The sequence below is a fragment of the Polyodon spathula genome, chromosome 5, assembly GCF_017654505.1.
Source record: "Polyodon spathula isolate WHYD16114869_AA chromosome 5, ASM1765450v1, whole genome shotgun sequence".
Taxonomy (NCBI): Eukaryota; Metazoa; Chordata; class Actinopteri; order Acipenseriformes; family Polyodontidae; genus Polyodon; species Polyodon spathula.
This window is the reverse complement of record NC_054538.1, coordinates 3,030,988-3,245,987: the sequence shown is the minus strand read 5'-3', so window position 1 is coordinate 3,245,987 and position 215,000 is coordinate 3,030,988. Positions and strand designations below refer to the sequence as shown.

The following is a 215,000-nucleotide window of genomic DNA, read 5'->3' as shown; positions in this document are numbered from 1 at the left end:
CAATACTTGTTTAGAATACTCTACCATTTGTAAGTTATAATTATTTATACAGTGACAGTGATATGTAAGCATACCGTTGTAAATTGCATTGTTTAGGATACAAAACAGTGGAATTTCTCAATTGTGGTTAAAAAAAAAAAAAGAGAGCATTGTTCCATCAAATATAGGCCTATTCCTCTTCACAAGAGTGCAGTTATCCTGTAAGGTGCCTGTTTCTGCATACCATATGAAACAATGCTTAGCCATCCCTCTATATTATATATATTTTTTAATTCAGCCTCACAAGACAGACATTTTCATATGCATTACATTATGTGATGCAGGACAGGAAAACTATTTATTGTGTTTCGTACAAGAAACGGAATCTAGTTACACAAGTAAGGTAGTTTTTAAAAATGCTTGGGCATTGTAGAGCTAAGACAATCTAAGGTGATCAGTTTGGAAGGGCACATTGATGATTCTCTGCTGTAGCTTTTCACAAGCATTATCCAGCTGCAGTGTTGAGAAGCCATACTGCGCTGCCAATCCAGAAATGTATTTTTCAACACATAGTATTGTACAGGCTTTAAGTGAAGGATCCACAATGACCTGCACATGGGTTCTAAAGTTTTTATTTTTTTGTTTTTATTTTTATTTAATATGTTCAATAGTAGTAGTCTAGGCCTGTTGATTTTTTATTGGTCCTAAAGTTTCAAATTAATTCACCACTTACTAAAGTGAATTTACAAACCAACCCAATTTGAATTTTGTGAAAACATACTCACATTCAAGACCAATACAACAATTACATTCTTAGTTTGGGTGCAATAAAATCTCAAGACTACTAACCCCCCTGAAGGATAATAGACTCATTTTGTAATTACTTTGCACTATCCAACCCTTTCTTTGCAACACAGTGCATTGTTTTCCATGCATAGCTGTATGCTAATGTATGTGTTATGAATATCAAACATCCCATGGGACAAAAGGCATGAGGAATGTTAGATGGAATGTTTTGTAACTATAACTGTATGTGAAAAATATCATTGATATGTCCAAAGGTTAAAACAATGTGGCAGCACTGTAATGGTTCATTTCTTCTGGTTACGAGCTGTAAGAGAGAACTTTCATATACAGCTGTCTACCAACTATAGCCACAATGTTAATGCATGTGGAATGGGGAGTTTCCTTAGCAGTTCAAATATCAAGTTGGCATCTGAAATAGTTTATGAGATATTACAGTAGCAGTTACAGTAGTGGCAGCAGTTGTCAATTTCCAAACTCATACCAGCATCCCTTATAGGGAAACTTACTGACAAATTAGTAATCTGCCTATGCCTACTCCAAATGGATCACAAAATACAGTAGCCATGTGTGTTTGTGAACTACAGCCTGCATGCTCCCAGACTGATTGGCTTATACTAAATAACATGAAGGTAAAAATCAGTAATCAGTAAGATAATTAAAATAATTGAAACTTTTACCACAGTACGTATTATCTAGAGTTATCTTGTCTTATAGATAAATTGCTTGACACCCCACCCAAATTGCTTTCTACGGTTTATTTTGGGTCACACAAACGCACAGTAGTATTTAAAATGCCCAGTGTTTATAAGCCCTGTCAAATAAGAACAAAAATAGGTCTACATTTTTAGAGTATGTCCATGTATATCAAGAACAAGCGAAACCTGTAAGTGAGAAGGTTCTGTGAGTACTCGAAATAAACTCAAACAAGCCTGTGCCATCAGCCAAGAGGATAACCAAAGAGACATGTTTTGTCACCTGCATACAAATACATTATTAGCTACAAAATTTGAAACATTACCAGGCTTGCTTTTAGTTAGTCTTTTCTTGGATAAAGGACAGGAATTACTTTTCTTAATCCACACATGGCAATGGTTGGTTGCTTGGAAAAGGACCCATGATGACGTTGCCATGGACCCTGGTGCCTACTACAAACTGTCAATTGGCTGTTTTTTAAATTTTATTTTCAATCTGAATTACCCTTTGAGCAAAGGCGTACATGCGGCTGTAAACAACACTGGGTTTTTGTATTGCTGGGGAAACTGTCAAGCAATTTATATCAACAAGAACCTCACTGCTATTCCCATTTTCTCTAATTAAGAGGAATACAGTTATGTTGATTATACTGCTTATGCTCTGCCTGTATATTAAATTACCATAGAAACGCTGATGTACTTATTCACTGCTTACCATAATTAGTGCAAGCAGAGCTCATTTGTGTACTATTTTAAATCAAACCTCTCACTGAACAAGCAGGAAATGGTGACAATGAACTCAATCCAGGCTTTACATAAGTGATATTTAGGTGAGTCACTTTTGGTTAAATTCTACAAAAGTAACACTACTTTGTTTGGTATGATTTTAAGCTACAATGTATGTAGTTAGTGAAATGAAGATTCTGTTTTTCTGTTGGGTAGCGAGATGATGTAAACATTCGGTAAAAACATCTGCAACTGCTTTTAAATGCAAACCCTATTCATGCAGTGCAGTGTAGAAACACTACCGCGCTACGTGCATTCCATGAGTTTTACATATCACACAGGACATGCTACTGGTTATTTACCAGATTTATTGGAATTATTTTTAGATTGACATATTTTTAAATGCAGCCCAATCAACAGCAATGGCCTTCACCTGATTGTCAGCATCTAATTTCTGTGGAGAGGTCGACCTGAATATCTTGAGAAGCTTCATTTGGTTCTCAAAAGAATGTGTGGCTATAAAACTATGCCTCAGATACTCAGCTTCAAATGAAAATAACGACTCTACTGTAACCACAGAAAACTGAAAATGCTTTATGCAAATGTCCTTAGTACTGTAATTCTGAATATTTAATTTTTTATTTAAAAAAAAAATACTCCTTTGGCTTGACCATAATCTGCTGTGTTGCCAAAACGTTCTCTCAACAGTATTGAAAATACAGTAAAGTAGCTCTTTTCTGGCTATTGACTTTATCATGCAGTTGAATTACTGTGTAATGGTTTTCAGTCAATTAATATATGTAAAGTTACCACTACTTTTCACCTCAACACATACCAGAAATTGCTTAAGTGCTTATATAATTTGTTTGTGTGTGTGTGTGTGTGTGTGTGTGTGTATGTATATATATATATATATATATATATATATATATAATATATATATATATATATATTATAATTTGAAATCTGTAACACATAGACATTGTGTACAAACATAATTAATGTATTACAAGTGATTTACAAACGTAAAGTGCATCAGAGGCTTAATCGAATTGGCGATATAATTCACCTCAGTTGTAGCAATTACGTAGCAATACTGATCATAAACCGCAACAATCACAGGCAGATTTATTCCAGAAACGAAGTATCTTTTAGAAATGTTTACATTGGCTACTATATATATGATACGCTAACTGTATATCCATAGTTTAAACAAACGCGGTTATTTTCTTAGTAACTTAATTCGCCAAGAGACACATGCTTCATATTGTTTTGTATACTAGTACAGCAGACCGTGCATGAATACGACAATCTACAGAATTCTTAAAACATTTTAAAATCCTCCCTCACAAATAGACCAATTGTAACTGCCTTCAACACTCGCATTTGTTTATTGTAATGTAATGCGCTTTTAATAACACATACCAAACATACATGTCAAGTGTTACAGAATTGTATTTATTACTGCTTAGATTAATTTACATTTTAAACTATTTGGATCTAAAATTAAACGTTGTATTGACAGTTATAATCACTCTAAGCGTTTTACACTGCTCAAACAAAAAAATTCGCAGTTAACATTTAACTAAACTCCCAGTTTATCATAACCATAACATTTCATATTTGTTTAAGCATAAAGGGAAATGCGCCCACTACCACACGAGGCCTGTTCTTTCCTCACTGCTGAAGAAACTCTTCCAAACAGCCTCAAACGAATCCAGAACTATATTGTGCACAAATATTTTACGCTCAGTCTATATGTGTTTAATTTCGAAACACAGTAAATAAACCGGTACAGGCCTACCTTGTAAAAAGAGGCTTTGTTTGTGCGCTATATCAGTCCATTTTGTTGTGTCTGTGCAGTGATTCTGAGCACCAAATCCCGTCTCGGTGCTCTCGTCGGCGAAACTGGCTTTTTGATGTTTTTTTTTTTTTGTTTTTTTTTAATCTATCTGTCCGACACCAGCGCGACCCGGGCTTGTTGGCTGGTATTTTGTCACTATATTGACATATTAGAATAGTAGGCACATGAAAAGACGATTGACAGTGGCAGCGACAGTCTCCCAAGTACTGCTTTCTATACAACTGTTGATTTCTTCAGTCATGACTTGTGTTTGGTTAGGTTTAGGACAGTCTACCTCTCATGACATCAGCTGCTTTTTTTCAAAAAATCAGGTGTGTTCGGTTTATAATTTGGAAGTGGAGAAGCTAATCTAACTCCAGGACCGTATCGTCTACGCTGCTAAACTGTAACTCTCTCACTAAACCACTGGTTATGCAACGGGCGTCTCCCAATCCCAGAACAGCCTGTCTTCCTCTGGATTACATTTTTAAATCAAGCCCCCGGATGCAGTTTGTTGCGTAGCATAGGCCTCCTTGTAAACTGAGTATTGGTCTAGTTAAAACTTTATTCAGTTTAACAGCGTTCTTTCATAGTAATCGCTGCTGAATTTAGTGCAGCTCAGCAAGAAAAAGTATATCGGTGTCACAGGTAAGGAACCAATGTAAACTGTTAAAAAAAAACCATCAAAAAATGGGACTGGGGCATTTAAACCATGTTCAATAAAATAGGCTATGACATTCAGAATCAATGTGATTACAGTTTATTACTATCTGAAAACTTTTTTTATTTTTAAAGTACTTTTGTAATTACAGTAAACACAGTACTAGACGGTATTCTGTATTACTCTGTCTACAGTATCTTTTTTAACCTGGTTACACTTTGCTCACGCTGCCAGCAGGTCAATAAAACCGCCCCCGAAGAGTCACGACTTGTCAAAATCGTGACACCAGGTGGCGACATCCGAGAGAAGGATTTATAGAGCTGTAATGGTTTTAAGGACTGAATTCATATTAATTTTATCAAACTGCTCTAAACTGTTGTTAGCTTCTTTAATATAAAAAATAAAATAAAAACAGAATACAAATTGTCAATAGAGCACACAGTAATATGTCAACAAACAAGAGATTTAGAACAGGAGAAAAGTAAGGACAGGTTTCACTGGACCTGATCAGCACTAAACCTGGACTACATTACCCAATTTAACAAGATTTCTGCTAGTTACGGTCTGTAAAACCAACCATAAATCTTAAAAGAAATGACAAGAGAGACAGTTTTTTTGGTTTCCAATCCACTCAATTATATTGCTAAACACAAAGTAAATAATGTCTTATATTATATTGTCACATGTCTTATACTGTGTGGCACTGGATGGTCCTAGTGGATCTAAAGAGACCAAAGAACACTCTTCTGTTGCATTGCTTTTTGGAATAACTGAATCCAACAGACACATGTGTGCATAGACATGTTGCTTAATCTAAGGGGCAATGCAGAGATTGCTGAAATATAATTGAATGCAAGCATTTCTTCAATGTAGATATTTCCTCCCACTGACTTGGTATGTCTGGTCTCCTATCATGTATAGTATTCATTATAGTCTTGAGGAGCTTTGTAGACCGTTTGGCAGTGCTGTCCTCACTACAAGCTGAATATCCCCTTGCTTTAATGTATTTATCTGATAAATGTTACACTTGTGAGGCACTTGAAGCTAGGAAGACATTTAGCATATTACTCTTTGAATGATAACACCAGTGACATGTATATCTTAGGTTGGTTGTAATGCAGATAATAATTGAAAGTTTTATACCATTACCTTTTGATCCTTTACTGTATGGATGCATAATATGCAAATAAATGTTTGGGAAACTAGCTGTGACTGTGGTAAGAAACTTTTTATTACCCACTGTACATTCTGGCAGCAGATTTCTGATTCAATATACTCATTACTTACCTATGTATACCTACAATCTGCAATTTACTTTCTTGGTTTAAATTATATTGTCAGAATGAAGTTGGGATGAGATATAGCTTTGGTTAATGCTGTGTCATTTAATTCATGAGCCTGAATTAAGAGTTCGAGTTACAGTTTTGCTTGGTTGTGTCTCTGCTCAACTTTTCACTTGCATTCATTCTGATCTCCATCTGCTGAAGATTTTCCCGTCTATGGTTACATTTTTAGTATTTCTTAATTATTTTGCTTTACAATCATTTCTTATCCAAATACTGTACTTTATATAGCTAGTCTGTATGTTTGTAACTAGTATATTGGCATTGCATTCCATAAGAATTGAAAAATGTTTTCTGCAAGATGTATTGGAATGTTTTTTTAATCAAATGCTTTGGACATTGTGGATTTGAATACAGTGGACTGTGGTATTTGTTACTGATGTTTTTCTAACATTCACTTGGGGGTGTTACGGGGGTACACTTGGGCTACACTGTGGTACATCTAATATACACAGGGTCTATAATGATAGAACAAAACAAATTGGTATTTTAGATTACAGTACCGAATCATTTGCATCATAAATTCACATTGATTACTGTAAGCACTCAATCATAAAATAAACAGGAGTACTAAAAAGTTTGAAGTGTTAAAGTTTCTTATTGGCCCTGCAGTAGATTAACATCGTACTTGTATGGATATGCTTAAAGGGACTGATAATGTTTTAAAAATCATATACCGTAAACAAATACGGAAACTGAAATGTCTGCAAGAAAATGATATCCTACAATAAAAAAAAATAAACAAACTGAAGTTTACCTATTGGCCTTTTGCAGAGACCTGTCCATATCTGCATGTTGACAGGCACACTGATTGTGAGTGTTGCACAAGCTCCCAGTTTACCTGTTGGTGGCAGTGTAACTCAAATAAATGACCAGATAAAGGAGTTCAGATCGTACTGACAGGCTAAGCCCAACTGATCAGCAAGTTTAAAATCTAAAAATAAATCGGAGAACGATATGTAGCTCAGAGGTTAAACAATTGAAAACATTTTAATACTCGTATATAATAGACATACAGATATATATGTATTGAAACATTTCTAGGATGCCGTGCTCACTTTCAGAAAGCTTCCTTTCATTTTTAATCCGGTAACCAAGGTCAAATTAATCAATATTACATTTCAACACTTAAATTGAGCTGTGTAGGTAATTCTGAAAATCCCCATGTGTCATAAGCCTTTGAACCCTAATATAAAATGATCTGATTGTGGTTTTTATGTAATTTTGCCATGAGAACAATAGTACATATTATACAGTTTTCTACACTTGTTTCAGGAGCAATGCTGGACCTTTCAGATTCCAAAAATAAAAAAGAGCTCATGTAAAACAAAACTAATTGTGTTAAATCAGAATTGTACAGCTTATGTTGAGGGATATGAACATGGTCAGAAAGCATTCATGACTTGAAAATGACCAGGTGAGCCCTAGGGGGTGATTTGATCAGCCTACAATATGCCCTATTGTGATAAGCCACTGCAATATTTTAGAACCTATTTGTATATGTTCTAATCCCAGTATTATCCTTGAAAATAAGTGTTTAGTTCCTGTCACTGTAAAACACTGTGGAGGCAGGTAATCAAATCAATACCTAGTTCAGTGTTGGCCAACTACAGCTCTGGAGAGCCATTATACCCCAGGTTTAACAAGCATTGTGAAAAGGTACAATACAATGAACTGATCATGCAGTACAGTGCATCTAGAAAGAGTAATATTTAAGAGAGGAATTGGCTAATTGTCTTAAGTGTAATCCTTATACTGTACATGTCAATGTATCTCAATGCTTAAATAAAATAAAAAACAGGAGATGATTGCTGTAATGTAAAATGCCACCTTCTGCTGTTAGAACTGGAGGTGTTATTAGGTTGGCTACCTGTGCCTTGTCTGAAACCCAGTCGAGCAATCCTAATAACAACAGTTATTTTGGGCTAGTGGTTTGCATTGAAACACATTTTCAATCAATTATCATTTTATGTAGCGTCTTTCATAGTAGACCATCATCACAAAGTGCTTTATAACATAATGGGGAACAATGCATAATACATGAAATACAGTTAAATACAAGGCATAGTATATTAAATACAAACAGTAAAAAACAATGCAAATACATTAAATACAGGCATATTACATTAAAAACATTAAAGACAGGGCTAGGACTTTACAGGCAGCCAGTGCAGCTGGGCAAGACAGGGGGTAATGTGATCATGTTTTTTACATCTGGTAAAGATCCTAGCAGTGGCATTTTGAACCGGCTGCAATCGTTTTATAAGAGAAGAGGCCCAAGAACAGACCCTTGAGGGACACCTCAGCACTGCTTCCATCATAGAAAACTGACTGCATGCGTCCAGATAGGTAAGAGGACAGCCAGGAGAGACAGGTTCCAGGGATTCCAGCATACTTCTGAAGGCGGTCAAGAAGAATGCTATGATCTATGGTATCAAAAGCAGCAGTGAGGTCGAGGAGGATGAGGACAGAGGGAGCAGCAGCAGCAGCAGCATTAAGCCAGAGATAATTTACAATCCAGAGCAGAGCAGTTTTGGTACTGTGATGCAGCCGGAAGCCAAACTGCAGAGATTCAATCAGATTTTCATCTGTGAGATGTTTCATCAGCTGGCTGGCTACAGCCTGTTCAAGAGTTTTGGAGAGAAAAGGAAGATTGGATATAGGACGGAAGTTAGATAAGACAGTCGGGTCAAGGGAGGGTATTTTGAGCACTGGTATTACTCGGGCAGTCTAGAGGGCAGCAGGAACCAGGCCTGAAACCAGGGACAGGTTGAGAGTGTGCATAATGGAAGGAACAAGGTCAGAAGCATAGAGACGGACGGCATTTGTTGGCTAGGCGTCCAAGGGGCACGTGGCAATAGTTGATTTCAGCAATAAGCTGGAGACATCAGTAATGGAAAGAGGAGAGTAGGAAGAGAGAGCAGGAGGGGCAATCAGAGGGGAGTCAAGGTGGTCGAGTACTCTACTGGGTTTGTGGCAGGACAGCGTAGAATAAATGGTGTGGAATGTATTCCAAAATAAAGAGGAGAAATCATGGCAGGTGAGAAATCAGAAGAGGATGAATGGGAGATGGATTTATTGATGACTGGATTCAGGATTTGATCAGTGGTTTTGAAGAGAATATTTGGAGAATATTCACCCTGACAGTAGCAAGCGCACACCTGTAGCTACTGAGGTGATAGGTCCAAATCTCTCTTGTGACCTGTTAGTCCAGATGACCGCCATTTGCACTCAGACTTACAACAGACAGTTGCAATGTTTCTTCACTGTTCTGAGTGTAAGCGGGGCAACTGTGTCGATGAGATGAGTAAGGGTGGCGTTGTAGAGGGACTCTGCACCATCGACCGGACACAGAAGATTGTCACTCAGAGGGGAAGAAAAGACACATTGCAAGAGCATTATAGGATTTAGGTTTTTGGGACAGAAGGAAATAACAGCATCACTAGTAGCAGAAGGTGTGGGAAGATTAATATTGGCAGTGATTAAGAAATTGTCAGAGAGAGAGAGAGATCTGAGACTGAGAGCTTGGAGATATCAAGACCTCTGATGATGAGCAGATCCAGGGTGTGTCCATGGGTGTGTGTCCACATTGAAGATTGAGAGTGTCTGAGACAGTCCAGGAGCATGGCAATCTCAGTCACTAGAGGGGAAGAAGGCAAATCAACATGGATGTTGAAATCACCTAGGAGTAAGAATTTTGTCAGTTGAAGTGCAGATTAGGGAGAGGAATTGTGAGAACTTAGCAATAAAAGCAGAGTTATTCTTTCGTGGATGAATAACAGCAAGGGTGAGGGGAGCTTGATAGTGAGATGCTCAAATGAAGAGAAGGCTGGGAAAGAGAGAATTGAGGCGGCAAGCACAGAGTTAGCAATAACAGCAGTACAATCATCTGTAACAGTGATGCGTGGCTTGTCAAAGAGCAAGTAGCCATTTAGGGTGGATAGATGTAGTGAGTGCTTATCGTTTACAGAGTGCCAGGTTTCTGCTAGACAAAGAAGATCAAGATTAGTATCAGTTATAAATTTGTTGAGAAGCAGAGATTTGTTAGTCAAGAGAACGGCAATTTAGGAAAGAGAATTTACAGTTTGTACAAAGCAATACAGGGGGAGAGGGACTTAGTAACGGTATCTGAAGCAAATACTTACCAGTGTTCATTCTAGGAGAGGAGACAAAGTGAGCATGCTTTGTCCGGGGGATCCAGACATTAGTCTGAGCTGTGGCAGTCTAAGGGCCACACGTCCAAGGGCAGTCCTTGCTCTGACTGCCACAGCGCAGACTGTCCTTGGACGTGTGGCCCTTAGACTGCCACAGCGCAGACTGTCCTTGGACATGTGGCCCTTAGGCTGCCACAGCTCAGACTGCCCTTGGATGTGTGGCCCTTCAACTGGCTGGTGCTTAGAACAGCTGGTGCTCTAAGATACTGTTTGCCAATTTATACTGTCCTGCAGGGCTATAGCTGGTCCAGTTTACACACTATTTAAATTTGCTTCAATTTACCACAGCTCTGAACACTTTAGAAAATTAATTATTTAGCCCAGCTTATGTATTTATATCGGCAAACAAGCATTCAAATTTACTTACCTAATGCTAATTCTACACCCTTCAAACTGCAAGCAGCAACACAATCCACGTTTTAAGCAAGTCTGTCGCTAGAATGTTCTATATTATACATTCTAGTATCTAGTATGAACTGCTGCTAATAATCCTGTACATGTGTACTGGAATAGAGAAAGCTGAAACCATTTTATGTGACATAGCAACCACTGTTTATACAATTATAACAGTTACATTGATGTCATTGTGACATCACAGCAGCCTTTTAACATTATATACTGGATATAACATCAATCCCAAAGGATAGCATTTTACAAAGTAAACAGCAGCATGAAACAGAAATCATTTCCTCTGGGTTAGTACAATGTAAAAGCTTTTATTTGTCAGTGTTTCACCTAAAACTTGCGAAAACAGCATTTAGTTCAGATAGTAATGTTTCCAAGAAACTTCCCACGATGATTGATTTGATATAATTTTCCATTAAAAACTACTTACAACTGATTGTTGCTACAAGACTTGTTTTCTAAATATACCCCTTTCCATTTTTAGCCTTAATTTACTAGTGTTCCAAGTACGCATGGCGTGTCCTCTAGTTTTAGCTATTATATGATTCTTTCCTTTTTGAAGTACTCATGGCGTGTCTTCTAGTTTTAGCTATTATATGATTCTTTCCTTTTTGAAGTACGCATGGCGTGTCTTCTAGTTTTAGCTATTATATGACTCTTCTTTTTGAAGTACATATGGCATGTCCTCTAGTTTTCGCTATTATATGACTCTTTCCTTTTTGAAGTACGCATGGCGTGTCCTCTAGTTTTAGCTATTACATAACTCTTTCCTTTTTGAAGTACGCATGGCGTGTCTTCTAATTTTAGCTATTATATGACTCTTTCCTTTTTGAAGTGCGCATGGTGTGTCCTCTAGTTTTAGCTATTATATGACTCTTTCCTTTATGAAGGTCTTGGATTTTTTGTTTTATTTTTTAAAAGTATGACTTCAATCAAATCATCATAAAGTCAGAAAAAAACAACATATGAATCCAAATTAACGTGTATTTATACTAAAGTAATACAAAGATGACGACAAAAGATTTAGAAGTGAGTAGTTTTTCGAGATTTACAATTATACTGTAAATACAGTATAATTGTAAATCTCGAAAAACTATGCACTTCTAAATCTTTTGTCGTCATCTTTGTATTACTTTAGTATAAATACACGTTAATTTGGATTCATATGTTGTTTTTTTCTGACTATGTGAACGAAAAGACACACATTTGCCCATTTTCCCATTGGAAATAGTGATATGTTGAAATATCACTGTCCTGGTCACAAAAGCAAAGTTTGTGGGGAATAATAGCCATGTTCTATACTTTTGAGGCATAAGCAATTAGGAAATAACACTTACTACCCAGGAACAAAAAAAAAATAAACATTTTGTTACACAGTGCAATCATTGATAGGTAATTGTCTTCACTGTTACAGAAATTACTTTTATTTTTGGTAAGAGTAATTGAGGGAACTGCTTTGAGTAATCAGAATCGGTTTGCACAGCTACATGTTAACTTGTTAGTAAACAATTAGGGTAGAAAAAATGTCAAGTACTTCTGCAGATTAATCTGAGAGTTTATTAAGAGGTTAAAACTAATCATTGCATAACCCTACCTGTCATGCACTTCCATTCACTAGGGTTCACATGGGTTAATATCTACAGTATTTCTACACTTGGCTGAAGAAAACTCTGCTTGCATGCCTTCATTTCAGATAGTCTTGGCTGTGAAATGTAAAATTAATGAAGTGTAATAGTAAGCCTGCCTGAGAGTAAGGCAGGGACACAGAACATAAGAACATAAGCAAGTTTACAAACGAGAGGAGGCCATTCGGCCCATCTTGCTCGTTTGGTTGTTAGTAGCTTATTGATCCCAGAATCTCATCAAGCAGCTTCTTGAAGGATCCCAGGGTGTCGGCTTCAACAACATTACTGGGGAATTGGTTCCAGATTCCAACGATTCTCTGTGTAAATAAGTGCCTCCTATTTTCTGTTCTGAATGGCCCTTTGTATAATCTCCATTTGTGATCCCTGGTTCTTGTTTTTTTTTTTATGTCGAAAAAGTCCCTTGGGTTGACTTTTTCAATACCTTTTAGGATTTTGAATGCTTAAGTCAGATAGATAGATCGTCACATAGTCTTCTTTGTTCAAGACTGAATAGATTAAATTCTTTTAGCCGGTCTGCATATGAAATGCCTTTTAAACACTGAATAATTCTGGTCGCTCTTCTTGAACTCTTTCTAGAGCAGCAATATCCTTCTTGTAGCGAGGTGACACAATATTCTAGATGAGGTCTTACTAATGCATTGTAAAGTTTAAACATTACTTCCCTTGATTTAAATTCAACACTTTTCACTATATATCTGAGCATCTTGTTGGCCTTTTATAGCTTCCTCACATTGTCTAGATGAAGACATTTCTTAGTCAACATAAACTCCTAGGTCTTTTTCATAGATTCCTTTTGCAATTTCAGTATTTCCCATATGGTATTTATAATGCACATTTTTATTTTCTGCATGCAGTACCTTATACCTGTCTCTATTAAATGCCATTTGCCATGTGTCTGCCCAGTTCTGAATGATGTCTAGATCATTTTGAATGACCTTTGCTGCTGCAATGGTGTTTGCCACTCAAGTTTTCTTACTATACCAGAATCTAAGTCATTAATGTAGATTAGGAATAGCAGAGGACCTAATACTCATCCTCGCTGCACTTATTTAAACTAGTGTGGGACCAGATATCATTCATCTTAAAATGCAAGCTTGCTTTTAAATTGCTTTGTCTACTCAGTGGATGGAAGTTCATGACTGGTAAGATTTATGGAATTATTGAATTACCTATAAATCATTTTTCAAACATTTTTTATAGGTTTTTGGGAAATATTATAATAATAATAGTGTTTACTCTAGTCCTTGTATTTTTTTTCATAGAATATGGCATGGCTCCTGACTGCAGAGTAAATGTGATAAGAATATTACTGTGAGGGAAATTAGGATGTTAATGTCAAAAGCAAAGCCTAAACCCCAGAGAACAGAGTTCACAGAACCACAAAATTATACCGGTTTAAACTAAATTACTATAAATCTGTCTTCCGTTGAAACTCCAGGCAATTTTACAAATGATCCCAGAAGCATTAGTGTTAATGTACTTACTGCAAGAGATTTACTAACAAGATAACCATATAAAACAAAAGGAAATATGGAAAAACCATTTAATGGATTTAATTATTTTTCTAAATGTAGGCTAATGTTTCTACTTACATCAGCAATAATTTAAATTTTTGACATATATCGGTAAGCATAAAGTTTAGGTAGCTTTCATCTGTTAATGCTATCAGTGCATGTTCTCTGTGAACATTAGAATTCTCTTTGTACTGTGTTCCTGTTTCATATTTAAAAAAATTTCAGCGTATGCAATAGAGGTTTGTAATTCATTAATATAACTGTGAGATTCATACAGTGACTGGGGCAGGTCTCTTTGGGGCAAGAGTCATAATAATTAAATGCAAAAAAACCAGAAAAGGGCACCTGCCTTGACATTTATTGGATTTGCATGTTAGAGTCACATGATTTTCACAGTCCAATATGTAAATCTCACTAGTCATGAAATCCTGGATAGTTTTTAAACTCTGAAGTTCAAGCACTCTGGTGACTTTTCGGGATCTCTCACACGTGTCTTCTCTAACTGCACCACTGTAAAGTAAGTGATACAGGATTTTACAATCTGCTCACAAAGGTATTCTTGTAGGCTTATTATATATATATATATATATATATATATATATATATATATATATACACACACACACACACACACACACACACACACACACACACAAACAACCATAGCCACGATTTTGGAGCTACTAAAACACATGGCTCAGGCTTATCACAGAGATGAAATAGCAACAATGTTTAGCTGGCAATTTGCTGTCCATTTTTGTTGTTTTTGCCTTGCTACATGCAGCACAGTGTTAATCTTGAACATATTATGCAATCGGCCCTCATGCTTTTAAGGATTACAGATGCAGTAAAAACTCAGCCACTACCTGAGTAGTCTGTTCTATATACTGCACCAGCTTGGAAATATGTAGGGTTACTGTATTATATGTGACTCATTTTAACCGTGAGTACAGCACTGGTTTGTAATGGGAAGACAGGAAGACCACCAGCTCAGGGCTAAAAATACAGACTTCCCCTTCTAAAAACAAGAAACCTCTTCCTAACTAAATCCCACTGCACTACTTCATCTGGGTGTGTAGGTTGTGAGAGTCATTCAAAACATACAGTACACAAACTTGATATAACCTTAGTTTGAATGATCAGCCTCAGCTGTTTGCTTCTATTAAACATTAGCTAGAATGTAGTTAACAAATACAGCATGTATCGGTTTCTCTTTAAAGCTGCGGAGTCTAGTTGAATTGTACTTCATAATATGCTAGCTTGGTGTCTGTTGACGTCCGTCCTCTTGTGAACACAATTATACTGACAAGCAGACCTTTGCACCAGTTCACATTCCTCAAAGCCAGTAAACAAGTGTTATCTCACCCTCGCTATGAAACCTGCTTGCCACTGTCCCTAAGTAAAATAACTTGATGTGGTTATTCAATGCTAGCACTGCATTAAAATACCAAAATCGAAGGCTATAGCATTTTGCACAGAACATATAGTCCAATATTTTAAAAAAATGCATTTCAGAGATTAATTAGAAGAATTTCCAAGCAAGTTCTTAAAATAAAATAAATAAATAAATAATAATAATAATAATAGTAATAATAATAATCTTTTAACAGCCTGTCTCTCGCAGCTCAACACTAATTTCCCCTGTTTTTGGCGTGTTTAAAAATCTCAGATTGTAAATCAAGATCTGCTTTCAGAAATGGTAATGTTCCAGGGAAAAAGCTTTCAAAAGCATACATAAACTTTGCAAACATTCTCTTTATCTAACATCAGTGGAGTATTGTACTTTAATGGTGTCAAAGTTGGGCAGCGCTCTTTCCATTAACATTACTGGCAGGCACCTGTTAACTAACATTTTTATATGCTGAGAGAGCACTGACACCTTTTTATTGGGTGGAAAAAAGTGGCACTTCTTTACTATCAACTTTGCCTATTGTGTGTATCTGCTTCATATATTATCTAGTATTAATTAAAGCCTTCTCCACCTGTAGACATGGGTTTCTAAATTCTAAAGCCATACTTATTTATTTTATACTTAAAAATGTAAAATGAAATAGACCAATAGTGTTTAACTGCAGTGGTATCACGGCCATTGACACCCTCCCAGCATTTCAGTGCCAGCAGAGATGATTAGAATTTGTACTGTCATGTAATTGAATATAGTAGTTGGGATTATGATTATAACATGCTTTAATGTAAACAAGCCTTACAAACAGCTTTTATTACTGACTGTATAACTTTACAATTAATATATACTGTACTGTATTAATACTTATATTCATCCTGTTCACACCCCCCTTATTAGCATTAATTATTATAAAAACAACTAAACAAAGCTTTTAATGGCTCAGCTTCACTACTTCGAAAATATATGCCGCAGTCAGAGAAAAAAAATGCTGCAGTATTTTTAGCCTTTTATTCCCCAAGCGATGCATTTTACTGACTTAAATGAGCCTTGAAGACGATGAAATACAGGCTGCTAAATGACTGGTTTATTCCTATCCTGTAGCTTAGAGCAGAGACCTGGGATGTGTGGAGGCATACCAGCCTGATAGCTCAGCTGTTGAGATGCTGAGAAAAACCAGTCTCAAACTTCTCAGCTGCTGCTTGGCATGATGAGCTGAGAACACTGTTTAAATATAGAAGTGTTGCTCAGTCCTACAAACCCACCCTTAAATCAGACAGAGAACAAGAAAAGGGATAAGAACATTTCATCAACAACAACAACAACAAAAAACAATGACATATATTCTACAAACTTCTAAACAATAATTAACAACAGTTTAAAAACCTGGGCGGGAACATATATATTATATATATATATATATGGTATAATATATATATATATATATATATATATATATATATATAATATATATATATATATATATATATATATATATAAGTATATATATATATATATATAAATCCTGGTGCTGTGACCTCCTCCTCCCCCTTCTCTCTCTCTCTCTCTCTCTCTCTCTCTCTCTCTCTCTCTCTCTCTCTCTCTCTGAAACTTTGTGAGAAGAAAGTAGTCTTTCATTTTTGGTGTACAGGGTCAAGGCTCCTGTCTTTTCATTAGGATTACGCTGGCTGTGGTGACAGCATTCTGATCAGGTAGGAACACAGACTGTGCGACTCGGGTGAGCAGTTCAATTGGGAATGGGAATGCTGTGTTTAATATCTACAATGAAGAAAATTATACTATCTAACAGGCATAGAACGTAATATTCATATTAATAAGGTTTTTCATATTGATTCATGTTCTTAAGAAAATACTGTAGGTTAATCTCAGGACTCTTGTAATAGCATTTCAATTGAGTCCTGAATCACTGTGTGTAAGATTTCGTGTGTGAAGCCACTTGTAAATATTAAGTTAGAACTGGAACTAAGAAACAATGACTAATGGTTTATTGCAAAACAGCAATAAAACATGTTGGATTGCAAAGGAAGAACACATGTATTGTGTCTCTTGAGGTTAAAGTGCACAGATTAAAGACACAAACTGGCAGGAATACAGGAGATCCAGGCAGAAGAATCCAGCCGTAAATCAAAAGGGATTACAGCTCTTCTTCCGACTTTGAGATGAGTGTAGCTATTTAACTTTTAAAACAAAGCTTCACGCAAATGTTTCTTCAAATAATTAGTTGATTCCATTTTACTAGCTCAAAAGCAGGTGGTTACAAGCCGTAGGAGTCTGTGAGTGTTTAGGGTTCAGATACTACACATCACCTCAGCTGCATGGTCTTTTTCTTTTTAGGGTTCAAATACTACACATCACCTCAGCTGCATGGTCTTTTTCTTTTCCGATGCACAAGACATTAAGATCCTTATAGAAGTTTCCCTTATTAAAAGCATAGTGTGTGATTAGCAAAGTGAAAGGGTGGTAAAGCATAGGTAAGCATTGTAAAGACCAGATGAATGGTAAAGTATATATAAAAATTGCAAACCAAGGTAGACTATGGTAAATACACAGTATAACCATGGGAAAAGCAAAATACCATGGCAAACCTTTATAAAGGCAATCCCACTCACTACAGCAGAAAGTGCTGCTCTCCTGCTTCATTGACTTCAGCAGTGACACGGTGAAGCCGTCTGTGCAGAGTGATGTATGATTAACCCCACTGAAAGTAGAAAGGTGAGTTTGTGGTATTCATTTGTTTTCTGACGATGTTAAGTTCTCACGCTGGCTGACACATGTATCTTCAGTTGGACAATAGGCTGTGGATGTGGCAGGTAAATGGTTAAAGATGCTACTTAGATACACACATCTGAATATATAGAACTGTGCTGTAGTTGTCCAATCCGTAAATGCTGTTATGTAGTTTGAAAGTTTAGTCCTTGTGGGAAATAATGTTTTGCTAAAAGGAAGGGTAAATGAAGTCTGCCGTGCTCTTTTTGTCATCTGAGAAAGTCTAGTTTGGTTTTTTTTAGACGTATTTTAGAAACATTGTGGCACATACTCAAAGGTCGTGAGAATGTTTTTATCTTTCTCGCAGCTCTGCTTGTGTTGAGAATGTTCTGCGAAAAATCGCAAGTAAGCGAAATCTAAAACAGTTGCAGAGAAACTGCAATTATCACAGCGCTGCGGGAATTAATACATTAACATGAATTAACACAGGAAATCAGCCATCGCAACTCTCTCGAGGTATATAACTGCAAAATGAAGACACGTTATTTGGTCTTGAGGCATAGCCCCAGCACGTCTCTAGCTATGAAAGTTAAAAATGTCATTAAATGTTTTACTCTCAAATGCGTTTTCTTACAGTTCTCAATAGTTTTATCTATTCAGCAAGCTAAACAGAGACAGTCCACTTTCAGGAACATTTAATTACTCTACCATTTACATGCCATAAAGATGGCACTGGTTGCGAAAGAAGGACCGTGACTCTATTGACGTGATTGATTGATTGAATGATACAAGCAAATTTCTACACTACTTGGTTTGATTGATTTTTAATGAAAACAAATATTGTAGCCTACTTCACTAAGGTGAAAACTGCCTTCTGTTATTTTAAAACACCACTGCTTCCGATTATATTACTGCTTAATAACAGGAACAACATTTCATTCAGGATTAGGGTTGAACTTAAACACGTTCATGCCTACCTGTACCCCTCCCCCACGCAGGAACACTGCCTGCTAACTTCCCCTATATATATACCAGTCGGGTTCTCTCGTTCCCTTTTTCAATGAATATAATTGAATTAATAGAGAATAAAAACAAACCAAGCTCATAAAGAGAATGTCTGTGTAGGGTGTTTGTGTGTGCGTGCGTGTTTTCATTTCTTCTTTTTTTTTTTTTAATCAATGTCATCTGAATACCTTTCCCGGCACCGCTTTCTTTACAAATTAAGCACTGGTAATTAATATTGTTTAAAATAAACCACAAATAAATTAAATGTTTGAGTTGGAAATACACCAAAATGTTATTATGTTTAATCAAAATATAAATCGACTAAGGACTTCTTATACGCTGTCTATATATTCTGCCCTCACGATATTTCCTCTTTTTCTGTTGCTCTCCTAGCATTTGCAAATACAGCTGTCTGAAAACCACGTCCACTCTTTAACTGGAACCAGAGATTGTCCTGAAATGCTTCTTGCGAAATAATTAGGAGTGTAACGAGCTTTAAGTGATTTCCATGCAACACAGTGATTTCCGAGATTATTCGTGATGACACCTCCCCCAAGAGGGAACGCACTTACGTGAGAACAACTCGCAAACCCATTTTTACCAGCGCAGCATCTATGTTGAATCTCACTCAAAAGCGAAACTTTTGTTTCTCAAAAAGGACTTGCGGAATAAAAATCTCTGCAACTCCACTTCCGACACACGCAAGGCGTTCGAATATTTGGCCCGTTGTTTTTAGTGTCTGAGATGTGGATGTGAATTGTCTTTGTGTTGGTCAGTACTGTGTCCTGGCTGTTTATGTGCTGGAAGCTAGATAAATCTGTATATTAAATATGAGAGTTCAAAATGTTTTTTCAAACACTTTATCTGGCATCCTGCCTCCCCCATAATTTTGACTCCTTCAACTTCAATTCTACTTTCTGCCTTCTTAAAATATTAGGACAATTTGTTGTTGTTTTTCTGTGTTCTCAAAGTCCTGATATCACTGATTGACATCATTTTGAAAATGTTTAACCAACTGGATGTTGGACTTCATTACCCTCTCCTCATTGTGGCTTTGTTGGCATCTGTGTCATTATTTCAAGAACAGCCAGATGATAAGGAAAGATAGTTAACAGTGACATCACACTGCTATTACAGTACAGCAATCTCAGACTACAGGAAATAACAGACCCTGTTTTGTTTTTTTACAATCAACACCACTGTTTCTATGACAGCAAAACATCTATTCAAGAGACAGGGCCCTCTTGTTTTCTCTAATTTTTTACAGCAGCACCAGCAGTTGTTCAGTACATACAGTACAGAAGTTCATGATGTGATACAAACTCTTTACTTGGTCATGATACAGCTCTGGAATTTGCCATATGATATTTAGCACAATATATCACTGAACAGTTTGATTTAAATATTTGTTGTTAATTGATTTTTTAAGTCATTTGTACTTTAAATTCTGTTTTATCTTTATTATTTAATCTTTTTTTATTATTTAATTGCTTATTTGGATTATTCTATACTATTACAAAATGGCAAGTATAGAGAGAGCAGTCTCATTGGCTAACAAGTCTTACAGCCCGAGTGGATATGTCACTATACCAGTACAGCTCCGAACTGTTCTGCCTGATTCACTTAGTAGGGTGGGTGAGAATTTTATAGCAGAATAAAGCACTCCAGATGGTTCAAATATGGTCCAAGATCTGTAGGAATAGAAAAAGCCTTGTGCTGAACAACCACCTGTCAACACCCTGACGCCTCTCATTGCTTTCTTTTATTGCCATGTTCTTTCATTTGAATGTCTGTCCTAAATCTCTATAGAACGTGTGCATACTTGGGTGGGTTTCCATGATATTGAAAGTGTTTTCCACATAAAATCTGAACACACTGACAGCCCACAATGGTCAATGTTTTCCAGCCCTTTCTGTGTGTGCATTTTAACCCCCCTGTAAAAACATATAATTCTGTTAGTAGGTATTGTACTGTATCTGACGATTTTCTAGATAAGGTGGCCAGGACTACATTACTATGGAAATCAAGTTCCCTGCTATGACTGGGTGTAAGAGTTATTTAGCTTGTAATCTAGGTCTGTTTAATGTCAACAAGTCTGTTCTCTAATTGTCCTGGCAGTAAAGTTATTACTCCCCCAAACCTTACTGGAAATAAAGGTCATGTCTGTCTGAGATTTCACTGGGGAGAGAACCTCAAGTCTCTCCCCTGTGAGTTTTATAGAGATAGTTAATTTGAGTCCCTCCGTAACTGTGTGATACAGTTGCTGCATCATAATCAATATGTTGACAGCTGCAGCTGACATGTTGAATTCTCTTGGGCACGTTTTTGTTTTTTATAAATGGTAAGGAAAGATAACTGCCATAGGGTGGCTCTGCCAAGCCCTTGCACTGCCTGTCACTGTACCTGTGTGTTTGCACTCACGGCAACAGCAGATTGCTTAATATACTCCTTCCCCTTTGCCAGTTAGATGATGTCAAAGTTTAATAAAGTCCAGTGATACTCTCAATATCTGCTCTGAAACCAAACATGACGTAGATTCTCCTAAGACTTGACTGGCAATGTATTTCAACAAAGAAAAAAATAGTCACTCATCAATATAACTGTGTTGAGTGCATCCAGAAAAACACACACAATAAAGTTATTGGAACAAAACAACCCCAGTATATACATACAAACATGCATAACATGGTTACAATCCATATGCATTCCAATGGATTCACTGTTATTACTGTGGTGTTCCACACTTGAACCCATAATGAATCTGTGGACATTGTTGCTTTAGGTATTCATTTGGAACAGCAGTGTAAGTTAATGACGGCGCGGGTATGTATTTGAGATTTACAGTACAAGGCATGGCACACAGTTGAAAGGTTATAGTTGATCAATGTTTATATGAAGTCATTGAGTGAGGTTGTTAAGTCCCAGCTTTCTTGTCATTCACTTCAATGAAGTTTAAATTACTCCCACATCTGCATACTGGAGGAAGGGGTGAGCAACACAACAGATGGAACATTTAAACACAGTACAATGCTATACTTTGAATTGTATAGCAAGAAGTGTGTCACACTGCCTTATAAAAGTTTACCATGGTATTTTTGCACTGTATTTTTGTAGTTTCCCCATGATTATACTTTGCATTTACTATAGTTTATCCTGGCTTGCAATGCTTATTAATATGGTGTACCATACCTTGCTATTCTTTACAATGCTTGGCTATGCTTTACCGTGTGTTCACTATGCATTATTACATTTTGCTTTGCTTTTACTATTTTTCACAAGGGCTTTAATAATGTATATTATTGGATTTCTAGTTACAAAAAGGTATTTTGAAATACATTTCATTCACTGAAAGGAATGATTGAGTACATCAGTGATAATTAGAAGTTTAAACCCAAGTTCTGAATGTTGTATGTTGGGATCTTTGGCCCAATTAGATACATTCACATCCAATCAGCCCTTCTGTGAAAGTGTGGCTAGCCTATAAATGAAATACAAAAATTAAAGCAGGCTGGTTGTGTTATTTTAACTGGGTGTATTTAGTACCATTATGTCTTAATAAACCATTGCCATCTAAAAGCAATTGTCTACTGTAAACCCCTTTGTAGTGTGTGGTAGACTCCGTCATCCTACTTGAAATGAGATATAGCACCTTAGAGAGAGACATAAATAGATATTAGGGCTGTCAATTAATCACAGTTAATGTTTTAGATTTTTTTTTACTCTCTGCCTTGACTAGAGTGAATTCACTTGGTGCATGCAATACAGTAAATACAGTCGTCGTTTGAATACAAAGTTAGTCACAGAACTGCATTATGGAGCAAAGCACTAAAAGTGAAGGACTTATGAATGGGAAGTTTTTTTGTTGTTGTTTTTTTTTTAACTTTTTGACAGTTCATTGGCTAAAAGACTGTTACTAGAATCTGTTAGTTCCAATATCACAGAATGCATCTAAACTGTACCACCTCCTAGCTGTAAACACACCTTCACTTCTCAAAATAAAATTTCTAGCAGTTATTCTGCTACAGGCAGCAACAACAGAACAATAAATGAAACGCTTTTTTTTGTTTTTTTGTTTTAACAATTTCAGGGACTCTTCCTGCAGCCTGAGCCACTAGAATTTAACAGGCAGAAAGTAGCTTTTTTTTTTTTTTTTTTTTCAGTCCATGTTCACATTGTGAGTGACATTTATAAAGTGAGTTTGTAATAACAAGGATTCCTGTTCATGTCTGTGCTGCTCCATCATATGATTGTTTATTTATTATTTATTTATACAGGTTGATTTATAAAGGGAAGTTTGTAGGGTAACAAGGGCTCATTCTAGTCAGTCTGTGTACTCATAATTTTAAACTGTAAATTTTAACTGAGTTATTGTAATGACAGACAAGGGGCTGGGGATACAATGTATAACTAATGCTGTAACATTAGGGGGTGCTGACCATCATGCTATTTTATTGTTTATGACTTTTTTATTGATACGGATTGCCTTTTTTAAAACAGCACAATACATATGGGTATGAGATTTGTGTTGACTAACATCGATGCTTTTAATAAAAGATAAAATATATTCAAAATGACTAAACGTGCAGTTAAAGCTAGTTCATGTAAAATAAATTTTGGGATTGTCGGATTTTTTCTCAAATTTGATTAATAGCAATGCTGGAAAACAGTTTCTATGTATATAATGATTCAAAACATATAAATACCCTGACGAAATATACCGTCAAGCAAGCAATATAATCGGCGTGAAAATGCAGTAAGCTGAGTAATAAACTGACTTGTGATCAAGCAGTTGGCTCAAACTATTTAGCAGCAAATGCTGGAGTTTCTCTGTATAATTGTGTGTAAATATAAAACCATAAAGATGGGCCAGCAATATGAATCCAGAAATAAGAAAACAGGGTTTTATGATGGGCATTTTTTGGATGATGATAATAATAATCAGTATCAGTAATCAAACAAATTTGAATGAGATGGATGCAATATGTATATACAAAGTCTATATATTTTGAGGCAATTACTAGAGAATACATGCCTGGAAATCCCTTTGGGTTTATTGTAGTCTATGGTGATGAGAATACATAATGTGCATATTAAACTGTTGCAGAAAATGAAAGCATAAGCACACACAAGCAAGTAAATATACACTGCAATAGTCCAGTTTAAAAATGAGTTAGGACAATATGTATTTGTTGAAAGTCAGAAAAAAAAAAAAAAAAAAAAAAAAAAATATATATATATATATATATATATATATATATATATTATATATATATATATATAATATATATAATATTGTTAATGATTTCCAGTTACTTCTAGGGTACCTTTTATTTATGCCAGCAGAGTATATATGTTTTGCTTTGCCTAACAATCTACTGCTGCTAATTCTATGATTATTAAGAGACTGACAGGATGGGATGAACAGGAACAGTTCCCAGTTCTGCCTTCATGTTTTATCTGTGACGTGTGTGGGAAAGCCAAGGCCCTTCTGCTGTGCACAGGGGTCAGAGGGCTTGCTCACAGTGACCTTTAGAGACATATTACATTCTCAAATGCTGAGGCAAGCCCAGCAATTCCAAGTGAATTCAAAGAATGTTGACTGAAGAGATGTGCACTTTATGACAGGACCACCTGATATTTTAAAAACATAAATGATTACCTGCAACTACAGTTAGAAATTACCTTGGAAAGAGATCTCTGAAACTACAGTTCGACATTACATTGGAAGGAGATCTCTGAAACTACAGTTCGACATTACCTTGGAAAGAGATCTCTGAAACTACAGGTAGACATTACTTCGGAAAGAGATCTCTGAAATTACAGGTAGACATTACATTGGAAAGAGATCTCTGAAACTACAGTTAGACATTACATTGGAAAGAGATCTCTGAAACTACAGTTAGACATTACCTTGGAAGGAGATCTCTGAAACTACAGGTAGGCATTACCTTGGAAGGAGATCTCTGAAACTACAGGTAGGCATTACCTTGGAAAGAGATCTCTGAAACTACAGGTAGACATTACCTCGGAAAGAGATCTCTGAAACTACAGGTAGACATTACCTCAGAAAGAGATCTCTGAAACTACAGGTAGACATTACCTCGGAAAGAGATCTCTGAAACTACAGGTAGACATTACCTCGGAAAGAGATCTCTGAAACTACAGGTAGACATTACCTCGGAAAGAGATCTCTGAAACTAAGGGTAGACATTACCTCGGAAAGAGATCTCTGAAACTAAGGGTAGACATTACCTCAGAAAGAGCTCTCTGAAACTACAGATAGTCATTACCTTGGAAAGAGATCTTTGAAACTACAGTTAGACATGGTGCACATTACAGTATAGGAATATAACCCAAGGTATCTTAGCCATGTGTGTTATGATGTGCCTAGTATTTGAAACTTTGGATTTCATGTACACGCATAGATGTGAGCAACCAGTGCCCTTTATTTCATGTTTTCAAAGCCCATTATCATAGGTACACAGGGCCAATAGTAAGCAGTGTTGGTACAGCTCCATGATGATGCCATTGCAAATTCCCATGTGGTGACAAACCCTCCCTTGCTAAGTGAACTGTCACCATCACAGCAACTCTTAAAGACTATCTTTGTCATGACACACTTCTCCATTTGGTTATATTTATCATTTGGTTCTCATTTGGTTTTATCAAGCTGTTCTGTTATCACTAGTTGCTTCATTTGAGTCTGTGGTTCCTAACTTCATTCCTCAGGGATCTAAATATTACAAATCTTCACTTCTTTTAAAACAGTATTCAAGTCAATGAAGATGTAGTCAGTGAGAAAACGATCCTATATGTAATTGTGCCTCAAGAGTCTACCATGTAAGTAGATAGAAACATGTATATGGTACCGTTACTGGGAATGGTCATCAAGGACTTTGGAAAGCCTTGATTCAATCACCCTTCGATCTAACAGCTCTCCTGTTAAATAGACTAGTTGTATACACAGCACAGCAACAGTATCAAGTCTACATGTACAGACTCTCTTTCCTGCTAAAAGCCAGTTAGTCAGCACAACCCGTTCTTCCTTTTATAGTCACAGTTAAAGCTGCTGTTGGGTTTAACTCATTTTTCAAAGACATTGTTTAATGCTAAAGAAGCAGTGGAATCTGGACAGCTATCTCCACCTGTCGATACCTTGTTTAGTTACGGTCAGCTAAATGCCAGAGAGACTGGACCAGAGGCTGAAATAGAATGGTTCAGTATAACCTCCTGGAAGCATTAAGACATCATTAATAGGGTATAAATTAGGGCAGCATCTAATACAGATAAGATTAGTGTCACAGACGGTTCTGGCACATCTCTTTTGTTCTATAAGTCATTAGATCCTTTTGCATGGAAGGCCTCGGTTGCAAAGGTGTGCGGTTCTTTGCTGGACCCAGATTCTGTTAAAATGTATTTGCTCACTGATGATGGGAATGAGAATGCAGAGATGGGAGCCTAGCTAACAAGACTGAAGTTTTTGCAGGTTTCAGGCTTTTAAAGACTGTTACCCACACCTGTGAGCAGAAACTGACTCACTGAGAGCAGAAACTGACCCAAGACTGTCACAGCTACTGGAAGCAGGCTGATCTTTGAGATATAAATTGAACATTTGTGAAACTGTAACAAATATTGTAGTGACTGTAATGTGATTTAAAGAATATACAACAAGTAGAACATATTATTAGCAGACCTGTGTAAGGGCTGTGAGAAGGAGTTCATTGCATTGAAGGTCAAACTGGCCTGCTGAAAATTCCAAACCTCCCTTATCAGCAAAAGCATATTTTTTAATTAGACTCAGAGTCTCAAAACATTGAGATAAAGCAAGAGCAGACTTTATGGAGCACAGTTAATATGCCAGAAGCAATCAAACTAGGTTTGATTATAGTAAGAAAAAACTAAAGTATTTAAATAAATAAGAAACCAAATATAATAACATTGAGTAAATGTGTGAGCAGTCCTGAGTTTTAATGATTAAGGTTGCATTTGCTGCTAAGCAGGTACCTAATAAAAAAATGCCTCTTGCCTTCTGTGTATATCAATGAAGTAAAATAGAATTGCAGTTTATGAGAGATTGCAATATTAACATACCTGAATGTTATAAAATTATTTATAGTATAAACTGTAAGTTTACATATACAGCGAACCGATTTGTAACCTCGTTTTCACCTGCTTGTAGTACAGGCAGTGTTGAAAATGACTCATTGGTTTTGGCCGATGAAGCAGGGATTTTTGATGGTCAGCAACTTAAAAGCCAAGATCCTCACTATAATGAGCGATCTCATTACTATTAACGAACAAAATACCTTTTGTACAACAGAAGGTGGGAGTTTATATTAAAACATATATCACAAAAAAATAATTAAATTAATTAGAACCTGGCAGTAAGAGATGGGAATGGAAAGTGTAGGACATGTTAATACGTTAAGTTAGATGTTGGTTTGAAATAATGAGTATTAGAAAATGCTTACGATAGTGTTTCATATTAATCAACCCTAAAATTGGCAAAAAGCAGAGGTTGTCTTAAAACCTGCTTTAACTGGGTTTTGTATGAACAGTGAAGGAGGCCAGACTTAGTTCAGTCACTATAACACTATGGCATTCTAATATATTAATGATAGCATGTATTTAGATATAAATAACTGGATCTTCCATTAAAAGCTTAAAAGATTTATCAATGGAGTAAAATAATATTACAATTTCTAGGAGCAACTGTTATACTGAAGTAACTAAAGTTAAACTGTTGAAAGAACATTGTAAAAGTTTATTATAACAGAAGCATGGCACTGACAATATTGTAAACATATTGTTGGAACACATGTGAGATAATGTTCATGCTGTGGATTTGGAAAGTGCTTACAGGGAGTTTCATATTAATTAAAACAGTGGCCTTGCCAACTAAACAAGTTGATTGGAAACCTGCTTGTGCAGGCAACTTTTAGAAACAGAGAGAGGTCAGTTTTAGTACAAGCATGGTACAAGTTAATATAAGGCTATTATATTTAACACATTTCCATTATAGCTTACATTTAAATGGAAATAACTGAACTGACCACTGTGTGCTTATTCAAAGGCTTGCCATACCTGTATATGAAAGTAAACTAAACTGAAATGGTGATGAGACATGTTGCTCAGAGGGAATATATTAGGCTCAGATTTATATAATCACAGAATGACTATATATATATATATACACACACATAAATAGCATCTCTTTTAATACACATATAAACTTGTATTGTATTGTGAGGTATTATAGCAAGGATCCTGTGAACTGTGATTCATCTGACTTCTTAGAAAAAGGAGGGGTTGAAAAAAGAGACACTATGAGATCATATTCCAATATTTTTGGAAATAAGTTATATCCAATTAATTTTGAAGGTTGTTGAACAAAACCAATTAGTTTTAAAAAAGAGTTGACTGGATCCTTCTAGAATATATCATTAACTCAAAGATAAGAACTGTCAAGGCAGATAGATGATCAGATTTAATTGGGACTCCTGACATATTTAATGGAGGGGAAATCCTATACAAACCCCAGTCAAGTATTGCTCAACATGTTAACTACAAGCTGCTGTGATCCATGCTCTGAGGATCTCTGAAAAAACTGATTCCTGTTTGGTCAAAGTCAAGTCTCTGCCTTTTTAAGACAGTTCTGTCCTACACTACATTTCCATTTACTGGAAGGTAAGCATATATTTGAACGTAATAACTCTTTTATATTGATGCATTGCTATAAGGTATAGGATTTATATTTTAGCTACAGAGAGTGATATATTGAATGTTCAAGAACTTAGCAGTGGACGCTTTAGCTTTTTACATTTTATAGCCTGAAGGCTAAGCGTATGACAAGTATATTTGTATTACTGGATTGAAGTACTAATGCTGTCAAAACTGTAAAGCACCAGGAGGGGTGCTGCTACGATTACATTTCTATTAAGCACCAAAACATTTATAGAGGAGGTTTTGGACAACTGTGGCTTGTTCTGCCAGGGGTCTGGAAATGTAATTCAGACCATTACATGAACGTTTAAATTCCTATATTTGTATAGTTTCATAAAACAAAAAGTATTATAGTTAATGTTATTGTGGCAGGCAGCCATTACCCTGTAAGTAATGTGTGTATGGGTATGTAAGGTTGGCAAGGATGGGGTTAAATCTCTCACTGCCAGGTGTTGTCATTCCCAAATTAGGTATATATAAGGAAGGACAAATCCTTTGTTTGTGAAGGGAGTAGGTGAGTAGGGGGTGATTAGGGGGTGATTAGGTGACTAGGTGAGTAGTAGGTGAGTATGTGCTGTTTAGGTAAGTGCTGTGAGTTTTGTATTGTTTTTGGAGAATTTGGTCAGTGAAGGCGAATGTCCAGCATGACAACAAAATTGTTTTGTTTAGCCTTTAATTTTGGCCCTTGTGCCTGTTTATTTGTTCCTGTGTTTTTTATGTTTTTTGTTTAATAGCTTCACTGCGGCTTCTGTCTCTGAATCTCTAATTGCTGCAGATAACATCTTGGGCTGTGACATTATTCTGTCACAGTCACATAGTAAACAAGGTCAGACTGGTCTACAGGTGAACACGTTGTACCATTTTTCAAATGCTGTATGGCAGTTGGGAAATCTACAGGCCAAAAGATGCTTTAGATGCACATTTGTAAGTAAATATCCATGACTGGTTTTAGCAAAAGTTGAAGAGTGTAAAGAGGGGAATGCTCTGTAAATCTCATAATGCCAATAATGGTCCCGGTAATAATGCTAATAATGGTATTATAGCTATGCCTAATCTCTTTATGTTGTTCTCTATGTAAATAGCACAAGATTAACTAGACACAGAAGTTCTAATTACTAGTATAAACCAGCCTTTATTTGTTTAGATCTATTGAAACAAAATATGAATAGCCAACCTGGAATATATATATATAATATATATATATATATATATATATATATATATATATATATATATATATATATATATATATATATATATATATATATATATATACATACCAACAATTCAGTAACTAGCTATAAAAAGCACAGTAATACATATCCAGAGATATAAACAGCCTGTTGTGGAATGCAGTTGGCAAGAGTGTCTGTGTAACTCAAAGGTTCCCAATCCAAAATAAGACCGCTCTTTATTTATAACTGTGATGGCCCTGGGTCAAAGTGGAGCAGAGCAGTAAAATGAAAGATCTGCTATGAATGGCATGTTTTCAGATGCTGATAGCATGATATGTCTCCCCTCTATCCCGGACAAGCCCTGAGCACAAGTAGGAGTCTATAAATAATCTTGAGAGATTTCATTAGGGGACAGCTGGGCTCAAAGGCCAAGCACAAAGTCTGAGGAGCATGGGATTTTAGAAAATGTCAGATCTTTGGTTACTCCCCCATGGAATTCTTAACCTGGGGTTGTGAAACTAGGCATAGCTAAGATAAAACACAAAATTAGTAAATGCTGGTAACCATTTGGAGTGGTCCTGCTTCTGCACAGATGTCCATCTGGGTGAGATGAAATCACATTCAATTCAGGTGACTTCTTGCCCTTCTAGGTTACACAGTGGCTCAATAGCTAGTATTGAACCCCAGATCTTTTATCTGTTAGTCAACAAACAGACCATCTTGCTGTTGCCATTTTAAACAAGAAATGCCCCATGCAACATTTAGCAGCCTTGATGTTTCTGTTTATATAAACCTTTGAACCTGGGATCAATAAACTACTAACAACCAAACGAGCAAGACGGACCGAATGGCCTCCTCTCATTTGTAAACTTTCTTATGTTTTAATTGTACAATTATTTGTAAATTAGCTGGTAGTAATTTATTAATACTTTACTTTGTTTGTACAGCCTGGAAATTTTGTTTTTAAAAAAAGGTTTTGCTTTTTGTCTTTCCTTGTGTTTAAATTGCTTTGTTTTGGCCCTTGTGCCCTTTCATTTTTGTGTTTATTTATTTAAAATAGGTATTTTGTTTGAACTGCAGTCTGTCTCTGTGGCCTCTATCCACTCGCCAGCCTGCCACAGGGTATTAATATTATGTGTGTATATATATATATCAGTATATATCATATCTTTCTTTTTTTATATTGCTTCAGCTGAAATGTGTTCCTACTAGAGACAGGCTGAAAGAGAGTGCTGTGTAAGACAGGGCACACAAGCAGGGCTTATCTGTCAGACTGCTTATGCATGGGTAACATTGTTTTTAACTATATAATAGCCTCTTGGTGTAGCCACTGCTCTTTTGGGATACCATTGTTTAACATAGTTTCAACTGGGGTAACCATGGTATGAATAATCTTCATTAGCGATGGCCCTTCTGTTCATGATTAGAAGATCCGCATTGCCTCGGATTGTGCTGCATTGAGACTGGAAGATTGTCTATTTTGAGTCAATGCAAATACATGGAACACGTCTGATTGTGTTACAAACTCAAAGTGTACTGACCGAAATTTTTACATGAGTTTTCCACCATTGTCTGTGAAGTATTTTGCAGGTTGTACAGCCTCAGTACGTAAACAGACTATAGTAAGCATTGCACACCACTCTTGTGCACATGTCTCTTGCTATATGTACACATTTCAAATACTTTTTTTTTTCTTCTGTCTTTTTTTAATGACTTTCAGTTCTAATGAGAGAAATGTGTGCAAACCCCTTAGAGCCAGTCGAAATGGTTCTTTCAGCCATACTGATATATCCCTGTCAGGATAACATAGCATGTGAAAAATAAACATGACTTCATCCATTAATACATTCCAAACAGAGGATTAATTATTTGATGTGTTCACAAGGGAGGTGCTGCAGATTTGTCATTTATCTGCAAGCAATTATGAATCATGAGGTCATCCTAATACACAAACTGGATTACCAACAGATCACTTGGGCATTGTCAGGGTATTATTATATCATTCTAATATTAGTTTCACAGACCCTGATTAGCTCTAACCTTGGATTACCTTACCTGAAATAACATTGAGCAGTCCAAGATTATGCTGCAGATACTTTGATCCAAGTCACTGTTTGTGTTCTACTGTATGTTGTTGTGGGCAGAGCAAAGCTCTGCCCTTTTTAAATTGGCAGGGATGGGGTTAACTTCCCCTACCTGCCTGGGTTTATTATGTTCAGGTGGCTGGGGTTGATTAGTTGATTAGTTTAATTAACGATCAATCAGCGCCCAGCCACCTGATATAAAAGGAGGCCTCTGCTTCTCATTTGGGGGGAGAGGGAGCTGAGGAAGCAGGTTGGGGGGGGGGGGGGGGGGTGCAGGTGGGGGGGGGGGGAATGTGGGGGTGGAGGTGGTGGAGGTGGTTGAGGTGGAGGTGGTGCAGGTGCCCAGCCTGGAAACCTGAAGCTTTTGTAAGTTTTGCTTTTTGTGTTTTCTTTCTTTGTGTTTAAATTGCTTTGTTTTGGCCCTTGTGAAAGTTCATTTTTGTGTTTATTTATATAAAATAGTTATTTTTTTGAACTGCAGTCTGTGTCTGGGCCTCTGTCCACTCGCCAGCCTGCCACAGTTGTATTAATATTATGTGTGTATATTTTAACTATCAGTTGTAGCTCATGTCTTTCTTTTTTTATCTTGCTTCAGCTGAAATGTGTTCCTACTACCACAGGCTGAAATCAGTGCTGTGTAACACAGGGCACACAAGCAGGGCTTATCTGTCAGACTGCTGCATGGGTAACATTGTTTTTAACTATATAATAGCCTCTTGGTGTAGCCACTGCTCTTTTGGGATACCATTGTTTAACATAGTTTCAACTGGGGTAACCATGGTATGAATAATCTTCATTAGCGATGGCCCTTCTGTTCATGATTAGAAGATCCGCATTGCCTCGGATTGTGCTGCATTGAGACTGGAAGATTGTCTATTTTGAGTCAATGCAAATACATGGAAAGTTGATGGTTACACGACTGTAAAAGAAATATGAGTGGCCAATTTCTGCTTGTATTTTAAGGTTGTAATTAGTGGTAAACAGACTATTAAGCATTGCAACCCTCTGTCATGTTCTTGCTATATGTACACATTTGTACTTTTTTTTTTCTTCTGTCTGAAATGACTTTCAGTTCTAATGAGAGAAATGTGTGCAAACCCCTTAGAGCCAGTCGAAATGGTTCTTTCAGCCATACTGATATATCCCTGTCAGGATAACATAGCATGTGAAAAATAAACATGACTTCATCCATTAATACATTCCAAACAGAGGATTAATTATTTGATGTGTTCACAAGGGAGGTGCTGCAGATTTGTCATTTATCTGCAAGCAATTATGAATCATGAGGTCATCCTAATACACAAACTGGATTACCAACAGATCACTTGGGCATTGTCAGGGTATTATGTTTGTTCCATTCATTAAAACAGTTTCAGTGTGAGGCTGTTGGTTGTTAAAGTACCACTGATTTTTTTTTTTTTTAATGATACTGTGGCAGGGCAGAAACCCTACTGTTTTAAAGAGTGTGTGTGTGGGGGGCGGGGGGCGGGTTAACTCGATTACTGCCAGCAATGGGGGGTGTAGGAGGTGCCCAAGGAGGTAACTGATTTTCATTGGGATGTGACCACTCCATATATATATATATATTATATATAGAGAGAGAGAGAGAGAGAGAGAGGAGGAAGGAGAAGACATATAGACCTCCTTTCTCCTCGTGCCCCACACCTCATTCCGTTTACCACTTCCACCTCTGACCCTCACTTCCACCTCCACCACCCACACCCAGTGGTGCAGGTGGAGAGAGGAGTGGAGGTGGAGGTGGGGGTGATGGAAGTGCAGGGAGGAGGGGAAGGTGGTGGAGGAGAACGTGAAGGGAAAGGTGGGTGGAGGGTGGAATGTGAAGGTGGAGGTGGTGGAGGTGGTTGAGGTGGAGGTGGTGCAGGTGGAGGGGAGGGCGAAGGTGAAGCTGGTGGAGGTGGTGGGTGGAGGGGAAGGGGGTGGGGTGTAGGTGGGGGTGGTGGAGGTGGTGGTGAAGGTGAGGGGAGGGCGAAGGTGGTGGGGTAGGGGTGGTGCAGGTGGAAGTGGAGGGGAGGGTGAAGGTGAAGCTGGTGGAGGTGGTTGGTATGAAGGTGGACGTGGTGAAAGTGGAGGTGGGGTGTAGGTGTTGGATGGAGGTGGTGGAGGTGATGGAGGTGGTGGGTAGAGGGGAGGGCGAAGGTAAAGCTGGTGGAGGTGGTGGGTATGAAAGGTGAGGTGTGGGTGATGGAGGTGGAGGTGGAGGAGGTGAGGGCGAAGGTAAAGCTGGTGGAGGTGGTGGGTGGGTGGAGGTGGGGGTGATGGAGGTGCAGGAGGAGGGGAGGGCGAAGGTGAAGCTGGTGGAGGTGGTGCAGGTGGAGGTGGGGTGGATGGAGGTGCAGGAGGAGGTGAGGGCGAAGGTGGTGGAGGTGGTGCAGGTGGAGGGGAGGGCGAAGGTGAAGCTGGTGGAGGTGAGGGTGAAGGTGGAGGTGAATGGAGGTGGTGTTTATTATTGCTTTTCACTCCTTCAGGTGCAGGCTTTCCAGGGTGCTGTGATGGAGGTGGTCTCAGGAGGAGGGGAGGGCGTTTTAAAATTTAAGCTGGTGGAGGTGGTGGGTTTACACAGTGCTGTGTTTCAGTGATTCACAGCAGCACTGAAGTGTATTTCGATCGAATTCACACAAGTGACTACACTTCAGCACCCCACTTCCACCTCTACACTCCACCACGTCCACCCTCCCCTCCCACTTCCACTCTCGACCACCTACACCAACCATACTCCGACCTACACACACTTTACACTCCACCCACATCCACAACCTCCTACCCCCTTCCATACCCTCCCACCTCAACCTCCACTACACTCCACCCCTGCCCATTGGCTCCCTCTCCCCCCGACTTCCACCTCCCACCACCCTCCACCCTCAACTCCACCTCCAACCCCACTACCTTCAGGGCCTCCTACCCTTCCCGCTTCCACTTCCGACCACCACCACCACGTCAGACCTCCACCCACCACTTACCTCCAAGTTTCGTCCTCCCTCACCTAAGCGCTTCCACTCCACCACCCACATTCCACCTCCAGACCCCACTTACTCCATGCAGGAGGAGGGGAGGGCGAAGGTGAAGCTGGTGGAGGTGGTGCAGGTGGAGGTGGGGGTGATGGAGGTGGTGCAGGAGGAGGGGAGGGCGAAGGTAAAGCTGGTGGAGGTGGTGGGTATGAAGGTGGAGGTGGGGGTGATGGAGGTGCAGGAGGAGGGGAGGGCGAAGGTAAAGCTGGTGGAGGTGGTGGGTATGAAGGTGGATGTACCCACTGGTCAACTCACCCAGCAGCCACAACCTTACCTCCAACACCTCCACCTCACGACCTCCACCTCCACCACCTTCCATGTCCCGCCACGCTGTCCACCTAAACCCACCCACACTTCCACTCCACCACGGTCCCCCTCCACCTCCACCTCCACCACCACTACCTTCACGCTCCTGCGCCCTCAACCTGCATACTTCGACCACCCCACCACGTCCACTCCACACCACCATACCTCCACCACGTCCTCTTCCACTTCCCGCTTCCATGTCGACCCACCCCACAACCCACCCACCTACCCCCACTATCTACACAGTTCCATACCTCCACGGGTTCCACTAGGGAGGGCGAAGGTGAAGCTGGTGGAGGTGGTGGGTGTGAAGGTGGGGTGGAGGTGGTGCAGGAGGAGGTGGGGGTGATGGAGGTGGTGCAGGAGGAGGGGAGGGCGAAGGTGAAGCTGGTGGAGGTGAGGGTGAAGGTGGAGGTGAATACCCAGTTTACGAGTGTTTATTATTGCTTTTCACTCCTTCATGGCAACATGCAATCAAGCTTTCCAGATGTGCTGTATATTGTACATTGTCTCTTAGCAAAAACTTATATATGTGTTTTAAAATTTAATCTTATTGAATGTCAACATGTTTGTTTACACAGTGCTGTGTTTCAGTGATTCACAGCAGCACTGAAGTGTATTTCGATCGAATTCACACCCTAGTGGAGAAAAGGCAGCTTTGGTTTTGGCTTCTGCAAAATAGTGATTTGTCAGCTTTTCTAAGTACAGACACTGGAACTGTAATAGCATTTGACATATCTCCTTGCAAACTGCCAAAGCTACCAGTAGAGGGCACTGCTGAGAGAGATCATTGCTGCTTGCTTGCAAAACTAACCTACCTTTCCAGCACTCTCAGAGTTTTATAAACCTCTGTGGATGAACAAACTGACACATTGATGAACAAAGTTATTAGTTAGAGGCAGGGTGTCCCAGTACTCTGCCACAATTTGATGGCGGGTAATGTAGTAATTGATTATTATTATTGATTTTATAATATGTTATTTCTTGCTGCCTTTTCATGCCAGGACCCCTTAAAAAAAAGAAATGTATATCTCAAGAGTTCTAGCTTGGTTAAATAAAACCACTTGAATACAAATTTGAATAAACTGGTTTTACTGTTATTATACAGTGTAGTGGAAATATTGCACTGATATATATGACAGAAGGCAGCGTGGTCTCCTAGCCTGTATACTGTGCAACATCGCCAAGTCACCTCATCGGACCGCCTTTCTCAAGTCCCAGACAACTATCCTCTCGGGAGTCCCTGACACCTCTCGGGAAAACCCTCTGACATGTAAGCCTTGTAAAAAAATGCTATAGTGGTAAACGAACGTGGCTATTTAGATGCACCACTGTTTAGATCAGTAGGATAGGATCCAAAGTGTTGTAATATTTTTCTTTCCTGTGTTTCATTTTGTCTACATAGGTAGGGATGAAGTCCCGGAGCAATAGTGTGGAATGTCCACCCAATGGACAAATTTGCATCTCCCAGCCAAACAACAGCAATTTGGAGGAAGATGAAGGAAGTTCCCAGGGCTCCAAGAAGAAAAACAAATCTCAACGGCAGAAAGAGGGAGAGGTCATGGTTTCAGGCACTGTGAAAAGACAGCTGAAGACCTTGGAGGCCAGCGACCAAAACAACAAGTTGCTTGAGCTTTCCAAAGATGATCTGCTCCATCTCCTCGGCATAATGGAAGGAGAAGTACAGGTAAGAGGCAGAAAGTGTTTTTCTAGTTGACACTGCCTGCAACATCTGGCTGCTGCTCTTCTGCTGAGTAAAAACACTGCCTAGCAAACTACAAAAGAAAATATATTCAAATAGTCTGTCAAGCTATACCTTTTTTGAGACTGTGTCACAATGTGCACTAAAGTCAGTAGTTTTTCGAGATTTACGATTATATTGTAAATACAGTATAATCGTAAATCTCGAAAAACTACTCACTTCTAAATCTTTTGTAGTCATTTTTGTATTACTTTAGTATAAATACATGTTAATTTGGATTCATATGTTGTTTTCTGACTTTATGTGAACGAAAAGACACACATTTGCCCGTTTTCCCATTGGAAATAGTGATATGTTGAAATATCACTGTCCTGGTCACAAAAGCAAAGTTTGTGGGGAATAATAGCCATTTTTTATACTTTTGATGCATAAGCAATTAGGAAATAACACTTACTCCCCAGGAACCAAAATTGTGTTACATAGTGTAATGAGTGTTTTTTGCGTAAAAGAAAAATCATAAACAAAAGATTTACCGATTTGGTAACTAGAGTCCTGTAACAACACAAACAGAAAGGCTTTCGTAATGATTTTCAAAATAATGGGTGCTACTTAGCGTTAACATTAATAAACTAACTGTCAAACTAAATTAACACAGCACCCCTATACGTTGCGTCAATATTTATTTGTCACGACATGTCAGCACTATTGTACTACATGTGGTGTTGATAGCGGTGTTGTCCTTTGTGTTGCGTGGGTTAACGAACCAATTAACACACAAGACTAAGCTCAAAAAAAAGTTCGAGCTTGTTAAAAGGTTGCAAACACAGCGTTCTCTTGTTGAGTTTGGTACTATACTGCCGCACAAGGTCTCAGTGATATGACGGCAGTTCTGGAAAGATTTAATAAACCAATCAGTGTCCCTCAAGACACTCTCGCGATGTTGCTTTTTTACAAAACAGTACTGTATCAGCTGTGAACGAATCGCTATCAGTGCCAAGATGGTATTCTTTTAAGCAATAATAAATCAAGTATAGTGTTATTATGTAATGTATCTGTTCTTGCAAGGGGATATCGTAATCCTGATATGTTGTAACCTTAGTGCAAAGCCAACTTTATGACCTACAAACTTATCGTAAGAATTAAGGTCACTTGGTCCTGTTGTAAGTCTGAACTTCCCCTCCCCCCTCTGTTGCTCTCTCTCGCTCTCTTTCTCTGGAATTCCTGATTCTGTTGCTTAAGGGAAATCTTTCAACCCTGGATTTAGTCCATCAGTTTTTTATGGTTTGTAACAGTCCTGACATTTACTTTAAATGCTTAAGACATACAGGAGTACTAAACATAAACTTACCATGAAAAGCAGGCATATATTTCAAGAACAATCAGTGTCAATGTAACTATAAAACATTTTTTATACAACTGAAGTTTCTTTTGGTATTACGACATTTACCAGCATTGTGTGTTTTTGTTATGGATGATGTTTGTCAATAACTTTAATACTTTAACTTTGACTCACACATTCATATGCAGTATAGTTGGTTAATTCAAGAAATACCTTCATATACAGTAACAGTTACAATAAATGCCTAAATAATCTTTTAAAGTAGAAAGATGTTTCTAAAATACATAATTCTTCACTGCAGGCACGAGAAGATATCATTCACATACTGAAGACAGAGAGGACCAAGCCTGAGGTGCTGGAAGCTCAGTATGGATCGTCAGTCCCAGACAAGGCTCTGAATGCGTTACACAGGGACGCTGTCCTCACCAAAGCAACATCCATAGGAGACGATGTGTATGAGACACCCATGGCAGAGGTACACACACGCATTGATGTTCTCATTATACCTTATGCTTACTTTTGTAATACTGTTTGATAATCAAAACACTGTCCAAGATTGTATTTGGCTGCTTTGTAAACACCCTACAGTCTATTTAATTCATTAAAATGTACTTCTGAAACCAAAATAACTACTTTAAAAATATCTATTTGTCTTAATTTGTTAACTTTGGGTTGCATTTTTCTTAAAAAATAATGCTGACTTGGACTAAAGAGCTTTGAAAATTTAGCCCAAAGTGTTCTACTCTGCATTGCTTATATTAATCTGAAGGAGACAGTCAAGGCTGTAATCAAATACACTTTCATGGAATATGTATAGCAATCATATTTGCAATGTATTCATTTATTTTGCTTTGTGAAGACAATAAGATTAGCCCAAGAACCTGTGCTCAGTTCCCGTATGTGCTGTAGGTGAGCTCGTGTTGGTGCTGTTCACGTGGGAGGATAATGAATATTCATGTTGCTTTGTTCAGCTGGACAGGCTGGAGGATAAACACAGGGAGACATACCGCCGCATGCTGGAGCAGCTCCTGCTGGCGGAGAAGTGTCACCGGCGCACCGTGAACGAGCTGGAGAATGAGAAGCGGAAGCACAACGACTACATGAACAAGAGCGACGACTTCACCAACCTCCTGGAGCAGGAGCGAGAGAGGTGAGAGGCACGCCAGCAGCACAACAACACACAATGGGGAACAGTTCACCAAGCCAGCAGCAACAAAGCCCATACAGTAATGGATAGGGATCAGCTTATATTTAGTTGAGGTAGTTGCAGTGTTCTCAGTCTAGTCCATACAGAGCCATGGCTTGCTTCCTGTATTGAGCACCCCCAGGTAAACTCACTGCTCCTCAGTTGTTCTATAATCTGTGACACATCAGTCTTGACAAGTTTCTTTTTTATTTGGACTTTTCTTCGCCTAAACATTGCATGAGGTCATATCACGGTTTTAGCAACCTGACGTGACTTGACATTAGTACAATGTTCCTCACGTCATTCATACAAACCTGATAAACGCAGATGAATTGGATTGTTATCAGTGCCTCATGATTGATGTGTGTTGAAGCGAGACCAGACTTAATGTTACCCTTGCCAAAAAACAAGCACATGATATGCAGGTTTGACAACTACAGAATGGATAGTGTGAGTAAGTTAATAGAATGTTAAGTACAGAATTGCCCCAAACTGCTATACGTTAGTGTATTTTCCTATGACAGCCATACTTCCAGTCATGGTATATCATAGAAATGTACAGTCTAGACATTGTCGTCTATATGCTGTAGGTGCTGTACTGAAGGTACTGTTAGTGAACCAAGTAAGTTTCCCTTTTTATCAATGAGGCGATGTCTGAGAGGAGACGATTGAATAAGCAGCAGGAATGGAGGTCTTCTGTTGATGTGGTTTGTACAATTGTGGTGACATTCAAGTTGAGATTTTACAAACTGGGGAGAATATGGAGACACATAACTGGGCAAACAAAAACATCCATAGATATGTATTTTCTTTGGACAAATATACTCTACAGCAGGGCTTCTCAAACCTGGTCCTGGGGACCCCCTGGGTCTGCTCATTTTAATTCCAACCGAGCTCTCAATTACTTAACCATACCCTTAATTGAACTGATCATTTGCTTAAATTACATTTTTATTTGTTTTCAGCTCTTAAATAGTTGCAGTTCAAGTTACTTATCAGATGTTATACCTAACTTGAAATATACAACTGTTCAAGAGCTGAAAACAAGTAAAAAGGTCTAATTAAGAAAATGATCCATTCATTTAAGGGTCTAGTTAAGTAATTCAGAGCTCGGTTGGAATGAAAAGAAGCAGCCACAGGGGGTTCCGAGGATTTTGAGGAGTTTGAGAAGCCCTGATCTACAGCATTGTGTAACAAAAACTGGCAGCCATTTCCAGTGTCTACAACTACTACAGTAGTTTTTGGACTAGAATTGGTGGCGGGGGGTGTCTGAGTTCTTGCAGTACGTTGCAGATACCCCTTTGGTCTGATGTTATTTGTAACTTCCCTTTTCTCTTTTCCATGCAAGCATTTTTATTAGCTTCCTTTCACAACCTGGTAGCACCCCCTACTTTATTACAGGTGTACGGCAGACATGGCACTGCCTTGCTTATTGTTCTGCTCTCTGAATTACTGGAGTCACCTGACTTAGGGAATGGAAACAGAAACATTTTGAAGAGGTTAGGAAGTGAAGTATCGACCTGTAAACTGCGTCTCTAACATGATGTAGAGCTGGGTTCAGGCTGGTCTAGTTTAAAGCCCTATTGTAAAGTCCAGGTCACTAATTAGATATAGTTATTTGAAACAGCAACGATTCGTCCCTGCACTCTCCCACAAAGCTGTTTTCAACTTTCCAAGTGGAATCTTCCTCCTTCCCTACAGGAATGTCTTTCAGCACACTGTGATAATACATTCCTTTGTGCTGCAGAAAACCCCTGGCTGCCCTTGTGGTGATGTAATGTTAGGCCCTAATCACCTGCAAAGGAAACCAATTTTCAAGCAATAAAGAAAGCAACCTTCACTTAAAAAAAAGAAAACAAAAAAAAGGGATTTGGGTTTGCAGTTTTGTTGGAAGGGTCTTTATCAGTTCTTTATTGTTGCATCAGATATATGTTTTTTCTCTTGCGTTAATGGAAATGCAGTAAATGGAAATGCAGTAAGGCAATTTATGTGTGGCGGGGGGGTTATAAATGGTGTGAGGTTAAATAGTGCTGGTGTTGGTATACTGATTATATTTTACACTCAACACCTGAAGAGATTTTCATAACAAGGGCAGTAGCAACCTTGAAAAGCATGGCAATACCAATGTATAGTACTCTATACTCTGGTCTGTGGACATTCATTATCCTGCTGATAGCATGCACTTCATTAGGAGAAACATTCTGACAGCCTCCTGCATGGCTTTCATCAGGGACACTATTCTTAGTACAGACCAAGGCTAAGCACTTAATGCTTTTTTCTTCAGAAATTGTATTTATAACGCTTGCTTTTATAGCATTGCACTGCAATATCAGTCACTGACGCACACATTGATAAGAAAGAGTTGCTGCGACCTTTACGGCTACTTTTATCCCCTTATTCGTTGGTGGTGACATCATGAATTGCATAGGCTGGTTATGAAAGAAAACTGTTATGGAAACAAAACCTTTGTATTCATGTTGACATTTCACCTCGTTTTTTGTAAGATCTTGGTTTACTGAGTTAAAAGCAGAAACCGTGCTGACAGATGAACAAATTCAAACAAATCCAACTTTAATAACTATGTGCTATGGATTTTCTTGACTGATTTATAAAACAAATATGGACTGTAGACCTCGGCTCATAGTGGAAACTAAAGGTCCTTCGGGAAGAACCATAGTTATCTCCAGGGGACAATGCTGAAAGTTTGCGGCTTCAGGCATGATAGCCCCCTGTTGGTAACTGTAGTTCTTCCCTCGGGGCCATAGTTTCCACTATATGCCTCCTCTCCACTCCATATTTACTATATGTTGTGTGGCAGAGCTGGGGGAGAAGGTGTGACAGGGCAGAATGGCAGAGCAGGGGGAGGAACTGTGACAGGGCAGAGTGGCAGAGCAGGGGGAGTAACTGTGACAGGGCAGAGTGGCAGAGCAGGGAGAGGAACTGTGACAGGGGAGAGTGGCAGAGCAGGGAAGAGTGTGTGACAGGGCAGAGTTGTGTGAGAGGTGTGACAGGGCACGGAGCAGGGGGAGGAGGGTGTGAAGGGCACCGTCTCAGGCAGCCTCTTCGGAGGGAGTCTCACCGCAGGGGGTAGGTTGTCCCCGTCTCACCGTCTCCTCCGGAATGTGTGACAGGGCAGAGTGGCGGAGCAGGGGGAGGAGGTGTGACAGGGCAGAGTGGCAGAGCAGGGGGAGGGAGTGTGACAGGGCAGAGTGGCGGAGCAGGGGGAGGGGGTGTGACAGGGCAGAGTGGCAGAGCAGGGGGAGGGAGTGTGACAGGGCAGAGTGGCAGAGCAGGAGGAGGGAGTGTGACAGGGCAGAGTGGCGGAGCAGGGGGAGGAGGTGTGACAGGGCAGAGTGGCGGAGCAGGAGGAGGGAGTGTGACAGGGCAGAGTGGTGGAGCAGGGGGAGGAGGTGTGACAGGGCAGAGTGGCGGAGCAGGGGGAGGAGGTATAACAGGACAGAGTGGCAGAGCAGGAGGAAAGCATGTGACAGGACAGAGTGGCAGAACAGGGGGAGTGAGTGTGACAGGGCAGAGTGGCGGAGCAGGGGGAGGGAGTGTGACAGGGCAGAGTGGCAGAGCAGGAGGAGGGGGTGTGACAGGGCAGAGTGGCGGAGCAGGAGGAGAGCATGTGACAGGACAGAGTGGCAGAGCAGGGGGAGTGAGTGTGACAGGGCAGAGTGGCGGAGCAGGGGGAGGAGGTGTGACAGGGCAGAGTGGCGGAGCAGGGGGAGGAGGTATAACAGGACAGAGTGGCAGAGCAGGAGGAGAGAATGTGACAGGACAGAGTGGCAGAACAGGGGGAGGAGGTGTGACAGGGCAGAGTGGCGGAGCAGGGGGAGGGGGTGTGACAGGGCAGAGTGGCAGAGCAGGAGGAGGGAGTTTGACAGGGCAGAGTGGCAGAGCAGGAGGAGGGAGTTTGACAGGGCAGAGTGGCGGAGCAGGGGGAGGGAGTGTGACAGGGCAGAGTGGCGGAGCAGGAGGAGAGCATGTGACAGGACAGAGTGGCAGAGCAGGAGGAGGGAGTTTGACAGGGCAGAGTGGCGGAGCAGGGGGAGGGAGTGTGACAGGGCAGAGTGGCGGAGGAGGAGGAGAGCATGTGACAGGACAGAATGGCAGAGCAGGAGGAGGGAGTGTGACAGGACAGAGTGGCAGAGCAGGGGGAGGAGGTGTGACAGGGTAGAGTGGCAGAGTATGAGGAGGGAGTGTGACAGGGCAGAGTGGCAGAGCAGAGGGAGGAGGTGTGACAGGGCAGAGTGGCAGAGCAGGAAGAGGGAGTGTAACATTAATGCTGAAATGAAGTGTTTCTGTAATTCTTCCAAAGTAAAATAATCAGTTCCTCGTGTTTGCTATGAATGTCACAAGCAGAATTAATCACAACATCACTAGGGGAAGAAAAAAAAGTTTAACTGATAGAAGTGTGCTTGATTATGATGTACCCTTATTAATGTATAAAGGGCATTTTTGTTGTTGAAGTAACTTTATCTGCAGATGATCTCTCTACACTTCATAAAGCCTTTGCTTTTTATCTGAATTCCTGTCTCTGCAAATCTGTACAAGCTGTTTGTTTTTGCATCATCATCAGTGACCCATCTAATCTCAGTCTCTATGCCTTTACATTTAAAAAAAAATGGTTATTCGGCATTTGAATCTGTTATAATCCCCCACATGTCATTCTAGGGTTTTCACACTTGATTGTTTTTACTGGAACTACTAGTTTTTAATGACTCTAATGTTGTTTCACTGCTATTGAATATCAGTACATGTAGTGACCATGTCTATTCAGCTAAAGCAAGCAAACCTATAGAACACTAATGGAAGCATTAGCCAAAGTGATTGTTTATCAGTTTACTGATTAGTGTGTATCCAACACAATGCTCTGTAGATTCACACCCTGTGCAACAGGTATTAAGATTCTGGCACAACCCCTTAGAAATGTTTATCATGGTAAATTTGCACAATGCTTTTCCCATGGCTATACTATGCATTTACCATAGTGTATCATGCTTTGTCATTTTTTTTTTTTAATATGCTTTAGCATACCTCTCTTGACTTTACATTGCTTACCTGTGCATTAGCATGCTTTCGTGTTTTACACTTTGCTATGCTTTTACTAGGGTATACATTAATAAGGGACCTTAAGTTGTATGTGCAGTAAAAACAGTAGTGAATTCCGGGGAATTTTTTTTTCAAAAAGCCTTGTGTAACCCTGTGGAAAGCAGTCAGGTTTGTTAGTTAAGCTGTGTCTAGCTGTTCTGTTTGTAAAGCCTTGTGTAACCCTGTGGAAAGCAGTCAGGTTTGTTAGTTAAGCTGTGTCTAGCTGCTCTGTTTGTAAAGCCTTGTGTAACCCTGTGGAAAGCAGTCAGGTTTGTTAGTTAAGCTGTGTCTAGCTGCTCTGTTTGTAAAGCCTTGTGTAACCCTGTGGAAAGCAGTCAGGTTTGTTAGTTAAGCTGTGTCTAGCTGCTCTGTTTGTAAAGCCTTGTGTAACCCTGTGGAAAGCAGTCAGGTTTGTTAGTTAAGCTGTGTCTAGCTGCTCTGTTTGTAAAGCCTTGTGTAACCCTGTGGAAAGCAGTCGGGTTTGTTAGTTAAGCTGTGTCTAGCTGTTCTGTTTGTAAAGCCTTGTGTAACCCTGTGGAAAGCAGTCAGGTTTGTTAGTTAAGCTGTGTCTAGCTGCTCTGTTTGTAAAGCCTTGTGTAACCCTGTGGAAAGCAGTCAGGTTTGTTAGTTAAGCTGTGTCTAGCTGCTCTGTTTGTAAAGCCTTGTGTAGCCCTGTGGAAAGCAGTCAGGTTTGTTAGTTAAGCTGTGTCTAGCTGCTCTGTTTGTAAAGCCTTGTGTAACCCTGTGGAAAGCAGTCAGGTTTGTTAGTTAAGCTGTGTCTAGCTGCTCTGTTTGTAAAGCCTTGTGTAACCCTGTGGAAAGCAGTCAGGTTTGTTAGTTAAGCTGTGTCTAGCTGCTCTGTTTGTAAAGCCTTGTGTAACCCTGTGGAAAGCAGTCAGGTTTGTTAGTTAAGCTGTGTCTAGCTGCTCTGTTTGTAAAGCCTTGTGTAACCCTGTGGAAAGCAGTCAGGTTTGTTAGTTAAGAAAATAAGAACATAAGAAACTTTACAAACAAGAGGAGGCCATTCAGCCCACCTTGCACATTTGGTTGTTAGTAGCTTATTGATCCCAGAATCTCATCAAGCAGCTTCTTGAAGGATCCCAGGATGTTAGCTTCAACAACATTACTGGGGAGTTGGTTCCATACCCTCACAGTTCTCTGTTTAAAAACGTGCTTCCTATTTTCTGTTTGGAATGCCCCTTTATCTAATCTCCATTTGTGACCCCTGGTCCTTGTTTCTTTTTTCAGGTCGAAAAAGTCCCTTGGGTCGACATTGTCAATACCTTTTATAATTTTGAATGCTTGAAGTCTTAGGTCGCCGCGTAGTCTTCTTTGTTCAAGACTGAATAGATTCAAATCGTTTAGCCTGTCTTCATATGACATACCTTTTAAACCAGAAATAATTCTGGTCGCTTTTCTTTGCACTCTTTCTAGAGCAGCAATATCCTTTTTGTAGCAAGGTGACCAGAACTGAACACAATATTCAAAATTAGGTCTTACTAATGCATTGTACAGTTTTAACATTACTTCCCTTGATTTCAATTCAACACTTTTCACAATATATCTGAGCATCTTGTTACCTTTGTTATAGCTTCCCCACATTGTCTAGATGAAGACATTTCTGAATCAACATAAACTCCTAGGTCTTTTTCATAGATTCCTTAATGACATTTAATAGAGAAAAATGTAAGATACTGCTTGCAGGCAATAAAAATGTGCATGATAAATATCATATGGGAGATACTGAAATTGAAGAATGCCATGTGTCTGCCCAGTTCTGAACCTTGTCTAGATTATTTTGAATGGCCTTTGCTGCTGCAAAATGTTTGCCACTCCTCCTATTTTTGTGTCATCTGCAAATTTAAAGTTTGCTTACTATACCAGAATCAAAGTCATTAATGTAGATTAGGAATAGCAGAGGACCTAATACTGATCCCTGTGGTACTCCATTGGTTACCTCGCTCCATTTTGAGTTTTCTCTTCTAATCAGTACTTTCTGTTTTCTACATGTTAACCACTCCCTAATCCATCTGCATGCATTTCCTTGAATCCTGACTTCGTAGGGATTTAAGCTCTCTCTGGCTGCTCTGTTTTTCAATCCAGTTGGCATTAATTTTTTTGATAGTGGCTGCTTCTAACATTGGTTTGGAAGATTAGGAGCTGGTGTGTGAACCTCTCACAGAGAGCATTTGTCTCAAATAGGCCCCGCTCCCTCAGTTGGTATAAAAGAAACTTCCCTCCCACTGTTGAGGGCCTCACCTCCTCACTGTTCAAAGCAGATCTGCACAATTACATGCCAAATATGGGAGAGGGATGACATCATCAGCTAGTAGTCCACAGCTATTTTACACAACATTCACCTTTCATTGTTCTGTTGACATGGGTAGAATGTGATGGCTAATTCCCTGTGGAGTAGGATGCCAAAGTCTCTTGAGTTTTGTACTATGCAAAGCATGCATTTACCTGCAGTACATCCTGGCTTGAAGGTAAGGAGTGAGAAGGCTATTGTTGGATTACAACATTTCTTTAGCACCTAAGCAGTTCTTGATAAGTTTTTTTTTTTATAACCTGTAATCTGGTTCAAATCACAGTATCAGTTCTGAATAGAGTGATTTATTGTAGCATGGAACTTTCTTTAGAGGATGGACTTGAAGCTGCTCTGTGTTTAATTAATTGTGAAACTGCACTGCAGATGAAACTGGTCAATTTAATAGTCTAGTTTCTAATTTGACCCTAATGTATATCTTCTGTGTGGTCAGGTCTGCATTGTTTTATCTTTCTTACACTGTATGAACTTCCCAGAAAAATGCAACATGATGCACAGAAATATTGGCAACAGATGATGTTTACTCTTAACCCTAACTTCTTTATAAAATAATACAAATACTCAGTGGGTGTTGAGGCTTGTGCTTGTCTGTTTATGAAATCTGACATGAAAATAAAAAGACAAGCTCTTTACTAACTGTCACAAGTGTTCTGTTACCCTGAACACTATCTGAACATAGCTTGAGTTTGAGCTAATTCGTTAGTTCTTAATTAAGAATTACTGCACTGAAAAGTATAATATTTTGACCCCAAAACTAACAGCCACCGTTGTACATTACAAGTTACAATGAAAGCCCCCCCCCCCCCCCAGATACCTTTGATAGTAAAGAACATTAAAGTGTATGATCACACTGTAAAGAATTTTGAGGAAGGGCTTATTATTTGACCTTAATACGAAACGATTTTATTTTGTTAACATTATGTATGGTAACATTACATTTGAATCTCTAATATCTATGTAACATGTTATGAGGTTTAATAGATAATAGTTTTATTAAACCCTGTTCTCTGTCCTTTTCAGGTTAAAACAGCTTTTAGAACAAGAAAAAGCCTACCAGGCACGCAAAGAAAAGGAGCACAACAAGAGACTCAATAAAGTGAGAGAGGAGCTGGTGAAGCTCAAGTCCTTTACACTGATGCTGGTGGACGAAAGGCAGATCCATATCGAGCAGATCGATCAACAAACACAGAAGGTCCAGGACCTGAGTCAGAAGCTACAAGAAAAAGAGCAAAAACTGAAAGCTGTCAGCAGTAAAACAAAAGAGGACTGCCAGAAGATCCTGAAGCTTGAAACCGACCTGGAGCACAAGTCCACAAAGTCTGTGCAGGAGCATGAGGAGATGGCAGCCAAGCTAGCCAATCAGGAGTCTCAGAACCGACACCTGAGGCTGAAGCTGGCCGGACTGACATGCAGGATTGAGGAGCTGGAGGAAACGAACAAGGTTCTTCAGAAGGCAGAGGAAGAGCTACAGAAACTGAGAAACAAGATAAGCACGGGAGGAAGTGGGAACTCAAGCCTCATGGCAGAGGTGGAGAACCTCCGTAAGAGAGTGCTGGAGATGGAGGGGAAAGATGAAGAGATAACAAAGACAGAATCCCAGTGCAGAGAGCTGAAGAAAAAACTGCAAGAGGAAGAGAATCACAGCAAAGAGTTAAAGCATGAAGTGGAAAAACTGCAGAAGAGGATGGTGGAACTTGAAAAATTAGAAGGGGCCTTCAATGTTAGCAAATCCGAATGCACACAGCTACACGCTAGCTTGGAGAAAGAGAAGAGCCTGAGCAAAGATTTGATCAATGAGTTAGAAGGTGTGAAAGCTCAGGTGAAAGATCTCGAGGCTTTAGAGTCAAAACTGGAAAAGACAGAATTAAGCTTAAAGGATGACCTGACAAAGTTAAAGTCTTTTACAGTCATGTTGGTGGATGAAAGAAAAAAAATGTCAGACAAGGTTAAACAGGAGGAAAAGAAGACAGATGGTTTAAACCAAATGGTTAAGACTGAACAAAGCAAAGTTATGGAAGTCACTGAGAAGCTTATAGAGGAAAGCAAAAGGCTACTGAAATTAAAATCTGAGATGGAAGGAAAGATGTCTGGACTTGCAAAAGAGAAAGAGGAGCTACAGATCAAGCTTAGGAGTGAGGAAGAGAAGTCAAACGACTTGAAGTATAAGGTCGGCCTTATGAAAAAGAGACTTGACGCTCTTGAAGAAGCTGAACGGGAGGCAGCTAGAGGCAGGGCTAAGAAAGAGTATGGTAGGCATACCGAAGCAATTGGACAAGAAGATAACAAGGTTATGGAGCTAACGCTTGAAATTGAAAGACTGAAAAACCGTCTACAACAGTTGGAGGTGGTGGAAGGTGACCTGATGAAAACAGAGGATGAATATGACTTGTTGGAGAAAAAGTTTAGAACTGAACATGACAAGGCTAACCTTCTTTCTCAACAGCTGGAAGAAATGAAGAGTCAAATTGCCAGGAACAAAGCAATAGAAAAGGGAGAAGCCTTGAGCCAAGAAGCAGGGTTACGTCAACGGTACAAGATGGAGGAGGCGAAAACCAAAGATCTTCAGGCAGATGTTCAGGCCCTGAAGGAAAAGATTCATGAGCTGATGAACAAAGAAGATCTGCTTTCTCAGCTACAGGTTGATTATTCTGTCCTTCAGCAGAGGTTTATAGAAGAAGAAAATAAAAATAAAAACATGAGCTTGGAGGTTCTGAACTTGACCAAAGAGTTGGAGATTACAAAACGCTACAGTCGCGCTCTCAGACCTAGTACGAATGGCAGGAGGATGGTAGACGTTCCAGTGACATCAACCGGAGTGCAGACAGATTCAGCAGCCAGTGAAACAGCTGAGGAGGACACACCTGCTGTATTCATAAGAAAATCAGTCCAGGAAGAGAACCACATTATGAGCAGCCTGCGCCAAAAGGGCCTGAAGAAGCCGATGGAACGGCCAGCTGTGCTTGAGCGCTACCCTCCTGCAACCAGTGAGCTCAGCATGAGAAAGGCATGGATTCCCTGCATGAAGAAAAAGGAACATGGTCCTCAGTCTGTCCCAGAAAAAGCAACGCAATCTAGTGGGAACTCGGCACGGGCTGAAGTGGTAGTTTCACAAAAACAAGGCCAGCCCTTACATATCCGTGTCACACCCAACCATGTGCACAGCACAGCAATGTTGGAGATAACCAGTCCACCTTCAGAGGACTTCTTTTCTAGTGCCACTGTAATTCCTACAGTAGGTCTTCAGAAACCACGAATCACAGTCATTCCAACTCCCAGTGCAGGTTCACCGAAGAGCAAAGCAGGGGAAACCCTGTGGTCTGCAGAGCGCACTATGTCTCCTGTTACAATCACCACTACATCAAAGGGGAAGTCTCCAGAAACAGGCAAAACACATTTTACAGAGAGACCCTTATCTCCTATCCAGATGATGAAAGTGTTTACATCAGCAGCGGCTGATGTTTCAGTGTCCCCAGAACCTCAGGAGATGACCATGGGACGTGCTGTTTACAAGGTAACCCCAGAGAAACAGACCGTGCCCACGCCGATCAGAAAGTACAACTCCAATGCCAGTATTATAACGACAGAGGACAACAAAATTCACATTCACTTGGGGCCTCAGTTAAAAAGATCTTCCACCACTTCCTCACAGAACCCTAATCCCACAATCATTGTCCGGCCAGTTACTGTGACAACTGAAAACAAGGAAGTTACGACAGGTACTGTCTTGCGTTCTCCTTGTCATAACACAGCCCCCAAGACTGGCACCAGTAAAGTGACAAGCAGCATCACTATAACAGCTGTTAGCACTGCCTCTACCAGACCTACGCAGACAGTGGTAAGTACAGGAGCAGACCTTTTCATTGGAGGTACTCGATAGTTCTGCATGTAATTTACAGTTACAGTAAATGTTACTTGAAAATACATTCTGTAACTTCTGCATAATTGTGTTATAGTGCTAACTTGGCACAAACGTACATCAAAAACAAAATAACAATTGAAGGGGAAACGTTAAGGTATTTATTTGGTCATTTTTGAAGGTAATCAAATATTAAGTAATTGTATTATTTTTTGGTGAATCATTTAAGAACTTGAATGAATTGGTGAGTCAGATACCAAGACCAGTGTCCATTTGTACTCTCCACGTACTATTTGACTGTTTTCCTGTACAGTATAAAATTAGTCGTTGGCTTAAAATAAAAAATAATAATAATAATAATAATAATAATAATAATAATAATAATAATAATAATAATAATAATAATAATAATTGTAACCCTTCTATATTTCATTTGCTACTGAAAATGATATCAGATGGTGAGTGCTCCCTAGGTAGTTCATTTTCCAGGTATAGATGAATTGAATACATTTCTTAAGTGTACTAACACTAAAAAATGTTGCTATGTTAACTGGCATCTAGGACATTGCAGAAGGTGCATGCAAAGTAAGTTTTTAAGTTTAAATGTATGATACAGTAATGTTTGTGCTTTACCAACTCTTGATGGTATAAACTTTACTGCTTCTAGTTACAAAAACTTTAACCATATAACCGTGGGTCAGTGTGCTCAGTTGTGTTTTGACCTGAGCAGGTAACTCCTAGAGTATTACAGACCCTGCTTAGCTATAGGCTTGGACTACCTTACCTACGACCAGTGCTAATGAAAGCATCTGCATCCTGCTGCGAAGTCAGACTCTTGACCTCTAGATGACTCATTTCACTTTACAGTGTTGCTCTAATGGATTGCACATCAATAACAGACATCCCTGCATGAAAATTATAGAACCATTGGGATTCCAGCTTGGTCAATGTCAATCCTTACACATATATAGCACCTTGGCATCATTTCAGTTAACACATACACCTTTCCAGACAATAGATCTTGATAACTAAACCCAGGTGTCTTAATCACCCTGGCAGTAACCATTCTCCTTGTTGAAGCCCTGACTCTCCACAGCTTTTGCCAAAACCTACTTCATGATGTATTTTAGTTGATTTTTTTCCCCTCTCTTTCTTCCTTCCTCCCTCAGCCTGGGCAGGAAGGGCCTCCAGCTCGCCCTGCACCCACACGCATCCCGATGACAAAAGGTATGAAAGCAGGGAAACCAGTTTTAGGAGCCTTGGGAGCAGCAAATACGGCAAAATTAGAGTCCCGGTCCGATAGCCAGTCAATGAAAATTGAAGTGAAGAAGTCTGTAGTCAGCAGCTCTAACCCTCTGGCTGGAGGAAAGGGCTGAGGACAGGAGCCTGTGGAGGTGTATGTGCAGGGTCCACTGTGACCATGGAAACCACCCCCTCAACCCCCTCTGTCACTGTGTATACAGTGTACACGTGCTAACTATGTGGAGCTATCCACTATTTATTTCTTTTTTTTAATTGTATTTGAAAATGAGTAATAACACACTTATACTGCTACAAAAAAGATATGTTTATGAAGTTATGCCTCTTTCCCCATCCCAATCCTTACATACAAATATTATTGTAAAGTTTTATAATAAATATACATATATTCGTTTTTATAGATGTGTTTTAATGTTAGTTTTATTATTTTTTAGCATGTTTGTATGACTTAATGTTTGATTATGCTGCCAAAATCCAACCTTTTCCTTGAATGCATTTGATTCACTGTACAACTAATCCACGTGTGCCTTAGTGATCAATCACACTGTGGTAGCTGTGCAAACTAACAAAGACTGTGTCAGACAGGCCTGGTCTTCAGTTTGTGTTTCAGGGCTAGCTCTTAATAAAGTGATTTATTTCAGCAGTTAAACTTTACTGCGGCTTGTATGATTTTGGAAATCTGAAGAGGTTATGTGCATCATTCTGTTAGGCACTCCCTGTTATCCACTACCTCATTCATAGCCTCGTTCATGTCGCTGAAGGAGGAAAGCGGAGGCTGTACCATTAATCAGCGGTCATTAACTGACAGCACCAGAGTTCTGTCTGGTTCAAGTGTTTATCTTCAAATGTTCCTAAATCACATACTCTTCATATTACCTGTGTGGTTAACAAATGTTTGAGATTTGGAATACACTTTAGTACATGTTGTAGGATGTTTTATTTGACCTGCTGTCAGTGAACAGGCACACAGTCACAGATGCCACACACTCTTCAGTAGGCTGTTTTTGAACACAAACACATATGACACAATCACCTTGTGCAAACCATAACTTTCATTTGTTAGAAGCAGTGCATCAGCCTGCAATCTCTGATGGCTCTTCCAAATGCTCTGGTGGAGCCTTGCTGGCATGGAACTGTGCACTGTTATTTCAAAAGGGAGTGGGATTAAACTATGTAAGCCAGAACTGAACTGTGTCAATTGGATTCCAGGCTTCTCTGCTCAACATTTGCTGTTCTGTTATAGAATTAGCTCTTTCCATATTTAAGTGGAACATACAGTAGATACTGTTATACTAGTGGAATATTATGTGGTGTTCTCTAATCCTTGGACATCTTAAAAAAAATAAATAAAAAAACACTTTCATTTAGAAGTTTTTAATCATAAAAAGGTATTTAAATTCTGTGAGGCAGCACAGCGATTTCAATTATATGTGACAAGGCTCTTCAGACAGCTGGAGTCTTGATATATATATATATATATATATATATATATATATATATATATATATATATATATATATATATATATATATGACATTCACGAGTGATTAGAACAGCATGTTGTAATACATTATCTATCAGAGATAGATTTTAATTTTAAAAAATAAAAGTAAATATATTAAATATCTGTAAGGAGAATTCCAATATACAAGCCAATTCCCCAACATTATTTTAATCTTGGCTATTTAAAATAGTAGAGAGCCATCTAGTGGTAAGAATAATAATGCTACAGTATAAGACCATTTGATGTTTTTTTTTTTTTTAAGTGTGACAGATTGGAATTAAGTGATGAAGTGGTGTTTTATACAAAACAGCTACACAATATGGATACAGTTATGGAAGGCAGTGGAAACATATAGCAGGGTATATATAACAGATGTTTGAAAAAGATGTTATGCAGCAGTGTGTAAAATACGTACAGGAAAGTTAATGATTGGGTGGGGGGGGGGGGGGGGGGGGGGGGGGGGGGGGGGGGGGGGGTGTCATGCACAAAACACGTGGGAATGTAGATTTTAAAGGCAGCAGGTGAGGTATGCAATATCGTACCATGATATTGTTTAATGAAGAGCAGCTTTAAATAAACTGGTGCGTATGACAAGATCATTTAGATAATCCAAAAGACATGCTGGACTGAACATGATTCAGACTGGCATTCGGTTATTCAGTACTTAGTGTGTGTGAAGAAGAGCCACACAAAGTATTGAATAACATGGTCACATTTAAACAGATAGTGTGTGTGTGTGAAGAAGAGCAACACAATCTGTTTAAATCTGACCATGTTATTCAATACTTTGTAAGGCTCTTCTTCACACACACTATCTCTCTGTTTAAATCTAACCATGTATGTTTCTTTAGTTATTATAAGCAGACCAACCACAATCTCATGACCAAGGATACCACTATTGAAAAGAGGAGATCACTTGACCACTCACCACTCTCTACTGTCTAATTCTCCATATCACTTGTGAACCCAGGGTGCTCGTGAAATGTTTTTAGGCAGTGATGTCATTACAATGATAAATGCACCAGGCACTATGATTGATTATGCTAGTATATCACTTTACTTTAAGTCCATTTACCTTACTGATGTCAATCCAATATAAAATAGTTCAGATCATGCAAATGTAAAGTGGCAGCGTGTCTAGGTGACCAGGAGTATGCAACGCCGACCTTGGAGCAAGGGCACTGGAACTAGGGGTGCTGGTGCTGCGACAGAACCCTCTTGGCTTTGCATGGCTTCCATCATATACAGGGGTTACAGTTTTGTTCAATGGCTTTCAGCACCCCAACTTTAAAAATTGGTCCAATGCCACTGTCTGGGAGTGCAGTTCCATCCAGGTTGAGTAGGTATAACTCATTGATTAAAGTGTAAGAACAAGATATTTTACAGGTCTGTCTTTATGGTTCTCTACTAATCTCAGAATGTATCTATCATTTAACAGAACATGCCTATATTGTGCCAAACATGTAACACTCTATCTGAGGGAATGGTTACCAGATCTACTATTGTCTATGCCCACAGAGCCATATATAGAATTTTGGTCAAAAATAGGAGGGGGGCTTTAAGGATGAATTTATTTTTAATATAATCAATATACTGTACTGAGATTATTCAGCAAGAGTAGGAGCTTGCCTAGAGTGCAACTGGAAACTGATAGACAACTGTTTGCTATGCATTTCATGAATTCCTTTTTTGAACTTTTTGAACTGTTTATTTGTTTATTTTAGAAAGTATTATTATACATCAAATGAAAATGCCCTCAAGATGAAACCATGCTGATGCTGCCATGTTTCCAGTACTTCACCTTGCCTCCTATGGGATGAAGCCATGTTATAGGCCTCAAGCCAACATGGTCAGCACTGCTGATTCTAACCTTTAAACATTTACACACATTGAATAACACCAATGAGCTTAACACAGAGTCACAAAAACATCCTTAAAGGGTTCATTAAAACTATGATACCATTGCCTGTTTAAATTATATTAAGAAGTTGTCACAAAGACGACTTATCCAATTATGATCTTCAGTTTTGTATTTTTAACATATAGTTTTTTTCTCAATAAAAACTTTTTTCCCCTAACAGTGTGGAGTATGGTGTGTAGATAGGTGTAAAAAAATGCATTTAAATGCATGAATCTCTGAGGCACTGACACAACAAAATGTGAAAAAAATTTAAGAGGGTGTAGACTTTCTATAGGCACTGTATGTATGTGTGTGTGTGTGTGTGTATATATATATATATATATATATATATATATATATATATATATATATATATATATAGTAAGTACTGTTACATATTCCAGTGTACTGGATTTCCAAGCTTGTTATTTGAATGATTAGTAGACTATTACCTGTCTTTGAAAGCTTGAAGGGCTTCAAGAGGTACTGCAGGCTGCTGCAACCAGTCCTCAGTCTATACTGCTGTATCTGTGCAAAAAGACCAAGGAGAACTTCAATTGAGTCGTGCAAAAATCCATGACACTCTACAAGCAGTGCATTTCTGTATTAGTCACCTAACTGAATGCAAACCAAAACGATACTAAAGATGCGTCTGTGTTTCATTTTTATTGTTTTTAATGTGTCAACTATTTTCTAAATTCTTTTCGGCACTTGTCTTTCTAGCTAACTTTAGTCAGAAGCTATGGTTCAAACAGGCTTACTAACATGCTGAAATATTAGGTGGTAATGCAAAAAAAGTCTATTTCTGCCATTCACTTGTAGAATAAAAACACACATTTTATTACTTCATGTAAATGTATTGTTTATATTGTTCTTTACTCAAAGTGCTGTCAATTATTTTTAAATGATTAAAGTTTGTCTAGTGTGTGTCTTTTAAAAGTTTGTATATTCTGTATGTCTGTGTCTTTTAAAAGTTTGTATATTCTGTATATCTGTGTCTTTTAAAAGTCTGTATATTCTGTATGTCTGTGTCTTTTAAAAGTTTGTATATTCTGTATGTCTGTGTCTTTTAAAAGTTTGTATATTCTGTATGTCTGTGTCTTTTAAAAGTTTGTAAAGGAAGCTGTGTGGCCATCAGTAGCTCAGGAGAGCAAAACAAATATGTGTAACAGTCAATTTCCCTGTACAACAGTGATGTCTTAACATATTAATTGTTCAGCACTTTAAAAAACAAGCAAACATTAAAGTCAATAGAAAACAATTTCAGGTCAAATAGACTCAAAATATAATAGGAGGGTTAATCAGCCTATGGGGTAGAATATCCCCAGAGACCTTTCTACCTACGAAATGTAATCAAGGAACAAAGCTTGTAAAATTAATTCTAAAAAATTAACAATGTTTCCAATGCAGTCACTTCACAGTACTTCCGTACTACAACAATGAAACTGAACACAATGAGGAAGCAGAACGACAGTTACAAAAGAGAACAGATACCAGGACATGAGACAGACAAGTAATTCAGATGCATTCCCCAGGGTGACCTTATGGCTACAGATTCAGCAGCACAGGTTCCTTTTTTTAACTCCCATTACTGTTTATTCTGTGGACCTCTTAGTTATAACCAGGGCCCTGCATTTTTCACTTCTTGTTTTTTTAACGTAATCTGTTTACTATAAACTTAAGGCATGTATAACTGCAGATCAGAGGCTTCTCAGGTGGCTTGGCTATGGGAGTTAGCTGTGGTAGGCACTGCAGTGCATGCACAGCTTCAAAATACGTCTTTACTGAAGGCGTTACAGCCCCTATCACGTGACAATTGAAAAATAAAGACATACAACTCAGTCTCCAGACTCCAAAAATATCACCCAACGATATGTTTGGATAGATGTTAATAAGTAAGGTTTTGGTAGTTTCAAATGTATCATTGTAACAGAAAAGTCCCAAGTCCCATGCAAGTTCATAACCCCTCAGATCAATCCGCAGAGAATGCAAAGTTGAAGTAAAATCCAGTTTGGATAAAACTATGTGATACTTTAACCTAACCCAAGTGGCCATAAGCAATTCTCAAATGCATGAAAAATGCAACTTCAAAAATCTGCCAAAATATTTTGCTTGTTGCTTGTAGATCTCCAAACATATCCCCCCCCCCACGTAAGTTACTACGGTATAAACTTGGTACAAATAGCAAAAATTCAAATTTCAAAGGGGGTTTAATGACCAGCGGTGGGACTTGAAACCGAAAGTTTTTCACAGAATTTTGAAGACTGGTTCCTAAGGTTCTTACAGCAATACTTATATTTTAGGACCCACATCCTCTACAGGGTAAAAGATTAGGCTGAAGTTCGAATAAAACTTGTCAATTAACCCTCGTCTGGCAATTTGCCAGAAATGAGTAAGGTGCTCCTAGCATTTCTTTCTGAAAAGCCCTATTCAATACGAGGAGAACGAGGTGCTACACATGATGGCAGCATCTAAATTGCACCCAGGGTAATTTTTCTAGTCAAGGTCCCTTTCTCACTTTAGTTTGACCTTTGCAAGGTCACAGGTCGATGGAGAAATTTAAAAACACAAGCGTAGTGGCACCCAGACTAAAAATACAGCACAGTGATTCCCTGTCTTTTTGTTTAGTTGGAGAAACAGAACTAATTCTTAAATTGATTAAATTAAATTAATATTATTGCAAATGTGTATTAACAATATGTTTACAATATTGTCAGTGCCATGCTTCTGTTATAATAAACTTTTACAATGTTCTTTCAACAGTTTAACTTTAAATGGCATGATAAGATGTATTTCTATATAAGTTACTTCAGTATCCTAGAAATTATAAATTTACTTTACTCCATTGATAAATCTTTTAATGGAAGATCCAGTTATTTATATCTAAATACATGCTATCATTAATATATTAGAATGCCATAGTGTTATAGTGAATGAACTAAGTCTGACCTTCTTCACTGTTCATACAAAATCCAGTCAAAGCAGGTTTTAATACAACCGTTTTTTGCCAATTTTAGGGTAGATTAATATGAAACACTATTGTAAGCATTTTCCAATACTCATTATTTCAAACCCTATCTAACTTAACATATTAACACATCCTACACTTTCTGTTCCCATCTCTTCCTGCCAGGTTGTAATTAATTTCTGTTATATATAGAAAATGATTATTGTAAGATAAACTCCTATCTTCTGTTATCTGAAAGGTATTTAATTCATTAATATTAACGAGATCGCTCATTATAGAGAGGATCTTGGCTGTTATAAATAGCTGACCATCAAAAATTCCCAGCTACATCAAAACCAGTGAGTCATTTTCAACACTGCCTATACTACAGGCAGGTGAGAACGAGGTTACAAATCGGTTCACTGCATATGTAAAGTTACAGTTTATACTTTAAATGATTTTACAACATTTAGTTTTAATTCAGACATGTCAATATAGCAATATAGCAATCTCTTATAAACTGCAATTCATAGAATTTATTCAGCTGGGGAACATTGTCAGAGCAGAAGGAAGCAAGTTTTCTTCCAGGACAACCTTATACTTGGCTTGATTCATGCCAAAGCTGCCCGATTCCAGCCTTGCTGAAGCACCCCCAGATCATCACTGATCCTTCACCACATTTCACAGTGGGTGTGAAACACTGTGGCTTGTAGGCCTCTCCAGGTCTCCGTCTAACCATTAGACGACCAGGTGTTGGGCAAAACTGAAAATTGGACTCATCTGGGGGTGCTTCAGCAAGGCTGGAATCGGGCAGATTTGTCTTTGTGAAGGACGCATTAATCAAGTCAAGTACAAGGTTGTCCTGGAAGAAAACTTGCTTCCTTCTGCTCTGACAATGTTCCCCAACTCTGAGGATTGGTTTTTCCAGCAGGACAATGCTCCATGCCACACAGCCAAGTCAATCAAGGTGTGGATGGAGGACCACCAGATCAAGACCCTGTCATGGCCAGCCCAATCTCCAGACCTGAACCCCATTGAAAACTTCTGGAATGTGATCAAGAGGAAGATGGATGGTCACAAGCCAGTAAACAAAGCTGAGCTGCTTGAATTTTTGTGCCAGGAGTGGCATAAAGTCACCCAACATCAACGTGAAAGACTGGTGGAGAGCATGCCAAGACGCATGAAAGCTGTGCTTGAAAATCAGGGTTATTCCACCAAATATTGATTTCTGAACTCTTCCTAAGTTAAAACATTAGTATTGTGTTGTTTAAAAACGAATCTGAACTTATTTTCTTTGCATTATTCGAGGTCTGACAACACTGCATCTTTTTTGTTATTTTGACCAGTTGTCATTTTCTAAAAATAAATACTCTAAATGACAATATTTTAATTTGGAATTTGGGAGAAATGTTGTCAGTAGTTTATAGAACAAAACATAAATGTTCATTTTACCCAAACACATACCTATAAATAGTAAAACCAGAGAAACTGATAATTTTGCAGTGGTCTCTTAATTTTTTTCCAGAGCTGTATATATACAGTGGCTTGCGAAAGTATTGACCCCCCCTGGCATTTTTCCTATTTTGTTGTCTTACAACCTGGAATTAAAATGGATTTTTATTTGGATTTCATGTAATGGACATACACAAAATAGTCCAAATTGGTGAAATGAAATGAAAAAAATAACTTGTTTAAAAAAATTCTAAAAAATAAATAACAGAAAAGTGGTGCATGCATATGTATTCACCCCCTTTGCTATTAAGCCTCTAAATAAGATCTGGTGCAACCAATTACCTTCAGAGGTCACATAATTAGTTAAATAAAGTCCACCTGTGTGCAATCTAAGTGTCACATGATCTCAGTATATACACACCTGTTCTGAAAGGCCCCAGAGTCTGCAACACCACTAAGCAAGGGGCACCACCAAGCAAGCGGCACCATGAAGACCAAGGAGCTCTCTAAACAGGTCAGGGACAAAGTTGTGGAGAAGTACAGATCAGGGTTGGGTTATAAAAAAATATCCAAAACTTTGAACATCCCACGGAGCACCATTAAAGCCATTATTAAAAAATGGAAAGAATATGGCACCACAACAAACCTGGCAAGAGAGGGCCACCCACCAAAACTCACGGACCAGGCAAGGAGGGCATTAATCAGAGAGGCAACAAAGAGACCAAAGATAACCCTGAAGGAGCTGCAAAGCTCCACAGGGGAGATTGGAGTATCTGTCCATAGGACCACTTTAAGCCGTACACTCCACAGAGCTGGGCTTTACAGAAGAGTGGCCAGAAAAAAGCCATTGCTTAAAGAAAAAAATAAGCAAACACATTTGGTGTTCACCAAAAGGCATGTGGGAGACTCCCCAAACATATGGAAGAAGGTACTCTGGTCAGATGAGACTAAGGAGCTGGAGCAGTTTTGCCTTGAAGAATGGGCAAAAATCCCAGTGGCTAGATGTGCCAAGCTTATAGATACATACCCCAAGAGACTTGCAGCTGTAATTGCTGCAAAAGGTGGCTCTACTTATTGACTTTGGGGGGGGGGGGGTGAATACTTATGCACGCTCAAGTTTTCTGGTTTTTTGTCTTATTTCTTGTTTGTTTCACAATAAAAAATATTTTGCATCTTCAAAGTGGTAGGCATGTTGTGTAAATCAAATGATACAAACCCCCAAAAAATCAATTTTAATTCCAGGTTGTAAGGCAACAAAATAGGAAAAATGCCAAGGGGGGTCAATACTTTTGCAAGCCACTGTATGTGTGTATATGTGTGTGTGTGTTCTAAACACTTAGTAATTTTGTATTCTAAAACCGTATTTACAGTTTCATTTTTATTGACAAGAATAATTATACCCAGTCAAGATACAGTACTTTTCCATCTTTTATTAGACCACCCAACTTAAAAGGAATCTCTACAGGATAAACAGCTTTTAATAATATTGTAAACCAACAGCTATAAAGAGGAACGTAAATAATTTAAATTCTCAAATAAATAACAAGGATATTTCAATTGCATGAGAAGTGCAAATTAACTGGTGAATTGAGGTTGTCAATATGCTTGGTGATGCAGTTTTTAAAACCTTCACCAGTAGTATTACTTAAATCAGAAGCAGTTTCAGTGGTTACACTGGTCCCAATAATTCTTGCAATCTCCTTCAGACTAGAATAGTTACATTAAATGGAGTTGAAAACGTGAAGTGTGCAATCATCATGTTTGTGCCTAAACCAAGTAAACCTACTTAACCTGAAATAAATAAATGATTAAAATGCCACATCTGTTCAAGACATGCTACAGCAAGACACTGCAATCTTCAGCAAAAGTAGGGTACCAGTATAATAAAACTGAAATTAAAAACACAGATGTATCAGATTACCTAAAATTATTAAAAAAGTCAGATTCTAACCAGTGCAGTGTACTAGAAAAAGCACTGGATGTAAATGAATTTTAATTAAAAACACAAAAATACTGTACATTCCTTCAGCAGGAAACATGATATATCAGTTTTAAAGCATGTCCGCAAGTACAACATTGTCTTCAAGGAATTAAATATTAACATCTATATTCACATCATTTGTAACACAGGTTTTGAGTGTCAAATATAATCCAGCAAATCCTTATGATCTAATGTACAGCTATTTTTCATTAGTTAAACTAGAGGTGTATCATGCTCTTTGGAAATCCTTTATATCCAAATTTTGGGTGCTGGTCACAAAGCTTTAACTCATTACAAACTATTTTTTCAAGTCTGATATTCATGAACTGTCCTAGACTGTAGTTGGCTTCATTAACAGCAGTTTATTAAGTCAAACAAGAAAGGCTTTTGGTATATCAGTCAGAGCTTTGTGAATAAGACTAAGGCTTTAAAGTAAACTAGTTACTTTTAGAGGGTTACGCTACATTACACATATACTGCAATCTGAAACAAGCCCTTTAGTTAGAACTGTTCCATCCCTAGGAATAAAATAAACCATTGCATTTAAAGGACAAACAACATGTACAACAACCGACAACTGATGATGCCAAGTTTTATTAGCTAGTGGTCCAAACTGGGCCCCTCTGGTTATGCGCACGCAGAGCAGGTTTTTATTGGCATCACTCCTCCACTAGTTGGGTATTTCTGCGCTGTTGTTGCGGTTTCCATATTTGTGGTGGACAATCAGCAGGACGACGCCCAGGAAGAAGCAGACGGAGCCGACAGTGATGTAGGCAATGCCCAGAAACGGGTTCTTACCACCCATCCAGGAGATAGTGCTCAGGATCATTCGCTTCCGCCCATCAAATCTACGCACAGGGTAATCTGACCACTGTATAGGAAAATGAGCTGGGAGACAAGATCAAAGCTACAGTATTTGCTGCGACCTACAGTTCAGGGATGTGCTCTTCAGAGTTCAAATACAACGCTGCGAGGATTAATGCCTACACCAAAGTAACACAGTTGGTAATAGTTAATTAAAGCGTGGAACAAAGTGTTGTTTTACTCGTGGTAAACACAGGCAACTACAGTATTTTTTAAAATTGCTCATAAAAGCATAAACTGTCCAAGGTAGTTTTTGAAGACATTGCTATAGCCAATGCATGGAAGCATTCGTGTATTTTGGTCACCATCATTCTTCAAGGAAGACTATCGGTGGTAGAATTTTTCATAATACGGGTCTTAATATGTTTCTTCCTCCTGCTGCTATTAAGGCTCAATGGTGAATTCTCAAAGGGGTACAGTAACCACAAAATAAACATAGCTTCCAACTTCGTAAAGTTACTACAAAATTAATGTAGCTTTGTTACCGGTGTCTATTTGTATTGGATGTTTCAGCCATAAACACAAGGAGCAAAAACATTTTGAAATAAAATATTTATATACTGCTATGCATGCCTTTCAATCGAACAATCTGCAAATCAGGGACACCAAATGAGAGAATGAAATGAGACCATGTCTTGGGTGCATCGCTGGGTAGTACAACATACTGTAAAATTTTAAATAAACGGCCGCCTTTTATTTACAATATTTGCCAGTAGCCCCGGCGCTTATTGGAGACCGGCAACTATTTGAGACTCAGCGTATATTAAGTAAGATCACTAAAATCTGCAAATACTTCAGATGCAAATCATGAAAAAGCTGCCTGCAGACAACATTATAGAAACACCACAAGTAATTTACAACATTCCAGCAACAACAACAACAAAAACAGAAAAATCCACTAAATACAGCCTGCAAATATCAGAACACAAGAGTGTATTAAGTTTAAAAAAAAAAAAATCAAACATGGTTTTAAAATTAATAAAACCATTAACCATTAATTAAACACATTATATTTATTGTTCACCCTCAAAACGTGTACATTGGTAAGCAAGGACAATCTATGAAAAATGAACCAGCAACGAGTCATCCACTGTAAAACAACCGCATGAAATACTGTGTTAATATGAAAAAAATGCAACCCTGTAAATATCGAAAAATAAGTTCCTACTGTCGGTCCACAACACACTCAAAGATGCTTCAAACTGTTTAAAGATTAACAATAAAATAAATACCAGTACCTGTTTCATTACAAAATCAGTTTTCTTATCCTTCATCCTGAGCCTCAGGGTCTCTTCATCGCAGTTGAAAAACAAATTGGCAAGCTTGCTGTACAGCCATGTGCGTGTACTGACTGGAACATTCAGCATGACACACATTATATTATTATTCATAAACCCGTGTTTAAGAGCGATCCGGAGTCTACTTACCATATTACCCAGCAGCCCCTGTGCTTCTTAGAGACTGGCGAGTATATTACATTTTACAGTAGATTATAAACAAAACTCTAATTTGTTAATTTTACGATATGTCTTTTTCAGATTAAAGCAATTCTTTTTTTCCTTTACTTCTATGTAAATCTATTGACTTGCTTGTCACAATCCAATACCTAGTGGACCAGGGTCTAAAGCACAAATTCAGCACTACATCTGGCGCCAGTTGGCAAACAATGACACTCAAGTCAGGAGGCACAATGATGAAATTGTGGAAATTCAAGGACAACAGCTGCAGCAACTATTCTATAGGGCTCTGGGGGTATAGCTGCATAAAACTACTCTGTTCAAAATCAATACTTTCAAAATAGTCTTATTGCTTTAAAAGGATTTAACTACTGTGCAGGCACGGCTGGCCTTCATCTCACATGCACTGGATCAATAATGTGCAGCACAGAGGAACTGTGGACTCTCTCAGTTCTGGGTAATGGTGTTGCCGCAGTATTACACTATAGACCTGTTTATACTGTGGATCTTTCATGACAAGTATTTAACACTGTACATACCAGAATTAAAAACACTTGGAGAATCCTATCCCAGCAGGGAAATGCCTGATTAAAAATAAGTCTTTTAGTGGATTCTTACTTGGCTTTCTTTATTTTACAAGGTAGCCTGTTTTAAATTATGACAAGCAAAAGTCAGCAATCAAACAGACTATATAATATACAGGACAAATAATATGCCACAATGCTACTGAACTGAAGCCATGCAGGGTTGTGGAAGTCATCAATAGAATCCTTTGTAACTAATTAGAAATCAACTGTTTATTTGTTTTTGCTAACCGGTGTGGATTACATATGCCCTTAAGTGAATTCTAGATTCCACCCCCCTCTTTCTCATGTGATTTGGATTGAAAGGATACTGTAGGTGATCTCCAGGGTGTAGTTTCCACGCTGCAGGGTTGGAATCATGTTGTTTTTCTTCTCAATCAGGCGGTAGAGTTTGCGGAAGGTGGGCAGGGCAGCAGTGCGCATCCACACAATGAAGTCCTCGTTGATAAACCCGTTGTTCTCAGGGTCTGTGTCCAGCTCGTATACAGCCTTTTGCCAGTTCACTGGCTTGGATGTACCTATCGAAACATACATTGGATTAATGACCAAGCAAGAAATAACTGCAGTGCCAAGTAAATTACTGTATTACAAGAAGAAATAATTACCATGGAAAACAGCTGTTATGTTATTCAAGTTATTTCCACCTGGGTTTCTGAATTTCACATTCTTGTCAGTCCACCAGGCAATTCCCTTCTTTTGCAACGGAACTAAACTTTCAGTGCCATTGGGATTAATATAGTACAATGTCAAAGTGTCTGGAGGGGATAAAAACCACAATTATTTTTAAAAGTACTGTTTGCTTACACCTCTACAACCCTATTGAAAGTCAGAATTGGCATGGTTTCACTTCACCCCTGGATCAAAAAAAAATGTAACAGTGCTTTTATAGGAAAATGACAAATCTATTGACAAATAACAGTATTTTAAAAGTAACCTAAAAAAAAAAAAAAAAAAGGTACAACTTCCTAAAAATAGAATGCAGGGTTGCATAATTAAGCGGAGATGGTGCTTTACCTAAGAAAAGCAAGTAGAAACAGTAAGACTTTGAACAGATATGTGCTTCTCCACTCTTTGGAGGGAAAACACATGTAATGAGACAATAACCTAATTAATGAATGTCCTTTGATGTGTAGTTTTTATCCTTATCAACCTTTGTAAACGTGTGTGAATAAGTCAATCTAAAAGAATTCTTACCGTTGAACAGGCTGTTAGCAATGGCTCCACAGGGGGCTATGGGTTTGCCATCACTGGTGCGGTAGGGCTCACATTCCTTGCTTGGGCTCTTTAACAAGACAAACATGTAAATGTATCATTTCCAGAGTAATTTCTGTTTGAATGCAAGTTTCACAATGTGAAATACACTTTTTTTAGATGTTGTAAGTCTAGAAGCCTTTCCAGAAGATTATAAAAAGCAGTCAAAATCTGAAAACGCCACCAAAAAAATCACTTTTGACTTCAAGACACTCAAAATCACACACACACACACACACACACAAAGAAACATCCCCTTTCTATTTTTATCAATCTGACTAGCAGAACTAACACTTGATGGGGCTTTAGATTGTTTTTTTGAGAGTGGGCTAACAATTTTTTAATGAGAATGAAGTAAAATTAAGCACAACTTATAGCAATGTCAAATCTAAAAACAAAATCACAATTATAATCACATTGAATTGGGCTGTTCCGTTTAAAAAGCTTTCATTCACAGAGCACTCTATACATTTACTTACACCACAGTGAAACTCGTTTTTGGCTATCACCTGCCTGATGGTCCTCAGAGAGTAAGGTAAATCAACAGCAATGTGAACACATCCTCTGGAGGCTTTAGCAGTCCCGAGTATACAGTAAAGATATATTACACAACTGATAATGTTCTCACTAATAATTCACTGCTAACTCAAACATACACTTCATTTGCACTTTGATCCACCAGCAAACATTGAGAACAAGCAAAAAAGTACAATATTCTAACAAAAGAACAATCCCATTGCTAAAGAGAACAGATAGCTTAAATCAGATTTTTGACCAACATCTTATATACATTTTTAATAAGCCTTGATATGTACATGTTTGTACTGAAAAGAACTTTCAAAACTTATATTTTCAAAAGGGCACACCTACTGTAATAAGGGGGTTTGCAGCACATCCCAAAGCTGTATAAGTTGGACACCTTTGGAGAACATAAATATAACACAGCACCACTTACAGTTAAGCGAGTTGCATCTCCATTGAGCTGGCTGTCATCTCTAGATTTCACATAACGACGGTGGTTCTGGTAGAAATTGGACAGTCCGTAATACATGAAAACTTCGCTCTAAACAAAAAAAAAAAAAGACACCTTTGTCAAGCAAAATCATTCATTTTATGCCTGAAAGCTAATGTAAAAAAGTTAAAAAACAAATCACCTACACAGAGCAACACAATTAGCTAAAATAATATTTTAAATAAAACAATCTGTGTTCACACATCACAGGCCGTTCCCAGATGTACATTACCAGATTAAGATATTGATTTTCTTAAAAAAAAAAAAAATCATCACCATCATTAAATTCTCACAGCAATTTAAGGGTTTGAAATATGAGAATATTCTTGTTTTCTAGTCATCACAGCCTGTAGCATTTTTACGGGCCCTTTCATACCTAGTCTGTCTGGATTCACACTAGAATTCAGTTAACAGCCAAGTTCGGGTCATTTTGGAAGGTGTGAAACGTCAAATATTTGAGTGCGCACCAAATGAGGGAACAAAAATTTCCTTGAAAAAATGGTCTTCGTTCATTTAAGCTGGGACTCCAATTCGTTTCCCCCTCAAAGTCAGGCAGTGTGAAACCAAATGCATTAGAATTCACAATGCAGCAGAAATCAAACCAGCTGGTGGTGATGCATAACCCACAGCACAAACACAGTGTTTTTCTTTTGGTTTTATTATATTTTGGCCACCCCACGAGCCAAACTAGTAAAAGAAACTAGGCACAAATATCCCATTTCACTGTTTAACATGGAGCAGTTTCAGACAATAGTGTATCAATGCAGAGAGAGACCAAAGCCATTTATATAAGAAACACCCAATCATAATACGATATGTAGAAAGACTGTACAAAGTCTTAATAGTTTTACTGAGACAGGAATTAACCGTAAGAATGTAATATGCATGTTGATTTTTTGCTATATAAACAGGGCTTGAAGTTTTCTAGCAGCCACAGAGCCAGCACCTGTGTGAAACGTATACATGTACAGTCTTTCTACATAGTTTGCATTATTATTGTTACATGTTCCATATATAAATGGCTTGGTCTCTCTTGCTGTGCAGCTGTGCATACTTGGTCTGTCTCTCTCTGCCTTGACACACTTTTGTCTGAAATGGCTCCTCACTGACAAAGGGGTATTTGCTGAGCGGTAATGTATCATTACAAAGCAATCCTATTGAGAGTTGAAAGAGCGATAAATGGGGATTAGTAGGGACTGCTAACAACTTACTGATGATGGCCTGATGCCAGTGGCAATGCAACAGACAACAGAAATTCAAAGAATAAAGTATTCCTCCTCATTTGTCGCCTTTGAAAACGCATCCTCCCAGCACATATCTAGCACAAAAATGTTGGGGCTCCTCCATAATATTTCTATCCACACTTTCGTGCTGCCATTCTATCAATAACAGATTGCGAATAAACCAAAGAATAAACACAGCTTGTACAGCAAGGCTGACCTGCACGCTCCCTTCCATGTTAATATAAGAACATAAGAAAGTTTACAAACGAGAGGAGGCCATTCGGCCCATCTTGCTCGTTTGGTTGTTAGTAGCTTATTGATCCCAAAATCTCATCAAGCAGCTTCTTGAAGGATCCCAGGGTGTCAGCTTCAACAACATTACTGGGGAGTTGATTCCAGACCCTCACAATTCTCTGTGTAAAAAAGTGTCTCCTATTTTCTGTTCTGAATGCCCCTTTTTCTAAACTCCATTTGTGACCCCTGGTCCTTGTTTCTTTTTTCAGGCTGAAAAAGTCCCTTGGGTCGACACTGTCAATACCTTTTAGAATTTTGAATGCTTGAATTAGGTCGCCACGTAGTCTTCTTTGTTCAAGACTGAACAGATTCAATTCTTTTAGCCTGTCTGCATATGACATGCCTTTTAAGCCCGGAATAATTCTGGTCGCTCTTCTTTGCACTCTTTCTAGAGCAGCAATATCTTTTTTATAGCGAGGTGACCAGAACTGAACACAATATTCAAGATGAGGTCTTACTAGTGCATTGTACAGTTTTAACATTACTTCCCTTGATTTAAATTCAACACTTTTCACAATGTATCCGAGCATCTTGTTAGCCTTTTTTATAGCTTCCCCACATTGTCTAGATAAAGACATTTCTGAGTCAACAAAAACTCCTAGGTATTTTTCATAGATTCCTTCTCCAATTTCAATATCTCCCATATGATATTTATAATGTACATTTTTATTTCCTGCGTGCAGTACCTTACACTTTTCTCTATTAAATGTCATTTGCCATGTGGTGTCTGCCCAGTTCTGAATCTTGTCTAGATCATTTTGAATGACCTTTGCTGCTGCAACAGTGTTTGCCACTCCTCCTACTTTTGTGTCGTCTGCAAATTTAACAAGTTTGCTTACTATACCAGAATCTAAATCATTAATGTAGATTAGGAATAGCAGAGGACCTAATACTGATCCCTGTGGTACACCGCTGGTTACCACACTCCATTCTGAGGTTTTTCCTCTAATCAGTACTTTCTGTTTTCTACATGTTAACCACTCCTTAATCCATGTACATGTGTTTCCTTGAATCCCAACTGCGTTCAGTTTGAGAATTAATCTTTTGTGAGGGACTTTGTCAAAAGCTTTCTGGAAATCTAAATAAACCATGTCATATGCTTTGCAATTATCCATTATGTATGTTGCATCCTCAAAAAAATCAAGCAAGTTAGTTAGGCACCATCTCCCTTTCCTAAAACCATATATAATATATATACAGTATATACATTTACTGTGTCGAACCGCGGTTTATTATATATTCACTGTACTGAACCACAGTTTATTACACACAGTATACACATTCACTGTATTGAACAGCAGTTTATTATAAACATTTACTGTACTGAACCGTGGTTTACTTTATACAGTATATACATTCACTGTATTTTACTTTTTTTTGTTTTAATTAATTCTAAATTGGATCTTTATAAACAGACTAGGTATAAAAGGGCCCTAAAACTCTTGTTAACACTCTCAAGAATAATGTCTACACTCCAACGAATCTGGAGCACCACAGTGGAACCATTAACTTGCCCCCACCCCACCCATGTTATATTAAAATGTACCCTTGCACCTCAACCAAGAGTTTAAGAAGGGATGGAGGAGTTTTACACTTACCTCAAATGACTGCTCCAGTGTGAACGGGACTTTACATACACATGACTTTGTGCTGTTCCAGGTCAATGTCTGAGAGCAGTTGTAGCATGGCCTGGCTGGGTCAATACCAGTATAATCAATCTGCAACACAGAGAACACAGATCACACAAGTCAATGACAACACACTTAGAAAAACTCTTCGGACTAATGCAGGAATGTACTTGGTTTGAGACACCTGAGCAACTCACTGGATCTGTTCTTTGTGCCTCAGCCTGCTGTAAATCTAGCTTAGTTTACAAAAGTGTATTCCTTTGGTGCCCACAGGGCCAGCACAGGTACATCCCAATAGTACAGCACTAATACAAAGAGAGACCTGACTTTAAACCAGTACATTATTAAACTACAATCCAAAAAGATTACATAATCTAATTGGACATGTTGGACTTTTATATAACATCCAATACACTTTTTTCTACATGCCAACCAGAGTTGGTCAATTCCATTTTTTCAATTCCAACTTCATTTCCAATCCCAATTTCCTTTTATACAATTCCAATTTACGGCATACTTTTCTTTACTGAGGTTTATGCCGTAGGTTTTACCAGGTTACCCGACAAGTTCATTAAGCTGTATACAGTATTTGTTCGTTCAATAAACCCCTTGTAAAATGATTGGAATAGGAATTTGAATTGATTAAAAAGGGAATTGGGATTAGAAATGGAATTGACCCCAATTCGGAATTGCCAACACAATTTAATAGCCAATCAAAATAAGATTTGCAGCATGATAATTGGCTGGCTTAAACAATTAATTACATGCCTGCATTGCGGATGCTCAATCCTTTGAAATGCACGCCATAACAACAACGTTATTATATCATCAAAATATGGGAGGAATAATATTTGTGTTTCTTTCTAAAAAAATGCCCACGTCTAGGATTAATGTAACTTTGTACAATTCACTATTGGAATATGATATTTGCATTGAGTATCTCAATGCACCCAATTCCAAACCCTTGCAGATTGGCTTTGAAACAGTAGCCAGGTCGCAGACTGGCAGACACGCATATGCACACAAAAAACAAACAAACAAACAAACAAAAACAGGATGTTCTAAATACGTACTTCGGGTTGATTATGAAAATCAACCACTCCATACCTTTTGCTTAAATTCAAAAGAACACCTTAATGAAGGTTTTGTGTACGCTACGTTACCTCAAATTCCTTGATGTTATTGGAAGTTACGAAGAGGCCGATTCCGATAGGAATGAATACCAGACCGATCACAAAGAAGGCAGGCAGCACGGTGCCTGCGGTGAGAATGGGCTGCCAGGCCGGCAGTCTCTGCTGCTTGAAGGCTGTGTTATCCGGCTTCTTGCTCTTCGCAGCCCCTACGCCGCCCGACCCCCCGGCACCAGAGAGCTGTCCGTCTTCTTCTTTCGCGTTATAGCTCGACGCCATCATGTTGTTTGCAGTTTATTTATACTTAGGATACACGGACAGTGCAGGCCGTTATAAAGACACAGTCCGACAGGATTCTGACGAACTTCAAAACACAACAACACATACAGAAATACCAGCTTGTGGAGCAGGATCTCAGTATCAGAAAATTAAACTCCCTGCTCCAGAAACCAGGCAAGGGAAAGAAAACACGGAAGAAACCAAGGGAAGCAGCAACCCCTCCCCTATTGCGCGATGACATCAGCGCGTAAGTAAAAATGACAGCGGGGCGACACCACGTGTTGAGGCTGTGCAATGCAGGAGGAGTGATAAGGCACAGGTATTGCAGTAAATATTGACTATTTAAAGCGCCGTATGATGTTATGTGAAGTAAAGTAAGATTATAGAAAGCGGCGTTTATTTGTACACACAAACGTGTTGATCTATTTCAACTAGGAAGCAGTGTTTCTCACGATTTTTTTTTCTTAAATCTGCAATTCAGTCCTAAACCTCCAGATGTCCGTGTAGCCACTTCCTTACAGTTACGGGTAATTCTCAAATTCTGGGGGTCGTTTCTATATTGCGAGATCGTAAATTCAAATACAACCGGTCTTTCGACCAAGTCGATAGATTATCACCCGTTTCTATAATCCACCCGAATCGGTGTCATGGTTCTAAACAACAGGTCAGCTAGCAGTGCTGTATTATCTGACAATCCGTGAGTAACACAGCACAAGGATAATGTGTATTTTGAATGGTCTAGAAAAGTATGTTTGCGTAAATGTAGCAGAAACTAAGGTTTCAAATGTCCAAATGCCACATTTTCCATCTATCCTGTGTTTATTTATTGTATTCCCAGGTACTTTAAAGTTTGGGACTGCACCATACACACAACATTTAGGTGCCTAATTATTTATTAGTGCTGTATTACATTATTAAATGTGTTATTTAATAATGTAATACAGTACTAATTATTACATCTATCAAAGCACGTGCGACACATTAGAAGTCACAATCTAAAAAACATAATTAACAAGGGAAGTTGTTGGGGCTGTTGGTTAGGAGAGGATGAGAATGGAATCTCAAACAGTAAGTAAAGAAAGCATTTCAGCAGGTACTTCTAGAAGAAGTCGAAAGTAATAAGGTAATAATGTGTTATTTTCTAAACGGAACAATCGTGTAACAAAGGTCTCCAAAAAGCAAAAATTGACCCAAATTGCCAACAGAATGAATTGTTAGTGAAGGAAGGGCTATAACATGGTTGCAGGCCAAATAAAATAAAATAAAATGGACTTGCTATAATTTCAGATATGCTTACGTTTGATAATTGATATTGATGATAACCTATTTGGGAGTTTGTTTGTTGAAATAATAACAATAAAATAAGTTTGACCACCTGGCATAACAATAAGCATTAAAGGTGAACTAAATATTTGTGTATCTACTAGAATACCATTATTATCGTTAAATTGTTCAATTTTTTTATTTATTTTTTATATATAAAAACCCAATAAGTTCTGTTTCAAACTGTAACTAGTGTAGTGTGCACGGGGGAAGGCAGCAGCAGGGCAGGTAGGTGACGTAATCATATACAAAGACATAAGCCTGATATACGCTCTTTGCAAAGGAGCTATGTTGGAGTGCAAGAGGTCCTGGGTTCGTGTTCGCCCTCCGCCTGTGTGTGGATTGCCTCGCCGTGTATGATGCACTTGCCTGCGGGACCCGAGATCGCTACATTTGGTGTTGGAGGTGGGATACAGGTACCCTGGCACACACTTCTCAGACTGTATGTCAAAATAAACACTCAAGACTCTTTCCTGGTACTTGTATTACTCTCCTGTGCTACTTAATGTTATATTAAGAGCTCAGTGTTATAAACACTAGGTTTGTTTGCACAATTCATATTTTGTTGCAAGACACAGTAAGTGAACAAGAAATTAATCTTGCTGAATTGTTTTTAGCAAAATGTATAATTAATGCAGAGCAATTATATGGAAGAATATATTTCTTATAATGTTCACATACTTCTGCATCTTAGAGACAGTGCGCGCAATTGGGTCCTTTGTAGACATCATCTGCCTTTTCTTTTGAAGGAGTACATGGCATATTCTTGCAACTTCTTCATGGTGCACAAAATGTTCAAGGACAAATAGCTGACAGGTTTCCCCAGATTAAGAACTCAGATGTAATTGCCTGTAGAACTTCGGCAAAAACTGCTTATCTGAGAGTATACAAGCACTGTTTGGTGGACACCCTCTCCAAAAGGTGATCTTTCAAAAAAGTCAGAAAGTGAAATATTTGGAGCACCCCGTTTTTAGACCAGTAATGTATGAGGAACGACATGCATTTACATCAGAGGCTGCATTTGTTACAGTGTATAAAAGAGCTATTGTTAATGGGAAGATTTACTACCGGTACTCTTGTTTGAACTGTAGGGAGGGGAAAAGGTTTAATTCATTTGTATAAATGTCAGATAATAAATCAGGAATATAGAAAATATACTAGGTGTGTGTATGAGTGGTTGTATTGTCTGCTGCAAGTGTGAAAAAGAGTACTTTGCTGTAATAAGAAAATGCAACTAAGCAGCAAACAGCTTTTTATGATTCAGTGGTTGGTGTAAAGACTAGCTTTATACAAATTATCAAAAAAAGTTAAATATTAAAATATACAAAGTGGAAGATTTGATTTTCAAGACGGTGTACATGACATGCCAAGGGAAAGAATATATTTGTGACATGCCCAATGTATATGAGCATGACTATGAAGATATTTAAAGAATATGTTTGTGACATGCCCAATGTATATGAGCATGACTATGAAGATATTTAAAGAATATGTTTGTGACATGCCCAATGTATATGAGCATGACTATGAAGATATTTAAAGAATATGTTTGTGACATGCCCAATGTATATGAGCATGACTGAAGATATTTAAAGAATATGTTTGTGACATGCCCAATGTATATGAGCATGACTATGAAGATATTTAAAGAATATGTTTGTGACATGCCCAATGTATATGAGCATGACTATGAAGATATTTAAAGAATATGTTTGTGACATGCCCAATGTATATGAGCATGACTGAAGATATTTAAAGAATATGTTTGTGACATGCCCAATGTATATGAGCATGACTATGAAGATATTCAAAAGTTTGACATTTTCTTTTAACAATTCCTAAAGAAAAAAAATTCACAGAACCATTTGGTCACGTGTTATTACTTTTAAGTACTACACAAATCCAATAACATTAATTGATTTCCACGAATTTACATATTTTAAAGTCTTGCATAACATGCAAAGGATCTAATACCAGCAATCCAGTCTTTTTATGTATATATGTTTACTGTTATTTGACTGTGTTTCTTTATGCACAGAATTGTTTTACTTTGTATAAAATAGTGTATTTAATAAGTAACAAACAAGCAATAAAAAATACTCCCAAACAGTTAAAACAAATGAAATGTTCACAAGTTTCTTGTTTGTTTTTTTTGCTTGGGTTTTTTTTTTTTTTTTTTTTTTTTTCTATAAGGCAAGGTACTACACAGAATACTGCATTGATACAAAAAAAAATAACCTGCAAAATTAGTTTACTGAGGCTTAGCTGTGCGTTTATTTTTTATAATAATGTGACTATACACACTCCATGTATTTAAATAATCCAATGTACGATTTTATTTTGTTCTATAGGCTTTCTATAAAATGTTTATAGAATATATATGCATATATTTTCAATAAAAGCCCTTTTCTGTAGAACCACCACATGACCTTTATCAAACTAATCAATAATTTCTATTGAATCTTTGATTTCAATTAAAAAAAAAAAAAAAAATACATACATACAACTTTAGAGAACTTTTATAGAACATTTTTCTATGTTGATTGAGAGTTGAAAAATATTGTATTTCTGACAGTGAGACTGCTTAAAATGAAGGCCAGAGTTCCCTCTAAAATGAGCTATCTTTAACAATCAATAATAATAATAATAATAATAATAATAATAATAATAACCTGTATGGCAGATAAACATGAAATATATTCAGTGTTTTGTAATAAGGTGCATTATGGGATTCTGAATGAGTACTGTGACGCGAGGTTTGATGGGATATTGGTGGAACGATAAGCGGCGCAGTGGCAGTTGGGATATTGGAGGAGAGTAACCTTTTCGGTCTTGACAGAGTGTCCTTGTGTTGCTAGTACTGTGGAGAAAGCATCTAAACCAGCAAGATGTTGAGGAACCTTTTGGTAAATGAAATATTTTTTCTAATGTTTTATATCGTAATATATCAGTTAATCGTTTCAGTTATGGATACCAAAGAAATCGATGTTTTCGAAGCGTATTTCCGGATCTCTCTTGTATTCTCATGGAGATGTGGAGTAATTTCCTCATAGCCAGCCTGTGTCTGACAGTCGGACTAGCGGTCAAACTTCAGTCGTCTTTCCAGTTTCAGCGAGTATTACACGTTGTCAGATATAATGAAGACAGATACATTTAACGTGTTTGTGATTCTCGGTTAAGCAAGCGCCTTTTACAGTTTAAGTTCTCATAATAATAAACGCAAATGCAACTTGCTAGGCCGACATCACAGTTACTGGCACGTCTTTACGAGGATATATCGGTGGACAGGTTGACGAGGTTCCTGGTTACGGGTACACATTTTAGGTTTGTGTACAATTTGTTTTTATTATACGCATAGTGTTAATGTATAATGTAGCCATTTATCACCCACCCCTCCCCCCATAAGGTCATCAAAAGTAAACGACAAATAAAAAAGTGAGGGAATGTTTGCACTTTTAACGAAGTAATACTATTTATCTGTCTGTCATCTATCTTTGTGTATCTGTGATTATTGGGACGCCAATGTCCATAAAAATAGATATACTACCACCGACTGTTATAACATTATATTTCTTATTTAAGTTACTTCACTCGCTAACAACGTAATTACCGCCTTATTACCAGTTTCTAATGGTTTTCGAATAAAACCGTCGACTCGATACATCAAATGCATTATAATTAGAATTGCCTAGCAGTGGCTTAAAAAAAAAAAAAAAAAAAAAAAAAAAAAAAAAAAAAAAACACATTTGTTGGCTGCAGTTTCAGGTGTGAAAGCAGTTAGCTGTTTCGGAAGCAATAGAAGAGACCCGCCCAATAGAACCCATTTAAACTAGAAGAGTACGTTTTTAGGTAATTAAACTGTACCTTATTATGCGTGCTAAAATATTGTGCGAAGGACCAGTATAGTTTGAGCTTGGTAGGTAGGTCTGTGTCACGTAGCCAGAGAGTCTTCTCAATCTTGACCTGATATTTAGTCTTCTGAAAGATTCTGTCGAAATGGCGTAGCATTTTATTTAGTCCGGCCACATAATCTGGCAAATATTTACAGAAAATGATGAGGTTTGAAAGCATGTCGTGCTCTTTACAGGCGCTGCGGCAGATATCTCAGCGGACACTGAGCACCACTGCCCGCAGGCAAGTTCAGAACAAGGTGCCGGAGAAGCAGAAAATGTTCCAGGTAAGGTAACGACGAGAAGGTATACAGTGCAGTGTGGAGGAAGATCCTGCCCCGTCCACATGCATGAACTTCCCTAACTAGCCAACATGTCGGGCCAAGCCCTATGGATACGCTGTATGGAACCAAAGATTCCAGCAGTTGTTTTATGTATTCAGCAAGGGCTGAAGTCTTTAGGATCTATCAGAATTTAATAACCTGTATACTGATTTGATTTGAGGTCTAACCTGTTAGTGGAACTGCTGACGGGGTACGTCGTCTGAAGATACACCAGCAGATACAAATGTGTATACTATTTCCTTCTGTTTTGTGATGGAGTATAATCAATACAGAGTTTATAGAGAAAACACAAGTTAAGGATAAGCTGTACTTTATCTAGTTCATTTCCCTGCTTTTCAATCTTCAAACATGTTATATGCTTGTGACACACACAGTACAAGGACAACTGTTGTCAAGTTGTTGTCCTTCAGCTAAAACTGATTTTAAACCAGAAACTATTTCAATTTATGGTCCTTACCAGCCAGTAACAATAATTACAAATAATTATTACTTGAGTAAGTTAAGTGAAACATAGCAAGCATAATCCAAAATGATTTTATAAAGCCGTCACAGTACTTTGAGAAGAGCACAAATATAAAAAGCAACAAATGCTACAAAAATGGCCACAGCAGTATTGTTCACCTTTTTGGGTTTGTTGGTTATTCACTTTTGTTTTGTTTTTTTTTTACTTGCATTTGGGACAAGCCAATAGTTTAATACGTTGTTCTTAATTTGTAATGTGTATTCTTTGCCTTGGTATGCACTTGCTTTTGCTTGGAATGTGTATGCATCATTGAAAGTGAATGAATACAGCAGAAATTAGGGTTTCGCAAGTTGTTACTGACTGTCTTCTGTTGCAGGAGGACAATGGGATCCCTGTTCACTTGAAGGGAGGTGCTGGTGATGCTCTCCTCTACAGGTTTACAATGGCGCTTACAGTTTTGGGTAAGGGGAAACAGAATATGTGTGTGAAAACAATGGGGATTTAAGTTTAGGGTCGTTGTACCACCAAATTATGTTCCATATTTGTGTTGGCATATGAGATTTAAACTGCTCAGTATAACAATGTGCCTAATAGTGAAACATCTGGGTTAAAGGATCTATTTTGACAAATGTGTGGAACAATTCTGTGTCCTGTGTTCTGATGTAATTGGCACACAGCGGATATGAAAAAAAATGAACATCAAGATCTCTGTTCCCTAGCCATATCTTAAATTTGCAGCTCCAATATGCAGATGTAGTTGCAAAAGGCTATTCAAAATGTATTTTTCTGTTGTGAAAATATTATAGTGCTTTGAAACTAATGAATCTGTATTATTATTGTTATTTATTTTGTAATGGTTACAACGTGTGTGTGTGTATATACCAAGCATCAAAAGAAACTTTTCCCATTGGTTTTAACATTGGCCTTTTATACTTCTCACAGCTGCACTTGGTTTCTCATGCAGTGCTGCAGTGGTTGAGATGTTTCTGTTTGTGTGGTTAATGTATTTTCTCTCTCTCTCTTGGTTCTCATTGCAGGAACAGGATATGTATTGTTTGAACTGGTCAGTGCTGCATTGCCCAAGAAGAAGTGATTCCAGTTTCATTTATGATCCTTCCAGAAAGTTTCTTGGTCCAGTAATTTAAAATTCCATGTTCAACTTCAGGGAGCTTACATGTCCTTGTCATAACAAGCTGTGTTTACATTTAATGGGATCAATATTTATGAAATGTACTGTATAAACTGCGACAATAAAAGCAGTTTTGCACAGCTCTACTACTTGTGTGGTCTGATACTTCTTTACACATTAACACACTGGTTTGAAATACAAAACAATAACTGCTGTAGAGGAGGTAATAACTTGTAGTTATGCTAGCAACTTACAGTATGTCTGTTTTCTAAAGACACTGGTACAAGGATACAGACAAAAGTGTTAGCACCCTACACTTAGACACACACACACACACACACACACACACACACATATAAACTTGTAATTCAAAGTATTCATTCCTGACAATATTTAGTATTCTAAGTATTTAGTGTTCTCCTTTTGCATTTGTTACGTCTTTCAGACATTTATGATAATTCTTATCTGGCATGTTACGTCATGTTGGTGAAATCTGAGTCCATTCTGTCTTGCATATTTCCTTCAGCTCAGACATATTGGATACACGGCATTTCAGATCAGTCCAAAGCATTTCTATTGGATTGAGGTCTGGTGAGTGGAAAAGCCATTCCATAACCTTCATGTTCTTCAAGAATTCCAGGGTTGTCATAGCCGTATGCTTTGGGTCGTTGTTGTTATTGTGTTGTCAGTTAGCGTAGGAGCAGAGGTTCTTCAATCACATGAATGTCTCCAGTCCCTAAACTGCTGAACCCCCCCCCCCCCCCCCCCCCCCCCCAGAACCACCTCCATGGGGGTAGTATCTTTAAAAGGTGTTTAACTGGAGGTACAAGGTTTGCTTCACTGAAGGCTTTCCATTTATTCCTCCAAACATGCTTCAGATTTCTGTTCATTTATTAGGTTTTTTTTCTGGAAGTTCTTTGAAAGATTTGCAATGAGAATGTGCATGCAGCTGTTCTGTGTTCAGGTATCTTTGTACAGTTCTTTAATGCTCTATGCCTGGTGCTTCTAAATGTTTATTTAAAGAGTAATTAGGGGGGTTCTGAAAAATATAGTTACCCCTCCCCACATGCTGCTACAACTGTTTAAACAAACTGCCTGTCATTTTTCTTTTCAATGTTAACAACATTTACCCATGACTTTAAAGTCTGTTTCATAGCTGTTTTTTTAAATGGCTGCGCCAGTTCACTATGGTTTCAATTCTGTCCTCGTGTAAATCACTGCAGGAAGAGAGATTATATAAAAAATAAAGTGCTGCCGCTTTTCTGTTTCGTACCACATCATGGATCGTTGTCGCTGTTACCCATTTAATAATGTGGGCAATAATCTTTACACTATCAGTGCACTAGAGCAGACATTTTGAAAAGAGCTTTGAAACAGATTTTAAAGTTGTAAGTTGTCATGATGTTAACAATAAAAATTAAAAAAAATACATGTGCGTTAATGAAACGGTTGCAGCAACACGTGGGGATGTGTATCGCTATATTTAAACAGTTGTAGCAGCGCGTGGGGATGTGTGACGCTGTATTTAAACAGTTGTAGCAGCGCGTGGGGATGTGTAACGCTGTATTTAAACAGTTGTAGCAGCGCGTGGGGATGTGTAACGCTGTATTTAAACAGTTGTAGCAGCGCGTGGGGATGTGTAACGCTGTATTTAAACAGTTGTAGCAGCACGTGGGGATGTGTAACGCTGTATTTAAACAGTTGTAGCAGCGCGTGGGGATGTGTAACGCTGTATTTAAACAGTTGTAGCAGCACGTGGGGATGTGTAACGCTGTATTTAAACAGTTGTAGCAGCGCGTGGGGATGTGTAACGCTGTATTTAAACAGTTGTAGCAGCGCGTGGGGATGTGTAACGCTGTATTTAAACAGTTGTAGCAGCGCGTGGGGATGTGTAACGCTGTATTTAAACAGCTGTAGCAGCGCGTGGGGATGTGTAACGCTGTATTTAAACAGTTGTAGCAGCGCGTGGGGATGTGTAACGCTGTATTTAAACAGTTGTAGCAGCGCGTGGGGATGTGTAACGCTGTATTTAAACAGTTGTAGCAGCGCGTGGGGATGTGTAACGCTGTATTTAAACAGTTGTAGCAGCACGTGGGGATGTGTAACGCTGTATTTAAACAGTTGTAGCAGCACGTGGGGATGTGGGTATTTAAACAGTGTAGCAGCGCGTAAACGCTGTATTTAAACAGTTGTAGCAGCACGTGGGGATGTGTAACGCTGTATTTAAACAGTTGTAGCAGCGCGTGGGGATGTGTAACGCTGTATTTAAACAGTTGTAGCAGCACGTGGGGATGTGTAACGCTGTATTTAAACAGTTGTAGCAGCACGTGGGGATGTGTAACGCTGTATTTAAACAGTTGTAGCAGCACGTGGGGATGTGTAACGCTGTATTTAAACAGTTGTAGCAGCACGTGGGGATGTGGGACGCTGTATTTAAACAGTTGTAGCAGCGCGTGGGGATGTGTAACGCTGTATTTAAACAGTTGTAGCAGCGCGTGGGGATGTGTAACGCTGTATTTAAACAGTTGTAGCAGCACGTGGGGATGTGTAACGCTGTATTTAAACAGTTGTAGCAGCACGTGGGGATGTGGTAACGCTGTATTTAAACAGTTGTAGCAGCACGTGGGGATGTGTAACGCTGTATTTAAACAGTTGTAGCAGCGCGTGGGGATGTGTAACGCTGTATTTAAACAGTTGTAGCAGCGCGTGGGGATGTGTAACGCTGTATTTAAACAGTTGTAGCAGCACGTGGGGATGTGTAACGCTGTATTTAAACAGTTGTAGCAGCGCGTGGGGATGTGTAACGCTGTATTTAAACAGTTGTAGCAGCGCGTGGGGATGTGTAACGCTGTATTTAAACAGTTGTAGCAGCACGCGGGGATGTGGGACGCTGTATTTAAACAGTTGTAGCAGCACGTGGGGATGTGTAACGCTGTATTTAAACAGTTGTAGCAGCGCGTGGGGATGTGTAACGCTGTATTTAAACAGTTGTAGCAGCGCGTGGGGATGTGTAACGCTGTATTTAAACAGTTGTAGCAGCACGTGGGGATGTGTAACGCTGTATTTAAACAGTTGTAGCAGCGCGTGGGGATGTGTAACGCTGTATTTAAACAGTTGTAGCAGCACGTGGGGATGTGTAACGCTGTATTTAAACAGTTGTAGCAGCACGTGGGGATGTGTAACGCTGTATTTAAACAGTTGTAGCAGCACGTGGGGATGTGTAACGCTGTATTTAAACAGTTGTAGCAGCACGCGGGGATGTGGGAACGCTGTATTTAAACAGTTGTAGCAGCACGCGGGGATGTGTAACGCTGTATTTAAACAGTTGTAGCAGCACGCGGGGATGTGTAACGCTGTATTTAAACAGTTGTAGCAGCACGTGGGGATGTGTAACGCTGTATTTAAACAGTTGTAGCAGCGCGTGGGGATGTGTAACGCTGTATTTAAACAGTTGTAGCAGCGCGTGGGGATGTGTAACGCTGTATTTAAACAGTTGTAGCAGCACGTGGGGATGTGTAACGCTGTATTTAAACAGTTGTAGCAGCACGTGGGGATGTGTAACGCTGTATTTAAACAGTTGTAGCAGCACGTGGGGATGTGTAACGCTGTATTTAAACAGTTGTAGCAGCACGTGGGGATGTGTAACGCTGTATTTAAACAGTTGTAGCAGCACGTGGGGATGTGTAACGCTGTATTTAAACAGTTGTAGCAGCGCGTGGGGATGTGTAACGCTGTATTTGAACAGTTGTAGCAGCACGTGGGGATGTGTAACGCTGTATTTAAACAGTTGTAGCAGCACGTGGGGATGTGTAACGCTGTATTTAAACAGTTGTAGCAGCGCGTGGGGATGTGTAACGCTGTATTTAAACAGTTGTAGCAGCACGTGGGGATGTGTAACGCTGTATTTAAACAGTTGTAGCAGCGCGTGGGGATGTGTAACGCTGTATTTAAACAGTTGTAGCAGCGCGTGGGGATGTGTAACGCTGTATTTAAACAGTTGTAGCAGCGCGTGGGGATGTGTAACGCTGTATTTAAACAGTTGTAGCAGCACGTGGGGATGTGTAACGCTGTATTTAAACAGTTGTAGCAGCGCGTGGGGATGTGTAACGCTGTATTTAAACAGTTGTAGCAGCGCGTGGGGATGTGTAACGCTGTATTTAAACAGTTGTAGCAGCACGTGGGGATGTGTAACGCTGTATTTAAACAGTTGTAGCAGCACGTGGGGATGTGTAACGCTGTATTTAAACAGTTGTAGCAGCGCGTGGGGATGTGTAACGCTGTATTTAAACAGTTGTAGCAGCGCGTGGGGATGTGTAACGCTGTATTTAAACAGTTGTAGCAGCGCGTGGGGATGTGTAACGCTGTATTTAAACAGTTGTAGCAGCACGTGGGGATGTGTAACGCTGTATTTAAACAGTTGTAGCAGCGCGTGGGGATGTGTGACGCTGTATTTAAACAGTTGTAGCAGCACGCGGGGATGTGTAACGCTGTATTTAAACAGTTGTAGCAGCGCGTGGGGATGTGTAACGCTGTATTTAAACAGTTGTAGCAGCGCGTGGGGATGTGTAACGCTGTATTTAAACAGTTGTAGCAGCGCGTGGGGATGTGGGACGCTGTATTTAAACAGTTGTAGCAGCGCGTGGGGATGTGTAACGCTGTATTTAAACAGTTGTAGCAGCGCGTGGGGATGTGTAACGCTGTATTTAAACAGTTGTAGCAGCGCGTGGGGATGTGTAACGCTGTATTTAAACAGTTGTAGCAGCGCGTGGGGATGTGTAACGCTGTATTTAAACAGTTGTAGCAGCGCGTGGGGATGTGTAACGCTGTATTTAAACAGTTGTAGCAGCACGTGGGGATGTGGGACGCTGTATTTAAACAGTTGTAGCAGCGCGTGGGGATGTGTAACGCTGTATTTAAACAGTTGTAGCAGCGCGTGGGGATGTGTAACGCTGTATTTAAACAGTTGTAGCAGCACGTGGGGATGTGTAACGCTGTATTTAAACAGTTGTAGCAGCGCGTGGGGATGTGTAACGCTGTATTTAAACAGCAGCGCGTGGGGATGTGTAACGCTGTATTTAAACAGTTGTAGCAGCACGTGGGGATGTGTAACGCTGTATTTAAACAGTTGTAGCAGCGCGTGGGGATGTGTAACGCTGTATTTAAACAGTTGTAGCAGCACGTGGGGATGTGTAACGCTGTATTTAAACAGTTGTAGCAGCGCGTGTGTAAACGCTGGGGATGTGTGAACGCTGTATTTAAACAGTTGTAGCAGCGCGTGGGGATGTGTAACGCTGTATTTAAACAGTTGTAGCAGCACGTGGGGATGTGTAACGCTGTATTTAAACAGTTGTAGCAGCGCGTGGGGATGTGTAACGCTGTATTTAAACAGTTGTAGCAGCGCGTGGGGATGTGTAACGCTGTATTTAAACAGTTGTAGCAGCGCGTGGGGATGTGTAACGCTGTATTTAAACAGTTGTAGCAGCACGTGGGGATGTGTAACGCTGTATTTAAACAGTTGTAGCAGCACGTGGGGATGTGTAACGCTGTATTTAAACAGTTGTAGCAGCACGTGGGGATGTGGGACGCTGTATTTAAACAGTTGTAGCAGCGCGTGGGGATGTGTAACGCTGTATTTAAACAGTTGTAGCAGCGCGTGGGGATGTGTAACGCTGTATTTAAACAGTTGTAGCAGCACGTGGGGATGTGTAACGCTGTATTTAAACAGTTGTAGCAGCACAGTTGGATGTGTAACGCTGTATTTAAACAGTTGTAGCAGCGCGTGGGGATGTGTAACGCTGTATTTAAACAGTTGTAGCAGCACGTGGGGATGTGTAACGCTGTATTTAAACAGTTGTAGCAGCACGTGGGGATGTGTAACGCTGTATTTAAACAGTTGTAGCAGCACGTGGGGATGTGGAACGCTGTATTTAAACAGTTGTAGCAGCACGTGGGGATGTGTAACGCTGTATTTAAACAGTTGTAGCAGCGCGTGGGGATGTGTAACGCTGTATTAAACAGCTGTAGCAGCGCGTGGGGATGTGTAACGCTGTATTTAAACAGTTGTAGCAGCACGTGGGGATGTGTAACGCTGTATTTAAACAGTTGTAGCAGCGCGTGGGGATGTGTAACGCTGTATTTAAACAGTTGTAGCAGCGCGTGGGGATGTGTAACGCTGTATTTAAACAGTTGTAGCAGCGCGTGGGGATGTGTAACGCTGTATTTAAACAGTTGTAGCAGCGCGTGGGGATGTGTAACGCTGTATTTAAACAGTTGTAGCAGCGCGTGGGGATGTGTAACGCTGTATTTAAACAGTTGTAGCAGCGCGTGGGGATGTGTAACGCTGTATTTAAACAGTTGTAGCAGCGCGTGGGGATGTGTAACGCTGTATTTAAACAGTTGTAGCAGCGCGTGGGGATGTGTAACGCTGTATTTAAACAGTTGTAGCAGCGCGTGGGGATGTGTAACGCTGTATTTAAACAGTTGTAGCAGCACGTGGGGATGTGTAACGCTGTATTTAAACAGTTGTAGCAGCGCGTGGGGATGTGTAACGCTGTATTTAAACAGTTGTAGCAGCGCGTGGGGATGTGTAACGCTGTATTTAAACAGTTGTAGCAGCGCGTGGGGATGTGGAACGCTGTATTTAAACAGTTGTAGCAGCGCGTGGGGATGTGTAACGCTGTATTTAAACAGTTGTAGCAGCACGTGGGGATGTGTAACGCTGTATTTAAACAGTTGTAGCAGCACGTGGGGATGTGTAACGCTGTATTTAAACAGTTGTAGCAGCACGTGGGGATGTGTAACGCTGTATTTAAACAGTTGTAGCAGCGCGTGGGGATGTGTAACGCTGTATTTAAACAGTTGTAGCAGCACGTGGGGATGTGTAACGCTGTATTTAAACAGTTGTAGCAGCGCGTGGGGATGTGTAACGCTGTATTTAAACAGTTGTAGCAGCACGTGGGGATGTGTAACGCTGTATTTAAACAGCTGTAGCAGCGCGTGGGGATGTGTAACGCTGTATTTAAACAGTTGTAGCAGCGCGTGGGGATGTGTAACGCTGTATTTAAACAGTTGTAGCAGCGCGTGGGGATGTGTAACGCTGTATTTAAACAGTTGTAGCAGCGCGTGGGGATGTGTAACGCTGTATTTAAACAGCTGTAGCAGCGCGTGGGGATGTGTAACGCTGTATTTAAACAGTTGTAGCAGCGCGTGGGGATGTGTAACGCTGTATTTAAACAGTTGTAGCAGCGCGTGGGGATGTGTAACGCTGTATTTAAACAGCTGTAGCAGCGCGTGGGGATGTGTAACGCTGTATTTAAACAGCTGTAGCAGCGCGTGGGGATGTGTAACGCTATATTTTTCGGTACGCCGCTACTTACTCTTTAATCCTTGGCTGTTAATCTTGGATTTTTTTTTTGCTGATTCTCCTACCTGCTGTACCTGTAATTTTCTTTGGCTTTCAAGCGTTCCAGTGGAATGTGTTCTGTGGTACTTCTTGATCATTGCTCTGCCTGTGGATTTTGACATTCCATTCTTCTTTGATACAGTTTAGCTATTTGCTTTGTTGTAACATGCTATGAGTGCTTTGCATCAAATGTGAATCCAACGCCTTTATCTTGCCCACCTGCTGTGTTGCCAAAATGTTCATCTTCAACAGATGTTAGAAATAATGACCTCTTTTTTCTGGCTATTTACTTTATAATGCAGCTCACTTACTGTGTAGTGCTTTTCAATCAATGAATATATGTTTTTAATTAGTTCTGTCAGTTTTTTATAGACTTGTAATATAATATATAATACTTTTGTCATGAACAAATATTTGAAATTGTTTAAGCGATTGTTTGTTAAACTACCAGACACTGTGCAGTTTGTTCTTGGTCACATTCACTGGTGGCTAATTTTCACTAAATGCTTGTATTTAACATGCTTTCTTGAATTCCTATGTTAAGTTTAGGGTATCTGTGACTGTAACCTGATAACTATCTATAACTTCATTACTAAAGTCAGGTAAAGATTTTACTTGTCACTAATCTCAGAGAATTAACTACGCCAATTGTTTAGATGATGGATGTACTGAGAATGATTTCAGAAATCACATGTCATCTAAAATATTTTATAACTTACCCTCAACATTGTCTATGTATTACGTGATGTTTGGATGTAGAACATATTTCTAATTTTCTCCTTTCAGACTGAAACCATTGACTGGTTCTGGATTAACACCCAGAACAGACAGGATTGTCTCTCTTCCTGTTTTTATGAGAAGAACACATCTGTGGACGTTGCTTTGAAAAATAACCTGCCAAAGCAAATGATACTCATTTTAAAATCTGACGGTTGAGATGTGCTGAATGGAATGTGTTTTATATCCTTGTGAAGCATTTAAATGCAGTTTTAAGCCTTCTTCCATAAGCAAAAGGCCATTTGTATAAAAGCTGTATCCTTTTGAATTAAAGAGGTAAAGTAGGAATGTGTAGTTCGTCTATGCCAGGGCTGTCAAACTCAGAGGACTGCAGTGTTGTCTATACCAGGGCTGTCAAATTCAGAGGACAGAGGACTGCAGCAGTGTCAAATTCAGAGGACCGCAGTCTATACCAGGGCTGTCAAACTCAGAGGACTGCAGTGTTGTCTATACCAGGGCTGTCAAATTCAGAGGACCGCAGTGTCATCTATACCAGGGCTGTCAAACTCAGAGGACTGCAGTGTTGTCTATACCAGGGCTGTCAAATTCAGAGGACCGCAGTGTCATCTATACCAGGGCTGTCAAACTCAGAGGACTGCAGTGTTGTCTATACCAGGGCTGTCAAACTCAGGTCTTGGAGGACCACAGTGTCTTCTGGCTTTCGTTCCACTAGAGCTGTCAATGACATAATTGGTCTAATTACTGGATTAATTGGACAAATTTAACACTTCTTTCCAAAATGTTTTATAGGTAGTGTACCTTGAATCAAGGACATTTTTAAATCATCAACTGTAAAAGACCTTGACAAAATATTAAATATGCCCAAATGAACAAATAGTTAGATCAACTAAGTTAATTTAGAGCTTGAGATTGAATGAAAACCGGAAACCCTGCAACCATTGACTACTGGAGTTTGACAGCCTTGCTCTATACTCTCAAGTAAGCCTTCCAATTTGCAACATTGTTTCAATGACATAGTAGACCTGGGGCGCGCAAGTAAAAGGGCCTGCCAGCAGGATCCTTTGAGTAGCACTCTCTGCAATACCAACACAGGAACCTCCCTACAGGAGAAAGAAAAGCCCCTTAATCAGCATGGTCTTCTCTCCCTCACACACACACACACACACACACACACACACACACACACACACACACACACACACACACACACACACACACACACACACACACACACACACACACACACACACACACACACACACACACACACACACACACACACACACACACACACACACACACACACACACACACACGTGATTGATGGACCATGATGTGCTCCAGCAATAGCTTGTCACCCATAGTCTGGTATTTACTATGCTGTCATGCTGCATGTTGATAAGGAATTGCATGTGTCACCCTCACAGTCAATAGCACAAAGCTCTCTATCCACCAGACCTGGGACAAATATAGTTGTCTTTGTTATTGTATTTGTAAACACCAGCTACACCACCCGCTCGATATATCACGGGTGTTGGGGTCCAATATAAATCTGCTATATGCAGAGGGCCGCGATATAGAGAGAGACCCAGAGAAAAAGAAATAGGCTAATAATAAATACTGTACTACCACTCCCTTGTTTTATTGGGGGTGTCAGGGTCCAATATAAGTCCTCTGCGCAACCGCTTTTTCTCATTTTTCGTTTAAAATTGGTAATTGCTTCTCACCAACTTCAGTCTCCAATTAATTTCATGAGTCTTCCTTTCCTTTCCCAAATGCACAAACCCACTGCATTGAAATAATCCATTCCCAACTTGTTGCTAAGGAGCTGACATCACTGCTTTGTGATTTTTGCTAGTGCATTGCTGCCACACTTGTTGGCTAAAATAAAAATCGCTTCAGCAAGTAGATATTTAATTTGCTTTGAGTTATTGTGCAATACGTGTGCATATAATAACAGTACAATATTTTGTTTTTAATTGTTTTGTATATTGTTGTTAGTAATGTTCAGTATTGAACAAAATGAACAGTAAAGTGTCTATGTATATTGCAGCTAAACCATGCGCAGTTAGACTAGAAAGGGGGAGCCAACTCCAGGACTGCGATATATCCGAATCTGCAGTATAGCGAGGAGTGATATAACAAATATATATGCTTGAATAAATTAATTGTGTTTTTAAAAATTCAAATACTAATTGCACAGTCAAATATTGAAATATATGCAAGTTATTTGAAAAATTATATATATTTATTTTTTAATCATGACCTTATGATGGAATACTATATACTATATATATATATATAATATATATAAACAAGTTCTATATATTTATATATATATATATATCAACTATTCCCAAATAGTTAATGAATAATCCAAAACTAAAACCTAATTATTACCCTAAATGTATAATTATGTACCAAGTCCTGCAATTACCACATGGTGGTTGAGAAGGCTTTCTAGAGGAAAATGCTAAACATGTTCAATTCAATAACTTCAAAACAGGCCATTAAACAAGTGGTTAGATATTTCATTGTTTTCAAATATTTACCCAATGAAATAAAATATTCAAATATTTCAATTAATCGATCGAATTAAAATAGAGCCATTTAATGAGTGATTAACAAGCACAAGGCTTAACCTGCTTACAACGCAGGATAATAATTAGGCTGCTGTATGTTACAGTTACATATGTCAGTGTATTTCAACTACTGCACTCATATTTAAATATGAATTGCTTTCCACAAACCATATTTAAATATTTTCCCAAAATAGTTACTTTCTGCAACCTGTATTTACAACTATGTTTATCCCAGGTCTGCTATCCACATAACAGGAGAAAAAGGAAATCGTTTTCTTGACAGGGTGGTAATAACCACAAACCATTCAGACAAGTGATATGTCTATGCAGGCAATTTCATTGATATCTTACATTTAAAGAAATACTTGATTGAGTGACAGTGCTGGAAGCAGACTGAGGTAACTTTGTTGGGTTTCTCTATTTTATTTGGCTTCCAAGTACAATACTGAGGCCAACTTAAGCATTTGTGAAGCAAAATTTGAGTAGAAAAAAAAGATCACTATCTGGTTGTGGATTCAACCCCCAAAAAATGGAAATTGTACCAGGGGCTTAGACTGGCAATCCTTTTAGTTTAAGAAAAAAAAAGTGTTATCTCACTAAAAACATGTAATGTACAAAACCAGACAAGTTAGAATAAATGAATCATCCATATACAGATGTATTAGCTATAACATTCTAGAAATCTAGCAAGCTTTCATTTACATTTTTTAAAATCGATAATTCTGTACTTTATTGGAGTAAAAACTGATGACCCTCGTTGAACTAGTCATATCTTAATGAGTATCATAGGATAGGGCACAATAAAAGTGCTGTTTAGTCTGCTTATATGGATAGCCCTCTATGAGACAAACAAAGGGTGTAAAGTCTATAACTATTTTATAGGTAATGTTGAACTTCCACAACAGCAAAAAGGCACAACATTTATATTTGGATTCATTAATCACTTAAAATGATTATATTTGTTGACATTATTGTGCCATTGATAGATCACTGAAGTAAGTAATCTTTGTGTTACATTACTTAATTCAACTGTAATGGGATGTTGATTTGAAAGTACAGTTAAAAACAGTCTAAATGCAACTAGGACACTATAACCACAGAATGCAAGACAGCACGGCACAATGATTTTTTCGCCACTAGAGGGTAGTATTTACCAGTAAAAGGATGTTGGAGATGCGATGACCGCATTAAATTTGGAAACTTGTGTAAGCTCGAAAAGACGGTTCCTACAGAACATACACAACCCTATTCTCAGCCTCATATACAAAAGGCAGTTGTTAATATACAGGCTTTCGTCCTAACTTGCTTTCCAGTTGTGTTCCAGCATGTGAGTCTTGTTTTTCTGTTTAATATGCTATTGCATACCGAGCTGTCTGTGTTATCAGATTCATATAAAGATCACCTTGACATGCTAGTTTGTGTACATTGCTCCCAAGGGGTGTTTTTGTTGTTCTTGAATCTAAGGTGTGATGAGCGGTTTTTAAATTGATAATAACCTGCTGTTTAAACAAATCACTCAAGAATGCAACACCACCACATGCTTTGAACACATGTAAGTCAATTGTTGTATTGGTAACACTTAGTAGAGAGCCACTTGAAAATAAGTGAAATTTAAGGTATTTAAGACAGTGCTTGCAGTGCTTCTATCCAGCGTGCCACCGGTCCTTCGGGCTCGATCCAGTGCAGGCAGGCGTGATCCATGTGCATGTGGAACCGACAACCGTAGCGCTATGGCCTGGAAGTCGCGCACAGCCTGCACTGCAGCCAGGAGCTCTCTTCTGGTCACACAGTAATGTAGCCAGTCCCTTACTATGTCTACCTTGGCAGGGTCTGTGGCGATTCCTTTCACCCCAGTGGCGTGCCTGAGGAAGTGAGCTTCTTGCTGGAACAAATTGCACTTCCCTGAGTGCAGTTTCAGGCATGCCTCCCAGAATGCACCCAGTCTGCAGGTTCTTCAACACATTCGGAAAGGTGAACAATGCTTACCATTCCTGCATTTCTGAAAATGCAGCTTATCTGGGTTTTTTTCTTTTACAGTGGTCTGAGCATAGTTGGAAACATAGTTAAATTATTCTAAATGTAAATGAGACTAGTCCTCTCAGCTACATTTTATTAGCGCTGTATAATTTCTTAGCAAGTGTAACGTATAATTTGAATATTCCCCAGACAGTGTTTGCAAGTACTTATCGTATGTTGTTGTCTGTGACTGGCTCAATTAATGTCCATCACACATTACCTCCACTGTCCTAGACCCTGGCTATGGCAGCTGCTTATTTGCTGAGGCATTGAAGGCCAATACAACAGTGCGAACAAAAGGTCTGTTTATTTTTTTTATTTTGTTAAGGCAGCACTTTATATCAATGCTTTTGAGATGGTTAATTATTTCATATTATAACTTTTTTTTTTTTTTATATCCCGAATCTCACATAATGTACGGAATGAGGGATTCTCAACTGACGTCATTGCATTTTCATGTTTCATTTCCCATCATACACCAGGCCTCACATCAACTTTAAATAGTTTATTATGGGAAATCTGGAGCTGAACCTTTGAGGAGAATGCAATGGGATATTCACCACAATGAAGATAGTCAGGCCACTGTGTGCTTTAATTAGACTTCTAAAAGGCAAACTTCTAAATAGTTCTATAGATGTTCCATTGTTAATAACATAGCAAAGCCGAAATCCAATTTGCTTTGCATTGCATATTGTTACCGTCTGTGATATATGCAGAAAGAGTTAGTGAGTCCAAATTATGAAATGCTAAGTTCTTTTTTTAATTATTGTATTATTGTTTTCCTTTCTTGTTTGTTGTGGTGGAAATGGGCTTTATTTCATGACACACTATAGAATCTCAGATCTGCCTGTTAGAATACCGCTCACTACTTCCTGTGTCTGCACAACACGTACGTTCGTATTTTTATTTTTTTTTTATAGCAATGACCATTTCTAATATACTTTTTCGCACGACGCGATGCAATTTGAAATTCTCTCAACTCCGTCTCCATAATTTTTACGTCTGTTCGTCGACCAAAACTGTCCACGCTCCGTCTGCACACTGTGACATCTCTACTTTTGTTTAGCATTACGCTGTGTTGTGATTGACAAAACAAATAAAACCTCGATTACTGGAACCCTTGCATCGCTCTGAATCAGGACAAGCACAACCCTGTATCAACAACAGCGGAATATGGCCAATAGATATCGCAAAGAATCCCGCAGCATGAAGCGCATTTAACATAACTTATTATTATTATTATTATTATTATTATTATTATTATTATTATTAATAATAATAATAATAATAATAATAATAAAATAATAATAATAATAATAATAATTTTTTAATATGTACTTACCCAGTTCATGGATTCAGGCTTTTAGCATTATCATCGCTGATCTCTGTACTTATAATTGACACAACCGAGCAAGATGGGCCAAATGGCCTCCTCTCGTTTGTAAACTTTCTTATGTTCTAATTGATTGCTCTTAGTTTTGTTGTTTCTTGCTGGAACATGAGGTTTAGTAACGGGTTGGGGCAGGTTGTAACACGTGTTACAATTGATCCCATACAACATAAGCTCAACTATATTTCGACACAAAGCTTGCACTGAAGGAAACAAAATGTACATATGTCACAATTGTTACTCAGAGTGACTTATTCTTGCGCAGAAAAGCCTGCAAGGGGTGTTAAACAGTTTTTAAAAATTGACATATATATATATATATATATATATATATATATATATATATATATATATATATATATATATATATATATTTTTTTAAAAAGGATATTCCGTTTTTGAATGAAATAAAAACTCAATTGTAACATCGAACATCTTCCATTTCAAGCGCCCTTGCTGTATGTATATCAGCTCTTAAAACAGGATAACTATAGGGATTAGAAGAGGACAGATGTAAGTTGTTTGCATGAAAGTCTGGTCAAACTAGTTCAAATCGTCTGTGTGTAATGGAGAGAACCGTAAACAATGTTACATCTGTCCCCCTATCTAAACACCAGGATGAAATCAAACAGTACCTCTATTGCAACACGCTTTGTGTTGTAGTTATTAAACACCCCAATCGAGAAAAAATGCGGTTAGAACCCTCTGCACTGACATGGAAAATACGGCAATTAAACAGAAGCCTGCTGTGTCTTTAATTGTGTCCCTGAAAGAATACCCTAATATTAAGGGGTTGTTTACGTTTTTACATTGTTGCATAATCAAAAAATCTCCTTTATAATTTCAACTGCAGATTGTGTCATTGGGGTATTTGCAGAAGATCCACGGCACAAAGAAGTCGAAAAACCATCACGCTGAAGGAATGTAGAAAAGTATGAAGAATTTTCCAAAAGTCTACCCCCACTTTTTTTAGATATTGCATATATCATAGCATGGCAGGATTCCACGCTCCTTAGAGTTTCGCAAGAACTTACGAGAGAAAACCGAGAGCTGGGAACAGCCCCCTATTAAGAAGCAGATTAGGGAGAGGTTCTTCCCACTTGGAAAGAGGCTTCCTAGATAGAGCATCTGCAACAGGAGCTCCCAACTCAGCGTCTGCTCAAGCGAGTCTACCAGCACGCACAGCACAAGGTAATCTCCAGCCCAGCAGCGCAGGAGCTCCAGCAAACAGCGTTTTACCTTGTCCAGGTTTGAGTTTCAAAGTGTTCTGCATCTTTTTATTTGTATGTTGTTTTAATATCTACTAACTGTGAAAAGCCATAACTTATTATTAATTTATATTGATCATTTAACAGAAGGTTTTTTTTTTAAATTTTATTTTCCTTTAGGGTGATGTATACATAGTGATTGTTGCGTTGAGAGCCGTAGCTGTGTTTTATGCTTCGTGCCACTGTAGATGTCCAATAATGACTTCATTTCTTGATTTGCGCTAAACAGTCCTGTACTAATGAGATTGTACTGCTTGGATGATGATTGTATGCCGATGTGATTATTTCCCTTACTGCTGTTAAGGAATCAATTCATTGAATAATGCATGCAAAGTCATTGTGGAGGTGCAGAAAGGGTGGAGGTCAGGGTTCGGTCCTTCGATATCAAGTGCGTTGAGCTGAATGCTCAATGCTAAGCCTTTCAGTCGACATTGCTAACGGATAGGAAAGAAAACCGGTTAGACACTTTCACGTGAGTCTTGTCAGTGATGATTAGTCGTTTTCATTTTTTAACATGCAATTATTCATCATTTTGTACGTTTTTCTTACAAAGAACTATAGAATTGCTGTTCGGTTACTTACATTATGTTGTATTCTGTTACTTAAAAGCGTTACCTGTTCATTTTTGTTACATTGCATATAAAAATATAATCAACTCTTCATTTTAATTTCCCAAATATTGAATCAGTAGCTTCGTTTCTAATTATAACTTTAAATGTTCGCCTTTAATTTGATGGCAATGTGTTTTTCTTAAATGAATAAAACTAATGGTATCATACAGTAACGAACAAGGTACCTATAAAGGCAAAACATTATCATTAAACTCGAAAGCAAAGTGTGTTTGTTTTTAGTTCTGACGTTAGCAGTGACACAGGCTTCAGCTAAAAAGACATGTATCATCGCCCAGCATTAAAAGTGTATTTTGGATAATATCCAGTTTTTATGAGTAAAGGTAAAAGTCACATTTTACACTGTCCGCAAAACCGCAAATAACAAAAAAATATCAGTGATTTCGGATCGAAATAAAGGATGGTATATTTTGTATTGCTTTATGGCTTTCCAGATCAGTTGGAATGACCTATACATAAATACAGCTAACCTGTGCTGTACCCCCGCTATTAAAACAACCTTCTAAATTACTGTATAATCGGGGTTTGTGGTGACAATGTGAATGACTTCTAATCTGCATAGTCACAGAGCAGTTACACTACTCTGTGTCAATTATATTGCAAAGGAAGTTCTATGGTGGAGCAGCCTCAAAGGCACCGCTAAATTATGTTTTAAAAGACAGCATTCTCTCAGGTGCTTGGATCGGATAATATGATGTCAAGCTTTTGCAATGCCGACGTTAGGCACAATCACACACACTGGTTCATGGAAACGTACCTGTGCTGGTTTATTAGAAAGCCATATTTATCAGCCAAGTTGTATTTTACATGCAAATCGAATGACTATAGAGGCGACATTTATTTTTTGATGATACATCCAAGCCCGTTCTTTTTAGCCCGAAAGCCAATGCTTTACAAAGCTTTATTATTCCACTCGTTTTCTTATCCAAATAATTGTCAGGTTTTCTCGTATTTCATCTATACATGTAATATGATTTCTATCTAGCAAATGTATAGCATATTCATGAATTATTAGTGTACCGACAATTAATGTAAAGTGTTGGTACCCTTTCAATATCGGGTACAATTATTATTATTATTATTATTATTATTATTATTATTATTATATTATTATTATTATTATTATTATATTAAAGAAAGAACAAAAAACTAATCAGATAAACACTCTTTGTGTCGAAACAAAGCTAAATGCATTTACGTAAAAAGGTTTACATTAAAAAAAAAACAAAAAAAAAAACGAATATGTTCAATGAATAAGTGTTTTCTATTGGGCAGTACGATGATACATAGGATCTGTTTGACTACATCCCAGCGAATTAGTTCTGCAGCCGGGCCCCTGACTTGAATGCGTGTCCTCGTTGCAGATCCCTTCATGTTTCCCTGAGCCTGACAGGTGACAATGATGAGGCTGTCTGTGGCAGCTGCTGCTGTCCTCGCTGCTCTGTTATTTACCTCAGTTGAGGCCCAAGGTAAACAATCTCATTTGTTCTTGTTACTTTTGATCAAGATGGTGCAGATTTCAGTGTTCTTTCTGCTGTACTGCTTTTTCTTCCCCTCTTCCTTGGATTCTATTCGTTTCCTTTTTTCGGGTCTTTGTTCTTTGTTCTTTTTCTTTACGGTTGTATTTATTTCTACAGAACGTGCTTAGTGCAGGTAATATAAGAATATATTTAGTTGGATATTGTCCAGGAGGAATACTTTGCTAAAAAACGTGGTAATCAGACCAACACGTTTTATAATATATGTGGCATACAGTAATGTATAAATCTAATAAAGTTGTTAGAAAAAAAATGTATGTGTACTGTTTGATATGCACTCAAACTGGCGCGACAGGATAGATGCACGGCATGTCGGCTCACATTAGACACGGTGTGGCGCTCAAACTTCACCGCGTCTAAATGTTCCGATCACTTTCTGGTAAACCCAGTAGATCAAGCGACACACTGTTTTATAACCTGGGATTCTGGAGGAAACTGCGATTTAACCCACAGGATTTCTGAAGCTGGAACGTAGTTGCGTGATAGACTACGTACTTTCCAAGCAACAGGTTAAGGTACGTACCAGCAAACGAGGCCATACGTAACACCAACAGCGGTAATGAAGCATTCCTAGAAATAACCATTTTGCACCACTTTTTGAAAAGTGCTCGTTAATTTGAAAAGCTAATTTGATTTGTCCGACACAAAAAATTGAGGCTTTATTTTTTTATTTACTTGGCAAACCAGACCTCATTTTTATGTTTTTTTTAAATTGTATGTACATAAAATATGAAAAGTATCACATCAAAAAGAATATGCACATGTTATAACAATTCTGATAGTATTTGGCCTAAATCAACCAGAGCTAGCTGTTGTTTGATGGGATGTATAAACGATTGCATTGCGTGTTTGTTATGTAATACAAGTAAAATTGAACAATGTAAAGTTAATATCAGGCTATTTTTAGATTCGATTTGTAAATATCACCGAGATGTAGTTTAATTCAAGAACGAATATTTAATTTCGTTATGAAAACTTTTACTTAAATTCCGGTATATACACACACACATATGTGTGTATATATATATATATATATATATATATATATATATATATATATATATATATATTATATATGTATGTGTGTGTGTATATATATATATATATATATATATATATATATATATATATATATATATATATATATATATATATATATGCCTTGGTTTACATAATTAGTTCTGGTATTTAAGCAGATAGAAATAGGCTACAACCGAGGAAAAAAAAATCTTTTTCAAGATGAAAGGATTTTCAAGTCAATTGAGAATGCAAAACACTTAACCATTACCTCTGTGGAAAGACCTTAACAGGTTTCAATATTACCTTCTGAGATTTTCTTTTGTTTTGGCTAAGAAAAAAATATGTTTACTGTTGTTGACAAAGTTGGTGAAAGCCGTTTAGTTGCTTAAAAATAAAATAAAAAACATGTTGAATGACCTTTCAATTACTAACTATAAACAAACCCAGGTGTAGAAATACGAAAAACAAAAGCAAAAACAACAAAACAAACAAAAAAAAAAACAAAAAAAAAACACGTCCTTGTTGCTTTTATTTTGGAGAGGCGTTTTTCTCTTCAAACAGCTGGACGGATTCAAGCAGGCTGCATGATAACAGTTTTTCTCAGTGTTTCAGTTGTTTTGCTGTTCACCATATATTCGATCAGCTGTCAAATTCAAATTTATGAACACAATCCAGCCTTCTTAATGAACTATATCGGGTAGTTTTTCTACGAGTGAATTAGGAGGCTATGGCATTTTAATCGAGAGTCCATCATCGATTATCAGATTTTGAAGCTGCACTTTTGTGTTTTGTTTTGAAGAGGAAATCAAACCAAAACCAAAATTTCAGCAAAAGTCTGGAATATTTGGAAGCTCTTAAGATGGTGATGTAATAGGTGTTAGAATAATAAAAAAGGTCCCTAAGGATAATAACAGGGTCCACCAGTGATGACAACCCTCTGTTAGTTTGTCACCTGTTAAATACACATATAACACCATACACATAGAGATAAATATGACATATTGGGAAAGTCTGAATTTAAAAAAGAAATACAGAAAGAAACCCAATTTGATATGCATGTTCTATGTGGTGTATTGTCTTGCAAATCAACCGACAGTAGAATTTCGAGTACCCATTACAATAGGAACTGTTCAATCATAATAAAATGCATGATCATACCAGGCATAGCAAATAAATTTCTCTATTCCAGGCTAAAATGTGTAACCCTATAAGAACAAAATAAGGTCCATTTTTTGAAAGTGTCTACTTTTTACAAAACTATGTGGCACATTTTCAGAGTTTATTCCAGTCTTTAATTAACTTAATTGTGAGTTTTAAAGTTACAAAAGAAAGACTGGTTAATATCCTTGAAATATTTTACATGGCTGTTTTGTTCAAGTTCCACATTTCCATTTCCACAAATATGCACTTAAATATTACTGCAAACAGTTAACATGCGCACCTATTGAGAATCGCAGATCTGTATTTGAAAGTTATGAAAGCCTGTTAAGTTTGTGTTTTATTTTTTCAAATGTGTATTACTCGTTTTAAAAAAAAAAAAAAAAAATGCAATCAGGGACAACTAAACTAATTATTTTAGAATGGTACAGATTAAGATAACACCTATCCGATCTGAACACACACAGCCTTAGCTTCACCTCACCAATAGCTTCTAGGCTATTGTACAGCATTGCTGGTTCAGAACGTTGGGAAAGGTCGTGGATGTCAATTTATGAGTCACGCTATGTCTGGATTCTAGAACAGCAGTTTGCACAGTATATACAACACTATTCGTGTTTATAACGTGTAATTTGTCAAATATTAAGGTCAATTAATTTTGATATATAACGTAACGAAGGAGAAAGTAAGATACAATATGCCTTAGGTCAGCTCAAACCATCTAAACACGAGATATAAACTGTCAACACTAGAACATCAGCACTGGCACCGTTCAGAGTGACTACTAACATCTCACGTTTACAGCACTGGCATTATCTAACCATATTGGAAAAGTAGCTATTTTTGCATTTTGTGCAGTTGTAAACGGTACATTTTAAACATATGTTTTTTTTTTTAAAAAGAGGAAACATTTTTACAATATGTAAAAAATCCAGCCTCCACCCCCCCCCCCCCCCCCCCCCCCCCTTTTTTTTTGTGTGTGTTGCATGTTAATTTAATTTGTGCCAGTTACTGTGGGTAATTGCACAAAGTACTTCTGAAAAGTGAACCTTCTGAAATATGATATCATTACAAAAAATAATAATGAAATCTTGGAAATAAATATATACTTTCCTAATAATTTGGACATGCATCACGGTTGCTGGTGTTTGTATTTTTCATCAGCACATCAGGCTTCACAGACCTGATCAGCACTAATCCTGGACTCGCTAAAAGTCTAAGCTAATTGGGGTGAGTGAACCCAGCCGAGAAAGTGCTAAAGCAAAATATCAACCGTCTGCCTGAGCACTTCGAAGATTTCAAACACCTCTGCCTCGTTTTCACAGGCAGTTTTCTTAGATAACCATTTTAAGAACCGAGTCTTTACAGCGCCAGGTCTCAATTTGTAACGGTTTGTTGAAGTTCTTTGAAGTTTCAAGACTTTTCCCGCAGTCAGTCTGACAGTTTGGTTGGAAACGGCTCATTTGGATACAGGAAGTGAACGAGCTGGGCTGCTGCTGACACTCCAGCAGTCAGCCCAGGACACTGCTGGCTCTCTTGCGTTTATCTCCCAGGTTGGTGGTCCTACTTTACCATGTACCAATAAAGCTTTGCTCAGGTCACTTGTGTCTGCCTTTGCATTAAATTTGTCCTGAGCTGTGGCTTCTCAACAGTATTTTAGAATGATATTCTTGCATCCAATTTCTAACTGCCTTGCATGCATTACACTATGTCAGCCATTGCACTACTGAGAATATGTTCATGTGTAGAAGTAAAACACAGTAAACAGTTGAGCACTTGCATGGGTATTAGAACATTTCATTTTGCTAACTGCTGCATGATATGTACATTGTAACAGTGATTATAAAGCCTTATTCCCTTGGTTAATAGAGCTTGATATGAATGTCAAGATACTGCACTGCACTGTGTTTTTAAGGTGGTCCCGCTTTATAAGGCCTATTAATTACATCTGTATGTATTTGTGTGTGTCCGTATGTATGAGGGGGTGTGTTTGTACGTTTATGAAAAATCGATATGTCAAAACTAATAACAAATGACATTGTTAAAATTTACTACTTAAAAATAATTAGTTCCAAGAACTGACTGAAAATTGCACTTTAATCTCAGTGAGTAAGAAAGAAAGAAAGAAAGAAAGAAAGCAAGCAGCTATTTCATCTAATTAGCATTGTTCTACCTCACAGGCGTAAGTCTTCAGAATTCTTTGACAGATGTTTGGTAAACCATTTCAAATCCAAAACATCAGGGAATGAATAGCTAACGTAACTCCAGTAACCTCGTTCAGAAGCAGTGGGAAAGAGGCTATAAAATAAAGCATGTCTGAGCATGAGGACGGCTTCAAGAGAATATCATTTTAAAATATGTTTATAAGCTCTGTGGGGTCCTTCTTGTACATGGGAGCTTTTTTTCCAGTGCGGAAAGTTGTTTCAAGCAGCTTTTCCTGTATATGTGCATGATGCTGTGAGAGTTTGGGAAATTTTTTGTCAAACACCCCTTGATAAGTTGTTTTTGTAAGTTCGCTATCTGTGTGTATTTCAACCGCGTCTTTCTTCCTGTTATTGTGTGAAACAGTTCTCACCGTTATAGTCATACCAATGTTTAAGAAAAGAGTACACACATGCACCACCTGTTGTGTATTCTTTTAAGAGGTTTGCAATGGATTTCTGTCTTTTGATATGTGTTTTGTCTAACATATATTAAGAGAACATGTACTTGAAAACAACTACAAGTGTGTGTGTGTTAATATCACCCAGCAATAGTAGAGTATATGTCAGAGTATACAACTCCATTGTATAATCTGTGAATGAAGAATGAAGACTTGTTATTGACTGTTCTGTTTCATTATATGTAAGCAACCCGTTTAGGCTGGTTTAGCATGCTTTGTGATGGTTGCACCTGGCATGTATGAAATTGTCTTTGAAACAATGTGTATTTCACTGTGTTTTCTTGGTTTTGTGTGCTTGATTTGCTGGCCATACACACATGGTCTAAACAATTCAAGCAAGTGTCATTTTTTTCCCTAAATGGCTCTTCAAATCTGTGATGTTTTGTTACTTTTGTCACCTGTGTGTTACTCATTCTCTCTCCAACAATGAACTTCAACTCAGAAGTCTTTATTTGTTGGAAACAAATTTATGCAAAAAAGATGTTAAAGCTTTGCTTCAGTTTACATCATTAACATTCATTATTTTTAGGCTGTGTTCATTTTAAAAGTAACGCCCATTCATTTTTTACTTGCAGTTGCTCCACCTTCAGATTTGAAATTTAAAATTATAAATGAAAACACAGTACAAATGACATGGAAGCGGTCATTCAGTAGAATTCAAGGATACAAAGTGACAGTGGTACCTACTACAGGTAAGGTACCTATATATAAGCATATATATATATTATTATATATATATATTATATATATATATATATATATATATTATTATAATGGAATAATGGAGAATCACCTATGTGGTTAACTATCCCTTAATATAATGATATCTACAGTGTATAATTGCTATTAAGATTACTAAAATCATTCTGTTCATTGCATTGCAGATGGTCCTGCTAAAGATATAAATCTCCCAGCTACTGCCTCAAAGACATTAATTACAGATTTAATTCCTGATGTAGAGTATGTAGTAACGATAAATTCATATGATGAAAAGGAAGAAAGTATACCAATCTTTGGCCAACTTACAAGTAAGTATTTTTTGTTTTCAATATGTACATGTTCAGCATATTTGTTTATGAAATTTGAATACATTAAGCACTATTAAATGTACATGCCAACATTATCATCCCATGCTTTTTTGTATATACCATATAACAACAAATCATCTTTGAGTGACAAAAGTTGTCATTAAGATAATGTACAGGCATTGCAAATCAGAATTCATTTTAGATTCATTCTGAGCCCTACTAGAACTAAAATGTTATCATGTGGGCTATATTTTAGATAAAGATCAATAAATCAATCAGTTAACCAGTTGGGTTAACTTAGAAAAGGTTCTAGTTTACATTAGAACCCTTATATCTCAGACACTCAGGTTCTGAGTAAAGTGGCCAGTATCCTACAATAACTGCCATGTGTAGAAAGGGTGCGGTGCCTGGTGATACTCAATTTACTGCATAACTGCGTACAAACTAGACCCAGCTTTAGTTAGCTTGGCTTCAAGGTAATATGGCTGCTGACACGTTGTGTGGTATTACTTTGTTTCTATCAGTTCTTCAATAGACCGATCCAGGTATGCATTCATCACGCTTCATGAAAAGAGAGTGAATTATTGTTAAAAGTTGATTTCGTGGCAGTAGTTGTAGAAAGATTCTTCATAGTTTTCTCTGGAAGGTAACCCCTGAAGTTCCATGATCCAGTTATTATAAGAGCTGGGAAATCTTGGCCTCATGAAAATTAAGCTCCCTCCCTTCATGTTCGCCTCACTGTAATACGCACCAATGTGTTCATGTTCTAGTTCAGTCAAGCGCTACATCACCACGGGGACCACGAGTGAGGAAGCCCGAGACGCAGGTTGTTGTTAGTAAGTATGAAAATTCCATTTCTCATTATTTTCTGTCTGGTAAGATCAGGTGGCTACTTAGTTGCATATTTTTAAAGTTAATTGAATTAATGTCTAAGTTAGCTGTATTGGTTCTCACCTTAAGCGGTTCTTCATCAAATGTAGCAGCTATGGTACGGAGCTGGCTATGGAATATGTACAGGATTTCTTATTCCAACAAGTAATTGCTCATACAATAAGACGTTTTCTAAGATATTTATAGAGATAAAACTTTTTTTTTTATTGCACATTTGGATAATGCTGAAATGTGTTGGATGTGCATTAACACACTAGCGGCTGCTTTCACAGAGCTATACTTGCACTAACCTTGGACTGCCTAATGTTACTTTAGATAAGGAAGTCCAAGACTAGTGCTAGTCAGAGTCTGTGAAACCAGCATACGAGGTGTTACATCTGCTTGAACTATATTGAGGGAGTCTGGGTGTTTCCACTACCACCACATAACCAATAAACACTCGTCTTTGTAAACCAACTTAGCAATAAGACAACCCAACATGGTACAGAGTCCCTCCCTGGATAGGCCTGTCCCTCGCCGGTTAAGCCAGCCCCTCCTCGGATAGGCCAGCCCCTCCCCGGATAGTCCTGCCCCTCCCCGGATAGTCCTGCCCCTCCCCGGATAAGCCGGCCCCTCCCCGAATAGGCCGGTCCCACCCTGGATAGGCCGGTCCCACCCCGGATAGCCTGGTCTCACCCCGGAGAGCCCGGTCCCACCCCAGATAGACCAGCCCCTCCCTGGATATCCCAGTCCCAACCTGGATAGACCAGCCCCTCCCTGGATAGACCAGCCCCACCCTGGATAGACCAACCCCTCCTTGGATAGACCAGCCCCATCCTGGATAGACCAGCCCCACCCTGGATAGCCCGGCCCCACCCTGGATAGACCAGCCCCACCCTGGATAGACCAGCCCCTCCCCGGATAGACCAGCCCCACCCTGGATAGCAAACCTGAAACTGCATTTTTGTTTTAGCAAAGACTGCCAGTAGGTACTGCCAGTGGTCCAAGTGAACAGAGAAAAAAATGCGTCTGTATTTTGTGGTAATGCCACATGACGGTGTACAAAAAACAATAATGCCACATTTTTATAAAATATATATATTATCATATATATATATATATATATATATATATATATATATATATATATATATGTGTATGTGTGTGTGTATGTGTGTGTGTATATATATATATATATATATATATATATATATATATATATATATATATATATATAATATATATTATATTTATTTTTTTTTTTCTTCTTTTCCTTTCTTAGAATGCTCCCTAAATGCGCTGGCAGATTTAGTTTTTCTTGTCGATGGCTCGTGGAGTGTTGGGAGAGAGAACTTCAAATACATAAGAAACATAATTGCTGCGATCACATCTGCTTTTGACATTGGGGAGGATAAAACCAGAGTTGGCATTGTGCAGTACAGTACGGATACCAGGACTGAATTCAATTTAAACAGATATTTTAAAAGAGGTGAACTGCTCAAAGCAATCAACACCTTGCCTTATAAAGGAGGAAACACAATGACAGGTAAGGTTTCATTTAAGCTATAGAAAATATACACATAGATTTCCGGCATATATACATTTCGCTTCTTTTAACAAACTTAATAGCAACTATTTTATAATGTTTTTTTTTGTTTTTTTTATCGGTTCTGAATGTTATTTACAAATGAAAGCCTGATGAATATTACAAAGATGGTATTTGACTGTGCAGCCTTAAAATTATTCTAATTAAAAAATAATGTAAGTATAATTTAGAATTGTACAAAATTCAGATACATTTACCCTTAAACAAATGTGAACTACTGAAGTATGCACTATGTGCAAAGTTTGTTATCTCTTATTTTGTTTCTTATTATTTTGTTTAATATAGGTGACGCCATTGATTACTTAATTAAAAACACATTTACTGAGGCATCTGGAGCCAGGAAAGGATTTCCCAAAGTGGCAGTGATCATCACCGATGGGAAATCACAGGACCCTGTGGAGGATTATGCAAGGAAGCTTCGGAATATTGGCGTAGAGATTTTCGTTTTAGGTTGGTGTTGAGCTGTATAACAAAACAACAAAAACAGATGAGGTTCAGATTTTGTCTTTTTGTTAAATTATTTATTGAATCCATTTTGTTCCACTCAAAAGATCTGTGAACAGCTTTATATTGAGAACATTCCAATAGTTGTTTGCAATCCAATATGAATATATTTATTTAATGATCTTGTTTTATTGTGATTTAACAAAAAAACAACAAAAAAAACCACAACATTAAATCTGTGAAGAGCATTGTAACTGGTTTCATTCGACACTTTATTACAAAATGCTCTGGAAGTATTCTCATACGCATCTGCAGGGCGAGTTCAGTGCCATTCCTTTATAACAGCTCGCTTAGACAGTAAACTGACAGGTTTCCCCAAGCTCTCCTAGTTGGCACGGGATCACAATGTGTGCTGCTGAGTTGAGTACGCTGTACCTCTTTGATTGTAACAATCTGTGTGCATCTTACATGCGATTTGTTTATGTAACCCAATGCAGGGATCAAAGGAGCAGATGTAGATGAAATGAGACAAGTGGCCTCCAGCCCCTTTCACAAGCACGTGTTTAACGTAGCTAACTTCAACCTGATTAAAGACGTACAGCATGAACTAATTTCCCAAGTATGTGCTGGCGTTGATGAGCAGCTCAATGAACTTGTGAGTGGTGAAGAAGGTAAGGCTGCTTTTACTTAAAATTTGGTTTAGTGAGCTAGCGTTTGTCTTGGTGATAACATGGCAAATGCACCGTGCCTGTGAATATATTATAAGAAAAAAAAGAAAGTACTTTTTTGGGATAATGCACATTGCAGCTGTACTGACGATGTATGAAATTCTGACATTGAATGGAAAATCTAACATTATGATATATTGTATCATGGCCTCTCTGGGATAGGGTTATTCCCACCACTGTCTGTTTAACAAATTGATATGCAAGGATTCCAGCTTATTTTTAAAGTGACTTTTTCATTTGGTATAAAAATTTACTAGTGATGAGCGATTATGACTTTTACAAGTTGATTCGATTATCGATTTGATATTTGAAAATAATCCCGATTATGGTTATTGATTATTCTAATAACTTCATTCTTAGGGGGGAAAAAGTCATAGAAAGGTTCCTGATTAAATGTTTTTCTTTATTTTTTAATTAAAAACTACAATAAAACTTCAATAACTTTTTTCAACAGCAGTTTCAAGCCTACAAAACATACAGTATGCATTATACCGGTCACTTTTAAAGCAGCATAACCAATATATAAACAATACCACTGCACAGAAACCACTTTTATATAAAGAAGAAAAGCACACACAATCTGACAAAGCACTCTCTTGCTCTCAACGGCCTGAAATCTTCTCTTAAACTCTTTTGAATCCCTAGTTCTGTAGGGTCGACAATGCTACGGAACATATAACAACAATAATAATAATAATAATAATAATAATAATACATGGTTGGGAGTTTATTAACTCCTTAAAAATAAAGTAATACAAGAAAGAATAGCAATTGGAAACAAAGTATTATAAAAAATAATTGTCAGTAATTAATAATTACAATTATTTTTATAATTATTTTCAGGTTGCCATTCTTTGTTGCATTAAGTTTCACTTAATAATATTAAAAGAGAAAATGAGTCAACACTAACACTAACAAGTGAAAGTCCCAGTAAAACAATACAATAACTTTGGAGAGGTCACTTATAAATACTGGTACATATTTATATCAAAATCCATGAACCTACAGTTTCAAGGGTGATTAATCTGTCATGGACTGACCCTGTATTTATATCATTTGATATCCGCCGCTTTTCTCTTGAGGAACAAAATGTCATTAATAAGGTGATTGATCAATGTCTATAGAAAATGCAAATAGTTTGCATTTATGCACTTACAGTATTTAAACACTTGCTCACCTTCTTTCTCTGACAAGTATTTCTAATCAAGAGTTCTGACACTAGGCTGCACTCCCTGTGTGTTTTGGTTCGTGACGCTGTTTTGTATGCATTATGAGAGCTTTACAGGATGACGGGTCTCGAGGTTCCCTTGACTGCAGATCCCAGAGTGAGAGCAGATTTAGGGGTTGTCTGACGGGAACTGCTGGAATTGAAAGTGGCTGCGGTGCCGAAGTAACTTTTATAATCAGTGACCATAAAGAAAACGTGAAGTTTTATAGAATAATAATTGATCGAAATTGTGCAGTTTATTAATCATTCGACATTGGTTTCGGTGTTTAATTTAACAATCAGAAATTAACCATATTTTCAATGAATCGCTCATCACTAATATATTATCCACATACACCTACATACAGCAAAGAATGTTTTATGCAACATTTTAACTTTACCAACTTTGTTTTTTTTTTCATAGACGTAGAACCAGCATCAAACCTACAAGTTACCGAAATCTCATCCAAATCCATGAGAATCACATGGGAAGCATCTTCGGGGCAGATAACAGGCTACAAGCTGCAGCTCATTCCAATGTTAGCTGGCAGCAAACAGCAGGAGCTGTATGTGGGTCCCAATGTCACATTCATTAACGCCAGGGATCTGTCTCCGGAAACTGAATACCAGATCAACTTGTTTGCTTTGAAAGGCCTGACACCAAGTGAACCTGTAATGGTGATGGAGACAACCCAGCCTGTCAAAGTGTCCTTGGGTAAGTATTTAACTAGATAACACTGTCAGAAAACATATCAGTGAATATAGTAGCATGAGTATTTATTTTGATAAGCACAACTAATGTGAATGTTCTGCCTTCTCCAGAGTGCTCACTTGGAGTCGATGTACAAGCTGATGTTGTCCTTTTGGTTGATGGCTCCTACAGTATTGGGCTATCTAATTTTGCCAAAGTGAGAGCCTTCCTGGAAGTTTTGGTGAAATCGTTTCACATTGGACCCAGGAAGATTCAGATAAGCCTTGTCCAGTACAGCAGAGATCCTTACACCGAGTTTGCTCTGAACACGCACAACAATCTTGATTCTGTGCTGAAGGCTGTACACAATTTCCCCTACAGAGGAGGCTCTACAAACACAGGGAAAGCAATGACCTACGTGAGAGAAAAAATATTTGTCCCCAGCAAAGGAGCTCGGCTAAATGTTCCGAGAGTCATGATTCTCATCACAGACGGTAAATCGTCAGATGCTTTCAAAGATCCTGCTACTCAGCTACGGACCTCAGGTGTGGAAATCTTTGCTGTTGGTGTGAAAGACGCTGTCCGCAGTGAACTGGAATCCATAGCCAACTCCCCTGCTGAGACCCATGTTTATACCGTAGAAGACTTTGACGCTTTCCAAAGGATATCAACTGAGCTAACCCAGCAAATATGCTTGAGAATTGAGCAAGAACTCCGTGCTATTAAAATGAGATGTAAGTAGTTAATCATTTTATCATGGTTAAAAATGCATATCAGTTCATGGTAAAGTCTTTGAAAGAGGCTTCTCTATTTATGTGGAACTTTTGACCTATTGCCTTCAAGAACATTTAAAACATCTCAATGCACATGCAGGCCAATGCATTTACCACTGTAATGATACAGCAGACACCCAAACATTTAAAACATCTCAATGCACTGCAGGCCAATGCATTTACCACTGTAATGATACAGCAGACACCCAAACATTTAAAACATCTCAATGCACTGCAGGCCAATGCATTTACCACTGTAATGATACAGCAGACACCCAAACATTTAAAACATCTCAATGCACTGCAGGCCAATGCATTTACCACTGTAATGATACAGCAGACACCCAAACATTTAAAACATCTCAATGCACTGCAGGCCAATGCATTTACCACTGTAATGATACAGCAGACACCCAAACATTTAAAACATCTCAATGCACTGCAGGCCAATGCATTTACCACTGTAATGATACAGCAAATGATACATCAGGTTTACTCATTCACTTTGGTGGAAGATGGAACTGCACACGTTAAAACCCTCCCAGTTAGATGAACATGTATCCCAAACAGTTTTAAACACATTTAACATCCAGTGTTGAACCTCAGGTCTGGCAGGTAGCCTCTGGACCACAGGTTCACACATTTGAACACTTAATTTGTGGGTAAGTCAAAAAATAAAGCGTCTAAAATTCCTGTGACACTAACTGAAGAACAGATACACAGCAGAACCCTGGCAGGCACGTCTTCAGCAATATTAACAGAGCCGGCACAGAGCCACTTACTTATTTTAAACATATTTTTAGAATCCTGTTGCATGGCAAGGAATTCTCTGCCTCTGAATGTGGCATTGCTTTTATTTTGGGTGGCTGGAGAAAGCCTTTTAAAGTAAACTGTCTGGATTTCCTTTTCAAATCAAATTGAAAGATTAGCATAACCCGGTCTAAAAGCAGTTTCGAGTTTCATTTGCACTGAGGGGAGTCAATTGCTATAAAGAAGTAACAAAACATTTAGAAGTCAGTCCATTTGGAAATGTGTTGAAAGATAACATCTCCTGTTGCAAAGTGTAGTTTCATCTGCAGACATGACAGGTTTGTGCATACAGATACGTGGTTATGATGGAGATGGCTGTAGGGTGACGTCAGACCAGAAACAGAAACACAAGTACTGGCAGTGAAACTGAGACGCTATGGCGCTCAGTTCCTTATTAAACAAACAAACAAAATAAACAGTTGAACAAACACAGACCAAAATACTCAAAGAAAAGGGCACATTGGCCAAAGTAAACAAACACTATAACAGAACACAAAACGAATACCCTTCAGGAAGGTGAGTAGACAGGTAGGGTTTGTAGGATAACAATTGTATTTTCAGTTTCTCTATACAGACACACTCTGCAGATCTTTTTATAGTTGTGACCAAGGGACTAACTAGCTATTAATTATTATATTATCCCTAGGTCTCATTTGGCACGGGTTTAATAAGGATGACTGTCAGCTGGTTAATTAGTGAGTAGCTGATCAGTCATGCATTCTCACAAGGTGTTTACAAATAATAACAAATAATGGCTTTTTGCCAGTCATATTTACATAAAATCATAATAATAATAATAATAATAATAATAATAATAACAACAGCACACACATACATACATATAGGGACGGTATAATAGGAAGAGCCTGTAAAAATAATTCTATCACATAAATCAGAGCCCCAGCAGTCTTGTGAAGGAAATATCTTCATAGCTTAGTGGTTACAAAATTAAACGGCGCTCTTATGAAAACAGCACAGCTTTTAACAGTGGAAATTGTAATTGCTGTAATGAAAAGAAACATTTCACAAGCACCGGATTCACATTAATAATACCTTAGATTCTGAAACTATTCATTTATTAATTGTGGCTCTTTTTGAAGCCACCACACATGCAGTTATATTGTTCTAAGATATATTAAGAAGCATTTCTCATAATGCCAGTTATAACTGAACCAGAGGCCAGTGCAATGCCGGCACAATTTACACAGTTTGCTGTTGTTAACTGTTTGGAAGTACTATAGCAGCAAGACGTGTATGGATAATTCCACATAACTCCATTACAGTTGAATGTGTTCCTTGAATGGTTAGCCTCAGTGGATAGTTAGCCCAGTTCATAAAACATAAAATATGGTTTGATAAGCTAATGTCCACAACATTGGCAGTTTGCTGTCTGTAGGGTATGTATTAAAATCAGAAAGACAGATTATTATTATTATTATTATTATATTATTATTATTATTATTATTATTATTATTATTATTATTATTATTAATTAACCTCAGACCAAATCACGTAAATATGAAGCATATGTTAGGCACTTCCGGTACCACACTAAACCATGAATCGAATAGCTAGTTTCTTATTTGTCTCTTGATCGACAAGGAAAGGATTTATATCTTACCTCAATCCATTACGTCCCCCGGCTGTGCGACGGAGTTCACCTCCTCCTCCTCCCCAGCCTCAACCTGCTTTTCTTGGCTTTGTCTAACGGACAGGGCAGCGCTATCCTGCCCCCTGCCCATGCCTTTCCTACGGTCAGCCTCTCCACTTATCTGCAAGCTAATTTATGGGCAGTGGTACCTCAAAAGGCGAGGCCACATGCCGAATAATGTAGTGTAAAATATGCTGTGAAAGGATAACGTCACAGCCAAGGCTGGCAAATGTCAGGAAGCAGACCATAGAGAAAGAAGCAGCAGTTTAATGGTGCTTATCATAAAACAAAACAAAAAACAAAACACTTCAAGCTGGGGATTCGTCTTCACTGGCCACAGCACAGCACAGCACAGCACAGCACAGCACAGCACAGCACAGCACAGCACAGCACAGCAGTTACTTACCCAAACTCCTTCTCCCAGACAGAGGGTTTCTGGTTCCTTATATACAGCTGTGGCTGGAGCCTAATTAATCAGCAGTCATTCCATTATTCACGTCCGGCCACATTCTCACATGTAGTTGGCAGGGAGTGATTATCTCCTTCCCTGTCACCTCATCACAACCCCTGTGTAGGGCCTCTGCCCTGTCACATATGCATATTGTAGTAGTGTTGTCTAGTCTGCTTTAATAAATAATCTATTGCATGAGTTTCCTGACTGAATTATGAAGATATGCCTTTAAGCCAGGCGTCTCCAACCCCGGTCCTGGAGAGCTACTGGGTCTGCTGGTTTCCATTTCAATTGAGTTCTTAGTTACTGAATTGCACCAATTACTGGCTTAATTAGTCAAGATGAACAGGTGTTCCAGATCTTTAGTCACTGATGATATAAAGACACCTAGAAAACATGCAGGATTGGGGCTTTCCGGGACAAGGGCTGGAGACCACTTTTTTAACCTAAAAATCTCAAGGACAGTTGAAGAAATGTTTAATGCATGAAGTGATCTGTGGAACTTCCAAATATAACAAAGCCAATGAAATGAATCTGGCATAAGGTAAGTGCCCTTCATGTTCTGTGGTAAAAGTTGAAGGGCGAAAGGTTAATTTGTCTAGACCAGGTTGTTTTATCAGTTCCATTAGTTGGATGCATCTGGGCTATTAACTGAACAGCAATGAAGACCTCAACCTCCTGTGTTGAGATGCACAGTCAATGACAATGTACTGTAGTACTGAAAGAAGAAAGAAAACAACGTACGCCAGTTTACATGCTGTAGACTGGGTCACAAGCTTGAGAGCAAGGCTGCTTATAAAATGTGTTAAAACTTGAATGCAGAAGAAGTGTTTTTATATCCCTGTCATACCCTCTCAATTTGATCTTCCTCTATAAGGACCAGTTCTACAGTAAGACAGGTTTACTCAGTCACTTTGGTGGAAGGTGGAACTGCACAAGTGTCTATTTTTTTTTTTTTTTTTTTTTTTTTTGTAGAAAGATTACAAGAAGCCCTTTACTTTTTAAAGGCCCTTAATGATTAAAACACAGAATTTTCCCTGTATATTAAAAATATTGGGATAATAGAAGTTTGGGCTAAAAAACATATTTCTCCTTTTTAGCTTTGGTTTCTCCAAGGGATCTTGAATTTTCTGAAGTGACATCTAGAAGTTTCCGAACCAGCTGGTCTACAGACTCTGCAGATGTACAGTCCTTCCTTGTTAAATATGGAGCAGCCTTGGGTGGAGATGAAATCACCATCTCAGTCCCAGCAGAAACTACCTCAATCGTCCTGACAAATCTAATTCCTCTCACAAAGTACAACGTCAGCGTGCTTTCACAGTATGATAAAGGAGACAGCTTTCCATTGAGGGGATCCGAGACAACTCTCGAAGGTAATGTTTAGGTCTTTTCATGACACAAAAACCTTTTTATTATTTTAGGAAACTACAATATATAGTCACACAGACAGAGTGTCAAAACAGGGAGATGGCTTTTTTTTCTAAATATAAATCATCTTTATAATATAAAAGAATGAAAGAAAAAGACATTATGTACACTTGCATTTGCTGTACCAGAAATCAGAATCCAATCAGAAAATGCATATGATGGGAGTGTTTGGAGATGAGTGGGTTCAATGAGTGGGTTCTTATATGACAGCAAGGGCGTTGTCTCCTAGCGGGCATTGAGAAAGAAATGAACTACTGCCAGTATTCGATGACGAACCAACAACTGTCTCTCTCCATCCCTTTACATTGTGTTACGTGTTGTACCCTACTGCTATAAATAGCAGGATACACAATTATGAACCCAGCTGCAGCCCTTCAGTAAGTAGCAAGTTGTTAGCATAGGAGCAAAAGTAGCAGAGTCAGAAACAGAAAAGCAACAAGAAATTGAAGTCTGTGACCTTTCACCTCTGTTGGTTTACAGAAACAGTTTGGGTGGGCGTCGCACTCTCCCGATACAAGCAAATAAATACATACTGAACGGTTGATCCAAAATGGTGCCAAGGAAAAGAAACTGAACAATCATCTTCCTGTCATCAGCTTTCAATAAGCCATGCTCCAATCACAGAGCAGGTGTAGCCAACAGAGTTGACAAGTACCTTTATCACATGTCCTTCTGGAATGAGGGCATTTAAGAAATAGACAGACATCTTGCAGTCCAAAAAATAGTTTTAGATGAACAATAGAAGAACAATATTGGTATTGGAGTAGCGAATCCACCTAAAAACTTAAAATACGACTGCAAACAGGATCCGTGGGACAGAAGCAGCTGCGGGTTAAATCTGTAGGAAATGTCTAATTTCTTGTGCTCTATTTGTTTGCTGTAGAACAAGGAACCCCTCGCAGTTTGAGGGTATCAGAAGAAACAATGGACAGTTTTCGGGTCACATGGGGGGCAGCCCCTGGGAATGTCATGCAATACCGACTTTCCTACTATCCCATTGGAGGAGGAGACACTAAGGAAACCAGCATCCCGGGAAGTGAGACCACAATTGTGCTACCGGAACTTTTACCATCCACCACTTACAGAGTCTCTGTTGCTGCAGAATATCTGTCTGGGGTTGGAGGGGAAATGCAAATTGACGGAACTACGAAAGAAGGTAGAGATCTTGTTTCACTCCTCAGTCTCATTTTTACATGTTCTCCTGTATACCTTTGAATAGAAACTGGACGCAAATCATTTCGTCATTACTGTTTTTCATTGTTAATGGCTGAAAAAATGATGCTGGTAGTATGCAAAGCTTGGAATAGGAAGATGTGCCAGGAAATCTGAGGCATGTCAGTGTACCTCTGGGAATTGTAATGTGCAGGTTAGCATCTGTAGGCCAGGCACAGCAATGTGCAGTAAACGTCAACAAGAGTTCTGTATGAAACTCATATGCACGTTTTATTTCCTTATGAAAGAACAGACACTTGACAGTCTCTCATTAGCGGTTTGTTTGCAGACTATAAGACTATTATATAAGCCACATCGAAACACAGCTACCGAATTACGTTTAATGTATGCTTAACTGCTAAAGGCTTTAATAGAGGGCTATGTAAATCCATGTCATCACATAGCACACCTAAAGTACTGCTCTGGTTCAGGGAGATGTTAAATCCAACCACTTAGGCAGGTCCTAATAAAGTGGTCGGGCTGTGTATGTTGCCGTCGTTACTCTAGTTAAAACCCGCCCAGTCCAATACCTTGTAATTCATTGTGACCTCTTTGTTTCCTATAGCTACAGGATCCCCCAGGGACTTGCAGGTTTCTGACTTCACTGTCTCCAGTATGAGGCTGTCCTGGGTTGCAGCTCCAGGTCGGGTGCTGCAGTATCTCATCACATTCAGACCTTCGACAGGGGGAGAGGGCAAGGAGCTCTCAGCCAAGGGGAACACAACCACTGCACTGCTGAAGAACCTGCTGCCCAGCACTGAGTATGACCTGTCTGTGAGCGCCCGGTACTCCTCTGGAGTAGGAGAGCCACTTGTTGGGAAAGGCACAACACTGGAAGGTACAAATCGCAAACACAGTTACTATTAGTTAGCTCTAGGAAGGTTTAGGATTGAAATGGTGTGAGAGCAAAGATGAAAACAATGCTGACACTGTGTAGGATCACTTATGGGATGTGAATACTGAGGACTTTCAAGAACTACAAATTAAATGCAGTGCTGGCATATAATAATTGTGTTGTTTTGTCTAACTTCGCTAATCTTCAGTTCAAAAAAAGATTTCTTGTAGAAAGCAGACTAGTGTAGGTGTTAAATGATACAAAGTGAATCTAAACAACATTTTGAATATGATATTTCATACCTCATGTAGCCCTTTAAGGTAGGTCGAATCATGCCTCGTTATCTTTATTAATTATTTTGTGGTTAAACATTGATAAAGATACCTAGTAAAAGTGTTTGCCATTTGATTTTACTAAATATCTTATGATGGAGTGTTTGATGTTATTAGATGTGTTCTCTATTGTATATTCAACATGTATTTGGATTAATTTGGAATCAACAGTCTGGCCTGATATCATTTGAAGGGATTAGCTGTTAGATGGTACTTGTCTTGAAGGAGTGGAAATATAACTGTTGTCCTCCAGTCAGCGGTTTCTGTTGCCGCTATACTCCACAGTTAACCTGGACTCCACCTCAGCTGGTATAGAATGGGTTTGGTTGTGTTTCCTTTTTGCCCTAAGGCATACCAAGCCAGAGTAATACCTTTATCAAAAGATTAAGTACAAATCCTGTCCAAATCTATTGCAGTTCGTCCAGTTATGCGTTTTTAACCTGTAAACCTTTTGTTTTCCTTTTTAAAGTACTATAGTAGTACTTGTACAATACAATTAATCACAATATAATATTTATTTGTCTTTTCATTGCGACCCTAATACATTCTGTCGTATGCACTAGGAGAAAATATGTTAATGAAAAGAGCTGCAATATACTCATTTCAGTATTTGCTGCGTCTTCTTAGCGAGAGCTCTATTGTGCGACATTGTTCAAATAAATATCAGGAGTTGAGCTGTGGTTTGATGCAGCAGAGGGAGCTGAAGGATAACGTCTACACATGCAAGGGTGCAAGAATCAAAATAACATTGGTTTTGTTAAATGTAAACGTCATCTGTACAATGCATTCTTTTCCATCTTCATTTTACCTATTTAATACTGTTATATATAATTTTACACATTTTGCATTATACCACAAATTCGTATTATTAATAGTAGCCTATAAGACAACTGTATACTGTCCGTTTTTATTGCTAGATTTGCACAATTACAAACCACCTGCACATTAACAGAATAGGTGTGTTTCCTATGCCTATACAGATGTTCAGAATGAGCTGGAGTGGTTAGTGGCACATGTGTTCAGTCTATTGCTCCCAACAAGTTGGAGTAACCAGAAATGTCATAGAAATTAGTTTTCAAGGCTTGTAAGTACACTCTACTTTTAGGGTAAAAATAGGTGTTTGGCTGTTCGCCTCAAAAATGCATTGAGCACAACTGGCAACGCATGAGAAAAAAAGCGGACTGGGAAATAGCAACTGTTTAAAACATGCTTTCAAAAGTTCTAACAAATTGATGCAATTGTAAGTGTCGCGCTTGTTTAGTAAATTTCATCCAAGACTTCCGACTCGTTTGCTGCTGGTTTGCAACTATTGCGACAGGTGCAACACTTTAGTACACATACCCCTTAAACTTCCTTTAACGTAAAGTAGTAAAATGTAAATGTAGTGAAAATACATTTTTTTCCAATAACGTGTTTCTTTCAAGACCTAATGTAATGGAAATCAGAATACTTTTTTAAAAGTCTGTTTTGATGGATTAAATAAAGCTCTGAGTGCATATAGTGTTTTGAGTGTTTCTCAGATGAAATTAAACTGTTTTACGTGCATCTCTGGTATGCGGATCACAGCTAAGTTCATGGCCAAGCAAAACATCTAGTTTTCTAAAAGCAGTCTTTAACAAACAATCTACATCTTGAAGATTGATAGATTTCAGTGATGCCGAGCAAATAAGTGTTTAGAAACAAACAAAGGAACAAAGGCAAAGGCATATCTGGGTGTCAGCAGGTGTTTAGTCCTGACTGTTTAGCTTCAGTGCAAGTTCATTATGGAATGCAAATTCAGTAAAGATCACATAAACACTTTGCCTCATTTGGGAAGAATGTCTCAATATGCCAGTCTACATGAAGATACCATGGTGGGAGTTGATACAACAATGCATTCAGCTTTATGACCCATGTGATTTTCTACAACAACCCCCAAACACACTAGTGTTTAAGCAAAAGAGTTAAAATTCTACAACCCCTTGATTGAATGCACACATATCAACTCAGACGTAGAAAGAATGATGTATAGAACTATAAAATATTATAGAACTTTTATAGAACTATAAAATATTTTTTTATTTAATTAATTCAAATACGAAAAGCATTGCAGTGGTCAAAGTGCAGTTCTGAGTTGTACTTTTGGTCCATATGACAAACTATCAAATTTGGCACAAACATAAAGAAACAAACCTAGACTAAATGTGTGTAGCTACTATAGAATGCTTTCATCCTTCATGTACTCTGCTTCATAAAGTACTGAGAAGTTTCAGTGTATTAAAAAGTGCTATTGGATTACTAGAGCACCTGTATCGAGTGGCTAACTGATCACTGTTGTTATTTAAGAACATAAGAAAGTTTACAAACGAGAGAAGGCCATTCAGCCCATCTTGCTCGTTTGGTTGTTAGTAGCTTGTTGATCCCAGAATCTCATCAGGCAGCTTCTTGAAGGATCCCAGGGTGTCAGCTTCAACAACATTACTTGGGGAGTTGATTCCAGACCCACACGATTCTCTGTGTAAAAAAGTGCCTCCTATTTTCTGTTCTGAATGCCCCTTTGTCTAATCTCCATTTGTGACCCCTGGTCCTTGTTTCTTTTTTCAGGTCGAAAAAGTCCCTTGGGTCGACATTGTCAATAACCTTTAGGATTTTGAATGCTTGAATCAGATTGCCACGTAGTCTTCTTTGTTCAAGACTGAACAGATTAAATTATTTTAGTCTGTCTGCATGTGACATGCCTTTTAAACCTGGAATAATTCTGGTCGCTCTTGTTTGCCACTCCTCCTATTTTTGTGTCATCTGCGAATTTAACAAGTTTGCTTACTGTACCAGAATCTAAATCATTAATGTAGATTAGGAATAGCAGAGGACCTAATACTGATCCCTGTGGTACTCCACTGGTTACCACACTCCATTCTGAGGTTTCTCCTCTAATCATTACTTTCTGCTTTCTACATGTTTATTCCTAACAAACTAGCATTTTCTGACCCTCTAAACAGCTGGCCAAACTCCAGTTTCTCTTTTCGATGGAATTCGTTGTCCGACTGAAAAGATACCTGCAGTAATTCAGAAACTTAATCACAAAGCACCTTGGCTCGCATACTCACAATTGTACTTAAGGCGTTAACAGTTGCTGTTTCTGTGTAAATTCAATTATTACCTTTATTATTAGACAATGTGTACCTACAGCTATGGCCACAAGTTATTAGCCATAATAAAAAGAAACATATGAATATGAACATAATTTAGATAATTTATTCAACATCTTGTAATCAACAAAACTACACAATGGTATTGCAAAAATCTACCCAAAGCCCTAATAGTATTACAGTATTTCATGCTAGAATTCAAAATGTCTAATTTTTTAATTTTTGTCCATTTTTCATTAAGAATGTGGAAAAATCACCAAAGCCGTATGTAATTCAATATGTACATTATTCACCAAGTTTTATTCAACTTCATGAGGCAGAATTAGTTAATTCCATGGGGTGATGGAAAACTTTTGGCCACAGCTGTAAACCTGCTGACATAGCAGCTCGAAGGAAGCTTTAGAAATGCTTGTGACTCCTACACATGCTCGAGAGTGATAATTACAATTGACATTTGCTCACAATTCCATTTTCAATAAATCACAGAAATGTACGCAAATGCGGTGCAGTTTCTCTCCCACACAGCATGAAACAAGGGAGATGTGTGCAGCTCGGAAGTTCAGTGCTGTCTCTTGCTTTCCGTACTGAATAGTGTGCATTCACAGGAAAACAAATAACACATATTTCCATGGTCACTGACCTTTAGTGTACTTGTAGCTCTCAGAGCATTTTTCTCAGCTGCTGTGATTTGCTGAATAAGCAAGTAGATTTGTACATTGGTGAAGGGGAGAAAGGGAATGGCTTCTTGCGAAATGCAAACACTGAAATCATGCAGGGTACTTTTATTACAATAAACTACAAGAAGAATGTTGGAATAACAGGCAGTTACAAGGAAAGTAGGATGCATATCTGAAAACACACGCAACATATACAGTGTGACGTATATCTGAAAACACACAGCATATACAGTAGGATGTATATCTGAGCTAATTGGTTGTATATGACTGATGTCTTTATTATCCAGTGGCACAGCTTTAAAATGAAAGGTGTATTTCTCTGTCCATTTCAATCAGGACACTGCTTAATTGACCTACAGTAATGACTCTTTTTAAAAGAAAGCATTCATCTAATGAGACACATTTTGGAATCATTCAAGAACATAAGAACATATACTAGCTAAGGGCTCTTCGGGCGGTGCTTTCGGAGCCTCTGTTGTTTAGTGGGGAAAGGGTTAAACTAAAACTGCGCAAGGCTTGTTCTGTTAAGCCAGTGGAGGCCAGGGAAAGCAGTGAACTCATCTTAAACAGCAAGCATTATACATCAGCACAATTGCGCACTGTAGTTTAATTGGCAGGCAAACCTGAAAAAGGTGGCAAGCTGTCTATTAGTTAAACAGTTTGTTTTCCTCCATTCACTGTAATTGACTTTGTTTGGCACAACACATAACGTGTTTCTAGAATATGTTATCATTGTTAAAACCTTTGCTTATCGTGAGTTAAAATCTCTTTACAGTGGCTAAGTATGCGCGCAAGCAAATGCACATGTGTCATAAAATTAAGCACTAAGCCAAGTTTGGAATGGCACACATAAGCAGTATTGTGATTGATTGATTATCTTTGGCTTGGTACTTGGAAAGACTCTGTACTGAAATCAGACCCAGCTTAGTTACTGATCTATAAAACTAAACACATGTTTTATGCAGAGCTTTATTCTACTTGCAGAAGGCGTCTGGATTTTTTTGTCATAAACAGTTTTCCATTTGAATTGCGTTAGTAAAACCCTGTTGCACATACAGTGCACATAGTCGAAGGTCCTCAATCAGAGAGCGTGATGCTTAGTGAATGTAAAAACTCGTTTCTGAGGTGTTGTAAACATGTCATTCTTGTTATCAACAGCTTGGACCAGACTGAAGAGTTTTTGTAAGGTTTCAGGTTTTGATCACCGGGGGAGTTTCAGAGCTCATGAGAATGTTTCTGTTGACTTTACATCTGATCATTTTCAGTCAGGCTTCTCACAGTTTTACAAATTTTGGTTGTTTTTGTATTTCATGTCCCATTAATGTGAAAGTCATTGGTTACTTTGCTAATTTGTTCAGCTACCCAGCATATTATTTAGGTCATTCAATACCAAAAGATCACATAATGAACCGCAACACTTCTGTGTCTTCATAAAGTTCACACTGTCAAAGGAAATACTTGTCCCATAAAAAACATTTCTTTGTACTATTTAGTTAGTTATGGAGTGTGAAATCCAGTTAGGTTTACAATGGCTTGAAACCCCCCAACAAGACCGACACTGAAGTACAGAACTATATAATATATACATATATATATATATATATATATATATATACACACACACACACACATTTGAATAGAATCTCTGCTTTACTGCTTTACTGGGTACCACATTAACAGCAAAGTAGGATAGAGTATGTGTGGAAGTCTGGCAGACACTTCACTTCACATATTGATGATGAAAACGGTACGTGCCTGCTGAACTCATTATCGAATGGACCATTCCCAGTGGTATTCAGCAGTGGAAGTCAGTCAGAGGTTTAGCAGCAAAGAGCTGTCTGAATCAAGACAGTCTGGCACCGTAACCCGCCAGAACTCTTCATAACTAGAAGGGAATTAAAAAAAAAAAAATCTCTCATGATTCATAGCTGAATTTGTTATTCCACACCGTGTAGCAGGATTTAATCGGCCCGAGTGATACGGTGAAGATAGATTGTAGTATATGTTTGTGGATCTTTTAAATAAATGATTGCTGCTGTGGAAACTTACAATACAGAAGATCTTTTTGTAGCTGGCAACAGGAAACTTACTAAGTACATTAGGAACGGTTTGCTTTTTTTCTTGCTGTAACAATTAAGCTGTAATAAATCTTGAATATGAATACCTAGATTTCAGCCATTTTGCTTAACATTATACCATATCCACCTCCTCTTGATATAAAGAATACAAACACTTACTGATTTCCCTTTCTTTGATCCAGGTCTTCACACATGTATTGTTAATGAATCTATTTTACTATTGGATTGGTAGCAGTTTACATTTATGCAAAAATGTATGGTTTTAATTCTCAGAAACTCACTGCTCACGTTCCATCTCTGAACCCACCACCATGTCCAGCCAAAGCTGCTTGTTTTTATATTGTGGACGAGGGATTAACTGGATATCAATTACTTAGTTCATCCCCGGGCCACATTCGGCACAGAGTTTATCATATGCACAGTCAATGACCAGTCAATAATCCCTCGCTGTTGACCACGCATTCTTACGATTTTATCTGGATGGGGCATTTTAGCTCCATCCAGGCTGTAAACAATAAATAACCAAAAGATTGTGTTCTTATACATTAAACCGTATGTTTTAAATAATAACACAACAAATACAAAATAATAAATGCACACACAGTTTTTGTTTTTTTCCAATAGTATCTCAAGTGGTTTTCTTCATTCTAAGCTAATTATTTGCACAGACACAACTGTAGTGAACAAAAAGTGTCTCACTCGGAATGGTGTTAGCTTCCAGGACTGTTAACAGGCTGTTGTGGAAACATGACTCAGTACTGAACTGTCCTGTATTGTTAACTATATTCCTCATCAGTACAGTTGCATAGTGTGCTGATATGGCCACAGTGAAAGTAGCTGTGTATTGCATGTTCAGATATGTGCTGGCAAGCTCTCGCATGCAGCGAATCAAAGTCTTTTATAACTCACCATCTGTGCATACGCTCACTCTTTCTGGCCTTTCATTGTGTATTCCACAGAGAGCGCCGAACATCTGCATTCATAGCAAATAAAGTTTTATGGATTGAGTTTCATGTATAATGGAAAAAACACTGCTGGAAGGCCACGCCTTTCAATCAGAGAAGGGAAATGGGTTTCAGTATTTTCAGAAGTTATGCTGATTAATAATAAAGCCAGAGCAAGCAAGAAGGCATAGAAACTCAACAAATTACAGATCTCTCTTTAAATGCCCAGAAATCATATGGTGTAAACTATGTGGGCCTGTCTGCATTCATGGTTTTAGAGCTTTTACCCTCATCTCACTGATAGGGGACAGGCCAGCAGTGTAGAACACACAACTGCCTGCTACACTTAATTTACAGCTGTGTCCTTTGATCTTAGTTTCTGTGCTGGGCTTAAAGTATTGAATAGGGTTAACTTTGTCAACTCCTTTTAAGATTTTAAATCAGTGCAGTCCATCCAAATTATCTTTTTTCTCGCCTAAATTCATTTAGTTTCCTCGACCTATTCTCAAAATTAATTCCTGTAAGCCCTGTTTTGCTCCAGGGCCATGATGTCCTTTTTAGATTTACAAAACAGAGACCCATCAAGGCCACTTCATCATTCCCTGTTTTCTTACATTAGGACCAGCTCACTATTAAGATCATTTTACTTAGTCCCTTTGGTGGTCAGGTTATAAGGATATCACTGTAGCTGGAAAAAATGGCCCTATTTGAATGTAAAAAAAAAATGAAAATATACTACAATCATTTTTGGTGCCACCGATCTGTAAAACCATGCTGATTCTTCCTTCTGTTTTCTTGGCAGAACGTGGCTCCCCCCGTGACCTGGTCACTAAAGATATTACAGACACAACCATCGGAGTATCCTGGACCTCCGCCCCTGGGATGGTGCGTTCCTACAGGATAGCATGGAAGTCTCTGTTCGATGACGAGTCTGGAGAGAAAAGCATTCCTGGAGACGTGACAGAGACCGTCCTGGAGAACCTAACGCAAGAAACCAAATACCAGATCTCAGTCTTTGGAGGCTACAGCAGTGGTGAAGGAGACCCACTCGTGGGAGAGGCCACAACAGAAGGTATCCCAGGGTTTATATCTGTCTTGAGAACCATGTCATATGCATGAACCAATTCAAGACTACCTCACCCGGCTCCAACGAGTTTAAATCCGCAGAGACAATTGTGATGAATACATTTATAGTTGGGATATTAAGAGCACTATGAAATGAGAAACAATTGCTTAGTGATTTTGTATGTAATGATACACTGTTGTTGTTGTAGACACTTTCTTACCAAGGACTTTTAAAAGTCATATTAATGCTGATAGATCATTAGCATATGCATGCAGGTATAATTAAGGTATAGCACTAATGGCAGCCTTGGTGACAGGTTTTCTGACCGCATAGATTAGATGAATAGAGCAATGGAGCCTTTCAGTGTCTAGGAATTAACTTTCAAGAAAAAAACTATTAATGCAAAAAAAATAAAAAAATAAATAATAATAATCCAAGCAGCTTGTTTATTGATTCTGACAGGGATGCTGAGTACAATTTGAATAACAGCAAACCCAGTCCTTCCCTCTGTGACTTGTCGCTTTTGTAGAATTTAAACCAAAAACTTGTGTTGTGGCAATAAGCAAGCTCGTTCGACTGAGGGTGGAATATTACCGTGTTTTAAGTACCATACCGGCACAGTCATATTCATTTTCAATTAGTATCAGATTCATATTCAGGAATTCAATTAATGTGTTTGGAACATGAAGTAAATCTGTAAAAAGAGTGTTTTGTTGCTTTGACTTTGAATTGAATATGCATTTGCTCTCTTTTAGTTTTGCTGCAGTGCCTCACAGTTCTAGGCTTTTCTTTGTATTGTAACTAAATTCTACCAAAACACAGCTGCGTTTTGAGGGTTCCAAATAACATTTATGAATCTTACTAAGTTCTCTTGAAATGTCAAAATACTTGCAGGATAATTCCCTAGTTGGATGAGCTAAAACAGTTCTTTGAAAATTAGAATTTGTATCTCGGAATACTAATTGGTGCAAACATTTAATTGATAAATAACAAAGAGAAAAATAAACAAATAGAGAGAGAGAGAGAGAGAGAGAGAGGGAATGGAGCGCTCATAAACGCCGCTCCTCGCTCTCTTCCTCTTTGAACCCGCTCGCTCCAAAGCTTTTATTTCCCTAGTCCACTCCACTCCGGTGCTTCTAATTCTGCAGCCAGCTCCACCCCCGCTCCGCTGCACGGCTAGTGTAAATATATCTCGCTATCCCACACTTTTTCACTTTTCCCTCTTCAGTGTATTTATTTTTTTATTTATTGATTATTGTATTTCCCATTTTGTATGTGCCACTGAGTGGTATCTTGGTAATTAAATTTGATAAATTAGTAAGGGACTCGCTCGCTGATAGTTTCACACAGATAGTCTTCTGCTTAGCCTACTGAAATTTATGATCTGAATTTTAAAAGCAGTTCAGCAAAGACAAGATTAAAGAGAAGTTTAACCAGATTTATTAAACGCTACATTAAAACTATATTTAATTTTGCATAAAATGAAAGAGCTGTAAACATTTTGTTTAGTTACCTGAGTTATGTGCCATTTGCTATGATTAGTGGTGTAGTGCTATATTTACAAGTGAGAGGTCGTTATTATCTACCCCCCTCCCAACCCTACCACGCGCTGCCTGCAGTCTCAGTTTCTCCCTTCACTCAACACCTGCAGTTTATCAGTAGTGGTTACGGTACTTGACAGGGCTGCAAGTGTACCATTTGATTACAAATTGTAATTGTAAAACACTGACACCTCAGCACAGCGTTAATACAGGTTCCCTTTGCCTCCCTTAAATATTATTCACTCCTCTTGTTCCAGACCAGGCTATAGTCAAACTTTTTTCATTATTTATCTCTCAATGGTTTCTTACTGTCATTGTATTCTTTGCTTATTTGTATGGGTTATACACATGTATATCTCCTTATATTAACAGGAGCAAAACAGTTCAGTATTCTACACGTGAAGTATAGAAGTGGTGCACTCCCTGCCCAAGAGAAGTGGTGCTCTCCCTCCCCCGCGATCCCCCACCACCACACCCCTGGCGATACACTTATAACTGTGATATATGCATATTGACGGATCTAATTATTATTAATAATAATAATAATTATTAATATTATAATAATAATTGGTCCAGAATATTCTCCAGGTCTTATAAGAGGTATTTAAAATATATGTATCGGTGCGCCTTTAACGTTTTTAATTTTTCGCCACGCTTTACTCGTAACTCAGCACTTATTACCAGTACCGAAGGGATAAAAACTATTAAAAAGACTAGTGGGTAACTCAATACTGTCGTTTCACGTGACTGATCTACTTGACACTCTTGTTTCACGTGACAGACCTCTGACTGGAAACAGATCGTTCATTCATTCATTTGCAACTACCAAGTGCAGCTGGGTCCAGTGTCAGTTCATAATGAGCGAGACGCGCAAAATGAGTTCTCGTTCAATTGGCTTTAAGTTCATGTTATTCAGGATAACAAGCTTGTCGGCAGAACTTTCAAAGTGTGTTTTTGCATATGAAAGAATTGACAATGTTTGATGTCATCTGGAAGTTGTTTATTATTGTTTTTGTTCACTGAGTTAATTAGTAACACTTTATATTAAGGTGTTGCTTATTAATGTTTCATGCATGTTTTATAAATATATAATAGTTTCTTGATAACTATGTTATAACATATTAATAAAGCATTATAGATTACTTATAACCATGCAAAAGCCATAGACAAAATTACAGAAGTACAGCCATAAACACAATTATGTTTTTATAAAGGGGACAGTTTTTAGCCACCTATTATACTTTGGGATGTTTAACTCTTTGCGGTCCTATATCGGACCAGGTCCGACATTACAATTTTCCCTTTCCAGTCCAATGTCGGACCCTCTAGTCGTTTTTTCTCCTGAAAAAGCAAAGAAGACCTTTCAGTTGCTGATTAAGAACGATATGAGCCAAATGAAACCGAGAAAAGAGTGTATCTCATCCCCATACTCTTCAAAGATAACACGGACATAACAAAAGAGATGGCTGCTTCTGCATCCAGTGCTCAAAAAATATCAGGGACATTTGCAGAGCTTTGTGAGATGTTATAGTAATACAATAATGACTTGGATCACATTATTAAGGAGTTTGGTGATCAAGGGGGGGATTGATCAGTATGCACATCTATAAAGAGGTATGCTAAAAATACAGTGTAAAAGGGGTGGGGCTTGGCTGGAGATACAGTACTGATTGTCCTTTTGTGATTCAATGCCTTCTAAATCTCTTTTACTCTGAAAAAATATTAATTGTGTAAATGTTAATTATGTATAGTGTACATTTGGTAACTTTTGCTATTTAAGTCATTAAATTAGACAGATAAGACCAATACCTAAAAGTATAGTCAACAGTTTGTGGTTGGATTGTTTTCATAAAAATAAGACTGTAGAAGAATAAGGTAATATTACTTTATTCATTCTTATTTCAATCGAACTATGCAAGTTGTACCGATTTTGTACAGTACTGTATGCTGCAATTGATTAATTCACTGCAGTTCTTTCAACCATTTTCATAAGGACATTTAACAAAAACAAACTTATAAATACTGTAACACTGTAGACGTGTGAGTTCTGTTACTTATATGCATGTTAATGCCATGGTTCATTGCACCTGTGGTTAACTAGACAGCTTGGATAAGTCAAATATATATATATATATATATATATATATATATATATATATATATATATATATATATATATATATATATATATATATATATATATATATATATATATATATATATATATATATATATATATATGTGTATATATATATATATATATATATATATATATATATATATATATATATATATATATATATATATATATATATATATATATATATAGTTTAGTATTCCAGTACTAATTTTTTTTCTTTCACTCTTTAGTTTCTGCAGATGCAAAGACGTTGATTGTAAATGAGGAAACAGAAAATACTTTAAAAGTGACTTGGCAGGCAGCTCCAGGCAGCGTGGTTAACTACCGTGTCACTTACCGGCCCACTGCTGGTGGCCGACTGATTGCTACCAAGGTGCCAGGAACCTTGACATCCACAGTGCTCAGGAGACTGCAGCCCAGGACCTCCTATGACATCATAGTGCAGCCCATTTACAAGCGAGGAGAAGGGAAAACAAGGCAAGGAGTCGGAACGACACGTACGTGGGACCCTAGTTAACCAGAAGTGTGATGTGTCCGAGTAGATACACACCACAGATATCTACACTGTGTAGCGATTTGAAAGGACCTCATTTTAATTACCCTTGTAACTTTATCTATTCTCTTCCCTTTCAGTCTCTCCATACAAAGCACCCAGAAACCTTCAGACTTCTGAACCAACTAAGACTAGTTTTCGGGTATCCTGGGATCCTGCACCAGGGGATGTGCGAGGGTATAAAGTCACCTTTCACCCTCGGGGAGACAAAGTGCTTCTGGGGGAGGTGCTTGTTGGGCCCTATGACAACACAGTTGTACTTGAAGAACTCAGGTAAGCAATAATCTAGCGTGTAACAAGTCACAGCAGTGAAGTAAAACAAGGAGTTCCATTTTGGTCTGGAATGAGCTTGACTCCAAGGTGCTGGGGGAAGCCTCATCAAATCATGTGATTATTCTTCACTTAAGTCACAATGAGTTATTTAAAGGAGGTTTGATATTCATAAAGCTGTTCTAGAGTGTTGCTAAGTAAGAATGTAGTCTGTTCATACCACATACATATTGAAAATCAAACATTTAAGACTGCATATGAGCCTCTGTAGTGCATTTAGGTAAGTCAAAACAATGTAAAATGTCAGAGTGGGTGCTATTTACATTTGGCAATGTTTACATCATTTGAATATACAGCAACGACAGTTTATGATTATCAAGCTATATGTTATTAATAAAAACAAAGTAACAAGAAACTCATGTGAATAGTCTCATTTATTGCATAAAAGAAGTTCTAGATTTTTTATTAGTGTTGAGAAAAACATGCACATGCACACACATGCACACAATCATTCTGGTGTATAATATAAATTAATATCCATTAGTCATTTGTTCATTGCAGGACACATTTCTAAAAGCATAGATGTTGTATTTGTCAAATCCCCTGCCAAAGAGCTTGTTTCTGTGTTTATTTCACAGAGCTGGAACTAAGTATTCAGTGAGTGTCGCTGGGATGTTTGATGGTGGAGAGAGTATGCCTCTAGCTGGTGAAGAAAAGACAACTCTTTCTGATGACCCTGCTACTCCTCCTCTGCACACTCCAGGTATTTATAGAACATGTTTTTTTACAGTAATTAAAACTTACTTACAATTGTGAGCTCTAATCTACCTCAGAGTAATGAAGCTAGGCTCTCACAAGATATCGGTACACAATGCATGCATTGTACTTACACAAGCACATCCTGGATGTAGTTACACAACCATAGTAAGCTTGACAGACTTGCATAGGAAAGTGTTAGCTATCTGTGTAAATAAAAAAATGAAACAGTAACAGCTTACTATTAGGTCATTCTGTACAGCATCTAGAATGCAGAATATTCTGTAGTTAGTCCAGTGTTTTAAGCCAATTCATGCTGTAACTGGCACTGTTAAACTTATTCTGAAATATAAAATATAGAATGCTTTTTCATTCTCTGTTCTTTTAAATAGGTGTTTTCATTTATGTTTTACTTGCCGTTGGTTTAATGTAAATAAAGAAGTTACGTGTCTCTGCAGTTGAATTGTTTAGTAGAAACTAATAGCATTAAATGTAGCTGGCGTGTTTTGATCTCTGACATTCTTGACACGCAGTACTCATTTTCTTCTGAAAGGAAAATGGAACCAAAAAAAAAAAGGAATCTGTTTTCAATGTTTTACAACCTAGAAAGAGCGTGAATGTTGGGCATCCGTCTTGCAATATGATGTAGAGCTGGTAAAGTGGCACTGACAGCTTGTCAGAGTTGCAGCAGAGAAGTGTTCAAACACAAAGAAAAGGAGGGATGTCAGTGCTGACGATAATCATTAAACCACATATCATGTCAATAATCAATAATTAATGGCATACTTATAAAGTTGCAAATCAAATAGAAATCAAAAACTATAGAAGAATGTAATACTGCATTGTATAGAATACAGTGTAATACTATATTGTACAGAATACAATGTAATACTTTAGTGTGTATAATACAGTTTAATATCCTAGTGTGTATAATACAGTGTGATACTCTATCTTATAAAATGGGTATTTTAAATACTCTATCCTGATTGGTCAAAACAGGTCACATGGGGGTTTTGATATTACAGCATATCACCATGGGTCGGCACTTTTTTCAAAAATGAGCAAATCACTGGCAGATATCCATACACCTAGAATTAAAAAAAAAAAAAAAAAAAAAAAAAAAAACGCAGACATATTAGAATTTATCGCAATAATCTTGACCGATGATTTATGTAAATGTTGAACTTTTGGGAAACCGAAGTGTACCTGAGATATTGAATGAATCTCAACCGGACACCAATGATTAATTAAAATAGTGAAAAAAAGCAAAAGTGTTCAAATAAATTCAAAACTTGCTGCTCCTTCTCTCTGAACTACAGCGTTTCCCTATCCCATTCTGAAAAGAAACTGTTTCTTAAAAATATCTCTTAAACTTTCGGCTTTTCACAAAAGATTTGGGTCCCGCTTAAAAGAGACTTTGGGGTTAAAAGATGTTTGTTCTGCCTGCTGCCACTGGCCTACCCCCTTCGCAGCTGTGTGATCTGACGCTGAGCATGTATAAATTCATCTCGACAGTTCCTGCCATACCTTTTAAATGTGTCCAGGCACGATGGTATCACGTCTTCTGCTGTGCCCTGCATTGTTTTAAATTGTTTCTTAACACTGGCCCAGTAGTTCTCCACATTGCCAAGCTGTAAATTGCAAAGTCAGTTTGATAAGTGACCGGGTATTCCATGCAAATAACGTCTTTCTCACCGCAGTGAAGCTGCAGCACAAATCTGTTAGGGATACCTCCTGTTACTACCCCAGATAACAAAAGATGATTAAAAAAAAAAAAACGCACTCTCACCTGATACTATTGCAGGTCTTGTGAGGAAGGGTCTGCGTGATTTAAAGGCAGTCTTATTTGTGCTCTGTGATTTAAAGGCAGTCTTATTTGTGCTCTGTGATTTAAAGGCAGTCTTATTTGTGCTCTGTGATTTAAAGGCAGACTCATTTGTGCTGTGTCATGATGAAAATGGGCAGTAATATTTTAAAATGTAATGAATAAACCAAGAATTACAAGAAGTGTAACGAATCAGAACTGCTCTTTCAATGGCAATGTTCAATTCAACATCCGGAATTATTATTTAATTAATGCATTTTTGTTTTTATTTTTTATGTTTTAAGGGACTATTTTCTTCTAAGATCAGGCAGTGGTGGAAGGATATTTAATAAAAAAAATTACTTTTTTGTTAATTAAAACATGTTTTTACGTTTTTTGAATTTTTTTTTATTTTTATAAGTATAATAGGGCACTTCAGGATGTGGGATATACACTAATATCCACATGCTACAGGCGCTTAAGGACACTCAGCTTCCTCTTATGACTTATAACGCGCCCAGGGTGTGTGGATATTAGAGTATATCCTACACTCTGTCCTGCCTTATTACTTACATATAGAATACTGTGAATTACTCTGTTGTATAGAATACAGTGCAGTACTCTGGTGTATAGAATACAGTGTAATACTCTAGTGTATCGAATACAGTGTAATACTCATCACAGGTAAACAAGTTTGTATTGCATGTATGGTTTATGTTTTAGGTTTTACCATTATCCTGAGAGTACAGAGTTCCTGTAAGGTTCTTTTCATTCAGATTGGTATTCCATCTTGAACACAGGTTGTGTTAACTGGTAAGAATACTAGAAAGAAATGTCTGATAAAGATACCAAAGAAGAAATAACCACCCAGCCATTCCACTTATGGGTTTGTTTTCTTAAATTGATGTTTTTTGTTATTGTTACAGTAGATTTGTAATTGTATTTTTTAATAGCAATTTGGAAAACAGAGCTTTGAGAATGTCAACCATTGTTTATTTTTTTATTACACGACATTGAGCAAGCATACTGTACTCTCATGCAATGAGCCAGTATTGGGACAGGTGTATGGTAGAAGGTATGGTCTTAACCAGATTGCTTTTTTTTGTTTTACACTATTAATTTTTTTACAAAAAAAAAGCATTAACCTAATCTTCTAATTGCTTGACAGCTCTACCTGCTTAGACAGCATATAAATGTGAAGCTGCATTTTAATGCGGGGGACAAAAAATCCTTTTCATCCTTCAGGTATCTGGAACACTAGCTCCGGACCCTGATGTGGAATGTATAATAATTCTCAAAGAAGAATCCCTGACCTATTTCATGTCTTGACGGCTTGCATTTCTCCATGAAATGGTTTCTGTGCCGAATCCAGAAGCTAAAATGGCACGAGGCCAAGGAACTGCATGGATAGTAAAGGGATCCCCAACACCAACAGAAGCTTAACTTGAAATCCTCAGCATTGTAAACGTTTTAATAACTGTGACCTTATTTGATTTATAGACATTGTACTGTTCATCTTGATGTTTTAGCTAAAATATTGTTTAAATCTGTATTAACTGTATATTTTGTACAAGCTGTTTCCCAACCTCTCCTCTCTGTCTTATTATGTAATGTTTGTGTCATTGCAGTGCACCTCTCTGTGTTGTATACTCTTGTACGTCTTCACTTATTGAGATCTCTTGCCAGAATGTTACACGTTTTCATTTAAACAGCTCAGTGTGTTAATCAGTTTCTCTGTCTGGCCTAGCAGAAGTGCAGTGTAAGACTACAGCACAAGCAGATATTGTGGTGCTTGTGGATGGGTCCTGGAGCATTGGGCGTCTGAACTTCAAAACCATCAGGGCATTCCTTGCGCGCATGGTAGGAGTCTTTGATATTGGCCCTGAGAGAGTGCAAGTTGGTAAGTGGTACAAAAATATGGGAAAAACATTCGGATTGATTTGAGCATGGAGCACAATGAGGCCCTAACTCTGTAACTGTCTTTATCAAGGTCTGGCCCAGTACAGTGGAGATCCAAGGACAGAGTGGCATCTTAACGCACATAAAACCAGAAAGTCTTTGCTGCAAGCAGTGGCTAACTTGCCTTATAAAGGAGGCAACACTTTAACTGGTATGCTGTGTACTGTACATATATTGTAGAACTGCTCATATGCTATTTAAAACTAGTTAAGTCTTTCAATACATAATATCTTTCAAAATTGAATTGTATTCAGTTTGTCTTTTCAATACAACTTCAAATAAAAAAAAAATATTTGTTATTGTGAGGGAACAAGATGTTTTTATACTTGTTTTTTTTTATACTATATTCTGATTGTTTTTTTTTCTTCCTAATAGGGTTGGCTCTGAATTTCATTCTCCAGAACAACTTTAAGCCTGAGTTTGGTCTTCGTCCTAACGCACGCAAAATAGGTGTCCTAGTCACTGATGGCAAATCACAAGATGACATCATCAAAAGCTCCAAGAGCTTACGGGACCAGGATATTGAACTGTATGCTGTCGGTGTGTAGGCTTTTTATTTGTATTTATTTAATTATGGTAAAAAAATCTATTTGGATCTCATTTCACCCTTAACACCACCATTAATCACATTTTGAGAGACAAAGGCTAATAGCGACCTACAGTTTTTTAATACTGTGCCTATTGCTTGAACTGCTTAAGTGACCTAGATTTCATAGCTGTGGGTGTTGTGGTATATTGCCTTATACTATCAGGTTTGTCCTGTCAAACGCTAAACACCGGATGCATTGGCTGTCTCTTATCATTTCAGGTGTTAAGAATGCTGATGAGAATGAGTTGAGGTTGATTGCTTCAGACCCAGATGAGATTCACATGTACAACGTGGCTGACTTCTCCTTTCTTCTTGACATTGTTGATGATCTTAACAATAACCTCTGTAACAGTGTGAAAGGCCCTGGTAAATACCCTTTGAAATGTAGTGACAGTAACCATGCCTGCCTTTGTGTTTATCTAGCCCTTAGCTACAAATAGACACATATAAAAAACATCAAAGTAACATTATGAACTGCTGCTCTAGTACGAATGTATTTTTTCAATATTTATGTTACTGTGGAAGTTATTGCTAAGGAAATGGAGGGGGGCCAAGTAAATGTTTTAACAGTGATTAAAATGCCAAATTTGAGATCTTCAGTATATAAAATGGCTTGTAATGCCCTAGCTTATGAAAGGGTCACTGTCAGGGGAATAGTGTACTAGCTGTACTAATGTTTTGATACAGTTGCGTAACTAGGCAGAGGCACTATTTAAGTTTTAATATACCTTGGCAGAAACAAGAAAATCACTACTGTTTTAGAACGTATGTACTTCATGGTGACAGGGATATATCATGTTTTTGTTTAGGAGCTGAGTGTTGTTGGCCTGGACTGAGTTCATTATGAAATGGAGTGGATGTTTGATACTAAAGATACCAACAAAATGTGCTAACAGCCCCAAATGAACTGCATGGGTGGAAAAGCCAAACAGCGTCTTCACTGTAGTGTTTGAGAAGCAATCTTTGTGAACCTCTCTGTTTGCATGTTCATGTTGCTGCAGGTGGACCAGACGCTCCCACAAATTTAATAACATCAGAGGTGACGGCTCAGTCATTTCGAGCTTCCTGGACTGCCCCCAGCGGACCTGTGGAGAGGTATCGAGTGGAGTACATGACTGTAGCAGGAGACAAACCAAAGGAGGTTGGTGCTCATAGAATACACTTGAGAGACAGTTACGTATAGTCAAGCAGTTATTAAGGTTAACTTTAGTAAATAACCTTACTTATTTACCTAATTGCCTAATTTGTGGTTTTATCATAATATTGTAACAACACATTAATAACATTAAACGTAGTAAGTAAAGGACTCATTAATATGTTTTGGAAATCAATACATTTTTTTGTCTTCAGCTATATGTAGATGGATCCACTACAACTGCCGTGCTCTCTGGCTTGGACCCAGAAACCATGTATAAGGTTAATGTGTATGTTGTGAATGGAGATCAAAGCAGCGAGCCTTTGCAAGGCAGAGAAGCCACATGTAAGTCCAACACTGTACTGTTAACAGTTATGTACCTTCGTATTACAATTCAGACCTACATTGATTATCATAGCTGCTATTATGGACATCTATCACTTTCTGTCTCCTGGCCCAATACCCCAGACTTGATTGCAGTGAATCTCTCCAAAATGTGCCCATTCATTTTTTATGTCAATTGATAGAATATTCAACTAATGCCAGATCATCAGCCAATCAGACATTATTGCTTTTCCTTCAAAGTGGACAGCTTTTGGCAGATATCATAACATATTATGGAATGTTGTCATGTACATTATTTATTGAGACTGTATTTAGTTTTATAATAATGCATTTAGTTTAATTCACTTCGGAAGGGGCTGATTTAAATTATCTGTATGGCGCTTCGGAAGGGCCTGATGTAAATTATCTGTATGGCGCTTCGGAAGGGCCTGATGTAAATTATCTGTATGGCGCTTCGGAAGGGCCTGATGTAAATTATCTGTATGGCGCTTCGGAAGGGCCTGATGTAAATTATCTCTATGGCGCTTCGGAAGGGCCTGATGTAAATTATCTCTGTGGCGCTTCGGAAGGGCCTGATGTAAATTATCTGTATGGCGCTTCGGAAGGGCCTGATGTAAATTATCTCTGTGGCGCTTCGGAAGGGCCTGATGTAAATTATCTGTATGGCTCAGCAAGGGCCTAGATGGCAGTTTAGGAAAAATAGAAAGTCAAATAAATCGAGGTCTGTGTTTTATTTCAGAATTTGGTATGTAAAGAGTTACAAGTTTATAAATCACACACAGCATTTAGTATGCATGCTAGAGTTTATTAGGACAATGGCAGACGTCTTTACAGCACATAACTCTTGTCCGAATGAAATCCAGGTCTAATACATAGTGTTCTACCAGAAGTGGCATGCGGTCAAGGCTGGTCAACTGCAGCAATAGCAAACCCAGAGTCAGTAAGTGCAGTTTAGCACTTCCTCGCACTTTTGTTATTTATAAAACAAACTAACAGGAACAAAACAAATCCAAAACACTACGTAACAAAACAGCACCCAGGCACAGCTATCATGATACACCTGTTCTCTCTTTCTTTTCTCTCTCTTTTCGTGCACTGTTCAGGCTTGGCAGTGCCTGCACTGAATTCTCCATGCTCCTGCACACACTCCAAACAAGCATTGATTTTGTTCTTTTTATAGCATGTGGCCAGGAGTTGATTGACAATCAATCAATCCATCAACCCCTGGCCACATTCCAGACTTCAGCAATTAAAGATGCTGAGGTGTTATAGCTAACTTTCACAGCTGTATGTCTGATACAGAATTTCCAGCTGAGGGAGGTTTTGTAATACTGAGACATTTTTGTGTTGTTAACGTGTTTAAATGTTAAGTCTATAAAATTTGTTTACAATGTAGTATTATAGCTTATTGGAGGAGGATGTGCTTTTTAGATTGATGCATTGAATTGAATAATGTTGACTTTTCTTGACATTGCCTTTCTGTATTCCACATGTTCTGGCAGTGTCCCTATCATCTGTGAGAAATCTGAATATCTATGATATCGGCACGACTACAATGCGAGTGAAATGGGAAGCAGCAAGTGGAGCGACTGGGTATCTGATGCTCTATGAACCAGTTAATGCTACAGTACCAGCAGTGGAAAAGGAGGTAACATACAGTATTTCAAAACTAGCAGTGAATGCAATGGTATGAAAACTGGTCATTTTTAAGGAAATGAAGGAATGCCACACTTTTTGTATACTGTAAAAGGAATACAACCAGCATTTTCAAAGTGTAGTTCACAATTGTGCTTGACTTTTCTTTCTTCCAGTTGAGGGTTGGGTCTGATGTTACAGACATTCAACTGGAACAGCTGCTCCCCAACACTGAATACACACTGACCATCTACGCACTCCACAATGAGGCAGCAAGTGACCCCCTGACCTCACAGGAAGTGACATGTACGTTTCATTTTATTATACAACCTTAAGTGTTTCCTATACCTTTCAAGTAATCTTTGTCTGAGCTTCTCTGTGTGTCCTGTGTTTCTGGAATTTTCCATTTTACACACTGCTCCTAATCCCTTTAAAAAATAACTATGTAACTGTTTAATTTTAATTCACAAAAGTGGTGAGGTAGAGACATGACTACTCTTGAGGTTGTGGTTGAAACTTTAAAACTGCACTGTTGTATATTTCAGTGCCACTGCCGGCAGCTGGAGAGCTTCAGATCACAGAAGTGACACACAGTGCGATGAGACTAACCTGGGATCCAGCTCCAGGCGAAGTGCGCAAGTACATCATCACATACAAGCCTACTGTTGGAGAGTCCAAGGAGGTGAGTGGAAGCATTCTAGCTGGTGATTAATGCAAGGTGCTTTGTAACCTCCCCACTTCAATCTATTGTCATTTCTGGTAACATACTGCACTGTTTGGTGTGTTTCTGTTTTGTGTTTACAACTTTATTTGCTGAGATTTGAAATCACTAAAGAATCATGCCAAAAGCTCATTGACAAATATTCTAATTGTTAAAAATGTTATATTGCAAAAGGTGCCTATATGCCTAATAGGTTAACTATTAATTACATTTCTCTTGTCACGGTATGAATACATTTGAATTCACGTTTTTGTAGTAATTGTACACATCTGTTTCTTGTAACTTTTTTCCTCATCATAAATTACGAGTCCAAAGGTCGGGTAGTTTATAAACTGTCACAGAAACCCGAGATGGAATTGTTTTCCTGTACCTCACTGAAGAGGCCCATCTATTGTTTTTATTTATTTATTTATTTATTTTTATAATACATAGATACCCTTGTGATGCTAATATTGAAGAAGACGAGGTTCGGCAGTACAGTTTGGTTTTTTTAAACATAGTGCTTCAGTGCTGTTCAGACGTTCTATGCTGTTATCCATTAGTGCTTCAGCTTTATTTGGATGATTGCCCTTACCTTGTTTTAATTTCCTGTTGCTCTCCAGTTTCTCTGAGATGCGACTGTACCAGCTTTACATCATTTTTTTCAACGTAGTCTCATTTTCCTGATCATTAATGAACATTTCTGTGCTGTGGATGTTGTCAAGTGATTGAAAATTAGACATTTTGTGTTTTAATTGATAGTGATGATCTCAAGGAGTCATTTTTAATATATTTATACATATACTAGATATATATATACATTATATGTATAATATATATATATATATATATATATATAATATATATATATATATATATATATACACACACACACACACACACATACACATATATATATATATATATATATATATATATATATATATATATATATATATATATATCATGTATATATATATAGATAGTTATCGTAGTATGTTCACCAGTAGAAGAATGGTTGATGCAGTTCTTTAAATCCAGTAGATTGTGTTTTTTTCTTTTGTTAAAGCAAGGTGTAAGTAGTTCAAACAATATGGCATCTATTTCAGAAACAGTAAATAATGTGTGCCTTGAAATTAAATCAGGGGATAATAAAAGTTACTTGGCTAACACATTTTCAGGGTTAACTGGAATTGTTCCTAACACATTGGGAATAGCTTGTGTCTTGTGGACCAGGTAGCACAGGTGATTTTAAAGCAGACATGTGAACAGCAATGCCTCTTTTCTTCTAATTACGTGGAGTGTATGTTTTATGGGTTTGGTCTGTTGAAGGCACTAACTTTTGAAGACTGTTGGCTGGACTTTCTGGCCCCAGCTGAACACTTTAGCCTGAAAACAAAATTGATCCAGGACACACATCATAATTTCTACAGCGGGAGGTAATGGATAATACTGTTCTTGACTCTTTCGATTTATATTCAGCAAACTTCACAGGAGGGTTTAGCCTGAGGAATTAATGACAACCATCTTCATAAGCTGATGGAGAACTTCATATTACTGAGTCAAGGACTGCACAAACACAGCATTGCTATAACCCACCTTGAACTTTTTTGTTTGGATATATTTTTAAGGATATTTATACAAGGCGTCTCTTGAGGCAAGGCTGAGCTAGTTTTCTTTGGGGACTTGGTCCAGAACACCCATGATGTTGCTGCAAGTGTCAAAAGAGTGAAGAGCTTGGGTTTCCTGCTTTCTTCAGCATCTTCACACATCAGACACTTCAGTGGGAGAAAGATAGCAAAAGCCTGTTATGTACAAGGACAGTGATTGACTTTGTGATACTTATCCTTTTTAATGGATATGTGCTGCAGGGGCACTGGTATTGTCAGGGCAATACGTAAGCTGGAGAATCTGCAAGACCATGAAGGCTAACCATGGAACAGAGGACACTGACAGATACAAGAAGACACGGGATGAAATACAGAATCTGATTTCCGTGTGTGGTTCCCCAGTATAGTACTGACAGTGTACCCACAGTGAAAGGATTGCACAGAAGACTGTGGATTGTAATGCTAGCAGATTGTAATTTCAGTTTTATCTGGTACATTTGATTTCAAAAGGATTAATTGATTAGACCCTCTATGTGAACATGGTCATTGTTGTAACCAAGTGTTCCTGATGTCCCATTCTTGGTATTAGCTGTATGTCTTGTAGTAGAGATGTACACTTTGATGTGGTGACTGCAGACAGTGCTCGCTGAAAATATCAAGTGTCATCAACTTGATTTTTTGCAGCGGACGGTCTAGGTATAATTATTGAGGAATAAGCAATGCACTGTACAAGGCACTAGAATGCTGAAATGGAATGTGGCCTGCTCTGTTTCCAGTAGTGTTTCTTTAGAATTCTAATTGTGTATTTTAAGATTAAAGTCCCCTGTGGCAGCATAACACCTAGCACATGTACCAGACAGAGGTCTGCAAGATTCTAGGCTTGCCTTAGTAGTAGGTTACTAGAGGCTGAATATGGCAAGCATGTGTCTAGCCTTTAATCCTTAAAATAACAGTCAAATGGCCTCTTTGCCGTATGTAAAAGCATCAACTCTGTAAATGTACCGAAATGTGGCTCCAGGAATCTTTAGTAGAAATTCCCTCGGCATGCTATTATTTGTCTATAAGCCAGAGCTCTAAAATGCTAACAGATGTATTTAAGATATTAAATACCATGTATTTAAGATATTATGAACATTTTAACCATGCTGTTTTGCAGACTGAAGTGGATGGCAGACAAACAACAACAGTTTTAGAGAATCTTATCTCCCAAACTGAATATGATGTTGCAGTTACTCCTGTATATGATGAAGGACCAGCAGCACCAATGATGGGACAAGCAACCACCGGTAAGGCATTATAGCAAATCAAAAGGGACTTGCTTGTAACAAAATACGTTAGATAACACCAATACAATATATCAGCTTCATTAAGACATATGAGGATTAACTGTGAACGTCTGGCTGTATATTAATACAACAAAATATAAAAAATAACTATATTGTATATTTTGTCCCTATGTGTAGATGTTGTTCCAACACCTACAAATCTGCAGTTCTCTGAAGTGACGCAGACCAGCTTTAGGGCTACATGGGACCATGGGGCTCCAGATGTGGCACTCTACAGGATTGGCTGGGTGGAAGAGGGAGGCACAGACATACAATATGTAAGGACTACAGCAAATGTTGTGTTTGACAACCGTATATGTGTCATCATCTTATGTCTAAAATTATGTTTCAAGTTGATTAGGGTTAGACTAATGCTGCTTGACTTCTCCTCTCAGGCAATCCTCAACAGTGATGAAAGCAACCATCTGCTGGAGAATCTGACTCCAGATACACTGTATAAAGTGCAGGTCACTGCTATCTACCCTGATGAATCGGAAAGTGGAGACCTAATGGGCACTCAGCGCACCTGTAAGCCCCACTTTAAAAATGAAAATACTTCCACAAAAAGCTTGTAAAACAAAAATGTTCATTATTTTAACATTGAGTTGCATTTATTTATACATGTTTTCATTTTTTTTCTAGTGTCAGAATATAAACCACCAGCACCAGGTAAGTTTTTTTTAAAGAGGAAAGTTATTAACATTAAGAATTAAAAGCGTAGCATTATTACTGTGCATAGCTGTCACTTTTGAGTTCCCTATAGTTTTTACATTGAAAGTGGTTGTAGCTAACACAGTAATTTCATTAATCTTCCTGTCATGAACCTCCATTCGCCACGTCTCAAATGTACAGTTATGAAAGAATCACATGACCAATATTGTATTTTCATTTTAAAGCTTAATGTCTGCTTGGTGGTCTGTTCTTTCCTGCAATTAATCAAACAGCTCATTCCCCTATTGACTACATGCTTTGACCCTGAAGAAACCATGGAAGTGAAACAGTAACAGACTTTGCTGGAAGACAAAGCAAGCACTGAGCACTTTGTTTAACCCAGTGTAGTACCAGATAGCATTATGCTTAAAATATTTCTATAACACTTATTTTTTCATTTATAAATGCACGCTTGAGATGTATAAACCCTTGAAGGAATTACTTTGTTAGGTACAACTTGACTTCAAAGATAAGCAGTGCATTTATTTTGACAGTGCATCCTCATAGTATGTGACTGTCTTGTATTTTTTCCCTAGACCCAATGAGTGCCCCGGTCAACCTCCAGGTGTACAATGCCACCTCCAGCACCCTGACTGTCAAGTGGGACCCTGCCACCGGCAGAGTACTGAGATACCGGGTCGCATATGCGCCAACAGCAGGAGGTCCTGAGCTCACGGTAAATGTAGAAACGTCTTTGTTTTTCAAGTGAAGGGGGCTGTTATACATTGTAAAGATTTTAAGAATCTTCCTAGGGTGTTGGGAGAAAACAATAACAAAAGACTGTTATCAGAGAATAAAAAAATAATTGCAGCTATTAAATGTAGCTGTATGAAGAGAGCATGTGTGTGTGTATATATATATATATATATATATATATATATATATATATATATATATATATATAATATATATATATATATTGCTTTTTGCCTTAATCTGGAGCCCAAATGTATGGCAGTCTCTTGTAATAAAAAAAGACAGAAATGAGGATATCGGTGGGTTTCTGGTAACTTCTGGTAATGAAGATGGCAAATTTATTTGACATAAACAGGGTATCATAAAATGAAGATTACGAACACAGACTTGCTAATATAATTGTATCAAACACTTACACAGCATTGTTTAATATGGTTCTCATTTTTATATGCTGATATGGTAACAGACATGGAGGAGGGAGTGGGAGATGTAGCCTGCAAGACTGAATGGTCTAGCTATTCTTATATTGCATACATGTCATTATTTAGCTAAATCAGCAATTTCTGAAACTTGTATGTTTCAAAGGGCACATAGTGTCACTGGAGCTGGTGAGTGTAAAAGCATGACATTCCTGAACAGGCCTCAGTTTTCTTACTGGTAATGTTATTCTACCCTTTGGTTGAACAGCCCTGCAAAGGACTTATGCTCAAGATTACATAGCCCTGGCAGCCAGCATCGCCACAGCGACACACAGACACAGTACAAAGATTACATAGCCCTGGCAGCCAGCATCTCCACAGCGACACACAGACACAGTACAAAGATTACATAGCCCTGGCAGCCAGCATCGCCACAGCGACACACAGACACAGTACAAAGATTACATAGCCCTGGCAGCCAGCATCGCCACAGCGACACACAGACACAGTACAAAGATTACATAGCCCTGGCAGCCAGCATCGCCACAGCGACACACAGACACAGTACAAAGATTACATAGCCCTGGCAGCCAGCATCGCCACAGCGGCACACAGACACAGTACAAAGATTACATAGCCCTGGCAGCCAGCATCCCCACAGCGGCACACAGACACAGTACAAAGATTACATAGCCCTGGCAGCCAGCATCGCCACAGCGACACACAGACACAGTACAAAGATTACATAGCCCTGGCAGCCAGCATCGCCACAGCGGCACACAGACACAGTACAAAGATTACATAGCCCTGGCAGCCAGCATCGCCACAGCGGCACACAGACACAGTACAAAGATTACATAGCCCTGGCAGCCAGCATCGCCACAGCGGCACACAGACACAGTACAAAGATTACATAGCCCTGGCAGCCAGCATCGCCACAGCGGCACACAGACACAGTACAAAGATTACATAGCCCTGGCAGCCAGCATCGCCACAGCGGCACACAGACACAGTACAAAGATTACATAGCCCTGGCAGCCAGCATCGCCACAGCGACACACAGACACAGTACAAAGATTACATAGCCCTGGCAGCCAGCATCGCCACAGCGGCACACAGACACAGTACAAAGATTACATAGCCCTGGCAGCCAGCATCGCCACAGCGGCACACAGACACAGTACAAAGATTACATAGCCCTGGCAGCCAGCATCGCCACAGCGACACACAGACACAGTACAAAGATTACATAGCCCTGGCAGCCAGCATCGCCACAGCGGCACACAGACACAGTACAAAGATTACATAGCCCTGGCAGCCAGCATCGCCACAGCGACACACAGACACAGTACAAAGATTACATAGCCCTGGCAGCCAGCATCGCCACAGCGACACACAGACACAGTACAAAGATTACATAGCCCTGGCAGCCAGCATCGCCACAGCGACACACAGACACAGTACAAAGATTACATAGCCCTGGCAGCCAGCATCGCCACAGCGACACACAGACACAGTACAAAGATTACATAGCCCTGGCAGCCAGCATCGCCACAGCGACACACAGACACAGTACAACAACATTATCATCTGGGAATGTTCTAATATTGATAACAGAGTTTAATACCTACGATAGATTGCTACAATACACTACAGCAGTTATCTTTCCCCTTCTTCCCATTGGCCACTTTTTTAGAATCAATTTTCTCCAGCAAGATACAGCATGTATGGTATTCTACAGCCTCTTTTATCCCAATCACACACTAAGGAATGGTGCCTTAGGTTCTTGCAGAATACCTTGTGAGATACTACAGTTACATTGTTGCATCTTACTTCATATTGTATTTTAGTAGTATAGCTACTGTATACTATAATTAATTTAAATATTGATTCTATACTGTAACCCTGTATTGCCATATAATACATGTAAATCGCCTTGGATAAATGCATCTGACAAATAAATAAATAATAATAAAAGTAATACAAATAAATAACAGAGCTGAGCGTAAAAGTAACACACACAGCCATTAAAATATATTAATCTTTTAACGTGTCAAATGTAGGACAAAGCCATCACATAACACTTTTACCAGGTACTGTGTTGATAAATAAAGTTACATTAAATGAAAAATAACTTTCTTTCTGTGTCTATGTGCCAATAATAAGGAATGCATTTTCCCCTAACCCAATGCAAATGAGCCTCCAGCTGCGTCGCTCAGCGTCTGCAGTCTCCTTCGTGCCATGGACACGGTGCCAAGCTTCCTGAAACACTTCCAGGCAACATTGTTGAAAAACAGAATAACTTAAAAAGAAGCTTTTCTTTGGTTGTTTTAGTTATTGTGTGTGACATATGCTTCTCGACGGGTGTGCAGCTTTATTAACCCCTAACATTGGAGAGAATCTTTCAGTCTAAAGGTTTATATGCATTTATATTGAATTGCCTTCTACAGACGGAAGTGGGAGGCAAACAAAACAGTGTTGTGCTGCAGAAGCTGACCTCAGACACGCCGTACACCATCTCTGTAACATCAATCTATGAGGATGGGGATGGAGGAAGCATTACGGGCAGAGGCAAGACCAGTAAGTATACAAAACAGTCAAAGGGTTGGCATGCTATTTTGGTCTTTTACAGTATAAGATGCATTTTCTTTTCAGAGTATTTTGGCACTCATTGCATTTTTGGGAGTTTTCCCCTTCCTGAAAAAGATGACATATGATATCTGTCATCTGAGGGTTTGTGAAGAATGTTTTTACTGTGTAGCAGTAGGATGTATTAGAACTCACGTCAATCAGAAATTAAGGTGTTAAGGGATTTTAAAATATTCTGTAATAAATTTAAGGCTTGGTTGAAACATTATACAATCATTTATTAATTATACAATCATTTATTCAGGATATATTTGAATTTGAATTGTGTATATTGGATATTTACCTTTTATAAATTGTACTGTAACTTGATTATGTAAGCTGCTGATTGTTAAGCACTTTTAATAGGTCATTTATGACTTGAATGTTGTATATATTTTTCATCAAATATCCAATAGGAGGTTATTGTTACAGTTTAGAGTAGAAGTAATATGGAGATTTATTACAGTTGTCATCAGTGTCTGCCCAGGGACTGTCAATGGAAATTAGCTTACTGGCTCAACTGAAAATGCAATGCAAGTTTTGTCACTGTATATATTTTTAATAGATAGAAACTGGATCAAAGATTAAGGGTAGGCAGTCAAGTTGGATTTTCTTGATGCTGTTTGGATTATTATGTCTTTTTTTTTTTTTTTTCAAAAACAATTGATGCGTCACTATGAAAATAACCTACTATGAGATTGAAGGCCATTTCAATAATCCTGGAGGTTCTACTACGCGGTGTTCTATACTAGAACTCTTATTATGTTTGTCTCTATATTATAGAGCCACTTGGTGCTCCAAAAAACTTGAGAGTAACAGATCCAACAGCAAGCACTTTGAATGTGAGGTGGGACCCTGCTGAGGGCAAGGTTCGCCAGTACATGGTGCTGTATGTTCCATCCACCGGAGGAGCCGAGGACATGGTATGGGCTACCTTTCATTCCTTCTGCCCTATTCCGCTATGCTTTGCATGTGGTGTCTCTGGCTGTCCAATTCAGTGTTCAATTAAACATGTTGTTCTAGTTTAGCTGCCAGATCCTCCCCTTTTTCTTCAGTGTTTGATGTCGCCAGGTAGTAAATACATCGCTCAAGCAGTAATAAATCACTCTGGCAGTTTATGAGTTATGTCTGATGGCTCTCTGCTGTTCTACAGCTGTAAAACCCTGCTGTTCACAAGTTGGAGGCTGTTTTTCCTTGTAGCAGACATTTAATCCCAGTGGGCAAGGTAGGAGGGGGGTTAGATCAATCGACAGCTGGCTTGGAAAATGCCACCTCATTCTTTAGTTGCAATATCTGCCCAGCTGCAATACATATGTAAATTATCTCTCTTTTTCAGTGATCCTAGTCCATGAGAAGTAACAAACTTGCATGTGTAGTATACTGGAATCTTGGCTATACAACTGAGCCCTATGCATCTAACATTTGCTGGGTCTCTGGCCTTAATGGACAGTGTGTGCAATTGTACTGTATTTACTGTACTGCATTGACTGCCTGAAGAATTGAAGAAATTGAAGAAGTTTTCTGACTGATTGACATTTCTTCTTTACTTATTATCCTACCGGAAGTTATTTTATGCAATACCAAGTTTACAAAAGCTTGTCATAACAAACATCTGCCTTTTATTTACTGAATTATTACAATGTATGTTGTTAGCCACCCAAAACTACTTCTGTGTATATCATATGCATATCTTATACTTTGGATAGTTTTATATTTGACTTTTCTTATGGATGCTATGAGTTTAGAAGATTGCTAAGTGTTAAAAGATAGTTTTATTTATTTCCATATCACTCTGATTTCTAAATTGAAACCAGAACAGTGTAAGACCAGTTCTTTAATCTGAATGATCTGAATGAGCCCTTTCTGTGAACAGGTACGAGTGACTGGAGGCTCGACCTCCACAGTTCTAAGGAACCTTCAGACTGACACTGGATACACGATCACTGTTGTTCCAGTTTATTCTGAAGGGGAAGGTGGACGACTCTCTGGCACTGGCAAGACATGTACGTTCGTTTTCAATTGCTGCTTTTATGATTGCAGTGGCCATTGAATAAAATGTCCTAAAATTAAAAAAATAATAACCTTCTTAGTATTCACAATGTTAGTCCTTCCTTTTGAGCTTTTTGTTTGTGAGGAAAGAACTGCTGATTAATAGCAGAACATCAAAGTGCATGGTAGGGGCTGGTAAGATGAATAATTCTGTTTTGCTTGTGGGAAATTGTGTGCTTTTAAATTACAAATCTGGCACTTAAAAAAAAAACATTTGTTTTGAGAACATTGTTGTTTATTGTACTCTAGAACATAAAACATGAAATGCTTAATTAATAGATGTACTTGTACAAACAAACAACTTGACATTTGTTCCTTAAATATTTTTCCTTTTGTATCAAGTGTTTTTCAAATTACAGAGCATTTTTCTTAAAGCTGTACATGTATTTACATATTTATATTTGCATATCTAAAGCTCGACTCTAACCCTAGTAACATTGTGTACTGTATGCTGTGTTGACCCGCTTTTGCAACCTTTAGAACCAATTCCATTAGCCTGTGTTCTGGCAGCAGAGCAACTAAGCCAGCCCATTGCCAATATTCTGTTTATTGCCGAGATAGTCGAATTGGAACCGGTGAACTTATCATAATAACCGTAGGTTGGCTGAAGTTCAAGAGTAACCGTGGAAACTGAATTATTGTGCGCTTTCTTGGTTAAATGTTTACTTTCATTTTATGTTGTTTTTGTTCAGTGACCCGCGGTTCACCAAGAAACGTCCAAGTTTATAATCCAACGGCAAATAGCCTGAATGTGCGCTGGGAGCCTGCAATGGGGCAGGTCCAGCAGTATCGTGTCATCTACGCTCCCCTGAGTGGAACAAGACCTCCTGAGTCTGTGAGTTGTGTCAATAATCAGATGCCACAAAATCTGGTTAATCAGCATAACTGCCCTATAGAGAGGGAGGGTAAAGCATTTAAACTTTTTTGAAACAGTAGACTTTTCTGTTTAGCTAATGAGCGAGTCATTTAGTAGCGCTTTTGAAAATTTTTTTGGTTATTGCACATATTTTAGTAGGCCGTTGTGAAAAGCACTGTATTGCAAGGACCTGGCTTTGCTTTTAAAAAGCCAGAGCCAAACTCAAGGTTTATTTTCAGATATATACGGTAATGATAAGAAGTTTATGTTCACAAAAACAGATTTTGACCCACTGAAGCAATTTGTCCTAAAATAATGATAATACATGCATTCTCTGAGAGGGATCAAATCAATAAAGGTAAGCAACTTAGAATTTATATTTCTAGTTGGATGATGAAGGAGTTGATATTCTTCATTTAAGTCAAGCGAAAAGTTAAGCAACCACAGAAAGAATCGAAAGAATCTAAAACCCAGTACTGCATTTCTGAAGTCTTTCATAACACTATAAAAAACAACTTTTCATAGCAATAATATTTCAAGGCTAAACCATTTCTTTCTCAAGGGTGCTATTGTGCCAATGTTGTTGCCAGGCAATGCTCAGCCCTAGTTATAAATGCCTGCATTATTGGTAATTTGGCCGCACTGAACTTACACCAGTGTTCCATGCTGCACATATATACAGTAGGGTTAGGTTGGGATGCATTACCGGGGCACAGTAAGGCTGTCTGTTTGCTGACAGCTGCATCACTTTTGGAGCAGGCATCTGTTATATTAGCTGTGCCCAGTTAAGCTTTTGCAAGGTGTTTCCTGCCCAAACAGTAAGATTACTTTTGTAAAACTGTAGCTGTAGTTATCTCGGGATAATTCTATTATAGTGATATTGATTGTTTTCACTTGTGTTTATTGCCAATAGGTTCTTGTGCCAGGAAATACTAACACTGCATTCCTGGACCGCCTGACCCCAGAAACCCCTTATTCTGTCAACGTTTTGGCTGTATATTCTGATGGAGAAGGAGCGCAAGTCACATCTGATGGAACAACATGTAAGAGATTTACTGAATTACTCTGAATAAGTAATAGTCAAAGTTTGTGCCTAGGACACCATAGAGACTTGAGTATAACATGTGTTTGGGATCCTCATCTGTCCAATGCACACGTTTTTTATGGTCAACCACTTCATTAGAATTAGTAGCATGGTGAATGCAACATGGACACATAGAAACAGAGTATGTTGTACAGCACTTTAGGTATCCATATTAGTGACTGTAAACAATAGCAAAAAAAAAAGAAAGAAACATTGGCAAACGTGTACAACAACTGCATTGCAAAAACAAAGCAACCCCATACAATTGGTGAGACAGACATATAGAGACAGACAGACAGACATAGAAAGACAGGCAGAAAGATTATATCCTTCATAACTGATTTTATAAACAAAAGCAAAAAATAAAAAAATAATGGAAGATGTGTAATGGCATAATAATAACATGTTTATATATTGTTTATAATTAATGGTAACGGATACCTAAAGTGTTACCAGTAAACATATGGTGAACATAAGAAATTTGGTTATGGAAGTGTAGTGTGTTAAAGACGTGCCAAAATTCATGATTATTTGCAATAGCAATATCCTCACGGCACACTTGTAATTGTTTCCATATATGAAGGAAAGTCTCTATTGGCACACATTCTCAAATCAAAATGACCTGTTAACAACTGTGTGGAACTGGAATAACACCACATCACGCAGCCTCTATAAAGCAGGTCGACAGGACTGGTGCAAAATGACTGGACTTTGAACAGAGGGGAGATTATGTTGAAAAGACAAGGTCAATCATGTGCAAGTAGTAACTGACATTTGTGGTATTATAGACCAAACCAGCCCCCCCAGATGTATTGTTTTGAGTTCGATTTAGTATTTTGAAATGGCTGTTTAAAGTGAGTTTCAGGATTCTGCTTTTAGATTTAGAGGTATTTCCTGTTGGATGATGATGGCTCCTCTCAGAGCATCTGGTCTAGGTTTCTGGTATGTAGTGATATAGTATGTGGAGTTTTCTGGAAATGGTGTTTGGGTTGTAAAATATAAGACATGCATTATAAGATTTCTACAAAAAAAAAAAAAAAAAAAGCATTTTCAAGAATAGGAAAAACTGAAATATTTTATCAATTGTATGTAAAACTGAAAATGAATTAAAATGAACTCAAATATTGTGCATTTTAAAAATGCCAAGATACAGTTTTAAGTATCTGTGTGCAATTTCAAGAATTTGATTCGGAATGAATACTTGACCCTCAGCAATGTAGTCTAAAAGTAAAGGTTTTAGACATTTAAAATGTTATTTTGCAAATCTTTTGACTGTAATTCTGACCTTTTAAATACTGTATTAAGCCCCTAATAAGTAATAGTGTATTAAACGCCTAAGGCATTGCAATACCATATTCAATGCCAGTGGATTTGGTGTACATTTTTTACAATTAGCGGTGCTTTTTATTTCAGTGCCTCGCAGTGGTCCAAGAAACCTTAGAGTGTTTGATGCAACCACAAACAGCCTGAGTGTAAACTGGGATCACGCTGAGGGGTTTGTTCACCAGTACAGGATCATCTACGCTCCAACTACTGGAGATCCCATCGAAGAATTTGTAAGTTAATACACTTCTGGATCTAAACTAGACGGGCCAGGCCCCCTAAGGCCCACCCATAACGCTAGGCCTGCTTAGCTGTCTAACTGATAGATTGAGGAGTATGAGACCATTGTTGGCTCCAGTCTAAATGTAACATGATTGTTGCAACTGGCTGCTGTCACTCTACTCCCCACAGGGCACCTCAATAAATTAAATGAGGTATTTTCCTTTAAATATGTATTTTCTTTTTGGCCTTTATTTTAAGGACCGCCCATTAACTATTAACAACCAGCTCAGACATATGTTATTATACATTATTTCTTGTTAAGTTAATTGTTATTTAATATATAATAGGCCAGCTAAAACTGCAAATCCAATGGATTATCAATTCTCAGTCGATCATATATTTGAAATCGGTTCAGATTGTTACTCTTGTAATGTTTAGCAAATTAAGTCAGGTTTTCATCACCAGGCATCTCAACCACAATGCAGAAGAGCCTCATCTCATTTGTTTGTAAAGATCCTAATGTAGAGCCCTTATCTCAAAATGAAAAACGTTTCTTAACAGTTAATGAACTGTAAAAGTGGCCCTTGATTTTTATTTTTTAAATAAATAAAAGAAGTACAGTTCATGATGGGTTGTGATTGACAGTATGGCTTCTGCTGCTGCTGCTTGTCAATTTTTAGCCTACAAGCACCGTCCTTGTTGTGTCAACTGCCTGTTTAATCTAGTACTGCTGCACCTCACATCATCCTGAAAAGGAACTCAGAATTGCTGAAAAATGTTCAGTATTCCGTTATAAAGTGTACACAAATGATTGATTAAATGATAATCCTGGACTTTGAAACATTGTCCACTTGTGCTTCCTGCAGACAGTTGTCCCTGGAAGAAGAAACAATATAATCCTTCAGAATCTTCAGCCTGACACTCCGTACAGGATTAGTGTAGTGGCCGTGTATACAGATGGAGAAGGAGGGCAGATAACAGGAGATGGCCGGACAGGTAACGTTACTTAAGTTTGCAATGTGAAAGTTATATGTAACCCATGTGCTTAAAGTATTGGGTATTAAATGTAGAAAATGGTGTTGAATTACCATTATTATTAACGATAAACATCTACAATATATTATGCAGTAAATTCCAAGTATTTGAGTTGGTAATTGCCATAACTGATTATTAATGGAAAGCTGTGTTTGTTTTGCAATGCATCAGTTGGCTTGCAGGAGCCCCGCAACCTGCACATATCAGATGAATGGTACACCCGATTCCGCGTGCACTGGGACGCTGTTCCAACACCAGTCCTGGGATACAAGCTTGTCTACCAGCTGACAGGTGAGTCAGCACATGGAAGACACATGTTGCAGTTGTTTTCACTGTCTTTTGTACTGAGGTAATAGCCCTGTTTATTTCCTCACAGCGAAATTTCTCTTCATCTTTTGACTGCCCTCTAATGAATAACCACCTCTATTCTTGAATTACCGTTTTATGTCAGAATTCATTGTAATGCTTTGGGTGGCATGCTTTGTAATTGTGATTTGTTTTTTGTAGCTCTGAAGTGGAAAATAATAGATGTGTGTATGTATGTTTGGGGGGAGGGAGTCAGATTGCAGGTTGAAAGGATATTTTCAAACAGGAGGTAAGCACTTACAGCTGGGCTGTTTAAAAAAAAAAAAAAAGCACATCCTATGAAAGTATCTGTCACAGGTGGAGAGGATGTAGTGTGGGGGAAAGTGTAAAGGAAGAGTTCTTGATCATGCTTGAGCACAGAAACAGAATGCTTTTATAACAAAATTAAAAGGAGGTGCCAGTCCAAATAGTTTTTTGGGTTGCAAAATGTAAGACATGCATTGTAAGATTTTTACTGAAAGAAAAAAAAATGAGGGATTTAAGCAATTGCGCGTAAAAAAAAATTTCTTAGCAGTTCGTGGAGAACAATGTCATTCGAACTGTTTCAAGTATTTTGTTTCGTTTTCTGGATTTCAGTTGCTGATGAAACCCTGGAAGTGTTTGTTGGTGATGTAACATCGTACACACTGCAGAACCTGCTCCCCGGCACCACTTATGATCTCAAAGTCTACGCCCAGTATGATGGAGGAATCAGTGGAGCACTGATAGGACAGGGCACCACGTGTATGTCCCTGCACAGTCTGCTTTTTTTAAAATATTTTCATATATATCAGTATACGTTTGCTGGTCTAGTGTTGAACTATGTTATGGTAAATAGCTGTTAACTACCTTCTAAATGGAGCTCCCAAGTGGCACATCTAGTAAAGGCACTCTGAGTGGAGTACAGGATGCTCCCTATAGCCTGGAGGTCACCAGTTCAAGTCCAGGCTATTCTATTGTCATCTGCTGACTGGGGATCTCAGGGGGCAGTGTAGAATTGGCTGAACGCCACCCAGAGGGGGGAGGCCAGGGTGTCCCCAGCTCACCGCGCACCAGCGACCCCTGTGGTCTGGCCAGGCGCCTGCGGGCTTGCCGCTAAGCTGCCTAGAGCTGCATTGTCTTCACTGTATCTCTGAGGTTGCTGCATAGTGAGTTGAAAAAAAGCAGTTGGCTGATGGTACACACTTTAAGGACAGCGTCCCTCCCGGGTCAGCGTGGGGGTGGTAATGCTGGAGCTGCGCCTAAAAATAATTGAATATGCCAAATTGGGAGAAAATAATAAAATAATTGTCGATTACTACATTTTGAAACAAAACAAACAAACAAAAAAAAAAACTTCTAAATAACACAGTAAGGGTTTTATTCTCTTGTATGAGTTTAGTGACTACTAGAGGAGTCTATTGAGTATAGCTGACGTTATTCTAGCTGTTATTCAGACACAGTACAGGAATCAGGAATTATGGACCTGAAAAAAACAAACCACAAAAACACTTGGTCTGACCAGAGACTTTTTGGATGAATAATCAGCCTTTGCATGAGTTGTGATTGTACTTATACTGGATCCACTTTTGGTTTGAGGGGCTTTACAAAGCTTGGACAAGGGCAATGACAAGAGAGTGTGCCCACACTAATGTAATGGATAGCCTTATTAGCCTTATACTTTAATATAATGTCATGACACGTATACAGTTGCTTGTGCACTTGGTTGCCTTTAATACTGCAATGCTAATGATTCCTTTCCTTCATTCTTAGTGTACTTGAATGTCACTGACCTGACTACCTACAAGGTTGGCTGGGATTCCTTCTGCGCCCAGTGGAGCCCTCACAGATCAGCAACTTCATACCGAATTAAATTAAACCCTGTTGATGGTAATTGAGAGTTATTTTTATAAAGAAGAATAAAAGTCTGGGGCTACTGATCAAAATGAATCACTAAAATCTTGGGTATTAAAATTAAATTGTGGGGCTTTAAAAAAAATCAGATGACAAACGATAACACATGTGCCAGTAACTTGAATTCTTGGCTGTGTGCTAATCCTCCTGAAGATGTGTTTTATTGCAAAAGGCACACAGGCTCAAGGGACCAGAAATGAATAATTGCTATTAGAAATGGAATCAAGGAGGAGTGCAGTTAATCTTTTGCTTAGTACCTTTCCTTTCAAGCCATCCCTAGTGTTTATCTAGTTGCATGTGGGTTAGTTCTCATAAAGGATATGCATTTAGTGCAGAATTCTTTTTTTTTTTAAAGGAAAAATAATTCTCAATTTCACAAAGAAAAAGGTTAATCGCATTAACAATTCAGTAAAACTACAAAGCTGTATGTAATTCAATATGTTAACATAACATTCAGCTGGTTTAGTTCGACTTTATGAAGAAACATTAGTTAATTAATTCTATGGAGTGATTCAAACTTTTGGCCAGAGCTGTACAATGGTGCTAGTTTGGGTTATTTTTTTTTTGGTCTCCTTGATAATTGCAGAGTAACAGTAGGGTGGTCTGCCTATTTTGCACGATCCCTAGTTTTAAATGACATTAACTCTTTCCTGAAAACAGTTATCTGTGTCAAATACTGCTTGATGTGCAGCCATCCACTCCGCAGTTGTGTCAGCATGGCACGTTTACATCCTGCTGTCAGAATTCAAAATGCTGAAATATCACTGAGCTCCATCTGTGATGCATGTCCCAGGACTTACTGGAGGGTATTGTGGTCTGTAACACAGTTACAGACCACAATACTGTTACATGTTCTACTGTTACATGCTGTTCTTGTCTCTCAGTCATTTGCATTAACTGTGCTCTTTCTCAATTGTAGCCTCCAGTAGCGGACAGCAAGAGATAACAATCAGTGGTGCAGAGTCAACGTACTGTTTCAACGGCCTCTCTCCAGATGCTTTGTACAACGCTACAGTATTTGCCCAGACCCCTAACCTTGAGGGACCAGGAGTCAGTGTGCGTGAAAGGACTTGTGAGTAACAATATTTGATATTATAGCGCTGCAGATAATCTGAAAGTGTTGTATCACTAAATATACCACTTTTCATTTGTTTTAAAGAAAAAACATGTAGCTTGTTAATAACCCATCTGAAAATTTGATGAAATGTCAACTTCTGACACTGTTCTTAATTCGATAAATCAGAACATGACATGTGTTCTTCTTTTTATTATAGTGGTTAAACCAACAGAGGCTCCAACTGTGCCACCAACACCCCCTCCACCTCCCACTATACCACCAGCATGGGAAGGTAAGCACACACCAACACCCTCTCCACCTCCCACTGTACCACCAGCATGGGAAGGTAAGCACACACCAACACCCTCTCCACCTCCCACTGTACCACCAGCATGGGAAGGTAAGCTCACACCAACACCCCCTCCACCTCCCACTGTACCACCAGCATGGGAAGGTAAGCACACACCAACACCCCCTCCACCTCCCACTGTACCACCAGCATGGGAAGGTAAACACACACCAACACCCTCTCCACCTCCCACTGTGCCACCAGCATGGGAAGGTAAGCACACACCAACACCCTCTCCACCTCCCACTGTACCACCAGCATGGGAAGGTAAGCACACACCAACACCCTCTCCACCTCCCACTGTACCACCAGCATGGGAAGGTAAGCTCACACCAACACCCTCTCCACCTCCCACTGTACCACCAGAATGGAAAGGTAAGCACAAGAGTTTCTGTCCAGGAAAGCGTAAGTGGAAACCATCATTATTAGTTAATATCTAAAACAAACAGTATTTATTTATAGTCCCATTAAACATAACCATGCAGTTATGCCTTAGTTGAGTGACATCAGTCAAGTCCCTGGTAATGACATCACATCTCCACAGTTCATTTTAAGCACTCTGGGTTTTGAGGAGTTCTCTCTTCGGAGGATGTTTTCAGTCTGGGTTTTGAGGATTTCTCTCTTCGGAGGATGTTTTCAGTCTGGTTTATGAGGATTTCTCTCAGGATGGATTCAGTGGGCTCTTTAGGAGTTTTTGCTCAGTGGTTTACATGCCGGTAGATGTTTTTGTCCACCATAATTAAACAAACATCGTTTGTCACACAACCAATCAATCAAAAAAACAGGATTGCCCCAGGATTCAGTTTGTGTAAATGTACACCTGTCGTGTACTGTATAAGCCACGGGTTTTCATATTTTAAGATTTTTTTTAGTAAATATAATTAGTAGATGTGTGTCTTCTATACAAATAAGCTGTATCCATATATGAAGGCACAAGTTAGATATATTTGCTTTTGTGATTGTATGTACGTGGTACTCTGTGTTGGTAGATTGACTAGTACCACATTGCTGGGAGAGGATTATTAAAGTGATAATATACTTGCACTTTAAGTGATTAGCCAATGATAGTCCACTGTTACTGAAGGCTTCCTATAGTGCAGTTTGTTCAATTGAATAACTCAGTAGCATTACAGGCAACTGGAAACTAGTGGTGCTTCATTGTGCTTGGGCCACCATCAATTGGTGTCAAAGAAAATTGCAATGAAGTGTGTTCATTTCCTATACTCAGTGTTCAAGTGTGTTTTCCAAGAACTTGTGATTAATTAAACTTTTCGTTACTATACACAGCATATCATATTCACAGTGTCTCAGTCAGTGAATGTGCTTGTTAAATTTATGACAAGTGTAGCACAGCTCAGGCTAATCACAGTGGAAGGATTGTGTTTTTGATTGTACTGGCCCAGGCCAGCTGTGCAGTGTGGTTGTTAAAGTTCGTGGTGTTGTTGTTGCCCTGCTCTAGTGTGCAAAGGTGCCAAGGCAGACCTTGTATTCCTAATTGATGGCTCATGGAGTATTGGGGATGATAACTTCAACAAAGTTCTGCAGTTTGTTTTCAACACCATTGGAGCCTTTGATGTGATCAGCCCAGATGGAATGCAGGTGTGTTCCTCTGCAGGATTATTATTTTTAATTTTAATTTTTTTTTTACATATGTAAAACATATTACATATTACATTTTATGCACGTCTAATCAAATTCTTACCCAGTGTAGAGACAGACCCTTAAGAAAGTTTACCACAGCACATTGTCCACATGCTTTTCAGCATGGTTATACTATGCATTTACCACAGTTTGCCATGGTTTGCCATGTTTTTAGATATGCTTGCCATACCTCTCTAGGCTAAATGATGCATTACCATATGTTCACTATATTTTTTACACTTTTCTATGCTTTTACTATAGAGACTTTTATAAGGGGAGATATATGTATTATATTTATTCCTGCTTTCCTAACAGGTGTCCCTGGTACAATACAGCGATGATGCAAAGACTGAATACAAACTGAATACTTATAATGACAAGGGAATGACTCTCGCTGCCCTTCAGCTTGTTCGTTACAGAGGAGGAAACACCAGAACAGGTACATCAAACACTGTGTCCTTCTAGTACATATCACATAGTGCATTGAAAACAATTATATAACACATTGCGCAACATAGCTTTGCTGAATGTTGGATCAATTGGCACAGCCTTTGAACTAGACTGCAAAGATATGCTGTGGATATTTGCTAAAAGCTGTGCAATAAATACAGTGTGTTATTTGTGACATTAAGTTACATACCAATTTTATCTTATATTCAGATTTAGTTTTAAAGATAGTTTACAATTGGGTCACACAAAGCCTTTTGAATTTTCTTCAGTTATTTGCGTGATCTCCATTGAAGATTAACGCACAAATCTTTGTTTCTGCTGTGGTTATGTAGGTGTAGCCTTGAAATATATTGGCGAGAAGGTCTTCACAACAGAGAGTGGCATGAGGAGAAATGTACCAAAGGTCCTCGTAGTGGTCACGGATGGACGATCCCAAGACGAGGTTAAGAAATCTGCTGCCTTTTTACAGCACTCTGGTATGTTTATATTCAACAATAAATATAATAGTTAGTGAGACGGGTATTTTAGTGTTAGACCAGCATGTGGTCCTTCTTCATTGTCATGGACTGCAGTAGCTTGGGAAAGTAACCACGGTGTTAGAAGTTCACAAAGATCTGAAGCCAGGAACACATCAACAGCTTCCAGATCCAAAGAGGTCCCTGATGTGAGAGTTAAACATGTTTAATTTATCGGTTCAGTATATCTGTGGATCAGCTCAGTGTAGGTCGTTTAAAACTCATGTGTTTTTATTACAGGTTACAGTGTGTTTGTTATTGGTGTGGCTGATGTGGATTACGCAGAATTACAGAACATCGGAAGCAAGCCAAGCGATCGCCACCTCTTTATAGTGGATGATTTTGATGCCTTTGAAAAGATTCATGATAACCTTGTTACATTCCTCTGTGAGACAGCCACTTCCAGTAAGTATTTTTGTTGTGTCTAGAATTTGTGATCACTCACTTACAATAGTCATTCTTCAAGCTGATCTCATATGAGCAGTTTTGAAATGATCACATGTTACAGCAAGATTATCTATAACCCCTTTATTTATGCTGTAATTAAATGTGGGTTGTGTTCAACTATATATAAGTAACTAAAATATAAATATATATATATATATATATATATATATATATATATATATATATATATATATATATATATAAACATAAATATTGATATGTACATACAGCATACACAAAAAGTGGTAACACTTTATGTTAAGGTGCTGCTTGTTAATGGTGTATACTGGGTTTTAAATAGATAATATATGCTTAATAACTATGTTATATAGTGTTAACAACAGATGGTTTATACCCATGTAATAGCCATATACATAATTATGTTTAACCATCCCAAAGTATAACAGGTGGCTAACCCTAGCCCTAACTCTAATCCTAACCCTATTACACTTTGGGTTGTTTAAACATAATTCTGTCTGTGGCTATTGCATAGTTATAATGCTTTATTAACACCATATAACATAGTTATTAAGCATCTATTATATATTTATAAAACATTAATAGACATCACCTTAATATAAAGTGTTACCCAAAAAGTAATACCTTTTCGAATGGTGAATTGTAGCATTTATTCTAAAATGTTTCTTTTACGTTTTCAGCGTGCCCACTGATTTACCTGAATGGGTTTACCTCACCAGGTAAGACTAATACCCTTAACTTCTGCTTCTATGTCTGTTTGCAGTTGTAGTTTCATTTAACTATTTGAATTCTAACTGGCTGTGTTTTTGACTCCAAAGGGTTCAGAATGCTGGAGGCGTTCAACCTGACAGAGAAGAGCTTTGCCTCTGTGCAAGGAGTGTCTATGGAACCCGGGTCTTTCAACAGTTATATCGCCTACAGGCTCCACAAAAACGCTTTCCTCACACAGCCCACCAAGTAGGTTTAACACCAACATTGATAAATGATGATGAGGAGGAGGATTACAGTAAACGCAAGCTTCATTTTTTAACAGTAAAATGTGTTTATAATTATAGCCTATAAATCACAGCTCGAAACAAAGTCCCACTGCTCATAGTTACACATTTTTGCCCTCCTGTGTTTATTTTTCTAGGTTCTAGAATGAAGTATATACAATATATGCAGTGGCAGCTGGTGGTCAAAAAAATGGGGAGGCAGAAAAAAAGCAGAGGTCTTGGGGTCCACTTAAGCCCCCAGTAGCAGAAGAATCCTATTATTTTCTGAATAACAACACTTTTCATATCTTCTTAACAATTTACCCCAGTTCAAAGCTGTTAAACACATTCTCTCCACCAGCCAGCAGGAAAAAGAAAACAGTAGTCCACCGTATTTTAGTCTAATAAACTTCACTGTTACACACTGCCAACGTATGTTTAAAATACAACATTAATATAGCATTTAGATTTCAAGACCACATCACTTTAACATACTTTGCATAAAATATTTTCTAAACAAAGTTGTTAAAGCAGGTAAAAGTCAGGCAAAAATCAAGCACATCATATCAACTTCATTTGTTAAACTTAATAAATGCCCAACAAAATAATGATATACCATTCTGTACATACGAAACGTATTTATTTAATATAAACGAAGCAATTCAGACAAACTTTAGTTCTGGAGCAAGGTACATTGCTGAGCTGTTTCTCTTGAAGCAAAGGTGGCTGATGGAAAACCTCCTCCCAAAAGTTATTTTAATTATAATTAAAAACATTTATTGAAAATTAAATAAATCAAACTAGTATATTTGTATTCGATAGTACTACATCCTTCGTTACAACCCGCGCCTATCTCCTTTCATTCTCGTCAGTGTTGGCATCTGGTGTCATCAATGTAGGATGACACACGTCCGGTGATTGGCTAAAACAGGCAAAAAGGAATGCCTCCTCCGAACGTTTAGCAGTGACTGAGTGGAGAATTTGGATCGGGTGGCTATTAGGTATATATATATAAATAAGAACTTATTTAAAAGTGATTGAGTAGGCAGTGCCTCTGCTGCCTTCTCTGACAGGCCGCCGCTGTAATATGTCTAATTATTCGGTTGCATTAGTCTTGCAGGTTCAAGTTACGTTGATACCCCTGAGACACAGGGTTATATTTACTAAGCTTGCTTACTGAAAGGAAATGTACATGTTTTTAAACTAGAAATAAACAACTAAGAATGCTGATGTAATGTCTGCCTACATTTCTTCTTATTCATTATTTTTATGACATTTAGAAGAACCTTTTTTTTGCTCAACTGGATTTAGGACAGTCCACTTAAGCTTTGTTTACTGTCAATCTTATGAAAGGCTGGTCACCTAGATTATAAAAATTATACTGCTGCTAATTCATTTAGATCACCAGTCACACAAATATGTACCGTTATTACTTTATGCGTTTCAAAAATGTCTCTTCAGTCATACAGCGTGCCAGGTAGATTATAAATTGTTGCAGTCAGTCAGAGCACAGATTAATTAATTAATTATAGCTATGCAGTAATACCTCCAGATGATTACATACTAATGTTGGCTATGTAGAAATTGTGTAACTCTGCAATATAACATTGTAATTATGTGTAAGTGAACATGTATTTGCTGAATAACCACTATGCAAATACACAATAACTAGAGACAAGGGTTAAAGTGTTACTGCTACTGGATTATTCTAAATACGATTTATATATGTTGCCAAATCAAAGCAATGTATGGTAAATCTGCCCTTGTCTCTTCCGAGGTGTCTCACTAATTACCGAAAGGCAGCTGTTGTTCATTCCGCATGCGTTCTGTTTTAACAGGGATGTTCACCCGGAAGGATTGCCGGCTTCCTACACAATCTTGCTGATGTTTCGCCTCCTTCCGGATTCACCCAATGAGGCTTTTGACATCTGGCAGATCACTGATAAGGATTACAAACCCCAAGTCGGTGTGACAGTTGATGGTACGTGACAGTCTTTTTGATACAGTGAAGGAGTAGCTTTCTGTCTGCTGTGATTATTGAGGTTTTCTTATTAAAAAACCCTTGCGTTTATGAGTAACTTTAACAGCTCCAGAGCCCAGCAATGTACTGATCTTACACAATTAGACACACGTGAAATCACAGGTATTTCTAAATCTGGAGTGCTGCTGCTGCTGCAGAGGAGCCATTGTTTGCGTGTTTAATTGATTCTTCGTTGGATAGCTGCTTGGCAGGAAAATAAAACTCGGTGGCTTTCTCGTGCAGCAGTGAGGTTTTCTACTTAATGGGCTTTGCATGACATATCATTTTAGGCATTTTTTTGAAACTGATTTGATACAATCTTCTTCTGTTTCAGCTTCCAGCAAAACTATTACCTTCTATAACAAGGACACGAGAGGAGAGGTTCAGAAGGTCACATTTGATAATGATGACGTTAAGAAAGTGTTTCACGGCAGCTTCCACAAGGTAATCGCGCTTTCAGACTCTATTGAGATATCTCACAAACTCCTCATAGACCCCTAATATGATCCAACTAGCAGTAAAACGTTGTGGTTGACGTCAATAGGCAGTACAGTGTGATAATGCCAGACACAATGCTACATTAACTATTTTTGCTATTACAACATTGTATTCTGTGTTTGCATGACTTGGAACCAACAACAATACCGTTCACTGTTTACATGATTCAGAATTGTATTTAAAAAGATGTGAACAGTAAAATAAATCTGTACCAGTAAATGCTTTAAAAGGCCAGCTGTAGCACAGAGACCTTACAGACTGATTGAAAGCTTCTCTCACTGTTACAATCAATACTAATATAATCTAAGCTAAATCTTACTGAGTGTTGCCATAGGACTCTTGTGCACTAAGACAGTTTGCATTCAGCAGTGCTTTCAGACACATTTTACCTGTCTCAGGTACCTTTCACAGTAGGAATACACTTACCAGAATGCATTGGGGTTTGAGCTGAACATCCCAAACTGTCCTAGTAGACATGAAAAAAGATAATTCTGAAACAGACATTCAAAAAGGTTAGGAATCACAACACAATCTGTGGTTTTTGCTTTGGTACAGTCTTAATTCAAGTGCTGGCATAATACAACTGAGATGACAGCAATATCATCCACATTATAGAACGGCTTTGCAATTTACATATAAATCAACGGAGGACTGCATTTCACCCCTGGCATCGAGCCCTGTAGTGTTCACAAGCTGCAGTTCCAATCAAGTTAAATGATCCTTTAAGATACTAATATTCAAGGCATTTTAATTTAAAGAAGTAAGATAAAACAGCCAATTAATTTAAAACAAATGTTTTCTCTGGCAACAGAGACTGGCATCAGTGCCGAATATTACATTTAACATTAAATAAAGACGTTTCTTTCAAATTTGAAGAAGTGCCAGTCGCTTCTGTTGTTTAACAGTTTTTAATACCTTTCTATTTGATTTCTATGTCTGTAGGAATGTAGATTACTGTTATACAGTAATATTTTGTATCATAAATTCTTTAATAGAAGCATCAATGAATGACTTCTAAGTAGAAAGTTCACTCTGACAAACTCTTTCACTGACTTGGTATATTTTTTTAGCCTATTTTTTTTGTTACAGTTATAGTTTGTTTGTTTTTTTTATCTTGGCCTACAGAAGAATTTCCTGGGAAAATGGCCACTGCTTTTTAACGCAAGACTTTGTTTAATCTGAAAAAAAAGATAAAGCTTTAGGGCTCAAGAGCTATTTCTCTTATAACTGTTCATCTTTGCCTCTAAAATTCTTTAACTATGTGTCTAAAACAGCTATGAGCAGTTTGAGTGGTAAATTTCCACTGTGAACTCACTCATATTTAGGACACCTTTAGTATACAGTACTTCTCTGGACTGAACTGTGCGTCCCTTCTAAATGTTTACCCTAGTAAAAGCATTGCAAAATGTAATAAAGAATAGAAAAATCATGTTAAAGCACAGGCAAGCATTGTAATATCCATGATAAAGATTATACAAAAAGAAAAAATATGGTAATTCATAGCAAATGCATTGTAATGGCCATGGCAAAGCATGGGAAAACTGCAGAATTGCTGTGAATTTACTGTGGCAAACTTTTGTTAGGGTACTGGCTTTGATTTGACACAGATAAAGTTAAACAAATGTCCCTTAACTCTCCATTCAAATCAGTCACTGATTTGAATGGAGAGTTAAATCAGCTTCCCGCTCTAGCAGGCTTTTATCAGGCATTAAATTTCTGCTGGATCATCACAGCATCAACTGTGAATCAAACTTAAAATCAATCAATCAAAAAATTATGTAGATTATGTATGCAATGCAGATTGTGTATTTAAACATTTATGAACACTTTTTATAAGTACTTATTAGGAATTGTAGTGTAATTGTATTTTTAAAAAAGCTGCTGAAGTTGGCATGTTGCTTTGGAAAATGTTGGGTCACTGCTGTCGCTATTAAATAATTACACCAGAAAACCACTGGCATGCCAGTCTGGCTCTTTGCTTAGCTTTATTTTTCACTGTTCCCATTCTGGTCTGAATCATTTGTTTCTAGTAGTCAGTGCTATGGGATTTGTTTTGAAGGAATTGCTCAAAAGGAGGTAACATTAGTGGTTGGTTTCCAAGCACAGTAGTGTATGTGGTCTTGTGGTCTCACAGCATGCTGCGCTCATTTGTAGATCAGCAGAGATAGTCAGCAGAAGCCTTGCCAAACAACCTTTATTTGCCAGAACTCATAGCCATTCAAATGTCTTCCACTGCATCAATGACAGAAATGGCAGCTGATCTTGGCCGCTATAAAACAGCTTTACCCTTGGCTTAAACTCAAAGTTACATTTACTTCTGCTGTTATTAACAAAGCAATTGCAAATGAAGCTTGCAAGCTTGAATGCTCAAGAGTATTTTGAATTGAATGTGTTTTCTGTGACTATCAACCCAAGCTATATGCTCTCAGACATATTTCTCTGAAAACCCTGTAATCAGGATGGTCGACAGGGAGGCTTCAGCTTTTAGGGTTTTTTTTTTTTTTTTTGTTATTTCTGGGCAGGATTGTCAAATAATCAAGATTCCAATATCAAATTGGCCAATTTTTTAAAATATATTTAAATTGTGTATTTCAAATGCAATGCCAGAACCCTCTAATCAACCCTCTTTTAAAAACAAATACATAAATAAAATAAAATTAAATCAAAGAAGGATAAATGACAACTTTAATAAAACAGTTTAACCTGTGGGAATGGCTTTTCTGAAATCGGATTGAGCTACCCTGAACTAACTTGGCAGCGATGTAGGAAAATAATTAAAGCTTTATGAAATGTTGTGCAAACATTGCCTAGGGATTTGGGATTTGGGATGATTTCCACTTGATGCATGAACACTGGTTACTTTGTCTTTTGGCCAAAATTATAATTTGTTTAAAAAGGACATCCATGTGGGTCTGTGACTAGATAAATGCATTCAAGGTCTGTTTTAATGATTTAAACAGGAACCGTTCTGAATACTCGCCCTTGACATCTGTGGTGCACTGCAGTCCACTGCATTATTTATTGTGGTAATGGCTGATGTTATAAGAGGGTCAGTGAATAACTCTTGGGGAAAGACATCTGTATTGTTAGTATGACAGCTCTGGCCAGCAGTTTAGCATCAACTTAGAGAATTAACACATTTTGCTTCATAAAGTTGAATGAAATCTGCTGAACAATGTTGCATTAACATATTTAGTTAGATACTGCTTTGTAGTTTCCATAAATTAACAAAAAACTAACAAAAATTTAATAATGTGACATTTCGAAATCTAACATGAAATACTGTACTACTATTATGGATTCTCTTTTAGTAGTAGTTTCTTTGATAACAGAGTGTTAAATAAAAGATCTAAATTATGTTCATATAGTTGTATTATTATTATATCTCAAACCTATAATTCTAGGTGTTGCAAAACTTTTAGCCATAGCTGTACAGTAGCTACATTTCTATTTATTAAGGGCAGCTACTACAGTATATTTAACCGTTCTATTCATCTATAAGTTTAAGTAATTGATATATACAGCAGTGTGCCAGCGTATTGTGTCCGGTATCCTATTAAAAACTATAGAGATGTCTCAGATATGTCCCATTGGTAGAAAGTGCATTGGTTTAATTGGACTAAGTGTTGCTTTAAGCTGGATTTTAATCAAGTTTGAATGCAGGTATCAGTGCTGGCGGAGGGTCGAGTGACCATGCATTTTTATTTCTGAGCAAAAATATCTTTTTCTGTGTGATGAATGTGGTCACATGCTGCTTTTAAATGTAAAACTAAGTCAATGGGATTTGATTTTAGGTTGTGAACATGTAACCTTTTGATTTAACGGCAGTTGAAATGAAAGGAATAGCCAAGACAGACAAGGTCCAGCCAAGAATAATAAAACAGGCAGATACAAATCATGGAAACATGTCAAGCAGGAATAGGACAAGACAGAATTAGAAATATAAGACCATATGCAGGGTGTGTTTGTGTGGACCCAGGGGTGTAGAGATAAAACCCCAGCAAGTGTTAAATCAGAACTGAAAATATAAGAAGGCAGGTAGAGCTCAGTGCAGCAGGCAGAGCTGAGTGCAGCAGGTAGAGCTCAATGCAGCAGGTAGAGCTTAATGCAGCAGGTAGAATAGGCCAACAAAATTCTAATGCAGTTAAAGTACTGAAGCTGAAAAGAAGTCCACAGTTTCCCCATGGTACCCTTTTAACTAAAAGAATACCCAATTGCAACTCTTTCAAATAGATAACCCAGTCCTTCTGTTGAGGTACAAGGGACATATGTGTCCCTCAAATAAAAAACAATTATGCTAACATACCTGTTTTTACAGCAATGTGCACAAAACAGGGTTTAAGATTTACTGACTGGTTGGATCTGGTCATCCAATTTGTCAGTTTCCTTGTGATACTTGAGTACCTCTCAAATGTATTTTAAGAAGAAACCGTTTGAAGAACCACTCAATTAGTGTTGTACAATGCAAATAAAATATTATTTTAAATTGAAACTAAATGATTTTCACATGGTTATTATTATTATTATTATTATTATTATTATTATTATTATTATTATTATTATTATTATTATTATTATTATTAATAAATTGGCCTGGACCATTAATACAAAATAGCTCATGGTGCCACAGTGACAAGTTCTGATACTTACAGGAGGACAGTCAATTCTCGTTAATACGAATTTCAAAGGACCAGAAATACATTTTGTATTATAGTACTAATGTGTATTATCACGAATAGCCTATAAGCCAAGTCTATACTGTCAGTTTGTATTTAAGTTAGTCAGGGGTGCAGTGTTAAATTGTGCACAATTACAAACCACCTGCACATTAATAGAATAGGTGTGTTTCTTATTCCTATACAGATGTTCAGAATGAGCTGGAGGGGTTAACAGCACATGTGTGCAGTCTATTGCTCCCAACACGTTGGGAAAACCAGAAATGTCATAGAAATGTGTTTTCAAGGCTTATAAATACACCTTGCTTTTAGGGAAAAATAGGTATTTGGCTGTTCGCCTTAAAAATGCATTGAGCACAACTGGCAACGTACGAGAAAAAAAGCGGACTGAGAAATGCCAGCAACAATTGCAACTGTTTGAAACATACTTCCAAAAGTTCTTAAGCCTGCAGCTTTAGTAAATCTCATTATAATATCTGAGAACCCTCATTTGCACATCTCTGCCCCCTTTTTGCAAATGTATGCAGGAACGCCCATAATTACATATTCATCTACGCTTGAGCCGCAAACAGAAACTGCTGCTGCAAAGCGTTCCCTAGAAAATTACAAATAGCATTGTGCTTGTTTAGTGCATTTCACCCAAGACTGCTGACTCGTTTGCAACTGCTTTGTGACTACTGTCACAAACCAACACTTTAGAACACCTACCCCTAAATGTGTAAATCTTGTTGCATGATATATGGGCAATGGTTAGGGCAACAATGTACACATTAAGTGCATTGTAACTGTATAATAACATTGTAATTATGTGTAAATACACATGTATTTACTAACTACAATGTACATACACAATAATGAGAGACACTTAATGTTAAGTGTTACTAGGTATATTAGGTAGCCTGTATTTTATTCCTATGTGTTAGTTCCTGCTGCCTGTGACACAGACATGACTGAAAGTTTGGATGGCTAAGTCAGCTGGCTGTTGTAAGGAGGACATAGCGAATCATCTTGTTAGTATGATGAAGTAAATGTTTATGTTGTGTTGTGTTTTTTCGAATAGCGTTGATGGTAATTTTCTGTTCTTTGCAGATTCATATTGTAGTGACCCCAAAAGCTGTAAAGATTAATGTGGACTGTCAGGAGTTCACAGAGAAGGAGATTAAAGAAGCCAGCAACATTACTGTGGACGGCTTTCAAGTGCTTGGCAAAATGAGGAAGTCAAGAGCTTCAAAAGGGGAATCAGCAACAGTGAGTAAAAACCACATTCATTTTATATTGAAAAAGAAAAAAGAAGATAGAGAATAATAGTGTTCTTAGAACAGGTTTTAGCCATCGACTCACTGGAGTGCCGAGATCGCTACAGCACAATCACAAGTAAAGTAAGTTCATGGCTTTATATTTGCTTTACCTTTTCTCGCATTCTTGCAAGACATTTGAATTGAATGCCTATACTGAGTCAGATACCCCTGTTTCATCCACTTCCATTTTGTTTTTGCAGTTCCAGCTTCAGATGTTTGATATCGTTTGCAGCACAGGCTGGTCTAGCAGAGATAGATGTTGTGACCTCCCTGCTATGGTAAGAAGAGCAGCAATGAAAAGCTTACAAAAATTTTACATTTTGCACCTTTTGATAGCCAGCCATACAATTAGCTTAGCAGTCTATCCACATGACTAGAGTTCAACTAATGCTTCTCTAAAATAACTTTCTAAGTGTTGTGTATGTGCAATATACAGGTGATGCTGCCGTAACAATCCAGAACAATCAGATTTTGTTAGTGCTGTATATGATATAATAAGTTAACCAAGGACTGAACAGTAAATTATGTTGTGTTAATATAGTGTTATGATAAGACTAATTAAGTAGCCAAGGAGATATTATCTGCATCACACACTGGAACAAGGAACTGCAAGAGAAACTAGGTGTTCTGAGAATGTTGATTGCTCCTATCATTCAAGCTTTCAGCAACACTTAGCACTACACGAAATGATTAAACACATCATAAAAAGGTATGGTGTTCAAGATCAAGCACGTTATTTAAATGTACATCAGCTTGGAAGTCACAAAAAAGGGACTGTATTTATAGTAGTCTCCTAGTTCGATGTACTTTTGTTTGAGGCCTTAAACAACATATGTAAGTGATGTGAGTAAGTAGTAACCATTGTTAAATACCTATAAACTATTCAACAACGGGCGTTTATGTTTTCATTTGCTTTCCATCTGTGTGACTGCTGTATCTGGCTAAAAGAAAATTATGAATATATGATTAGATAGTTTTTATTTTCTTTATATGATGTATTACTATAGACTCCGAGATGCTTTTACATACAGATACCTGACAGAGTAACTGGATTACTCCAAACAGCTGCTGTATCAAAACCAGCATTGCTGAGCACTGGGATCTCCTTCTATCTCTGTACTTTTGTGTCTGAATAGACCAGGACATGGACTGAGAGTGTATCACCACCTGGTATCCAGGGCACCAGTCTTCAGTTTTGGCAGATTCCCATGGTGTTGCCTCCTGCCTCCTGTACCTGCCAGTATTAGTAGGCTTTTCATGCATTGTCCATTCTGACAGTGTGAAAGCCTTTACCAGGCTCCTGCTTCAAATGCTATCCAACTTCAAGTAAACCCTGGTGATACAAATGCTATTAGGAGCTGTATCTACCTTTTTTTAGTCTTCTCTTGAACACAAGCTCAGTTTTGGCACCACAAAAAATGTCATTCACATCATAAAGACATGGACACCGGCATTGTCTTCAAGGGCAAACTGAGCAATTGCTGGTTCACTGCATGGTGTTTCAGTAAAACCTCTTTAGGAAGGTCTGTGGCAAGTCCAGATGAGCAATTCCTAAAATACCAATACCTAAGACAACATGACTCAATGACTTGACACACATCCAGCAGTTGATTACCCTACTGTTGGTAAATGTGGAAACACCCCTGGCATTGGCTTCAAACTGTCTGAACTGGGTTGGGTTCCCCAAAGAAATAAGTTTTTGAAATTGAAAAACTGACAGGACTTAACTTGATATCCGTAGATCAGTTATTATTGTTGTGGAGCATTGTAACTAGTTATTTTTCTTTGTATGTTTCCAGAGAGATGAGGCAAAGTGCCCGGCCCTTCCACATGCATGCACATGTGCACAGGATAGTGTGGGTCCACAGGGCCCCCCCGGACCATCGGTAAGGGAGTTAAATATAAGTGGAGTTATTATATGTTATTTCTGTATTACCTGTAGTTTACCTCAGGTTAACAGAGGCTAATCCTTAAATATACGTTATATGGTAAGTATTTAATAAGGGCACCTCCATATGCAATATGGGAATCACCTTGAGACAGTATTCTTATTTATTTTCTAAAAATAAATGTTAAGTAAAAAGTTAATGAACTTTGTATACTTGGGTAAAGCTTTTAATCATGAACAGGTTTAGTTTGGCATGATTGTTTTCTTGTAGGTAATTCTTTGAAACTGTGTCATGGCAGTCAGGTTTGATTGTTCAAAGTTTCTGTTCATTACTCTAATGTCATCTCTTTCCCAGGGTGGTCCTGGTAGCAAAGGTCCTCGAGGTGAAAGAGGTGAAAGTGGCCCAGCTGTAAGTACTCTATTGTATTGATAAGATAAAGCTCTGTATTTCATTAAAATAGTTCATGTCATACACTAATATATGTGTCATGCCTTCATATACTAACATCTCTTGACATCCTAAAAAGTGTGTCTCAAAAGTTAAATTTTATGTTATACTACAGTTTAAAACAGCAGGCTACGAAAGACATTGCATAAGACCTTCCTAATACCCTCTGTGTGGCACTGTGCTGTAAGGTGAAATGGCAGAAGATGTGCTTCTTCGGAAGATGTTCTTGTGTGAAATGTGACCTTTGGTTTATTTGTGGTTTTCTGTAGGGTCCAATGGGTCCCCGGGGTGAATCAGGCCCACCAGGACCACAAGGACTTCCAGGCCCACAAGGACCCAATGGGCTGTCTATTCCAGGAGAGCCAGTAGGTCTTCCAATATACAGGCTATATGGACCCATAAATATTCTTATTGTGCATATTGGGATTCCCTGAAAGGTGTTTGCATATGGGCTAGGTTGCCTTTGCACCCAATGATCTAAAACTCATTTAACATTAGTTATCCGTAAACATACATTTAGAAATGTTATATACCCAGCTTTTGTAATTTGAAGATCTTATGTGTGGCTTAAGTATTTAAATGCAGATCTAATTACAGCAGTATGAGGTGTTGGCAGTTAGAAAACTACTGTACATGGAAGCTGTCCTCCTACCATATATTATACAATTACTTGCATCTAAAGACAATGTTTCCACCTTGCTGCCTTTACCCTGAAATGATACCAAATGCTAAATGATGTACAATGCAGTCCATAATGCCATTTTTTGCTGTCTAATGGGGAAAAAAAAACAAAAAAAACCTTTGTCGATGATGTACGGTGCGAAGGTAAGAATGGAAACCTGTAAGATCTCTTCTTTATTACATCTGACTACTTACCTTACTTGACCTTTCTCCTGATATGTGACATTTATGTTTTGTGTTTTCTGTTATGTCAGAGAATAACAGAACTGAAAAATAATTAGTTATATTTGTTATATTTTGTTAAGAACCTAATCTTTGCACAATGGACACGTTTGTATAATTACTTTTTTATTTCCTCAGGGTCGGCAAGGATTAAAAGGTGATCCAGGTGACACAGGCTTGCCTGGCCGTACAGTAAGTGCTTCTTTTAATCTATAACTTGGTTGTAAAGAAAACAAAGGGTAACCCATACAGTGAATCACACACCAGATCACGATTTTATTAGACACACTCGCTTCCGGTAGTTTGGTCTTGGGGTCAAACCTCCATAGCAAAGAAGAGACAAAGAAGAAGGCAAACTCTGGGGATTAAATAGTCGGTTAGTGGTGAGAGGGGGCCATTGACAAGCCTCCTCAGTTTTACAAAGGGTAGAATCAATGCAATTGTTATTACTATTCTAGCTCATGTGAATGAAAATTTACAAATTGATCAAAACAGTGTTGTATAATTGAATAGCACTTCAGGTTTGCTGGCAGATTCTTATAATTGTGTTATAATAGTTGAAAGCTCTCGCAATAAGACACATTTCATTTATTATGAATCAGTGCGTGCAGTACATGCCTACAGCAGGAGCATTCTGATGGGGTACTGTAGATATTAATGTCTTCCATGCCGGTTGCAAGACATTTTGTAGTCTTATTTAATCAAGAGGCAATTGCCTCTTTTTATAGAGTTTCATTAAAAAATATAGGCTAGGCTGTCGTGCATTTTCTCTTTATCGTCATCGAGTTAATGATCAGACAAGTAAGCAAAATAGGTTTGTAAACGGCAATAAAATGGATCAAGAACTCATTAAGTGCTTTGTTAATATCCTGGTAAACATCAAAGACAAACTAAAAAAAACGGTAAATGTTGTTTTAATATGAAGAAAACACATGCAGGCATGGAGTAGCGTTAACGATAGGGTGCTGTGAACGGGTGGTACAGTAAGGATGTTCCTAAAGCTGGTCACGAAGAGATGTGTCACGATATTGGAGCTGCTTGGTTTGTCTTGGTTGCAAAGCTGCTTCTTCTTTGCTTTCCCAGGGGACTCCAGGGCAGACTGGTCCACGAGGCCCAGTTGGACCAGCAGGTGAACGGGTAAGTTGCATTTCCTTCTTTGTGGTGTCTATTTCAGCAGCTGATCTTTATATTATTTATTCTGGTGTGTTTCTTTCCATCTGGGTGATTTATTAAGAAGCTGGAGGAGTCAGCGATAGAGTGGGTTTATACATTTCAGGGGGTCAGTCTTAACCTCTGCTGATGTTTAGATACTAAATCCAGACCCCTCCAGTATGTGAGCACTACCACTGCCAGCAAATTCCAGACAGATTCCACATTTCCACATTATAACATTGGAAAGAATGTGTAACAGTAGTCTACAAATACATTGTAAGAGTACTGTAAGACTAGGCTACCTCACTGCATGTTGAGATATCCAGCACAACGCCTCATTTGCATATGTGACTGCTTTTAGTGGTATTTCCTGATTTAACCAGAATTGCCAGTGAGTTGTAATCTATAGAAATTTAAAAGGGATATACATTGGACATAACTAGAAAGTGCTGGTCTTACCATAACATTGATTGAGCTGGCAGGACACTTACACTTAATATACTGTTATGATGAACAGTATGTTATTATGACATGATGGGCGGATTTCCAAACATCAGCATTATTGTATCGATGTAGTGATAAAGGATACAGCTTTAGTAGCACATGATTTTCAAACAGAATTTGTTAATAAGCCCCATCCTTTGTTCGCTGTATTTTTCACATATAGACGTGCATACTGATAAATCCTCTCTTGATCACTCACTTTATCACCAAACTCCTCAATAATGTGATCCAAGTCATTATTTTATTACTATAGCATTTCAAAAAGCTCTGCAAATGTCTGTCATATTCTTTGAGTGCTGGATGAGGAAGCAGCTGTCTCCTTTCTTTGTCTGTGTTATCTCTGTAGTGGATGGGGCTATGAGATATGCCATTTTTTCGGCTTCATTCGGCTCATATCAGTCACACTCGGCCATTGAAAGGTTTTCTCTGCTTTTCCAGAGAAAAAACGACTAGAGACCTGTGCTTTATGTCTTTTTGATGATGTCCATCGGAAATCGAGCGGCACTGATTTAAAAAAAAAACAACTTAAACCCCACTAGTCATTTATCCTCATTTGGAGGGATATTTTACCACCACTTATTATGTACAACTCTTTTAATGTGAATCTTTTTTTTGGTTTATATATATATATATATATATATATATATATATATATATATATATATATATATATATATATATATATATATATATATATATGTGACCAATTCTCTCATATTACAGAATTACAAATGGTACAATGAAATTTCGTTCTGTTTGATATTTTATTTTTAAACACTGAAACTCAATATCAATTATTGTAAGGTGACATTGGTTTTATGTTGGGAAATATTTTTAATAAAAATAGAAAACTGAAATATCTTGCTTGCATAAATATTCAACCCCTGTGCTGTGGCAGCTCCCAGTTTGCACCAATGAAAGAAATTGCCCTAACGAGGACACAATTACCTTACCATTGGCCTCCACCTGTGAACCATTAAAGTTGCTGTCACATTTTCTGGATAAAAACCCCACTGTTGAAGGATCATTGGTAAGGCTGTGAATCTGAAGGAAAATGAAGACCAAAGAGCATTCTACAGAAGTTAGATAGAAAGTAATACAAATGTGTTTTCCAGTAGCACAGTTGGATCAATAATCAGGAAGTGGAAGCTGCATCACACCACCCAGGCACTGTCAAGAAAAGGCCATCCCTCAAAACTCAGCGCTCAGACAAGAAAGAGACTTGTGAAAGAAGCCACAGACAGGCCAACAATAACTTTGAAGGAGTTACAGAGTTCAGTGGCTGGGAGTGGAGTAACGGTGCACCAGTCAACCATATCGAGCTCTGCATAACACTGGCCTGTATGGGAGGGTGGCAAGAAAGAAGCCGTTACTCAAAAAGTACCATCTGAAAGCACGTCTGGAGTTTGCCAGAAAGCATGAGAGTGACCCAGCTGCAATGTGGGAAAAGGTTTTGTGGTCAGATGAGACCAAAATAGAGCTATTTGGCCAAAACTCAAAGCGCTATGTGTGGCGCAAACCTAACACTGCCCATGCCTCAAGACACACCATCCTTACAGTGAAGTATGGTGGTGGCAGCATCATGCTGTGGGGATGCTTCTCATCGGCAGGGACTGGGCATCTTGTTACAATTAAAGGAAGAATGGATGGAGCAAAATACAGGAAAATACTGCAAGAGAATCTGCTTCAGTCCACTAAAAAACTGAAGCTTGGGAGGAAATTCACCTTTCAGCAGGACAATGATCCCAAGCACAAGGCCAAAGCAATACTGGAGTGGTTCAAGAACAAAAAGGTGAACATCCTACAGTGGCCCAGTCAAAGTCCTGATCTCAATCCCATTGAGAATCTGTGGCAATATCCAACCAACCTGAACAACCTGGAGCAAATCTGCCAAGATGAATGGGCCAAAATCACTCCGACACTGTGTGCAAAGCTGGTACATACTTACCCCAAAAGACTTAAAGCTGTTATTGCAGCGAAAGGTGGCTCTACCAAATATTAATGTGTGGGGGTTGAATACATATGCAAGCAAGATATTTCAGTTTTTTATCTTTCTTAAAAATATTTCCCAGCATAAAGCCAATGTCACCTTACAAAAACTGATTTTGAGTTTAAGTGTTTTAAAAAAAAATATCGAACAGAACGAAATTTCAGTGTACCATTTGTAATTCAGTAATATGAGAGAATTGGTCAGGGGTCTGAATACTTTTTTAAGGCTGTGTGTGTGTGTGTGTGTGTATATATATATATATATATATATATATATATATATATATATATATATATATATATATATATATATATATACAGTACTGTGCAAAAGTTTTAGGCAGGTGTGAAAAAATGCTGTAAAGTAAGAATGCTTTCAAAAATAGACATGTTAATAGATTATATTTATCAATTAACTAAATGCAAAGTGAGTGAACAGAAGAAAAATCTAAATCAAATCCATATTTGGTGTGACCACCCTTTGCCTTCAAAACAGCATCAATTCTTCTAGGTACACTTGCACAAAGTCAGGGATTTTGTAGGCATATAGTCAGGTGTATGATTAAACAATTATACCAAACAGGTGCTAATGATCATCAATTCAATATGTAGGTTGAAACACAATCATTAACTGAAACAGAAACAGCTGTGTAGGAGGAATAAAACTGGGTGAGGAACAGCCAAACTCAGCTAACAAGGTGAGGTTGCTGAAGACAGTTTACTGTCAAAAGTCATACAGCATGGCAAGACTGAGCACAGCAACAAGACACAAGGTAGTTATACTGCATCAGCAAGGTCTCTCCCAGGCAGAAATTTCAAGGCAGACAGGGGTTTCCAGATGTGCTGTCCAAGCTCTTTTGAAGAAGCACAAAGAAACAGGCAACGTTGAGGACCGTAGACGCAGTGGTCGGCCAAGGAAACTTACTGCAGCAGATGAAAGACACATCATGCTTAATTCCCTTCGCAATCGGAAGATGTCCAGCAATGCCATCAGCTCAGAATTGGCAGAAAACAGTGGAACCCTGGTACACCCATCTACTGTCCGGAGAAGTCTGGTCAGAAGTGGCCTTCATGGAAGACTTGCGACCAAAAAGCCATACCTCCGACGTGGAAACAAGGCCAAGTGACTCAACTATGCACGAAAACACAGGAACTGGGGTGCAGAAAAATGGCAGCAGGTGCTCTGGACTGATAAGTCAAAATTTGAAATATTTGGCTGTAGCAGAAGGCAGTTTGTTCGCTGAAGGGCTTGAGAGCGGTACACGAATGAGTGTCTGCAGGCAACAGTGAAGCATGGTGGAGGTTCCTTGCAAATTTGGAGCTGCATTTCTACAAATGGAGTTGGGGATTTGGTCAGAATTAATGATCTCCTCAATGCTGAGAAGTACAGGCAGATACTTATCCATCTTGCAATACCATCAGGGAGGCATCTGATTGGCCCCAAATTTATTCTGCAGCATGACAACGACCCCAAACATACAGCGAAAGTCATCAAGAAATATCTTCAGCGTAAAGAAGAACAAGGAGTCCTTGAAGTGATGGTATGGCCCCCACAGGGCCCTGATCTCAACATCATCGAGTCTGTCTGGGATTACATGAAGAGAGAGAAGCAACTGAGGCTGCCTAAATCCACAGAAGAACTGTGGTTAGTTCTCCAAGATGTTTGGGCCAACCTACCTGCCGAGTTCCTTCAAAAACTGTGTGCAAGTGTACCTAGAAGAATTGATGCTGTTTTGAAGACAAAGGGTGGTCACACCAAATATTGATTTGATGTAGATTTTTCTTCTGTTCCATCACTTTGCATTGTGTTAATTGATAAATATAATCTATAAACATGTCTATTTTTGAAAGCATTCTTACTTTACAGCATTTTTTCACACCTGCCTAAAACTTTTGCACAGTACTGTGTATATATATACACACACACACACACATATATATATTGGCTTGGTTGGAATGTATTTTCTTATGTTGACATCTGTTTGTGTCTGTATTTTATTATGTACGATTGCAGGCTGTAAATAAATAACTGAAGTGCCATTTGTATTTGTAGTTGTTAGTTATTTCGCATGTATACCATGTATGTAACATTGTCTATTTTCATTAAGATTTTAAAATTACGATAGAACTCCCTAGTGAGGACGCATTGCAAACCACCTATAAGGAAACTTTATTGTAATAGTATGCCATTTTCTATAGCAAGATTTGTTTATTTACTCTTAGGTTTTTATTTGTATAATTCAGATGCAATCTACAGTAGAGGTCAGCTCACGTATGTCAGCTCTGTACTTATCCAGAGTTCAGAGAGGCTACAGTTGCATTCATAATTTCTTGGTAGTAACATTACCCCAGCTGCAAATAATGGTATGTCATTTTAGAAACACAACTAATGTTCCATGAGGTTACATATGGTTAAAACAAGTGAATACATCTCATTCATTACCACAAGTATAGAAAAGGCTCAAATATTTTCATAACTACAAATATTAAGTTATCTAGATCGTCTTAAAATACTGACCAGCTAAAATACTCAATTTGGTTGTACTGGGTCTCTGAAATAATTAAGCACAGCAGATTGTATCAAAATGTAAGGGTCATTAGAGAAGCCAGTGAAATTTGTATATACCTTCCAGATGTTATAGGATGTATTAGTAATCACCTGAATGTTTAGTGAATGTTGGAACCCTTCCTGTTCACATATGCATGGTGCTGCGGTGATTTGAGTGCTCCCATTACTAGACTCCCTTTTAATATTGTGCAGCTGCTCCTGATTAAGTGGGATACTGATGTAATCATTAACCCTCTTTATCAAGTTACCCGTGACCCTTTGAAATGACCCAGAGACATGGAAGAACAATGCTGCCAAGCCAACACCTTCACATGCGGGGGTACGGCACAGACCCTTTTCATAGGCAATTCAAGGTCCTCCTGCAGTCTGACAGAGGTCGACAAATTGCCCTATACAGACGTAATCGAGTTTTTAATCCAGTGGTACTCAATTCTGGCCCTCAAGATTCATTCCAGTCCTAGTCTTTATTCAAACCAGGTCCTAAATGACCTCTTAGCAGCTTCAGTTAAATACATTAGAACCTGCTTCTAGTAAACACCTGGACTGGATTGGTTCTTGAGGGCCAGAGTTGAGTACCACTGTCTTAGATCGTCATCTGGTAAATCTACGAAATTAATCCTGGTCCTCACACCCTCTATCTGTATCGTCAGTATTGCAGCCGGGGTAAGTTAATCTCAGACTCGCTCTCAAGCTATAAAATTAAATTTGCTGCTGCTGCAACTGCTGCCACTCCCAGCAAATCCATACTGTAGTTTGTTTATTCAACTTTTTTTTTAACACCAAAGAACTTAAATACTGTTTCAAGATACTTTTTCATTAATTAAAACCCTTCTTTTCCAAGTGCAGATTAACTCCTGATAAATTATGACAATTAACATTGATTTCCTTTTAAATTCCCATGCTAACAAAAGAAATGGTTAACATTATTAACATTATTTTGTAAATCAACATAATTTCGTAAATCTATTATTTAATAACGAAATAAGCATAATGACAGCTTGAAAATGCCAAAATCAACACTACAGACTGATTTGTTCTTTAACTCCCATGTCCTTTAAAGCCTTTACAAATTACAAAATTACAGTATTTCATGTATTTAATATTGAAACCGTTTTTGTAGTAGTCATCTTTACAGTATTAAATATGTATGTTTACAGAAATCTTATCTAGTATCAAAGACACTAATCTAACACCTACAAGCATATTTTCCAAAGGATAATACATTCTTATATGTAACTTTCAAAACAGGCAGAATTGCTCTAAATGATCATCCATCTAACTGATGTCATATTTACAGTGGCTCTCAAAACTATTCACCCCCCTTGGACTTTTCCACATTTTGTTGTGTTACAACATGGAATCAAAATGGATTTAATCAGGAGTTTTTGCCACTGATCAACACAAAAAAAGTTCATAATGTTGAAGTGAAAAATAAAATCTACAAATTGTTCTAAATTAATTACAAATACAAAACAGAAAATAATTGATTGCATAAGTATTCAGCCCCTTGAGTCAATATTTGGTAGAGGCACCTTTGGCAGCAATTACAGCCAGGAGTCTATTTGGATAAGCCTCTACCAGCTTTGCACATCTGGAAACTGCAATTTTTGCCCATTCTTCTTTGCAAAATTGCTCAAGCTCCATCAAGTTGGATGGGGACCTTTGGTGAACAGCAATTTTCAACTCTTTCCACATATTCTCAATTGGATTGAAGTTCGGGCTTTGACTGGGCTACTCCAGGACATTGACCTTTTTGTTTTTAAGCCACCCAGTGTGGCTTTTGCTGTAAGTTTGGGGTCATTGTCCTGCTGGAAGATGACTCTTCTCCCAAGTCCCAGGTCTCTTGCAGACTTCAGCAGGTTTTCCTCAAGGATTTCTCTGTACTATGCTGCATCCTTTTTGCCCTCTATCTTCACAAGCTTTCCAGGCCTTGACGCAGAGAAGCATCCCCATGGCATGATGCTGCCACCACCATGCTTCACAGTAGGGATGATGTTCTCAGGATGATGTGCGGTGTTAGGCTTGTGCCAAACATAGCACTTAGCATTGAGGATAAAAACCCCTATTTTGGTTTCATCAGACCATAGAATCTTCTTTCACTTGGTCTCAGGGTCTTCTGGCAAACACTAGCCGAGATCTGATGTGAGTTTGTTTCAATAATGGCTTTCTTTTTGCCACTCTCCCATAAAGGCCAGTTTTGTGAAGCATCCAGGCTATTGTTGCCATATGCACAATGTCTCTAAGCTCAGCCGTAGAAGACTGTAACTCCTTTAGAGTTGCCATAGGCCTCTTGGTGTCCTCTCTGACTAGTGCCCTTCTCACCGGGATGAGGACGGCCTGTGCTAGACAGATTCACAGTTGTGCCATATTCTCTCCATTTCTTAATAATGGACTTTACTGTGCTCCAGGGGGTTATATAAAACTGCCTTGGAACTGTTCTTATATCCTACCCCTGATAGGTGCTTTTGAAGAACCTTATTCCAGATTTGCTTTGAATGTTCCTTCGTCTTCATGATGTAGTTTTTGTTAGGAAATGTACTAACTAACTGTGGGACCTCCCAGAGACAGGTGTATTTAACCTGAAATCATGTGAAACACCTTAATTGGACACAGGTGGACTCCATTCAACTAATTATGTGACTTCTAAAGACAATTGGTTGCACCAGAGCTTATTTAGGTGTGTCATAGCAAAGGGGGTGAATACTTATGCAATCACTTATTTTTTGTTTTGTATTTGTAATTAATTTAGAATAATTTGTAGATTTTATTTTTCACTTTGACATTATGGACTTTTTTGTGTTTATCAGTGGCAAAAACTCATAATTAAATCCATTTTGATTCCATGTTGTAACACAATAAAATGTGGAAAAGTCCAAGGGGGGTGAATACTTTTGAGAGCCACTGTAGAAAAGCTCTTAATTACTTGTGGGGAACGTTTTTTATTAAACGAAACCCAATCTGCAACGTTCCATACAAATACTTTCATAAAACAAACAAACAAAACAAATACAGTATTTAATATATTATATGAATGAAAAGATGCTATACACAGAAAAATCAAAGTGAAAAATGAGTTTGGAAAATGTTGCTTTTATTTGGCTTGACATCAGGGAAAAGCAAGAATTATTTTTTTAATTAATGATCGTTGGAACCATCTAAAGCTGAAGCTTGCAAGTTTGAAATATCATATATCTGTTCCCAGTAAATGATCTGTTATTTGTGCGTTGTTGTTTACATAGCTAATGGGAATATCATATATCTTTTCCCAGTAAATGGTCTGTTATTTGTGCATTGTTGTTTGCATAGCTAATGGGAATATCATATATCTGTTCCCAGTAAATGATCTGTTATTTGTGCGTTGTTGTTTGCATAGCTAATGGGAATATCATATATCTTTTCCCAGTAAATGGTCTGTTATTTGTGCATTGTTGTTTGCATAGCTAATGGGAATATCATATATCTGTTCCCAGTAAATGATCTGTTATTTGTGTGTTGTTGTTTACATTGCTAATGGGAATATAATATAGCTGTTCCTAGTAAATGATCTGTCATTTGTGTGTTGTTGTTTACATAGCTAATGGGGAATATAATATAGCTGTTCCTAGTAAATGATCTGTCATTTGTGTGCTGTTGTTTACATAGCTAATGGGGAATATAATATAGCTCTTCCTAGTAAATGATCTGTCATTTGTGTGCTGTTGTTTACATAGCTAATGGGAATAAATTGCAATGAACATGCATTGTAAAGATGTTGTTGAGTCTTTAAACTATGTATTAATTCTGTCTATCATGCAGGGACCACCAGGAAAGGAAGGACCATCCGGACCAAGAGGCCCACCAGGCCCAATGGTAAAAAAAACAAAACCTAGTTTTTGTAATTTTTTGGTCTTGCTCAGGAGCTTTATTAATAACAGCACTTTTAAGACAGCTACATACCATTTTTCACAGGAGTGGTGGCAGTAAAACTATACTGTATGTATGATATGAAAAGGACTAATAAGCATATGAATTGACAGAGTCATTTATTGAGCTCACTAGTAGAGTTGCTGACTTCAAAGCCCAAGGTCTGCAAATGGAATCCCATTGCCGGCTTTGCAATGTGTACAGTTGACGCTTCCTCTAAAAATATAAGGTAATGTTCCTACTTAAACTTCAAATGACAAGTCAGAAACAGTCATTGTAATGTAAAGTGCAGTTGGCGTCTCCATTGAGAACCACAGATTTCAAATGTAAGTATATAAATAGGTGAAATCTAATCCCGTCCAGTATTTTATTGAGCTTTGATGGTGTGGAGTTTAGGGTCTTCAAAGTGAGCTCCTTGATGAATGTATATTGGAAACTTAAAAGGCCTCAGGTTTTAACAGTTAGAGATTTTACTAACTATCATAAGCATGCTGTTTGTTATGGTCTTTCCAGGTTGGCTGTTAACCACAAAGACAAACATTTTTTAATGCATTTGGTAAGCATTTGTTTCACTGACAGGTCAGTATAGTGGGGAAAAGCAGCTTCAAAGGATTCAAATAAAGTGGATACCAAACCAAGGAACAGGGCCTGTGCACCTGCAATATGTCACTCTTTTTTTTTTTTTGTAAACCTCCAAATCCATGATTTGTGTCCAATTCTGTAGGGTCCACCAGGAGCTCATGGAATGCCAGGATCTACTGGAAAACCAGGAAAGCAAGGAGATATGGGACAACTAGTAAGTACTGTGGTTTAGTGGCAAGGCAAGGAGTTGAGGTCAAATCCTGGGCAGGATTTTCATGGAGAATAACCTAGGTGTTGACAGCAGTCACCCCAGTTGTAAGTTATGCAAGGTATTGCTTTGACTCCATCCTAGTTGTAAATATTTTAGGGTATTGCTTTGGCTCCATCCCAGTTGCAAATTATATAGGGTATTGCTTTGGCTCCACCCCAGTTGTAAATGATACAGGATATTGCTTTGGGTCCATCCCAGTTGTAAATGATATAGGGTATTGCTTTAGCTCCATCCCAGTTGTAAGTTATATAGGGTATTGCTTTGGCTCCATCCTAGTTGTAAATGATACAGGATATGGCTTTGGGTCCCTCCCAATTTCTCATTCACCACTTACCAATAAGACTTCAAGGTCAAAACATTCCCTCCACAACTCTATACTATTGACACCCATTTTCCCGTTATTCACCTGACGCTGACCTTCGGTTGTATTCCAGATCAAATGCTCCATACAATGTAGAGGTGAATAATCATTGTCCATCAACTGAATTATATTTCTTAAAGTGAACTAAAGTGAATAAATATAGATAGTCATACTGAACAGTGGTAACTTTGAGATAGCTGTGTTGCATTACAGGAGGATGCATTTAATTTGTTTGCTGCCGGTAAAGCAAACCTGCTTAATGCCAACATTAACTGTCAACACTTTTCATTTAACCAATAAAAACATATTTTTAAAAGAACAGTTTTTGTGAGACACAAAATCCTATCCCTATGTTTCTGGGCTTTGTAGATGTTCTTCCAGCCATGTATACTGAACCACTGTGACATGATTTCATCTTTATGTCTTCTGTGTTTCAAAGCAAAAAGTACAATGTATCCCTAACCCTAACCACTGTGAAAGGATTTAATCTTTTATCTTCCGAGTTTTAAAGCAAAAAGTACAATGGGAACAGAGGTCAACCATTGCCCTGAAAGATAGAATAAGTTATCAAACCATATTAATGTCATAAAAGAAGAAATAATAATCTATAATAAAATATTGAAATTATTTTGCATGTATGGAATGTTCCTACAGGGACAAATAAACTTTATTCATTCAAAACAGACTAAAACACCTGTTATATAACATGAGTTAAAACTTTCTGAAGTAAATAATGTTTCATTTTGAATTAGAAATATAACCTAACCATGTGCAGCATAGACAATGTACAGTATACAGTACTGATTACCAGGGATCCTAGGAATCCATTTGCTGCAGAATAACGAGGAAAAAGACAGATTTTCTATGCTGACGGAGAATTTTAAATTTTACACTTGCAAAAAACATGCAAGGCTTTTTTTTGGTTGTTTATAACCAAGTCAATACACTTATCATATATCATCAACACAGGCAATAGTGCTTTATATTTAGTAAACATACTTGTTCAATAAAACTGCTTCTGGTGAATGAGACACACTCACGTCACATTGATGCTGAAACAGACCTGTAGTTTACTTCAGGTTGTCTTTACTACTCAACAAGCTCTTTAAAGATGCTGAAAACGATAAAAATCACCCTGAAAGATTGGGTCAATGAGTTTGGCAAAAACCATCCAGTTGACAAAGGTTAACTCGAGATGAAGTAATATAAATACTATTTTTTGTTTTCTATTGTTAATACACAGCTGTATTTGGAATGTTTTAAAGTAAAATAGTACGTTTGTTTATATTATTGATGGATGGCGCTCTGGTGAGCTTTTAACTTCCTACAAATTTGAAAGTGCACCAATAAATACTTCTTATAAAAAAATAACTGTCATTCAATAGTACTGTTTGTGTATCTTATAATCTGACCAGGAGGGCTCAATATTAGCTTTTTATTTTAATTGTGGAATAACGCAGATTTTTTTGTTTTGTTTTGTATCTTCATTTACTTTCATCTGCCAGTAGCCTGCATCATGGGTTTCTGCTGTGTGCTTCCATCTCTATTAATTCAAGGGTTTAGCCAATAAGGATAGATCCTTACCCACAGTAGAACCTTTTCTACAGAATCTGCAAATCCACCAACACCTACGTTTTATACACTTCTCATCTTTGGATATAATATTGTACAGATATCAGTGAATGTTAGCAGTACATATCATGTGGATACAGTAACGTTATCAGCCATCAGATGTTGAGTTTACTATTTTTTCTTTATTTTAGGGTCCAGTTGGTATGAAAGGAGAAAAGGGGGAGAGGGTGAGTGATACTGTGTAAAATTCAGTTCATTAAAAAAAAAAAAAAAAACTAAATAGCTAAGGATTTCTATAGCTCCATATAATACAATATATTTAATGTTTTTCTTAGGGAGACTTTGCATCCCAAAACATGATGAGATCAATTGCCAGACAAGTTTGTGAACAACTGATGAACGGTAAATTTAATGATTTAAGGCGCAATATTTCCTTTTGTACCAAATTGTGTTAAATACATCTTTTGCAATGGCTTCACTTCATCTCGCCTTTAAATAATACATTCATCTTGATTTTGAATTTTAGGCCAGATGAACCGGTTTAACACAATGCTAAACCAAATTCCCAACGGTTATTATTCAAACCGCAACAATCCTGGTCCCCCTGGCCCCCCTGGTCCCTCAGGCAGCCAGGGGCCCCGAGGAGAGCAGGGCCAAGCTGGCCGTTCCGGCTTCCCAGGGCCCCCTGGAGTACCCGGGCCTCCAGGAGAGAGAGGTACGTATGAGACACCCAGAGAGCCGTGGAACCAAGCCACACTAACTGCTGAGCAACAGGCAAGATTGGCTTTTGGCAATATGAACTAGGATTACAACAGGTTATATCTACAATGACATGCAATAGTGCAAGGATAGTTAATTAGCTGAGGATCCAGTAATGTAGTGCTTAGGTCAGGCAAGTCCAGTGCATAATAACACATTTATTTTTATGTAGCACCCTTCATGCCAAGGCATCCCAGAGCGCTGTATAAATCTAAAAACAAAACAAAATAGCTCATGCATACAGTACACTCCAGTTATAACCAATTATTTAAAAGTACATTTAAAAAAAAAGTATGTTTTCAATTTAGCTTTAAAAGAAACCAGTGTTTCAGCCTGCCTAATGGTAATTGAAATAGAGTTCCACAACCAAGGAACACAACTGCAAAAAGATCTGCTCTAGCTGATCTCAAAGAAGGACTAGGAACATACAGAGTTAGTAGTTCTCGGAGATAGGATGGCCCTAATGCATGAAGGGCCTTATAAGTTATTACAGCAACTTTAAAATGATATATCATTTTATTTGTAAATGAGAAATGTGTCAGGCAGTTCAATTTAAACTTGTCATTTAAGCAGTACCATACATTTATTCAAGGTACTTTATAATACATGAGCAATGCTTACTGCTTTTTTGCAGGTCTATATTTACGGATGCCTAGAAATTAGTAAATACTGTGGGAATTGAATTGCTAGGGCTGCCTTAATACTTTTGTGATGAGGCATATAATGATGGATTCCCTTCCATCCTGATTATTTTGGCTCATCTGTGTAATGTACAATACCAAAGCAACGGAAGAGCTGAAGTTCCCATGAATACAATCTCATTTTGTTCTGTACTATTTTTAACAGCAGTTGTTTTGTAGCTTTCCAGTTGGAACACAGAATTATGGCAGCCTGAAAATAAAGCACAGAGCTAGCAAAATAAAACAACCCCCAACATTTTACCTAATGGGATATTTCGTTTCAATGTTCCTATGTAAAAGACACACAGACACATTATGGTAATCATGGATCTGATTATGTATGTATGTATGTATTTTTTTAACGGACAAATAAATGTAATGTACTGATTTGTTCTGGGTTTTTCAGTGCTGCACTTGCACTATGTCCCTGCAATCTACTTTAAGAAGTCAAGTGGAACACAGAGACATCCATCAAACTGCGAGGCATTGGAAATACATCCGTTGCTTAATGAGGACTGAGCTGTCATGCTTCTCAGTAACCAATCCATGCTTTTCCAAAGTCACGTGTTTGCTGTGTTTGTGCTTCTTCATGTGACTTCTGGAATTTATTATCCATGTTCCAGTCATTTAGTTTCTAGATTTGTGGTAAAGTTGCATATTGTAAAGTTTTTCAAAGGGTTACGAGGGATGTCTAGTGCTTGGCTCTTTGGTTTCAAATCATGATTTACAAGGCACTTTTCTGTAATTCTAACCATTGCTTCTTTTTTTGGGTTTAATGTACACGTAATAGGAATTCCAGGAGAAAAGGGTGAAAGGGGAAACCCAGGAATTGGATCAAAAGGAGAGAGGGGTTTACCCGGACCACCTGGTACGTGTTATAGTTTATTCTGTCAAACTTCATGGCGAAAGCCAAGCATGTTCAGTAATTCAGAGTTTCCTCTCCAAAGCAGATTTGTTTGTGCTCGTAGGCATTTTTTCTTCTTGCCGTTTTGCGTTTTTTCCGACTCTTACCTGGCACTGTTAGGGCTTTCACAAGCAGTTTGTGAGGACCCATTGGATTGGTCCCATGTGGTAGTCATGTCTGATATCTGTGTTGTTTTTCTTTGGGGGGGGGGGGGGGGGGGGGGGGGGTCGTATGGTTACCTTTTCTATTTATTTCACATTTGCTGCATAAATTACTCTAACCTTTCTTCTTCCCCTTCCTGTACACTAACTCCAGACAACATGGAATGTAATAGTCAATTTTGGCTTGCTTTTCTGCCAGCAGTATATAGAAACTGGGAACAGCCAACAGTGAATTTGGTTTCCAGATTCCTGCTTTTATCAGAACAGTAAATAATCACTATGACTCACCATTACAATCTTCCTGCCCTTCTTTGGCTCATACTGTCATCTAATTAGCTTCCATTAACTTACTCATGTGCTGGCAGAAAGCTTATCTTTGTCTCCCTGTGTCTTCAAGTTACCAATTTTAGCATGGCTTTTTATGTTAATCACAGTGGCTATAATAAACATGACATGGTTTTTAACCCCCAAATAGGAAAGGCTTAATATTTCTGTAAACTATAATACAGCGTGTTCCAACACAAGCATGACTTCATCCACCCAGGAGGTGTAGGGTAGCAAGTCTAATATAGTCATGCAATGTAATTGTAATACAGTGCGCTTGACTGTTGCATTGGGTTCCATGGGGACTTCCTATAACATACTGTAGGGAGTGGAAAAAAAAACAAAACATGCAATTCATTGATGTCTGTAGCATGGGTCAAACGCTGCCAAATTTGGTTCTGTGAATAAAGGGTCGAAAATTGCCTACCAGTAAAGAAGCAAGTGATGATGAGTCAGAGGCTGTTCAGAGGCTAATCACAATATTGTACATTGGGCTTCCTCTCATGACTTCATTGACAACACATGTGGGGAGCTTAGAAGAATTGAAAGATTCTGTAGTAGGCTTACATCGTCTAGATGGAAAGGAAAAAAGTGCCAGTAACGCAACAGAGCTCACTTTCTTTTTCTTTATTGATCAGTCTAAATATTCCCGGGATTTGAGAAGAATGTCAGTTGGTTATTACTATTTATTCATTTATTTATTTATTTTAATAAACCTAGGCCAGCGAGGAGAATCTACAATTGGCCCTCCAGGTTCTCAGGGCTCCACTGGTCCTCCAGGTCCTTCTGGTCGGCAAGGAATACCTGGGATCAGGGGCCCTCCGGGTCCACCTGGATACTGTGACTCCTCGCAGTGTGTGGGCATTCCTTACAATGGATTCCCAGGTAGGGTGACATCTTAGTGCTGTAGCAGTTTCATTAGACATCTCCTTAGTGCTGTAGCAGTTTCATTAGACATCTTAGTGCTATAGCAGTTTCATCACACATATCCTTAGTGCTATAGCAGTTTCATCAGACATCTTAGTGTGATAGCAGTTTCATTAGACATCTTAGTGTGATAGCTGTTTCATTAGAGATCTCCTTAGTGCTATAGCAGTTTCATTAGACATCTCCTTAGTGCTATAGCAGTTTCATTAGACATCTCCTTAGTGCTATAGCAGTTTCATTAGACATCTCCTTAGTGCTATAGCAGTTTCATCACACATATCCTTAGTGCTATAGCAGTTTCATCAGACATCTTAGTGTGATAGCAGTTTCATTAGACATCTTAGTGTGATAGCCGTTTCATTAGACATCTCCTTAGTGCTATAGCAGTTTCATTAGACATCTCCTTAGTGCTATAGCAGTTTCATTAGACATCTCCTTAGTGCTATAGCAGTTTCATTAGACATCTCCTTAGTGCTATAGCAGTTTCGTCAGACATCTCCTTAGTGCTATAGCAGTTTCATTAGACATCTTAGTGTGATAGCAGTTTAAGTAGACATCTCCTTAGTGCTATAGCAGTTTCATTAGACATCTCCTTAGTGTGATAGCAGTTTAAGTAGACATCTCCTTAAGGCTATAGCAGTTTCATTGCATTTAGAGACTTTTTAAGTAAAGAAAATGTTACATTTCACACCTATTAAGGGATAAGCACAAATGGTAAAGGGGCATTTATGATTAAATTCTTTAGTCACTGTACAGCTACGTTTTGTATCACCTTATATAGAATTAACTAATTTTGCTAAATAAAGTTGACTGAAATCTGCTGAATAATGTTACGTTAATATATTTAATTACGTACCGCTCTGTAGTTTTCCATACTTAACGAAAAACTGACAACATATTTTTAAATTTAACATGAACTGTTTTCTAGTATCTAGACTTTTGCAATATAATTTAGTAGTTTCTTTGATTACATGTTAAATAAAATATCTAAATTATGTTCACATAGTTTATTTTTTATTTTAATCATGTCTCAATACTAAAATTTGAGGTTATGCTAAACATTTGACCAGAGCTGTATATTACAGATAATCATCAGCCATCACTTTTCCAGTTGTGCAGTTATAGGAAGTTCTCTTAATTATGCTGCATGAAGTTTAAACATTTAAACAAAAGCCTAGCATAAGAAAACATTCAAGTAAGTGCTGTATATTAGTATGTAATAACTCGTTTTGGTCCATCTTTTTTCTCATCTCATTTTTTATTTAAAAAAAAAGAAAAAAAATACCTTTTTTTTTTCCAGAGAAAACTAACATCCTCTTTAACCTGTTTCAGGTTCGGCATAACCCATTTTCTAAGTCGCCTGTGCTGCTTGCAGTTTGAATTCCTGAAAATCCTGTTTCTGAGATATTTGCTCACGTGCTTATGAGCCTATAAGGATATTCACCATGGATATGATTAATGAACATTGTTGGCCATCATAAAGGAGAGGACTCTTGTACTAACAACACTTTTCAGCTTCTAAATCTGACAGACACCAGCGATGGCTTCCTAGTGAGCCTGTTTGCATCTTGAACCAATTAAACAAATAAATAAACAAACAAACAAAGAGGCTTCTTTCAGTAGCGGGGCTTGTAAAACTACTAACAGTGTGAAGGTACTGCCAAGAAACCAAGTTAACATGGTAATGAAGGAGCACAATCTGTAAATAAACTAATTGTGCTTTGTAAACGATTCTATTGGAGTCATGTTCACTAGAATCAGTTAACATCTTTCAAATAGCTTTTGCATTGTAGCCTGCTGCTTGCTGTATGCCTATTTAATAACCCCTTAATGAATTTACACAGCCTATCTGCTCAGGTCTAAATTAAAGCAGGTGCCGATTGTACTTGTATGTAAATGCTGAAAGTATTTCCCCAGTTATTTATCTGTACTTCAGTAAGCTGCAAGGAATACAGAAGCACCAGAAACCACAATGTATAGCAAGGCTGTTGATAGAAATGTGTACTTGACCCCAGCTTTCATTTCTACAACTAAACCACTTGTATTCCACTAGACATTTTTGTTTGTAGTCTGGCACGTCATTTTATCTAACTAACAAGTTTAGTAAGTATCTAGGTTTAAAAGGTTTAAAATAATAATTGTTTAGTTAATAATATATTTATATGCATTCCTGAACCCTTTAATGCCAGTTTAGAGCTGTTTGTACTATAAATTGCAAGGCATTAACATAAAAGCAAAATATTACCCCCCCCCCCCCCCCCCCCAAAAAAAAAAAGATGTTTACAAGGCCAATTTATTTGCTCTTTTTCTGACACATTTTTTAACCCTTCATGGAACTAACTAGTTATTGGCTAATATCAATGTTAATAATGTCATAACAATAATGTCTGTGGCTGTATTATTATGTACAATGTTCAAAAAGTCTGTGTGCATGTGGAATCAAAGACTGCATATGATCATTAAGTTCAATCGGACAAATATTTCCAAGCAGAATCTTACCAGCCAGGACCTTACCAACCTGAGCCAGAAACCTACGTAGTACCAATAACAGAGGAGGAGGAGGAGGAGGAGGAGGAAACAGAAATACAGTCACCAGGCTATTCACGAAACCAGCGTGGAAAGAGATCACTGTCAAGAAAGCAATCTGCGAAGAAAACGCTGTAGCCAAAGAGGATGGATTTTCTTGTTAAACGATTTGCTATTTTCACATATGAAAATGTTATCAAAGTCGCATACTTCACCACAAGCAATGTGTTTGGTTTACCTAGCAGTTGACATTTATGCATGTGTGAATATAGCAAATAATAATAATAATTCAATTTCTTTGAAAATGTGTGCTTACTATCAGCAGTCTGCCCCCTTTATTTTCTGTGCTTGTAATATAACTTCATTCCGTGGTTAAGTTTGTGCACTCATCAAATGTAGCATTGAATAACCCCGGTGCATGATGGTAACCTACAATAAATAGCCTGGGTGCAGCTTTCATTTTTCACATGCCCTAGGGCATCTTTATTCCACCCCACATGTCTTCTCGTAAAACCATTGTTTGTCATTGTATTGCCATTATATATTTTGCCTCTTTAATTGTCTTTATAAGGAGGATATTTCTTACAAGATCTTCCTAAAAAAAACACTCACAAAACTCACAATACAGTAGTTAAACACGGCTTCCATTTGGTTATTGTAGACTAAACATTTAACAGTGTTATTATAGTAACTCACAGCCGATTTTACCAAATGTGGAATTGCATGCTTGTGTTGTATATTTACTATGGGATTTTTTTTTTTTTAAATCAGATTATAGGTTTTTTTTTTTGTTTATTTTGTTTTCTAGGTATTCAATGCAGTTGGAATTTGTTTGCAAGACTATTGATATAGAAATGCGGCTTTCATGTTTAAACTGCAAATTGTGAATTTCACAGCCTTATTTTCTTATTTATTTCTGAAACAAAAGAGGCATTTTTCAATAAAACTACTGAAAATGTACAATCTGTGTACCTTTTATTTACTAGGGTATGGTGCTGGATTGATTTCTCTTCTACAGCCCCATTTCTTTGCTGTTAACACATAGGTTAAGTGGGGATTTGCAATATTTTGTAAACCTTTATGTAAACATCTGTTATAAATGTTAATAATACAACTATAATCATTTTATAACAGTCAGCTATTGTTATACTAACATGTTATAACAACAACAACACCACACACACACACACACACACACACACATATATATATACACACACACACACAAACACATTTTTGTCCCAGCATGCAAAACTACCAACACTGTTTATGGTATATTTTGCCAAAAATGGAACAAAATAAAATATGTAGGAGAGACAGGAGCAACATTATATAAAACAATACAGATTCAGCTAGCAAACGTAAGAAATAAAAAGGTGAATGAATCAATAGTTCAACACAAAAATGAACATGAATGACCTACAATTTGCAGTTTTAGAAAAAAAAATAAAATTAGATGTACATGTACATCCAGAGGAATAGATGGATACATAGTTCAAAATACCGTGACACCTGAAGGGTTAAATAGAAAGGAATAGTGCATCATTACATCATTAGCTATGGAGTAAATTACATCACAAGCACATTCATAGATTTAAATAGAAATATGGAAGTGCAGTTACCATGGCACGAAAGCCTAGAAGTACTGCAGCCCCACTGTTTGTTTTCAAATACACTTTCCCTTGACGAAGGTACTGTATGTTAAACACAATGAAATGCTGGGGAGTTAGCTCTTTTGATAAAACATATTACTACTTTAAAACATGACATGAAACTGATATTATGTGTTAATGGTAGTAATATTTAATAACATATTTATTGATACGTTTTCACAAAGCCTTAAACTGAAATGTGATCCAGTCCAGGGTATACAGTAAGCATTAGAATATATTTCATTGCTTTACACTGCATTTGACTATGAATAAGTACCTGGAATAAAAACTATTTAGATAACAAATGTTTCAGTAATTGGCCCTGCAAAAACATGCATACTAATTATATATATATATATATATATATATATATATATATATATTATATATATATATATATATATATGTATATATATAGTACACTGTGTGTGTATATATATATATATATATATATATATATATATATATATATATATGTATATATATATATATTATATATATAGTATTATTTTTTTAAGTGGTTTTTTTTGTAAGTCGTTACGCAACCTTTTACTTTCAGAATCAAAATGTTTTTTATTCAATTCTGAAGGATTGAATAATGTTTGATATTGATTTGGAATTATTCTACATAAATAAAGCAAACAAAGGATGGCTGTATAAATTAAACTAGCCAGTGATTAAAGCATTTATAAAAACAATATTCTACCCTGGGCTGTGTGTATCCAATTTCTACTCATTTGGGAAAGATTAAGACTTCTATTTTTTTTGTTTTTCAATTAAAAAAAAAAAAAAAAAACGTTTATGCACATTACACTGAAAGTGCAAAGGGAACTAATTTCCCTGACAGTACTGGCAACAATTGCCATTGAATACTGTAAGAGTCACAGGTGATAGGGGGGAGGAGGACAGGAAATATAAGTATTATTTGGTTAAAGAGAAATTGAGTTATTCCAAGCTGGGCAGCAAGGTGTCTTCAGTGATTTACACAACAGCACATTACACAATACCGACAGGAAGTTTGCAGGAATGATTTCCCTAGAGCAGTCCTGATTACCAATAGATACACTGTAGTCCACACAATAGAACACTAGTCTGATAAAGTCTAAAGTATGTTTAGGCTAGCTGAAAGTGGTTTCTGATCAGTTTGCTTTTCAGTGCCATTTAAATGCTAAGATATAGATGCTAAGATGCTGGACTGTGGCAAAGTGGTTGATAGTGTGCAGGTACAGGTGATTAAAGAACAGACAGACAATTGTAATCCAGGTGAAAAGGTTTGTTTTACTTATTTTTAAGTCCAGTGCCTGACTGCAAAACCAACAGTAAATAATAATGGAGGTGAGTAATGCAGCAGCGTGTATTACTTAATTTATAATCTATGTGTTGCCCTGCAAATAATATTCTTGTTTGATTATACACCCACACAAAACACAAAATGCATGCACAAGTCCGTTACTGTGTGAATTAGTGCTAGGGATGCAAATAGTTTTATTTGTGACAAAGGTGCAGTGCTGTCCGGCTTCGTGCTGCCCCTGGCGACAGCTCTGGAATTGTGTTAACTGTCTGGTAATGTACAAGACAAGACGAGACAATTACAAACAAACAAAACACAACACTCATGGTTTTCAATACCAGCACATGTTTACTGTCCTTCTGGCTTTAACTCACTACAAACCAATGCGAAGGAACAGATTACGATTCTCCGTCCTCCTTATATGCTGTCATGCATGACCCCTTGGTAAACAATTGCAGCTACCTTTACAATCTGCAACTGCTATATTGTTTCCCTTCCAGGTCAATACATACTTGCAATGGAGAATAGCCTTTTTCCAGACTGACTGACTTCCTCGTTCTATATGTTTACAATTTATACAGCTAGTTTCACAGTTAACACTATTATTGTATTGTCTTGCATAAAGCAACATTAGGTAATCCAAGAATAGTGCTAATCTACTTCTGTGAAAAAAACAATAGTTATATAATTAAACAGTCTAATCTTAATATGATATCACTTCCATCTGATACAAAGAAAATGAAGATGGCTCTTTATCTTTAACACCATTAGCTCATTCTGAGATCTGTTGTTTGCTTTTCGTATTGCAGATGAGCAGTGTTAGAAATGTGGGACTGGCAAACACTTGCAAAGTAGACATGGTGACACCTTTCCAGGATTTACACAGACATGCTTTATGACTGAAATAGCTTTGAAGTGTTGTCTTGAGATTTGTCAGCACCATGCCCAAACATGATCACAGCAGTCCTTCTCAGACTGGGCTGGAAAATACATTGCGCTAATCTGTAGACAATAGCAAGAAAAAGACTGGTGGTAACTTGTCTTGACATTTTAGACAGGTGTTAGTGGGAAGACCTTGATCAGCTTATTTTGATTCTCAAATACAGCTGAGAATCACAAAAGGCCATTATTATGCCAAATTAAATTCAAATGAAATTTAGCAAAACATGACAGAACAACCTTCATTTTTGTGGTGCTTCACATTATTAGAAACCTTAATAGTTTTCAAAGCTAAGATTTACTGTGGACAAAGAAGGTGTTTGATTAGCTAACGTGTAACAGCGAGGGTCATTTGGGTTAAATCGAGAGCTGTGTTAAAGTTCTTCTACTTAGAAGTATTCTGCTCGTAGCAAACACACCAAGTGTCCCATTATTCCAAGGACAGTGTAATACAATCTACAGTCACTACTCTCTGTAGTTTGTGATTATTTTGGAAATGTTTCCAAGTCTTTATGTGTGCAATGTAATACTGTGTATCTTCAGAATGTCTATTATACGCATCATCGCTGGAATTTTCCCAGCCCCAAGCAGCCTAAACAGCCCCCATCTTAGCAGTGCACAAGAATGATCTGGTACTGCTATTGCTTTTCAAAACGTTTCCCATTATTGCCTGATCCAAGGAGTTTACAATGTAGTTTTTATGTTTTATTTTTATATAATTTTATATTTGGCTACAATGAATCAGTTTCCTGAAATGTATGGTAAACATGATTGGTTAGAAATATATAAATAGTGTAACGCTATATTTAACTTCCTATAAAATGTACCACAAATGATTAAAGTTTAGTGGATCCATGATTGGAAACGCAAGGCTTGCATGTGTCATAGTTTGCAATTTCCATTGCCCATTGTTCTGAAAGAAAAACAAACTTTAAATTCAGCATTTGATTTCGTAAAGTAAACTTCCTGCCACCTACATTTTCCTCATTTTTATACTGTATCTGTTTAATGTGTGTCTTTTATTGGAGTCTCTATTGTTCTTTCACTGCTCTTACTATTTAAGGAATAAAAAAAACAATGTTTTAAATAGGTAATTGATGAATCATGTTGAGGTGAATGAGATCTCCCTGGTTGATAGTTTCGATATGTTACCGTAACGATAGTGACTGTTTAGTCACCCTCCTACTCATAAGTGCGGGTGTGATTACAGGGCTTTGTATTTGCAGTGGGATGAGTAATTATGACTTTTTAAATTTAAAGATTAAACATTTACAATTCTGTTATAAATTTCTATCCATATGCTAACACTTCATGATAAGATGACAATAAAACACATAAATGTACCCAAGTGATGCTAACAGATAAAAGAGAAATGCACGGAGCTGCCTGTCATCCACAGTAATAGAATCTTTTTCAGAACTAAAAGCTAAGCCTGTAGAGAGCATAAACCAATCACTGAACAGCCTCTGACATATGTGCACTCTTAGTAACCCCCTACAGAACTGTCACAGTCACAGGAAATTACATGGCACTCTCATATTAAAAGAATGACAAATCTTGGTTTCAGCTTAAATTTCAGCTCATTGGTGATTTACAGAATTTCTAAACAGCGGTAAGTGAAGAATGATGTAATGTATTGGAGAACATATTTAAAATAGAAAGCTGGCATGTTACTAACCTTTTCAATGAATCTACCGCATATGCTTTTTTAAAATATACAAATATGTTTCCCCTGCCTATGTGTTGCAGTTAGTTATGATTACTGTACATGCATATGTCCCATTTAGAGAAACTTCTATTGGCACTGCAACAGTTTTTCCCTTGGGAAGAGTGCCCTTTACTAACAGCATGGACAATGCAAGAAGCTAAACCAATACATTTTTCTGTTTATAAAAGCATAAATTGTCTAGTCATTGATAAACAAAAGGTTCAGTGGGAAATCTAACAGCTGTCTTTCTTGTCTACATAGCTCTAAAGACAGCTCATCACATTGCTACCTCCGCACAGCTGCATCTGATGTGACCCTTAGGTATCACGTCCGTAAAATAGAGCATTTTATTGGCTACTAAAATAAGAGCAAATGGATGAATATTAACAGTGTAATGTAAGGGTCATCCGGCCCCTGAGATTTTAGAACTGTTCCAGTAAATCAATGTTAGTTCTCAAAGAATGTGCAGCACAACCAAAGTGAGGATGCCTCTGGCCTTAGCACTAGTGTGGAGTGACCAGATGAGATACCAACTATATCCAACATGATTACACAAAGATAAAGCAAAGCTGCTGATTGACTTTTCACTTGGGCTTCTAAAGCAGCTGGTGGATGGACTGTAAGGACCGGCTAATGGATAGTCGAAATACTGTAGACCGGCAGACATTTCAAATGCACTGTCAACATGGACGGCTAATGGCAAAAACAGTCCTTACCGTATTTCTGTTATAAAGGAATTAGAAACCTTTTACTGTTGCAGTGTAATTTAAGAACCAATCCACAAAATGATCAAGAAACTTTGTATAGATTGCTACTAGTTTGCAGTGGTGAAACGTGGGGGGGGGGGGGGCATATCTGGTCACATGACCCCCCAGATCATTACAGGTAAAAAAAAGTGCCGAAAAAGATGTTTTTTTAGTGGCCTCAATACGCTTCAATCAATACCGCTTTCAATTAGTATACGCGTGAACCGCCACTCACAACTGACCAATGACATGCTTGCTGTCTGCCAAAGGATGTGTTTCAAATTTCTGTTTGTGATTGGGATATTTACTGTCATTTGTGACAGATTCAACCTTGAACTGTTCTGATTGGACAATGCACACAGCGTTTACACTTTACAGTCCAAATTGACTTGTAACACTGAGTGAGAGACTGAAGTATGGCCTGACAGCGGTTCGCCATAATTTATCTAAACGGCAGAAAACTGTTGATGAAACGTCTGAAGACAACAAGCTAGTAGCTACCACCAGCAGTCCTGCACCAGTTAAACAGAATTAAAACAGTCAGGATCTGTGAGATTTTAAAAAAAATGGTTTGCTTTGCTTTGAACAAAATTTAATTTTTTATTTTTATTTATTTATTTGAAATTGAAATCTGATGCGCATGTTAAAAGTCCAAGTCCTTTGCTTTGTATTTCCTTTTTTGTTTTTAATTGGAGGTGTTCTGAACTGAATCTTTTTTTTTTTAACTATTTTGCACAACAGTGTATTTTGTTATTGGATCTTCCATTATAAATAAATAAATAAATAAATAAAACATCAATGCATGAATACAAATCAGGTTGCCAATTGCACCACTGTGATTAATCATCTTAAAAAAGTTACTATTTCGATCCCCTCCTGAAAAAATAGGTAGAGAATATGTAAGTGTACAGTTTATTTCAAACTTTGAAACCTTAATAACAACCAAAGAGTGTCTAATTCCCTTCACTATTATATATGTTCTCATGTGAGACTTTCACTTTTTCAGTCAACAAAAATATATACTAAAAACAGAGTGAATTTGATGGATCCCTGTTAAAATGCAAAAAGACAGCTAGGTTTGGAGTTTTTCTACAACAAAAAAGCTAAACCACCAACCCCAGAGACATGAACAGAAACCGAACCTGACTCTTGTGTAGTTCAGAATGTTATTAACAGCACAAGAATGTAACGATACTTCCATTTCAAACGCTCAGGTTAGTGCAGGTGCACCTGTCGATAAGAGACCCTTGCCTGTAAAGTGTTGTAGCAGCACTCTTGATTGTGACAATCTGGCACAGAACTGTTTGTGATGAAAGATCTGGTAATGTTAAAAAGCTAGCATAATGTTTATATACAAATGGTTAAAATCGGGTATCAGGTTTGAACACGTTTTGGCTTTGTTAGTTGTTTTTTTTCTTTTTTTTTTTTTAGGGGGGGGTGGGTTCAGGTCTGTGCCCCACCAATTTTTCAAGCCACGAGTTGCCACTGTCACTGGTTTGCATCAAGAAAGAGTCCTTGATTTATCTGGGAGTGTCAGTATTTAAACTTCCTTCCCCAGGAACACCCACACCTCCAGAAGCAGCTGAGATTTCCATTTCTTCAGCCCTGACAGTAACCAGTGAAACCCAAGCCATACTAACAAATGCATACCAGTTAGAAAAAAGAAAAATTAAACCCTGTTATACACGATGGACACCCAGGACTCTAGCCCTTGAGCAATTCAACAATGAAACAACACCCTAAACCATGAAGGTGTGAGCCCGGCTCCAGACTTACCGATATAAACTTAATGTGTATATACTTCTGGAGCCACTGGTGTTTCACAGGACCCTTTAACACCATGAGTGTACACAGTGCTGACCATGCATGGACATTTCTAGCTAAGTTAGCCACTGTAATCCAGTGCTACTGCTATTACTGCAGATCCCCAGGGTTCAGCGACCAAAGCATGTTCTGCTTCTCTTGCTGACCGGAGAGATGGGTCTTTATATTATTCACCTTAGTCAGCTAGCGGATGAGATATTTTAATAACACATATATAGTGTGCAGGGCTGGCAGAAGGGCGCTAGTATTCACACATGCTATGGCATCTGGATAGTAGTGCCCAGTTCACATAATGGATACAGTTAGATCAGCACTTCTACATTTATTCTTCAAGATAAAAGTATTCTCTCACCCTGCTCACAGCCAGACTGCTTGCAGTAATTCAGTAGGATGGAGTAGAGCCAGTTCCTAAGAGTATAACTAGATACATTCTTACCAGAAGATCTTTGCTTGCAATGCTTGGGAGGTAATCAACTTTCCCACTATCTCTTATTGTATAGCGCCATTGGCAAGAATGATGCCAACTGCACAAGAACAAAACGGTGTAAATTCTAATTCTAATTTACTCTTAATGAATTCAAATCTGATTTACAACATTGCCAACACCAGATATTAAATGGAATCAGGACTGAATTTTAAAAAAGCTAATTAGCATACACAGCCCTTCATACTGTAGCGTGTATGTGGCTGCTATTTGCGTCTTGCTATGTAGTGCATAAAAACACATTCCTTCATCTGGAGTTTTGTGGTACTTAGCAGAACTATAAACCTTTATGGTTTTCCAGCCAAAAATGACTTAATGGAAACTGTATGGAACCAGGCAAATCCTGGCAGTCTGTTTAACAAGAGGTGCTTCTAATCAGTCACCACTTTCACTTTAACTATACATTATCTGTTTAGAGATTACTGAACATTATGGTAAGTATTGCAGTTAGGATGTTTTAAGTTGTAGACCTATATAGATGGTGACTACATTAATGCTTTGTGGCAAAGTGGTAATTAGTGCACAGGTATAGAGCAGTTGCAGTGCAGGTGCAGTAATCCAATGATACAGACAGACAAAAAAAGTATGGGTGAAATGTTTTTTTTTTTTTATATATATAATCTAATGGTCTAATGACCAAGCAGTGAATAATAGTGGGCTAGCAATACACAGCAATGTGGATTGCTCGGTAATAATAAAGGGTTGCAGTCCCGCAAATAATAAACACAGTACTAAACACAATTTAACACACACCGTCACAAGTCCAAAGTGAATGCTGCAGTGCTTGTGGTGAAGTACAATTTATTACGTGAAACAATGGTGCGACAGCTCCTGATTGTGTTAGCCATCTAGTCTAGTGGACAAATAACAGAGTTTTAGACAGACAGACAAATCAAACAAAACACTGACGGTTCTCTATAATAATACACAGGTCCTTCCGGTTTCAGCGTAATCATAATAAAGAACAGAACAGCTCACTACATCTCCTTATATACTGTCAACCACGACCCCTTGGTTAGAGAGTGCAACCACTCCTCCTATCTGCACATGCCACATTGTTTCCCTTTCGGGTGAATGATTTCATGTATTGTAGCTGCAACCTCTTTCTAGATGGCCGACTTCCGCCAAACCCTGGGAATGAATTGTTGGGCCATCTAGTCCATGGTACTCTGTTCACTTTACACACAGCCCTCATAGGTCAGATGGGAGATCTAACACCAAGAATCATTCTTTCTCTGTCACATGCCTTTATGAACATGTTTAAACCTTTTCAAAAGATAAATTGAGAGCTGGCTCTTTCAATGATACTTCAACATGTTTGGAGTTTAAAACTGTAAATGCATTTTTTCTGTAATACCTAATTCGAGAATACTGTAATGTTCTTCTTCTAAGGATATTCATTGGAAAACCTAACTGAACACACTTCCAGAGGTTCAGCAAAGAATAAATATGCCAACAATATGTAGCACCAAATGTTATAAAAAGGCTGTCCATGTCCATTTTTTATGCCATTGGAATTGTCCACAGAACACATTTGAGGAATAGTCACATATTCTTCCAGAAATTATGCAAAGAGATGGTTAAGCAAAGGAAACTCACTTTAACCTTAGATCAGATCAGAGAAATATCAAGCCTATTTTAATGCGCTTCCAATACCAGTCTAATCATCAGTCAAATAGCTAGTTTTTTATTCATCTCTCAATAAACAATATATCACTTATTCTGCTTTAGTAAGAATTAGAAATATGCTCTGCTGGCTTTGTGGGTTTTTACAGTGATTAGAAAAACAAAGAAATGGTTGTTGCTTATAAGTACTTTATCACACAAGGAGAAGAAAATTATTTTTTATGTTTTAGAGAAATTTTTAATTTAACCTGGTGAAGTTTATATTTATTTTTCAGCATAAAAAGTCAGCAATGTGTGTTTTGGAAACAAAACAGGGTCTCAGTCTATATCCCATTAGGGTAAAAGCAATTATTATAATTTGTAATTCTGTCATTTTATTTTTTACTATTTTATTTCCAAACCCCTGAAACTTTTTTGGGGGGTACAATGACCAGCCCGCAAGTGATGCTCAGCAGCCATTGGAGGCACTGCTGAGGGAGCCAGAGAGGGGAGTCAAAGGAGACGTAGATGAAAAGCCAGCGAGAAAGGAGCTAGAGCCCCAGAAGCCAGAGGGGGACGAGTTATAGTCCTCAAAGGCCAGAGTACGAGTGGCTGCCTGCCTGTCTGAAGAGCCAGAGGAGGAGCAACATTCTAAGAAGGAGTAACTGCTATCCTGACAGCCTGAGGAGGAGGAACTGCCACCCCAAAAGCGAGGAAGGAGAGAAGTGACAGGTTTCTATGGCGGATTAATAAAAGAGACCACCTCCACCACAGCTCTGATCATCACCCCTGTCACAACAGCTTACTGCAAACTACAGGCTTGTTTCTGCTCCCCTAATGAACAAAACACCAGTAACACTTTTTTATTAAGATGCTGCTTATTAATGTTTTATAAATGTTTTATACATATATAATAGATGCTTAATAACAGTGTTATAGAGTGTTAATAAAACATTGTGATGGTTTATAACCATGCAACAGCCATAGACAGAATTAGAGTTTTATAAAGGGGACAGTTTCTAGCCAACTATTCTACTTTGGGATGTTTAAACATGCAATAGCCATACACGGAATAAGCATATATTATATATTTATAAAACATTAATAAGTAGCACCTTAATATAAAGTGTTAAACAAACCAACCACAATGGTCTGTACACGTTAATGCCAGTCTTAACTACCTTTCTGATAAATTTTTTTGAAATTATTCAATCCAGCCAAAGTCATGAAATATGAAGAAATGGATTTCCCTGAACGTATAGGTGTGCCCCACACATATAATTAAGTTATAAAACAGAAATAGTACATTATGCAGCAATTTTAGTAAAAGGAGTTGACCTACTTTGCCTCCCTCATGATCAGCTACAATATATTGTATTCAAGGGTTAGATCAGCTATATTTGGGTTAGTTGGCTGTGACGCTGGTACATTGTTAGTTTGGTTAGAGCAGCTATATTTGTGTTAGTTGGCTGTGACGCTGGTAGATTGTTAGTTTGGTTAGATCAGCTATATTTGGGTTAGTTAACTGTGATGCTGGTAGATTGTTAGTTTGGCTAGAGGCACTAGATTTGGGTTAGTTGGCTTTGACACTGGTAGATTGTTAGTTTGGTTAGAGTCACTAGATTTATGTTATTTGGCTATGACGCTGGTAAATTGTTAGTTGTAAATGCCCATGCGTGTGTGTTCCTGATTCGTTGTCTGCATCCCAGCGTGAAACTGAAAATCAAGGACCAAAGTGTTACACCTCTTTTATAAAGGATTAACACTCATATGGTGCTGTGCAGTGTCGTGAGGCTGGTGCTCAATATTAGTGCAGCTCCCTGGCTCCTAGTCCTCTGTAAAAACACAAACAAAACAAAACAAAAGAACAATGCTCCGGCTTAGTTAATCATTCAGCGTAAGGGTCCATACTCACGTAACTGCATTCCCCTTTGTGCTACCAAACTCCTCCCTGTGATCAGGCCGGTGCCACGATCTGTCCTGCTGGCCCTTCAGCTGATCACAATGGAGTTGTTTAGCAGACTCACAGCTGCACGCCCTCCCCAAGATGGCCAATTTCCATTTATCACCTACCGTCGAATCAGTTGGAAGCTATTGGCAAGTACTTTTCTACAGGACCTTATTAACCTTAATTAAGATACTTCTAGCAAAATAACATGATTTTGGAGCTATTTCTATTCAATCAATCAGTCCATCTTTATTTGATACAGCCCCTCCTCAATAAATTGTCGCTAGACGCTTCACAGGTACAACATAACAATAATTATTGATACTATACAAGCAGTAGTAATCAAATGAAATGCAATGCAATACATGGTAAAGACATTACTTCATATTAAGATGCACAGAAGCAGACTGCGGTTCAACTGCGCTTCTTGCACGTTTATTTAAAATAAAAGATTTAAACAAAACAGACACTGTTGCAAAACAAAAGGTACAAGGACCAAACAAACAGAACACGGAACAAACAAGTATCATGCTAAAGTGCACGTGTAGCAGTTGTTAGTTTTTCGTTTTTAATTTAATCTCCTCTCTCCCGTTCTCCACTCACCGAACACCCAACCTTGAGTGGGTGAAACACTGCATCTTATATGCAGCTGTACTGAGACACAATTGCTAATCAATCATTTGATTGGAATCTCGGTACATCTGCACAGGAACTAATTTTGCCTACATACTAATACCCACTTTAATCTGCACATGGAGTGATTGTGCAATCCCTGTGCCTAAATACAAATAAACATTTTAACAATATTCATGCTACATAGTCCCACATTATATCCCATGCACCAGTACAAATACACCAACATTAACACGCCACATACAACATAAAACACAAAAAATACACACAGGGGCAGGGCGACCTGCCACACTCCCTTACGGAAACAGGCAGCCGATTCTAGCCAAATGCTCTACCACCTGTGTCCTTTCTTGATACCTCAGGGACAGTAAGCAATCCTGCGTCCTGGGATTGCAGTGGTCGTCTAGGTATACATGGGATTAAAATATCATTAAATATGAAACAGCCAAACTGTTTAATGTTTTGTAAGTAATAATCATGACCTTAAAATCAACCCTAAACCATACAGGAAGCCAATGTAGAGCTGCCAATACCAGCATAATGTGATCATGTCTTCTACTTCTTGTTAAAACCTTGGCAGCAGCGTTTTGCACAAGCTGTAGTCGGGATATCACATATCTGGGAATACCAGAAAACAAAGCCTTGCAATAATCCAGTCTGGATGTTATGAAAGCATGCATCAGTCCCTCTGCATCTTCCATGGAAGGTAAGCATCTTAGTTTAGTGATATTTCTTAAATAAAAAAAATACACTTTAGTTATGTTTCTAATATGGGAAGCTACCAACTGCGAGAACATCTGAATTTATATTATTTAATTGATTTTTTGATACCAATAGCATTAATAGCACCTAAGTGAAACTATCAAGGCATGTAGACAGGGAGTACAACCTGCTCCTCCCTGTGTTCTCCCTACACTAATCTCCCCAGAACAAAGTCCCTGGCTCTTCTTTTAAACCACATGGCTGCGCTTCATTGATCCTCAATTAATCAATTAAAATCCTGCCACATTCTGCACATGGATTTGGCATGGATGAGATTTTAATCCCATCCCTGCCAAATTTAAATTCAAAATACATAAACTTTATTAATACAATGACATTATTTACAGTACATGGGCAGGGCTTCTGCCCTGTTACATCTGGCTTTACAGGCAGATAAAACCAGGTGGCTGTAAAGGAGGGTTTTACTGTATATTTGTTCATCTAACTTTGAAACATGCAGTATATTTAAAACATGGTGTTGTCAAGTACATGTTGGCCAAGTAAATCTTTGGGTTTGGCAAAGCCAATAAAAATATTTTTCCCATTACACCTCAGTATTTTCATGAAAGTCATTTTTGTGCTAACACACTCCCAGTTTCCTACACTTTGAAATGTTCACTTCTATGCTGGGCCTAAGACAGCCAGAGAACCTTCTTTAAAACTGAATAACAGCTCCACCCCTTCCCTTGAGTGCCATTCATTCAGATTTAACTTGTTTACAGGGTTTTCTATTTTATTTTTGTACTGTATGCAGCAATATTAGAAGTGACAGATTTAAAGGATGTAATTGCTGAATCTTATATCTTAAAGTACTGTAGCTGAGAAAAGCTTAAATAAAAGAGATGTAATACATTGTACACATTGCATCAAACACGTGTAAACTGTGTTATTTGGGTTTTTTTCCCTCATTCAAACAAAGCTCAATTATCATCTTTCCTGCAGGCTATTTGAGCTCAGTATCAGAATGAAGCTTTTATGAATTGCCACATACATTCATTGTGAATAGTGAAGGGTGATTATTGTCCTCCTGTAACAGTAAGTAGTTGATTTTCATGATGGCAGGATGTATTCAGTCTCATTTAAGTAATGGTAAGTATTTAATAGGTTGTAAATCTTTAACAAATAATTGTTAAGTAATTAACATTTGCATGTCATCCCACCTGGAAAATGCTTTTATGGAACTTCCAAAAGGATAATCGGAAACTTAGATATCGTCGTGTTTTACCACATTGTTTTAGATCATTTTGACTGGCCTGGGTTTGGATGTGACACATGGATTGAAGAAACATTCCATCTCCAAACAAAGATTTCTATGGGACACTACTGGAAATACTTGTGATTTCCATGGGACACTGCTGGAAATACTTGGGATTTCCATGGGACATCTCTGGAAATACTTGTGGCAACTTGTTACAAGATGTGAGATATTTTGAAGACGGAGCATCATGAACAGTTTTGGTTGAAGGATCCCAGGGTGTCAGCTTCAACAACGTTACTGGAGAGTTGGTTCCAGACTCCCACAATTTTCTGTGTAAAAAAGTGTCTCCTATTTTCTATTCTGAATGCCCTTTATCTAATCTCGATTTGTAAACCCTGGTCCTTGTTTCTTTTTTCAGGTCGAAAAAGTCATTTGGGTTAACATTGTCAATACCGTTTAGAATTTTGGATGCTTGAGTCAGATCGACGTGTAGTCTTCTTTGTTCAAGACTGAATAGATTCAATTCTTTTAACATATGACATGCCTTTTAAACCCTGTATAGTTCTGGTCACTCTTCTTTGCACTCTTTCTAGAGCAGCAATATCCTTTTTTGTAGTGAGGTGACCCGAACTGAACACAATATTCTAGATGAGGTCTTACTAATGCATTGTACAGTTTTAACATTACTTCCCTTGATTTCAATTCAACACTTAACAATGTATCCAACCATCTTGTTGGCCTTTTTTATAGCGTCCCCAGATTGTCTAGATGAAGACATTGTTGAGTCAACATAAACTCTTAGATTTTGTTCATAGATTCCATCTTCAATTTCAGTATCTCCCATATGGTATTTATAATGCACATTTTTATTGTCTGCATGCAATACCTTAAAGTTAAGTGTAATTTTAGATGTGTCTGCCCAGTTCTGAATGCTGTCTATATCATTTTGAATGACCTTTGGTGCTGCAAAAGTGTTTTTGTGTTATCTGCAAATTTAAGTTTGCTTACTATACTGTACCAGAATCAAAATCATTAATGTACATTAGGAATAGCAGAGGACCTAATACTCCACTCGCTCCATTCTGAGGTTTCTCCTCTAATCAGTACTTTCTGTTTTCTACTTGTTAACCACTTCCTAATCCATGTGCATGCATTTCCTTGAATGCCTACTGTGCTCAGTTTGACAATTAATCTTTTATGCAGGACTTTGTCAAAAGCTTTCTGGAAATCTAAAAAATACATGTCATATGCTTTGCAATTATTCAACTTCAGTAAGGAGTTCTGTTGGAGAGTGTGGCAGGGCAGAAGCCCTGCTGCTGTAAATAGTGGGTGGAAATGTAAGGTTGGCAGGGATGGGGTTAAATCTGTCCCTGCCAGGAATCACCGGTGTGGCCATTCCCCATGTAATTATTATTTACTGTCACAAAGGGTAAATGTTTCAGACCGTCCTCTTTAGATTGTAGATCTGTAGATAAGCTACCCATTAAAATGAGCGAGAGAAGGGCACCAGACATCTTCAGAATTCCTCTGTGCAATTTTGAAAATCTGGATCATCTGTTACACATAGCTGTAATAAACGGGCTAAATGGGGATTGTGTCCTATTTAGTTGAAAAGTCTGTGGTTATGTTTAGGTCCATTGAGTTTACTGATTCAAACATGACTATACTGTATTTACTAAGAAGCACACCACAGGCTTTCAGAAGTCCAATAAATGCCCCAAATTCCTTGAAACCTGGGGATTTATATCTGTAAATGTTTATTCCTACAATTATGCTTTTGGTGTACATCAACAAAATGGCTCAGGGCTTTGCACAGGGTCCTTTAGTTGGAAGTTTGTGGGTTTTATGACAGACCAGAGTAGACTTGGAGCCCCCTGTAGGGCTGTGAATTAGGTCATTCTTTCCTGTAAAATCATATGTTAGCTTTTCAATGCCAGCTGCAATTTAGACCCATGCAATACATCATGCAGGACAGACAGAAAAAAACAACATAGAAAGATAAGAGGCATGACCCTTATAACACATGAGTACATCTGCAGATTAATTAACACAATTTTAATATGCATGCTGTTAACGTTATTAAGACCAGAGGTTGCACATCAAGTGACCTTTGTATTCTTTGGAAAGTATTCAACTGATGAATCATTAGCCACATCAGAGTGCAGAATTAAATGACAATTTATCTGTTTAAGGTCTAATAAGGTCCATGTGCTTGTTAGCAATTGTTTTCTATTGTTTTTGTTGTGCAGTACAGCAAGACAGAGCCAAAGAAAATAAAACTACTGAATCAAATGTACACTCTTCGTTAAAGAGAATGGTGTCATATAATATAATGGTGCTTCCCTACTCTGCTTTGAACTTGAAAGTTTTATATTTCTGCTTACACATTCTTGCTTATATACACTACAGGTGAAAAGTTTTAGAACACCTCCATTTTTCCAATTTTTATTGAAATTTACACAGTTTAATGTCTCAATGTACTCTGAAATTAAAGCATAGAACAAATAAACAATTGGAGATAAAAAAGAAATCATGGAATCTTTTTGTTTAACAAAATGTAATCTAAATTTTTGACTCATCAAAGTAGCCACCTTTTGCAGATATAACAGCCGAACACACTCGTGGCATTCTTTCTACAATGGAAATCAAATATTTTTTGGAAAGTTCTTCCCAACACTATCGCAGAAGTTTTCACAAATGTGTTGCACTTGTTGGTTGCTTTGCTTTCACCCTTCTGTCCAGTTCATCCCAAAGCAACTCGATGGGGTTTAAGTCTGGAGACTGTGCTGGCCATTCCATGATTTGAAGCCTACTGTCTTGTTCTTTTCTTCTAAGGTAGTTCTGACATAGCCTGGATGTATGTTTTGGGTCATTATCTTGCTGTAGGATGAACCCCTGACCAACTAGACTTATACCAGAGGGTATTGCATGGCACTGCAAAATGCTGTGGTAGCCGTTTTGGTTCAGGGTGCCACTCACTCTGTGCAAGTCGCCAACTCTGGATCCAGCAAATGAGCCCCAGACCATCACGCTTCCTCCTCCATGTTTGACAGTTGGTGTCACACACCAAGGAACCATCCTTTCGCCTACTCGATGGCGTACAAAAACCCTGCGCGATAAACCGAAGATTTCAAATTTTGATTCATCTGTCCATAAGACCTTCTTCCAGTCTTCAGTAGTCCACTGACGGTGCTTCATGGCCCAGGCAAGCCTCTTTTTCTTATTTTGCCATCTTAGCAATGGCTTTCTTACTGTCACTCGATCTGTCAAACCTGCAGCTCGAAGTCTTCTCTTCACAGTTGAAACTGAGACTTGCTTACTTCGACCAGTGTTAAGCTGTGCTTGATGCTGTTGTCCTGTTGCCTATCATGCAAACTGTTGACTCTCAGAAACTTGTCTTCTGATTCTGTTGTGGCTTTGGGTCTGCCAGACCTCTTCCTGTCAGAGTTTCCTCCAGTTTCCAAATGCTATTTTAATGGAGTAGGAGACAGTACTCACTGACACCTTGGCTTTCTTTACAATTTCTCTAAAGGAAAGACCTACACTTTTAAGGGTAATATAATGGTCTGTCTGTCTTCTTTTGTTAATTGCCTTTTTCTCACCATTATGAGAGCAATATACTACTTCCTGCAGTACAATACTGTCCAAATAATGCTTAAGAGGGTGTAGTAACACAGTCTTTTCCAACATTGCTTTTATACAGACAGAGGGTTTGTAAGTAATCAACAAAAGTTGGGACGCCTGTAGGAATTGTTAGCATCAACTTTCAAGGCTTAATTTACTTCCATTGCTGCAGAACAGCTGTAAGTTGTTAACCCATTACTTGTTCCCTGAAAAAGGCCTTTTTGTATAACTCTGAAATGTACTTTATTTTTCAGCGTTTGGTAACCTAAACTTTTTTTTTAACCTCTGGTAGTTTACCACTTACGTTAATACCATTTCAGGTTATTCACTGGACTTGAACTGCTTAACTTTTTCAATAAAAACTGGAAAAATGGGGATGTTCAAAAATTTTGACTGGTAGTGTAGATAAATATCCTCTGTGCATCATGTATGTTTTGGCAGAAAGACCTTTACTAATTATATGAAGGCAGCATCACCATGCTTAAAGCCCAAGAGTGATATGAGTTGCATTGTGATGTTTTTCACTCCACCTGACACAAACTCTCAAAGGCATGTGTTGCAAAAATGGAATTTAATAAGAGTAGTTATAAAACTGGTACAGAAAGACATATAATATGAATGGCTTGCCAAGCATACTGCCCTGACTGAAATGTCTCAAAATAATCCCTCCATGAATCTGGTTCTCAAATTAGCCAATTTATGTTTTTCAAAGACAAAAGGGTACTAAAAAAACATCAACAACAACAACTAAAATAATGCATTTTATAAAGCAATTCAAAGGATGTAGTGTGAGGTATTACTACACAGTCAATCAGATGTGTAAACAGAGCATTAAATGGGTACATTCTGTCATCATTACTATCCATGTTAGCTAGGAAGGTCATTTCCAGCATGAATCCCTTATAAATTAAAGAATACAGGTCTAGTAGAATACTCCAGTGGGGCATTGTACTCATCCTACCCTCTGAATAGGGGGCTTCCTCCTTGGACTTTCCCAAAGTCTACAAATTAAAAATGGCTAATATTTTAATGCCTCTTGCTATTTAAATACATGTGGACCCTTCTGTGCTCAGGTCATCTGCACCAGGGGCATAGTTAATAATCTGAGCAGGTCTGCTCTCTTATGATGTTTAGGTTATGGAACTCATTTTACTTTGTATCTACCTGTATAAGCATATTAACAGGATTTGTAAAGAAAAGTGGAGCAATCAAAGATAATTACATTTACATACACTGGGATTAAATGAAGTGGACCATGATTTGAATTAATCTTAATGGCATATGAATAAAAGGAGTGTAAAATACAGCTGACATAAAACTTTGTTGCAATCATGTTAGTGTTCTGCTATAGCCATGATTGTTTTTGTTTTTTTTACTCCTTATTAACCTCGCTAAACACAATAAAAAAAAAAAAAAAAAAAAAAAAACAGAATAACAATTTCTGAGTGTATGGGTGCTGTTTTTGGGATCAGCTGCTGCTCATTGGAATAGACCACGTGCCGTGTGGCAAAACACATACTCAGAAAGGTGCGTAAGAATATTTTTATATTGTATTTGTGCATTTTACTTCTACACTGCCACAGCAATGAACTACACATCCTGTTTAAGTTCCCATGATGTTTTTTTTATGTAGTTAACAATGCAGAGCTCAGATAGCCATATTACACATTGTCCTCACAGGGCCTACTGTATAGCAACCATTAGCAACGTTTAGAAATTCAGATTGTTTTTAAAGCCACTTGTCCATGTAAGATTTCAAGCCAACTGAGTCATAGTTAAATAAATGAACCATTTTCCTGGTGGATTCCATCACCATTTATTAAAGAAAGACTATGATGTTCAAATACAATACTAAAATATCCGGGCCCAACGGACCTGTCATCACCCAAAGTTAAATGACAGGAAAACGGGCAACCAGATGGGTATAAAAGGCCCATGTGTGTATTGTTCTTGTATGAGCACTGGCAGAACACACCACGTTTTGAGTAATAGATTTTAAAAAAATGTATTCAAGTTTATGAATGGGATTTAAAGCCAATGCAAACACAATCGATATTTATAAAACCATTTGTTGTTATGACAACATGGTGACATTGGCTCTTTTAGAGACACCTTTTGGCATAATTAAAAAAAAGAACAAAAGATCCACTTCCAGCAGTGACTGAGAAACATGTTTTCCAAAAGGAGATGCAGACACAATGTAAAATGTGCTGTAATACAAGAGTCCTCTTCAGTAATATTTTCCCTTTTGATTTGTGCATGCATATAACCATGCAGGCTGTGCTTTGGAAAGCTCTTTAAATGTATTTGCTTGCAAAATAATTCTGAGAGTTGGAAAAACTTATCAGTTGCAGAGATGGCTGAGATGAGGCTGAGAAGCAATTAAACTCTGACAGAGGCCAAGCATATCCCAGGGTTTCAAAAGAAAAGGCTGGCTGAGGAGTGATGAGCAAGTGGAAGCAGTTGCTCATTGTCACTTCAAGCATTACTTTGGTTCTTGATCAGAGAACCCAGGGCAGGCTAACAGGGAGATATATAGATGGTTCAGACTCTAAAGTGCATAGTTCGTGTACTGGCTTAAATTGTGATGCATTTAGACAACTTTAATCAAGAATAATCACACAGACCCATTTGAAGTTTCATGATTCAGAGCATTATTAGTACTCCTTCAGTTTACTAAATGCTTAAAAATGGATCGAGTGGTTACAGACCACATCAGATCCCAGCTGATAGACAATCTGTGAGGTTCAGTAACTTGTGCAAACTTAACAGCGAAACGCTATTAAACACCCACCATTAAAAATCCTAAAGCATCTATGTCACTCTTTAACGCTAAAATATAATTCATATTCCTAAGGCAATGCTTCAATAGAAGTGAGATATAAATTCAAGATTGCTTACCTCCCAATATATGGGAGTTTGCTGTAGAATATAAGTATAGACAAGAGCTGTCTTCGAAGGCAGAGGCTTCTAAATACAACCAAACAGCAAACAACCAATACACAGCTACAATCTGTCAGACTTGGATGTGTGCAGACTTGAAGAGGGAGACTATATTGAGTTACCAAAGGTCTTCACACACAGTGACATTCCTGTGAGGAAAGAAAACATACCCCTGCAGAAGGATGTTGAGAGATGGGCTTAAACAAGTACGCCTCCCACACATAGTGGACAAGGTCAGCCTGCTTATAGGAACCAAGACAAACAAAGCTATGGAAGCGTGGCAGGTGATGAATAGTGAAGGTGACAGACCCAGTGCAGTAAAGACCTCCCTTGACTGGGTAGTAAACGGACCTATGAGAAGAGAAGATGGCGCTAAGTCAGTTCAAGAAAGAAGGCGAAGCTACCTGGCTAACCGTATCCATATCTCAAACATTGAAAACCTTTTAGTCCAGCAGTATGACACAGACTTCTCAGAACGCAGCAGTGAAGAGAAACAAGAGATGGCACAAGAAGATCCTCAGATCCTGCGATACCCGACAAAGTCAGCAGAACTCATTGATGAGCTCTACTGCATTGGTGTGCCATTTGAGAAGTGAGACTGCGAAGATGCCGAACAGCCACTGTGTTGCAGAGCAGCGCGTCATCAGTCTCAAAAGAAAGTTCACTCAGGCTTTCATGAGGACTACTAATGTTTCGAAAGTACTTCCTGTAGTTCAAGGCTACACTGTGACACTTTCATGAGTTCTTGAACCGAACTTGGCTCTTCTGCCTTCTTACATATAAGGCAAAGTTTACCCGGGGGCGGGGGCTATAAATAGTGTTGTATGTACGTGCAGTGTAGTTAATGTTGGTGTATAGTCATTGGTACACGGGATATAAATGGGTCTGTGTAACACGAGTGTTTTAAAATGTATATTTGTATTTAGGCACGAAGGATTGCACAGCACTTCACGGGAAGGTAAAATGTAATAATATGTGAGCACGGGGAATTGCACTTATTAATTCACGTGCAGTTGTACCGAGACTCCAATTGAGTGATTGCTAACACTATGTAACACAGTATACAGTATGTAACATACTGTATTTACAGTATCATCGTAAATCTTGAAAAACTAAATCTTTTGTAGTCATTTTTGTATTACTTTAGTATAAATACATGTTAATTTGGATTCATATGTTGTTTTTTTCTGACTTTATGTGAATGAGAAGACACACATTTGCCTGTTTTCTCATTGGAAATAGTGATATTTTGAAATATCACTGTCCTGGTCACAAAAGCAAAATTTGTGGGGAATAATAGCCATTTTCTATACTTTTGAGGCATAAGCAATTAGGAAATAACACTTACTACCCAGGAACAAAAAAATAAATAATTGTTACACGGTGTAATCAATCATTCAATTGGAGTCTTGGTACAACTGTTTAAGAAAGAAGATCAATAAATGCCATGTAGATGGAGACAAGTTCAATACATCGCTGACCTATTCTGGACAAGATGGACACGTGAATACTTACCTGTTCTACAAGAATGTCAAAAACGGTCTAGACCAAAGAGGAATTTCAAGCCAGGAGACATCAGTCTTATCGTGGACGACTCCACTCCACTGATGAGAAAAATCATCAAAACCATGCCAGACTCCAGAGGTATAGTCCACCGCGCGAGGATGAAAACTAAGTCCAGCACCCTTAATAGACCAATAACCAAGCTCAGTCTGCTACAAGGTGCAGCTTGAGAGCTTAAATATGGAAAAAGAAGACACTGAAGAGACTTAGTCAACAAGTGACAAGAAAAAACATGGACTATTAGTTATTAGTTTAAGTGTTTTTTGCGATTTTTATGGCTCTAGTTTGAGTTTTGTGTATAATTGTTATACTTCCTGCCTAGCCAATTACGGGCCGGAAATGTAAGAGCCATAGTTATTAAAAAAAAAAAAAAAAAAGGGAAAGGGGATATTTTATAAATTAATATTATTGTTTATATGCATATTTGTATTCATGTTAGAACTTAAGAGAATATTTGTGTGTATTTGTATAGAGACCCCTATTGGATGCACGCTCCAATGGTTTGGCCATGACATCACTGCTTGACTTGGCAAGAAGGAGCAACACAGTTTTAGACCGTGTAAATTCTATTTCTTTGTAATCCTTTTGTTTTTCAAGTAAACAATCAAATGAAGAACCTTGTGGATATGTTTTTATTCGCATCACTCATTGCTTCACATGGACAACTGTGGTTGCATTTTTTAAGAAAGCTGTGCCACTACAGTGTTCTTTGGGTGATGCGCTGTGTGGGGTTTGCGCCAAACATAACACTTTGCATTTAGGCCAAAAAGTTCCATTTTAGTTTAGTCAGACCACAGAACTTTTTGCCACATGGCTACAGAATCTCCTGGTTTTTTTGCATACTTCAAACAGGATTCAAGGTGGGCTTTCTTGAGTAATGGCTTCCTTCTTGCCAGCCTACCATATAGGCCAGATTTGTGGAGTGCTTGGGATATTGTTGTCACATGCACACTTTGACCAGTTTTTGCCATAAAAGCCTGTAGCTCTTGCAAAGTTGCCATTGGCCTCTTGGTAGCCTCTCTGATCAGTCTCCTTCTTGTTCGGTCATCCAGTTTGGTGCTGTTCCACTTTATAATAATCATCTTAACTGTGCTCCAAAGGATATTCAAGGCCTTTGATATTTTTTTATACCCCTCCCCTGATCTGTGTCTTTCAACAACTTTGTTCTGGAGTTCTTTTGAAAGCACCTTGGTGCTCACGGTTGAGTTTTTGCTTTGAAATGCACTACCCAGCAGAGGGAACCTACAGGAACTACTGAATATCCCAAAATCATGTGAATCACTACAATTTAACACAGGTGGAGGCCACTTAACTTGGTGTCTGATTTTGAAGGTGATTGGTTACACCTGAGCTAATTTAGGATTGCTATTACAAGGGGGGTGGACACTTATCCAACCAAGCTATTTCAGTTTTTATTTTTAATTAATTTTCTATAGGGCAACAAAAGGTGAACATTTTGAAAGGGGTGTAGACTTTCTATAGGCACTGTATATAGAGACACACACACACAGTACACTAAAGTAATATACATATGTGACAGAAAGACAGTGATTCTTGGTGGTAAATCTTTCTCCCGACCTGTGAGGGCGCTAAGTAATGGGAACAGAGTACTCTGGACTACTTGGCCTGACACTTTGTTTAGAGGGTTAAAAGGAAGTCGGTCATGTAGAAAGGAGACAGAACTTCGGTACACTAACTCATTGACCTGGAAGGGAAATCATGTAGCAGCCACAGATTACAGGAGCGGCTGCAATCGTTTACCAAGTGGTCACGAGTGACAGTATAAATAGGGGTCGAAGCGATGTATCTGTTCCTTCATTTGCTTTAAAAGCATTTGAACTGTAAGGACTGTAAGAGACCCTGTGAGAAATAAAAACATTTGTGAGTGTTTTGTTTCATTTGTCTGTAATTGTCTTGTGTTATATATTGCTAGACAGCTAAATACTATTGCAGAGCTGTCGCCAAGGACCAGCATTAACCCAGAACAGCACTGCACTGTTGTCACTAATAAACTGTATCATCCACAATGAGCAATATTATTGCATGTACCCAGGACTGGTTAGTATCATTGTGGGGCGTTGTGATTATTATTTGGGATTGCAACTCATAATTTACGTCACACAATACACATTATTGTGTATTGCCGTGTTCTTATTATTTGGTCACTAGACCTGGATACAATGAAATACCTTTCCAACTGGATTATAACTCTCCTTGTTTGTTTATTGCGCACTGCATCACTTCTGCACCTGTACACAATCAACCACTTTACCACAACAAAATATATATTTTCAGTGCTATGATTTGCCTTGAAAATGTGGACTCTCTGCATTTCCAAATTCCTCTGCTATGTTTTGTTCATTTACTCCCTGTAAAAAGAAAAAAGGTAATGCCAGATGGATCTGTTAGAGCTGGACTTTAAGCAGGGTCAGATTCCGCTGTTCACTGCAATTCTTCCCAATTGTTTTTTTAGGTGTAAAAGATTATACTTGGGGTTGTGAAAACCACATTGCAGGAATGAGGTCATGTTCAGATTCTGGAATATTACAGCACTTGGAATCTGTCTGTCCTGTGGAAGAATTGAATGTTTCCACCAAGACACTGGAAGTCCCTCACATTCTATGCATCTCTGGGGTGTTATCTGAGATCACTTATTTGCAGCTTGGTTTTTGATAAACAGTTATTCCCTACAAAGTGCTTAAAGCCTACAGCAGGCCAAATCTATAGTGCTTTCTGCTTATATCGCTCAGAGTGAAGCTTTACCTCCCTGTGACAGGCTGACGAATGGATAGAGGCCCAGAGACAGACTGCAGTTCAAAAAATATAATAATACTTGTATTATCAAATCACAAAATAAAAGGGCACAAGGGCCAAAACAAAGATATTTAAACACAAATAACAAAACACAAAGCAAAACTCACAAAAATAAAGGTTTCCAGGCTGGGTGATGCCTTCACTGGACCAGAAAAATTCAAAAACACAAAACAGCAAACCAAAAACAGCAAGCACAAACGTTAGCTTGCTTCCTCAGCTCCCTCTTCTCTCTAATGGGAAGTTGAGGCCTCCTTTTAT

General features: G+C 38.0%; 5 protein-coding genes across 23 annotated transcripts in view; 3 read left to right on the top strand and 2 right to left on the bottom strand.

Moving 5' to 3' along the window:
- senp6a (SUMO specific peptidase 6a) overlaps nt 1-4,755 on the bottom strand; it is a 45,559-nt gene extending 40,804 nt beyond the window's left edge. For 4 of the 9 annotated variants that reach the window (XM_041249498.1, XM_041249503.1, XM_041249504.1 and 1 more), the window contains exon 1: nt 4,009-4,754. The gene's annotated coding sequence lies outside the window, so the exon portion shown is untranslated. Of the gene's footprint in view, nt 1-4,008 lie in introns of all 9 variants that reach the window. The other 5 variants (XM_041249495.1, XM_041249497.1, XM_041249496.1 and 2 more) reach the window with 2 other exon arrangements.
- Nucleotides 4,756-16,843: 12,088 nt separating this feature from the next.
- On the top strand, nt 16,844-52,680 carry LOC121315423 (filamin-A-interacting protein 1-like). Of its 6 annotated transcripts, XM_041249493.1 has the most exons (7): nt 16,844-16,944; nt 36,387-36,551; nt 36,684-36,965; nt 38,621-38,794; nt 39,291-39,469; nt 47,946-50,760; nt 51,951-52,680. In XM_041249493.1, the coding sequence occupies exons 3-7, from the start codon at nt 36,690-36,692 to the stop codon at nt 52,155-52,157; spliced, it is 3,651 nt and encodes a 1,216-aa protein (XP_041105427.1). In that variant the 5' UTR covers nt 16,844-16,944; nt 36,387-36,551; nt 36,684-36,689; the 3' UTR covers nt 52,158-52,680. The 6 variants fall into 6 exon arrangements, with proteins under 6 accessions (XP_041105427.1, XP_041105425.1, XP_041105422.1 ...); XM_041249491.1 differs by lacking the exon at nt 36,387-36,551; XM_041249488.1 differs by lacking the exons at nt 16,844-16,944; nt 36,387-36,551 and adding an exon at nt 17,826-17,965.
- An 8,579-nt stretch (nt 52,681-61,259) lies between these two features.
- LOC121315424 (cell cycle control protein 50A-like) lies at nt 61,260-71,766 on the bottom strand. Its single transcript, XM_041249494.1, has 7 exons — nt 71,302-71,766; nt 70,109-70,228; nt 66,937-67,044; nt 65,925-66,012; nt 65,336-65,485; nt 65,042-65,248; nt 61,260-62,689 (listed from the first exon to the last, which is right to left on the bottom strand). The coding sequence occupies exons 1-7, from the start codon at nt 71,548-71,550 to the stop codon at nt 62,496-62,498; spliced, it is 1,116 nt and encodes a 371-aa protein (XP_041105428.1). The 5' UTR covers nt 71,551-71,766; the 3' UTR covers nt 61,260-62,495.
- Nucleotides 71,767-75,660: 3,894 nt separating this feature from the next.
- LOC121315422 (cytochrome c oxidase subunit 7A2, mitochondrial-like) lies at nt 75,661-78,842 on the top strand. 2 transcript variants are annotated; one of them, XM_041249486.1, is made up of 4 exons: nt 75,661-75,776; nt 76,958-77,047; nt 77,944-78,028; nt 78,605-78,842. In XM_041249486.1, exons 1-4 carry the CDS (start codon nt 75,759-75,761, stop codon nt 78,658-78,660), a joined length of 249 nt encoding a protein of 82 aa, XP_041105420.1. In that variant the 5' UTR covers nt 75,661-75,758; the 3' UTR covers nt 78,661-78,842. The 2 variants fall into 2 exon arrangements, with proteins under 2 accessions (XP_041105420.1, XP_041105419.1); XM_041249485.1 differs by lacking the exon at nt 75,661-75,776 and having other exon boundaries at nt 76,925-77,047.
- A 15,048-nt stretch (nt 78,843-93,890) lies between these two features.
- On the top strand, nt 93,891-189,974 carry LOC121315421 (collagen alpha-1(XII) chain-like). 5 transcript variants are annotated; one of them, XM_041249483.1, is made up of 66 exons: nt 93,891-94,072; nt 96,086-96,190; nt 101,675-101,791; nt 101,984-102,127; nt 102,898-102,963; nt 104,280-104,543; nt 104,889-105,053; nt 105,545-105,718; nt 107,407-107,697; nt 107,805-108,407; nt 112,459-112,731; nt 113,670-113,942; nt 114,564-114,836; nt 122,795-123,064; nt 126,970-127,236; nt 127,373-127,565; nt 128,201-128,325; nt 131,870-132,022; nt 132,113-132,232; nt 132,457-132,621; nt 132,890-133,036; nt 133,672-133,811; nt 134,021-134,150; nt 135,653-135,798; nt 135,962-136,091; nt 136,331-136,467; nt 139,252-139,381; nt 139,559-139,698; nt 139,816-139,948; nt 140,063-140,089; nt 140,668-140,807; nt 143,697-143,826; nt 144,658-144,797; nt 145,748-145,877; nt 146,616-146,758; nt 147,693-147,822; nt 149,277-149,419; nt 150,275-150,404; nt 150,615-150,734; nt 151,386-151,532; nt 152,541-152,657; nt 153,601-153,753; nt 153,956-154,030; nt 155,547-155,686; nt 156,044-156,167; nt 156,511-156,654; nt 156,934-157,098; nt 157,800-157,838; nt 157,938-158,076; nt 159,932-160,074; nt 160,448-160,557; nt 166,377-166,535; nt 166,786-166,863; nt 168,385-168,471; nt 168,829-168,882; nt 169,191-169,286; nt 169,963-170,016; nt 170,908-170,961; nt 179,834-179,887; nt 180,666-180,737; nt 182,919-182,954; nt 183,063-183,129; nt 183,254-183,442; nt 184,957-185,034; nt 186,276-186,440; nt 187,815-188,740. In XM_041249483.1, exons 2-66 carry the CDS (start codon nt 96,121-96,123, stop codon nt 187,823-187,825), a joined length of 9,222 nt encoding a protein of 3,073 aa, XP_041105417.1. In that variant the 5' UTR covers nt 93,891-94,072; nt 96,086-96,120; the 3' UTR covers nt 187,826-188,740. The 5 variants fall into 5 exon arrangements, with proteins under 5 accessions (XP_041105417.1, XP_041105415.1, XP_041105416.1 ...); XM_041249481.1 differs by lacking the exon at nt 187,815-188,740 and adding an exon at nt 188,974-189,974 and having other exon boundaries at nt 93,893-94,015; XM_041249482.1 differs by lacking the exon at nt 187,815-188,740 and adding an exon at nt 188,974-189,974 and having other exon boundaries at nt 93,893-94,072; nt 131,873-132,022.
- Nucleotides 189,975-215,000: the final 25,026 nt, after the last annotated feature.

Coding starts and splice junctions, on each gene's coding strand:
- LOC121315423 (XM_041249487.1), top strand. CDS start 18,025: ATGTATCTTCAGTTGGACAATAGGCTGTGGATGTGGCAG. Junction 18,064..36,683: donor ATAGGCTGTGGATGTGGCAG/GTAAATGGTTAA, acceptor TTGTCTACATAG/GTAGGGATGAAGTCCCGGAG. Junction 36,966..38,620: donor TAATGGAAGGAGAAGTACAG/GTAAGAGGCAGA, acceptor TCTTCACTGCAG/GCACGAGAAGATATCATTCA.
- LOC121315421 (XM_041249481.1), top strand. CDS start 96,121: ATGATGAGGCTGTCTGTGGCAGCTGCTGCTGTCCTCGCTGCTCTGTTA. Junction 140,808..143,696: donor CAGGAGGTCCTGAGCTCACG/GTAAATGTAGAA, acceptor TGCCTTCTACAG/ACGGAAGTGGGAGGCAAACA. Junction 185,035..186,275: donor GGGTTTACCCGGACCACCTG/GTACGTGTTATA, acceptor TAATAAACCTAG/GCCAGCGAGGAGAATCTACA.
- LOC121315424 (XM_041249494.1), bottom strand. CDS start 71,550: ATGATGGCGTCGAGCTATAACGCGAAAGAAGAAGACGGACAGCTCTCT. Junction 65,486..65,924: donor TGCTAACAGCCTGTTCAACG/GTAAGAATTCTT, acceptor TATCCCCTCCAG/ACACTTTGACATTGTACTAT. Junction 62,690..65,041: donor CACCCTGGAGATCACCTACA/GTATCCTTTCAA, acceptor TACAGTGGTCAG/ATTACCCTGTGCGTAGATTT.
- LOC121315422 (XM_041249485.1), top strand. CDS start 76,925: ATGAGGTTTGAAAGCATGTCGTGCTCTTTACAGGCGCTGCGGCAGATA. Junction 77,048..77,943: donor AGAAGCAGAAAATGTTCCAG/GTAAGGTAACGA, acceptor CTTCTGTTGCAG/GAGGACAATGGGATCCCTGT. Junction 78,029..78,604: donor AATGGCGCTTACAGTTTTGG/GTAAGGGGAAAC, acceptor TTCTCATTGCAG/GAACAGGATATGTATTGTTT.